The 288,358-nt window shown below is 50.1% G+C and overlaps 1 protein-coding gene across 1 annotated transcript; it reads right to left on the reverse strand.

The window, feature by feature from the left end:
* Positions 1-36,760: 36,760 nt before the first annotated feature.
* LOC139227050 (ras-like protein family member 10B) lies at positions 36,761-233,569 on the reverse strand. Its single transcript, XM_070858131.1, has 3 exons — positions 233,354-233,569; positions 134,350-134,474; positions 36,761-37,031 (listed from the first exon to the last, which is right to left on the reverse strand). Exons 1-3 carry the CDS (start codon positions 233,567-233,569, stop codon positions 36,761-36,763), a joined length of 612 nt encoding a protein of 203 aa, XP_070714232.1.
* Between the last annotated feature and the right edge of the window lie 54,789 nt (positions 233,570-288,358).

A 288,358-nucleotide genomic window follows, 5' to 3' on the forward strand; every position in this document is an offset into this window, starting at 1 on the left:
GTGGGGGAGTCAGTGTGTGGGGTGGAGTCATTGCAGGGGGGAGTCAGTGTGTGGGGGAGTCAGTGTGGGGGGGAGTCAGTGTGTGGGGGGAGTCAGTGGGGGAGGGGGTCAGTGTGTGGGGAGTCTGTGTGGGGGAGTCAGTGTGCAGGGAGTCAGTGTGGGACGAGTCAGTGTGGGGGTAGTCAGTGTGGGGGAGTCAGTGTGTGGGGAGTCAGTGTGGGGGGAGTCAGTGTGGGGGGAGTCAGTGTGGGGTAGTCAGTGTGGGGTTGTCAGTGTGGGGGGAGTCAGTGTGGGGGAGTCAGTGTGGGGGGAGTCAGTGTGGGGGGAGTCAGTGTTGGGGGGTCAGTGTGTGGGCAGTCAGTGTGGGGGGGGTCAGTGTGTGGGGAGTCAGTGTGGGGGATTCAGTGTGTGGGGCGTCAGTGTGGGGGAGTCAGTATGGGGGAGTCAGTGTGGGGGGAGTCAGTGTGGGGGGGCTCAGTGTGGGGGAGTCAGTGTGTGGGGAGTCAGTGTGGGGGGAGTCAGTGTGGGGGGAGTCAGTGTGGGGTAGTCAGTGTGGGGTTGTCAGTGTGGGGGGAGTCAGTGTGGGGGAGTCAGTGTGGGGGGAGTCAGTGTGGGGGGAGTCAGTGTTGGGGGGTCAGTGTGTGGGCAGTCAGTGTGGGGGGGGTCAGTGTGTGGGGAGTCAGTGTGGGGGATTCAGTGTGTGGGGCGTCAGTGTGGGGGAGTCAGTATGGGGGAGTCAGTGTGGGGGAGTCAGTGTGTGGGGTGGAGTCATTGTAGGGGGGAGTCAGTGTGTGGGGGAGTCAGTGTGGGGGGGGAGTCAGTGTGTGGGGGAGTCAGTGTTGGGGGCGAGTCAGTGTGTGGAGGAGTCAGTGTGCAGGGAGTCAGTGTGGGACGAGTCAGTGTGGGGGTAGTCAGTGTGGGGGAGTCAGTGTTTGGGGAGTCAGTGTGGGGGGAGTCAGTGTGGGGGGAGTCAGTGTGGGGTAGTCAGTGTGGGGTTGTCAGTGTGGGGGGAGTCAGTGTGGGGGAGTCAGTGTGGGGGGAGTCAGTGTGGGGGGAGTCAGTGTTGGGGGGTCAGTGTGTGGGCAGTCAGTGTGGGGGGGTCAGTGTGTGGGGAGTCAGTGTGGGGGATTCAGTGTGTGGGGCGTCAGTGTGGGGGAGTCAGTATGGGGGAGTCAGTGTGGGGGAGTCAGTGTGTGGGGTGGAGTCATTGTAGGGGGGAGTCAGTGTGTGGGGGAGTCAGTGTGGGGGGGGAGTCAGTGTGTGGGGGAGTCAGTGTTGGGGGCGAGTCAGTGTGTGGAGGAGTCAGTGTGGGGGAGTTAGTGTGTGGGGGAGTCAGTGTGGGGGAGTCAGTGTGGGGGGAGTCAGTGTGGGGGGGTCAGTGTGGGCGAGACAGTGTGGGTGAGGGGAGTCAGTGTGAGGGGGTCAGTGTGGGGTAAGTCAGTGTGGGGGAGTCAGTGTGGGGGAGTCAGTGTGAGGGGGGGAGTCAGTGTAGGGGAGAGTCAGTGTGTGGGGGAGTCAGTGGGGGGGGGAAGTCAGTGTGGGGAAGACAGTGTGGGGGAGGGGAGTCAGTGTGAGGGGGTCAGAGTGGGGAAAGTCAGTGTGGGGGAATCAGTGTGGGGGAGTCAGTGTGTGGGGTGGAGTCATTGTAGGGGGGAGTCAGTGTGTGGGGGAGTCAGTGTGGGGGGGAGTCAGTGTGTGGGGGGATTCAGTGAGCGGGGGGTCAGTGTGTGGGGAGTCTGTGTGGGGGAGTCAGTGTGCAGGGAGTCAGTGTGTGGGGAGTCAGTGTGGGGGGAGTCAGTGTGGGGGGAGTCAGTGTGGGGTAGTCAGTGTGGGGTAGTCAGTGTGGGAGGAGTCAGTGTGGGGGAGTCAGTGTGGGGGAGTCAGTGTGGGGGCAGTCAGTGTGGGGGGAGTCAGTGTGGGGGGTCAGTGTGTGGGGAGTCAGTGTGGGGGATTCAGTGTGTGGGGCATCAGTGTGGGGGAGTCAGTATGGGGGGGTCAGTGTGTGGGGAGTCATTGTGGGGGAGTCAATGTGGGGGAGTCAGTGTGGGGGAGTCAGTGTGGGGGGAGTCAGTGTGGGGGTAGCCAGTGTGGGGGAGTCAGTGTGTGGGGAGTCAGTGTGGGGGTAGTCAGTGTGGGGGAGTCAGTGTGGGGGGAGTCAGTGTGTGGGGAGTCAGTGTGGGGGGGAGGGAGACAGTGTGGGGGGAGTCAGTGTGTGGGGAGTCAGTGTGGGGGGGGAGTCAGTGTGGGGGGAGTCAGTGTGTGGGGAGTCAGTGTGGGGTGGAGTCAGTGTGGGGGGAGGCAGTGTGGGGGGGAAGTCAGTGTGTCGGGGAGTCAGTGTGGGGGCGGGGGAGTCATTGTGGGGGGAGTCAGTGTGGGGCGGGGAGTCAGTGTGTGGGGGAGTCAGTGTGGGGGGAGGGGAGAGTCAGTGTGGGGGGAGTCATTGTGTGGGGTAGTTAGTGTGGGGCGGGAGTCAGAGTGGGGCGGGAATCAGTGTGTGGGGTAGTCAGTGTGGGGGGGGAGTCAGTGTGTGGGGGAGTCAGTCTGGGGGTATTCAGTGTGGGGGAGTCAGTGTGGGGGGGAGTCAGTGTTGGGGGCGAGTCAGTGTGTGGAGGAGTCAGTGTGGGGGAGTTAGTGTGTGGGGGAGTCAGTGTGGGGGGGTCAGTGTGGGGGGAGTCAGTGTGGGGGGGGTCAGTGTGGGCGAGACAGTGTGGGTGAGGGGAGTCAGTGTGAGGGGGTCAGTGTGGGGTAAGTCAGTGTGGGGGAGTCAGTGTGGGGGGAGTCAGTGTGGGGGCAGTCAGTGTGGGGTAGTCAGTGTGGGGTAGTCAGTGTGGGGGGAGTCAGTGTGGGGGAGTCAGTGTGGGGGCAGTCAGTGTGGGGGAGTCAGTGTGGGGGGGTCAGTGTGTGGGGAGTCAGTGTGGGGGATTCAGTGTGTGGGGCGTCAGTGTGGGGGAGTCAGTATGGGGGGGTCAGTGTGTGGGGAATCATTGTGGGGGAGTCAATGTGGGGGGGTCAGTGTGGGGGAGTCAGTGTGGGGGAGTCAGTGTGTGGGGAGTCAGTGTGGGGGAGTCAGTGTGGGGGGGTCAGTGTGTGGGGAGTCAGTGTGGGGGAGTCAGTGTGGGGGGGTCAGTGTGTGGGGAGTCAGTGTGGGGGAGTCAGTGCGTGGGGAGTCAGTGTGCGGTAGTCAGTGTGGGGGGAGTCAGTGTGGGGGAGTCAGTGTGGGGGGGGTAAGTGTGTGGGGAGTCAGTGTGGGGGAATCAGTGTGGGGGGGTCAGTGTGGGGGAGTCAGTGTGGGGGAGTCAGTGTGTGGGGAGTCGGTGAGGGGGGAATTCAGTGTGGGGGGGTCAGTGTGGGGGAGTCACTGTGGGGGAGTCAGAGTAGGGGGGGGTGAGTCAGTGTGTGGGGGAGTCAGTGTGGGGGAGTCAGTGTGTTGGGTAAGTCAGTGTGGGGGGGTCAGTGTGGGGGAAGTCAGTGTGTGGGGGAGTCAGTGTGGGGGGAGTCAGTGTGGGGGGGAGTCAGTGTGTGGGGGAGTCAGTGTGAGGGAGAGTCTGTTGGGGGGAGTCAGTGTGTCGGGGGGAGTCAGTGTGGGGGGTAGTCAGTGTGTGGTGGGGAGTCAGTGTGTGGGGAAGTCAGTGTGGGGGAGTCAGTGTGGGGGAGTCAGTGTGTTGGGGGGAGTCAGTGTGTGGGGGAGTCAATGTGGGGGGTGGAGTCAGTGTGGGGTAGAGTCAGTGTGGGGGAGACAGTGTGGGGGAAGGGGGTCAGTGTGGGGGAAGTCAGTGTGTGGGGGAGTCAGTGTGGGGGGAGTCTGTTGGGGGGAGTCAGTGTGTCGGGGGGAGTCAGTGTTGGGGGGAGTCAATGTGTGGGGGGGAGTCAGTGTGGGGGGGAGTCAGTGTGTGGGGGAGTCAGTGTGGGGGGGAGTCAGTGTGTGGGGGAGTCAGTGTGGGGGGAGGAGTCAGTGTGGGGGGCAGTCTGTGTGGGGGAGTCAGTGTGGGAGAGTCAGTGTGCGGGGGGGGGAAGTCAGTGTGTGGGGGAGTCAGTGTGGGGGGAGTCGGTGAGGGGGGAATTCAGTGTAGGGGGGTCAGTGTGGGGGAGTCACTGTGGGGGAGTCAGAGTAGGGGGGTGAGTCAGTGTGGAGGGGAGTCAGTGTTGGGGGCGAGTCAGTTTGTGGAGGAGTCAGTGTGGGGGAGTTAGTGTGTGGGGAAGTCAGTGTGGGGGGATCAGTGTGGGGGGAGTCAGTGTGGGGGGGCTCAGTGTAGGGGAGACAGTGTGGGGGAGTGGAGTCAGTGTGAGGGGGTCAGAGTGGGGGAAGTCAGTGTGGGGGAATCAGTGTGGGGGAGTCAGTGTGTGGGGTGGAGTCATTGTAGGGGGGAGTCAGTGTGTGGGGGAGTCAGTGTGGGGGGGAGTCAGTGTGTGGGGGGAGTCAGTGGGGGAGGGGGTCAGTGTGTGGGGAGTCTGTGTGGGGGAGTCAGTGTGCAGGGAGTCAGTGTGGGACGAGTCAGTGTGGGGGTAGTCAGTGTGGGGGAGTCAGTGTGTGGGGAGTCAGTGTGGGGGGAGTCAGTGTGGGGGGAGTCAGTGTGGGGTAGTCAGTGTGGGGTTGTCAGTGTGGGGGGAGTCAGTGTGGGGGAGTCAGTGTGGGGGGAGTCAGTGTGGGGGGAGTCAGTGTTGGGGGGTCAGTGTGTGGGGAGTCAGTGTGGGGGGGGTCAGTGTGTGGGGAGTCAGTGTGGGGGATTCAGTGTGTGGGGCGTCAGTGTGGGGGAGTCAGTATGGGGGGAGTCAGTGTGGGGGGAGTCAGTGTGGGGGGGCTCAGTGTGGGGGAGACAGTGTGGGGGAGGGGAGTCAGTGTGAGGGGGTCAGAGTGGGGAAAGTCAGTGTGGGGGAGTCAGTGTGGGGGAGTCAGTGTGTGGGGTGGAGTCATTGTAGGGGGGAGTCAGTGTGTGGGGGAGTCAGTGTGGGGGGGAGTCAGTGTGTGGGGGGATTCAGTGAGGGGGGGGTCAGTGTGTGGGGAGTCTGTGTGGGGGAGTCAGTGTGCAGGGAGTCAGTGTGTGGGGAGTCAGTGTGGGGGGAGTCAGTGTGGGGGGAGTCAGTGTGGGGTAGTCAGTGTGGGGTAGTCAGTGTGGGGGGAGTCAGTGTGGGGGAGTCAGTGTGGGGTAGTCAGTGTGGGGGCAGTCAGTGTGGGGGGAGTCAGTGTGGGGGGGTCAGTGTGTGGGGAGTCAGTGTGGGGGATTCAGTGTGTGGGGCGTCAGTGTGGGGGAGTCAGTATGGGGGGATCAGTGTGTGGGGAATCATTGTGGGGGAGTCAATGTGGGGGGGTCAGTGTGGGGGAGTCAGTGTGGGGGAGTCAGTGTGTGGGGAGTCAGTGTGGGGGAGTCAGTGTGGGGGGGTCAGTGTGTGGGGAGTCAGTGTGGGGGAGTCAGTGTGGGGGGGTCAGTGTGTGGGGAGTCAGTGTGGGGGAGTCAGTGCGTGGGGAGTCAGTGTGCGGTAGTCAGTGTGGCAGAATCAGTGTGGGGGGGTCAGTGTGGGGGAGTCAGTGTGGGGGAGTCAGTGTGTGGGGAGTCGGTGAGGGGGGAATTCAGTGTGGGGGGGTCAGTGTGGGGGAGTCACTGTGGGGGAGTCAGAGTAGGGGGGGGTGAGTCAGTGTGTGGGGGAGTCAGTGTGGGGGAGTCAGTGTGTTGGGGGGAGTCAGTGTGGGGGGGTCAGTGTGGGGGAAGTCAGTGTGTGGGGGAGTCAGTGTGTGGGGAGTCAGTGTGGGGGGGAGTCAGTGTGTGGGGGAGTCAGTGTGAGGGAGAGTCTGTTGGGGGGAGTCAGTGTGTCGGGGGGAGTCAGTGTGTCGGGGGGAGTCAGTGTGGGGGGTAGTCTGTGTGTGGTGGGGAGTCAGTGTGTGGGGAAGTCAGTGTGGGGGAGTCAGTGTGGGGGAGTCAGTGTGTTGGGGGGAGTCAGTGTGGGGGGGTCAGTGTGGGGGAAGTCAGTGTGTGGGGGAGTCAATGTGGGGGGTGGAGTCAGTGTGGGGTAGAGTCAGTGTGGGGGAGACAGTGTGGGGGAAGGGGGTCAGTGTGGGGGAAGTCAGTGTGTGGGGGAGTCAGTGTGGGGGGAGTCTGTTGGGGGGAGTCAGTGTGTCGGGGGGAGTCAGTGTTAGGGGGAGTCAATGTGTGGGGGGGAGTCAGTGTGGGGGGGAGTCAGTGTGTGGGGGAGTCAGTGTGGGGGGGAGTCAGTGTGTGGGGGAGTCAGTGTGGGGGGAGGAGTCAGTGTGGGGGGCAGTCTGTGTGGGGGAGTCAGTGTGGGAGAGTCAGTGTGCGGGGGGGGGGAAGTCAGTGTGTGGGGGAGTCAGTGTGGGGGGGGGAGAGTAAGTGTGGGGGGAATCATTGTGGGGGAGTCAGTGTGGAGGGGAGTCAGTGTTGGGGGCGAGTCAGTGTGTGGAGGAGTCAGTGTGGGGGAGTTAGTGTGTGGGGAAGTCAGTGTGGGGGGATCAGTGTGGGGGGAGTCAGTGTGGGGGGGCTCAGTGTAGGGGAGACAGTGTGGGGGAGTGGAGTCAGTGTGAGGGGGTCAGAGTGGGGGAAGTCAGTTTGGGGGAATCAGTTTGGGGGATTCAGTGTGTGGGGTGGAGTCATTGTAGGGGGGAGTCAGTGTGTGGGGGAGTCAGTGTGGGGGGGAGTCAGTGTGTGGGGGGAGTCAGTGGGGGAGGGGGTCAGTGTGTGGGGAGTCTGTGTGGGGGAGTCAGTGTGCAGGGAGTCAGTGTGGGACGAGTCAGTGTGGGAGTAGTCAGTGTGGGGGAGTCAGTGTGTGGGGAGTCAGTGTGGGGGGAGTCAGTGTGGGTGGAGTCAGTGTGGGGGAGTCAGTGTGGGGGGAGTCAGTGTGGGGGGAGTCAGTGTGTGGGGAGTCAGTGTGGGGGGGTCAGTGTGTGGGGAGTCAGTGTGGGGTAGTCAGTGTGGGGTAGTCAGTGTGGCGGGGGTCAGTGTGGGCGAGACAGTGTGGGGGAGGGGAGTCAGTGTGAGGGGGTCAGTGTGGGGGAAGTCAGTGTGGGGGAGTCAGTGTGTGGGGGGGAGTCAGTGTAGGGGGGAGTCAGAGTGGGGGAAGTCAGTGTGGGTGAATCAGTGTGGGGGAGTCAATGTGTGGGGTGGAGTCATTGTAGGGGAGAGTCAGTTTGTGGGGGAGTCAGTGTGCAGGGAGTCAGTGTGGGGGGGGTCAGTGTTGGGGAGTCACTGTCGGGGAGTCAGAGTGGGGGGGGTGAGTCAGTGTATGGGGGAATCAGTGTGGGGGAGTCAGTGTGTTGGGGGGAGTCAGTGTGGGGGGGTCAGTGTGGGGGAAGTCAGTGTGTGGGGGAGTCAGTGTGAGGTGGAGTCTGTTGGGGGGAGTCAGTGTGTCGGGGGGAGTCAGTGTAGGGGGGAGTCAGTGTGTGGGGGGGAGTCAGTGTGTGGGGGAGTCACTGTGGGGGGCAGTCAGTGTGGGGGAGTCAGTGTGGGGGAGTCAGTGTGGGGGAGTCAGTGTGTTGAGGGGAGTCAGTGTGGGGGGGTCAGTGTGGGGGAAGTCAGTGTGTGGGGGAGTCAATGTGGGGGGTGGAGTCAGTGTGGGGGGGAGTCAGTGTGGGGGAGACAGTGTGGGGGAGGGGGGTCAGTGCGGGAGAAGTCAGTGTGTGGGGGAGTCAGTGTGGGGGGAGTCAGTGTGGGGGGGAGTCTGTTGGGGGGAGTTAGTGTGTCGGGGTGAGTCAGTGTTGGGGGAGTCAGTATGTGGGGGGGAGTCAGTGTGTGGGGGAGTCAGTGTGGGGGGGAGTCAGTGTGGGGGGGAGTCAGTGTGTGGGGGGAGTCAGTGTGGGGGGGAGTCATTGTGTGGGGGTCTCAGTGTGGGGGGGAGTCATTGTGTGGGGGAGTCAGTGTGAGGAGAGGATTCAGTGTGGGGGGCAGTCAGTTTGGGGGAGTAAGTGTGGGGGGGCCAGTGTTGGGGAGTCTGTGTGGGGGAGTCAGTGTGGGAGAGTCAGTGTGCGGGGGGCGGGGGGAAGTCAGTGTGTGGGGAGTCAGTGTGGGGGGAGTCAGTGTGGGGGGGAAGTCAGTGTGTGGGGGAGTCAGTGTGGGGGCGGGGGAGTCATTGTGGGGGGAGTCAGTGTGGGGCGGGGAGTCAGTGTGTGGGGGAGTCAGTGTGGGGGGTAGTCAGTGTGGGGGGGAGTCAGTGTGGGGGGGGAGTCAGTGTGTGGAGGAGTCAGTGTGGGGGAGTCAGTGTGTGGGGGAGTCAGTGTGGGGGGATTCAGTGTGGGGGAGTCAGTGTGGAGGGGAGTCAGTGTTGGGGGCGAGTCAGTGTGTGGAGGAGTCAGTGTGGGGGAGTTAGTGTGTGGGGGAGTCAGTGTGGGGGGGTCAGTGTGGGGGGAGTCAGTGTGGGGGAGAGGAGTCAGTGTGAGGGGGTCAGAGTGGGGGAAGTCAGTGTGGGGGAATCAGTGTGGGGGAGTCAGTGTGTGGGGTGGAGTCATTGTAGGGGGGAATCAGTGTGTGGGGGAGTCAGTGTGGGGGGGAGTCAGTGTGTGGGGGGAGTCAGTATGGGGGGGTCAGTGTGTGGGGAGTCATTGTGTGGGGGTCTCAGTGTGGGGGGGAGTCATTGTGTGGGGGGAGTCAGTGTGGGGCGGGGAGTCAGTGTGTGGGGGAGTCAGTGTGGGGGGTAGTCAGTGTGGGGGGGAGTCAGTGTGTGGAGGAGTCAGTGTGGGGGAGTTAGTGTGTGGGGGAGTCAGTGTAGGGGGGGTCAGTGTGGGGGGAGTCAGTGTGGGGGAGGGGAGTCAGTGTGAGGGGGTCAGAGTGGGGGAAGTCAGTGTGGGGGAATCAGTGTGGGGGAGTCAGTGTGTGGGGTGGAGTCATTGTAGGGGGGAATCAGTGTGTGGGGGAGTCAGTGTGGGGGGGAGTCAGTGTGTGGGGGGAGTCAGTGAAGGGGGGAGTCAGTGTGTGGGGGAGTCAGTGTGGGGGGATTCAGTGTGGGGGAGTCAGTGTGGAGGGGAGTCAGTGTTGGGGGCGAGTCAGTTTGTGGAGGAGTCAGTGTGGGGGAGTTAGTGTGTGGGAGGGTCAGTGTGGGGGGGTCAGTGTGGGGGGAGTCAGTGTGGGGGGGCTCAGTGTGGGGGAGACAGTGTGGGGGAGGGGAGTCAGTGTGAGGGGGTCAGAGTGGGGGAAGTCAGTGTGGGGGAATCAGTGTGGGGGAGTCAGTGTGTGGGGTGGAGTCATTGTAGGGGGGAGTCAGTGTGTGGGGGAGTCAGTGTGGGGGGGAGTCAGTGTGTGGGGGGAGTCAATGAAGGGGGGGGTCAGTGTGTGGGGAGTCTGTGTGGGGGCGTCAGTGTGCGGGGAGTCAGTGTGGGGGGAGTCAGTGTGGGGTAGTCAGTGTGGGGGAGTCAGTGTGTGGGGAGTCAGTGTGGGGGGAGTCAGTGTGGGGGGAGTCAGTGTGGGGTAGTCAGTGTGGCGTAGTCAGTGTGGGGGGAGTCAGTGTGGGGGAGTCAGTGTGGGGAGTCAGTGTGGGGGTGTCAGTGTGGGGGGGGTCAGTGTGTGGGGAGTCAGTGTGGGGGAGTCAGTGTGGGGGAGTCAGTATGGGGGGGTCACTGTGTGGGGAGTCATTGTGGGGGAGTCAGTGTGGGGGGGTCAGTGTGGGGGAGTCAGTGCGGGGGAGTCAGTGTGTGGCGAGTCAGTGTCGGGGGGTCAGTGTGTGGGGAGTCAGTGTGCGGTAGTCAGTGTGGGGGAGTCAGTGTGGGGGAATCAGTGTGGGTGAGTCAGTGTGGGGGAGTCAGTGTGTGGGGAGTCAGTGAGGGGGGGATTCAGTGTGGGGGGGTCAGTGTGGGGGAGTCATGTGGGGGAGTCAGAGTGGGGGAGGGGTGAGTCAGTGTGTGGGGGAGTCAGTGTGGGGGAGTCAGTGTGGGGGGGGAGTCAGTGTGGGGGGGGGTGTCAGTGTGTGGGGAGTCAGTGTGGGGCGGAGTCAGGGTGGTGGAGTCAGTGTGGGGGAGTCAGTGTGTGGGGAGTCAGTGTGGGGGAGTCAGTGTGGGGGAGTCAGTGTTCGGGTAGCCAGTGTGGGGGGGGGAGTCAGTGTGGGGGGGGGAGTCAGTGTGGGCGGGGGGAGTCAGTGTTAGGAGAGTCAGTGTGTGGGGAGTAAGTGTGGGGGCGGAGTCAGTGTGGGGGGAGTCAGATGGGGAGAGTCAGTGTGTGGGGGAGTCAGTGTGGGGGCAGTCAGTATGGGGGGGAGTCAGTTTGGGGGGTCAGTGTGGGGGAGCCAGTGTGGGGGAGTCAATGTGGGGGGTGGAGTCAGTGTGGGGGGGGAGTCAGAGTGGGGGGAAGTCAGTGTGGGTGGGGGAGTCAGTGTGTGGGGAGTCAGTGTGGGGCGGAGTCAGTGAGGGGGAGTCAATGTGGGGGAGTCAGTGTGGGGGGGGGGCGGGAGTCAATGTGTGGGGAGTCAGTGTGGGGTGGAGTCAGTTTGGGGTGTCAGTGTGGGGGGGTCAGTGTTGTGGAGTCAGTGTGGGGGGGGAGTCAGTGTGGGGGGGGAGTCAATGTGTTGGGAGTCAGTGTGAGGGGCAGTCAGTGTGGGGGAGTCAGTGTGTGGTGGGGAGTCAGTGTGTGGGGGAGAGTCAGTGTGTGGGGGTGAGTCAGTGTGGGGGGGGGAGTAAGTGTGTGGGGGAGTCAGTGTGGGGGGGAGTCAGTGTGTGGGGGGAGTCAGTGTGGGGGGAGTCAGTGTGGGGGAGTCACTGAGGGGGTGGTCAGTGTGTGGGGGAGTCAGTGTGTGGGGAGTCAGTGTGGGGGGAGTCAGTGTGGCGGGGGGGGAGAGTCAGTGTGGGGGAGTCAGTGTGGGAAGAGTCAGTGTGTGGGGAGTCAGTGTGGGGGGGGGGAGTCAGTGTGGGGGTGGGGAGTCAGTGTGGGCGGGGGGAGTCAGTGTTGGGAGAGTCAGTGTGTGGGGACTAAGTGTGGGGGGGGAGTCAGTGTGGGGGGGGAGTCAGTGTGGGGGGAAGTCAGTGTGTGGGGAGTCAGTGTGGGGTGGAGTCAGTGTGGGGGGGTCAGTGTGGGGGAGTCAGTGTGGGGGAGTCAGTGTGGGGGGGTGCGGGAGTCAGTGTGTGGGGGAGTCAGTGTGGGGGGGGGAGTCAGTGTGGGTGGGGGAGTCAGTGTGTGGGGAGTCAGTGTGGGGCAGAGTCAGTGAGGGGGAGTCAATGTGGGGGAGTCAGTGTGGGGGGGGGGCGGGAGTCAGTGTGGGCGGAGTCAGTGTGGGGGGAGTCAGTGTCGGGGGGGGAGTCAGTGTGGGGGAGTCAGTGTGGGGGGAGTCAGTGTGGGGAGTCAGTGTGGGGGGAGTCAGTGTGGGGAGTCAGTGTGGGGGTGTCAGTGTGGGGAGAGTCAGTGTGGGGAGAGTCAGTGTGGGGGAGTCAGTGTGGGGGGGTCAGTGTGTGGGGAGTCAGTGTGGGGAGTCAGTGTGGGGGGGGTCAGTGTGTGGGGAGTCAGTGTGGGGGAGTCAGTGCGGGGTGGTCAGTGCGGGGGAGTCAGTGCGGGGGAGTCAGTGTGTGGGGAGTCAGTGTGGGGGAGTCAGTGTGGGGGGGTCAGTGTGTGGGGTGTCAGTGTGGGGGTCAGTTGGGGGGGTCAGTGCGTGCGGAGTCAGTGTGGGGGAGTCAGTGTGGGGGAGTCAGTTGTGGGGTGTCAGTGTGTGGGGAGTCAGTGTGGGGGAGTCAGTGTGGGGGGAGTCAGTGTGTGGGGAGTCAGTGTGGGGGGGGAGTCAGTGTGGGGGGGAAGGAGTCACTGTGGGGGGGGGTCAGTGTGGGAGGTCAGTGTGGGGGAGCCAGTGTGGGGGAGTCAATGTGGGGGGGGAGTCAGTGTGGCGGGAAGTCAGTGTGTGGGGAGTCAGTGTGGGGGGGTCAGTGTGGGGGGGTCAGTGTGGGGGAGTCAGTGTGGGGGGGGGAGTCAGTATGGGGGGGGAGTCAATGTGTCGGGAGTCAGTGTGGGGGGCAGTCAGTGTGGGGGAGTCAGTGTGGGGGAGTCAGTGTGGGGGAGTCAGTGTGTGGTGGGGAGTCAGTGTGTGGGGGAGTCAGTGTGGGGGGTAGTTAGTGTGTGGGGGGAGTTAGTGTGGGGGGGAGTCAGTGTGTGGGGGAGTCAGTGTGTGGGGGGGAGTCAGTGTGGGGGAGTCAGTGTGAGGGGGAGTCTGTGGGGGGGAGTCAGTGTGTGGGGGGGAGTCAGTGTGGGGGAGAGTCAGTGTGTGTGGGGGAGTCAGTGTGGGGGGGGAGTAAGTGTGTGGGGGAGTCAGTGTGGGGGGGAGTCAGTGTGTGGGGGGAGTCAGTGTGGGGGGAGTCAGTGTGGGGGAGTCAGTGAGGGGGGGGTCAGTGTGTGGGGAGTCAGTGTGTGGGGGAGTCAGTGTGGGGGAGTCAGTGTGTGGGGGAGTCAGTGTGGGGGAGTCAGTGTGGGGGGAGTCAGTGTGTGGGGGGAGTCAGTGTGGGGGGAGTCAGTGTGGGGGAGTCAGTGAGGGGGGGGTCAGTGTGTGGGGATTCAGTGTGGGGGGAGTCAGTGTGGGGGGGAGTCAGTGTGGGGGAGTCAGTGTGGGGGGGAGTCAGTGTGGAGGGGGAGTCAGTTTGGGGGAGTCAGTGTGTGGGGGAGTCAGTGTGGGGGAGTCAGTGTGGGGGGGAGTCAGTGTGTGGGGGTAGTCAGTGTGGGGGGGTCAGTGTGTGGGGAGTCAGTGTGGGGGAGTCAGTGTGGGGGGGTCAGTGTGTGGGGAGTCAGTGTGGGGGATTCAGTTTGTGGGGCGTCAGTGTGGGGGAGTCAGTATGGGAGGGTCAGTGTGTGGGGAGTCATTGTGGGGGAGTCAGTGTGGGGGGGTCAGTGTGGGGGAGTCAGTGTGGGGGAGTCAGTGTGTGGTGAGTCAGTGTGGGGGGGTCAGTGTGTGGGGAGTCAGTGTGGGGGAGTCAGTGTGGGGGGGTTAGTGTGTGGGGAGTCAGTGTGGGGGAGTCAGTGCGTGGGGACTCAGTGTGCGGTCGTCAGTGTGGGGGGAGTCAGTGTGGGGGAGTCAGTGTGGGGGGGGTAAGTGTGTGGGGAGTCAGTGTGGGGGAATCAGTGTGGGGGGGTCAGTGTGGGGGAGTCAGTGTGGGGGAGTCAGTGTGTGGGGAGTCAGTGAGGGGGAATTCAGTGTGGGGGAATTCAGTGTGGGGGGGGTCAGTGTTGGGGAGTCACTGTCGGGGAGTCAGAGTGGGGGGTGGTGAGTCAGTGTGTGGGGGAGTCAGTGTGGGGGAGTCAGTGTGTTGGGGGGCGTCAGTGTGGAGGGGTCAGTGTGGGGGAAGTCAGTGTGTGGGGGAGTCAGTGTGAGGGGGAGTCTGTTGGGGGGAGTCAGTGTGTCGGGGGGAGTCAGTGTGGGGGGGAGTCAGTGTGTGGGGGGAGTCAGTGTGTGGGGGAGTCACTGTGGGGGGCAGTCAGTGTGGGGGAGTCAGCGTGGGGGAGTCAGTGTGGGGGAGTCAGTGTGTTGAGGGGAGTCAGTGTGGGGGGGTCAGTGTGGGGGAAGTCAGTGTGTGGGGGAGTCAATGTGGGGGGTGGAGTCAGTGTGGGGGGGAGTCAGTGTGGGGGAGACAGTGTGGGGGAGGCGGGTCAGTGTGGGAGAAGTCAGTGTGTAAGGGAGTCAGTGTGGGGGGAGTCAGTGTGGAGGGGAGTCAGTGTGTGGGGGAGTCAGTGTGAGGTGGAGTCTGTTGGGGGGAGTTAGTGTGTCGGGGTGAGTCAGTGTTGGGGGGAGTCAGTGTGTGGGGGGGAGTCAGTGTGGGGGGGAGTCAGTGTGGGGGGCAGTCAGTGTGGGGGAGTAAGTGTGGGGGGGCCAGTGTGGGGGAGTCTGTGTGGGGGAGTCAGTGTGGGAGAGTCAGTGTGCGGGGGGCGGGGGGAAGTCAGTGTGTGGGGAGTCAGTGTGGGGGGAGTCAGTGTGGGGGGGAAGTCAGTGTGTGGGGGAGTCAGTGTGGGGGCGGGGGAGTCATTGTTGGGGGAGTCAGCATGGGGCGGGGAGTCAGTGTGTGGGGGAGCCAGTGTGGGGGGTAGTCAGTGTGGGGGGGAGTCAGTGTGGGGGGGGAGTCAGTGTGTGGAGGAGTCAGTGTGGGGGAGTCAGTGTGTGGGGGAGTCAGTGTGGGGGGATTCAGTGTGGGGGAGTCAGTGTGGAGGGGAGTCAGTGTTGGGGCGAGTCAGTGTGTGGAGGAGTCAGTGTGGGGGAGTTAGTGTGTGGGGGAGTCAGTGTGGGGGGGTCAGTGTGGGGGGAGTCAGTGTGTGGGGGAGTCAGTGTGGGGGAGTCAGTGTGGGGGGGAGTCAGTGTGTGGGGGGAGTCAGTGTGGGGGGGTCAGTGTGTGGGGAGTCAGTGTGGGGGAGTCAGTGTGGGGGGGTCAGTGTGTGGGGAGTCAGTGTGGGGGATTCAGTTTGTGGGGCGTCAGTGTGGGGGAGTCAGTATGGGAGGGTCAGTGTGTGGGGAGTCATTGTGGGGGAGTCAGTGTGGGGGGGTCAGTGTGGGGGAGTCAGTGTGGGGGAGTCAGTGTGTGGGGAGTCAGTGTGGGGGGGGTCAGTGTGTGTGGAGTCAGTGTGGGGGAGTCAGTGTGGGGGGGTTAGTGTGTGGGGAGTCAGTGTGGGGGAGTCAGTGCGTGGGGACTCAGTGTGCGGTCGTCAGTGTGGGGGGAGTCAGTGTGGGGGAGTCAGTGTGGGGGGGGTAAGTGTGTGGGGAGTCAGTGTGGGGGAATCAGTGTGGGGGGGTCAGTGTGGGGGAGTCAGTGTGGGGGAGTCAGTGTGTGGGGAGTCAGTGAGGGGGAATTCAGTGTGGGGGAATTCAGTGTGGGGGGGGTCAGTGTTGGGGAGTCACTGTCGGGGAGTCAGAGTGGGGGGTGGTGAGTCAGTGTGTGGGGGAGTCAGTGTGGGGGAGTCAGTGTGTTGGGGGGAGTCAGTGTGGGGGGGTCAGTGTGGGGGAAGTCAGTGTGTGGGGGAGTCAGTGTGAGGGGGAGTCTGTTGGGGGGAGTCAGTGTGTCGGGGGGAGTCAGTGTGGGGGGGAGTCAGTGTGTGGGGGGGAGTCAGTGTGTGGGGGAGTCACTGTGGGGGGCAGTCAGTGTGGGGGAGTCAGTGTGGGGGAGTCAGTGTGGGGGAGTCAGTGTGTTGAGGGGAGTCAGTGTGGGGGGGTCAGTGTGGGGGAAGTCAGTGTGTGGGGGAGTCAATGTGGGGGGTGGAGTCAGTGTGGGGGGTAGTCAGTGTGGGGGAGACAGTGTGGGGGAGGCGGGTCAGTGTGGGAGAAGTCAGTGTGTAAGGGAGTCAGTGTGGGGGGAGTCAGTGTGGAGGGGAGTCAGTGTGTGGGGGAGTCAGTGTGAGGTGGAGTCTGTTGGGGGGAGTTAGTGTGTCGGGGTGAGTCAGTGTTGGGGGGAGTCAGTGTGTGGGGGGGAGTCAGTGTGGGGGGGAGTCAGTGTGTGGGGGAGTCAGTGTGGGGGGGAGTCAGTGTGGGGGGGAGTCAGTGTGTGGGGGGAGTCAGTGTGGGGGGGAGTCAGTGTGTGGGGGTCTCAGTGTGGGGGGGAGTCATTGTGTGGGGGAGTCAGTGTGAGGGGAGGAGTCAGTGTGGGGGGCAGTCAGTGTGGGGGAGTAAGTGTGGGGGGGCCAGTGTGGGGGAGTCTGTGTGGGGGAGTCAGTGTGGGAGAGTCAGTGTGCGGGGGGCGGGGGGAAGTCAGTGTGTGGGGAGTCAGTGTGGGGGGAGTCAGTGTGGGGGGGAAGTCAGTGTGTGGGGGAGTCAGTGTGGGGGCGGGGGAGTCATTGTTGGGGGAGTCAGCATGGGGCGGGGAGTCAGTGTGTGGGGGAGCCAGTGTGGGGGGTAGTCAGTGTGGGGGGGAGTCAGTGTGGGGGGGGAGTCAGTGTGTGGAGGAGTCAGTGTGGGGGAGTCAGTGTGTGGGGGAGTCAGTGTGGGGGGGTCAGTGTGGGGGGAGTCAGTGTGGGGGGGCTCAGTGTGGGGGAGACAGTGTGGGGGAGGGGAGTCAGTGTGAGGGGGTCAGAGTGGGGGAAGTCAGTGTGGGGGAATCAGTGTGGGGGAGTCAGTGTGTGGGGTGGAGTCATTGTAGGGGGGAGTCAGTGTGTGGGGGAGTCAGTGTGGGGGGGAGTCAGTGTGTGGGGGGAGTCAGTGAAGGGGGGAGTCAGTGTGTGGGGGAGTCAGTGTGGGGGGATTCAGTGTGGGGGAGTCAGTGTGGAGGGGAGTCAGTGTTGGGGGCGAGTCAGTGTGTGGAGGAGTCAGTGTGGGGGAGTTAGTGTGTGGGGGAGTCAGTGTGGGGGGGTCAGTGTGGGGGGAGTCAGTGTGGGGGGGCTCAGTGTGGGGGAGACAGTGTGGGGGAGGGGCGTCAGTGTGAGGGGGTCAGAGTGGGGGAAGTCAGTGTGGGGGAATCAGTGTGGGGGAGTCAGTGTGTGGGGTGGAGTCATTGTAGGGGGGAGTCAGTGTGTGGGGGAGTCAGTGTGGGGTGGAGTCAGTGTGTGGGGGGAGTCAGTGAAGGGGGGGGGTCAGTGTGTGGGGAGTCTGTGTGGGGGAGTCAGTGTGCGGGGAGTCAGTGTGGGGGGAGTCAGTGTGGGGTAATCAGTGTGGGGGAGTCAGTGTGTGGGGAGTCAGTGTGGGGGGAGTCAGTGTGGGGTAGTCAGTGTGGGGTAGTCAGTGTGGGGGGAGTCAGTGTGGGGGAGTCAGTGTGGGGTAGTCAGTGTGGGGGGAGTCAGTGTGGGGGGAGTCAGTGTGGGGGGGGTCAGTCTGTGGGGAGTCAGTGTGGGGGAGTCAGTGTGGGGGGGGTCAGTGTGTGGGGAGTCAGTGTGGGGGAGTCAGTGTGGGGGAGTCAGTATGGGGGGTTCAGTGTGTGGGGAGTCATTGTGGGGGAGTCAGTGTGGGGGGGTCAATGTGGGGGAGTCAGTGCGGGGGAGTCAGTGTGTGGCGAGTCAGTGTGGGGGGGTCAGTGTGTGGGGAGTCAGTGTGCGGTAGTCAGTGTGGGGGGAGTCAGTGTAGGGGAGTCAGTGTGGGGGAATCAGGGTGGGTGAGTCAGTGTGGGGGAGTCAGTGTGTGGGGAGTCAGTGAGGGGGGGATTCAGTGTGGGGGGGTCAGTGTGGGGGAGTCACTGTGGGGGAGTCAGAGTGGGGGAGGGGTGAGTCAGTGTGTGGGGGAGTCAGTGTGGGGGAGTTAGTGTGGGGGGGGAGTCAGTGTGGGGCGGAGTCAGTGTGGTGGAGTCAGTGTGGGGGAGTCAGTGTGTGGGGAGTCAGTGTGGGGGAGTCAGTGTGGGGGAGTCAGTGTGGGGGTAGCCAGTGTGGGGGAGTCAGTCTGTGGGGAGTCAGTGTGGGGGGAGTCAGTGTGTGGGGAGTCAGTGTGGGGGGGGAGTCAGTGTGGGGGGGGTAGTCAGTGTGGGCGGGGGGAGTCAGTGTTAGGAGAGTCAGTGTGTGGGGAGTAAGTGTGGGGGCGGAGTCAGTGTGGGGGGAGTCAGATGGGGAGAGTCAGTGTGTGGGGGAGTCAGTGTGGGGGCAGTCAGTATGGGGGGGGAGTCAGTTTGTGGGGTCAGTGTGGGGGGGCCAGTGTGGGGGAGTCAATGTGGGGGGTGGAGTCAGTGTGGGGGGGGAGTCAGAGTGGGGGGAAGTCAGTGTGTGGGGAGTCAGTGTGGGGGGGGAGTCAGTGTGGGGGGGGGAGTCAGTGTGGGCGGGGGGAGTCAGTGTTAGGAGAGTCAGTGTGTGGGGAGTAAGTGTGGGGGCGGAGTCAGTGTGGGGGGAGTCAGATGGGGAGAGTCAGTGTGTGGGGGAGTCAGTGTGGGGGCAGTCAGTATGGGGGGGGAGTCAGTTTGTGGGGTCAGTGTGGGGGGGCCAGTGTGGGGGAGTCAATGTGGGGGGTGGAGTCAGTGTGGGGGGGGAGTCAGAGTGGGGGGAAGTCAGTGTGTGGGGAGTCAGTGTGGGGTGGAGTCAGTGTGGGGGGGTCAGTGTGGGGGAGTCAGTGTGGGGGAGTCAGTGTGGGGGGGGGCGGGAGTCATTGTTGGGGGAGTCAGCATGGGGCGGGGAGTCAGTGTGTGGGGGAGCCAGTGTGGGGGGTAGTCAGTGTGGGGGGGAGTCAGTGTGGGGGGGGAGTCAGTGTGTGGAGGAGTCAGTGTGGGGGAGTCAGTGTGTGGGGGAGTCAGTGTGGGGGGATTCAGTGTGGGGGAGTCAGTGTGGAGGGGAGTCAGTGTTGGGGGCGAGTCAGTGTGTGGAGGAGTCAGTGTGGGGGAGTTAGTGTGTGGGGGAGTCAGTGTGGGGGGGTCAGTGTGGGGGGAGTCAGTGTGGGGGGGCTCAGTGTGGGGGAGACAGTGTGGGGGAGGGGAGTCAGTGTGAGGGGGTCAGAGTGGGGGAAGTCAGTGTGGGGGAATCAGTGTGGGGGAGTCAGTATGTGGGGTGGAGTCATTGTAGGGGGGAGTCAGTGTGTGGGGGAGTCAGTGTGGGGGGGAGTCAGTGTGTGGGGGGAGTCAGTGAAGGGGGGAGTCAGTGTGTGGGGGAGTCAGTGTGGGGGGATTCAGTGTGGGGGAGTCGGTGTGGAGGGGAGTCAGTGTTGGGGGCGAGTCAGTGTGTGGAGGAGTCAGTGTGGGGGAGTTAGTGTGTGGGGGAGTCAGTGTGGGGGGGTCAGTGTGGGGGGAGTCAGTGTGGGGGGGCTCAGTGTGGGGGAGACAGTGTGGGGGAGGGGCGTCAGTGTGAGGGGGTCAGAGTGGGGGAAGTCAGTGTGGGGGAATCAGTGTGGGGGAGTCAGTGTGTGGGGTGGAGTCATTGTAGGGGGGAGTCAGTGTGTGGGGGAGTCAGTGTGGGGGGGAGTCAGTGTGTGGGGGGAGTCAGTGAAGGGGGGGGGTCAGTGTGTGGGGAGTCTGTGTGGGGGAGTCAGTGTGCGGTAAGTCAGTGTGGGGGGAGTCAGTGTGGGGTAGTCAGTGTGGGGGAGTCAGTGTGTGGGGAGTCAGTGTGGGGGGAGTCAGTGTGGGGGGAGTCAGTGTGGGGTAGTCAGTGTGGGGTAGTCAGTGTGGGGGGAGTCAGTGTGGGGGAGTCAGTGTGGGGTAGTCAGTGTGGGGGGAGTCAGTGTGGGGGGAGTCAGTGTGGGGGGGGTCAGTCTGTGGGGAGTCAGTGTGGGGGAGTCAGTGTGGGGGGGGTCAGTGTGTGGGGAGTCAGTGTGGGGGAGTCAGTGTGGGGGAGTCAGTATGGGGGGGTCAGTGTGTGGGGAGTCATTGTGGGGGAGTCAGTGTGGGGGGGTCAATGTGGGGGAGTCAGTGCGGGGGAGTCAGTGTGTGGCGAGTCAGTGTGGGGGGGTCAGTGTGTGGGGAGTCAGTGTGCGGTAGTCAGTGTGGGGGGAGTCAGTGTAGGGGAGTCAGTGTGGGGGAATCAGGGTGGGTGAGTCAGTGTGGGGGAGTCAGTGTGTGGGGAGTCAGTGAGGGGGGGATTCAGTGTGGGGGGGTCAGTGTGGGGGAGTCACTGTGGGGGAGTCAGAGTGGGGGAGGGGTGAGTCAGTGTGTGGGGGAGTCAGTGTGGGGGAGTTAGTGTGGGGGGGGAGTCAGTGTGGGGCGGAGTCAGTGTGGTGGAGTCAGTGTGGGGGAGTCAGTGTGTGGGGAGTCAGTGTGGGGGAGTCAGTGTGGGGGAGTCAGTGTGGGGGTAGCCAGTGTGGGGGAGTCAGTCTGTGGGGAGTCAGTGTGGGGGGAGTCAGTGTGTGGGGAGTCAGTGTGGGGGGGGAGTCAGTGTGGGGGGGGGGAGTCAGTGTGGGCGGGGGGAGTCAGTGTTAGGAGAGTCAGTGTGTGGGGAGTAAGTGTGGGGGCGGAGTCAGTGTGGGGGGAGTCAGATGGGGAGAGTCAGTGTGTGGGGGAGTCAGTGTGGGGGCAGTCAGTATGGGGGGGGAGTCAGTTTGTGGGGTCAGTGTGGGGGGGCCAGTGTGGGGGAGTCAATGTGGGGGGTGGAGTCAGTGTGGGGGGGGAGTCAGAGTGGGGGGAAGTCAGTGTGTGGGGAGTCAGTGTGGGGGGGGAGTCAGTGTGGGGGGGGGAGTCAGTGTGGGCGGGGGGAGTCAGTGTTAGGAGAGTCAGTGTGTGGGGAGTAAGTGTGGGGGCGGAGTCAGTGTGGGGGGAGTCAGATGGGGAGAGTCAGTGTGTGGGGGAGTCAGTGTGGGGGCAGTCAGTATGGGGGGGGAGTCAGTTTGTGGGGTCAGTGTGGGGGGGCCAGTGTGGGGGAGTCAATGTGGGGGGTGGAGTCAGTGTGGGGGGGGAGTCAGAGTGGGGGGAAGTCAGTGTGTGGGGAGTCAGTGTGGGGTGGAGTCAGTGTGGGGGGGTCAGTGTGGGGGAGTCAGTGTGGGGGAGTCAGTGTGGGGGGGGGCGGGAGTCATTGTTGGGGGAGTCAGCATGGGGCGGGGAGTCAGTGTGTGGGGGAGCCAGTGTGGGGGGTAGTCAGTGTGGGGGGGAGTCAGTGTGGGGGGGGAGTCAGTGTGTGGAGGAGTCAGTGTGGGGGAGTCAGTGTGTGGGGGAGTCAGTGTGGGGGGATTCAGTGTGGGGGAGTCAGTGTGGAGGGGAGTCAGTGTTGGGGGCGAGTCAGTGTGTGGAGGAGTCAGTGTGGGGGAGTTAGTGTGTGGGGGAGTCAGTGTGGGGGGGTCAGTGTGGGGGGAGTCAGTGTGGGGGGGCTCAGTGTGGGGGAGACAGTGTGGGGGAGGGGAGTCAGTGTGAGGGGGTCAGAGTGGGGGAAGTCAGTGTGGGGGAATCAGTGTGGGGGAGTCAGTATGTGGGGTGGAGTCATTGTAGGGGGGAGTCAGTGTGTGGGGGAGTCAGTGTGGGGGGGAGTCAGTGTGTGGGGGGAGTCAGTGAAGGGGGGAGTCAGTGTGTGGGGGAGTCAGTGTGGGGGGATTCAGTGTGGGGGAGTCGGTGTGGAGGGGAGTCAGTGTTGGGGGCGAGTCAGTGTGTGGAGGAGTCAGTGTGGGGGAGTTAGTGTGTGGGGGAGTCAGTGTGGGGGGGTCAGTGTGGGGGGAGTCAGTGTGGGGGGGCTCAGTGTGGGGGAGACAGTGTGGGGGAGGGGCGTCAGTGTGAGGGGGTCAGAGTGGGGGAAGTCAGTGTGGGGGAATCAGTGTGGGGGAGTCAGTGTGTGGGGTTCATTGTAGGGGGGAGTCAGTGTGTGGGGGAGTCAGTGTGGGGGGGAGTCAGTGTGTGGGGGGAGTCAGTGAAGGGGGGGGGTCAGTGTGTGGGGAGTCTGTGTGGGGGAGTCAGTGTGCGGTAAGTCAGTGTGGGGGGAGTCAGTGTGGGGTAGTCAGTGTGGGGGAGTCAGTGTGTGGGGAGTCAGTGTGGGGGGAGTCAGTGTGGGGGGAGTCAGTGTGGGGTAGTCAGTGTGGGGTAGTCAGTGTGGGGGGAGTCAGTGTGGGGGAGTCAGTGTGGGGTAGTCAGTGTGGGGGGAGTCAGTGTGGGGGGAGTCAGTGTGGGGGGGGTCAGTCTGTGGGGAGTCAGTGTGGGGGAGTCAGTGTGGGGGGGGTCAGTGTGTGGGGAGTCAGTGTGGGGGAGTCAGTGTGGGGGAGTCAGTATGGGGGGGTCAGTGTGTGGGGAGTCATTGTGGGGGAGTCAGTGTGGGGGGGTCAATGTGGGGGAGTCAGTGCGGGGGAGTCAGTGTGTGGCGAGTCAGTGTGGGGGGGTCAGTGTGTGGGGAGTCAGTGTGCGGTAGTCAGTGTGGGGGGAGTCAGTGTAGGGGAGTCAGTGTGGGGGAATCAGGGTGGGTGAGTCAGTGTGGGGGAGTCAGTGTGTGGGGAGTCAGTGAGGGGGGGATTCAGTGTGGGGGGGTCAGTGTGGGGGAGTCACTGTGGGGGAGTCAGAGTGGGGGAGGGGGGAGTCAGTGTGGGGGAGTTAGTGTGGGGGGGGAGTCAGTGTGGGGCGGAGTCAGTGTGGTGGAGTCAGTGTGGGGGAGTCAGTGTGTGGGGAGTCAGTGTGGGGGAGTCAGTGTGGGGGAGTCAGTGTGGGGGTAGCCAGTGTGGGGGAGTCAGTCTGTGGGGAGTCAGTGTGGGGGGAGTCAGTGTGTGGGGAGTCAGTGTGGCGGGGGGGGGAGAGTCAGTGTGGGGGAGTCAGTGTGTGGGGAGTCAGTGTGGGGGGGGGAGTCAGTGTGGGGGGGGGAGTCAGTGTGGGCGGGGGGAGTCAGTGTTAGGAGAGTCAGTGTGTGGGGAGTAAGTGTGGGGGCGGAGTCAGTGTAGGGGGAGTCAGATGGGGAGAGTCAGTGTGTGGGGAAGTCAGTGTGGGGGCAGTCAGTATGGGGGGGGAGTCAGTTTGTGGGGTCAGTGTGGGGGGGCCAGTGTGGGGGAGTCAATGTGGGGGGTGGAGTCAGTGTGGGGGGGGAGTCAGAGTGGGGGGAAGTCAGTGTGTGGGGAGTCAGTGTGGGGTGGAGTCAGTGTGGGGGGGTCAGTGTGGGGGAGTCAGTGTGGGGGAGTCAGTGTGGGGGGGGGGCGAGAGTCAGTGTGTGGGGGAGTCACTGTGGGGGGCAGTCAGTGTGGGGGAGTCAGTGTGGGGGAGTCAGTGTGGGGGAGTCAGTGTGTTGAGGGGAGTCAGTGTGGGGGGGTCAGTGTGGGGGAAGTCAGTGTGTGGGGGGAGTCAATGTGGGGGGTGGAGTCAGTGTGGGGGGGAGTCAGTGTGGGGGAGACAGTGTGGGGGAGGCGGGTCAGTGTGGGAGAAGTCAGTGTGTAAGGGAGTCAGTGTGGGGGGAGTCAGTGTGGAGGGGAGTCAGTGTGTGGGGGAGTCAGTGTGAGGTGGAGTCTGTTGGGGGGAGTTAGTGTGTCGGGGTGAGTCAGTGTTGGGGGGAGTCAGTGTGTGGGGGGGAGTCAGTGTGGGGGGGAGTCAGTGTGTGGGAGAGTCAGTGTGGGGGGGAGTCAGTGTGGGGGGGAGTCAGTGTGTGGGGGGAGTCAGTGTGGGGGGGAGTCAGTGTGTGGGGGTCTCAGTGTGGGGGGGAGTCATTGTGTGGGGGAGTCAGTGTGAGGGGAGGAGTCAGTGTGGGGGGCAGTCAGTGTGGGGGAGTAAGTGTGGGGGGGCCAGTGTGGGGGAGTCTGTGTGGGGGAGTCAGTGTGGGAGAGTCAGTGTGGAGGGGAGTCAGTGTGTGGGGGAGTCAGTGTGAGGTGGAGTCTGTTGGGGGGAGTTAGTGTGTCGGGGTGAGTCAGTGTTGGGGGGAGTCAGTGTGTGGGGGGGAGTCAGTGTGGGGGGGAGTCAGTGTGTGGGAGAGTCAGTGTGGGGGGGAGTCAGTGTGGGGGGGAGTCAGTGTGTGGGGGGAGTCAGTGTGGGGGGGAGTCAGTGTGTGGGGGTCTCAGTGTGGGGGGGAGTCATTGTGTGGGGGAGTCAGTGTGAGGGGAGGAGACAGTGTGGGGGGCAGTCAGTGTGGGGGAGTAAGTGTGGGGGGGCCAGTGTGGGGGAGTCTGTGTGGGGGAGTCAGTGTGGGAGAGTCAGTGTGCGGGGGGCGGGGGGAAGTCTGTGTGTGGGGAGTCAGTGTGGGGGGAGTCAGTGTGGGGGGGGGAGTCAGTATGGGGGGGGAGTCAATGTGTTGGGAGTCAGTGTGGGGGGCAGTCAGTGTGGGGGAGTCAGTGTGGGGGAGTCAGTGTGGGGGAGTCAGTGTGTGGTGGGGAGTCAGTGTGTGGGGGAGTCAGTGTGGGGGGTAGTCAGTGTGTGGGGGGAGTCAGTGTGGGGGGGAGTCAGTGTGTGGGGGAGTCAGTGTGTGGGGGGGAGTCAGTGTGGGGGAGTCGGTGTGAGGGGGAGTCTGTGGGGGGGAGTCAGTGTGTGGGGGGGAGTCAGTGTGGGGGAGAGTCAGTGTGTGGGGGGGAGTCAGTGTCGGGGGGGGAGTAAGTGTGTGGGGGAGTCAGTGTGGGGGGGAGTCAGTGTGTGGGGGGAGTCAGTGTGGGGGGAGTCAGTGTGGGGGAGTCAGTGAGGGGGGGGGTCAGTGTGTGGGGAGTCAGTGTGTGGGGGAGTCAGTGTGGGGGAGTCAGTGTGTGGGGGAGTCAGTGTGGGGGAGTCAGTGTGGGGGGGAGTCAGTGTGTGGGGGGAGTCAGTGTGGGGGGGGTCAGTGTGTGGGGAGTCAGTGTGGTGGGAGTCAGTGTGGGGGGGAGTCAGTGTGGGGGAGTCAGTGTGGGGGGGAGTCAGTGTGGAGGGGGAGTCAGTTTGCGGGAGTCAGTGTGTGGGGGAGTCAGTGTGGGGGAGTCAGTGTGGGGGGGAGTCAGTGTGTGGGGGGAGTCAGTGTGGGGGGAGTCAGTGTGGGAGAGTCAGTGTGGGGGGGAGTCAGTGTGGGCTGGGGGGAGTCAGTGTCGGGGGAGTCAGTGTCGGGGGAGTCAGTGTGGGGCCTGCATAAATTTGGGAGCTGGTCCTCCTTTTTGTTCAGTTGGCGAGCTGCCAGAGTGAGAAGGACTTCCAATGGGAAAGTCGCCAATTTCGAGAGTTTAATTGGGCAGTGCGACCACATCCCAAGGTGATTCACAGGAGTGTTAGCAAACAGAATTTGACTCCGAGCCACATAAGGTAAGCAGAGATTAATACAGGTGACCAAAAGCTTGGTTAAAGAGGTATTAAAGAGGGTCTTGAAGGAAGAGAGGTAGAGAGGCAGAGTGCTTTAGGGAGGGAATTCCAGAGTTTACGGCCGAGGCAGCAGAAGGCACGGCCACCAACAACGGAGCGATGAAAATCGGAGATGCGCAAGCGGCCGGAATTGGAGGAGCGCAAAGATCTTGGAGGGTTGTTGGGCTGAAGGAGGTTACAGAGATAGGGATGGATGAGGCCATACAGGGATTTGAAAACAAGGATGAAAATGTTAAAATTGAGGCGTTGCCAGACCGGGAAGATGGGGGTGATGGGTGAACAGGACTTGTTGCAAGTTAGGAAACGGGCAGAAGAATGTTGAAGGATCTCAAGATAGACAGAGTGAAAGATGGAGGCCAGCCAGGAGAGCATTGGAATAGTTAAGTCTAGAGGTATGGGTGAGCGTTCAGCAGCAGGTAGGCTGAGATGGTCGATGTTACGGAGGTAGATGTAAGCAGTTTGGTGATGGAGAGGATATGAGGTCGGAAGCTCAGCTCAGGGTCGAATAGGACGCCAAAGTTGCGATCCGTCTGGTTCAGTCTCAGACAGTGGCTAGGGAGAGCAATGAAATCAGTAGCTAGGGAACGGGGTTTATAATGAGGACCGAAGACAATGACTTCGGTGTTCCCAATATTTAATTTGAGGAAATTTGACAAGGTGGAAAACCCACAAGAGACTGACAGAGAAATGTCTCCAAAAGCTCCATCCCGCTTTACCTGACAGGAGCTGAGGATCCCTTTAAATATCACTGGGATTAGCCGCATATTTAACCTTGAGTTGTTCTCACATTGAACAACTTTTCCTTTAACTCCACTCACTTCCTCCAAATTAAAGGTGTTGCTATGGGAACTCACATGGGTCCTAGCTATGCCTGCCTTTTCGTGGGATATGTGGAACATTCTTTGTTCCAGTCCTACTCGGGTCCCCTCCCGCACCTCTTTTTCCGGTACATTGATGACTGTATCGGTGCCGTTTCCTGCTCGCGCCCTGAACTTGAACATTTTAATTCACTTTGCATCCAATTTCCACCCTTCCCTATCTTCACATGGTCCATCTCCGACTCTTCCCTTCCCTTCCTCGACTTCTCTGTCTATTTCTGGGGATAGACTATTGACAAACATTCACTATAAGCCCACTGACTCCCACAGCTACCTGGACTACACTTCCTCCCAGCCCGCATCCTGTCAGGATTCCATTCCATTCTCCCATTTTCTCCATCTCCGTCGCATCTGCTCTGACAACGCCACCTTCCACACTAGTGCCTCTGACATGACTTCCCTTTTCCTCAACCGAGGATTCCCCTCCGCTGTGGTTAACATGGCCCTCGATCGTGTCTGTCATGTATGTAACCACAATGTAACACCACTATATTACTGTATACACTCAACCTAGATGCACACCTTGACCACAAGGGGTGAACTTGTGGGAGACATCCTTGCCTGATCACACAGGTATAAAAAGGGAGGTCCCACGCAGGGTCATCGTCTTTGGAGTGAATGAATAAAGAGTTAAGGTCACAGAGTGACCTTGTCCCCAGAATGTGCCTCGTGTGGTTTCATACGGTGGAGTAAGGACTTTACATTGGCGACGAGAAACGGGAATTCACGACCCACGAGAATGGCCACCGGTAGCAAAGAGGAACGGTACTGTGTTGGGGAAGACTGGGACGATTTTGTAGAGAGGCTTCAGCAAAGCTTCGTTACGAAAGAATGGCTGGGGGATGCAGCGGCCAACAAGCAAAGGGCTCATCTTTTGACCAGCTGCGGACCAAAGACTTACGCGCTCATGAAGGACTTCCTAACACCCGTCCTAAAAGCGAATGGCTCTGTCATGATCTGTGGCGACTACAAGGCCACCATCAATTGGGTGTCCCTACAAAATCAATACCCGTTCCCGAGAGCGGAGGACCTCTTCGCCACCCTGGCAGGTGGCAAGCTGTTCACCAAGTTGGACCTCACTTCAGCCTATATAACCCAGAAACTGGCTGACGAATCCAAACTACTGACCACCATCACCACGCACAAGGGACTGTTCGTTTATAACAGGTGCCCGTTTGGCATTCGATCAGCGGCTGTGATTTTTTAATGAAACATGGAAAGCCTGCTTAAATCCATTCCTGGAATGATCGTATTCCAGGACGACATCCTCATCACGGGTCAAGACACCGAAGAACACCTCCACAACCTGGAGGAGGTGCTACGCTAACTGGATCGGGTAGGCCTGCGATTCAAGAAGTCTAAATGTGTGTTCTTAGCTCCTGAGGTTGAGTTTCTGGGCAGGAGGGTTGCTGCAGATGGGATTCGGCCCACCGAATTCCAAAACAGAGGCGATTCGATGGACACCCAGACCCAGCAACACATCGGAGTTGCGTTCATTCCTGGGACTGTTGAACTATTTCGGGAACTTTCTGCCGAACTTGAGCATGTTGTTGGAGCTGCTACACATGCTCCTGCATAAGGGTTGCAATTGGTTTTGGGGGGATTGTCAGGAACGGGCTTTTGATTGGGCGCGAAATCTACTTTGTTCAAACAAGTTGTTGACCCTGTACGACCCCTGTAAAAAATTGATTCTGACATGTGATGCATCGTCCTATGGGGTCGAGTGCGTGTTGCAGCAGGGCAATGCTGAGGGTCAACCACAACCTGTGGCTTATGCCTCTAGGTCGCTCTCTCAAGCAGAATGGGGATATGGGATGGTCGAGAAGGAAGCGCTTGCATGTGTCTATGGTGTAAAAAAAATGCATCAGTACCTGTTTGGCAGGAAGTTTGAATTAGAGGCGGAACACAAGCCATTAACATCCCTGTTGTCAGACAGCAAGGCTATCAATGCCAACACATGAGCTCGCATACAGCGATGGGCTCTCACGCTGGCTGCTTATGACTACTCCATCCGGCACCGGCCCAGCACTGAAAATTGCGCTGATGCGCTCAACAGGCTTCCACTGGCCACCACTGAGGGGGCAGCGGAGCAAAGCGCTGAGATGGTCATGGCTGTCAATGCCTTTGACAGCGCAGGCTCCCCATCACAGCCCGCCAGATTAAAATCTGGACAAAGATCCCCTCCTATCCCTGATAAGAAATGCGTCCTGACTGGGGATTGGGCGCCCGCACACGGAGCATGCCCTGAGGAGGTCAGACTGCTCCACAGATGGATGGATGAGCTCTCCATCCAAGCCGACTGCCTACTATGGGGCAGCCGGGTAGTTATGCTCCAGAAGGGCAGGGAGGCATTCATCAGGGAACTCCACAGCGAGCACCCAGGCATTGTGCTGATGAAGGCCATTGCCCGGTCACACGTTTGGTGGTCTGGAATTGATTCAGACCTGGAACACTGTGTTCACAGGTGCACGACGTGTGCCCAGCTGGGTAATGTCCCCAGGGAGGCCCCGCTCAGCCCGTGGCCCTGGCCCACCAGGCCATGGTCAAGCATTCACGTTGACTACGTGGGCCCGTTCATGGGAAAGATGTTCCTTATTGTGGTAGATGCGTACTCGAAATGGATCGAGTGCATCATTCTGAATTCATGCACGTCATCCACCACCGTGCAAAGCCTATGTGCGATCTTTGCAATCCATGGCTTGCCGGACATCCTGGTTAGTGATAATGGCCCATGTTTCACAAGCTACGAATTCCAAGAGTTCATGTCGGGCAATGGAATCAACCACGTCAGGACTGCGCCATTCAAGCCGGCCTCCAATGGCTAGGCGGAACGTGCGGTCCAAACATTAAGCAAGATATGCTCAGGATTCAAGGACCCTCCCTACAATGCTGCCTATCGTGTCTCCTGCTGGCCTATAGATCCCGACCGCATTTGCTCACGGGGGTCCCGCCCACAGAGCTACTAATGAAATGGACACTCAAAACTCGGTTGTCCCTCATTCACCCAGTCCTGATCTACATAGTTGAGGGCAAGTGCAAGTCACAAAACGAGTACCATGACCGTAATTCGAGGGGGAGATGTATAGAAATAAATGATCCTGTATTCGTCCTCAATCACGCCATGGGGCCCAAATGGCTTGAGGGCACTGTAATTGACAAAGAGGGGACAAACACCTGCCCTTTTACCTCCTCCCTTCCCACTATCCACTGCCCCAAATACTCCTTCCAGGTGAAACAGCGATTTACTTGTCCTTCTCTCAATTTAGTATACTGTATTCACTGCTCACGATGTGGTCTCCTCTACAGTGGGGAGACCAAGCGTAGATTGGGTGACTGCTTTGCGGAACACCTCCATTCAGTCCGTAAGTGTGACCCTGAGCTTCCGGTCGTCTGTCACTTTAATTCTCCACTCCACTCCCACTCTGATATTTCCGTCCTCCTACACTATTCCCAACAAAGCTCAACGCAAGCTCGAGGCACATCTTTCGTTAGGCACTTTATAGCCTTCTGAACTCAACATCGAGTTCAATAATTTCAGAATGTAACCGCTGGCCATCTTTGTCCCCCCCCTCCCCCCTCAGAGTCTGTTTCTTTCTTCCTTTTTTTCTCCTTGTCTCTAATGGCAGCTGGTCATTATCCCACCATTCACACCCTATCTTGACTAATGTTTCTCTAACTCCTGGCATTACCATTTGATTTTAGGCCATCATCCCTTTTAACTCTCTAATCTCTCCTGTCTTCCACCTATCACAGACCTTCCCTTTTGTTCTTTCTCCCCCTCCCCCTTTCAGTGCTTGTTAAGAATCTGTTCTTTCCGAACACACTCCAGTTCTGACGAAGGGTCACGACCCGAAAAGTTAACTCTGCTTCCTCTGCTGCCTGACCTGCTGAGATTTTCAGCATTTTCTGTTTTTATTCCAGATTACAGCATCTGCAGTATTTTGTTTTTGTCCCAAAGTGCTTCACAGCCACACTGTGTGTGATGTATGCCCCTGTGAGAAGACTCACAGGTTTGGAGAGCTGTTGAGTTGGGAGTGGCTTAGCCAGTCACGTGATGTTTACAAGACTCAATAAAACCCCAGCTAGTTGGGTTTAGGGGATCCACGATGAGGCAGGTGGATGAACTGGTAAGGTGTAGTGTGATTGTTAAACCTTTGCTAATAAACCAACAATTCTTATTAGCAATGTGTTGTTATGAATTCTTAAGCAAAGAACCCATGAAGCAAATACATTACATTGTGGTAATTTAGGAAACACAGCAGTCATGGAGGCCCCAGAAGTGGAAGGAACACAAGGGCAGCACGGAGGTCAATCAGAAGATGTGGAGCAGTACCAACTGGATGTAGCTGTGGAGGAAAACCCATTCTGGTTACACCTATTCTACTATCACTGAGCAGGCCCTCTCTTGACATCTGAGGACATTCCTGCCATGCTACTAATAACAAGCATTGGTTTGGCCTATCTATCAATCGCAAGAATCAGATCTTATGCTTCCAGTTGGATCAGCAGGTCAGAGGCTGGGTAGTCTGTGGCAAATGTCTCACCTCCTGACTCCCCAAAGCCTTTCCATCATCTACAAGGCACAAGTCAGGAGTGTGATGGAATACTCTCCACTTGCCTGGATGAGTGCAGCTCCAACAACACTCAAGAAGCTCGACATCATCCAGGACAAAGCAGCCCGCTTGATTGGCACCCCATCCATCACCTTAAACATTCACTCCCTCCACCACCGGCACACCGTGGCTGCAGTGTGTACCATCTACAAGATTCACTGCAGCAACTCACCAAGGCTTCTTTGGCAGCACCTCCCAAACCCGTCACCTCTACCACCTAGAAGGACAAGGGCAGCAGGCGCTTGGGAACACCATCACCTACAAGTTCCCGTCCAAGTTACACACCAACCTGAGTTGGAAATATATCGCCGTTCCTTCATCATCGCTGGGTCAAAATCCTAGAACTCTCTCCCTAACAGCACTGTGGGAGTACCTTCACCACACGGACTGCAGCGGTTCAAGCAGGCGACTCACCACCACCTTCTCGAGGGCAATTAGGGACGGCCAATAAATGCTGGCCTTGTCAACGACACCCACGTCGCAGGAACAAATTTTAAAAAAAGAAAGCAAATCCTGTGAAATACTTGTCAATTAGTTGGAGGCCAGAGCAACGGCCCTCTCCAATCTGTCAGCCCATATTTTTATGTTTTCCTTTCCCTCAATACTTACGCGGTTATCTACAGATCCTTTTCTGTATTCCTCAACTCACACAACTCCAATTCAGAACAGCTGACAAAAGCCTTTTCCAAATCTTGTCATGTAAATGGGTTGCCCTGTAGTTACTCTAAACCCTAATTTACTGCTAGGTGCTCCCTGACTGGCAGAAGCTTGGCAAGCCGCTCGGAACTGAGGTGGTCTTCATCTCATGGCATACAAGTCCTGCCACAGACAGCTCCACTGCATAGGCAACCTGGCGAATGAACGGCCTCTCTCTCTCGCTGTCGAGCCTCTCTCTCGGTGTCGAGTGGCCCCCCTCTCTCGGTGTTGAGTGGCCCCCCTCTCTCCCGCTGTCGAACCTCTCTCTCGGTGTCGAGTGGCCCCCCCCCTCTCTCACTGTCGAACCTCTCTCTCGGTGTTGAGTGGCCCCCTCTCTCTCTCGCTGTCGAACCTCTCTCTCGCTGTCGAACCTCTCTCTCGGTGTCGAGTGGCCCCCCCCTCTCTCCCGCTGTCAAACCTCTCTCTCGGTGTTGAGTGGCCCCCCCTCTCTCTCGCTGTCGAACCTCTCTCTCGCTGTCGAACCTCTCTCTCGGTGTCGAGTGGCCCCCCCCTCTCTCACTGTCGAACCTCTCTCTCGGTGTCGAGTGGCCCCCCCCTCTCTCCCGCTGTCGAACCTCTCTCTCGGTGTCGAGTGGCCCCCCCCTCTCCCGCTGTCGAACCTCTCTCTCGGTGTCGAGTGGCCCCCCCCTCTCCCGCTGTCGAACCTCTCTCTCGGTGTCGAGTGGCCCCCCCCTCTCCCGCTGTCGAACCTCTCTCTCGGTGACGAGTGGCCCCCCCCTCTCCCGCTGTCGAACCTCTCTCTCGGTGTCGAGTGGCCCCCCCCTCTCCCGCTGTCGAACCTCTCTCTCGGTGTCGAGTGGCCCCCCTCTCTCCCGCTGTCGAGCCTCTCTCTCGGTGTTGAGTGGCCCCCCCCTCTCCCGCTGTCGAACCTCTCTCTCGGTGTCGAGTGGCCCCCCTCTCTCCCGCTGTCGAACCTCTCTCTCGGTGTCGAGTGGCCCCCCCCTCTCTCACTGTCGAACCTCTCTCTCGGTGTCGAGTGGCCCCCCTCTCTCGGTGTCGAGTGGCCCCCCTCTCTCCCGCTGTCGAACCTCTCTCTCGGTGTCGAGTGGCCCCCCCCCCTCTCCCGCTGTCGAGCCTCTCTCTCGGTGTCGAGTGGCCCCCCCCCCTTCTCCCGCTGTCGAACCTCTCTCTCGGTGTCGAGTGGCCCCCCCCTCTCTCACTGTCGAACCTCTCTCTCGGTGTCGAGTGGCCCCCCCCTCTCTCACTGTCGAACCTCTCTCTCGGTGTCGAGTGGCCCCCCTCTCTCCCGCTGTCGAACCTCTCTCTCGGTGTCGAGTGGCCCCCCCTCTCTCACTGTCGAACCTCTCTCTCGGTGTCGAGTGGCCCCCCTCTCTCCCGCTGTCGAACCTCTCTCTCGGTGTCGAGTGGCCCCCCTCTCTCGCTGTCGAACCTCTCTCTCGGTGTCGAGTGGCCCCCCCCTCTCTCACTGTCGAACCTCTCTCTCGGTGTCGAGTGGCCCCCCTCTCTCGCTGTCAAACCTCTCTCTCGGTGTCGAGTGGCCCCTCTCTCTCTCTCGCTGTCGAACCTCTCTCTCGGTGTCGAGTAGCCCCACTCTCCTTTCCCGTTTCCCTGTTAAATGTATCAAATCTTGTGCATGTGTTTCTTCTAAAGTATGTTTGAAGAAATACTCAGAATTGCACGTGGATTTATTATAAATAAAATTTATTTTGCTCGACTATAATATTTTCTGGGTGAAGGTATTCATTGAGTGGTAGGTTCTTTAACTGGCGAATCAGGAGATTGCCTTACACCTTATTAGTTAATAATTGCACAAATCCTCCAATAATCATTAATAATCAGAATGAACACAGTTTAAACAAAGGATCAGTCGCTGTTTAAAAACCTGCAGTTTACTAAGTCAATCAGGCCACCACTACAATGTTGCTTAGACACTATTGATTGGCAACAGGCTCGACCAGCTGCACTTCTGACCGTGGCAAGATGGACTTTGTTATCCATAATCCTAGCAACAGAGTAGGGTAGGGGTGTGGAGGAGGGAGGCAGGCAAGAACAAGGTATCTAGTGCACAACATTTATGTATCTGGCTACTCACCAACTGTTTGCCGGCAGTTATGCTTTGGTTTATCCCGAAACAGTCACCAGTGACCAACAACCTGGGACAAAGTCCATGTCTCATTGTTCATTATCATTTGAGTAAGAACACCCCGCCCACTCTTCACTCACTTTTAGTTGTGATGGGAAATTCTACTCATTCAGTAAGACTCGCTTACTTTTTGGTATCTTAAGCAATGCAGTGCATGCTGGTTACAGGCCGAATTAATTTCCACCAAGCCCTCTGCTCGAGAGGACTAGCTGATAGATATGTTATCGTACAAAATGGACTGCTCTAAAAAACACCGGACAGTGTTGGGGGTGGGGAAATGGCTCCTAGTATGACATTCACTCAGACTGGAGTTCAGGTGATTAAAAAAGTGCCAAGAAAGAACTTGCATTTATATAACGCCTTTCATAACATCAGGATGTCTCAGAGTACTTTACAGCCAATGAAGTACTTTTGAAGAATAGTCATTGTTGTAATATGGGAGACGCAGCAGCCAATTTGCACACAGCAAGGTCCTACAAACAGCAATGTGATAATGACCAGAAAATCAGTAATAGAAGTTCATTACAGTTCAGGATTCACCCAGCTGATTCTAAGCGATGCTGGTTTTAATAGAGCTCCTCCTAGTGGACTACTGATGCAATGCAACTGTTACTGTAAATAATAAAGAATCATGTGGCAAAGTCACATGATATCAGTTTTGTGTTAAGAGCCATTTTGTGTGTAGTGTGCTCTTTGGTGATGTCGTAAGGATATATCACAGATGGTGACAAGGATAGGATTTCTGGATTTCTTAGCTGAAATTTTTGTTGGTGGATGATCCTGCCAACCAAGAGAGAGATTTTAAGAGGTTATTTGTTTTGCAGGACAGCTCAAAATCCAAGGTAAATTGATAAATCACACTGGTCAAGTGAGTAACCACACCGTTGACATTTGGGAACAGACAGTTTTAGGATCCAGTTAGTAGGCCAACGGTGAGATTAACCCTTGATCAGTAACAGGCAGAAGTACTCAAATGTCATGAAGAAAACATTTTATTTATTTCTTTATGAAGGTTTGGTGCTGAAGTGGTTGTAAGTGCAACTGACTTCACTGCAGCCAGCAACCATGATTTAAAGCATAAAGTAGGTGGGCCCTGAATTTCCTCTGTGGTTGCTATAGGTAACTGGGAGGGGGGGGAGGGGGTGTGAAGGGGTGAACATTTAAATGACCATTTTGCTTAGTGTAATCGATCACAGAGTGAAATTTGAACTTAAAAGAAATGTTTTTAAATCTTGGTGTGGCAGTGCTGATCAACCAATATCAAGCCAAGGGTCTGCGGCGATTCCCCTCCACATCGCGGCAGAACAGGGTGCTCCAGCCACAATAGAAACGGCCTGAGCCCCTGTCTCCAATATGTAAATGATCCTGACCCCAGCCATGGGCTGTCAATCGGTGGGGGGAAGTCCTGTCCCACCAACCAGTGTGGGTAAGAAGGAGATTTGAAGCCCTTATCCTGTCATCAGAGAATTTACGTATTTATAGGGGTCACTTTGGTCACTGGTGACGTCCTGTAGCTGATAATCAGAATAGAGGGCCCTGAGTGTATTTATCAGGACTTATTTAAAGATTTTCTGGCACAGATTGCTCTCCTCTGTAGATCTAGATCAATTCTAAAATTACAACAGTGACTACACTTCAAAAGTTCTTCATTGGCTGTAAAAGGTTCTGGGACATCCTGAGGTCTTGAAAGACGCGATAGAAATGTGAGCCTTTCTTTCAATATGGATTTTGAATAATGACTAGACTGTCTGTACAATTATACCCCAATCTGACACATATACTTTCGCATGTGCATTTCACAGATGTTTAAGTTTATCACTAGTACAACTTGTATTGAAACCCTCTCTTGTCTTGGTCTGCTCATTGTCCAGTGCATTAGATCAACCATGATCTTATTAAATGGCGGAGCAGGCTCGAGGGGCCAAATGGCCTACTCCTGCTCTTATTTCTTATGTTCTTATGTTGTTATGCATTGTGTAGACATTGTGCAGTCCTCAGGTTGATTGGTTCAAAGGGATTTCAGCTTTGTCGGACTAGTTTAGGTAACTACCTTCATTAAAAAAAACACTCCGATAGACTATTGACCAATAAGCCCCCACCTCAATTGGGAGTTCTCCAATACTATTTTGAGCTAGAGTACATTTGAGCTAGAGTATAGCTCAGTTGGTAGCACTCTTACCTCTGAGTTCGAAGGTCATGGGGTTCAAACTAACTAAAGACATCAGCACATAATCAGACACATCAGTGCAGTACTGAGGAAGATCTGGATTTTTGGTGCTGCCATTCTTGGGCAGGAATTCGTCATGGCTGGGGAGCGGGGAAAGGCATCAGGGTTCCTGCTCTTGATTACTATCCATTGGGCTATGCTGGGAAGTGCATGAGTATGTGGGTTTTTGACGAGGACAGACTGAATTTGGCCGCAAAGCTCCCCATACTCAAACAGCCGACTGACACTCGTTGGCTGAGCTCAAGCAAGAAGAATGGTCACTTGGGTGAGGTGCCGTGGAACTGTTCAACAGCAAGAATCAATGCCAGAGAGCCGAAAGTCAAAACAAACATACATTCTTTGAGAAACCAATCATGCCAGTGCATTGAAAACACCACACAAGTAGCGCACTCCCCACCGGACAGATCTCATCCTCAGTTCCCATCTCCCAGCCCAGTAACAGTTCACGAATGGGGCAACTGTGCTGTGCAGAGGTGGAGAAGTAGAGTCTCTCAAACACATGCTACACCATTCTTTCTAACTGCTCGAAAGCATTTCATTTACAGCCCTACAGATGAAAAAATAAAGGGGCGATTGTTGGAAATCTGCCATATTCTGGCAATGAACAGCATGGCAACCAGTGTCGGAATAAGAAAGAGGCCAAGAGTCCAGCCCAGAGTTCCGGTGAAGGATTCAACAAGTCGTCCTCGTTCAGATGCTGACTCACCTGCTGTGCATTTCCAGTGTTTTCTGCTTTTATTCCACTCACAGACAGCGAGAGAGAGACAATGAGAGAAGGCTTTCACCCCGTCAGTCTGGGTTCAGCCTAATCGCTTGCTGCATTCAGTCCTCTCAGTTCCAGCTGCTGGGACAACCAAGGAAAATGTCGACGGGCAGTCAGATGTGTGCATACATTAGAATTATTTTTGACAGGCTGGTTCCGAAAGCCCTAATTAGAAGCTGGAAATACATCGTTCGCAACCTCAGGATGTCCCAAAGAGCTATAGTCCCATTGAAGTACATTGTTGTAATGTAGGAATCGTGGAAACCAATTTGCACATAGCAAGGTCCCACAAACTGCAATGACCAGATAGTCTGCTTTTAGTGATGTTGGTTGAGGGATAAATATTGGCCAGGACACCGGGGAAAACATTTTGAAATAGTGTGATCTTTCACATCCACCAAGAGGGCAGATGGGGCCTCGGTTTAATATCTCATTTGCAAGACAGTACCTCTGAGAGTGCAGCATCTCCTCAGCACTGCACTGGAGTGTCAGCCTAGATTTTGTGCTCAGGTCATTGGAGTGGGATTTGAACCCGCGACCTTCTGAATCTGAGGCGAGTGTGGAACCATTAGTTGGCACTCGGTTTAACACAACTCAGCCGATTGGGTAGTGCTTCAGGACACCGCACAAGGTGATACCTTGACAGCCTTTTCATTAGTTATTGCTTAAGTAACTCATAGGAAACTAGTACAAACAAATGAAAGATGATCCTACAAGGGAGATAAGGTTACGACTCAGCACAAATGGTGCAGAGCTTTGCACGGCTGAAGCACATATCGGGCGTGACTAGACGAACATGATGTAGGTCGCCAAACAAGCGCCCTGACCGCCAGGCCCAAATTCCAGGTGTAGTTGCACCCAACATTCAGCTCTGCGCCACACACGGTAAAAAAAATCCTCCCTATATATATTCAAACATGTCGAGGCCCTTCGTGAAGACACCAAAATGCCCCCCACCCCTCCCCCCAACGTGAAGTCCCGACAGGAGAGTTGGTTCACATCACGCTGCACCGGTTTCGCCGTAGGGCTCCCTGAAAACGTATGGCGGCGTGCACGTGCCGACAGCGCGCACAACCAATGGTCTTTAGAAGTTCATTGAACAGCAGGAGGATGTGCCAGTTGTACTTGGCCGAGCACTCGATGTAGCCGCACTTCCAGGTCTTCTTCACCAGGTTGGAAACATTGCGTCTGGGGATGACTCGGCCCCTCTGCAAGTCACGTTTGTTGCCGACGATGATGATAGGGATCTCGCTGGTTCCCATCATCCTGGGCGGAGAGAGCAAAGAGCAAAGGTTAAAGAAATAGGCGGCGAGAAAATAACACACAGAATTTACAGCACAGAAACAGACCATTCGGCCCAACTGGTTTATGCTCCACTCCAGCCTCCTCCCACCCTATCATCACCATCCTCTATTCCTTTCTCCCTCGTCCACCTATCCAGCTTCCCCTTAAATGCATCTGTGCTATTTGCCTCAACTACTCCTTGTTGTAGCGAGTTCTATATTCTCACTGGTAAAGATATTTTTCCTGCATTCCTTATTGGATTCATTAGTGACTATCTTATATTTATGGCCCCTAATTTTGTATTCGCACACAGGTGGAAACGTCCTCTCTATCCTTTCATAATTATAAAGACCTCTATCAGATCACCTCTCAGTTCAGTCTGTTCCGTCTTTCCTGACAGTTATAACCGCTCAGTCTGGTAGTATCCTTGTAAATCGTTTTCACACAATCTCCAGCGCTTCTATATACTTTTTTGTAAAAGGTGACCAGAACTGTGCACAGTACTCCAAGTGTGGTCTAACCAAGGTTCGATAAAAGTTTAACATAACTTCTGTGCTTTTGAATTCTATTCATCTAGAAATGAACCTCAATGCTTTGTTTTCATTTATAATGGCGTTGTCAACCTGTGTTGCTACTTTTAACGATTTGAGAATGTCTACCTCTAGATCACTTTGCCCCTCAACCCCTCCATATAACTAGGGAGCTCCGCAATGGCAGTTGGCAAATGTGATGCCTCGGGCAGAACTTATCCATCTATGGATTAAATTTAATGCAGGGAATTGTGAAGGGGTACAATTTGGGAGGAAGAATGAGGAAAGGCAATGTAAACCACATGGTACAATTTTAAAGGGGTGCAGGAATAGAGATCTGGGAGTGTACGTACACAAAATGTTGAAGCTGGCCGAACAACTTGATGAGGACGGTGAGAAGCATAAGGGATCCAAATAGAGGCAGAGAGTACAAACGCAAGGAGGTTATGCTGAACCTTTATAAAAATGCTGGTTAGCACACAATTCTGGGCTCGACACTTTAGAAAGGATGGCTAGGTCTTGGAGTGGGTAGTTTACCAGAGTGGTACCAGGGATGAGGGACTTCAGTTGAGAGACTACAGAAGCTGAGATTGTTTTCCTTGGAGCAGAGAAGGTTAAGGGGAGATTGAACAGAGGTGTTCAAAAATATGAAGGGTTTTGATGGAGTAAATAAGGAGAACCTGATGTTACTGGCAAGAGGGTCGGTAACCAGAGGACACAGATTTAAGCTGATTAGCAAAAACGCCAGGAGGGAGATGAGAAGAAATGCTTTACGCAGCGATTTGTAATCTTGAACGCATGGCCTGAAAGGGCGGTGGAAGCAAATTCAGTAATAACTTTCAAAAGGGAATTGGATAAATACTTGAAAAGGAAAGCTTTGCAGGGCTATGGCGAAAGAGCAGGGGAGTGGCCCTAATTGAATAGTTCTTCCAAACAGCCGGAACAGGCATGATGGGCCGAATGGTTCCTTCTATGCTGTAAGATTAAATATAGACCAAAAGGTCTCTGTTGATTTCAGTCAGTGCAGCAGAAGGGGTAATACAATTTGCTTCAGTGTTTTGGGGCTTTAGGGACGTGGAGGAGGGGGTGGGGGGGTGGTGGAGAGGAGGAGTGATATTAGACAGGGTTCCTGCTCCTGGTTTCCTGCTGGAAAGCCCCCATGTTTGGGCATGGTGCGAGGAAAGGACTAAGCCGGTCACTGATTCCCCCCATGGTCGCACAGCCTCACAGCATTCACTAGCCACTCAGCACCCATGGAACAATATTCAATCTCCAGCCAGCACTTTAACGAGAGAAAAATTGCAGCATTAGAAAGAATGAATACGAGAGCATTACCACAAGTTGCAGGGACCAAAAGGCAGCACTAAATGCTTATTTAAAAATAGAAATTTTAATATTAGAAATTTGAATATCCTAAGTATGTTATAACTCAATTAGTTTTATTCTAAATAATTTTCCTGGCACTGCAATGTTAGTTCATTCATTTCAGAATCACTAGTAAAATATTCAATCTACATAAAATTAAGCCTTTGAAGTCATAATGTCATCATCTTCATTGTAGCTAAAAACAAAGCAGCAGCTTAATGGAAGGGTTCATTAGAACATAGGAACAGGCGGAGGCCATTCAGCCTCGAGTCACCTTTGCAATTCAACTAGATCGGGTCTAATCTGTACCTCAACATCATTTACCCGCATTAACTCCATATCCCTGGCACCCTTACATAAGTATCTATTCATCACAGTCTTGAAAGCTCCAATTGTCTCAGCATCCACAGCTTTATGGTATTTGTAGGAAAAACTGCTTCCTGATTTCCTCCTGAATGGTCTAGCTTTAATTTTAAGATGACACCCTCTAGTTCTTGATTCCCCATCAACAACAGCAACAACAACAACAACTTGTATTTATACAGCGCCTTTAATATAATAAAACGTCCCAAGGCGCTTCACAGCAGTGTTACAAGTTCCAAAAAAATTTTGACAACGAGCCAGATAAGAAGAAATTATGGCAGGTGACCAAAAGCTTGGTCAAAGAGGTAGGTTTTAAGGAGCATCTTGAAGGAGGAAAGAGAGGTAGAGAGGCGGAGAGGTTTAGGGAGGGAGTTCCAGAGCTTGGGATCGAAGCAACAGAAGGCACGGCCACCGATGGTTGAGTGATTATAATCAGGGATGCTCAAGAGGGCAGAATTTGTGGAGCGCAGGCATCTCGGGAGGTTGTGGGGCTGGAGGAGATTACAGAGATAGGGAGGGGCAAGGCCATAGAGGGATTTGTAAACAAGGATGAGAATTTTGAAATCGAGGTGTTGCTTACCCCGGGAGCCAATGTAGGCCAGCGAGCACAGGGGTGATGGGTGAACGGGACTTGGTGCAAGTTAGGACACGGGCTGCCGAGTTTTGGATGACTTCAAGTGCAAATAGTTTTTCTGCATCTACTCTATCAAATCCATTTAACATTTTAAACAACTCTATCAGATCGCCCCTCAATCATCAATACTCGAGCCTCCTTTATGCAACCAGTCCTCATAATTTAACCCTTTTAGCCCCGGTATAATTCTGGTGAATCTGCAAGGTCAATATTTCCTTCCGGAGGTGCAGTGCCCAGAACTGAACACAGTGCTCCAGGGTCTGAGCAAGGCTCTGTACAACTGAAGCATAACATCCCTTTATAATCCAGCTCCCTGGAGATAACGGCCAGAATTTCATTCGCCTTTTTGCTAGCTTTTTATATCTGTATACTAGTTTTAAAGGTTCAGGTGGCTTTTTTTTAATATCTAGGAGTGAGTTCTATGCTGGAATTTCATTAAAGAATTCAGATGGGTTTATCTATATTAAATTCAGTACATGCAATGTGTGTTCCATTGAAAACTCCTGTGTCAACTTGCTCTTATGGGAAATCCTGTTATAAAAGTGGCCACATTTTCCTGCAGTTGCCCTGTTACACCTGTAGATGGTGCTGTGATAGGACTGATATGGTTTGTGCCATCACACCTGCTCTTTTTTTTGGTCAAAGAAATATCTTTAATAGTAATATCTTTAACCAATGTTTTTCACAGGTTTACCAGAGAGAGATAAGCACCATGTCGCAACCTAAAGTCATAGAAAAACTTTCCACGAAGGAGAAGGGCGATGCCCCTAGTGCTGCCGGTGTCTATACAGATACACTTGGGATCATTGCTATGGGCAGCAATGTCCCAGGACTCTCCAAGGTTATCCTGCAGAAGTTAAATATGAAAAACTACGATGATTACAGGTAAACAGCCCTTTCTTTAACTTCACATGTAACTTAAAATAAAAGGTGATTTTCTTTTTGTCATTTTTTTTTTCTCATCCCGATGAACCTTCCCTTAGCCTTTTCTGCATTGGTTGTGCTTCTTCTCACAGTGGATTTTTTCAATTATGTTTTAAATGTTCTCTGTATAATTCCGATTCCTATCCTTAACGGTGGTCCCTCCCTGTGGAGCTTCAGCCATAACAAGCCTCGCATCTGCTCTTATCACCCTGTCCCCAGCACCACCTGTTTCAGTGATGTACTACACAGTCCAATTCCCTGAACATTGCTCAAATTGCTTTCTGCCATGATCTTCCTCAGTAACCGAATGTCTAAAATAACGGTAAAGAAAATGTTTTTTTTTACATATTTCACAATAACCTGATTAAATTTATCCATTCAATTGTCTTGTGCGCACACAAATTGCAAAGTCCCATGGTCCATCAGTGTAAATCCATTGGAAACGGTAGCATAGTGGTTAATTTACTGGACTAGTCATCCCGACGTCTGGACTAATGATCCAGAGACAGAAGTTCAAATCCCACCACAGCAGCTGGGGAATTTAAATTCTGTTAAATAAATCTGGAATAGAAAGCTAGCATCAGTAATGATGATTATGTAACTACTGGATCGTTGTAAAAATGCATCTGGTTCACTGACGTCCTTTAGGGAAGGAAATCTGCTGTCCTTACCCAGTCTGGCCTATATGTGACGCCACACCCACCACACCAATGTGGTTGACTCTTAACTGCCCTCTGAAATTGCCCAGCAAGCCAATCAGCTGTCAAGAAGGCAGCTCATCACCACCTTTTCAAGGGCAATTCGGGACGATTGCCAATCGATACTGACCCCGACAGAAATCTTGGGGTCACTAATAGCTGTCAAATGAACCAATGGATGAAAGTAACAAGCATTCAGTTCACACAAAGGAAGAAATTGCACATCATTTATGGGAAGCTATGTAGGAGGAGGAATAGTTGATTTTCATCCATTAACCCAGCGAACGGGGAGATACCTGGATCCCATATAGCTGAGGGAAGGAGATGGGAGAGGGCCTGTACCTACAATCGGTTTGTGCAGAACAAATGCTAATGACCAAAGGTTAAAAAAAAAATTGGTTCCCTGACATTCAGAGGTGGATTTTTGGGTCCTCTGCGCTCCGTTTTTCACCCTGGAGCGGTGGCAGTGGCAGCGGTGAGGTGTTCTGGCCGGGCGGTCAGCCTCCAGCGCCCGGCGGCAATCCTCAGGTCCAGTTTTGCGGCAGCGAGGAGCAGCACCGCCCGGAAGAGCTGCAATGCCCCTGGTTGCGACACTGGCGCGAGTTTTGATTTTTGTCCGGCCCGTACCCCTACCACCCCAAAAACATCAAAGCCGAAATTCCAGCCCTCAGACACCGAGGAAACTCTTACCCCAGCAGAACAGGAAGTGAAGAGTGAGTGGCAGGGAACTCGGTCCATTACTGTCAGTAACTCTCCACAAAAGATGGAAGCAAGAAAGAGGAAGTGGAGAAGGAAAACACAGCAATTTGAAGGAACAGGGACAGGCGACAGAGAGGTGCTATTCTCTGACTCACTGGGTGCAATGCCATTGGAGATTAACTAATTGAGAAACAGTTAGCTGAGAGTGAATATAGACTGCAATCCAATCAAAAGATTTAGACTGTTTAAAGAGAGAATGATGGATACCCTAACATGGATAAAAGCTGCAATCTAATTGAATTGCTCAGATTATCTCCTTATGCATATAATTAAAAACCTCACTGTATGTGCCACACTTCAAGGCTTCACATGTCAGTAGGGTTACAAATCATTACTGGCTCAAATAGTCACTCAGTGGTTACATTTTTAATCAAATACCCAATTAACTAAATGAGAATGATGCCATAATTAGCAAAAAAGGAACAAAAAAGCTCCAACGAGGAACGTGCCAACAACAGAGAAGTGAGAAATATATCCTTCAAATTATTCAAAGCACCCATTCACTAACAATCAAATACTGCAAAACTGGCTAATCAATCATTTATCCGCACTGTTTTCACCCACCATTTGCCTCTGGTGATTATATACAGATGGAAATAACATTTATAATAAACCAAATCTATTGAAAATAAAGTCCTGAATAAAACATTAAACTTAACCAAAAAATTGGTTTATTACATTTTGGAAATTCCCACAAGATGTTGCCTCTACTGAACCTGCCCTTCAGTCTGAAGCCTTACGATTGACATGGGGCATCCATTTGGGCCTGGGAGCTGCAGAGTTCCAGGTCCTGGAGAACTTCTGTCTGCGTCTGAGAGATGCATCGTGGAAGTTGTCATTTTTACCCTGTGAGTTGTGTATGTATATACCTTGTACACTCAATTTACAGTTACATAAGACCAATGAATGTATCGTTACACTGTATACAATATGCCTGTACCACCAGAGGGTGCAACAGGTAAAGACCTAGAGGTCACCTGTACATTGCAGGTAACCAAGTCTAAAAAGGAGCTCACCTTACTGCACCCTCATTCAGGATCTGTAATAAATGGACTAAGGTCACAACAAGTGCAATATCTTACCTCGTGGAGTCATTACTAAAGTGCCTGCAAACACCACAATTGGCGACGAGAATACGAATTCCATGCGAAAAATGGCTAACCTCAGCAACTTTCAACAATTCGCTGATGGAGAAGATTGGGATGCCTTTGTGGAAAGGCTAGAACACTACTTCATTGCAAACGACCTGGCTGGAAACACACCAACATCGCTGGCTGATAAGCAGCGAGCCATCCTACTCAGCAGTTGTGGGCCCACCATTCATGGCCTGGTCAGGGACTTGTTAGTCCTGGAGAAGACGACAACAAAAACGTTTGCGGAGCTCGTAACCCTGATACAGGAACAGAAAAGGGAGCATCCTAACAGCCAGACACCGGTTCTACACACAGCGGTGGCCCGAAGGCCAAGAAATCGCAAAATACGCTGCAGACCTGAGGCGATTGGTTGCACCGTGTGATTTTGGCGACCACCTTACCGACGCACTGAGGGACATCTTTGTTATCGGAATCAGCCACGAAGGCCTCCTGCACAGGCTGCTCTCTGCGGACACCACCGTCACCCTGCAGAAAGCAATTAGTGTGAGCCAAGCGTTCATGGACTCGGCCTGCGATTCCAGGAGAATAACTCAACCCCAGGACTCCAACACGGCAAGTACAGTGAACCGAATGGCGCCTTTCAGAGGGAAGACTGTGACCCCGAGCCCCGCAAGCCTGAGTACGCCACAGGGGGCCAACCGGCCAGCCCCATGCTGGCGCTGTGATGGAAATTACAGAGCCCAGTGCAGATACAGAGACTATACTTGCAGGGGCTGCAACAATAAAGGCCACCGACAGCGAATGTGTAAAAAAAACTTTACTCACCGAGTCCCTGAAGAGTTGGCCGATCACCCGGGCTCCAATGCTGATGAAGATGAAGAGAGAGTCCAGGAGGCAGCTCAGCCCCAGGAAGAGGTATACGGAGTGTTTACCTGCTCCACCGAAAGTTCCCCGTTGAAGATAGAAGTTGAAATCAATGGTGTTCCAGTCTCGATGGACGTCGACACGGGCAAGCCAATCGCTGATAAACCAGGCAGCCTTCGAGAAACTCTGGGACAACCCTATCGAACAACCTAAAATGTTCCCGATCCAGGCGAAGCTGCTCACTTACACAAACGACCTCATCCCAGTTGTTGGTAACGTGGATGTCCAGGTGTCCTATGGCGGCGCGATGCACAAGTTACCTTTGTGGATCGTTACTGGTGATGGTCCAATGCTGCTAGGAAGAAGTTGGATGAAGCAAATCCAAATCTGTTGGAACTGGGAAAGCTTCCAGGCCCCGGTGAGCGACGTCCTAGGCGGCCCCAAATTTGATCCAGCGCAGCACCTGAAGATCCTACCGTCCAGCTCGACTGCGCGGCGACAACACAAACTGCACTAACCAACGGTGAGGCGATCCAATCCGAACGGACAGTGCACACCTTCCGGGCCGTGGCAGGACTCAGAAGGGAGAAGATCGACGCAGAAGTATTGCCCCAGCTTCAGTGGCAGACCCTGGGGAGAGAAGGATCACAGCAGCCTACCTCGAGGAGAAGGAAAAGATGGCGCCAGCAGCACGAAGCGAAGTGTCTGAAATCAAGATGGCCGCGACCAGACCATGAGGGGCAGCATTGAGGGAGCAACACATGATGCCGAGCAGCGAACCAGATTGGGGTAAAGACTGCAAGACCCTCTTAAAAGAGACCGGCCACCCAGAACAATTAAAGGGACAGTTCCACTTTTTGTTCAGAGATGCTGGTAATACCAATGTGAGACATGTAATTAACAAATGCAAGTATTTAACTGTACCGTTAAACAGCGATGCTGGTAGGATACGCGGAAAAGGTGTAATTGATGAACACAAGTATCTAAATGTAACATTGTACAGTGATGCTGGTAATATACAGGGAAAATGTGTAATTGAGCGTAAAGATGTAATTGACAAATGTGAACTCGTACCTGAGAGCGATCAGAGGCAACGTATCATGAATGTAAAAGATGGAATAATGAGTGATGCGGGGTTCAAGATGCTCGCCAACAAAACCAAGAGCAGTCTCCCGTTTGAAGTACCTAGGTGCAGTGGACTACCCAATCATGTAGCCTCCGGGACCAAGGTGATGCCCCTGGGAGTGTGGCCACACACAGTGGGAGCTTACCCACTGCAGGGCCAGCGATCAGCAGATGGCACAGGCACCACTACTGGCACCTTGTCCCAGATCGGCCCTACCCCTCTGGCCATCAGGGCCAGCACCGGGAGCAAGAGGCCAGCAACCTCCAGCCCGCCCGAGGGGACCTGGGATGACCAGGCTCCCACTAGCGCTGAAGGGCAGCAGGGAGATCCTGCAGCCCTCAAAGGAGGACAGGGGGCTCAGCGCCACCATCAGACAATCTGGACACAGTCCAGTGACTCTGGAACTAACGACCTCACCCACCTGCACCGACACCCCAGGGGCAAGACTGTAATACCATGTATGACCTTACCTGCAACATGTACTTGTTCCACCACTGCTAAACCCAAACAATCATGTAACCAATTTTTTTTGTACATGTATGTAAATGCAACGGTCAAGCCACATACATAGTCTATGTATGGGGGAGGGAAATGGCGGTATGACACATGGATCACACCCAGAACCCACACAAATCCCCATTTCAATCTCCAACCATCCACTGCTGACCATTTCCCAATGTTGTGGCAATAGGACTTGGGGGTCCACAGTGAGAGAGCCATCCCCAAGCACAGACGAAGTGCAAAGGGGGTTTTGGGCACTCAAGTCGAGGGACAGAGCACCCAGTGCAAAGGCTTAGGAGGGAGTGAAGTTGTGTATGTATATACCCTGTACACTCAATTTACAGTTACATAAGACTAATGAATGTATCGTTACACTGTATACAATATGCCTGTACCACCAGAGGGTGCAACTGGTGGAGACGTAGAGGTCACCTGTACACTGCAGGTGACCAGGTATAAAAGGGAGCCCACCTTACTGTAACCTCATTCAGGAGCTGCAATAAATGGACTAAGGTCACAACAGTTCAAGTGCAATACCTTACCTCATGGAATCATTTCTAAAGTGCCTGCAAACACCACACTCTGGAATTACAATTTCTCGAGTGGACTATGATAATCATAGAATCATAGAATGGTTACAGCACGGAAGAAGGCCGGTTCTCTGCAAGAGCACCTCAGCTAGTCCCACTCCCCCGCCCTTTCCCTGTAGACCTGCAATTTTCTTTCTTTCAGTGACTTATCCAATTCCCCTTTGAAAGCCACGCTTGAGACTGCCTCCACCACAGGCAGTGCATTCCTGATCCTACCCACTCCCTGTGTAAAAAAGTTTTATCTTATGTCGCCTTTGGCTCTTTTGCCAATCACCTTAAATCTGTGTCTGCTGGTTCGTGACCCTTCTGCCAATGGGAACAGTTTCTCTCTATCTACTCTGTCCAGACCCCTCATGATTTTGAACACCTCGATCAAATCTCCTCTCAATCTTCTCTGCTCCCAGGAGAACAACCCCAGCTTCTCCAGTCTATCCACGTAGCTGAAGTCCCTCATCCCTGGAATCATTCTCGTAAATCTTTTCTGCACCCTCTCTAAGGCCTTCACATCCTTCCTAAAATGCGGTGCCCAGAATTGGACACAGTACTCCAGTTGAGGCCAAACCAGTGTTTTATACAGGTTCATCATGATTTCCATGCTATTCTACTCTATGCCTCTATTCATGAAGCCCAGGAGCCCGTAAGCTTTTTTAACTGCTTTCTCAACCTATCCTGCCACCTTCAACGATTTGTGCACATATACTCCAGGTCTCTCTGTTCATGCACCTCCTTTAGGATTGTCCCCTTTAGTTTATGTTTCCTCTCCTCATTCTTTCTACCAAAATCTATCACTTTCATCTGCCACGTGTCCGCCCATTTCACCAGCCTGTCACTGTCCTCTTGAAGTCTATCACTATCCTCCTCACTGTTCACTACATTTCCAAGTTTTGTGTCATCTGCAAATTTTGAAATTGTATCCTGTACACCCACATCCAAGTCATTAATATATATCAAGAAAAGCAGTGGTCCTAGTACTGACATCTGGGGAACATCACTGTGTACCTTCCTCCATGCCAAAAAACAACCGTTCACCACTACTCTCTGTTTCCTGTCACTTAGCCAATTTTGTACCCATGCTGCCACTGTCCCTTTAATTTCATGGGTTTCAACTTTGCTGGCAAGCCTACTATGTGCCACTTTGTCGAACGCCTTTTGGAAATCCATGTACACCACGTCAACCTCATTGCCCTCATCGACCCTCTCTGTTACCTCATCAAAAAACTCGATTAGTTGATAAAATACAACTTGCCTTTAACAAATCCGTGCTGGCTTTCCTTAATTAATCCACACTTGTCCAAGTGACTGTTAATTTTGTCGCGGATTATCATTTCTAAAAGCTTCCCCATTACCGAGGTTAAATTGGCTGGCCTGTAGTTGCTGGGTTTATCTTTACACCTTTTTTGAACAATGGTGTAACATTTGCAGTTCTCCAGTCCTCTGCCACCATCCCCGTTTCTAAGGAGGATTGGAAGATTATAGCCTGTACCTCCGCAATTTCTTCCTTCACTTCCCTCAGCATCCTAGGATGCATCCCATCTGGTGCTGGTGACTTATCTACATTAAGTACAGACAGCCTTTCTAGTACCTCCTCCTTATCAATTTTTATCCTATCCAGTGTCTCCTCTTCCTCCTCCTTCACTATGTCTATGGCAGCATCCTCTTCCTTGGTGAAGACAGATGCAAAGTACTCATTTAGTACAATCATCATTATAGGCAGTCCCTCGAACGAGGATGACCTGCTTCCACATGAATTCACAGATGTTTCAATGAAGGACCCGATATTCCAGTCCTGAACTCCAGTTGAAGGGGTGGAAGATGCTTGTGCGTGGATTTTTTTAACGTGTGGTGACTGTTGCACATAAGCCACCACACGGGCTTGACAGAGCTCGGCCTTTATCGAGTGGCAAGGGTTAACCAGGACGACTGGAGACCAGTTCTGCTGCACGGATCTAGTGCACACTCTTATCGCAGTGTGGGCTGGCCCGTGCTGCCCCTGGGCCCTCGCCTCTTTTAGGCCCCGCACCCTCATTTGCCACACCGCCACCACGATTTCTCGCCACAAACATTCGCCGCACCTCCGCCATACCCTCGGCCTCCATGTGTAGCTCTCCTTTTTGGTCCCTAATCGGCCCCATGCCCCCTCTTACTATTTATATGCCCATGGCCCCCTAACCATAGCTTTACTACTTCCTCACACTACTGTGCAACCATATGCCAGCTTCCAGTCCCTAGTATATCTCTCCAATGACCCATGTCCCCAGGACCACCCCAAAATACCCGGAATAAAGCGAGTCTGCACACTAACCTGGGAAGTGGAAAGTTGTTTTTAAAATGTTTACAGCATTATACAAAGTGAATGTCTTGTGAGTGCTTTAAAAAATAATTTGTCCATTCCCAGCGCATACCTGATTTTATGCTGATTGCCCCATTCCTGTACCGATGGACTTGCCTGTTGCCTAGGGCAATGCTACTCTACGGACGGTGGCTGGGGGAGAGCAGGCTGTCCCTCAGATTCTCTTACTATTTAGCCAGTGCCTCATCTCTATACAACATTGCCAAAACTTGCCATGCCACAACACCAATCATTTAATTGACGTTTCAATGGAATCATTAAATTATTTTTTTAAACTTCAATGGAATTTTTTTTAAATTTTTATAAGTAGGGACAAATCATACAAACAACAATTCTGAGCCAACAATGTCGTTTGGAATGAAGAATTCAGTGTCGTTGCGAGAGCTTGACATTTGCTGACAGGATTGGAGGGAAATGTGTGAGGCCTTTGGAGCTGGATTGGACACTGCAGGCAGAGCCAGCCAAGCAGGCCTGGACTGTGTTGGATTGGACACTGCAAGCAGAGCCAGCCAAGCAGGCCTGGACTGTGATGGATTGGACACTGCAAGCAGAGCCAGCCAAACAGGCCTGGACTGTGATGAACACCAAGTGTCATTGGGAATTGAACAATGGAAAAAGTCTCCCTTGAACTCGCTAAAGAAGGTAAAACTATCTTTGATCATCATGGACATAACTGAGAAAAGAAGGAAGTATGTCCTGGTGAAAGAGGGGAGAATAAACAAATAAATAAAAGGATTTGCATCTTATGCAAATATACCATGGTAAGTAGAGCAGAAAAATATTTTATAATATAAAAGACAGAGTTATAATAATAACAACTTGTATTTATATAGCTTCTTTAACACAGTAAAACATCCCAAGGTGCTTCACAGCGGCGTTACAAGACAAAACAAATAAATTTGACACCAAGCCGCATAAGTAGAAATTAGCGCAGATGACCAAAAGCTTGTTGAAAGAGGTAGGTTTTAAGGAGCATCTTAAAGGAGGAAAGAGAGGTAGAGAGGTTTAGGGAAGGAGTTCCAGAGCTTAGGACCCAAACAGCTGAAGGCACGGCCATTGATGGCTGAGCACTTATAATGAGGGATACTCAAGAGGGCAGAATTTGAGGAGCGCAGACATGGGGGGGCAAGAACAAAGTTACTTCGATCTTAATGAAGCTTTGTAAAGTATAGTTTATTATTACATCTGTGAGGCTTGAATCTTTCAGTATCAGTAACACCTGTAATACTTTTACATCAAGTCAATCATGTGATAAAGTACTTCAGAGAACTTGTTGTCTCATAGCAACAGGTGAACTGCCATCACATTTAGGTGCAGGATTGTGGTAAACATCAGAAACAAGACTGCAATACCATGGGAAATATATACACAATATCACCAACAACCTGCTCACCGATGCTCAGTTTGGGTTCTGCCAAGACCACTCAGCTCTAGACCTCATTACAGTCTTGATCCAAATGTAGACAAAAAAGTTGAATTCCAGAGGTGAGGTGAGAGTGACTGCCCTTGACATCAACGCAGCATTTGACCGAGTGTGGCATCAAGGAGCCCCAGTAAAACTGAAGTCAATGAGGATCAAGGGGAGAGCTCTTCGGTGGTTGGAGTCATACCTCGCACAAAGTAAGATGGTGGTGGTTATTGGAGGCCAAACATCACAGGGCCAGGTCATCGCTGCAGGAGTTCCTCACGGCAACATTCTAGGTTGAAATATTTTCAGCTGCTTCATCAATGACCTCTCCCCCATCATAAGGTCAGAAGAGGGGATGTTTGTGATGATTGCACAGTGTTCAGTGCCATTCACAATTCTAGGTTGAGTCTGGAGATGAGAGAGTTGACTTATGAAGATAGGTTGAGCAGGTTGGGCCTCTACTCATTGGAGTTCAGAAGAATGAGAGGTGATCTTATCAAAACATATAGGATAATGAGGGGGCTCGACAAGGTGGATGCAGAGAGGATATTTCCACTCATAGGGGAAACTAAAACTAGGGGACATAGTCTCAGAATAAGGGGCCACCCATTTAAAACTGAGATGAGAAGGAATTTTATCTCTCAGAGGGTTGTAAATCTGTGGAATTCTCTGCCCCAGAGAGCTGGGTCATTGAATATATTTAAGGCGGAGATAGACAGATTTTTGAGCGATAAGCGAATAAGGGAATAAAGTGGGCAGGGAAGTGGAGCTGTGTCCATGATCAAATCAGCCATGATCTTATTGAATGGCAGAGCAGGCTCGAGGGGCCAGGTGGACTACTCCTGCTCCTATTTCTTATGTTCTTATGTTCAGATAATGAAGCAGTCCATGAACACATGCAGCAAGACCTGGACAACATCCAGGCTTGGGCTACTCAGTGGAAAGTAATATTTATGCCACACAAGTGCCAGGCAATGATTATCTCCAACAGGAGAGCATCTAGCCACCTCCCATCAACATCCTGGGGGCTGCCATTGACCAGAAGCTCAATTGGACCAACTACATAAATGCCGTGGGTCCTAGAGCAGGTCACAGGCTGTGTATTCTATGGTGAATGGCCCACCTCCCAACTCCCCAAAGCCTCTCCACCACCTACAAAGCATGTGAGAGAGACAGAGAGACAGAGATAGCGAGAGAGAGAAAGAGAAAGGAAAAGGAGATAGAATGAGAGGGAAAGGAGAGAGAAAGACCGAGCGAGAAAGTAAAAAGAGAAAGAAGAAAAAAAGATGCTGATAGGGTTAGATGAAGAGGGGTGGGAGGAGGCTCATGTGGATCATAAACATACATGGACCAGTTTGGCTGAATGGCCTGTTTCTGAGCTGTAATTTAATTCTATGTATATAGTATAGTGATGAAGTGTACATCCACTACCGAAGATATAGGGCACTAGGACCATGGGCTCCATTATAAGAGGTCACTGGTGTCCCTGATTAACCAGTATATAAAGCAAAGGTTTTAGATCGGAGCAGACTGATAGGGTGGAAAGACATAGCTCTGTGACAAGTTTGAAGTAAGTGTATTTTATTTGATGAATATAACAATAAAAATGTGCAGAAGCGCTGCACTCTCTTCAGCTGACTGAATTGAATCAGTATCGAGAACTAATGGGTAAAACAAGTGCTGGCTATCCTGAGACAAGAGGCACTCGATCACAATATATACACAGACACACATAGATACACTTATCCCTCAACATGCCTTGCTACTTACACTTCCTGTCATGTGACCAGCACACCTCCAGCATCACACTTTGTTTTGTCTCACAGTAAACCATCAGCCAGGCTCATCATCATCATCATAGGCAGTCCCTCGGAATCAAGGAAGACTTGCTTCCACTCTTAAAATGACTCCTTAGTGTTATGTCTTTAGATGCTCTGATAATGACTCCACGAGGCAATGTATTGCATTTGAACTGTAGTGATCTTAGTCCATTTAATATAACTCCAGAGGATCACGCATGGTGGCCTGCCTTTTATGCTGGGCCTGGCACACCTGTACAGGTTACCTACAAGTCTCCCACTGCAGTGCCCTCTGGTGGCACACCTTAGTGACCACACAGCTGGTGTACAGGTTTCCCACAGTAGTGCCCTCTGGTGACACATCATGTTTCATAGTACAAGCAGTAAACATGTCTGGATACATGACATCACTCTCCCGAAGTCCTTAGTGCAAATCGCCTTCATACATTGACTGTGCTCTGGGCTTAGCTCTATCTGGTTGACCCTTGGAGGGTCGTTTCCATCTTGGGTGAGTAGGTGGTGTTTCGTTGGTAGTAGAGGTGCTGGTGGTTTCTGTTTGTGAGTCCATGACCACTCCATTCTCTCCCCCCCACAAATAGATTATGCCGGTGGCTCATTACATTCATATACATTCAAGTCCAGAAAAAAAAAATTGCATTTACATCATTACATTTGTGGTACAGTTGTCAGGCAAGTACATTTGACTGGCAAGATACATTCTTGATACATTCTTGGAATCAGTACTGGTATCAGCACCGGTGTGTGAGGACAAACTAGTGCCAGGACTGCTGGACGGTGTCAGGTAGTCTGGTGACGGCGCGGTGCCCAGTGCTGGCAGTGGGAACCCGGTTGGCTCAAGTTGCCTGCTCTCGGGGCTTTTGCCATTGCTCCTAGCGTCGAGCAGGTTCACAGATGCCTGTGACCTCCCTGTCCTTTCCTTGCGCTCCGGGTTGCTGCTGCTCCCTGAGGGGCAGTTGTCTAGCAGTGTGCAGAGAACTGCTGACTCGCTTGCCTGGGCCTTATTTGGTTTGGGATCCTCTGGTCCCGGTTCCATTTGGGAGAACCGTTGCGGGTGACCCTTCATTACTGGGTGTAGCCTTGGTGGCGATAGGGTTTGGGGGCTGCGCCTTAGCGCAGTTTTCTCCTTCAGGCTCGTGGCGGTTGGTGCCATCGGATGCCTGAGAGGTGGAGCCAATCAGGGGCAGGGTATCAATACTGGTGCCATTGCCCTCCTGAGATCGCTTGCTCTACAGCTTGTCTATATTAGCTGCTTGTGGCCACACTCCGTTGTGCATCACTCTGGTCCCAGGGACGCAGGCTACTACATTGGGTAGCCTGCTGGACCTGTGTGCTCCCGATGGGTGTTTGCCCGCTACATTATCTGAATACAATTGAAATCCTACATCGCACAACGCTTCATTACTCATTGTAGATAAACTGTAGCTCCATTCACAATCGCATGACTTTTCTTTTCTTATTACATGTATAAAACTCTGATCATCAATTACAAGCTTTATATTTAATTTACGGTTGCTATTACATTGATTGAGAATGTGGAACTGTCCCTTTAAGTGTGGTGGGTTGCTGGCCTCCTTTAAGAAGGCCTTGCTATCTTTACCCCAACCATTTTCTTCGCTTGGTACCACGTGTTGCTCCATCAGCGCTGTACCTCGTGGTCTGGCCACCGCCATCATTTTCTTCAGTGCTTCACCTCGGGGTTTGGGCGCCATCTTTCTTCCATCCACGATGTCGACTGCTGTGATCCTCTTCTCCCCAGGTTCTGCCACCAAAGCTGGTAAGTCGCCTTTGGATCCGATTTTCTTTCTCCGGAGTCCTGCCACTGCAGCCTGGAAGGTGTATTCGGGTCGTCTCAGCTGGGTCATCTCCACGCAGTCGTACTGAGCAGTCTGTGCCTCGGGTGCTGTGCTGGTCTGCTCTCTGGTGCCAGATCCAACCTCAGGTGAGGGCTTGCTTTGCCTCTGAGCGCGGAGGACGTCGATCATGGAGGGCTGAAATCTTCCCAACTCCAATGGATCTTCTCCATCCACGTTCTTCTGAGCATTGGTCCATCACCTGCAACAATCCACAGTGGTGACTTGTGCACCGCGCCATCATGGAGTACCTTTACCTCCGCACTACCAACAACTGGGATAAGTTCATTGGTGTAGCTGCGTAGCTTTGCCTGAACCGGGACCAACTTGGGTCGTTCAGCTTGATTGTCCCATAGCCTCTCAAAGGCTTCTTGATTCATTATTGACTGGCTCGCCCCGTGTCCACTTCCATGAAGACTGGAGCGCCGTTTATCTCGACTTCCATCCTCAACGGGGAACATTCTATGGTGCAGGTAAACATACCATACACCTTATCCTGACTATCTCTTCATAATCCGTGCTGGATTCATGGCCATCTGCAGACTCTTCATCAACACAGTGAGTCATATTTCTTTTACACATTCGCTGGAGGTGGCCCTTTGTGCTGCAGCCTTTACACACATTGTCCTTAAAACGGCACTGGTGGGCCTTGTGATTCCCTCTGCAATGCCAGCATGGTGTTACTCGATTAGCTCCCCTCGGCGGACTCTGAGTTAAAGGATTCAGGGGCTTGTTCCTCTCTCCCCTGAGGAGATTCACGTTCTACAGTCCAGCCTCTAAAAGGCGCCATTCTGTGTACCGTACTTGCCAGGTTTGAGTCCTGAGGATGGGTCATCCGCCTAGAGCCGCAGGTCGAGATCATGAATGCCTGGCTCATGGTGAGGGCCTTCTGCAGTGTGACTGTGGTATCCGCAGATAGTAGTCTGTGAAGAAGACCCTTGTGGCTGATTCTGATGACAAAGATATCCCACAGCGCTTCGGTGAGGTGTTCGCCGAAATCACACGGTGCCAGCCTCCTGAGGTCTGCAGCATATTTCACGATTTTATGGCATTCAGGCCGTCAGTGTGTATAAAACCGGTGTCTGGCTGTGAGGATGCTCTCTTTGGGCTTGAGTTGTTCTTAGATCAGCGTTACAAACTCCTTGTACATCTTGGTCGTTGTTTTCGCTGGTGCCAGCAAGTCCCTGACGAGGCCATAGACAGTGGACCCACGACTGGTTAGCAGGATAGCTCTGCGCTTATCAGCCAATGTGGCCGGGTTGTCGCCTGCCAGGTCATTTGCTGTGAAGAAATGGTCGAGCCTCTCCACAAAGGCATCCCAATCATCAACATCGGCGAACTGCTGCAATATACCAAGGTTAGCCATTTTCGCGTGAAAGTCCATAATCTCGTCGCCAATTGTTATGTCTTTAGATGCTCTGATAATGACTCCACGAGGCAATGTATTGCACTTGAACTGTAGTAACCTTAGTCCATTTAATATAACTCCAGGGTGATCATCACACATGGTGGCCTGCCTTTTATACCAGGCCTGGCACACCTGTACAGGTAACCTACAAGTCTCCCACTGCAGTGCCCTCTGGTGGCACACCTTAGTGACCATACAGCTGGTGTACAAGTTTCGCACAGTAGTGCCCTCTGGTGGCACATCATGTATAATAGTACAAGCAGTAAACATGTCTGGATACATGACACTTAGGTGTCTGAACAGTCCAGTACGAGAACCACAGTCCATGTCACAGGTGGGATAGATAGTCATTGAGGGAAGGGGTGGGTGGGATTGGTTTGCCGCACTGCGCTTGATTTCTGCACGCTCTCGGCGTTGAGACTCGAGGTGCTCAGCGCCCTCCCGGATGCACTTCCTCCACTTAGGGCGGTTTTGGCCAGGGACTCCCAGGTGTCAGTGGGGATGTTGCACTTTATCAGGGAGGCTTTGACGGTGTCCTTGTAACGTTTCCTCTGCCCACCTTTGGCTCATTTGCCGTGAAGGAGTTCCGAGTAGAGCGCTAGGAACATATACATCAAAAGTGAGCAAGTGCCTCCAATACTACCACTGAGGTAAGAAAAAAGACGCATTCATCCCTTACAGGATGTCCCAAAGTACTTCACAACCAATGGATTATCTTTGAAGTGTGTGTCACTGTAACTCTGCAGGCAGAAACAAAGGACTTTAGGAAACAAGACGACTGAAAATACCATTCCAGAGAACGTAGTGATAGAAGGAATGGAAAGGTAAGCTGATCAAATCACTCGAAACACTGGTTGAAAGTTTCTCATTGACATTTCCCCCTCAGCCAACCAATTACAGGATAAAAATAGTTTCCAAAAAACATTTTAAATTACATATTTCAGAATAACATGAATCTAATCGAGGGGTTCAGATGGTTTATATACAGAATAGTGGATACCTGGGACTGAGTTACAGGCTGCAATTTAATGAAGGTCTCTGGTGACTTATATAGTATAATAGATTTCTAGGAGTGAGTTACAAACTGGAAGCTAACCAAAGGGTTGAGGTGGTTTATTTATAGAATTACGGATAACCAGGAGCGAGCTACAGGTTGCAATCTAATCGAGGAGTTCCGATGGGTAATAGATAGAATAGCAGATAACTGGGACTGAGTTATAAGCTACAATCTAATCGAGGGGTTCCGATGGTTTATATGGAATAACAGATACTCTGGAGTGAGTTACAAACTGGGATCTAATTAAGGAGTTCAGATGGTTTATATAAAGGATTGACACTGCGACCCAGAACTCCCCAAAGCACATCTTCGAAAATCGCAGGTCTGTGGTTTTCCATCTGTTTATTTTAACCCTTTAGAGTGATTACAAGCCGGCAATGAGAAGTTTCATTCCGTTTTGTGAAGCCTTTTTGCTGTTAACATTAGCTGTCGCTGGGCTTTACATGTGATTACATTCAAACTGAAAGATTGTGAAGTAATTGAAGTTTATTGAGAAATGAATCAAAGTTGTTTCCGGTGAAATTCTGTGAGCAGGCCACATCATAAATCAAAAAGATAAGCACACCGAGGATAACCAGCATGCCTCTTGGTAACAGTACGAAGGTGCGCATCGCCCTCATAAGTTGGCATGCAGTGTAGGAGCCTGTTTGGAATGATGGGTGCATATCTCTTTCATTGCACAGGCACAATGGGCAGAATGGCCTCCTTCTGTGCTGTATGAGTTCACGTGGTAAGTGCAGCATGTTTGGGGGGGAACAGGTGACTATGGACCTGTGGTTCTCAAAGCTCTTCACCACCGGGGGTTTCCCTCGCCTTGTGTCTGGGTCTGTTGTAGACTCATTGATAGAGATTGGTCGCTGGGATTGGTCAACAACTCCAGTATCATTGTGTCATGTGACTACCAGGATGGTAAAAGGTGAATTAGATGGACCGTGGTCTTTCTTCATCTAGCTATTCCTATGTTCTTGTAACTTCATCATCATAGGCAGACTCTCGGAATCGAGGAAGACTTGCTTCCACTCTAAAAATGAGTCCTTAGGTGGCTGTAGAGTCCAATACGGGAACCACAGCCCCAGTCACAGGTGGGACAGATAGTCGTTGAGGGAAGGGGTGGGTGGGACAGGTTTGCCGCACACTCTTTCCACTGCCTGCGCTTGATTTCTGCATGCTCTCGGCGATGAGACTCGAGGTGCTCAGCGCCCTCCCGGATGCACTTCCTCCTGTAACTTACCAGCCACCTGACCCTCCTCGCATAAATCAAACTGTCTCCCTGCTGTCACAGGAAGACATCCACTATGGATCTAGAGACAGAAATGGCCAAAGAATCATGGGGCTACTGTCCTCGTATACTGCAATCCCTTTAGGCCCACAACTCCCCCCACCGCTCCCCGAGATGTCTGCGCTCTTCTAATTCTGCCCTCCTGAGCACCCCTGATTATAATCGCTCACCATCGGTGGCCGTACCTTCTGTTGCCTAGGCCCCAAGCTCTGGAACTCTCTCCTTAAACCTCTCCACCCCTCTACCTCTCTTTCCTCCTTCAAGACGCCCCTTAAAACCTACCTCTTTGACCAAGCTTTTGGTCACCTGCGCTAATTTCTACTTATGAGGCTCAGTGTCAAATGTTTATCGCATAATACTCCTGTGATGTGCCCTGGGACGTTTCACTATGTTAAAGGCGCTATATAAATACAAGTTGTTGTTGTTATAGGTACTCCCATCATGTGCAGCCTGCTCTAATTTGTAAAATCTACCTCTGTACAGGAACGACCCTAAACCGTGCACTAGTGACCCTGCGAGCGTTAGTTTTTTTAACATGGATGTTAAAATTACTGAGGTTTTTTTACATATAACATTTGAATATTAAAATATTTTTCTGTATGTTTTTAAACATTCCCTATTGAAGTCACCCACTCTTGATGTAAGATAAAGAACAAAATCTTGCATTTATATAGCATCCTTCACAACCTCACGACGTCCCAAAGCGCTTTACAGCCAATTAAGTATTTTTGAAGTAGAGTCACTGTTGTAAAGTGGGAAACGCGGCAGCCAATATATGCACAGCAAGCTCCCACAAACAGCAATGAGCTAAATGACCAGATATTGGTTGAGGTATTTGGTTGTTTTAGTAATGTGTGAGGTCACGGGTACTTCACAAGTGGCTACTCCTCATGTGTAAACCTGGGCCTGAGCATCAGTCTGCTATTTGTCCACTGGGAGCAGCATACAAATGCAGCAATTGAGAAATGTTGAATTGGTAAAATATTTTTTAAATTCAGACAGATCTCATGTTGTTGTCTTTGGTTTCAAATCCTTTCTTTCTCTCTTTTCATTTCCATCGTTTTCTCATTCTTTTTTTCTATTGCATCTTACTGCAGTCCCTTCCTCATTAAGATGGAGAACAACATTTTCTGGATTGAACGAGCAGTTCCTGACATACTAGCGCTGATTTTTTGAGCACGAAAAATCTCGGCTGACACTCCAGTGCGATGCTGAGGGAGTGCTGCACTGTCGGAGGTGCCGTCTTTCGGCTGAGACGTTAAACCGAGGCCCCGTCGGCTCTCTCAAGTGGACGTAAAAGATCCCATGGCACTATTTCGAAGGAGAGCAGGGAGGTTACCTCCGGTGTCCTGGAGCCAATATTTGTCCCTCAATTAATATAACAAAAAAAAGATTATCTGGTCATTTTCACATTGCTAACTGTGGGAGCTTGCTATGCACAAATTAGCTGCCGCATTTCCCACATTACAACAGTGACTGCACTCCAAAAGTACTTCATTGGCTGTAAAGCGCTTTGAGACGTCCGGCGGTCATGAAAGACGCTGTATAAATCCAAGTCTTTCTTTCTTACTACCATCTTCATGCACGGGAGCCAGTGGGAGGCAGATGCAGTGAGATTAGCAGCCTCTCGATTGGATGAGTCCTGACCTGACCAGGACCAGCGAGGCCCCCACCCCCCCCTAATTTGAATGACGATCATTCCCAGTGCATGTGTAGGCTGTTACTGGGAATCAGCAGTGGCAGGCAGGGAGGGGGATGGAAGAAATCCGAATCAGCAGCCGTTAAACAGCTACTGGGGAGGACCAATGTTTGGGAGCAAGTCATCCTCGTTCGAGGGATCGCCTATGATGGTGATGACTGGGGAGGAATGAAGGAAAACCATAAATGGGTGCAGCTATTTCAAGTTAAGTGGTTGCACACGGGAGCAGAAAGTGATTAGTTGTAATGTACATTTCAGCCTTTCCACATGTCATTTGGGACAAAAACAGTGCATATATTTAAAGTGGAGACAGGTTTTTGAACGATAAAGGTCTCAAGGGTTATGGGAAGCGGGCAGGGAAGTGAAACTGAGTCCATGATCAGATCAGCCATGACCTTATTGAATGGTGGAGCAAGATCGAGGGGCCGAATGGCCTACTCTTGCTCCTATTTCTTATGTTTATGTAAAAACCACCTGGCAATATCCAGTGACTGCGGAGGCAGAAACCAAAATCTGTGGGTTATTGATGGAACAAAGTAGCACTTGAACCCCTGTTTGACAGTTGGTAAAGTGGAGTTACAGTGTGAGGTGGCGTGAGGAGGTTTGCCCTGTTTGCCCAGAGAATAGCCGGGCAACTGCTTCACCACACGGTCTGCAGCGCATCAAGAAGATGGCCTACCATCGTCTTATTAGGGCAACCAGAGATGGCCAATAAATTCCCACCTTGCTAGTGACTTCGCCATCCTAAGAAAGAAAGACTTACATTTATATAGCGTCTTTCATGACCACAGGACATCTCAAAGCACTTTACAGCCAATGAAGTACTTTTGAACAGTTGTCATTGTTGCAATGTGAGAAACACGGCAGCCAATTTGCGCACAGCAAGCTTCCACAAACAGCAATGTGAAAATGACCAGATAATCTGTTTTTTGTTATGTTAATCGAGGGCTAAACATTGGCCAGGACATCAGGGATGACTCCCCTGCTCTTCTTCAAAATAGTGCCATGGGATCTTTTCCATCCACTTGGTTTAACATCTCATCCGAAAGACGGCACCTCCGACAGAGCAGCACTTCCTCTGCACTGCACTGGAGTGTCAGCCTAGATTTATGTGCTCAAGTCCCTGAAGTGGGACTTGAACCCAATTAAAATATACCAAGCTGCTTGCTTAGCTTGTCTCGTACAGTGAGCTGGGCAGGTTTGCGACCAAAAAGGGAAGTCACTTTGGCGATCTTTTTTCCAGAAAGCCATGCAAGCGCAACCTCGCGTGTGTGCAATCTTGCATGTGCGTAGACGTCGTAATGTTTCAGCCTTTGCTCTGTAATACCCTACAGTGTAACTGGCTTTCAGTTTCACAACACTATGAGCCCCAGTTGGAGAATGGTCTCGAGTGGCCAAAACACCGAGGGACTGCAGCTGAGCTTGACTGGAGTTCAATTGAATTTTCCGTCAATTGTCGTCACAGCTGCTCCCCAGTACTGTTGGTGGTGAAAGGCACAATAGAGTAAATGTTTCAAACAGAGGGAGCTTTGTGACAAGGAATGACATTATCCAACAAAGTTGAGATTTAAGAGCTAATTTTCTGATGGCCCACGGCTGGTTAGGAGCAATATCCACTGGTCCCACATATTGAAGGGGGATAGGCCTTTAGTACCAACAACAGTGACTATACTTCAAAGCCACTTCATTGATTGTAAATCGCTTTGAGACATCTTGAGCTCATGAAAGGCGCTATAGAAATGCAAGTTCTTTCTTTTTGTGGCTTTTTGATATCGCACCCTGCTGACAGTAACCCGAAATGGGGATGCCTTGTCTGCCAACCAAGCTGAATGATGGGTTCATCGATTTCCATCTAGTCTTAAAGACAGTCTGACACTGGTGTTGTTACATTAGTTACAGGTGGAGGGTGGGGGACACGGAAAACAGATAACGGGGCATGGGATAGAAATTAAACTCACTGGGTAACAGTACCAGTAGGTGACCATCACTTCTAGCCTGTAGCAACAAGCACCCTACCTCTAACAATTTAATAGCGATAAGATCCAGATTTATCCTGGGATATAAAGCCGTATAAAAGCCTTTCTTGTACCAGAATGTCCAATTAGTTCAAAGTTGCGAATTTATAACTGTCCGCGACACAATTACACAGCCATTGCACAATTATAAATTTGCAACTTTGAACTAATTGGACATATCGTTGCCACTACAGCTACGCAGAACACAGTGGTGTCTTCTTTAATGGGGAAAGTTATGAAAGAGTATGGGGTGGAAATTAGGTGGTCTCGTGCCTCAGTTGGTGGCGTTAAAGCGTGCGTAACTGCTTAGTGACCGGGTGCACAGCTTTTAGCGCCGCGCTGGAAAATTCATGTGGACGCGAAACGCTTGCGCCTGGCTGCTGACTATCAGTCCGATCATGACGCCAGTCGGGGGCAATGACCACGCTTGCACCCGCTCGCTAAATTAGTTGCGGCCGCCTCATTTAGTGACTGCCACTAATCACGCCTGAAAAAACAGTGGGTCCAGGCTTGCAGAGTCGTTAACTGGCGGCTACTTAAAGGGATGAGGAAGCGCTTCCCTTGGAGGTCACAGTCAGTGCAGCGTTTGCACGGAGCACGGTAATGAGACTCCGAGTTTTCAACGGCGGACAGACAGAACATTACAGCTTGAAAACAAGTGGATTTGAAAACTTTAATGGGTGCACTACTGTTCCACACATTTAAGACTCGGCTTTTCTCGGGATTTCAAATCGGACTTCGGAGCATGCGCAATGGATTCCAGAATTGAATGCGAGGATTTTGGTTAGCGCATCCCCACAGGTCAGGTATGTAACGGCTGATTTGTCACCCCTGTCAGCTCTTGGCCCGATTCCAACAAATTTCTCGGTGGGAGGGGCTAACGTTTTTAAGGCGCTAACGTTTTTAAGGCGCTAAAATTACTGCTCCGCCTGGATTAACACCTCAAAATGGACCTTAACGAATATCCACCCTTTAATCTTGGCAAACAAGACATCCGTCACGCAAACACAAAAGCAAAATACTGTGGATAAAATAAAAACAGAAAATGCTGGAAATGCTCAGCAGCCCAGGCAGCATTTGTGGAACGAGAAACAGGGTTCGCGTTTCAGGTCGATGATCCATCGTCAGAACTGGGCTTCCGTCACCCGCTTTGTGTATGGGCTTCTTGTGAAACTTGGAATATATTCCCTGCTGTTGCTTGGAAGGACTCAGTAGGTGTAGAGGTTCAAGACAGTGAGTACCTCAATAGCTACTGACAGAGTCCTTCCTGCCCTGGAACCTGCCTGACAGTCTGACTTGAGGTGACGGGATATTGCCAGTGAAGGCAGATCTTGACATGTCCAAGTGAGTCAGCCTTGATTTGTGGACTAAAGGTGGCCTGAGGTGGAAACTCATCTCCCTCTTTCTCTGAACCTCCTCCAAAACATAAAAACGTAAGAAATAGGAGCAAGAGTAGGTCATTTGGCCCCTCAAGCCTGCTCCGTCATTCAGTGAGATCATGGCTGATCTTCTATGCCAACTCCACTTGCCTGCACTGTCCCCATGTCCCTTAATATCCAAGATTCTATCAATAAAACAAGTAAGAAGAAAGATAGGCCTCCTGGGATTCCCAGCATGAGAATTATGGCTATGGCAACTTAAATTGCCGCTGCAAAATCTGCTCACTGCCCTCCCTCCCTCCCCTCCGCCCTCACACACACACACACACCGATTATGTATTTGGCTCTGTTACCAAAATCTTAGTTCACAACTTATTAATGCTTTAATTTCATTAAAAGTTTATCATTCATAGTCAATTTTTCCACAAATACTTAGTAGATTTAGCAATAACCTTAGTTTAATTATTGAATTCTAAGTCATGATGGGAGAGTATAAGGCTATTCATACACAAGCTACGAATTGACAACCAGATTGAAAATGAGCTGCTGCTTCTTTCCAAGGGGATAACGGAGCGAACCTTTCCCTACTCTACATTGCCACAACTCCTATCAAAGTAGCTCCTTCCCTTTTGCTCACTAGTAGCTCTTCTGCCACGGCAACCAAGAAACACCAACTGACATTGTCTAAAGTGTCAGCAGTTGTCGCCAACTCTTACATCAGGACACCCATGGACCAGATGGTGTCGAAAGGAAGGAGAGAACTGTTTTGGTTTGTTATTTTTGTAGTATTTTTAATATTGCAACGATTTCCAGCTGGGCTTCTGTGATTTGGCAAGCTGCCAGTGCGATATCTCTTCAAAAGTCAAATCGATTCCATCGAAAGGAACCAGGTTCTAAATGTGATGTATGTGGGTTTGATTTTTCATTCGGGATCAGAGAGCATCAGAGAGTGCCTCGACCTTAGCAACACTGCCACTGTCAAAACAAACATTCACATTAATTATGAACGTTACTCTTCAGCTGAGAGAAATGGTGGCTGGCTGTATGATACTTGCTGACCTTAACCTGTTGACTTGTCACTTGCCAAGAAGATTATAATGCTCATCGTTTCAGTGTGAATTGGGATCGAAAGTTAAAAACTAGTAGAATATATCTGGAGTGTGAGTTAAGGCTGTGGAGGCCAAGTCACTGAATGTATTTAAGAGGGAGATATATAGGTTTCTAGAAACAAAAGACATCAAGGGGTATGGGGAAAAAGCGGGAATATGGTGTTGAGATAGAGGATCAGCCATGATCATATTGAATGGCGGTGCAGACTCGAAGGGCCGAATGGCCTACTGCTGGTCCTATTTTCTATGTTTCTGTGGGCTAGAACCTCCACTTTTTTTGCCTGCTTTACGCCCACTTAACGCCCATTTTACCACTGAAATGATGTATAACGTCCATCGCCATTTTGGCACAAAATGGAAACTGACAGGCATTTTTCGGAAACTTATTGCCGAGCGTTACTTTCCCCGTGTGCTTAACGCTGAGAAAAAAAATTATCGCCCGCCCACTTTTTTGGGGTGCATCAGCAGAATGGGCGAATTCAACGCCCATAATATCGGCCAGCATTACTTTCCGCACAGAATTAATGCCGAGATTCAATATTAATGCCCACCCACTGTTTTTTGTCGTAAAGAGCATATTTACCTAAACTAGCAGCCATGGAGATCGCCCATCGTCAATATCACTACCTCACACACATATCGCCCAAATATCGCTTGCCCAAAAAAAACACCCACAGAAAGTGAAACTAAACGGAATGAATCACAGCATTATGGACACCATGTTCTGGATTACATGACGCATCCTTTAAAAGGCTGCTGTGCTTCAACCTCGGTGGAGTTCGGATGTACTCTGCAGGGTCGTTGGAGTTGATGTGAACATCTGTAAAAACATCTTGACCGTACTGTGACCGATTGGAATTGAAGAGGTGTGTTCGTCGGGACATTCCTTGTTTGTGACAATCGGTGGAAAACAGAGAGCTACTGCAATGGGGCCTGTCCTTTCTCACCCTCTCTTGGTGACCAAATACATGCAGCAGACTCGACATCGCCAAAGGAACGCTCCACTGCATTATGTGCCCAATGTAAGTAGTGACAGACTGATGAGGAGGACCAGACGTTATGCCCCCCGCAAGTACAAGAAGAAGCATTCTTACCTCAACTTGCCCGACACCACCTGCCTTCGGAGACTGCGCTTCCACAAAGAGGTTATCACTGAGGCATGCCAGCTGATAAGGGGAGATCTGCAGCCTGCAAGCACCATCAGAACTGCACTGTTCGTCGAGGTCAAAGTCACCGCGGCACAGTCGTTCTACGCCTCGGGTACTTTTGAGGCCACAGCTGGCGACATTTGCGGACTTTCTCAGCATGCCACACATTGCTGCTTTAGACAGGTCACTGAAGCACTGTATGCACGCAGGAGGGACTTGATCAGCTTCCCTATGGCCAGGGAGGCACAGAGTGAGAGGGCTCTAGGATTCTCCAGAATTGCAAACTTTCCCAAGGTGCAGGGAGCAATAGACTGTACGCACATCATGATGCGGGCACCTTTTCAGGATGCTGAGGTTTTCAGCAACCGCAAGGGATTCCACTCCCTGAATGTCCAAGTGGTTATCAACCACCAACAAATTATACTAGCAGTGAATGCTCATTTCCGGGCAGCATCCATGATGCTCACATCCTGCGTGAGAGCACTGTATCTGACTTGTTTAACAATAAGCCACAAAGTCAATGCTGGATGCTTGGTGACAAAGGATATGGCCTCGCCACCTGGCTGATGAACCGCTGCCTCCTCGTCCTCCTCTTCCTCTCTCTGGTGAGGTGTGTAAGGAGGTGGTCTTTATGAGGGGGTCAGGTTCCCTTCTGACCAACTTGAGTGGTTCAAATCACTCCCACTCCCTTGGGTTCTAGACTCTGGATTTATTTGGGGGGGTGTGACAAAAGTGCAAAGGACACTGGTTTGATACAAAAGAACTTTGGTTTTATTACAGTCAAGGTAATGCAAGCTTATTACTCTAGTGAGAGAATACAAGGCCAAACTTACAATCACTCTAATAAAGGACAATACAAGGAAAGGTACAAGGTCAAACTTATAATCACTCTAATAAAGAACCATACACTACATATTCAAAGGGGGTTACAGTAAAATTATACCTCCCACCTCCCAATACCTAATTCTAGCTAGGTTTGTCTCCAAGGCAGGCAGGGACTATGCTTACCAATTCTTTTGACAGTTAATGGTAGATCGCGGTTTCGGGGTTCGCTGGATGTGGTAGGGTCTGCTTGCCGTACCCCAAACGTCGGAGAAGACTTCTTGCTGCGCAATCTTCAGTTGGGTTGAGTCCGCTGATGCGGTAAGGTGCGTCTCGGATCTATGGGGTAAGTACATGATTTTCTTCATTAGAAATAGGTCTTTTAGGTAATGTTTTACCCGTTGGTAGGTCAGGATTAGATTGTAGAGTGGAAACTTTTTGATTCTTTGGTTTTTCCCCCTTGGAGTTTTGTTCGAGTTTGGTCGATCGCAGTGGGTTTTCCGTTGATACCACGTTGCTGCTGCGATGGTGATGTTCTTCCTTCCTTCAGGACTTCAGGATTTCGAGGCTGGAGAAGTTAGTTTACAACTGTCGCGTTGGTTTCTCTCCTTGTCTTGATGAGGTAGTAGCAACCTTGTAGCTACTTAGCAACCCGGTATAGGGTGGCACTAGTCTGTTGGTCAAAGTGTCATACCCTCTGTTGAAACCAGGGGCCAGTTATACAATTTCAGTGTTTCTAATCTTGCCGCCAATTCTGTTCAAAATCCTTTGTATAATTTTGGCGGGCTTGGTTCTTCTTCATAATATTTTGGCAGGCTCGTTAAAAGTTGATATGTTTTGGGTGAGTTGATGTTCGAAAACTGTTTCCTGATGGAAGTATTAGTTTGGTAATTGCAATGTCCTTTTGTGCTTAGTCTTACGCATACAGGCTGGATTGGGCCTCTTTGTGATGTATATGCTGAAATGGTTGTCCAGACCCATGTTGATGGGTAGCTACTTCTGGGTGATTTTGTGATGTAAATGTTTCTTGTGGGGGAAGCATTTTCGAATACTCATTCTTCCATACAGGTTAACTTAGTCCTCATACCCAGGTAGCTTCAATTAATTAGACTGTCTCCTGCTAATGCTTTAGGCCCGCCCACAGCCTTGAGTTTGTCTTTTAAAATCCAAAATTCTATTAAAGTTCGTATTTTCGTTCCTAAGCACTTTAGAGTTCCAAACTTTTCGGTAGATAGTCCCAAATTAAATTTCCTTTCGAATGAGCCCAAACACAGGGGAGGGTTTCTTGTGAATTTTGCACCTGCTTCAGGTGAACTGTCAGACTCATCAGGCAATTCTTGTCCCCTCCTGATAGCCAAGTTGTGTAGCATGGAGCACACCACGACGAATTGAGCTACCTGCTCAGGGTGGTATTGGAGCTCGCCTCCTGAGTGGTTCAGGCATCTAAAGCGCTGACATCGACACCGTGGCCGAGAAGCGATACAACGAGAACCACAGAGCAACTCGCAATATCGTGGAAAAAACCATTGGAGTGCTGAAGCAGCGCTTTAGATGCCTGGACCACTCAGGAGGTGAGCTCCTATACCACCCTGAGCAGGTAGCTCAATTCATGGTGGTGTGCTCCATGCTACACAACTTGGCTATCAGGAGGAGTCAAGAATCGCCTGATGAGTCTGACAGTCCACCTCATCAGAGAGAGGAAGAGGAGGACAAGGAGGCGGTCACAGACATCGGCCCAGACAATCAGGCTGACACTGAAGCCATGCCCCCGCCCCCCTGTAGATCGCATGAAAGGGCCCATGGTGGCATGATAGCTGCAAGAGCCTTACGTAAGGAGCTCATCAATGATCGCTTTGCCTGAAAGAACGTTGGTGTTATTTACAAGGCGGACACACTGCTGGGTGTGCAGGTCATACATCAATGGTGGGCATCACCTTGGTGACAGTTAAAGTTTAAGTTGATTGAAGTTAAATGTGATTATACTCTTTGATGTTAAGGAATCACCAGTGTGTAATGGAGCAGCCAACTGAGCCTATGTGCTACAAGGTGTTGTTAAATAAAAAACATTTAAACCGAACATTAGTCTGAAATCATCAGTATTTCTGTACAATCCAACCTCCCCCCCCACCCACCGCCCCACCACACCCGCTTCACCTCCCCACCTCTGCTCCTTACCCTCCTGACTCCAAGCACCTGGCCGAAGAGCTCCTCAGGCGATGCTTCATTTTTGGGGGGGGAGGGGGTGGTGACAGCCGAAGCACTGATTGGATGGATACGGGAGAGAATGGTCCCGAGGTGGGAGCGTGCTCCGAGCCAGAAGCAAGATGTTGCTGCTGGCTCTCGTGTGGTTGGCAATGGGGGTGCGGCACCTTGGGGTGCAGTGCGGCGCTCCGGGACCACTGGGTGCCCTCTGCCACTAGTGTTCCTGGCTACCAGCTCCAGGGCCTCCTCCATCCCTTCCATGTTATATCTTATTTGTTGGACAAAAACTCGGTGACAACTATGTTCTTGGTGCTTAGTAGGCTTTTTGCTGCTGGTGAATTTTCGTCGTTCCTCCCACAACAGCCAAACAAGCACACACCACACCCACACACGCTTTCAGTGCCTCTGAGCTCCCTCTCTCTCTCTGTCTCCTCTTCTGCGCATGTCATGATGACCCTTGACCTCCTGAATCACAGGATTCGAGCGTTGCCATGCCGTTGCTAAGGACGGCCACACTTTGCGGCAGAAGGTCAGAAAAATTTAAGCCCATTTGATATCACTCGCGGTAACGCCCATTTTCAAAAATGAAAACTAGGTGTTTTGAGAATGGGCGAGAAACCGGCAATCTGAAAACCGTTTTTTGCCGGCACGCCGGAAATAACGCCCATTTTCGGGTGATAAGCACAAAAGTGGAGGTTCTAGCACAATGTTTCTAGGCTAATGAATATGACTTGAAATTGTATTTTCAAACCTTTAATCCTGGCAATGAGAGACGTAGTAACTTTTTGCAATAATTGTCTTCTAAGCTTTCCTGGCTGGTAGGTCATCGGCCAAAAGAACGATGACTAATCCCACGCCAATAAAGGAAATGAAAGAACGGTTGGCAATTGTGATGTTAACATCAAGTAATGTATAGATTGGGAACATCGCCACTTCTAAACGTTCTTTCTCTCTTTTCATTTCCATCGTTCTCTCATTCTTCTTTCTATTGCATCTTACTGCAGTTCTTCCTCATTAAGATGAAGGACAGCATTTTCTGGACTGAAAGAGCAGTTCCTGACGTACTAGTGCTGATTTTTTTGAGCACAAATAATCTAGGCTGACACTCCAGTGTGGTGCTGAGGGAGGTGCCGTCTTTCGGATGAGATGTTAAACCGAGGCCCCGTCTACTCTCTCAAATGGACGTAAAAGATCCCATGGCAATCTTTGAAAAAGAGCAGGGGAGTTATCCCCGGTGTCTGGGCCAATATTTATCCCTCAATCAACATAACAAAAAACAGATTATCTGGTCATTATTACATTGATATTTGTGGGAGCTTGCAGTGCACAAATTGGCTGCCGCGTTTCCCACATTACAACAGTGACTACACTCAAAGTACTTCATTGGTTGTAAAGCGCTTTGTGATGTCCGGTGGTCGTGAAAGGCGCTCTATAAATGCATGTCTTGCTTTTTCTTCCTATAATGTCTAATGATAAGAACTGAAACATCTCTATAAATTAAACATTCAACTCTTATTTTCCGTTATAACTTTCAAACTTGCAGTGAGTATGCACTACTTTTTCACCTCGACATACACCAAATCAGATCATAGATACATTGTACCATCATGCATCAACTATGTGGAACTTCTTACACTTGTGGCTGGCAAAATAAGTAGGAATTAAGCAGAGAATAAAGATGGCCTCACCAATTCTTGTAAAAAGGTAACAGATACATTGGCCGTGATCTCACCAACCATGGTGAGACCGAGACGGTCGGGGTATGTTGCGGGGAGCGAATCCGCTCCTGGCTTCAGCCCGCACTATGTGAATAATCTTCCGTTGATGGGGCTTGTTAAGCCCACCCTGCGAGGTTCCTGGCCAATTGAAGAAAGCAGGCCTGATGATGTCATTTGATGACACGTCATCAGCCGGTTTCCTTAAAGGGACCATGAGCACATTGATTTTGACAGTTGTTCTGTCAGCGTTTTACAGCATTGAGGTGCTGCAAACACTGACAAGCACTGCACAGAGGCGCACGGCTGCACCTCTCCAGATGCTTATGGAGGGAGTCACAGCGCGCAGGGAGGTTCTCTTCCCTTCCAATGGATAGAAGAGACCTCCCCAGGGGACCAACGCAGCCTGGGTGCACATTGCACAGGAGGGCACAAGTAAGGTTGCGTCAGGAGGAGCTGGCTGTAGTGGCGCAAACCTTTCAATGATCTCAGTAGACCAGGAAACATTACTGCAAAGCCACACTCAACCTCATCCTGCTGTGCCTCTCATCACATTCTCATCACATTGTCTTCCCTACCCTACTCCTGCATGTCCTTACTCACATCAACTTACCTTGCACCTCCATCCATCTCATTCTCTCTCTCTCTATCTACATTATCATTTCCCAATCTCACTAGCCACCCCTCACACTTACCCTCATTCTTCTCCAATCATACCAACTAACGACACAAAAGTGTAGGCACTTGGATCTTTTAGCCAATGTTCATGTAAAGTGTTGTCAAACATTGAAATCTTTATTTTAAACGCCTTGCATTCTTGGACAGATCTGTGTGAACCTTTGGAAGTGGCTTAGTGAGTTGTAGTGAATGGTGAGACATAGAAACATAGAAAATAGGTGCAGGAGTAGGCCATTCGGCCCTTCGAACCTGCACCACCATTCAATATGATCATAGCTGATCATGCAACTTCAGTACCCCATTCCTGCTTTCTCTCCAAACCCCTTTAGCAATAAGGGCCACATCTAACTCCCTCTTGAATATATCTAACGAACCAGCCTCAACAACTTTCTGTGGCAGGAAATTCCACAGGTTCACAATTCTCTGAGTGAAGAAGTTTCTCCTCATCTCAGTCCTAAATGGCTTACCCCCTTATCCTTAGACTGTGACCCCTGGTTCTGGACTTCCCCAACATCGGGAACATTCATCCTGCACTTAACCTGTCCAATCCCGTCAGAATTTTATGTTTCTATGAGGTCCCCTCTCATTCTTCCGAACTCCAGTGAATACAATCCCAGTTGATCCAGTCTTTCTTGATAGGTCAGTCCCGCCATCCCGGGAATCAGTCTGGTGAACCTTCGCTGCACTCCCTCAATAGCAAGAATGTCCTTCCTCAAGTTAGGAGACCAAAACTGTACACAATACTCCAGGTGGGGCCTCACCAAGACCCTGTACAACTGTAGCAACACCTCCCTGCCCCTGTACTCAAATCCCCTCGCTATGAAGGCCAACATGCCATTTGCTTTCTTAACCGCCTGCTGTACCCTCATGCCAACCTTCAATGACTGATGTACCATGACACCCAGGTCTCGTTGCACCTCCCCTTTTCCTAATCTGTCACCATTCAGATAATAGTCTGTCTCTCTGTTTTTACCACCAAAGTGGATAACCTCACATTTATCCACATTATACTTCATCTGCCATGCATTTGCCCACTCACCTAACCTATCCAAGTCGCTCTGCAGCCTCATAGCATCCTCCTCGCAGCTCACACTGCCACCCAACTTAGTGTCATCCGCAAATTTGGAGATACTACATTTAATCCCCTCGTCTAAATCATTAATGTACAGTGTAAACAGCTGGGGCCCCAGCACAGAACCTTGTGGTACCCCGCTAGTCACTGCCTGCCATTCTGAAAAGTACCCATTTACTCCTACTCTTTGCTTCCTATCTGACAACCAGTTCTCAATCCACGTCAGCACACTACCCCCAATCCCATGTGCTTTAACTTTGCACATTAATCTCTTGTGTGGGACCTTGTCGAAAGCCTTCTGAAAGTCCAAATATACCACATCAACTGGTTCTCCCTTGTCCACTCTACTGGAAACATCCTCAAAAAATTCCAGAAGATTTGTCAAGCATGATTTCCCTTTCACAAATCCATGCTGACTTGGACCTATCATGTCACCTCTTTCCAAATGCGCTGCTATGACATCCTTAATAATTGATTCCATCATTTTACCCACTACTGAGGTCAGGCTGACCGGTCTATAATTCCCTGTTTTCTCTCTCCCTCCTTTTTTAAAAAGTGGGTTACATTGGCTACCCTCCACTCCATAGGAACTGATCCAGAGTCAATGGAATGTTGGAAAATGACTGTCAATGCATCCGCTATTTCCAAGGCCACCTCCTTAAGTACTCTGGGATGCAGTCCATCAGGCCCTGGGGATTTATCGGCCTTCAATCCCATCAATTTCCCCAACACAATTTCCCGACTAATAAGGATTTCCCTCAGTTCCTCCTCCTTACTAGACCTTCTGACCCCTTTTATATCCGGAAGGTTGTTCGTGTCCTCCTTCGTGAATACCGAACCAAAGTACTTTTTCAATTGGTCTGCCATTTCTTTGTTCCCCGTTATGACTTCCCCTGATTCTGACTGCAGGGGACCTACGTTTGTCTTTACTAACCTTTTTCTCTTTACATATCTATAGAAACTTTTGCAATCCGTATTAATGTTCCCTGCAAGCTTCTTCTCCTACTCCATTTTCCCTGCCCTAATCAAACCCTTTGTCCTCCTCTGCTGAGTTCTAAATTTCTCCCAGTCCCCGGGTTCGCTGCTATTTCTGGCCAATTTGTATGCCACTTCCTTGGCTTTAATACTATCCCTGATTTCCCTTGATAGCCACGGTTGAGCCACCTTCCCTTTTTTATTTTTACGCCAGACAGGAATGTACAATTGTTGTAGTTCATCCATGTGGTCTCTAAATATCTGCCATTGCCCATCCACAGTCAAACACCTTAAGTATCATTCGGCAATCTATCCTAGCCAATTCACGCCTCATTCCTTCAAAGTTACCCTTCTTTAAGTTCTGGACCATGGTCTCTGAATTAACTGTTTCATTCTCCATCCTAATGCAGAATTCCACCATATTATGGTCACTCTTCCCCAAGGGGCCTCACACAACGAAATTGCTAATTAATCCTCTCTCATTACACAACACCCAGTCTAAGATGGCCTCCCCCCTAGTTGGTTCCTCGACATATTGGTCTAGAAAACCATCCCTTATGCACTCCAGGAAATCCTCCTCCACCATATTGCTTCCAGTTTGGTTAGCCCAATCTATGTGCATATTAAAGTCACCCATTATAACTGCTGCACCTTTATTGCATGCACCCCTAATTTCCTGTTTGATGCCCTCCCCAACATCACTACTACTGTTTGGAGGTCTGTACACAACTCCCACTAACATTTTTTGCCCTTTGGTGTTCTGCAGCTCTACCCATATAGATTCCACATCATCCAAGCTAATGTCCTTCCTAACTATTGCATTAATCTCCTCTTTAACCAGCAATGCTACCCCACCTCCTTTTCCTTTTATTCTATCCTTCCTGAATGTTGAATACCCCTGGATGTTGAGTTCCCAGCCCTGATCATCCTGGAGCCACGTCTCTGTAATCCCAATCACATCATATTTGTTAACATCTATTTGCACAGTTAATTCATCCACCTTATTACGGATACTCCTTGCATTAAGACACAAAGCCTTCAGGCTTGTTTTTTTAAACACCCTTTGTCCTTTTAGAATTTTGCTGTACAGTGGCCCTTTTTGTTCTTTGCCTTGTGTTTCTCTGCCCTCCACTTTTCCTCATCTTCTTTCTGTCTTTTGTTTTTGTCTCCTTTTTGTTTCCCTCTGTCTCCCTGCATTGGTTCCCATTCCCCTGCCATATTAGTTTAACTCCTCCCCAACAGCACTAGCAAACACTCCCCCGAGGACATTGGTTCCGGTCCTGCCCAGGTGCAGACCGTCCGGTTTGTACTGGTCCCACCTCCCCCATATTGTAAATAGCTGGGATCCCAGCACTGAACCCTGCGGCACCCCACTAGTCACTGCCTGCCATTCTGAAAAGGACCCGTTTATTCCCACTCTTTGCTTCCTGTCTGAAAACCAGTTCTCTATCCACGTCAATACATTACCCCCAATACCATGTACCTTAATTTTGCACATTAATCTCTTGTGTGGGACCTTGTCAAAAGCCTTTTGAAAGTCCAAATACACCACATCCACTGGTTCTCCTTCATCCTCTCTACTAGTTACATCCTCAAAAAACTCTAGAAGATTTGTCAAGCATGATTTCTCTTTCATAAATCCATGCTGACTTGGACCGATCCTGTCACTGCTTTCCAAATGCGCTGCTATTACATCTTTAATAATTGATTCCAGTATTTTCCCCACCACCGATGTCAGGTTAACCAGTCTATAATTCCCTGTTTTCTCTCTCCCTCCTTTTTTAAAAAGTGGGGTTACATTAGCTACCCTCCAATCCATAGGAACTGAACCAGAGACCATGGAATGTTGGAAAATGACCACCAATGCATCTTCTATTTCTAGGGCCACTTCCTTAAGTACTCTGGGATGCAGACTATCAGGCCCTGGGGATTTATCGGCCTTCAGTCCCTTCAATTTCCTTAACACCATTTCCTGACTAATAAGGATTTCCCTCAGTTCCCCCTTCTCGCTAGACCCTTGGTCCCCTAGTATTTTCGGGAGGTTATTCATGTCTTCCTTAGTGAAGACAGAACCAAAGTATTTGTTCAATTGCTCTGCCATTTCCTTGTTCCCCATTATGAATTCCCCTGATTCTGACTGCAAGGGACCTACATTAGTCTTCACTAATCTTTTTCTCTTCATATATCTGTAGAAGCTTTTGCAGTCAGTCTGTAAGACACAAGGATACCCCCCTGCAATGGTGATGAGTGTGAAAGGAATGGGTTAGACATTGTAGGGATGCTTTATGGACCTGTTGTAGGGTAGTGCCAACCTGGCGCATCATGGGTGTACAGTGTCAAGTGAAGTAAATCTGGCCATGGTGAGGCCATCCCTGGTGTCCCGGGCAACAATGTGGTCGCGTGCTAATACCCGGTGTCCTGTGCAGCATCAGGTGATTGCAGAAAAGGTTGGTGTTGTTGTTGGTGCTGTTGGTGTGCCTGTTGATGCTGGTGTTGGGGCTGATCATGGTGGGATTCTGAGGACCAAGGTGAATTCCACAGAGAATTTCCAGAAATGCACTGATGCTGCTGGAATAGATGTCGGATGAGGTTGAGATGACAGAAGCGATCTGTCAATGGTGAGAGAGGTTGCTCCAAGGAGGTAACAGTGGATAGAGAGTTCACTGCAGAAACCTTCAAACTGCGTACAGCTCAGAAGTGTCTTCCAAATCCTGAAGGCTTCAGCTGCTGAGATTGGAAAGTGAACAGCTGTGAAGTGGTAGGTTTTATAAACTTCTGCAGCTGTCAATTAGTCAAAGCAAAGGAGAGTCATTGAGAACCCGACACACTTACCTGACGTGAAGCCCGAGCGACAGGAAGCTGCTGAAAAATTGGCAAAATGATAAGTACCTGGTAAAATTCTATTTAAATACCTCTAAACTACCTCTTAATGATGTTAATTGGCTGGCACAGCGCTTGGTGTCGGGTCTGTGAACCGCAATCTGACCCGGAACTTTGTAAACTGACACGGGGGTGGGTTCAGAGCGGGATCCTGCCCCGCTGTCAATCACGGCCATTTTGACAGCGGGCCCGCCTCCAAACCCGCACTCGCAGGGCTGGGAAGATTCTGGCCACTGAGTGATTTCAAGGCAGACATTTACTTCAAGGATTTAACTGGCTTTTATAAACCTGCTAACGTTCTACTCCTGCAGCTTATTACATTATTTCAACTCTTCAGTGAGATTATTTTCTTGCAATTTATCCCCGGGTAGCTATTATACTTAATCTATGCAAAATATTTAATAGATCTCATTATTCAACTATTGGCAGGAAGCAGGTAGTGGAAATCGAGAACTCTCTCCCCACAAAGCCGCTGAGGCTAGGTCAATTGAAAATGTACAAACTAAGATTGATAGATTTTGTTAGGCAAGGGTATTAAGGATTACAGAACCAAGGAGTTAAGATACAGATCAGCCGTGATCTAATTGAACGGCAGAACAGGCTCATAATGCTGAATGGCCTATTCCTGTTCCTATCTTGCTCGAAGTGCAGATAACATTTTTAAACAGAGCGGTGACCAGAACTTGCATGGAATCTGATAGTCAGTTCAAGGTTTGTTTAGCATCCAGTGCATCTACTGAGTAGGAGCCTATTCAAAACTGAGCGTTGCAGATGGCAGCTGGGGATTTCCTCGGGCCTGGTCCCGCTTAGCCGATTTTGTGCCACGCCTCTGCCCAAGTCACTGTGTCGGAGTGCTACGTGCTCTGAATAAATTCCCAGACAATATGTGTAGGATGTAAGTTTACAAATTAAAAATCCTTGTGATGGAAGTTAAGGTAATGCTCTTCAATTGGATAATTTAAGAAAAGGAGTAGTGAATTGTGGAGCTTGTTTTTTTACAGAGGCCACAGACCATCCAAAACCTGTCTCATTTCCTCACTGACGATGTCGGAACAGGAGTAGGCCATTCAGACTCTCCAGCCTGCTACACAATTTAATTAGATCATGGCTGATCTGTACCTCAAAGTATTACAAAGTATTGCAACATATTTACAACACAGAAACAGGCCATTCGGTCCAACAGGTCCACACAGGCATCCTCCCGCCCTACTTCACCTAACCCCATCAACATATCCTTCTATCCCCTTCTCCTTCATGAATGTATCCAGCTTCCCCTTGAATGCATCGATGCTAGTCGTCTAAACAACTGCCTGTGGTAGTGAGTTCCACATTCTAACCACAATCTGAGTAAAGAAGTTTCTCCTGAATTCCCTACTGGATTTAGTGACTATCTTGTATTGATGGCTCCGAGTTCTGGTTTCGCTCGCAAGTGGAAACAGCTTCTCTGCATCTACCCGATCAAAACCTTTCATAATTTTAAAACCTCTATTTGGTCACTCCTCAGCCTTCCCTTTTCTAGAGAAAAAAGACATTTTCTGATAGACATAGCCTCTCAGTTCTGGTATCATCATTGTCAATCTTTTTTGTACCCTTTCCAGTGCCTCTATATCCTTTTTATATTATGGCGACCAGAACTGTGCGCAGTGGTCCTAACCAAGGTTCCATATTGGATTAGCATAACTTCTGTAGTTTTTAATTCTATCCTTCTAGAAATAAACTCTAGTGCTTGGTTTGCTTTTGTTATGGTCTTGCTAACCCACATCGCTACTTTTAATGATTTGTGTATTTGTACTCCCAGATTCCTTTGCTGCTCTGCCCCATTTTGATTTTGATTTTCCAAGTAATATATGACTTCCTTATTTTTCTTACCCAAATGTAATGCCTCACATTTATCTGCGTTGAAATTCATTTGCCGATTATATGCCCATTCTTCATGTTTATTAATGTCTTTGTGTTTTTTGATTCCAATCTACCCTATTGAAACCTTTGTCATCTTAAACATCTCGATTAGATCATTCCTTAATCTTCTATAATGAAGGGAATACAAGCCTAGACTATGCAACCTGTCCTCATTATTTAACCCTCTAAGCAAAGGCATGATTCTAGTAAATCTGCATTGCACCCACTCCAATATATCCTTCCTGAGCTGCAGAGCCCAGAACTGCACACAGTACTCCAGATATGGTTTGACCAAGTCTCTATACAACTGAAGCATAACCTCCTCCTATTTGTAATGTATGCTCACAGGTTTGTAGAGCTCTTGAGTTGGGAGTGGCTTAGCCAGTCACATGATGTTCACAAGGCTCAATAAAACCCCAGCCAGTTGGGTTCGGGGAATCCACGATGAGGCAGGTGATTGTGAGCCTGGTGGATGAACTGGTAATGTGCAGTGTGATCATTAAACCTTTTGCTAATAAACCAACTAGTTCTTAATAGCAATGTGGTGCTATGAATTCTTAAGCAAAGAACCCATGAAGCAAATGCATTACACTCATGGTAATCCAGTTTGGGTTCCGCCAGGACCACTCGGCTCCAGATCTCATTACAGCCTTGGTCCAAACATGGACAAAAGAGCTGAATGCCAGTGGTGAGTGACAGTGAGTGCCCTTGACATCAAGGCAGCATTTGACCGAGTGTGGCATCAAGGAGCCTTAGTAAAACTGAAGTCAATGGGAATCAGGGGGAAAACTCTACTCTGGCTGGAGTCATACCTCGCACAAAGGAAGATGGTTGTATTTGTTGGAGGCCATTTATCTCAGCCCCAGGACATCGCTGCAGGAGTTCCTCAGAGCAGTGTCCTAGGCCCAATCAACTTGCTGCTTCATCAATCACCTTCCCTCCATCATGGGAATGTTCACTGATGACTGCACAGTGTTCAGTTCCATTCGCAACTCCTCAGTTAATGGAACAGTCCATGCCCGCATGCAGCAAGACCTGGCCAACATTCAGGCTTAAGTGGCAAGTAACATTTGCGCCACACAAGTGCCAGGCAATGACTATCTCCAACAAGCAAGAGTCTAACCACCGCCCCTTATCATTCGACAGCATTATCATCGTCAAATCATAAACCATCAACTCCCTGAGGGTCACCATTGACCAGAAACTTAACTGGACCAGCCACATAAATACTGTGGCTACAAGAGCAGGTCAGAGGCTGGGTATTCTGTGGTGAGTGTCTCACCTTCTGACTTCCCAAAGCCTTTCCACCATCTACAAGGCACAAGTCAGGAGTGTGATGGAATACTCTTCACTTGCCTGGATGAGTGCAGCTCCAACAACACTAAAGAATCTTGACACCATCCAGGACAAAGCAGCCCACTTGATTGGCTCCCCATCCATCACCTTCAACATTCACTCCCTCCACCACTGGCGTACCGTGGCTGCAGTGTGAATCGCCTACAAGATGCACTGCAGCAACTAGCCGAGGCTTCTTCGACAGCACTTCCCAAACCCTGACTTCTACCACCTAGAGGACAAGGGCAGCAGGCGCATGGGAACAGCATCACCTCCAAGTTCTCCTCAAAGTCACACACCATGCTGACTTGGAAATATCATCGCCGTTTTGTCATCGTCACTGGGTCAAAATCCTGGAACTCCCTCCCTAACTGCACTGTGGGAGCATCTTCACCACACGGACTGCAGCGGTTCAAGAAAGCGGCTCACCACCACCTTCTCAAGGGCAATAGGGATGGGCAATAAATGCCCACATTCCAGGAAGGAATAAAAAAAAAGAAAGCTTAGTTGCCTCATAGTTCTGCTAACCTCAAAATCGTCCTCTTAATCTCACCGTGAGTCAGCCAGATGACACTCACTTTCTTGGTTCGTACATGAATAGTAATAAGGCTGAGTTAATATTGTCACCACCCAAGGAACTGTAACCTAGTACAAGACAGTAGGAGCGATTTGCCACTGATACTTTAGGTGATAAAGAGCCTCCGAGATGGCCAGGATGGAGTATTAAGCTGAAATGCCGGTTTAGCTAACGTTCAGCGCAGGACACCATCTTGGTAAAGTAGTTGAAGCCAGCGATAGGATAGGCCACCCGGAGGATCGTCAAGCAGCTGACTACCACTTAAATTGCCTGCCAGCGCTCATTAGCAAGGCTGTACAGCATTTTGGTGGCCAGCGCTTGACCTAACACCCTCTCCTAACAGCGACCAGCCGATTGGGAGTAAACACAGCGTTGCTGAGGATTTTGAGCGCTACTTAGAGGCATATCACCACTTGCTGCTGGAGATTTGAAGAGGACTTTTGAAACACATCGAGACACTTTCTGGGACACTCTATCAACATTTATTCTGAAATTCTCTGTGGAATTCACCGAATAAGAGTAAGTGCTGGACAGCTTATAGGAGTCACCAGGAGAAAGGGAGTGATTGGTCAAGGGCACTTTGCTCGGGGTCCCTGTTGATCTGCAGCAGGAATGGGAGGAGGACATGAGGCCATGCAGAGCAGCACCAGCTGCTGCAGGAGAGAGGGACAGAGAGCGAAATGGGCTTCTTCCCCCCCTGCGGGTACAGGACCTCCCTTCTCCTCTGGACCTCCTCCACCAGGACCTCCAGTGCCGCATCCGAGAACCTGTGCGCCCTCTCCCTTGGTCTCTGAGCCATCCTGCACCCTCTCCACCTCCAGTGAAAGTGGGTGTGTGGGGCCCACATATACTGTTCCACGGAAATTGCGTCTCATCAGCGCTTGCGTGCTAAACGTGCAGGTGTCTGTTTATCACCTTCAGGCACACTTAACTTATGATAGTCAGCAATTATCTGTGCCAAAATTCAACCAAAATGCTGTGCTAAAATCAGACTTTCAAATAGGCCTGTCTTATTAGCACAGCATCCATTTAGCGCCTGTTTTCACCCTTTCAACAAAATAACCCCCACGGCCTTCAGGAAAGGAGTACAAGAAGCAATTAAAAATTGCGAGAAAATATAAATTCAAATAATATATGAGTGATGAGACAACGTTACCCTGCTCGGCTAATACTACAGTTACCGCCTGCATAATTTCAACTCCACTTAAATGGCTCGTTACTATTCAAGATTACTCATATCCAGATGTTACTTTCTCATTCCCAGTGCAACAATCTGCTTCCCACAGCCAATCCCTCAGGCCCCATGGACCAAAATATAACTTTATTCACAAAGGGACAATGGGCCACAGAGTGGACAATGAACCACTGGCCCATGAGGTACATACTAGAAATAGTACAAGGTACCAGCGTACACTCCCGATCTCTGTCTGGTGGGAGATATACTGACAAACTACAAGACCGACAGCTACATATCAAGTTTCGAAGGAAGCAAGGCTAACAGAACCAAGATTAAAAATAGCAGATTTGGCTAGATTGCAATACTTCTCTTACCAGTGTAAATAAGGATGAAGAAACGTTAGCAGCTCTCTTTAATAAGTGTCAACTTTGGCCACTTGGTGCTTGAAGAAAAGATTTTATATGAGAAATATATCCCTTGGAGCCTGCACTTATACAGCAGTACTTTGAGAAGGGAGTTGAAGAACAAAAGGCACTCAACCAGTTTTCAAGCCTCCCTTCCGTTTTCATAGAATCATAGAAAAATTACGACACAGAAGGAGGCCATTCAGTCCATCGTGTCCGTGCCGGTCGAAAAAGAACGACCCAGCCAAATCCTAACTTCCAGCACTAGGTCATAGCCCTGTAGGTTATGGCTCTTTAAGCCAACATCGAAGCACTGACCACGCTTGATTAGCTCCGTTGGGTGGGCCGCATGCCCGACACGAGACTCCCAAAGCAAGCACTCTACTCGGAACTCCTCCACGGCAAACGAGCTAAAGGTGGGCAGAGGGAATGCTTCAAGGCCACCCTCAAAGCCTCCTTGATAAAGTGCAAAATCCCCACCGACTCCTGAGAATCCCTGGTCCACAACCACCCAGAGTGGAGGAAGAGCATCCGGGAGGGTGCTGAGCACCTCGAGTCTCATCGCCAAAAACAAGCAGAAACCAAGCGTAAACAGCGGAAGGAGCGTGTGTCAACCCAGACTCCCCACCCACCCGTTCCTTCAACCACTGTCTGCCCCACCTGTGACAGAGACTGTAGGTCCCGCATTGGACTCTTTGGTCACCTGAGAACTCACTTTTAGAGTGGAAGCAAGTCATCCTCGACTCCGAGGGACTGCCTATGATGATGATAATGATGGCTCTTTAAGTGCATATCTAAGTACTTTTTAAATGTGATGAGAGTTTCTGCCTCTACCACCTTTCAGGCAGTGAGTTCTAGACCCCAACCACCCTCTGGGTAAAGAAATGTTTCCTCATCTCCGCTCTAATCCTCCTACCAACCACTCTAAATCTGTGCTCCCTGGTTATTGACTCCTCTGCTGAGGTAAATGGGTCCTTCCTATCCATTCTATATTAAATCTCCCCTTTTAAATGTCATACCAGCATATAAGGAAGATAAAAAGATAACATCAAAATTGCCAATCAAAATAGATTAAGGGGTTATGGGGAGCGGGCAGGGAAGTGGAGCTGAGTCCATGATCGGATCAGCCATGATCGTGTTAAATGGCGGAGCAAGCTCAAGGAGCCGTATGGCCTACTCCTGCTCCTATTTCTTATGTTCTTATGTTCTTATTTCAAAAGGCACCAGGGCAGCCTCTCAGAATTTGACACAGCAGCCCATAACCAAAGTAAAACTATAACAAGCTTACCCACAGGGTGGGACAAATGTGAAGGCAGGTGACAACCTGCTATTCAATATTACGTCTATCACCTGCATGGACCTGGTGACTAGCGGGAAATTGGCACTGCACTTTTATTCCAAAGAGAGAAGTAAATGACAGTGTGAATTATACCGTCTGGATCGAGCATTAATGCAAAGCCAAGTTTCAAATATCAATTTTAATAATAAAAAGTCAGGACTTCTGTCCCGAGCATAAAAGCAATCTAAATAACCTTCTGACCTCTTCCAGGTTTATTTTTCTGCAGATAAAACGAGGGGCCCAAAATTGATGCATTCATAACCCACTGCAGCCCACCGCCACCCACTCCCTGCCCACTGCCACCCACTCCCCGCCCACAGCCTCCCACTCCCGCCCACTCCCCGCCCACTCCCCGCCCACTGCCGCCCAGTCCTCGCCCACTTCCCGCCCACTCCCCGCCCACTGCCGCCCACACCCCGCCCACTGCAGCCCACCGCCGCCCACTCCCCGCCCACTGCCGCCCACTCCCCGCCCACTCCCCGCCCACACCCCGCCCACTGCCGCCCACTGCCGCCCACTCCCCGCCCACTGCCCGCCCACTCCCCGCCCACTGCCGCCCACTCCCCGCCCACTCCCCGCCCACTCCCCGTCCACACCCCGCCCACACCCCGCCCACTGCCGCCCACTGCCGCCCACTCCCCGCCCACTGCCGCCCACTCCCCGCCCACTCCCCGCCCACACCCCGCCCACTGCTGCCCACACCCCGCCCACTGCAGCCCACCGCCGCCCATTCCCCGCCCACTGCCGCCCACTGCCGCCCACACCCCGCCCACTGCCGCCCACTCCCGCCCACTCCCGCCCACTGCCGCCCACTCCCCGCCCACTCCCCGCCCACTGCCGCCCACTCCCCGCCCACTGCCGCCCACTCCCCGCCCACTGCCGCCCACTGCCCGCCCACTCCCCGCCCACTGCCGCCCACTGCCCGCCCACTGCCGCCCACTGCCGCCTACTCCCCGCCCACTGCCGCCCACTGCCCGCCCACTCCCCGCCCACTGCCGCCCACTCCCCGCCCACTGCCGCCTACTCCCCGCCCACTGCCGCCCACTGCCCGCCCACTCCCCGCCCACTGCCGCCCACTCCCCGCCCACTGCCCGCCCACTCCCCGCCCACTGCCGCCCACTCCCCGCCCACTCCCCGCCCACACCCCGCCCACTGCTGCCCACACCCCTCCCACTGCTGCCCACTCCCCGCCCACTGCTGCCCACTCCCCGCCCACAGCTGCCCACTCCCCGCCCACTCCCCGCCCACTGCCGCCCACACCCCGCCCACTGCCGCCCACTCCCCGCCCACTGCCGCCCACTGCCGCCCACTCCCCGCCCACTGCCGCCCACTGCCGCCCACACCCCGCCCACTGCTGCCCACTGCCGCCCACTGCCGCCCACACCCCGCCCACTGCCCGCCCACTCCCCACCCACTGCCGCCCACTGACGCCCACTGCCCGCCCACTCCCCGCCCACTGCCACCCACTCCCCGCCCACTCCCCGCCCACTGCCGCCCACACCCCGCCCACTGCCGCCCACTGCCGCCCACTCCCCGCCCACCGCCGCCCACTGCCCGTCCACTGCCGCCGACACCCCGCCCACTGCCGCCCACTCCCCGCCCACTCCCCGCCACTCCCCGCCCACTCCCCGCCCACTGCCGCCCACTCCCCGCCCACTGCCGCCCACTCCCCGTCCACTGCCGCCCACTCCCCGCCCACTGCCGCCCACTGCCGCCCACTGCCCGCCCACTCCCCGCCACTCCCCGCCCACTGCCACCCACTCCCCGCCCACAGCCGCCCACTGCTGCCCACTCCCGTATACTCCCTGCCCACTGCTGCCCATTCCCTGCCCACTGCCGCCCGCTGCCGCCCACTCCCTGCCACTGCCGCCCACTCCCTGCCCGCTGCCATCCACTGCCACCCACTTCCTGCCCACTGCCGCTCACTGCCACCGACTGCCGCCCACTGCCACTCATTGCCACCCGCTGCCACCAACATTCCTCCTCGGGTTCCGCCCAGTGCCAGTTTCGAGGTGGTCTGGAGCAGGTGGGAAGGGAGAGCCGCCGGGAACCGCCCATTGATGTCAGTGGACGGCCAAGTGGCTTAAGTGGATTTCCGCCCGCTCGAGATGCCAGATTGGTGCAGGAGGGAGTCAGCGGGAGTCGGTGCCAGAATGGAGGTGTACTGCTGCGAGGAGGCTGACCTGTCCCCGACGGCGAGTATGAAGAGCTGAAAAAAAAGGTGAGTAAACATTTTTAAATGTTTTTCTTTACAGGGACTTACCTAGGGGTCCCCTGAAGGTGTTCCAAAGGTTTTTTTTTAATGCTTTTTCTTTGCAGGTCTTCGACCCTCCGTGGACCCGACTCCATCCTCGGCGGCACTTGGGCGGCAAGCACCTCTGCCGCCGAGAATGAGAACTCCCGCCGCACAGATTGGCAGCCTAAGTCCCTCATTTGTTGCCCGCCACCCTTTGAGGACCTTTTTGATGAAAACCCCGCCCAAAGTACAGTCAGGTACCTCGGTGGCCATTGGCGGTCCTTTGGGTGGCACTTGGGCGGGCGGGGGCCTTCATCAAATTCGGGCCCTAAACCTTTGATTTATAGGAACATAGGAACAGGAGAAGGCCAATTAGCCCCTCGAGCCTGTTCCGCCTTCCGGTGAGATCATGGCTGATCTATGACTTATCTTATATCCCTGCCTTTGGCCCATATCCCTTAATACCTCTGGTTAACAAAAATCTATCAATCTCAGATTTAAACTTAACAACTGATCTCACATCAATTGTTGTTTGCGGAAGAGAGTTCCAAACTTCTACCACCCTTTGTGTGTAGAAGTGTTTTCTAATTTCACTCCTCAAAGGTCTGGCTCTAATGTTTAGACTGTGCTCCCTAGTCCTAGAATCCCCAACCAGCGGGAATAGTTTCTCGCAATCTACCCTATCTGTTTCACTTAATGGGGGGAAATTGCGGTCGAAGGCTTCCTGCGGACGAACGCCACCGACTCGAAAAAAATTTACGAAAATACCTGGTGGTCCCGGAGGAAGGTAGGATTCCGGTCGGAGGCCTTCATTCGCTGTGCAGCGTACGGGAACATCTTCCAGATACGTAAACATACCCTGGAATCACATGGGCCTGGACCACCAATCACTATGCAGTATCCTCATTGATAATAATGGGAACTCTGTTTGTACGTGCTCCCATTATAGCGTCCGAAATCCAGAGTTCCGAAATTCAGAATGTTCCGGAGTCTGGACACCAGGTCAATCCGTGGCGGGGTTGTCCGGAATCCAGACATTTTTTTGGACATTTTTTAAACCGAATTAACCGCTTAAATAGAATTAAAAAATAAAAACTTTTACTTACCTTTTTTGCAGGTCTTCGATGCAGGTTTTTCCTGGCCACCAACCCATGACCCCTAACCCGCAGCCGACGCTGCCGAATCCGGAACTATTGACCCCCCCACGCCCCAGACTCCGCCACCCGACGGACCCCACACTCCTTCCCTCGTCCCCCCCCCCACTCCTTCTCTCATTCCCCCCCCCATTCCTTCCCTTGTTTCCCCCCACTCCTTCCCTTGTTTCCCCCCACTCCTTCCCTCGTTCCTCCCCACTCCTTCCCTCGTTCCCCCCCCCACTCCTTCCCTCGTACCTCCCCCGTCTCCTTCCCTCGTCTCCCCCCACTCCTTCCCTCGTACCTCCCTCGGCTCCTTCCCTCGTCTCCCCCACTCCTTCCCTCGAAACCCCCCCCCCCACTCCTTCCCTCGTTCCCCCCACTCCTTCCCTCATCCCCCCCCCTTACCTCGCCCCCCACCCCCACCCCACCCCCTTATCTCAGCCCGGGCATTTCCGGTTTCGGGACGTCGGAAAGACGTTCCAAAATCCGGAAATACCTAAAATCTGGAACGGCTTCGGTCCTGAGGTTTCCGGATTTCGGACGGTCCACCTGTACTATGAGAATACCCCCTAAAACAAGAAACACAATACAATAAATCAAAACAACACCTCACATATTTAAAATCAATTGAAATTGAATGTAATTAAATGTCTTAGATAAAAAAATTATTTTTGGAATTTTTAGTAAATGTGATTTAATAGGGTTAAAAAATAAACTTACCTTAATGGACAGGATTTTTAATATAAAAATGAGTGATTTCATTTAATTTTTCTATGTTTAAAATATCTTACACTGGTAAAAGTAGGCTAGGTGCCTGCTTTTATCAGGCGTAAGAGTTTGAACGACATTCGTTGGGCAAGAGTTGGGCACATAGCCTGATCGGAGACGGGTTGGGTGGGCAATTTGAAAAAAGTTGGAGCGGATCAGGAACCCGCCGTCACCCCTCCCCCAGGCGCCTTTCCCTCGGGAGTGTTTGCTGGAGCAGCAGTGACCTGAACGACAGAGGTGGGCGACCTAATTCAAATCACTGTCGCCTTGTTGTCAGACACGTAAGCACCTTTTCCCCTACATTTCAAATTTCCCTACATGGCCACGGATTCACGCAGCTCAGGAACCACATCTGTCAGCCTGAGGCGGGAGTGGAGTGGCCATTGCTCCAGCTGATTACATGACAGCTTCAAGTGTACTATAAAAGCTCCCACCTCACTTTCCTCAGGCAGAAGCAGTTGCTGACTACATTGCCAGCACAGATTTAACTTTCTGCAAGCTGCGAATTTTTCCAGCAATGTCTCCATCCAGTGTCATCTCATTAGAAGAACCTCTCTCACCATTGACAGATCGCTTCTGTCAACTCTACTTGACCTGCCATCTATTCCATCAGCATGGGTGCTGTTTATACTGTCTCACCTTGGTCCTCAGAATCAGGCCACGATGAGCCCTAACACCAACAGCATCATGCACACCAGCAGCACCAACAACAACACCAACCTTCTCTGCAACCACCTGATGCTGTACAGGACAGAGGGCATAAGCACCCCAGAACATTGCTACCAGGATGTCCAGATTTACATAAATTTATGCTGTGCACCCATATGGATGCCACATTCTGTGCCAGGTTGGCACCACCCCAAAGAAACACCATAAAGGATCCCTACAATAACCAAGCCATTCCTTTCATATTGACCACCATTGCTGGAGGTTCCGTTATGTCTCACCATTCACTGCATCTCACTAAACCACTTCCAAAGGTGCACAAATGAGTCCATGAGTCCAAAAGTGTTGAAAAGTAAAGATTTTAATGGTTGACAATATATTAATGGATTCTTGCCATTAACATTGACTAAAACACCCAAGTGGCTATCCTTGTGAAACTACTTGTGTGTCTTCTTTCTCTTCCGTGTACATCTACGAGGTGCTACCCCTGTGGCTTCAGCAGAGGTAGAGGCAGCCTGTTCACCTCCCTCCTGCGACTGTTTAGACACTTGTGGTGGACGCCCTCTGGGTTTTGGAGCCTCTCATGGTTTCGCCAAAGTTTGCTCCTCCTGTGACTGTGCAGGGGCGGACTCAGTCATCGCGATCTGAGGAGGCATCTGGGGCTCTGACTGAGGGGGAGGCAACGGGGGAGAAGTGTAAGCACATTGAGAGGAGGCCCCCACTTCCCTCTCCCCTCTCACTGTCATCCCTCTCATGTGTCACTCGCACTTCCTGCTAACAAGGAGCTGGAGAGCACTTTGCTGCACATCAGTGGGGCCATAAGGACCCATGTATACACTGACATCTATCTTATACAGGAGGTTTATGAGCTTCTGCCATCTATTCTCCACAGAGAGCATGTGCTCCTGTGAGTGGCACCTTAGTTGCTCTAAGCAGGTGGCCATCCTTTCCATGGAAGAGCGTACAGTCACCATCACCTGCGACACGGTGGTGCTCATGTTGGAGATGGACTCCTCCATTCTACAAACATTTGCAGACATCGCACTCACAAAACCTGTCGGAGCCTCCTACAGATCTTCCTGCGCCTCCAAGATCGCCCTCTTTCTGGATGGCCGCGAGGCTCAGCGTCTGCATGCAGCTGAGCAGAGCTGGGAGTGTCCTGCACCCTCCAGCAAGGAGAAACATAGAAAAATAGAGAAACATAGAAACATAGAAAATAGGTGCAGGAGTAGGCCATTCGGCCCTTTGAGCCTGCACCGCCATTCAATGAGTTCATGGCTGAACATGCAACTTCAGTACCCCATTCCTGTTTTCTCGCCATACCCCTTGATCCCCCAAGTAGTAAGGACTACATCTAACTCCTTTTTCAACATATTTAGTGAATTCGCCTCAACAATTAAACAATTCTACAGGTTCACCACTCTCTGGGTGAAGAAGTTTCTCCTCAACTCGGTCCTAAATGGCTTACCCCTTATCCTTAGACTGTGACCCCTGGTTCTGGACTTCCCCAACATTGGGAACATTCTTCCTGCATCTAACCTGTCTAAACCCATCAGAATTTTAAATGTTTCTATGAGATTCCCTCTCATTCTTCTGAACTCCAGTGAATACAAGTCCAGTTGATCCAATCTTTCTTGATATGTCAGTCCCGCCATCCCGGGAATCAGTCTGGTGAACCTTCGCTGCACTCCCTCAATAGCAAGAATGTCCTTCCTCAAGTTAGGAGACCAAAACTGTGCACAATACTCCAGGTGTGGCCTCACCAAGGCCCTGTACGACTGTAGTAACACCTCCTTGCCCCTGTACTCAAAACCCCTCGCTATGAAGGCCAACATGCCATTTGCTTTCTTAACCGCCTTCTGTATACCTGCATGCCAACCTTCAATGACTGATGTACCATGACACCCAGGTCTCATTGCACCTCCCCTTTTCCTAATCTGTCACCATTCAGATAATAGTCTGTCTCTCTGTTTTTACCACCAAAGTGGATAACCTCACATTTATCCACATTATACTTCATCTGCCATGCATTTGCCCACTCACCTAACCTATCCAAGTCACTCTGCAGCCTCATAGCATCCTCCTCGCAGCTCACACTGCCACCCAACTTAATGTCATCCGCAAATTTGGAGATACTACATTTAATTCCCTCATCTAAATCATTAATGAACAATGTAAACAGCTGGGGCTCCAGCACAGAACCTTGTGGTACCCCACTAGTCACTGGCTGCCATTCTGAAAAGTACCCATTTACTCCTACTCTTTGCTTCCTGTCTGACAACCAGTTCTCAATCCTCGTCAGCACACTACCCCCAATCCCATGTGCTTTAACTTTGCACATTAATCTCTTGTGTGGGACCTTGTCGAAAGCTTTCTGAAAGTCCAAATACACCACATCAACTGGTTCTCCCTTGTCCACTCTACTGGAAACATCCTCAAAAAATTCCAGTAGATTTGTCAAGCATGATTTCCCTTTCACAAATCCATGCTGACTTGGACCTATCATGTCACCTCTTTCCAAATGCGCTGCTATGACATCCTTAATAATTGATTCTATCATTTTACCCACTACCAATGTCAAGCTGACCGGTCTATAATTCCCTGTTTTCTCTCTCCCTCCTTTTTTAAAAAGTGGGGTTACATTGGCTACCCTCCACTCCATAGGAACTGATCCAGAATCTATGGAATGTTGGAAAATGACTGTCAATGCATCCGCTATTTCCAAGGCCACCTCCTTAAGTACTCTGGGATGCAGTCCATCAGGCCCTGGGGATTTATCGGTCTTCAATCCCATCAATTTCGCCAACACAATTTCTCGACTAATAAGGATTTCCCTCAGTTCCTCCTTCTTACTGGACCCTCTGACCCCTTTTATATCCGGAAGGTTGTTTGTGTCCTCCTTTGTGAATACCGAACCAAAGTACTTTTTCAATTGGTCTGCCATTTCTTTGTTCCCCATTATGACTTCCCCTGATTCTGAGTGCAAAGGACCTACGTTTGTCTTTACTAACCTTTTTCTCTTTACATATCTATAGAAACTTTTGCAGTCTTCTTAATGTTCTCTGCAAGCTTCCTCTCATACTCTATTTTCCCTGCCCTAATCAAACCCTTTGTCCTCCTCTGCTGAGTTCTAAATTTCTCCCAGTCCCCGGGTTCACTGCTATTTCTGGCCAATTTGTATGCCACTTCCTTGGCTTTAATACTATCCCTGATTTCCCTTGATAGCCACTGTTGAGCCACCTTCCGTTTTTTATTTTTACGCCAGACAGGGATGTACAATTCTTGTAGTTCATCCATGCGGTCTCTAAATGTCTGCCATTGCCCATCCACTGTCAACCCCTTAAGTATCATTCACCAATCTATCCTAGCCAATTCACGCCTCATACCTTCAAAGTTACCTTTCTTTAAGTTCTGGACCATGGTCTCTGAATTAACTGTTTCATTCTCCATCCTAATGTAGAATTCCACCATATTATGGTCACTCTTTCCCAAGGGGCCTCGCACAACGAGATTGCTAATTAATCCTCTCTCATTGCACAACACCCAGTCTAAGATGGGCTCTCCGCTAGTTGGTTCCTCGACATATTGGTCTCGAAAACCATCCCTTATGCACTCCAGGAAATCTTCCTCCACCGTATTGCTTCCAGTTTGGTTAGCCCAATCTATGTGCATATTAAAGTCACCCATGATAACTGCTGCACCTTTATTGCATGCACCACTAATTTCCTGTTTGATGCCCTCCCCAACATCACTACTACTGTTTAGAGGTCTGTACACAACTACCACTAATGCTTTTAGTGGGAGTTGTGTACAGAGTCTCCACTGCTGTCCCTGTATCCACCATCTGCACTTGCTCACTTGTGACTTGTGACTGATCCGATGACAACACTACTCTACCTACACCCTAAGCTCTGAAAATCACTTCCTAAACTGCGCCGCCTCTCTCTCCTCCTTTAAGACGCTCCTTAAAACCTATCTCTTTGACCGATCACTTTGCTAATCAAGTAAAACAGCAGCAAGTCAGAACTGAACAACGGGAATATGCAAATCAAAAGAGACAAAGGTGGCTGGAAAGATACCAGTGAGAAATTACTAATCCCCAAAGCAGTGGCAAAAGTTCCAGAATGCCATGTAATGAAAAGTAGAATTCAACGTATTCCCTCACTGCGAATCGGTGACCCTGCGAAGTGTGTGTTGTATGGGACAACAACCCTATTATAACATACAATATCCTCCGATTCGCCATGAGGAAATCTGCTAGTCTATATATAAGAACATAAGAAATAGGAACAGGAGTAGGCCATATGGGCCCTCGAGCCTGCTCTGCCATTTAATATGACCATGACTGATCTGATCATGGACTCAGGTCCACTTCCCCGCCCGCTCCCCATAACCCCTTATCCCCTTATCAGTTAAGAAAGTCTTTTTCTGTCTTAAATTTATTCAATGTCCCAGCTTCCACAGCTCTCTGAGGCAGCAAATTCCACAGATTTACAACCCTCTGAGAGAAGAAATTTCTCCTCACCTCAGTTTTAAATGGGCGGCTCCTTATTCTATAAAAGTCCTGTGCCTAGTGTGTGCTTGCACAAATCGTGTACTTTTCCGTGCATGTGCAAATTGACATTTTTTTAAAATCCTGAGATTTAGGCGCTCCATTGTGAGATCACGACTGAAGCTTTATTTCATTCCGAAACCGCGTCTCTCGCAATGGATGCACGAGAGTTGGTAATACTGTGGTGTAGACTGCACCCACTTGACACTGCACGGTACAATTTAGTGGGAATAATGCCCCAAAATACATTTTCTATCAAAAAATTGACTTTGCTTTGAATATTAGTAGAGTAAAAATGTAACCACACTGGATAATTTCACCTCTGCTATTTAAAAATAAATAAACAGTTAGATTTTTCCCTATCTTTTCCAGCTCTCAGATTTCAATGTTACCGTTAGATCACTGAGTTAGTAAGTAAATCCCCCTTTATAAAAAAAAACAACTTTCACAACCACCGGACATCCAAAGTACTTTACAGCCAATGAAGTGCTTTTGAAGTGTAGTCACTGTTGCAATGTGGGAAATGCGGCAGCCAATTTGCGCACAGCAAGCTCCCACAAACAGCAACCAGATAATGACCAGATAATCTGTTTACAAGTGATGTTGGTTGAGGGATAAATATTGGCTAGGACACCAGGTAGAACTCCACTGCTCTTCAACAAATTTACAATATATTAGGGCAGACGGGACCTCGGTTAACGTCTCATCCAAATGATGGTAGCTCCAACTGTGCAGCGCTCCCTCAGTACTGCACTGGAGCGTCAGCCTGGATTATGTGATCAAGTCCCTGGGGTGGGACTTGAACTCACGACTCTCTGACTCAGAGTGACGCAGCTGACACATTGGCCGGAATTTTTATTTGGAGGCAGGTAGGCATGGTTGTGGGGGGGGTGGGGTTACTGGAAAACAGTTGGGAAACCCGGGAGAACGGGCTTCCCTCAGGCCCTGCTAAATTTTCCGGCAGGGCCTGCTTAGTATTTTGATTCTCTGTTTCCCGCCCGCAGCCAGCCAGATGGAGAGGCAGATAGGCCTGTGGCACCTGGCCGCAGAGAGGAGGGAGGGAGCGGGTTGTGGTGGAGGTTCAGATGACCAGGGAATGTCGGCGAGGTCGGGGCTGGATCGTTGGAGGGGGGTTCGGGGGCTGGATAGTAGGAGGGGGTTCGAGGGCTTGATCATTGGAGGGGGGGTCAGGGGCTGGATTGTTGGTGGGGTAATTGGGGGCTGGAGATTGGATCGGAAGTCGGGGGCGGGTGGTTGGAAGGCCAGAGATCGGAAGCCCCGTGGGGTGTCGGGTGGGGGTCCAATCGTGCGGGTTGGCGAGGCAGGGATACTGAAGCCAGCAGTTAAGTGGAAAGCCCCTTACCTCCTGGATCCAGCACTCCTCGCCTCCCTTCAGCTGCCGGGTTTCCCGAGGACTGGATCCTCATTATAACATTAAAAGTACCAACCCGCTTCCTGGGACAAGTTAGCTGCCTGCTCCCCCCGCCCAACCTGCCTCCGTTAACACCGGAAGTGGGCAGGTTGGAGGCGAGTTGGAGGTCGGGATTCAGTTTTTTTAACTCTTTAACCTCCCACCCAACCCAAACCCATCTGTTTTGGGGGGTTAAAATGCCTCCTATTACATTACATATCTGTATTTAAAGGGACCTCAGGCAAGGTGATCCCAGTCTAGCCACTACCTGGAACTCGGCTGCAGTAATGTTATCCCAGGGCTCAAATACAGCGTATGCCTCGTACATTATTGATTGAACAAAGTCAAGTCCACACCAGAATACGGGCGGAATTATTTTTTAAAAGTCAGTTTGTTCTGCGCTGCTTTGGCCCTGAGAAATGCCATTCTCTATCAGTTCAACTGGTCTCAGCCATCTGGATCGCTAGCTAGTGTAATGTATGCCCCTGTGAGTTTGTAGAGCTGGTGAATTGTGAGTGGCTTAGCTAGTCATGTGATGTTCACAAGACTCAATAAAACCCCAGCCAGTTGGGTTCAGGTGATCCACCATGAGGTTTGCAGTTGCGAGCCTAGTGGATGAACTGGTAATGTGTAGTGTGATTGTTAAACCTTTGTTAATAAACCAACTAGTTCTTAATAAGAACATAAGAACATAAGAAATAGGAGCAGAAGTCGGCCATTTGGCCCCTCGAGCCTGCTCCGCCATTTTATAAGATCATGGCTGATCTGATCATGGATTCAGTTCCACTTCCCTGCCTGCTCCCCATAACCCTTTACTCCATTATCGCTCAAAGATCTGTGTAGCTCCACCTTAAATATATTCAATGACCCAGCCTCCACAGCTCTCTGGGGCAGAGAATTCCACAGATTTACAACCCTCTGAGAAAAGAAATTTCTCCTCGTCTCAGTTTTAAATGGGCGGCCCATTATTCTAAGACTATGCCCCCTAGTTTTAGTTCCCCTATGAGTGGAAATATCCTCTTTGCATCCACCTTGTCGAGCCACCTCATTATCTTATAAGTTTCAATAAGATCACCTCTCATTCTTCTGAACTCCAATGAGTATAGGCCCAACCTGCTCAACCGATCCTCATAAATCAACCCCCTCATCTCCGGAATCAACCTAGTGAACCTTGTCTGAACAGCCTCCAATGCAAGTATATCCTTCCTTAAATACGGTGACCAAAACTGTACGCAGTACTCCAGGTGTGGCCTCACCAATACCCTGTACAGTTGTAGCAGGACTTCTCTGCTTTTATACTCTATCCCCCTTGCAATAAAGGCCAACATTCCATTTGCCTTCCTGATTACTTGGTGCACCTGCATACTACCTTTTTGTGTTTCATGCACAAGGATCCCCAGGTCCCTCTGTACTGCAGCACTTTGCAATTTTTCTCTATTTAAAAAATTATGTGCTTTTCTATTATTTCTGCCAAAGTGGATAACCTCACATTTTCCCACATTATACTCCATCTCCCAAATTTTTGCCCACTCACTTAGCCTGTCTATATCCCTTTGCAGATTTTTTGTGTCCTCCTCACAATTTGCTTTCCCACCCATCTTTGTATCATCAGCAAACTTGGCTACATTACACTCGGTCCCTTCATCCAAATCATTAATATAGATTGTAAATAGTTGAGGCCCCAGCACCGATCCCTGCGGCACCCCACTAGTCACTGTTTGCCAACCAGAAAATGACCCCTTTATCCCAACTCTCTGTTTTCTGTTAGTTAACCAATCCTCTATCCATGCTAATATATTACCTACCCCCAAACCAGTGAGCTTTTATCTTGTGCAGTAAACTTTTATGCGGCATCTTATCAAATGCCTTCTGGAAATCCAAATACACCACATCCACTGGTTCCCCCATATCCACCCTGCCCGTTACATCCTCAGAGAACTCCAGCAAATTTGTCAAACATGATTTCCCTTTCATAAAACCATGCTGACCCTGCTTGTTTGAATCATACTTTTAAAAATGGCCCGCTACTGCTTCTTTAATAATGGACTCCAGCATTTTCCCAACAGATGTTAGGCTAACTGGTCTACAGTTAGCATTGTGTTGCTATGAATGCTTAAGCAAAGAACCCATGAAGCAAAGACATTACAGCTGGTGCTAAGGCATTGATGTGTTTCAAGTAAATTAACCAGGAAGCAAGCTGATGCTGCAGACATGAATGATAACAGGCAGGGGACATACGCAGACACATCGTCCAGGCCAGTCTATTCAAGCCAGGAGATCTGACGGGACAGGTCTTCATGGAGCACTCTGTGGACTCCTGCAAAATGGAATATCTCCTCCCAGGAAGCAGATGTTCTTTCGGATGAGATGCTAAAACGAGGCCCCGTCTGCCCTCTCGGGTGGATGTAAAAGATCCCATGGCACTATTTCAATGAAGAGCAGGGGAGTTATCCACGGTGTCCTGGCCAATGTTTATCCCACAACTAACATCACTAAAGCAGATTATCTGGTCATTATTCCTTTGATGTTTGTGGGAACTTGCTGTGTGTAAATTGGATGCTGCATTACCTACATTACAACAGTGACTACACTTCAAAAGTACTTCATTGGCTGTAAAGCGTTTTGAGACGTCCTGGGATCATTAAAGGCGCTATATAAATGCTAAACGCAAGTCTTTTATAATTCCCAAGATTTCCAAGAAATATGTATAGACCACATAAAAGAAAGAAAAATGTTACATCCAAAAGACAGCACCTCCAACAGTATAATGTTTCCTCAGCACTGCACTGGAACATCAGCCTAGATTTACATGCTCAAATCTCTGGAGTGGGACTTGAACCTACAACCTTCTGACTCAGAGGCACGTGGCTGACACTGACATACTTATGTCACTTCCGCCACGATCTCTCGCCGCTCCTCCGCCACAAACACTCACCGCACCTCCACCACGATCTACCGCTACACCTCCGCACCAAACATTTGCCAAACCTCCATTACGATCACCCACCAAATCTCAGCCATGATCCCTCATCACTCCTCCGCCCCGATCACTCGTAAATGAGGGTACGGGGCCCAGAAGAGCTGAGGGCCCAGGGGCAGCACGGGCCAGCCCACACTGCGATATGTGTGCGCGCTGGGTCTGTGCAGCAGAGCTGGTCTCCAGTCGTCCTGGTTAACTCTTGCCACTGGATAAAGGCCTAGCTCTGTCAAGCCCATGCGGTGGTTGGTGTACAACGGTCACCACACGTTAAAAAAAATCCACGCACAGGCATCTTCGACCCCCTCAACTGGTGTTCAGGACTGGAATATCGGGTGCTCATTGAAACATCTGTGAACTCTTGTGGAAACAAGTCATCCTCATTCAAGGGACCGCCTATGAGTGAATGAACTTATGTCAGAAGTTATTGTGCACCAATCGAGTGAAATCGAACTGCAAGCTGGAGATTTAAGGGTCACAAATGGAGAGAGCTCAGGGAGCTTGCTTGGCTCCCAGAGGGAAGTGCATTCAACACTGATCTTCTCCCCATGTGACTGATAGATGCAAAGGACATGGGGAGAGAGCGCTACTCATTCCTGACACATCTGGAAGTACACGTCGGCCACGACAGGTGCTGCACGATTTCATCTCTGAGGGTCTATCCTTTGTGCTAACAGCCCTGGGGAGAAACAAGGTCCTGTAATGAAAGCACTTTAGGAAGACAGCAACCCTGCACAATTTACTATTAAGGATTCAAGTAAATAAAGAATTATTTTTTGCCACAAGAGAATACGTTTAGCAGCTGACAGACTAGCCGTATTCCAAGATATGCCTGTGTCAGATTCAGTGCTGTGATATTGTGATTTTGATAGATATGTTTTACCAAGTACTGTATTTTGTATTGTCAGTTAGTAACAGCCTCGCCTTCGAGTCTGAAGGTTGTGGGTTCAAGTCCCACTCCAGGAAATTGAGCACATAAAAATCCATGCTGACACTCCAGTGCAGTGCTGAGGGAGTGCTGCACTGTCAGAGATGCCGTCTTTTGGATCAGACGTTAAACTGAGGCCCCATCTGCCCTCTCAGGTTGATCCCATGGCACTATTTCAAAGAAGATCTGGTCATTGCTGTTTGTGGGAGCTTGCTGTGAGCAAATTGGTTGCCGCATTTCTTACATTACTTCAAAAGTACTTCATTGGCTGTAAAGCACTTTGGGTCTCCTGAGGTAGTGAAAGGCGCTATAGAAATGCAGGTCTTTGTTTTTTGCAGTGTGCTTGAGTTGCAGAATCACTGACTCTCTCCTGTCTTTGTTATGATTATATAACCCTCCCTGCTTTGTTCATTATATTTGATGTCTATCGCCTGACTGACAGCCAGGGCAGCTGACCACATCGCTGCTCTCGAGCTGGCCACTAGGGGGTGCCAGCAAGCAGGCTGAGGCAACTTTCCCTCCAACCTCCTCACCTCCTCATAGAAAAAATAGGTGCAGGAGTAGGCCATTCGGCCCTTCGAGCCTGCACCACCATTCAATGAGTTCATGGCTGAACATGCAACTTCAGTACCCCATTCCTGCTTTCTCACCATACCCCTTGATCCCCCTAGTAGTAAGGACTACATCTAACTCCTTTTTGAATATATTTAGTGAATTGGCCTCAACAATTTTCATTCTCCCTATAAGGAAACACCTTGCTTCTGGTTTGAGCCTCTTCCCCAATAACATGGCTGCATTGAAAATAAAATGCTTTTGCAAATGAGGTTCTTTGCAGCTAACGCACTGATAGATCAACAGGGAGTAATCTGCATAATCTGTAGCGATGAAAGAACTGTTTTATTTTTGGAAAAGGCATTTGTGTACAAGCTCCTTTGGCTTCGAGCCTATCAAATTGGGTCTCCAGCTGGTACTGACCCTTTAATTTCTGTTCATTCGGAGCTCTTTGGCATCCAGAAGCAGGAAGGGCTAGACTTTGCTCAGATGAGTGGCATCTCACAGGAGACAGACCCAGATATGTCATCTAACTGGGACAAACACTGGCTCTCCACCAGATCGCTCAGAGACTGACAAAACCTGATGTCTCCTCATAGGGAACATTTTTTAAAAGCATTCTTTCATTGCATGATGATGCTTTCCCAATGAACGACAATCTCCCTCAAGGAATCAGCACTGTCCACAGCAGCTTACCCACAACTCACAATGAAACAATAACAACTGGCTGTACAAATGCCCCAAGACGCTCCACAGGAGCGTCATCACACACAATTTGACATCGAGCCACAATACAAGATATTAGGACAGGTGGCCTAAAGCTTGGTCAAGGAGCGTCTTAAAGGAGGAGGGGAGGTAGAGTGCCAGACTTTACAATCTTCTAACTGAAATGGAAGATCCTCCACAATGTGAAATGTTTTATATACTCCTTACTACTCGGAGCTCCTTCAAGGCAAACGAGCCAAAGGTGGGCAGCGGAAACGTTACAAGGATACCCTCAAAGCCTCCCTGATAAAGTGCGACATCCCCACTGACACCTGGGAGTCCCTGGCTAAAGACCGCCCTAAGTGGAGGAAGTGCATCCGGGAGGGCGCTGAGCACCTCGAGTCTTGTCGCCGAAAACATACAGAAATCAAGCGCAGGCAGCGGAAAGAGCGTGCGGCAAACCAGTCCCACCCATCCTTTCCCTCAACAACTATCTGTCCCACCTGTGTCAGAGTCTGTGGTTCTCGTATTGGACTGTTCAGCCACCTAAGGACTCACTTCAGCAGTGGAAGCAAGTCTTCCTTGATTCCGAGGGACTGCCTATGATGATGATGACTTTTTATATTCCACAAGAGTCTGCCAAAGAATGCTCGCTGACCTACATTGGCTTCCGGTTAAGCAAAGCCTCGATTTCAAAATTCTCATCCTTGTTTTCAGATCCCTCCATGGCCCTTGCCCCTCCCTATCTCTGTAATCTCCTCCAGCCCCACAACTCCCCCGAGATGTCTGCGCTCCCCTAATTCTGCCCCCCCCCAAGCATCCCTGATTATAATCGCTCAACCATTGGTGGCCGTGCCATCTGTCTTGCACCCACAACTATTAGTTACATGGGTGACTCAGAATTAGACAAATGTCTGCATTCTGAGAGCCTGCTGTACAACGTTGATTGATTGTAGCATTCAGAAAGGTACTGGTTAATTACGGAATGAATATAAAGGGTATGGGGAGAAATGGGACTGTGGAAAAAACAGAGGGGCCTAAGTTCAGCGCAGGGAAGTGGGGCTGAATTTCTGCGTTTTAACTATTACTCTCGGAGCCAGCAAAGATGTTTCTGCAGTGACATCCTTCCGGTCACTGGCCTTGGCCTCTTCCTGGAACTCCTCTACTATTTACATCTATTTAGATGTAGAGCAGGCAGCAGACACCAAGGGGTAATTTTAAACTAATCCGCCCATTGGGAAACTAGCGGGTTTGGGTGGTGTAATGTATTTGCTTCATGGGTTCTTTGCTTAATAATTCATAGCAACACATTGCTATTAAGAACTAGTTGGTTTATTAGCAAAAGGTTTAACAATCACACTACACATTGCCAGTTCATCCATCAGGCTCACAACCACCTGCCTCATCATGGATCCCCCAAATTCAACTGGCTGGGGTTTTATTGAGTCTTGTGAACATCACGTGACTGGCTAAGACGCTCACAACTCAACAGCTCTACAACTATTTTAAGTGGAACTTTAAAATCAAATGCCCCCCTTTGGCAAAGGCACTGGAACCCACAAATTTCCAAATAAAACCTTAACGAAAACTAAGATCAAATTAAAATTTGGTTGCCAGGGGTGATGATACACTCCAGTCCCTCCGGCGCCCACCTCTCGCGGAAGGCCGCGAGCGTACCGGTGGATACTGCCTGCTCCATCTCCAGGGACACCCTGGCTCGGATGTAACCACGGAAAAAAGGCAGGCAGGCGGGCCCCCTCGACCGCCCACTGCCTGGACCGGCTGATGGCCCCCTTGGCCATGCCCAGGAGCAGTCCTCAAGGAGGCCCTCCGACCTGCCCATTCCTCTCTGCATCGACAACAGCTCTACAAACCTGTGAGCATTCTCGCAGGTGCATACATTACAGCAGGAACGGCGGTTTTACACCCCGCCCAATAGTACTCTCAATTGACTTCAATGCAGAATAAAATCCGGCGGGGTTTAAAACCAGTGTTGCACCCGATCCCATTAGTCTCCCAACAGGCGGGTTAGGTTAAAATTGCCTCCCAATAATCTCGGAGACTTTAGCAGGACTGTGTTGCAATGCCACTATCCCCCCTGATCGGTCCAGATCTGGACATGACGTGTTGCTCAAAGATGTTTTTTTATAATCGCCCCTCACTGACCGCAATGGCTATTCCATTACGTGGAAGATGATTGCATGCAGTGAGTGATAAACCCGGTTAAAGTATGTAATTCAGGCATATGCCCTCACTTACAAGGAGTTAACAGCTAAGATAATTGAGCTGTCAGGAGGAACTATGTGTGGAAAGCAAATGGCCTCCGACTTTCATTTTCAGGTTACCTCGGAAAGAGATATTAATTCATCTTCTATTACCCACTTCGGAGTCACAGAGGATCGGGTCAGAAAAATCCTGACAAGACTTTTAATTCAAAACATGGAGAAATGTTACGAGGATTATTTCCTGAGTCGGTGGGAGGGTTTGACAGAGCAGATTCTGATGGGTTGTAGATCACATGTCCAGCAGAACAGTAAAATAAAACTCAAATGGTGTAATGTGTGCACCGGTGAGAATGCTCACAGGCTGGTAGAGCTGTTGAGTTGGGAGTGGCTTAGCCCGTCACGTGATGTTTACAAGACTCAATAAAACGCCAGCCAGTTGGGTTCTGGGAATCCACGAAAAGGCAGGTGGTTGTGAGCCTGGTGGATGAACTGGTAATGTGTCGTGTAATTGTTAAACCTTTGCTAATAAACCAACTAGTTCTTAATAGCAATGTGTTGCTATGAATTCTTAATCAAATACATTACAATTGGAACATGAGAAGGTCATTCAGCCCCTCGAACCTGTTCCAGTGACCCGCCTTTGATCCATATCCCTTGATACCCTTACCATACAAAAGTCTGCCCATCTCAGTCTTGAAAGCTCCAATTGTCCCAACATCCACAGGGAGAGAGTTCCAGATTTCCATTACCCTTTGTGTGAAAAAGTGCTTCCTGACTAGTTTCCTAAATGGCCGAGCTCTGATTTTAAGATTCTGTCCCCTCGTTCTTGAATCTCCCACCAGAGGACATAGCTTCTCCGTATCTACCATATCAAGTGCTTTTAACATTTTAAACACCTTGATCAGATCACCCCTCAATCTTCTAAACTCAAGGGGAAACAAGGCAGGTTTATGCAACCTGTCCTCATAATTTAATACTCCAAGTTGATAGCGATGTTGCCAATGAGTCAGAAGTGTAATCGAGCTCCCCCTAGTGAACTACCGTGGTAATGCAACTACTGATGTAAAGACAATAAAAGGGTCGTGTGACAAACAGTTTCCGTGTTGGAGCCATCATGTAGAGTGTGTTTGTTAGTGATGTCATAGGGATATATCACAACGAGGTCAGGAGTTCAAGGACCAGTGCAAATCTGAACACACCATCTAGGCAATACCAAGACAGTGCCGTCTCTTTTGGATGGTGTGTTGAACTGAGGCCCTGTCTGTCCACTCAAGTGGATGTGAAAGATCCCATGGCACTAATTCCAGGCAAAGCGGGGCGTTCCCCCAGTGTCCTAGCTGATATTCCTTTCTACCTCCAATGAGAGTGAGGCCTTGTTAAGCGCTTTCAGGGTGGCCTGAGAAAGTGCTAATGCATCAAGTAAATTAAAGTTCTCTTAGTGAGGAAGCTGGTAAAAGGCTTGACCAATTTGGACTGCATAAGAGTCGACAAAGCGCACATCGAGAGGATAGGTTTTTGCTGATTCGCAGTATACTAGTGTCTGCGAGAGGCATGGAAAGGTTCTGAGGAGCAGTGTATTTACAGCTTGTACTGCCTCGGGCAATGACTGCTGTTCCAGCTCTAAGGAAAGCCTGCTGCTATCATCTCAAGTGAATGCTCTGTGAACTGCAATGAAGTAAAGATGTAAAAACTTTGCCCAGGGCAAGAGTCAAACTCTTACTCCTAGAGGATCTGTCAACTCTCAGCATGAAAGAAATGTCTTTCCTGTGTCAGCCATGGCTTGAGTGGGTAGCACTCCAGGGACTAGAGCACATAATCCAGGCTGACACTCCAGTGCAGTGCTGAGGGAGTGCTGCACTGTCGGAGGTGACTTCTTTCGGATGAGACGTTAAATCAAGGCTCCATCTTCCACCTCAGGTGGACATAAAAGATCGCACGGCACTTTTCGAAGAAGAGCAGGGGAGTTCTCACCTGTGTCTTAGACAATATTTATCCCTCAACCAACATCACTAAAACAGATTATCTGGACAATATCTCAATGCTGTTTTTGGGAGCTCGCTGTGACCACATTGGTTGCCGCATTTCTGACATTACAACAGCGACTGCACTTCAACAAGTACATTGGCTATAAAATGAGGTTGTGAAAGGCGCTATATAAATGCAAGTCTTTCTTTTTCAGCTAAAAATAGACTTCTCCATGGAGAACGAGGGGGTAGGTGGGGCGGAAGACCTGCAATCACATGGGGCGCGATGAGCTGCTTTCACACCCCTGGTCTCCAGTGCCACTAATTTGTATGAGTTTCCTTTGATAACAGCTTAGCTTGAAGAGGGGTCAGTAGCCAATCCTTTCTGGGCTGGAGCAAGTATGCATCAAGGGAAAAGAAATGAAATGGGGAGGAATAATCGGTGAGATGAAATGTAACAGTTTTTGGCTTTTGTAATTTCCTTCAGCTGAGCACATGGAGACCAGTCACAAACTCCGTACCATCATCACCGACTCCATCCCCCTCCCCGCTGTAATATAGAGCTCCCCTTAGTGGACTACTGCTCCACCTAGTGGACTACATAAGAACATAAGAAATAGAAGCATGAGTCGGCCACCTGGCCCCTCGTGCCTGCTCCGCCATTCAATAAGATCATGGCTGATCAAATCATGGACTCGGCTCCACTTCCCTGCCCGCTCCCCATAACCTTTTATTCCCTTATCGCTCAAAAATCTGTCTACTGCCTTAAATTTATTCAATGACCCAGCCTCCATTGCTCTCTGGGGCAGAGAATTCCACAGATTTACAACCCTCTGAGAGAAAAAATTCCTCTTCATCTCAGTTTTAAATAGGCGGCCCCTTATTCTGAGACTATGTCCCCTAGTTTTAGCTTCCCCTATGAGTGGAAATATCCTCTCTGCATCCACCTTGTCGAGCTCTCTCATTATCTTATATGTTTCAATAAGATCACCCCTCATTCTTCTGAACTCCAATGACTATAGTCCCAACCTACTCAACCTATCTTCATAAGTCAAACCCCTCATCTCCAGAATCAACCTAGTGAACCTTCTCTGAACAGCCTCCAATGCAAGTATATCCTTCCTTAAATACGGAGACCAAAACTGTACCCAGTACTCCAGGTGTGGTCTCACCAATACTCTGTACAGATGTAGCAGGACTTCTCTGCTTTTATACTCCATCCCCTTTGCAATAAAAGCCAACATTACATTTGCCTTCCTGATTACATGCTGTACCTGCATGCTAACTTTTACTGTTTCATGCACAAGGACACCCAGGTCCCTCTGTACTGCCGCACTTTGCAATTTTTCTCCATTTAAATTATAATTTGCTTTTCTATTTTTTCTGCCAAAGTGGATAACTTCACATTTTTTCACATTATACTCCATCTGCCAAATGTTTGCCCACTCACTTAGCCTGTCTATATCCCTTTGCAGACTTATTGTGTCCTCCTCACAATTTGCTCTCCCATCCATCTTTGTATCATCAGCAAACTTGGCTACATTACACTCGGTCCCTTCATCCAAGTCATTAATATAGATTGTAAATAGATGTGGTACGCAACTACTGATGTATAATAATAAAAGGGTCATGTTACCAAGGTCACAAGATAGTTTTCTGTGACGCCACCTTGTGTATGTGTGTGTTTGTGATGTCGTAAAGAATATATCATACAGGCCACCATCTCAGACTGAACCAATCTGTTCACAATTCAGCACCTTATTTGATGCTCTCAGCTTCCGACCCCATATTCTCTCTATCACAAGGACGGCCCAATTCCACTTGCATAACATCGCCTGTCTCCGTCTCTACCTCAGCTCACCTGCAGCTCAAACTCGCACACTTGCATTATTCCCCTCCAGACTTGACTATTCCAATGCTCTCCTGGCCAGCCTCCCATCTACTACCCTGCATAAATTTCAAACTGACTAAAATTCTGCTGCCCAAATCATATCTCACATAAAGTCCCACTCACTCATCGACCCTGTGCTCGCTAACCTATATTGGCTCCCAGTCCCTCAACATCTCAAATTTAAAATTCTCAACCGTGTGGTTAAATTCCTCCATTATCCCTCTCTATCTCTGTCACCTCCTCCACCCCTACAACATCCCCAGCTCTGTTTCTCTGTTCTGGCCTCATGGGCATTTTCCCTCCCCTCCGCCCTACCACTAGAGCCTGTGCATAGGCCCCACGCCCTGGAGTTCCTGGGGGGGGGGGAGAAATTCAACACACAGCCGCCAATTTTGCATCTAAGAAACAGATGGGTAGAAGTTGAAAATCGGGTTGGGGAGCAGAGGAGGAGGTTAGGCCCCTCAGCTGCTCCTTTGATGCCCAGGGCCTGCCTAATGCGATGGAAGAGCTCCTCCCAAGTTGTAGCAGGTGTTGAACAGCATAAACAGTTGTGTCATTGGAGGCTTTCGCCTGCAGCGTCTCCCCTCCCCCTCCCCCAGCCCCTCAGACCCGACCTGTCAGCCAGCATAGTGGGCGAGCGGGCAACTTTCTACCCTCCCTAGCTGGCAAGGTGCCTGTTTGATATCCGCAGCTTACCAGTGCCATTTAAATGAGGCCCAAAGCAGAAATTGACTCTTGGAGCAATCTCTTTGCCAACTCTGCCCTCGTTTTGGGTATAAGTCGAGATTCCCGGCCTCCATGTCCAAACCCCGATTGCCTCGCCACCTCCCTCTCCTCCTTTAAGGCTACCCTTGAACCACATCTGTTTGACCAAGCTTTTGGTCACCCCATCTAAGCTCTTTCTTTGACTTGATGCCAATCTTCACTTTCGCCGCTGTATTTTTCTATACAGGTTGAGCATCCAAAATCCGGAGTTCCGGAATCCGCAATGTTCTGGAATCTGGACTCCAGACCAATTGATGGCAGGGTCGTCCAGAATCCGTAAAACGTTCCGGAATCCGGACCCACCGACTCTGCCTACCGAGGTCCCACCACTGCCCGACCTCAGGCCTCGCCTTACCGTCCCTCGCCTCACTGCTGCCAGACCTCGGGCCTCGCCTCACCATCCCTCGCCTCACCGTCCCTCACCTCACCGTCCCTCGCCTCATCGCTGCCAGACCTCAGGCCTCGCCTCACCGTCCCTCGCCTCACCGTCCCTCGCCTCACCGTCCCTCGCCTCACCGCTGCCCGACCTCAGGCCTCGCCTTACTGTCCCTCGCCTCACTGCTGCCAGACCTCGGGCCTCGCCTCACCATCCCTCGCCTCACCGTCCCTCACCTCACCGTCCCTCGCCTCATCGCTGCCAGACCTCAGGCCTCGCCTCACCGTCCCTCGCCTCACCGTCCCTCGCCTCACCGTCCCTCGCCTCACAGCTGCCAGACCTCGGGCCTCGCCTCACCATCCCTCGCCTCACCGTCCCTCACCTCACCGTCCCTCGCCTCACCACTGCCAGACCTCAGGCCTCGCCTCACCGTCCCTCGCCTCACCGTCCCTCGCCTCACCATTGCCCGACCTCGGGCCTCGCCTCACCGCCACAGCCCTTACCTCGAGGCCTGCTCGCTGGCCCGCTCGAACACCTCCTCCGTGATGAGGCCGCCCAACCAGCTCTTCGGCGGGCCCCACCCGACCACCTTGTCGGCGGCGGGGCACCGCCCGAACTCTTGCCCGGCAGCGGACCCCGCCCGAACACCTCCTTGCCAGCGGGCCCCGCGCGAACTCTTCCCCGGTGGCAGGGCCCCGGACGACGACCTCATCGCCCGCCGAAAATCACCCCGATGACCTCATCGCCCCGCGAACATCACCTCCGACAACCTCATCGCCCGCTGTACACCCCACTGATGACGTTCCCAAATCCGGCAAAACGCAAAATCCGGAACGGCCTTGGTCCTGAGGGTTCCAGATTCAGGGCGCTGCACCTGTATTGGCGTCGCGATATAAATGCACGTTCGTGCTGTTGTTGTGAAAGAGGATTGTAGTAAAGGCGTGAAACTCTAGTGGCCAGTTTCACACAATTCACACACTGTCACGCAATTCACACTTCCCAAACCCGTCAACTCTAGAACAGCACCCCGCCTAGAACAGGGGTGGGCAATTATTTGGGCCGCCCACCAATGTTCCCCCAAAGGCACGTGGCCACACAGTCGCCGCAGTCCGTTCCCCAGCTCCGAATGCTGGAAGAGACACTGTGCATGCGCGGCTACATCGTGGCCACAAAGCAAATTTAAAGGGTCCATGCGCTAAAAATAATGAGAGGGAACATTTCATAAACATTAACAGTGTATAAACATAAATTCCGATAGTAGTCAGATGCGATCTTATATACACAACATGAATTCAATACTGCTTAGAAATGAATCAAAGATAAAAGTTGAAAATATTGTGGTATCTTGAGGTCTCTGTAACTCAGTGCTGTGAAATAGATCTCTACCCTCTTTAGAACCTATGTTAGCATCAATTCCCCACCTCAGTCATCCTTATGTCCCTCAGCAAAAGTTACTAATGCCGTCCCAATTGGTGCCAGATAACTGCTGGGCACCAGAAGAGGAAAGACACAGCGCTGGGCATTTTCCCCGATAAAAGAGTTGTGGAGATGAGCAGCCATGACCCCACTCTCAGCTGGATAGGGCATAGTCCACAATGCAGTGCATTCTGGGTATGGACATCCACCATTGGGGCCCAGAATTACGGAACGATCTTTAAGATCTGGCTGGGAGAATCGCTTTTGCGAATTATTAATTTGAATGAAGGATGACTATTTTTTTTCCTTGGCTGCAGTTCGGGTCTGTCTCTGACTCATGAGAAGTGGAAGTGGATAGACAAATGTACAGCTCGAGCTCCAGCTCGCGGTCTATTTCTGTCTCATCCAGCGGGCTGGATAGAATGATCCTGGTAGACCCGATATGGCCCGCGGGCCGTATTTTGCCCACCACTGGCCTAGAAGGACAAGGGCAGCAGGCGCACAGGAACAACATGACCTCCAAGTTCCCATCATACACCATCCTGTCTTCGACATATATCCAGTCCCTTCATGGTCTCTGGCTCAGAATCCTGGAATTCCCTCCCTAACAGCACTCTGGGAGCACCTTCACCACATAGACTGCAGCAGTTCAAGAAGGCAGCTCACCACCACCATCTCAAGGGCAATTAGAGACAGGCAATAAATGCTGGCCTTGCAACGGACGCCCAAACCCCGAGAATTAATATTGAAAAAACTTTACAATGTCAGCGACTAGGTATAATGACCTTGGTTCAAGGTAAAATGCACCTTCACTGCAGCACTATCCGCCAGCTATAATACAGTCATTCGCTGACACAGGGCTGTGGCTTAGAGCACAAATTAAATCACATAAAGTTTGGCTTTGTGCTTGTTGATCTATTCCCAAGTCCCGAGATGCACATTGCAGTAAAGCATGTGCTTAGCGAGCAGTTGATTTATAAGCCTGCAATACTCTGTTGATCAAACAGAGTGCAAGGACTGACTCTGCACACAGGGCTAATTTACTGAGCCTGCTGTACATTCCCTTGAATTTCATTAGTTCTAATTGAACAGTAGCACAGTAATTTTGCATCGTATCCAATATAAGGAAAAGGAGCAATAAAATGAGGCAAGGTCAGCAGTATCGGTACAGATTCAATCTGCCGCCAATGAGTCTGTCCACTGGGCTCAGTTACCTCGGAGGGGGAAATCTGCGGGCTCAAGCGGGAATGATAGCACAGTGGTTATGTTACTGGACTAGTAATCCAGAGGCCTGGACTAATGAGCTATGTGTTCAAATCCCACAATAGCAGCCGGGGAATTTAATTTCAGTTAAGTAAATAAATCTGGAATTAAAAAGCTAGCATCAGTAATGGCAACCATGACCAGAAGGTATTCGATAAGGTGCCACATAAAAGGTTATTGCACAAGATAAAAGTTCACGGGGTTGGGTGTAATATATTCGCATGGATAGAGGATTGGCTAACTAACAGAAAACAGAGAGTTAGGATAAATGGGTAATTTTCCAGTTGGCAAACAATGATGAGTGGGGTGCCTCAGGGATCGGTGCTGGGTCCTCAACTATTTACAATCTATATTAATCACTTGGATGAAGGGACCGAGTGTAATGTAGCCAAGTTTGCTGATGAGTGGGAAAGCAAATTGTGAAGAGGATGCAAAAAATCTGCAAAGGGATATAGACAGGCTAAGTGAGTGGGCAAACATTTGGCAGATGGAGTATAATGTGGGGAAAATGTGAGGTTATCCACTTTGGCAGAAAAAATAGAAAAGCAAATTATAATTTAAATGGAGAAAAATTGCAAAGTGCTTCAGTGCAGAGGGACCTGGGGTCCTTGTGCATGAAACACTAAAAGTTAGTATGCAGGTACAGCAAGTGATTAGAAAGGCAAATGGAATGTTGGCCTTTATTGCAAGGGGGATAAAGTATAAAAGCAGAGAAGTCCTGCTACAACTGTATAGGGTATTGGTGAGGCCACACCTGGAGTACTGAGTGCAGTTTTGGTCTCCATATTTAAGGAAGGATATACTTGCATTGGAGGCTGTTCAGAGAAGGTTCACTAGGTTGATTCCAGAGATGAGGGGGTTGATTTATGAAGATAGGTTGAGTAGGTTGGGACTATACTCATTGGAGTTCAGAAGAATGAGGGGTGATCTTATCGAAACATATAAGATAATGAGAGGGCTCGACAAGTTGGATGCAGAGAGGATATTTCCACTCTTAAGGGAAACTAAAACTAGGGGACATAGTCTCAGAATAAGGAGCCTCCCATTTAAAACTGAGATGAGGAAAAATTTCTTCTTTCAGAGGGTTGTAAATCTATGGAATTCTCTGCCCCAGAGAGCTGTGGAGGCTGGGCCATTGAATATATTTAAGGCGGTAGACAGATTTTTGAGCGTTAAGGAAATAAAGGGTTATGAGGAGCGGGCAGGGAAGTGGAGCGAGTCCATGATCAGATCAGCCATGATCGTATTAAATGGCGGAGCAGGCTCGAGGGGTAAAATAGCCAACTCCTGCTCCTATTTCTTGTGTTCTTGTGAAACTACCAGACTCTGGTAAAAACCCAACTGGTTCACTAACGTCCTTTAATGAAGGTAATATGTGACTCCAGACTCACAGCAATGTAATTGACTCTTAGTTGTAGCAAAACACTACGAAAAACAATAATAAGAATAAAACCGGACTGATCACCAGGCATCGGCCATCAGACATGGCAACGGCATACCCAGCCCAGTGACCCAGCCCAGTGACCCAGCCCAGTGACCCAGCCCAGTGCCCAGTGACCCAGCCCAGTGACCCAGCCCAGTGCCCAGTGACCCAGCCTAGTGACCCGGCCCAATCGACCCAGCCCAGTGACCCGGCCCAATCGATCTAGCCCAGTGACCCGGCCCAGTGACCCGACTAATTGACCCGGACCAGTGACCCGGCCCAATCGACCCAGCCTAGTGACCCGGCTAATTGACCCGGACCAGTGACCCGGCCCAATCGATCTGGCCCAGTGACCCGGCCTAGTAACCCGGCCCAATCAACCCAGCCTAGTGACCCAACCCAATCGACCCAGCCCAGTGACCCAGCCCAATCGACCCAGCCCAGTGACCCAGCCCAATCGACCCAGCCTAGTGACTCAGCCCAGTAACCCGGCCCAATCAACCCGGCCCAGTGGCCCAGCCCAATCGACCCAGCAAAGTCCTCCCCACTAACATCTGGAGACTTGTGCCGAAATTGGGAGAGCTGTCCCACAGATTAGTTTGCAACAATTTGACATAGTCATACTCACAGAATCATACCTTTCAGCCAATGTCCCAGATTCATCCCGTTATCAGGACAGATCCACCAGAGGTGGCAGCACAGTGGTATACAGTTGGGAAGGAGTGGCCCTGGGAGTCTTCAATATTGACTCTGGATCCCATGAAGATTCATGGCATCAGATAAAACATGGGTAATGAAACCTCCTGCTGATTACGCCCCACCGCCCTCCCATTACAACAGTGACCACACTCCAAAAGTACTTCATTGGCTGTAAAGTGCTTTGAGACGTCTGGTGGTCATCCGTCCTCTATCATCGAATTACAGTACGCAGATGACGCTTGTGTCAGCCACACTCGGAGGCCGAACTCCAAGCCATCATCAACACCTTCACTGAGGCATATGAGTGCATGGGCCTTACACTAAACATCTGTAAGACAAAGGTCCTCTACCAACCTGCCCCGCCACACAACACATATCCCCAGTTATCAAAATCCAAAACGAGGCCTTAGACAACGTGAACCATTTTCCATACCTTGGGAGCCTACTGTCAACAAGGGCAAACATCGACGATGAGGTCCAACACCGCCTTCAGTGTGCCAGTGCAGCCTTCTGTCGCCTGAAGAAGAGAGTGTTTGAAGACCACAACCTCAAACCCAGCACCAAGCTCATGGTCTACAGAGCAGTGGTGATACCCGCCCTCCTACATGGCTCAGAGACATGGACTATGTACAGCAGGCACCTGAAAACACTGAAGTAGTACCACCAATGATGCCTCCTTAAGATCTGCAAATTCACTGGCAGGATATGTGCACCAACATCAGTGTTCTCGCTCAGGCCAACATCCCCAACATCGAAGCACTGACCAGGCTCAACCAGCTCCGCTGGACGGGCCACATCGTCCGCATGCCTAAAGCAAGACTCCCAAAACAAGTGCTCTACTCGGAGCTCCGACATGCAAGCGAGCTCCAGGTGGGCAGAGGAAACACCCTCAAGGCCTCCTTGAAAAAATGAAACATCCCCACCGACACCTGGGAATCCCTGACCCAAGACCACCCTAAAAGGAGGAAAAGTGGAGGGTGCTGAGCATCTCGAGTCTCTCGCCGAGAGCAAACTGAAGCCAAGCGTCGACAGCAGAAGGAGCGCAAGGCAACTGAGGCACCCCACCTGGCCGTTCCTTCAACTACCGTCTGCCCCACCTGTGACACAGACTGTAGGTCCTACATCGGACTCTTCAGTCACCTGAGAACTCATTTTTAGTGTGGAAGCAAGTCATCCTTGACTCCGAGAGACTGACTATGATGAGATGATGATGGTCATGAAAGGCGCTATATAAATGCAAGTCTTTATTTTTATTTTCATAGGTGATGAATAAGTACTCCTCTTTGTTGAATACTATTTGGAAGAAGCACTGAGGGTAGCAAGGGCACAGAATGTACTCTGGGTGGGGGACTTCAATGTCCATCACCAAGAGTGGCTCGATAGCACCACTATTGATCAAGCTGGCCGAGCCCTGAAGGACACAGCTGCCGGACTGGGCCTGCGGCAGGTGGTGAGAGAACCAACACGAGGGAAAAACCTACTTGACCTCGTCCTCACTAATCTATCTGTCACAGATGCATCTGTCCATGACGGTAGGAGTGACCACAGTCCTTCTGGAGATGAAGTCGCACCTTTACACTGGGGACACTGTCCATCATGTTGTTGGCATTACCACCATGCTAAATGGGATAGATTCAGAACAGATCTAGCAGCTGAAAACTGGGCATTCATGAGGCACTGTAGGCCATCAGCAGCAGAATTGTACTGTACCACAATCTGTAACCTCAGGACCCAGCATATCCCTCACTCTACCATTATCATCAAGCCAGGGGACCAACCCTGGCTCAATGAGGAGTTACATAGAAACATAGAAACATAGAAAATAGATGCAGGAGTAGGCCATTCGGCCCTTCGAGCCTGCACCACCATTCAATATGATCATGGCTAATCATGCAACTTCAGTACCCCATTCCTGCTTTCTCTCTATACCCCTTGATCCCTTTAGCCATAAGGACCACATCTCACTCCCTTTTATCTAACGAACTGGCCTCAACAACTTTCTGTGGTAGAGAATTCCACAGGTTCACAGCCTTGGTCCAAACATGGACAAAAGAGCTGAATTCCAGAGCTGAGGTAAGAGTCACTGCCCTTGATATCAAGGCAGCATTTGACTGAGTGCATCAAGGAGCCCCAGTACAATTAAAGTGTATTGGAATCAGGGGGGAAATTCTCCACAGGCTGGAGTCATACCTAGCACAAAGGAAGATGGTTGTGGTTGTTGGAAGTCAATCACCTCAGCCACAGGACATCGCTGCAGGAGTTCCTCAAGGCAGTGTCCTAGGTCCAACTATCTTCAACTGCTTCATCCCTCCATCATAAGGTCAGAAGTGGGGATGTATGCTGATGAATGCAATGTTCAGTTCCATTCGCAGTTCCTCAGATAATGAAGCAGCCCATGCCCGCATGCAGCAAGACCTGGACAACATTCAGGCTTGGGTTGACAAGTGCCAGGCGATGACTATCTCCAACAACAGAGTCTAACCACCTCTCCTTGATATTCAATGGGATTACTATCGCTAACTCCCCTACCATCAACATCCTGGGGGTCAGCATTGACCAGAAACCTAACTGGACCAGCCACATTAATACTGTGGCAACAAGAGCAGGGCAGAGGCTGGGTATTCTGCGGCGAGTGTCTCACCTCCTGACGCCCCAAAGCCTTTCCACCATCTACAAGGCACAAGTCAAGAGTGCCTGGATGAGTGCAGCTCCAACAACACTCAAGAAGCTTGACACCATCCAGGACAAAGCAGCCCGCTTGATTGGTACCCCATCCATCACCTTCAACATTCACTCCCTCCACCATCAGTGCATCGTGGCTGCAGTGTGTACCATCCACAACTCGCCAAGGCTTCTTTGGCAGCACCTCCCAAACCCACAACCTCTACCACCTGGAAGCACAAGGGCAGCAGTGATATGGGAACACCACCACCTCCAAGTTCCCCTCCAAGTTCCGGTCACACACCATCCTGACTTGGAAATATATTGCCGTTCCTTCATTGTTGCTGGATCAAAATCCCTCTGTAACAGCACTGTGGGAGTACCTTCACCACACAGATTGCAGCGGTTCCAGAAAGCGGCTCACCACCACCTTCTCAAGGGTAGTTAGGGATGGGCAATAAATGCTGGCCAGCGACGCCCACATCCCAAAATGAATAAAAATAAATCTAGACTGACAGCATTCAAATATGGATGAATCGAAGCCTTGGTAATGAAGAACTGTTAAAGCCCAAGGTCAGAGCAGGGTCGGGACCTGAACATTAAAATACAGAGTCGGGGCCTGGAGATTAAAATACAGAGTTGGGGCCTGGAGAATAAAATACACAGTCGGGGCCTGGAGATTAAAATACAGAGTCGGGGCCAAGAGATTAAAATGCACAGTTGGGGCCTGGACATTAAAATACAGAGTCGGGGCCTGGAGATTAAAATACACAGTCGGGGCCTGGAGATTAAAATACAGAGTCGGGGCCTGGAGATTAAAATACAGAGTCGGGGCCTGGAGATTAAAATACAGAGTCGGGGCCTGGAGATTAAAATACAGAGTCGGGGCCTGGAGAATACAATACAGAGTCGGGGCCTGGAGAATAAAATACACAGTCGGGGCCTGGAGATTAAAATACAGAGTCGGGGCCAAGAGATTAAAATGCACAGTCGAGGCCTGGACATTAAAATACAGAGTCAGGGCCTGGAGATTAAAATACACAGTCGGGCCTGGAGATTAAAATAGAGAGTCAGGGCCTGGAGATTAAAATACAGAGTCGGGGCCTGGAGGTTAAAATACAGAGTCGGGGCCTGGAGGTTAAAATACACAGTCGGGGCCTGGAGATTAAAATACAGAGTCGGGGCCTGGACATTAAAATACACATTCGGGGCCTGGAGATTAAAATACACATTCGGGGCCTGGAGATTAAAATACAGAGTCGGGGCCTGGAGATTAAAATACAGAGTCGGGACCTGGACATTAAAATACAGAGTCGGGGCCTGGAGATTAAAATACAGAGTCGGGGCCTGGAGATTAAAATACAGAGTCGGGGCCTGGACATTAAAATACACATTCGGGGCCTGGAGATTAAAATACACATTCGGGGCCTGGAGATTAAAATACAGAGTCGGAGCCTGAAGAGGGGACACTGGATGGAAATTGGGTTCGCCCCACAAGTGACTAACACAGGAGCCTTGTAATTGAGAACAAGGGTTGTCTTTAATTAAACGTGCCAACCAGACAGGTGCTGGGCCACATGGACCAGCTAGATCCCAGTTTCTATCCCCACAATGTGATGAATCAGCTCATCTCAGCCATGACAGTGGATGTTGGTTTCAGTGCCTCTGAACCAAAGCACAAGAAAAATCGGCTGAGGTTCGAATTGCTATCCAGTGATCCTCACTGTGTGCATACGTGCATGTGAGTGAGCGTGTATACATGCGGCAAGAGTGTGTGTATGCGCATGGGTATGCGTATGTGCATGCAAGTGTATGTATGTGTGGTCGTACGTGCATACGCAGACATTGGGTGCGTTTGTCTGTTACTTCTCTCATGGTCAAAGAGTCACACATGGAAGACTGGTCATTTGGGCGAGATACTGGAATTGTACCCCAGCAGGGCTCTTTAAGAAAGAAGAGAAAGATATGGGGAGCGGGAAAGAGAGAGAAAAGAGGTATTTGCATTGCTCAGCAGGGAAGTGTTGGTGATGGGAGTGTTAAATTGTTGACGATGATTCGCTGAAATATTTTTACTGAAGTCTAGATTTCCAAATTGATGTTACTTTAACGGTAACTGATGGCATTAGAATAAATCCAATCAGAACATCACGGCTGAACATCTATTACAAAATTACACAAGGCCGAGAATGCAGGTCGCCTTGACAACGTCACCATTTTATACCTGTTACCTCTGACCCACTGCTAGAACCAGATCTGAAGGAACTTTATTGGTTAACTTTACAAAAAGATTTCAGGTAATCAGCCAGCAATAATGAAGACAGAGTGGGCAGTAATCTGATTAAAACACAAGTCCATTTGTCTCATCCTTCAATCAACCCAGCTGCCCTCTCCTGCACACCCATTTTTTAATGTTAACATAGGCAATGAAATTAACACAATGATTCAAGCTTCAATAAAAATTGTCTAATCTGAGTGTCAGTCTCTCCCACCTATTGCCATCCATACAAATTAGAGCTCGATTTTTATATAATTATGCATGTTCAAGGTCGAATTTTATCCAATGCCTTTTCTCGATGGGATTGATACAGTAGGTAGGACTTGGTTTAAACGTTTTCTCATGCACGAGGTAATGAGCTAAAGGAACGTACAGTCCCCACCACTTAACACATCTACCTTTAGATCGGGTAGTTACTTGCATCGGGCACAAAGGGCGAAGCATTATCTGATTGCATTAACGTCAATTTGAAAGTTGCCGCTTAAAGCATCTGAGGTGCTCCGTTTATTTTGGGCAGAGCAGTTATGCTTACTCACTAGTTCACACCTCATTAAGATGCACTGACTCCAAGAACAAACATCAGTAAGTAGATCAATGATGAAGGGTCATCGACCTGAAACGTTAACTCTGTTTCTCTCTCCACAGATACAGCCTGACCTGCTGGGTATTTCCAGCATTTTCTGATTTTATTTCAGATTCCAACATCTGCAGTATTTTGCTTTTGCATCAGTAAGAATATAAGAATTAGGAGCAGGAGTAGGCCATTCGGCCCCTCGAGCCTGCTCCGCCATTCAATAAGATCATGGCTGATCTTCTACCTCAACTCCACTTTCCTGCACTATCCCCATATCCCTCGATTCCCTTAATATCCAAAAATCTATCAATCTCGTTCTTGAATATACTCAAAGACTGTGCCTTCACAGCCCTCTGGAGTAGGGAATTCCAAAGATTCACCACCCTCTGAGTGAAGACGTTTCTTCTCATCTCAGTCATAAATGGCCGACCCCTTATTCTGAGACTGTGACCCCTGGTTCTAGACTCACCAGGCAGAGGAAACATCCTCCCTACATCTACCCTGACAAGCCCTGTAAGAATTTTGTATGTTTCAATGAGATAGTACCTCATTAAGGTCTAATTCCCCATTGTGTAATTAAACCCTTTTAATCCTTTCCAGGCAGTGTGGGGTTACAGCCTGCACTGAGCACTCATTCACCACAGCAGCAAACATTACCGGAAAGAGGAAGGCCACGATTCTCACCATCAAAATCGACCTCCTGAACAAAATCAATGAGCTGCCCCGAGGTAGGCCAGTGCAACCTGGCACAGCCCCTCGGCCCACCACCATCTGCCGGGCCCGACTGGCCGGCACAGCCCCTCGGCCCTCCACCATCTGCCGGGCCCGACTGGCCGGCACAGCCCCTCGGCCCTCCACCATCTGCCGGGCCCGACTGGCAGATGCCAGCAGTATTCTAATCCGGACAGAGAACAGAACCGCAAGGGTAAGGGCGGGGAAGTCAAACAGACATTTCTCCGCTGCTTTCCAAATGCGCAGAAGGGCGTTGGAGAGATCACTGATCAGCCGTCCCCTTCTCGCCCAAAGGTCCAAGCAGTTGGCTGACACACTTGAAAAGCCTGATTTCAATCCCTCAGAGCTCTGGCTTACATCAGATATATGGCACAGAAACAGGCCATTCGGCCCAACCAGTCCATTCCGGCATTTATGCTCCATGTGAGCCTCTGCCCGTCTTTCCTCATCTAACTCGATCAGCATAACCCCTGTAATGTATGCACCTGTGAGTATGCTCACTGTTGAGTGGGAATGGCTTAGCCAGTCACGTGATGTTCACAAGACTCAATGAAACCCCAGCCAGTTGGGTTCGGGGGATCCACAATGAGGCAGGTGGTTGTGAACCTGGTGGATGAACTTGTAATATGTGGTGTGATTGTTAAACCTTTGATAATAAATCAACTAGTTCTTAATAGCAATGTGTTGCTCTGAATTCTTAAGCCAAGAACCCATGATGCAAATACATTATAACCCTCTATTCCCTACTCCCTCATACGCTTGTCTAGGCTCCCCTGAAATGCATCTATACTATTCGCCTCAACCACACCCTATGGTAGCGAGTTCCACATTCTCACCACTCTTTGTGTAAAGAAGTTTCTTCTGAATTCCCTATTTGATTTCTTGGTCACTATCTTATATAGTTTTGCTCTTCCCCACAAGTGGAAACACTCTCTCTGTATCTACTCTATAAAAACCTTTCATCATTTTAAAGACCTCTATCAGATCACCCCTCCGCCTTCTTTTTTCAAGAGAAAAGAGACCCAGCCTGTTCATCCTTTCCTGATAGGTATACCCTCGTATTTCTGGCATTATTCTTGTAAATCTTTTTTGCACCCTCTCCGGTGCCTCAATATCTTTTTTTATAATATGGCAACCAGAACTGTACACATTACTCTAAGTATAGTCTAACTAAGTTCGATACAGGTTTAGTAAAACTTCTCTACTTTTCAATTCTATCCCTCTACAGATAACCCCTGGTGCTTGGTTTGCTTTTTTATGGCCTTATTTACATCCATCACAACTTTAGTGATTTGTGTATTTGTACTCCGAGATCCCTTTGCTCATCTACCCCGTAGATTCTTATTTTCCAAGTAATGTGCGATGGAAGTCTCGCTGCAATGCAATGTTCTGCCATGCACTCGGGGAAAAGCTTAACTGCGATATTACAGGTACAGAGCTGTAGAGGGAAAACCTGTTTCCTGGGCTCCTCAAAGGTTACGAACCCTGCGACATCTTTAGTGGTGATGAGACTTGTGTTTTCTATGGGTCTGTTGGATACGGCACAGTCCCCTTTCAAAAGGTGGTGCTCCACTGGGCCCAATAAATGCTAATGAAAGAACGTCCGCTGTGGTTTGCTGCAATATGTACGGCATACACCATCTGCTAGTGATTGTAAAGTCGCAGAACCCTCGCTGTTTTAATGGAGTTCACCACCTGTCTGTGGTTTACCGTGCAATTAAATCTGCCTGGATGACTTCAGGTATTGTTTCTGAATGGTTGCACATATGGGAGCGTAAGAACATAACATAAGAACATAAGAAATTGGAGCAGGGGTTGGCCATTCGGCCCCTCGAGCCTGCTCCGCCATTCAATGGGATCATGGCTGATCTACCTCAACTCCACTTTCCTGCACTGTTCCCGTATCCCTCGATTCCCTTAATATCCAAAAGTCTATCGATCTCTGTCTTGAATATACTCAAAGACTGAGCCTCAGATCAATGGGTCGCCTGATTCTAGACAACCTCATGTCCCTGGGCTGAGGAACTCCGGACTTATATTCTCCCCTGACAGCATCACCTGTCTGATCCAGCCCTTGGCCCAGGGCATCATCTACTGTATGAAGCAACATTATGCTCAGGGAGTGAGAGAGAAGATCCTCGAAGAGATGGACAGTAATGCTGAACTCACTGTAACCCAGTGTGTGGAGAGAATCTCTCTCCTGGATGCAGTTGGAACGAAAGAAAGACTTGCATTTATATAGCGCCTTTCATGACAACTGGACGTCTCAAAGTGCTTTACAGCCAATGAAGTACTTTTGGAATGTAGTCACTGTTGTAATGTAGGAAACGCGGCAGCCAATTTGCGCACAAGCAAGCTCCCACAAACAGCAATGTGAAAACGACCAGGTAATCTGTTTTGTTATGTTGATTGAGGGATAAATATTGGCCAGGATACCGGGGTTAACTTCCCTGCTCTTCTTCGAAATAGAGCCATGGGATCTTTTACATCCACCTGAGAGAGCAGACGGTTTTATGTCTCAAATAAAGCAATGTAACTGAGTACTGTAGACGTGAGTAAATGTGATCTTAGTCTCTTTATTCTAACTCCAGAGTGCTGGTACAGCATGGGAGGCCTGCTTATATACAGTGCTCCCAAGGGATGCTGGGATCCCTTGGGACTCCAACAGATATGCCCTCTGGTGGCGGTAGGATGCTGGTTACATAGTGTTGCATTCATAACAGACAGAGTCTCAGTTTAACATCTCATCCGAAAACAGCAGCTTCGACAGTGCAGCGCTCCCTCAGCCCTGCACTGAAGCATGAGCCTAGATTTTTTGTGCTCAAGTACCTGGAGGGGGACTTGAACCCACAACCTTCTAATGCAGGGGCGAGAGTGCTACCCACCGAGCCGCAGCTGACACTGTGGGTCTGCTGAAAGAGGTCAGGGATTCGATTAGCAAACAATCCAGCAACCGATGGTGGGACAAACGCTGGTTGGCTGAAATGGAGCATGTGACAGCACCCGATAGGATGTCAAAGGTCACCGTTGGCGACCGCTGCAATCTGTCTGAAACTGACAGGGGTGACATTGGCGAGGTGGTGGGTGCAAAGCCATCCCAAAACAAAGGGAAGGGAAACCAGGAACGGGAATGGGATCAGGACAACAAACAGATGATGTTAACTCCAGGTGCTGTTCATGCTGCGGATTTCACATAGTGGTGTGCTGTGGAGCAGTGCCTGAGAAACAGAGTTTCAACTTGGACTCCAGTTCTTTGGTCGAAACATGTACACCTGCTGCACAATGTTTATCAATTTTAATACAGGTAATTTTTAAAATAATTTTTAAAGCTGTTTTTGCATTTAAAGTTTTTTTACATATTTATTTGTGGTTTAAATGAAGCTAGTTGCATTGCTAGCGGTCTTGCTTAATTTATTCAGTTGTGATCTACGGCAGTGCTGTTATATAGTGGAGTACTGTAATACAGGTGCAGCATCCAAAATCCAGAGTTCCAAAATTCAAATGTTCCGGAATCCGGACACTGGGCCGATCCGTGGCGGGGTTGTCCGGAAACCGGAAAATGTTCCGAAATCCGGACTCCCCCTGGCCCTCGGCGACCCGACTTCACCCCGAACTCGCCCCTTTACCTCGGCTGCCTGACCCCATCTACCTCCGCCCAGGCAAAGACGTTCCAAAATCCAGAAATACCCTGAATCCGGAACAGTCTCGGTCCTGAGGTTTCCGGATTTCGGACGCTCAACCTGCAGCACTACTCTGTGAATTGAGCAAATCACTCCCCTCACGTTGAAATCCTTTCTAAATTGGGACTTGGCGGTGTAATGTATTTGCTTCACGGGTTCTTTGCTTAAGAATTCATAGCAACACATTGCTATTAAGAACTAGTTTGTTAACAAAGGTTTAACAATTACACTACACATTACCAGTTCATCCACCAGGCTCACAACCACCTGCCTCATCGTGGATCCCCCGAACCCAACTGGCTGGGGTTTTATTGAGTCTTGTGAACATCACGTAACTGGCTAAGCTAATCACAACTCAACAGCCTACTCACAGGTGCATACATTACAGGCGGCTTCACCCCCCACTTCCCCCACTCTCTTCCAGATCAGGCAAACTCCACTTCACCTTCCGACCTAGTAGGGAGTCTTTCCCTGACCCCGGAAAGTCAGCAGCGGACATGGACCTACACTGTGATACACCCCACAGCTGACCTCTGAAACCCATGTTGTTCTCTCAGACAAGTATCCAGCTCGATCCTGTTGAGTGGCGTAGTGTTGAACACTTTTCTTAGAGCTGCTGATAGGGGTCACAGGCCTCCATTTGTCACAATTAGCTCTGTGTCCTTCCCCACTTGCAGCAGGTCTCCATTCACTGGGCGATTCCTCAGAGTCCAATGCTCTCGGACATTATCTTGTGCATCCATCTGATTGTTGTTTCCTCTCCTGCTGTCTTATCATCATCAATCGTTTCTCTTTCCTCAGTTGTTGTATGACTTTACAACCTCCCTCATGTTTAGTATGTAACTCTGGTCTTCTAAACTAGGATATTAAGGTTTTGCTTCCTTCAGCCTGTCATAGAACTGTTCTTGGCCTTATTTCTTCCTCTAACCAAAGTGCAATCTTCATCCTGCAGAATCACTGAGCATTTAGAAGAAAGACTTGTACTTGAAATGTAGTGTCTTTCACGATCCTAAAGTGCTTCACAGCTGATAAAGTACTTTTGGAGTGTAGCCACTGTTGCAATGTAGGCAACACGGCATCCAATGTCTGCACAGCAAGCTCCCACAAACAGCAAAGAGATAAATAACCAGATGATCGGTTTCTGGTGTTGCTTTCCAGGACACTGGGGTGAACTCCCCTGTTCCCCTTCGAAATAGTGCCCTTTTATGCCCACCTGAGAGGGCAGACGGGGCCTCGGTTTAATGACTCATTCAAAAGACAGCACCTCCCACATTGCAACACTTCTTCAGTATTGAAGTGTCAGTCTAGATCTGTGCTCAAGTGTCTGGAGCGGGGCTTGAACCCACAACCTTCTGACCCAGAAGTGAGAGTGTGACCCACTGAGCCACGGCTAACTGCAGACAATTCAGGAGGGCCAGTCAATAAGCTGGGCAACAGGCCTGTGCCGACGGCTACTCCCGACTGCCCCCGCTGCTAATCTTTCCTTACCAATGCTCAGTGAATCGCCCTGCGGTTGCTGCTGCAGCTCACGAGCGACCTCTCCCACAGTGTTATGTCTCTGTGTGAGCGCCTGTGTCAAACAGGGATGGAGATGTTTGCGGCTCTGGTGGGTGCTGTTTGCTGCGGGATGGCTGGGTTTTTGTTAACGTGTATAAATAAGAGTAAAAGGAAGCACACGGAGTGATTGGGAAATGGAATCATCGTTACGGGCATTATTTCACGCTTGTGCACAATCACTGTGCACACATTGAAGTAATATATTGTACAAATTATTGAATATCTAAATCAAATGATGCATATTGCGGGGTAGTAATTCGTCTAGGACAGCAGAGTTAAGCAGACGGTCTTGAATCAGCCGTCTATTATACACCTCATGTTAGCTGTGAGTCAGAAGGTTGTGGATCTAGGCTGACACTCCAGTGCAGTGCTGAGGGAGTGTTGGAAATGCTGTCTTTTGGATGAGAGGTTAAACCGAGGCTTCGTCTGCTCTCTCAGGTGGACATCAAAGATCCTATGGCACTATTTCAAAGAAGAGCAGGGGAGTTATCCCCGGTGTCCTGGCCAATATTTATCCCTCAATCAACGTGAGAACTTGCTGTGCGCAAATTGGCTGCCGCATTTCCCACATTACAACACTGACTACACTTCAGTGTGAGGTCATGCACTTTGACAGAAAAAAATTTAAGAGCAGGTTATTATTTAAATGGAGATAGATTGCAAAGTGCTGCAGTACAGCGGGACCTGGGGGTACTTGTGCATGAAACACAAAAGGATCATATGCAGGTGCAGCAAGGCCACTGGTATCTTGGCCTTTATTGCAAAGGGGATGGAGTATAAAAGCAGGGAAGTCTTGCTACAGTTATACAGGGTATTGGTGAGGCCATACCTGGAATACTGCGTGCAGTTTTGGTTTCCATATTTACGAAAAGATATACTTGCTTTGGAGGCAGTTCAGAGAAGGTTCACTAGGTTGATTCCGGAGATGAGGGGGTTGACTTATGAGGAAAGGTTGAGTAGGTTGGGCCTCTACTCATTGGAATTCAGAAGAATGAAAGGTGATCTTATGGAAACGTATAAGATTATGAGGGGGCTTGACAAAGTGGATGCAGAGAGGATATTTCCACGGATGGAGGAGAAGGAGCCGCCCATTTAAAACTGTGATGAGGAGAAATTTCTTCTCTCAGAGGGTTGTAAATCTGTGGAATTCGCTACCTCAGAGAGCTGTGGAAGTTGGGACATTGAATAAATTTAAGACCGAAATAGACAGTTTCTTAAATGATAAGGGGATAAGGGGTTATGGGGAGCGGGCAGGGAAGTGGAGCTGAGTCCATGATCAGATCAGCCATGATCTTATTGAATGGCGGAGCAGTCTCGAGGGGTTGTATGCCCTACTCCTGTTCTTATTTCTTATGTTCTTATGTTCTTATGTACTTCATTGGCTGTAAAGCGCTTTGAGACATCCGGTGGTCGTGAAATGCGCTGTATAAATCCAAGTCTTTCTGTCTTTTCTTTTCATTCGATATTCACTGCCATTGCAGTACGCGGACCTGCTCAATAGGCGGGACCCTAACAGGCGGCCAATTCGATAGCGCTCAATTTGCGATACCACCCGAGATGAATTTCTATCCCCTGTGGGTTCTGCGCTTCTCGCACAGTCTGCACAGACCCAATTCCTCTCAAGTTCTCTGTCCCTGCGATATCGCACTTGTACACCATTATATGACTCTAATTTAAGCTCTAACTTCCAATTACCTGGACCATTAGCCTTTAAACATAGGATCTGTGACATGTTAACGCAGCTAGAGAAATTCATTCATGTAGCACCTTCGCGGTCTCATCATAGTGTGAACCCCCGTGTAATTTGTGACACCCAGTTATCTCCTCTTCTACGATCTTACCTGCTGCATTATGTCTGCCTGCCAATAATTGTCTTGTCCATCTATCTGTAACAGCTATGGCGCCGAAAGTTCGCAGGCTGTGATCCCGGCCGGCAACCTCCAGGACTGACCCCACCGGAGTTTGGAAGGTCAGCGGGTTGGTGCCTGGTTTGCAGGGAGCTAATAGCCGCCCATCATCATCATAGGCAGTCCCTCGAGATTGAGGAAGACTTGCTTCCACTCTAAAAGTGAGTTCTTAGGTGACTGAACATCCCAATACAGGAATTACAGTCTCTGTCACAGGTGGGACAGACAGTGGTTGAAGGAAAGGGTGGGTGGGGAGTCTGGTTTGCTGCACGCTCCTTCCGCTGCCTGCGCTTGGTTTCTGCATGCTCTCAGCGACGAGACTCAAGGTGCTCTTCCTCCACATAGGGCGGTCTTGGGCCAGGGACTCCCAGGTGTCGGTGGGGAAGTTGCATTTTATCAAGGAGGCTTTGAGGGTGTCCTTGAAACATTTCCTCTGCCCACCTGGGGCTCGCTTGCCGTGTAGGAGTTCCGAGTATTGCTGCCCACACCGCTACAGGTGGACCTGGGGCACGTGGCTGGAAAGTCCTTCACCTGTCCATCAACCTGGGGCGGGGAATTGCTGAAACCCGTACCCCCCCACCTCCCTGAGACCCCTGCCTGGGGAAAGGAGCCACTCGAGAGATTTGAGTTTTTATTTTAAATTGAAGGTTTGTTCCCATGTGGAAGCTGGAGCATCACATCTCATCTGGTGTCCAATAACACACCAGTTCCCAACTGAACTGGGGGAGAGCAGGAAACTGCCAGCATTTGGAATCCCAACACCCTTGGCTCCAACCCTCGGGCTACCTTGATGTTATTTTGCCGGAGTCAGTGGGATGCTGGCACAATTGGCTCTCTTCCATTTTCTGGTAGGTTCCACCCGACTCCCAGTGGAGTTATTTTTTTAGAAAAAGGGAAGGAACTTGCATTTATATAGTGCCTTTCATCACCTCAGAATGTCCTAAAGCGCTTTACCGCCAATGAAGTCTTTTTTAGTGTAGTTACTGAAGGCAACAAGGCAGCCAATTTGTGCACAACGAGGTCCCACAAACAGCAATGAAGTAGTGACTGGATAATCTGTTTGATAATGAAGTTGTCTGTGGTAGAATTATTAGCCAGGACTCACGGAGAACTCCCCTGCTCGTCTTCAAATGGCAGGAACCTGTCTGAGGCCCCAAAGAAAATTACTCACGAATATCGTGTGCTACTACTTTACAGGAATATTCATGATTTACTCGCGTCAGTTTGGCTCTGTTGGTAACATTCTGGTTTTCATAGAAATCATAGGTGTTTACAGCACGGAAGGAGGCCATTTCAGCCCATTGTGTCCATGCCGGCCAACTAGAGGCTATCCAGCCTAATCCCACTTTCCAACTCTTGGTCCGTAGCCCTGCAGGTTATGGCACTTCAAGTGCATATCCAAGTACTTTTTAAATGTGGTGAGGGTTTCTACCCCTACCACCCTTTCAGGCAGTGAGTTCCTGACCCTCATCATCCTCTGGGTGAAGAAATTACCCCTCATATCACCTCTAAACCTCCTACCAATTACTTTAAATCTATGCCCCCTGTTTGTTGACCCCTCTGCTAAGGGAAACAAGTCCTTCCTATCCACTCTATCCAGGCCCCTCATAATTTTATACACCTCAATCAGGTTTCCCCTCAGCCTCCTCTGTTCCAAAGAAAACAAACCCAGCCGATCCAATCTTGCCTCGTAGCTAAAATTCTCCAGTCTAGGCAACATCCTCGTAAAGCTCCTCTGTACCCTCTCTCGTGCAATCAGATCTTCCCAGTAATGCGGTGACCAGAACTGCACGCAGTACTCCAGCTGTGGCCTAACTAGCATTTTATACAGTTAAAGCATAACCTCCCTGCTCTTATATTCTATGCCTCGGCTAATAAAAGAAAGTATCCCGTATGTCTTCTTAATCACCTTATCTACCTGGCCTGCTACCTTCAGGGATCTGTGGTCCTGCACTCCAAGGTCCCTTTTTTTCTCTACATTTCTCAGTGCCTACCATTTAATGTGTTGTCATGCCTTGTTAGCCCTCCCCAAATGCACTACCTCACACATCTCTGGATTAAATTCCATTTGCCACTGTTCTGTCCACCTGACCAGATCATTGGTATCTTCCTGCAGTCTATAGCTTTCTTCTTCATTATCAACCACATAGCCGATTTTAGTATCATCTGCAAACTTCTTAATCATACCCTCTACATTGAAGTCTAAATCATTGCTATATACCACAAAAAGCAAGGGACCTACTACTGAGCTCTGCGGAACCCCACTGGAAACAGCCTTCCAGTCACAAAACCACCTATAAACCATTACCCTTTGCTTCCTGCCTCTGAGCCAATTTTGGATCCAACTTGCCACTTTGCCCTGGATCCCATGGTCTTCTACTTTCATGACCAGTCTGCCATGTGGGACCTTATCAAAAGCCTTGCAAAAATCCATATACATTACATCAAACGCACTACCCTCATCAACCCTCCCTGTTACCTCCTCAAATAATTCAATTAAGTTCGTCAGACATGACCTTCCCTTAACAAATCCATGCTAACTATCTTTGATTAATCCTTGTCTTTTTAAATGAAGATTTATCCCATCCCTCAGAATTGTTTCCAATAATTTTCCCACCACTGAGGTGAGGCTGACTGCCCTGTAATTACTTGGTCTATCCCTTTCTCCATTTTTAAACAAAGGTACAACATTATCAGTTCTCCAGTCCTCTGGCACCACACCTGTAGCCAGAGAGGATTGGAAAATGATGGTCAGAGCCTCTGTTATTTCCTCTTTTGCTTCTCAACAGCCTGGGATACATTTCATCCTGGCCTGGGGATTTATTCACTTTCAAAGCTGTTAAGCCCCTTAATACCTCCTCTCGCGCTATGTTAATCATGTCTAATATTTCACACTCCTCCTCCATGATTGCAACGTCTGCATCGCCCCTCTCTTTTGTGAGAACAGATGCAAAGTATTCATTAAGAACCATACCCACGTCTTCCGCCTCCACACACAGATTACCTTTTTGGTCTCGAATAGGCCCCACTCTTTCTCTAGTTATCCTCTTGCTCTTAATGTATTTATAAAACATCTTTGGGTTTTCCTTAATTTTACTTGCCAACATTTTTTCATGCTCTCTCTTTGCTTGCCAAATATCCTTTTTAATTGCACCCCTGCACTTTCTAGACTTTCTGCAGTATTGAGCCCTCGGTATCTGTCACAAGCCTTGCTTTTTTTTCTTTATCCTACCCTGTATGTCCCTTGACATCCACAGGGCTCTAGATTTGTTATTCCCACCTTTTTATCTTTAAGGGGAGATACTTGCTCTGAACCCTCAGGATCTCCTCAGGTTTTATTTCAGGTTTCTTTTTATATCAATCCCCTCCATCACTTGGACTCGTTTCACCTCATGTCCTTGACGGACTGAGAACACACTGTACATTCTGTGACCCAGGGACTGATGGAAAGAGTCAGGAAGGCCATTTCTCAGCAAGCCAATCTGAAGAGAGGACTACTGATGCACCAGCCTGTGGCTCTGCTTACAAATGGTACTAACAATGACCAATGAAGGTTACCGGTGGTGTCTTGTCCGGATCTACAGTTCCTACCTCGGAACTTCCAAGTTCTTCCCTAGATATAATCCTGAGTCATCCTTCAGGTGACCATCAGAAACTGCGGTTGAATGCGGCTTGGTTGAATCTTCGATGAGACTGTCAGAAAGGCTCTGGATGGGACCAGCACCTTCTACCTTCCCTGTGCCATCTCCGAAAAGCCAAGTACTGCACTGAGTGAAGTCCCATTACTGCACCATCTGAATAGACAGCAACAACAGCCCCTTGCAGACAAACAGAAAATTAATCTTGGAACAAGCACTCTCAGACCAGGATGAGGACGGCTCTCTCAATGTCAGTCAAGGTCACCATTGCGCTCAATTTCTACATCAGTGGATCTTTCCAGTGTGCAATAGGAGACATCTACAACATCTCCCAGTTTGCCATCCATTGCTCCATCCATGAGGTCATAGATGCTCTGTACAGAAGGAGGAGGGACTACATCTCCTTCCCCATCACCAGAGAGAAGCAGCACGAGCGTGCATGTGGCTTCAGCAGGATAGCGGACATCCCCATGGTGCAGGGCACCACTGACTGCACCCACATCACTTTGCGGCACAGCTTAACAATCCTGAGGTATTCTGTAACCACAAAGGCTACCACTCACTGAACGTGTAGTTGGTGTGCAACCACACATGCAGAATCCTCACCGTCAATGCCTGCTATCCTGGCAGCAGCCATGATGCCTTCATCCTGCGCCAGACCGGTGTACCAGCTCTCTTCCAGCCACCACATCAAGCTCGCAGCTGACTGCTCAGGGACAAGGGCTATCCACTCTCCAACTCATGACTCCCCTCCACAACCCCAACACTCCTACCCAGCACTTTTATAATGAGAGCCATGCTGCCACCAGGAACATCATTGAGCAGACCACCGGAGTGCTCAAGTAATAGTTCTGCTGCCTTGACCACTCGGGAGGAGCCCTCCAGTACTCAGCTGAGCAGGTGCCCCTTTTCATCGTCATCTGCTACATGCTGCACAACCTGGCCATCATGAGGGCGCAGGCATTGCCACCAGGCATAGCTCCCCCACCTCAGGAGGAGGAGGAGGAGCAGGAGGACAAGGACCCCACTGGGGTCATTGGCATTTGAGTTAACGTCCCACTTCCTTCCTGGAGCGCTAAAGCCCAATTTAGTCGACGTTCAGAATCATTAGCACCCAGCGCTAAATTTCCAAAATTTTCTTGAACTAACACCCCAAACAGGGCGCTATTGAATTTCTCCCCCCAGCTCTTTCACTGACCTAGTCTACATTTCAGTTGTTTATTTTTATTCGTTCATAGGATATGAATGTCGCTGACAAGGCCAGTATTTATTGCCCATCCCTTATGGGTAATGCTAGTATTTGAATGAGACCTGTGCCTGTTAATTCTCCTTACATTCATATTTACATCAGTTGGTTTATATTTACCAAATGATGCAAGGTTATAAAATGTTATTCGAAGTGCTGGGAATGATGTCCCAATGGGTTAGACACTAGTCTTTGAGCTCTGGGACTCTGGGACCTGGGTTCAAAACCAACTGATGTTTGTAGTCTGCTGGCTGTGAGGATTCTATATGAAATGGGTTTGGGTAGGCCCAATCCAGCTCCGAGTGGGCACCAGCACGGAGCTCCACCAATTCACACTCGGGGAGAGTATAGGATGGTTGGTGTGGGATATGGACACAATGTCACTCAGGTACAGGAGGAGGTGCTCTTCTGAGAGTGGAACTGAGGCATATTGTTGGGGTGGAGTAAGGGTAATGTATTAAATGTAATATACTTGGATTTTCAAAAGGCCTTCAATAAGCTACCATATAGTCGATGCAGGACTAAGGTCGGAGTCAGGGGGCAAGTACGAGGACGGAGAGCAAGCTGGCTACAAAGCAGATAATCGAGAGTAGAGACTAAAGGTATTACTCAGACTGGCGGGAGGTGGGAAGTGGTGTTCTGCAGAGGCCGGTGCTGGAACCACTGTTGTTCATCGTTTACACAAACAATTTGGAGCAGGGAATCAGAAGTACAATTTCAAAATATGTGGATGACACATTGTGGGGTGAAGTTACTACTGAGGAAACAACAACAAAATAGAGTAAGATATTAATAAACATAAGAACATAAGAAACAGGAGCAGGAGTAAGCCATTTGGCCCCTCGAGCCTGCTCCGCCATTGTAATAAGATCATGGACTCAGGTCCACTTCCCTGCCCACTCCCCATAACCCCTTATTAGCTTATCTGTTAAGAAACTGTCTATCTCTGTCTTAAATTTATTCAATGTCCCAGTTTCCACAGCTCTCTGAGGCAGCAAGTTCCACAGATTTACAACCCTCTGAGAGAAGAAATTTCTCCTCATCTCAGTTTTAAATGGGCGGCCCCTTATTCTAAGATTATGCCATCTAGTTCTAGTCTCCCCCATCAGTGGAAATAAACTTGCAGAACGGGCATGTAATTAGCAAATGAACATCAATATAGATAAGTGTGAGGTCGCGCATTTTGGTGAGAGGAATAATAATGGACTGAAATTGCATAGCGCCCGTTTTGGGGGCAGTACCAGCTGCGAGGCGGGGGTTCCTGTGCCCGGCGCAGATTTCCTGCCCCGTGACCTATATTCGGCTTACCGCCCCCGAGAGTAAGTGGAGCACAAAATATGCCACTATGTGGTGAGACACGCAGTGCTGCCCTGTAGACAGAGCGCTCCCCTTCATTAAAGGGGAAGGCCAAGCGTCTGACTCTTCGGGTGGGAAACGGAGGCCCTCCCTGGAGCACCGGGGAGTGGCCTGCCGGTGTGAAACCGGATTGCTGCACTGGTTGGAGTGGGGTGCTACCAGTTACCGTCGCTGCTAAACTCCCACGGAATTTCGCGGGAGTCGGTAGCGGTGCCATGCCCAGGCGAAACGTCGTTAGCCAACACCCCAAATTTCGCCACCTAAAGTCTAAATGGGGTGCAGGTACAACGAGATCTAGGGGTACAGATTCACAAATCATTAAAAGTAGCCACGCAGGCTAATAAGGCCATAAAACATAAACCGAGAACTGGGGTTCATTTTTAGAGGAATGGAACTGAAAAGCAGACAAGTTATGTTAAAATTATATCGAACCTTGGTTAGACCACATACTGTGCACAGTTCTGGTCACCATATTATAGAAAGGACATAGAGGTACTGAAGAAAGTGCTAAAAAGGCTGAAAATGATGATGCCAGAACTGAAGAATTGTACCCATCAGGGAACAATGAACAAGCTGGAGTCGTTTTTCTAGAAAATGAAAAAGCTGAGAGGTGACAGAATAGAGGTCTTTCCTCATTACTGAACACAGTAGATGTGAATGATATCCAACATCTCCATTTTCTGCTCCCTCCGAAACAGTGCAATCTGATATTGTGCCATGCACTTCTCCTTCCCTCCATTCCCTATTCCCTGCAAGGTCACACACTCTAAAGGTTCTCATGTGTTTGATGCCAAATAGGGAAATCAATCAGTATTGACTGTTCCTCTTACTGAATCTAGTTCTAGTACTTTTACTGACAGTATATTGCCCATGTAGGAGCACTGCAACACGTACTTCACCAAGATTAACCCAATCATCTGATAATGGTATCCTTGTTGTCTGTATCTCCAAGGAACACTGCTTGTCTGATGGATGCACTGCTTCTCTCTGTATGTATAGCAGTTGGCTGCAGTGAAATGGAATCGGTTCATCAGATTAATGGCGGCTGGGCTGACCAGTACATCATCTTTCCCCATTGACCTCAACAATCAACCAATGAGAGCTCGAGGATTTGTAGCAGTGACTGGCTTTGTCTGTGTACAAGGCATCATTGCCTGGGCACATGTTGCCATCAGAGCAGCCTAACACCAGCCAGCAACATCTGGAGTGGGCACCTAGAGAATTGGATAAATCATGGGTGAATTGCCAATAAATCAGAGTTAGAAGGTTGAGGCTTCGAGTCCCACTTCAGAGGCTTGAGCCCAAAATCTAGGCTGACGCTCCTAGTGCAGTGCCGTCTTTCAGATAAAATATTAAACCGAGGCCCCGCCTGCTCTCTTAGGTGGATATAAACCATCCCACGGCAATATTCGAAGAAGAGCAGGCGAATTCTCCCAATGCCCTGGTCAACATTTATACCTCAACCAACAACTAAAACAGATGATCTCATTTATTTCATTGTTGTTTGTGGGACCTTGCTGTGCGCATATTGGCTGCTGTGTTTCCTACATCACAACAAGTGACTACACTCCAATAGTACTGTTTATAAAGAGCTTTGGGATGTCCTGACGTTGTGAAAGATGCCATAAAAATGCAAGTCTCTCTTTTCTTTTAATTGCTCGTAAAACCAAGTTATTTAACATCTCTACTAAAGGTAGAATCGTATCAAATGATTCCTAAAAAAGATACCACAGCACCGTAACTTCAAAAACTGAGATAATTTCCCAGCCTGCATCCCTGTGATCGGCAGATTTCAGATTGTCCCTGCTCTCACTGACTGGTACCGGCACTGGTGCATCACCTGACCAATGGGTGTACAGTTTGGTGCTGGGATAAGCTGGAGAGAAGTACAAGTGTAGCTGTAGTGAAAGCCCGCTTGAACTTAAATCACAATAATCAGGGGCTGCAGGCCATCGCTTCCTCTTTACCATTACCTGCTTACCAGCTCCTCTCATCCCACTGTAAGAAGTGACTCCTTCGAACGACAAGGTCGACTATTGCCCCTCAAACCTGCTGTTGAAGGGCATGATGGTCTTGACTACAATCGGACTTTCCCACTGCCTGCCAAAGTGCCATCGCAATTTAGAGCTGAGTGTTGACAATAGTGGAGGTACTGAAATGAAAGCGAGTGAGTCTCACTCCAAATGAGGCAGAGCTGACTCGCCTGGTGGGAGCAGATTGATGCTGGCAGAGGCTTGGAAGCAAGCTGTGTTTGTCTCTCAGCTTGGCCACCACTCATGTGATGGGAAAGGTATGAAGGAAAGGGCAGGGTTGAGCAATTGTTTGACATGTGTATCCTGCTGTGGTCATTTTCACTAGGATCTGTACAGAGATGTACATGATATCTGTACATGATAGAGGAAAGGAAAGAGAAAGACTTAGAATCACAGAACAGCTCAGAAGGAAGCCATTCGGCCCATCGAGTCTGCACCGGCTCCTTCGAAAAGCAACTCAGTTAGTCCCACTCCCCCACTCTTGCCCCATATCCCTGCATTTTTTTTCTCCTTCAAATTTTCATCCAATTCCCTTTTGAAGGCTACTATTGAATCTTTATCCAGCTCCTTAAGTCAAGGGAGTCAAGGGTTATGGGGAGCAGGCAGGGAAGTGGAGTTGAGGCCAAGATCAGATCAGCCATGATCTTATTGAATGGCAGAGCAGGCTCAAGGGGCCAAATAGCCGACTCCTGCTCCTATTTTTTATGTTCTTAAAGCCTACCTCTTTGATCAACCCTTTGGTCATGTGCCCTAATTTCTCCTTGTGTGGCCCCGTGTAACATTTTTGTCTTATAACACTTCTGTGACGTGCCTTTGGACGTTTTACTATGTTAAAGGTGCTATATAAATACAAGTTGTTGTTGTTATTTTATTAACATATTTAAAATGCCTATCCGCCTCCTGGGAGCGGGTTCTCTGCCTTCCCCTGTCCCGCCTCCGTTAAAGCCGGAAGTCCGTGGGTTGGAGCCGGCTTCCTGATACGCTTCGATTTCTTTTGCCCATTTAACCCCTCACCCGCACCCACTGCCACCCACTCACACATGTTAAAATTCCTCCCAGACCTCTACTTATACAGCCCAGAATCCCAAATGCTTTATTAATTGCTTTGTTAACCTGCCCTGCCTCCTTCAAAGATATGTGCACAAACACCCCCAAGTCGCTCTCTTCTTGCAACCCCCTTTAAAATTGCAGCATTTAGCATGGATTGCCTCTCCTCATTCTTCGTACCAAAATGTATCACCTCACACTTTTCTGGGTTAGATTTCATGAGCCACATGTCCGCTCATTCCACCAGCCTGTCTGTCTTCTTAAGGTCTATTTCTATCTTCCTCAGTGTTTACTACACTTCCAAGTTTCGTGTCATCTGCAAATTGCAAAATTGTGCCCCGTAACCCCAATTCCAACTCATTAATGTGTACCAAAAGCAGCAGTGGTCCTGATACTGAACCCAGAGGAACACCTCTGTATACCACCCTCCAGTTCACCGCAACTCTCTGTTTCAATCCCTTAGCCAATTGTGGCTGCTACTGTCGGTTTCATCCTTCAATTTTGCTAACAGGCCTAATATGTGGTACTTTGTCAAACGCCTTTTGAAAGTTCACTTACACAACACCAACTGTCCGCTTTAGCCCTCCCACTTTTGAACAAGAATGTAACATTTGCAATCCTCCAGTCCGTTGGCACTATCCCCGTATCGAAGGAGGATTTTGAGATTGTGGCCAGCACCTCCACAATTTCTACGCTTACTTCCCCCAATAACCTCACGCCTTTCATGACCTCAGGATGTCCCAAAGCACTTTGCAACCAACTAAGTGCTTTTCAAGAATAGTCACTGTTGTAATGCAGGAAACGTGGTTGCCAATCAGCGCACAGAAAAGTCCCAGCCATGTGGTTGATCAGATAATCCGTATTAGTGATGTTTATTGAGGGATAAATATTGACCAGGACACCTGGGATATCTCACTTGCTCTTCTTCAAAACAGTGCCAAGTGGTGTTTTACGTCCATCTGAGCGGGCAGACGAGGCCTCGGTTTAACTTCTCATCTGAAAGACGGCACCTCCGACAGTGCAGCGCTCCCTCAGCACTGCACTGGAGTGTCAGCCTGAATTTTGTGTTCTAGTCTCTGTAGTGGAAACTGAACCCACAACCCTCTGGCTCAGAGGTCAGAGTGTGCTACCAACTGGGCCATGGTGGTCAGAGATCGACACACAAATGTTCTAGGAAGAACATAAGAAATAAGAGCAGGAGTAGGCCATTCGAGCCTGCTCCGCCATTCAATAAGATCATGGCCTCAACTCCACTTCACTGCCCTTTCCCCATATCCCTTTATTCCCTTATCATTCAAAAATCTGTCTATCTCCACCTTAAATATATTCAGTGACCCAGCCTCCATAGCTCTCTGGGGTAGAGAATTCCAAAGATTCACGACCCTCTGAGAGAAGAAATTCCTCCTCATTTCCATCTTAAATGGGCGACCCCTTATTTTGAAACTATGCCCCCTAGTTCTAGATCCCCCCACGAGGGAAACATCCTCTCTGCATCTACCCTGTCAAGCCCCCTCAGAATCTTATACATTTCAATAAGAAGAAGTACAGTGGGTTAGAGTTCCAATTAAGATTTCATTCACGTCAAGCTCCTCTTACCTTGTGTCTAATATTTGTTGCCGAATTGTTTTGATGTATTCAAAGCTGTCAAAGCAGCAGATGTCATACACCAGTACGTAGGCATGAGCACTCCTCAGTCCTCGACAGCATGTGTCCGCCCATTCCTGGAATTGACATGCAAACCAGGATTAATCCATCAGCTCCTCAATTATTGGTTTAGAATAAACAGTCTTAAAAATTAAAACAAACACTTCCTGATGTTAGTGCCCAATAGAATGATTAGCATTACAGGCCAAATAAAGAGGGAATGTCCCATAAAACATGCTTAAAGGGATGTGCCACATCTGATTCCTCCTCCCGTCACTTGCTGTAATTATGGAATGTAGAGGAGATGTCTGACTGATCAAATATTTCAGAAAGGTCTCACTACGCCCCCTACAGAATCCAGCACTGCGGTTCAGTTGGTGTCACACACGACACAATTAGGAACCCTAACTCAGGAAAACCCCCACACACAGTGTCGCAAAAGATGAAGGGCCTGAAATTGTCGTCTGTCCCAATCGGGGCGGATAATTCGAATAAAGCGAATATTCTCCGCCCGAATCCACGGGGTGGAGAATAGAGGGAAATTGCCCTCTATTGCTTCTCTATTTCATAGCGGCGGTGTTTGGGGACGGAAGTGCTTTTGGAGCGGAGGCCGAAGGTGGGCGGTGTCATGGGCACCGTGCTGAGCATGTTAGCGCGGCACTTATGACGTCAGCACGACACTTATGGTGACACGGACGTGCCACGTTGTGCTGATGCGTCACAATGTCCTTCACCTTCACTTAAAGGGGAGAGCCGCTGCGAGCTCTGCAGCCACTTTAGTGGCGCCCACTGGACCATCAGGGAGGGTTTCGGCTGGGTCAGCAGTGCGGTACCCAAGAGGAGGTGCTGGGCTGCCTGTTGGTGGCCTGGCCGAACCCGTGGCCGCCATTGTTGGATCGACTTCAGAGTCGGCCAACAATTAAAATAAAATGGCAGTCGCAGCAGTGCGCTCTCCCCTTTAAGAGCGGACGTACCACCCAGTCACTGCCAGCTTCCTGCCTGGAACATCTGTCGGGGACACCGAGCGGCTCCACTCCCATGGGGCAATTTCCCTTATGAGGCAGAAAGGGATTGGCACTGGGTGGCTGCCCCCGCCCCAAAGGAAGTTTCTGAGGAGTTGGCTCATCTGCTTGCCCCCGGTCAGAAAGGCCTTACCACCCCATTACCGCCTCTTAAAGAGGGTGGCAATTTCGGCCCCAAAACTTACCTGTATGCAAAGTGTGCATTTTCCACAACTGTTGTTTAGTAAGTATTTATACAGACAATGTGACAGCGCTGTAGAGTATACTTTATAAATACAATGTGACAGTGGTTTACAGTATACATTATATACACAATACAATGGTAGTGTACATGTGTATCCACGGTGCTAAATTCACCCTGTTTATACTGCAGGTTAGATGCAGAGAGCAGCAACGTCAGAAAATGGAGCATGCACAAAATATGCGAGTGTGCACCCAGTACAGATCACTGATTCTAGCCACTGTCCTCTCCCTATATTGGAGGAAGAGACTTATAATGTTGCCAAAAAGAGCAGTAAGCCTGAGGATTGGGAGGATTATAAAATTCAGCAAAGGAGGAACAAGAAATTGATAAAGAAAGGGAAAACAGAATGAGAGTAAACTAATGAGAGACATAAAAACAGACTGTAATAACTTCTATAGATATGTAAAAAGAAAAAGATTATCAAAAGTAAATATGGGTCCCTTACAGGCTGAGACAGGAGGAATTATAATGGGGAATAAAGAAATGGCAGGGAAATTAAACAAATATTTTGTGTCTGTCTTCACAGAAGAAGATACAAAAAACTTCCCAGAAATAGCGTCGAACCAATGGTCCAGCGAGAATAAGGAATAAAATAAATTATTAGTAAAAAAAAATAGTGCTAGAGCAATTAATGGGACTGAAAGCCGATAAATCCCCTGGACCGGATGGCCTCCATCCTAGGGTTGTGAAAGAGATGGTTATAGAGATAGCGGATGCATTGGTTGTCATCTTCCAAAATTCCATAGATTCTAGAATTGTTCCCAGATTGGAAGGTAGCTAATGTAACCCCGCTATTTAAGAAAGGAGGGAGAGAGAAAACGGGGATCTGCAGACCAGTTAGTCTGACATCAGTAGTTGGGAAAATGCTAGAATCTATTATTAAGAACGTGGTGACAAGGCACTTAGAAAATAATACTAGGATTGGGCAGAGTCAACACAGATTTATGAAAGGGAAATCCTGTTTGACAAATCTGTTAGAGTTTTTTTAAGTTGTAACCAGCAGAATAGATAAGGGGGAACCAGTGGATGTGGTGTATTTGGATTTTCAGAAGACATTCGATAAGTTGCCACACAAGAGATTATTAAACAAAATTAGGGTTCAAGGGATTGGGGATAATATACTAGCGTAGATTGAGGATTGGTTAATGGACAGAAAACAGAGAGTAGGAATAAACAGGCCATTTTTGGGGTTGGCAGGCTGTAACTAGTGGGGTGCTGCAAGGATCGGTGCTTGGGCCCCAGCTATTCACAATCTATATCAATGATTTGGATGAGGGGACCAAATGTAATAGATCCAAGTTCGCTGATGGTACAAAGCTGGGTGGGAATGTAAGTTGTGAGGAGGATGCAAAGAGGCTTCAAGGGAATATAGGCAGGTTAAGTGAGTGGGCAAGAACATGGCAATGGACTACAATGTGGAGAAATGTGAAGTTATCCACTTTAGTAGAAAAAACAGAAAAGCAGAGTATTTTTAAATGGTGAAAGATTGGGAAATGTTGGTGTTCAGAGGGACCTCGTTGTCCTTGTACACAAATCACTGAAAGTTAACATGCAGTTACAGCAAGCAATTAAGAAAGCAAATGGTATGCTGGCCTTTATTACAAGAGGATTTGAGTATAAGAGTAAAGGGGGCCAAAATTCAGCCTCCCGACAAGGCCTATTATCACCGGAAAGCGGTGGCCACATGGCAGAGTCGAATGGCCGTCACTCGCGAAATTCTTCGAGATGCTTTTTCTGGCAGTCCCCACTCCCGCCCTACTGCTACCGGCCACTCCTAAGTGCGTCGCCGATCTTCTGCACCTCAAGCTAAATTCACGGGAAGAAATCTTCGGCCCATCATGCGGTGCCCCCGACAGTGTTTTCAGGCGGTGCACTGTGTTTGCTCTGTGTGCGACATGGCTGTGCGTCGGCCATTCAAGGGGAGGGCACACTGCCGCGGCTGCCATTTTATTTTTGTCGGCCGACTGCCAGGTCAGCCTGACAATTATGCCCTCGGGTTCGGCCGGGCCGCCCACAGGCAGCCTGGCACCCCCTCTTGGGTGCCAGGACGCTGGCCCGGCCGAAACCCTCCCTGGTGGCCCAGTGGACCTAACTAAAATAATCACAGAGTTTGCAGTGGCCCTCCCCTTTAAGTGAAGGGGCGAGATGTTGGTGACGCACAAGCTATGCTGATGACTGACAGTGGCGGAGTCTCCGTCCCGCCTCCACTTCCGTCCCTCCTGTGATCGATCTTCCGCTCTCCGCCCCACTTCCGCCCCCATTATGACCGACTTCCGGTTCGCTCGGGAAAAAATGAAAAAGAGCAGAATTTCGCGCAAGAGGCCACCTCGTCCACTGTGCCGGTGAAAACACGGGGAAAACGATAGGTGCGACCCATTTCAGGCGGTGGCAGATTTCAGCCCCAAGATGTCTTACTGCAATTATATAGGGCCCTGGTGAGATCGCACCTGGAGTATTGTGTACAGTTTTGGTCTCCTTACCTAAGGAAGGATATACTTGCCATAGAGGGAGCACAACGAAGGTTCACCAGACTGATTCCTGGGTTGGGGGGATTGTCCTATGAGGAGAGATTGAGTAGACTTGGCCTCAATTCTCTAGCGTTTAGAAGAATGAGAGGTGGTTTCATTAAAACATAAAATTCTTACAGGGCTTGATACGGTAGATGCAGGGAGGATGTTTCCCCTGGCTGGGGAGTCTAGAACCAGGGAACAAGATCTCAGAATATGGGGTCGGCCATTTAGGACTGAGATGAGAAGAAATTTCTTCACTCAGAGGGTGGTGAATCTTTGGAATTCTCTACCCCAGAGAGCTGTGGAGGCTCAGTTGTTGAGTATATTAAAGTCAGAGATCAATAGATTTTTGGATATTATGGGAATCAAGGGATATGGGGATAGTGCAGGAAAATGGAGTTGGGTAGAAGATCAGCCATGATCTTATTGAATGGCAGAGCAGGTTCGAGGGGCCAAATGGTAGGCAAAAGCTCACATCTCTTTCCCTTTCTTTCCTAATTACATAAAATAAAGCACAGGACATACAGCCCAACTAGTCCATGCCAACATTATTCTCCACACCAGCCTCCTTACACCTCTCTTCGTCCAACCCTATCAACATAACCTTCTATTCCTTTCTCCCTCATATGCTTATCCAGCATCCCCTTAAATGCATCTGTTATTCACATCATTTGATAGCAAGTTCCATATTCTTACCACTCTCTGGGTAAAGAAGTTGCTCCTAAATTCCCTATTGGTTTTATTGGTGACTATCTTATATTTATGGCCCCTAGTTTGTTTGCCCTGACGAGTGGGAATATCTTCTCTACGTCTACCTTATCAATATAACACAATTATGTTTGGGAGAAAGACTTATGAACAACTAGTAGCCCCTGTTTTGTTGCAGGATTGAAGATTGATGAGCTTTGCAATGAAACCAGCATTGCAGACATGAAATCCCCTCCAAGCCACACACCTTCAAGACTTGGAAATATATCGCTGTTCCTTTATCGCCGCTGGATCAAAATCCTGGAACTCCCCACCTAACAGCACTGTGGGAGCACCTTCACCACACGGACTGCAGCGGTTCAAGAAGAAGCCCCACCACCACCTTCTCAAGGGCAATTAGGGATGGGCAATAAATGGCGGCCTTGCCAGCGACACCCACATCCCAAGAATGAATTTATAAAATGATGATTCATACAAAAAACTTTGCAACCATTTACAGTTAGCTTGATGTGTGTGGTGTGTGGTACAGTACTGTGTGTAGTGTAGTACATCAGTAGCATGCAGTATTTAAGCAGTGTATTGGAACTCAGTGCTATAATCAAATGAATTAACAGGTCTTTTACAAAGTTCTTCTTAAATTCTGAAAGCTTGGGGAATGGCCAAGTGTTACAGTGTAGTACACCAACAAGAGTAAGAAGGCTAGGAACTATGATATAGTCGTGGTTAACAGGCAGAAAACTTGGGCTTTGAAAGCGCCTGCATTGTAGGATGAATGAAAGGCCGATGGTGGTGAGGCTTGAGATCCTGAGAAAGAATGGGTTAATGTTGGAAATGTTACAATGAGTCTTGAATTCAACACATTGAGGATATAGGATGGAGGGAGGGTGTGTTGGGTGGTGGAACTAAAACTGAGAAGGAATTAAACAGGACAGTTTCATAAGATCATAGAATCATAGAAAAATTACGACACAGAAGGAGGTCATTTGGCCCATCATGTCCGAGCCGGTTGAAAAAGAGCTACCCAGCCTAATCCCACCTTTCAGTCCGCAGCCCTGTAGATTATGTTTAGAGGACCACTGTCCATAGAATTATTGGTAAAATAAGTAAACAACAAATTACAGATGAGGGAGGCTGGTCAGCCCATGTAACCCATCCTTCCATGGAAACACAGCCTCCTACCACAGCATTTAACTGCCTCTTGAATGACTCTTGTTTTTGCCTCCAGTAACCTACCCAAAAGGCCATTCGAAGTATTAATTACTGTGAGTTAATGTGGAGAAGTATTTCCTGACATCAGAACTTGCCTTTTACCTGTCTGTACCTACTGCATCCCCTTGTCTTGCAGTTGTGGTTTAACTTGGAATTAACTTTACTACATATTTATACATAATAATGTCCCCTCATCCACTTCCTTTCAAGGCTGACAAGTCTAAATCTTCCTGTCCTTTCCTTACCTACCTCTGGGCTGCTTCCAGCACTTGAAAGTCTTCCTTGTACCTTTAATGACCAGAATCGAATGGAGTATTCAAGGCACAGCCTGACTAGAGCACGAAACAGCTTCAGAATGATAGATTTAGACTAAAACCCTACTGATTTGGCAATATAACTCAGCATTACCTTTCCTTAATTGCTGTTCTACAATGATGGAACATGGTTAGTGCAACGTCTACAATCATTCCCAGATCCCATTTAGCCTTTCCCCTAGCTAGTTCAATGCCATTCATTAAATGCTTTCCTCATTTTCCCTTCAAATGTGCAAAACCATATACTTATCTACGTCGAATATCAATTGGCATAGTTCTGCTCAGTTGTGCATTTAATCGCGGTCCTTCTCTAATTCCTACTCTACTGCAGCCCTCCCGATTTAGGACCATCTGTGAATCTGACCAACTTACATCAGAATCCAATCATTTTTGTAGATCAGAAACAGTAGGGCCGTGTCACCTACCTCTGGAACTTTCCACTTAGTACATCTCCCAAGCCTGGCCTAACTTCCCCAATTACTTATTGCTGCTACTTCGCTTTCAGCCAATTCTTTATCGAGCTCCAAGTTTTACCTAGGATAGTCACTGCCTTAAACTTGCGTAGCAGTCTTTCCTATGGAACTTTATCGAATGCTTTCTGGAAGTCTTGGTACACTATGTCACATGGCTTTGAGCAGCCAAAGTATTTATCCAATTCCTTTATGAAAGTTACTATTGAATCTGCTTCCAGTACCCTTTCAGGCAGCGCGTTCCAGATCACAACTCGCTGTGTAACAAAAAATGTTTCCTCATGTCGCCTCTAGTTCTTTTGTCAGTCACTTTAAATCTGTGTCCTCTGGTTACTGACCCGACTGCCACTGTCCCACCGCATCAAAGCCAGTCACGATTTTGAACAGTTCCATGAAATCTCCTCTTATACTTCTTTGTTCAAAGGAGAACAACCCAGCTTCTCCAGTCTCTCCACGTAACTGAATTCCCACATCCCTGGAACCATTCTAGTAAATCTCTGTTCATCCTCTGCAGCCTTGACATCCTTCCTAATGTGTGATGCCCAGAATTGAACACAATATTCTAGCTCAGGCCAAACCAGTGTTTGATAAAGGTTTAGCATAACTTCCTTGCTTTTGTATTCTATTCCTCTACTAATAAAGCCCAGGATCCCATGTGCTTTGTTACCAGACTTCTCAACTTATCCTGTCACCTTCAAAGATTTGGGTACATAAACCCCCAGGTCTCTCTGTTCCTGCACCCCCTTTAAAATTGTACCAGTTAGTTCATATTGCCTCTCCTCATTGTTCCTACTGAAATGCATCACTTCACACTTCTTTGCGTTAAATTTCATCTGCCATGTGTCTGCCCATTTTACTGCTCTGTCTATGCCCCCCTGAAGTCTGACCATCCTCCGCACTGTTTACTACGGGCTGGATTGTACCAACCTCAGCGGGGCCAGGGTGGGCAATGTCGGTGGCGGGTCCCGGCCAATCTGCCAGCTCCAGCCCGCTTTCCAAAATGATTTTCGCCTGATGGGGCCTGTTAAGCCCGCCTGACGAGGTTCCCGGCCAATTGAAGGAAGCGGGTCTGATGGCGTCATTTGATGATGCGTAATCAGCCGGTTTCCTTAAAGGGACCATGCGCAAATTTATTTTGAGATTTGTGCTGTTAGTGTGCTACAGCATTGAGCTGCTGCAAACACTGACAAGCACTGCACAGAGATGCACGGCTGCACCCAGGCTCTCCAATAGCTCCCTCTCTATGCTTATGGAGGGAGTCACAGCACACAGGGAGGCTCTCTTCCCTTCCAGTGGGCGGAAGAGACCTCCCCAGGAGATCTACACAGCCTGGGTGCACATTGCCCAGGAGGCACAAGCAGGGATGTGGCCAGAAGGACCTGGCTGCAGTGGTGCAAACCTTTCAATGATCTCAGTGGATCACGAAACGTTACTGCAAAGCCACACTCCACCTCACACTGCTGTGCATCTCATTACATCCCCATCACTCTACCTTCCCTATCCTACTCCTGCACATCTATATTCACATTATCCCTCTCTATCACATCTCCATCTCACTAGCCACCCCTCACATTCACCCTCATCCTAGTAAAATCATATCAACTAGCAATCCACAAGGGTAAGCACTTGGATGTTTTAGACAAGGTTCATATAAAGTTTCTGTTAATAAGAACATAAGAACATAAGAAATAGGAGCAGGAGTAGGCTATACGGCCCCTCGAGCCTGCTCCACCATTTAAAACGATCATGGCTGATCCGATCATGGACTCGGGTCCACTTCCCTGCCCGCTCTCCATAACCCTTTATTCCCTTATCGTTTAAGAAACTGTCTATTTCTGTCTTAAATTTATTCAATGTCCCAGCTTCCACAGTTCTCTGAGGCAGCGAATTCCACAGATTTACAATCCTCAGAGAGAAGAAATCTCTCCTCATCTCAGTTTTAACTGGGCGGCTCCTTATTCCAAGATCATGCCCTCTAGTTCTAGTCTCCTCTATTAGTGGAAACATCCTCTCTGCATCCACCTTGTCAAGCCCCCTCATAAAGATCACCTCGCATTCTTCTGAATTCCAATGAGTAAAGGCCCAACCTACTCAACCTTTCCTCATAAGTCAACCTCCTCATCTCCGGAATCAACCTTGTGAACCTTCTCTGAACTGCCTCCAAAGCAAGAATATCCTTTCGTAAATATGGAAACCAAAACTGCATGCAATATTCCAGGTGTGGCCTCACCAATACCCTGTACAACTGTAGCAAGACTTCCTCTTTGCAATAAAGGCCAAGATACCATTGGCCTTCCTGATCACTTGCTGCACCTGCATACTAACCTTCTGTGTTTCATGCACAAGTACCCCCAGGTCCCGCTGTACTGCAGCACTTTGCAATCTTTCTCCATTTAATAATAACTTGCTCTCTGATTTTTTTCTGCCAAAGTGCATGGCCTCACACTTTCCAACATTATACTCCGTCTGTCAAATTTTTGCCCACTTACTTAGCCTGTCTATGTCCTTTTGCAGATTTTTTGTGTCCTCCTCACACATTGCTTTTCCTCCCATCTTTGTATCGTCAGCAAACTTGGCTACGTTACACTCAGTCCCTTCTTCCAAGTCGTTAATATAGATTGTAAATAGTTGGGGTCCCAGCACTGATCCCTGCGGCATCCCACTGGTTACTGATTGCCAACCCGAGAATGAACTATTTATCTCGACTCTCTGTTTTCTGTTCGTTAGCCAATCTGCTATCCATGCTAATATATTACCCCCAACCCCGTGAACTTTTATCTTGTGCAGTAACCTTTTATGTGGCGCCTTGTCAAATGCTTTCTGGAAGATCAAATACACCACATCCACTGGTTCCCTTTTATCCACCCTGTTCATTACATCCTCAAAGAATTCTAGCAGATTTGTCAAACATGGCTTCCCCTTCATAAATCCCTGCTGACTCTGCCTGACCGAATTTTGCTTTTCCAAATGTGGTGTCAAACATTGAAACCTTTATTTTGAACACTTTGCGTTCTTGGACAGATTTGTGTGTGCCTTTGGAAGTGGCTTAGTGAGTTGCAGCGAATGGTGACACATAATGGTTCCCCCAATAATGGTGATGATTGTGAAATGAATGGCTTGGGCACGGTAGGGATACTTTATGGTGTTGGTGTGGGGCGGTGCCAACCTAGCGCATCATGTGGCAGTCAGGGGGTGTACAGTGTCAAGTGAAGTAAATGTGGCCATGTTGAGGTCATCCCTGGCGTCCCGGGCAGCAATGTGCTCGGATGCTGATGCCCTGTGTCCTGTGCAGCATCAGTTGATTGCAGAGAAGTTTGGTGTTGTTGTTGGTGCTGCTGGTGTGCCTGGTGATGCTGGTGTTGGGGCTGATTCGTGGTGAGATTCTGAGTACCAAGCTGAAATCGTTTCAATTACCCAATGCTGATGGAATAGATGGCAGGTGAATTAGAGATGACCGATGCGATCTGTTAATGTTGGGAGAGGTAATAAGGTCAGATTGAATGGAGTCTTGTGCGAAGAACTGCAGCGTTCTGAATCTGTAGTTGAAATGCAGTTTAGAGAAGCTAGTGGCCAAGCGAAGATATCTGATTCAGCTGGGAGCTTTGATATGACATTTGAAGCTGTCAACTCATCAGCTGAAACTAAGGCCATTGATCTCCCATCTCAGCTTCACTGACGAGGTCTAGGCCCAGCGGGAAACCGAGGGCAACCTGTCAAAATTGAAAATCTGGGAAAAAATAAATTAAGAAGCGGCTGTAAACAAGCCACTAATGATTTCAATTGCCCGTCGGGTCTGCTCAGCGCTGGCAGACTCGTCGTTTGGGAAAGGCGCGTGGCGGTGGGTTGACAGCGCCAATTAGAAAGCAAAAAGACTCTTCATTACCCGATTGGATGATTGTTGACTGTCTGTCAAACAGCCTTTTTTTCCCAACTCCAATATTTTTATAATTAATAAAGAGAAGCAATGTTCCGGTTAAACTGCACAGTCGCACAGCGGTCTGGAGGCCCCGTACAGGATGGTCCCCAGTTTTTGGAATAAAAAAAAACGTCCAGACGTAGAAATGTGAATGGGCCGAGCATCCTGCTAAAGGGGCTGTACACCGGGAAAAAAAAAGAGGGAACATTGAACAGAAGTGTTCAAAGAAAATTAAAAACGCATACAATTATTTTTTAATGCACTTACGATTTTTCTCTTGGGTTTCTTGCAGCAGTTTCCTTGAGATTGGTCCTCAATTCCTGGAGACTCCAGGCCGATCCTGGAGTGTTGGTGGCTCTACTCGCTAACCGAGAGCCTGAGAGGCTAGGCGATGCACCGCCACTTAGCCTTGCTAACTCAGTATAAACTGGAGTGTAATCTGCAATCTCCATGGACTTCTCGTGCAAATAAGCTGAGCCATCGGGGAGTCCCTTGTATCACATGTTGACAACTAGAGGGGAAGAGATTCCCACAGAAACTTTACAAGGATGGAAACGTCACCATAGGCCTTGCTGACAGTTTATGCCCAAGTCTCCAGGGAGGAGATGTGCAGGTGGGAGATGTGAAGGATAAAGCCAAACTAGTAACTCACAGTGCAGCCACTAAACATGAATTCTGAGCTGTAAATTACCTGTATTACCATTGGAGGCAGTGGCAGAACCAGGGGGAGGGTTTTTGTAATATGTGCATGGTGGGTATGCTCACAGGCTGGTAGAGCTGTTGAGTTGGGAGTGGCTTAGCCAGTCACATGATGTTCACAAGACTCAATAAAACCCCATCCAGTTTGGGGGATCCACGATGAGGCAGGTGGTTGTCAGCCTGGTGGATGAACTGGTAATGTATAGTGTGATCGTTAAACCGTTTGCTAATAAACCAACTAGTTCTGAATAGCAATGTGTTGCTATGAATTCTTAAGCAAAGAACCCATGAAGCAAATACATTACAGGGTGGTTGTTGAACACGAGGTTTGGCCGAGGTTTGGCCAGGAAGCGGGTGGGGCTGGGAACTGGGGAATGGTGACTTATCCAATCCAAAGGCCATGCTGGGAACTGTACAGACTCTCAGACCCAATCAGGAGGTCAGAGACAGGTGACCGAGGTTCCTGGGAACAAGACGGAGGTGGGTCCTTCATAGCTGAGTTGGGCAACTGCAAAATAAATGAGGGAGGGCGGGGAGGGGGAGATCATGACCACTAATTATAGGGGTATAAATCCATCAATATAAACCTTTTCATCGCTGAAATGTGACTTGAAGTAAGTAGAAGAAAATAAGTAGCAGGCAGGCAGGGCGGGGCAAAGGGATTTATACGCATATATTATATTTCCAAGCTTGAATCACTTTAATCTTTTGTGAACATTTTAACTGCAGGCCTTAATCTGAATGATCACAATTACAAGACTAATTATTCTGCCTCCAGGAAAGCCTCCTGGTATATAAAATTGAAATATTACTGCTTATCTGTAATGCCTAATTACCTTTCAGATGAGACCTTAAACTGCCTGTTCAGGTGGATGAAAATGATCTCCTGGTACTTTTTGAAGACCATCAAAACGAGACTCAATGACCATTCATCCCATTTGCTCTTTGTGGGACCTTGCTGTGCGCAAATTGGCAGCTGTGTTTTCCTACATTGCAACAGTGACTTTCAAAGGTTACTCACATGATGTAAATACACTTTGGGACATCCTAAAGATATGATTAAATGCAAGTTATTTCTTTTCCTATTGGATGGGTACTGTCATTTCCTATTTTGGACACTGTAATGTATTTGTTTCATGGGTTCTTTGCTTAAGAATTCATAGCAACACATTGCTATTAAGAACTAGTTTGTTAGCAAAGGTTTAACGATTACACTACGCATTACCAGTTCATCCACCAGGCTCACAACCACCTGCCTCATTGTGGATCCCCCGAACCCAACTGGCTGGGGTTTTATTGCGTCTTGTGAACATCACGTGACTGGCTAAGCCACTCCCAACTCAACAGCTCTACAAACCTGTGAGCATACTCACGGGGGCATGCATTACAGACACCATGAGGTGGTGGTCATCATGGGAATAGGGAGGCAACTTATCAAGTAAAGTCAGGAACTGGTAACACCTGATAAAGGAATATGGTCAGCTATAACGGCTGCAGTACCAGGGATCAAATGTGTCCATCTATCTGCAGAATAGCATTGCCTACACTGATGGACATATTCCTGGCAGTTACATCACATGACTGCCTATCTCCGACTGCCTCGCCCCCACAGTCCTGCCATTGGTTGGCCAACATGTCCATCCTCAAGGTGCATCACCTTCCCAGGCCAATCGGAAATCAATAGACTCTTCATTACGCAATTGGATGGTTCTTCACCATCAGTCAATAGACATTTCCCCACATTCCACATTTTTATAACGAATAAACAAAATGTTCAAAAAAAATAATTAAAGTAATTTTTTTTTAATGCCCCTATGATTTTTGTCCAGAGTGGCTCTCAGCAGTGACCTGAGGATTTGTTGTTCATTCCTGGAGACTCCAGAACAATCCTGGAGGGTTGGCAACATTACTGTCGCATGCAAAGAAGCCCAAAGCATGGCCTAAACACTCAGAGGTCGAAACTGCCCTGATTTGTGACGCACATTAGCGCCTCCAGGGGGTGGTGGGGTGGGGTTAATGGGATGCGAAACAGTTTTTGTCCGGGGGGGGGGGCACTGCCGGCTCCTGTGAAATTGCACGGGAGTTAGCGGAGTCACTGCCACGGTAGCGCCACGCCCCGCCAGTAGCGTCCCAAGCCGCCATGTAGCCACCGATTATGGCATCGCCATGCGCAGTGACCTCTTAGCGCCGTGCGCCGACCCCTTTCCGTCCCACGGCAGATATTGCCCTGCACCTCACGAGCGGTGTCAGTGCCGGCCTCGCGGGGCACATACCGGGCCAACCTCCGCTCGCAGGGCAGAAGTTAAAGGGGAGGTCGGGAGCGCCCCGTACCACCACCTTACCCGCTTGGCCGACTGCTGCCTCCCTTGCCTGGTTCGGGCCGTCATCGTGCAGCCCGGCGCTCCGTTTCAGGTGGTGGGCTGCGGCCCCAGTACTATGCTCCCCTGGTGGCCCAGTGGAGGCCGTCAGAGGCCCTGCAAAGTGCGCAGTGACCCTCCCCTTTAACCAAAGGAAGGGGCATTGAGCTGCGTCAGTGCTACGCGGAGCACTGACCAATGCACCCCAGTTCCGCCCTGGAACCCGCCCCAAGAGGAAGTGGAGTGCGCGAGATTGTGCTCCACCTGCTCTGAGGGGCGGTAACTTCAATTTCGCGGCTAGGGCGGGACTTCCGTGCCAGATACAAGAAGTCCCGCCCTGAGTTGGTTACCGTCCCCAATCAGGCTGCTGGGTAATTTCGCCACCATTATAAGTGTTATGTATTTAACCCCTTGTAACCTGCATCACACCTGTCCAGCAGCGGGCCTACCTGTTGGAGTCTTCCAGGACAACATATTGGTTACAGGTCGGGACACCATGGAGCACTTGAAGCACCTGGAGGAGGTTCTTAGTCGGTTGGATCGTGTGGGGCTCAGGTTGAAACACTCAGTGCGTGTTTTCCTGGCACAGGATGTCGAATTCTTAGGAAGGAGAATTGCAGCAGACGGCATCAGACCCACTGACACCAAGACGGAGGCCATCAAAAACGCGCCGCGACCATGGAACGTGACGGAGCTGCGGTCGTTTCCAGGACTACTTCGGTAATTTCCTACCTGGGTTAAGCAGCCTGCTAGAATCCCTGCATGCGCTACTGCGCAAGTGAGATGACTGGGTATGGGGGAATTCACAAGAGGCTGCCTTTAAGAAAGCCAGAAATTTACTGTGTTCTAACAAACTGCTTAGAAACATAGAGACATAGAAACATAGAAAATAGGTGCAGGAATAGGCTATTTGGCCCTTCGAGCCTGCACCACCATTCAATAAGATCATTCCCTCAGTACCCCTTTCCTGCTTTCTCTCCATGCCCCTTAATCCCTTTAGCCGTAAGGGCCATATCTAACTCCCTCTTGAATATATCCAATGAACTGGCATCAACAACTCTCTGCGGTAGAGAATTCCACAGGGTAACAACTCTGAGTGAAGAAGTTTCTCCTTATCTCAGTCCTAAATGGCCTACCCCTTATCCTAAGACTGTGTCCCCTGGTTCTGAACTTCCCCATCATCGGAAACATTCTTCCCGCATCTAACCTGTTCAGTCCCGTCAGAATCTTATAAGTTTCTATGAGATTCCCTCTCATCCTTCTAAACTCCAGTGTATAAAGGCCCAGTTGATCCAGTCGCTCCTCATATGTCAGTCCCGCCATCCCGGGAATCAGTCTGGTGAACCTTCGCTGCACTCCCTCAATAGCAAGAATGTCCTTCCTCAGATTAGGAGACCAAAGCTGAACACAATATTCCAGGTGAGGCCTCACCAAGGCCCTGTACAATTGCAGTAACATCTCCCTGCTCCTATACTCAAATCCCCTAGCTATGAAGGCCAACATACCATTTGCCTTCTTCACCGCCTGCTGTACCTGCATGCCAACTTTCAATGACTGATGAACCATGACACCCAGGTCTTGTTTTACCTCCCCCTTTCCTAATCTGCCACCATTTAGATAATATTCTGCCTTTGTATTTTTGCTCCAAAATGGATAACCTCACATTTATCCACATTATACTGCATCTGCCATGCATTTGCCCACTCATCTAACCTGTTCAAATCACCCTGCAGCCTTTTAGTGCCCTCTTCACAGCTCACACCACCACCCAGCTTTGTGTCATCTGCAAACTTGGAGATATTACACTCAATTCCTTCATCTAAATCATTAATGTATATTGTAAAGAGCTGGGGTCCCAGCACTGAACCCAGCACTGATTCCACTAGTCGCTGCCTGCCATTCTGAAAAGGACCCGTTAATTCCGACTCTCTGCTTCCTGTCTGCCAATCAGTTCTCTATCCACGTCAGTACATTACCCCCAATACCATGTGCTTTGATTTTGCACACCAATCTCTTGTGTGGGACCTTGTCAAAAGCCTTTTGAAAGTCCAAATATACCACATCCACTGGTTCTCCCTTGTCCACTCTACTAGTTATTCTGTATAATCCATGTAAACGATTAGTGTTAGCTTGCGATGCATCGTCATACAGGGTCGGGTGTGTGTTACAACAGGCTAATGAATCGGGAATTTTGCAACCAGTTGCGTATGCATCCAGGAGTTTGTCCAAGGCCGAAAGGGCCTACAGCATGGTTGAAAAAGAGGCTCTGGCGTGCGCTTACGGGGTAAAAAAAATGCACCACTACTTGTTTGGCCTCAAGTTCGAGCTTGAAACAGACCACAAGCCACTCATATCGCTATTCTCGGAGAGCAAAGGGATCAATACCAATGCCTCTGCCCGCGTCCAAAGATGGGCGCTCACGCTGTCGGCATACAACTATGTAATTCACCACAGATCGGGCACAGAGAACTGCGCAGTTGCTCTCAGTCGGCTACCGTTGCCCACTACTGGATTGGAAATGGCACAGCCAGTGGACTTGCTCGTGGTCATGGAGGCATTTGAGAATGAGAAATCCCCCGTTACAGCCCGCCAAATCAGGACCTGGACCAGCCAGGATCCTTTATTGTCCCTGATAAAAAAACTGTGTATTCCTCCATAGGAGCTGGTCGAGTGTCCCAGTGGAGATGCAAGAGGCGATTAAGCCATTCCACAAATGCAAAGATGAGCTGTCCCTGCAGGGGACTGTCCCTTGTGGGGCAATCATGAGGTTTTGCTAAAGAAAGACAGAGACACATTTATTGAGGAACTACACAGCACCCACCCAGGCAACGTGATGATGAAAGCCATAGCCAGATCCCACATGTGGTGGCCAGGCATCGGCTCAGATTTAGAGTCATGTGTACGGCAATGCAACTCTTGCTCTCAGTTGAGCAATGCACCTAGAGAGGCACCGCTAGGTTTATGGTCCTGGCCATCCAAACCTTGGTCGAGGATCCATGTAGACTATGCAGGCCCATTCCGAGGCAAAATGTTTTTGGTTGTTGCGGATGCTTACTCAAAGTGGATTGAATTTGCAATAATGTCTGGAAGCATGTCCACGGACTCTGTTGAAAGTCTAAGAGCTATGTTTGCCACGCACGGCCTGCCCGATGTCCTAATCAGCGACAATGGACCGTGCTTCACAAGTGCCGAATTCAAAGAGTTCATGACCCGCAACAGGATCAAACATGTCACATCTGCACCGTTCAAGCCCGTATCCAATGGCCAGGCAGAACGGGCAGTCCAGACCACCAAGCAAAGCTTGAAACGCTTGTCGGAAGGCTCCCTGCAGACCCCGTTGTCCTGAGTACTGCTCAGCTACCACATCAGACCCCACTCACAGGGATGCCCCCAGCCCGAGCTGCTCATGAAAAGGGCGCATAAAACAAGGCTCTCTCTGGTCCACCCTGATCTACATGATCACGTGGAGGACAAGCGGCATCAACAGAGTGTGTACCATGACCACTCAAACTTGTCACGCGATATTGAGATCAATGATCCTGTGTTCGTGCTCAATTATGGACATGGTCCCAAATGGCTCGCTGGCACGGTCACAGCCAAAGAGGGGAGTAGGGTGTTTCAGGTCAAATTGACCAATGGACAAATGCACAGAAAACACTTGGACCAAATTAAACTGCGGTTCACCAACAGCTACGTACAACCTGAAGAGGACACCCCAACTTTGACCTTCCAACACACACACACACACACACACACACGTGGAAACAGAACTCATCATCCCCAGCAGCCCGGCAAGGCTGGTTGCCCAACAGCCCAATGAAGAACTGACCAACCCACCACACCAGCATTTGTACCGAGACGATCGACAAGGGAGCGTAAAGCCCCAGATCGTCTCCCTTGTAAATAAGTGTAGTGTTGACTTCATGGGGGAATGATGTTATGTATTTAACCCCTTGTAACCTGCATCATATCTGTCCACCAGAGGGCCTACCTGTTGGAGTCCCAAGGGATCCCAGCATCCCTTGGGAGTACAGTATATAAGCAGGCCACCCACGAGATAGCTGCACTCTGGAACTACAATAAAGGAGCAAAGGTCACACTTGCTCATTACACACAGTACTTGGTCTGACCATTTATTACGAGTATAACAAGAAGCTGTTCAGCTGCTTGCGTTTTTACAACAAGAACAACACATGAGTTGTATTTGGTTGGAAGCTTCTTCAAAGTTGCAGCTACAACTGATCAGCTTCAAAATCTGAATTACTCTTAGAATTCAACTTCAAAATAAACGGCTCTGTGCCTGATTTTTGTCCCCAAACCACAACGCTATTATTTTAAATGAATGACAGGCTTGACCGAGATTAAAGCAAATATTTGGTTTAGGGCAGCTCTGCAAATTGTCTCAACATGCTGGGATTCTTGGGCCTCCCTTATGCGATACTACGTGTGGTGCTTATACTTTTTGCAAATAAAAGCTACATGGTCCTCCGGGGTTACAGTCTTCAACTGAGAAATCAGTTTGGATTTGCAGCTATTTGCAGAATCAAACCGTTTGAAGCTGTATGCCTTCTATTTCTCACTGAGCCCTCTGACATGTTCACATCAACATCTGTAGTATTCTTCTCCAAGGAAGTGTTTAGATCACACTTGTCCATCTCTTGTTTTTAGCGGTGGGGGGGGGGCGGTTTGTCCTGATCTAGATGAGCACTGCGAATTGCTACACTTTTCCTACGAAAATATGAAAGATGACGGACAGGAAGAGACCTACTGGTCCACCCAGCCAGTTGTGGAGGGAAGGGGTGGGTGGGACTTGTTTGCCGCACTCTCTTTCCGCTGTCTGCGCTTGATTTCTGCATGCTCTCGGCGATGAGACTCGAGGCGCTCAGCGCCCTCCCGGATGCACTTCCTCCACTTAGGGCGGTCTTTGGCCAGGGACTCCCAGGTGTCGGTGGGGATGTTGCACTTTATCAGGGAGGCTTTGAGGGTGTCCTTGAAACGTTTCCTCTGCCCACCTTTGGCTCGTTTGCGGTGAAGGAGTTCCGAGTAGAGCGCTTGCTTTGGGAGTCTCGTGTCAGGCATGCAGACAATGTGGCCTGCCCAGCGGAGCTGGTCGAGTGTAGTCTGGTCGACCACCCTACCCATGTAATCGCCTGGGAGATTGCCTTCAGCCGTCTGGGCCCCAAGCTCTGAAATTCTCTCCCTAAATCTCTCCACCTCGCCATCTCTCTCGCCTCTTTTAAGTCACTCCTTAATATCCACCTCTTTGACAAGGCCTTTGGTCATCTGCCCAAATATCTGCTTCCTTGGCTCAGTGTCAGATTTTGGCTGATAATGCTTCTGTGATGAGGCTTGGGGCGTTTTACTCTGTTTGGGAGGATTGTCGTCTCTATGTGTAACATCACAAGGGCAATCAAAGACGTTACACAACCACAATTCTTCTCCTTAAACGTTTCCTTGATAATGTTCTATTAGTTATTAGTATCAGCTGTGGCTCAGTGGGGATCACTCTCGCCTCTGAGTCAGAACGTTGTGGATTCAAGTCCCGCTCCAGGCACTTGAGCACATAAGTCTAGGCTGACACTCCAGTGCAGTACTGAAGGAGTGCTGCACTGTCGGAGGTGCCGTCTTTCGGATGAGACATTAAACCGAGGCCCAGTCTGCTCTCTCAAGTGGATGTAAAATATCCCATGGCACTCTTTTGAAGAAGAGCAGGGGAGTTATCCCCGGTGTCCTGGCCAATATTTATCCTTCAATCAACATAACAAAAAAAAGATTACCTGGTCATTATCATATTGCTGTTTGTGGGAGCTTGCTGTGCACAAATTGGCTGCCGCATTTCCTACATTACAACAGTGACTACGCTCTAAAAGTACTTCATTGGCTGTAAAGCATTTTGAGATGTTCGGTGGTCATGAAAGGCGCTATATAAATGCAAGTCTTTCTTTCTTTTAGTTCCACATTAAATATACCTAGAAAAACACTGACAATTATCAGCTTACTACAAACCCACAGAAGTTCTCCACATTAGATGTCACTGCATTAAAAAAAGGCAGTGATAACTTTCAGCACAGTGCTGGCTGGTGACGCTGTTGGAGAAGGATCCTACTAACTAACACAATGAATACACCTCGCTCCTTTCAGAAGAGGCTGATCCCGAAGTGACGTTCACTGGGACTAGAATACAGACTTGCTGTGTTGCTGGGAGGATTCATTCAGAAGCAATCCGCGATTCTGTATCTGCATTTGGTTTGATTGGTTGTCACTGGCTGCTGTCGGTGTTTATGGTAATCTGTAATGTGTCTATCATTGAGTTGATTTTTGGGCTTATTTTCTTTTTGGTGATTGGATAGAAATCTCCAGTTGGGTTTTTTGGTGTTTAATGCAAATGAGATGTTTTTAACTCGGCACGGGCACGATGGACCGAATGGTTTCCTTCCATGCTGTAACCATTCTATGATGATACCTGTAGCCGGAATTGAATAATAGCCTGATAAGGGAGGAAGGTTTTCGATGTGTTTTTGTTTCAACATTCAGTGGCAACTGGGACACAACTGCTGCTTAAATGATAAGGTACAGAAAGTTGGCTGGCCTGTGTTTATCATGAGCTTTCAAATCACCTCACTATGTCAACTACCTTTGTTGCCTTAGGATAAAGTAACTCATTTTATATTACCTTCTATCAACAGCCAGTCCTCTGTTATCAGAACAGTTGCATTTTCCTCACTGCCCCCAAAAGGGCGTTTTGAGGCTACTTTTCCATACACTTTACATTAAACCTACGGTAAACGCAAGATAAAGAAAGACTGGAATTTCTCTGGCACCTTTCATGACCTCAGGACAGCCTCAAGCTCTTTACAGCCAATGAAGTACTTTTGGAATGTAGTCACTGTTGTAATGCAGGAAACACAGCAGCCAATTTGTACACAGCAAGCTCCCACAAACAGCAATGTGATAATGACCAGATAATCTGTTTTTGTGATGTTAGTTGACCAGGACATGGCATCGAGAGAACTCCCCAGCCCTTCTTCAAAATAGTGCCCTGGGATCTTTTATGCCCACCTGAGAAGGCAGACGGGGCCTCGGTTTAACGTCTCATCCAAAAGACGGCACTTCCAACAGTGCAGCACTCACTCAGCCCTGCACTGGGAGTGTCAGCCTAGATTTTGTGGTCAAGTCTCTGGAGTGAGATTTGAAACCACAGCCTTCTGACCCCTGGGCGAGAGTGCTATCCACTGAGCCACAGCTGACAGCTGTATATACATAGATGGACAGAGATCATGTAAGTACGTGCGAAATTGATAGATATTTCTATAAAATCTACTGGCACACTCATATTGTAAACCCCAATCCAGTAACTGAAGGAGTGGGTTGACGTTTGAATATATAACACTGCTCTCAGCCCAACATTACAGCAGTGACTACACTCCAAAAGTACTTAATAGCTGTAAAGCGCTATGAGAGGTCCGGTGGTCATGAAAGGCGCTATATAAATGCAAGTCTCTCTTTTTTCTTTAACATATCCGGGTGCAGAGATATCCGAAATAGTAAATTAGTTTTTCTCTCTATGCCGATAGGCCTAATGTGTATTGTCAGCGGTTTCTGGTTAAAAATCCAGAGGCGAGCTTCACGGAGTGGTGGAACAGCCTTCCATTGGAGCCTGTTATGCCAGAGAGCTGAGTCGCGTGCGAGGCGGGGGCTGAATACTTCAAATCAGCTCCAGGCTCCCTACTTCACAACACACATTTACACCGCTCAGTTCAAAGTTGCTTCATTTGAAATATATGCTAATTCAATTTTTCAATTTTTCCATTCCCCCCACCCCCCCCACTCCCCCAGCAAAAACACCATTTTATTTCAATGATTGAATTTAAAATACTGGAAGATCCGAATTTCTTTGAGCACAAACAACATTGAAGTAACAAGAGCAGTCTGTACCTTGGCGCTGACTGCAGGGTAGAAATCTTCGCATAGCACTGCTTTCACAGTCAGACACTGAGCTGAATACAATAGTTGTAAGATGCAAGAACCTCATGGGAAATAGTCTGGCTGAGGGCACTGATTAGAATCCAGAAAATACATATTATAAAAACCTAATACAAAATTAGAATTGCTTTAATTCCACAGAGGAGCCTGAAACTACCCCTGAACTCTCTTTGATATAATAGTAGAGATGAACCATTATTCCTATTGAATAATAACTTTTAAACTAATCTACATGCACAGAAACATTTGCACAATTACACTGCCTTACAAGTAGGTCAAATATTTTATAACCAGCCCCTCCTTAAGCACTTTGTAATTGCATCTGCAAGTATGATTGTAATGATGCTGCGCCGTCAAAGAAGGCTCTCAGAGGCATTCCCGAATGTTCCGTGCTGTGAGTTTCAAAGCTCCTTCACAGTGGGGTGCATGTTCACAGCGTGAGCGGCAGCCATGGGCAGCGTGGCAGCCCCGACCTGCGAGAGACCATCAGTGGCAGGTCGGGGCCATGAAAGGAGCGGTGAGTGGCGGTCACGGGCAGCGTGGTGGCGTGCCACTGCAAGGTACAACGCGAGCTGGTGCACAAGGGCGACAGCAGTGAAAAGGGACGTCATCAAGGTCCAGGTCGGTGATTGGAGAGTGGGCAGGTACAGCAGGAGCAGCAAGGTCGGGGCAAAGGAACGGGGAGAGATTGTAGAGGTACATGATTGGAGCCCAGGAGGGGCGTGAGTTCGGGACAAGAAGAGGCGTGGGCCCAGGGGCAGCATGGGCCAGACCACACTGCGATATGTGTGCGCACGAGGCCTGTGCAGCAGAGCTGGTCTCCGGTCGTCTTGGTTAATCCTTGCCACTGGACCAACACCTAGCTCTGTCAAGCCCGTGTGGTGGCTGGTATGCAACGGCCACCCCACGTTAAAAAAATCCACGTACAGGCATCTTCCACCCTCCAAGATGTAATTCGGGACCTGGAATATTAGGTCCTTCATTGAAACACCTGAGAACTCATCCTTTTTTGGCGTGGAAGCAAGTCATCCTCGCTTCAAGGGACCGCCTATGACGATGATGTCCCTCCAGGAGCTTACAGTGGGATTTGTTTGCAATTGAATCAGCAATATCTGTATTTCTGCTCCTCAGCCTTTGCCCAAATAAATTGGTGGTGTTTGCTCTAGCACGAATGTGCAACTGAAAGGAATGCAAGAATGCAGGGTCAATTCCTCCCCCACCCTTGCTCTAGTTTCCATCTCAGCAACATTACTAAGAGGAAGGCCCTGTCCGGAGAACAGACACCTCCTAGAAAGCAGAATGCGGAGGGTTTTAAAAAAATATTTATTCATTCACGCTGATGTGGGCGTCGTTGGCAAGGCCGGCATTTATTGTCCAATCCCAAATTGCCCTCGAGAAGGTGCTGGTGAGCCACCTTCTTGAACCGTTGCAGTCCGTGTGGTGAATATTGTGTATGTATAAAATAAGTATATACCCTGTACACTCAATGTACAGTTACATAAGACTACTAGATGTATCTTCACACTGTATACACTATGCCTGTACCACCAGAGGGTGCAACTGGTGGAGACCTAGGGGTCACCTGTACACTGCAGGTAACCAAGTATAAAAGGGAGCTCACCATACTGTACCCACACTCAGGAGCAGCAATAAATGGACGAAGGTCACAACAGTTTAAGTACAATACCTTACCACGTGGAGTCATTACTAGAGTGCTTACAGACACAATAGTGAAGGTACTCCCACAGTGCTGACTTTGCTGTAGCAGCTTGGTACAACTGAGTTGCTCGCTGGACCATTTCAGAGGGCAGTTAAGAGTCAACCATATTGCTGTGGGTCTGGAGTCACATGTAGGCCAGAACGGGTAAGAACGGCAGATGTCCTTCCCTGAAGGACATTAGTTAACCAGTTGAGTTTTTCTGACAACCCAGTAGTCTCACCGTCACCATTACTGATACGAGCTTTTTAATTCCAGATTTATTTAATTGACTGAATTTAAATTCCTCAGCAGCCGTGGTGGGATTTAAGCTCATGTCTCCGGATTATTAGTCCAGGCCTCTGGATTACTAGTCAAATAACTTAACCACTATGTTACCGTACCCCTTGGCTCAATGTGAAATGGCTCATAGCAGCTTTTATCGATACAAATACTAACTTGCCTAATGGTCCATTGGTCTCTGACTGTGTACTCAACTGAGATCAGAGATTGAACCATAGACCTCCAGGACTGTATAGTTCATTCTTGTATTAGGCTGCCTAATACAAGAATGAACTATACAGTCCTGGAGGTCTATGGTTCAATCTCTGATCTCAGTTGAGTACACAGTCGGAGAGCGATAATCGGCCTCATCGCCCCTGAGCTAGGGAGGGGAAAGTGTGAGTGCATGAATGGGACTCGACTCCATGCTTGAATTACCCGGCTGGAGTGTGTCCGAATGGGCCTGTGTCCAACCATGAGCCTTCAAGACAGGAGTGGAGGAAAACGATAAGACTGTTAACAAATCTAACAAGAAAGACTTGTATTTCTGTAGCACCTTTCACAACCTCAGGATATCTCAAAGTGCTTTACAACCAAGGAAATATTTTTGAAGTGTAGTCACTTTTGTAATGTAAGAAACGCGGTTGCCAATTAGGGGTACAGTAGTGTTGTGTATGCAATAACTGTAAGAATGAGTACTGTTTAACTCCAAGAGGTACGACCTTGGCTCTGCTTTATTAAGACCCAAAGTGACTAATATACAAAATGGCTGGCTTTTATACTTGGGCTGCATCCACGCCTCCAACAGCGACGCCATCTAGTGGCTAGTGATCCCAAAAGTACATACATGACAAGTAGTATAATGGTTATGTACTGGACTAGTAATCCAGAGGCCTCGACTAATGACCCAGAGACGCGAGTTCAAATCCCACCACAGCAGCTGGGGAATTTAAAGTCAGTTAATTAAATAAATCTGGAATAAAAAGCTAGTATTGGTAATGGTGACCGAGAAATGACCGGATTGTCATAAAAAACCCATCTGGTTCACTAACGTCCTTCAGGGAAAGAAATCTGCCATCCTTACCTGGTCTGGCCTTTGGTGGTAAAAACAGAGAGACAGACTATTATCTGAATGGTGACAGATCAGGAAAAGGGGAGGTGCAACGAGACCTGGGTGTCATGGTACATCAGTCATTGAAGGTTGGCATGCAGGTACAGCAGGCGGTTAAGAAAGCAAGTGGTATGTTGGCCTTCATAGCGAGGGGATTTGAGTACAGGGGCAGGGAGGTGTTGCTACAGTTGTACAGGGTCTTAGTGAGGCCACACCTGGAGTATTGTGTACAGTTTTGGTCTCCTAACCTGAGGAAGGACATTCTTGCTATCGAGGGAGTGCAGCGAAGGTTCACTAGACTGATTCCCGGGATGGCGGGACTGACCTATCAAGAAAGACTGGATCAACTGGGCTTGTATTCACTGGATTTCAGAAGAATGAGAGGGGACCTCATAGAAACGTTTAAAATTCTGATGGGGTTAGACAGGTTAGATGCAGGAAGAATGTTCCCAATTTTGGGGAAGTCCAGAACCAGGGGACACAGTCTAAGGATAAGGGGTGAGCCATTTAGGACCGAGATGAGGAGAAACTTCTTCACCCAGAGAGTGGTGAACCTGTGGAATTCTCTACCACAGAAAGTTGTTGAGGCCAATTCACTAAATATATTCAAAAAGGAGTTAGATGAAGTCCTTACTACTAGGGGGATCAAGGGGTATGGCGAGAAAGCAGTAATGGGGTACTGAAGTTGCATGTTCAGCCATGAACTCATTGAATGGCGGTGCAGGCTAGAAGGGCCGAATGACCTACTTCTGCACCTATTTTCTATGTTTCTATGTTTCTATAATGTGACAGCAATGTGGTTGACTCCTAACTGAGCTCTGAAATGGCTTAGCAAGCCACTCAGTTGTACCAAACCGCAACATAGAAGTGTCGGGACTGCAGTGGCTCAAGGCAGCTGCTCACCACCACCTTCTCAAGGGCAATTAATGATGGGCAATAAATATTGGCCTTGCCAGCAACACCCACATCCCGTGAATGGAAAAAAAATTGCGCACAGCAAGGTCCCACAAACAGCAATGTCATAATGAGAAGATAATCTGCTTTAGTGATGTTGGTTGAGGGATGAGTTCTTAGGTGACTGTACAGTCCATTAAGAGAACCCTGTCACAGGTGGGACAGATAGTTGTTGAGGGAAGGGATGGGTGGGACTGGTTTGCTGCACGCTCTTTCCGCTGCCTGCGCTTGATTTCTGCATGCTCTCGGTGACAAGACTCGAGGTGCTCAGCGCCCTCCCGGTTGCGCTTCCTCCACTTAGGGCGGTCTTTGGCCAGGGTCCCCCAGGTGTCAGTGAGGATGTTGCACTTTATCAGGGAGGTTTTGAGGGTGACCTTGTAACGTTTCCGCTGCCCACTTTTGGCTTGTTTGCCATGAAGGAGTTCCGAATAGAGCGCTTGCTTTGGGAGTCTTGCGTCTGGCATGCGAACTATGTGGCCTGCCCAATGGAGCTGATCAAGTGTGGTCAGTGCTTCAATGCTGGGGATGTTGGCCTGGTCGAGAACACTAATGTTGGTGCGTCTGTCCTCCCAGGGGATTTGTAAGATCTTGCGGAGGCATCGTTGGTGGTATTTCTCCAGCGACTTGAGATGTCTACTGTACATAATCTGCAACTAACCCAAGGATGGTTACTGATCCCTTTAAATATCACTGCTGGGGGGGGTCCTTGCTGTCGCTGAACAGATGCTCATCTGTGCAAGGTTAACACAGGGCGTTAGCTCCAACATTGAGGACGAAAATAGCAGCGGTGGCATCAAATCAGCATTGCATATTGATTAACATCACGATCTGCCGACTCTACATACTTCTTCCACACACTCCCAGCGCCGACGTAATGCCGAAAAACAGCATACGAGAAATAGGAGTCGTTTGTGCCTCCCGTTACGGGGACCCATATGGGGATTTTGAGGGGGATATAGGGATTGTGAAGGTTGTGAATCTTTGGAATTCTCTACCCAAAAAGGGCTGTGGATACTGAATCGTTGAATATATTCAAAGTTGATATAGATAGATTTTTCGACTCTAGGTGAACCAAGGGATATGGGTTTGGGCGGGAGAGTGGCGTTGATACGAAGATAAGCCATGATCTTATTGAGGCTCAAAGGGCCATATGGTCTACTTCTGCTCCTAATTCTTATGTTCTTATGTCCTTACGATTCAGTACACAGTGCTTTTTATGAATTTCCTGTTACAGTGTAGAAGGAACTGCTTATCAATGCCCTTTCTGTTCCATTCTCACATTGCTACTTGACTTCTGAAGTGGGGCAACATGTTGTTAAAAGTTTATTCTTGGGATGTAGGCATCATTGCCAAAGCCACATTTATTGCCCATCCCTAGTTGCCCTGGAGACGGCGATGGCATGTCTTCTTCTTGAACTGCTGCAGCCCGTGTGGTGAAGGAACTCCCACAGTGACGTGAGTTCCATGATTTTGACACAGGAACACCGACATATGTCCGAGTCAGGATGCTGTGTGACATGCAGGTGATGGTGTTCCCAAGCACCTGCTGCCCTTGTCCTTCTCAGTGGTGGAGGTCACGGATTTGGGCCGTCCTGTCAAAGGAACTGCGTCCTGTGGATAGTACAAACTGCAGCACCGTGCACCCTGTGTGTTGTAATGCATGCTGGTGTAGGATGGTTGACCTCAGCTTTCTGGACTGCTCTCCTTCACAACAACCTGTTGTCCCAGTTACAGTATTTCATCTTTGCTACAATGTCCGTTTCTTGAAGATCGTGGTTATAATAAAAAAGGAAGTCTTTTTTTTATATCCATATATCACTCCATGACCTGTGCAGCCCAGCTCCACTGAAAAAAACAACTGTTTGCATTGGTAGCGTTCCTCGAATGTAGGGAACCATCCTGGGGTGCTCCACGGAGACGCGAGGAGATCAGACACCAGGCACAGGAAGGGACACTACGCGGAACAACCAAAAGTTTGGTCAAAGAATGGAGTTTTATGGAGGTAGAGAGGTGGAGAGGGGTTGGAGTGTAGGGAGGGGATTCCATGGCATTGAGCCTAGGTGGCTGAAGGCACTGCCACCAATGGTTGGAAAAGTAGGGAGGTTTACATCAGAGGAAGAGAGGAAGAGAGTGTTTGGGGAGGAGGGCTGTAGCACTGGAAGAAGGTATAGATTAATGAGAGGCAAGGCCATGCTGTAACTTAGAGAAATTTTACATTTCAGGAGTTGGAGGACCGAGAGCCAATGTTGGTCAGAGGAGGGAGGGGGATAGGCAAGTTGGACTTGGTGGCGGGATAAGATAACAACAGCAGAGAATTGGCTGAGCTGATTTTTATGGAGGGTGGAGAATGGGAGAGGGGCTATGAGTGCCTTGGAATAATCAAATCTGGAGATAACATAGCCAACTATGGGGATTTCAGCAGTAGATGGGCTGGGGTGGGCGATGACACAGAAGTGCAAGTTGGGGCCTTCGAGACTACCGCGGTTAACTAATCATCTCATAGGATAACTAATCATCTCACAGGAGAACTAATCATATCACCGCATTAACTAATCATCTCACAGCATTAACTAATCATTTCACTGCATAACTAATCATCTCACTACATAACTAATCATCTCACAGGACAACTAATCATCTCACAGCATAACTAATTGGTTTGTGGTATAACTAAACTGTTTGCGCTATAAATATTCTGTCTCACGCTATAGGTTCACTCTGAAGTGCACGCTGGAAACATTAACCTCACTTTGTCTTTCAGACACCAATCGAGCAGCTGTGCGATTCTAGCAACTTCTGCTCTGATTTACGATTTGCTGCAATCACAGTTTATGTCTTTATCTCCACTACACCAAGTCCCCACAGAATAAAGCCATTATGCTGCAGCAATCTAAAGACAAGATTCAAGACGTGACTTGAAAGATTGTGATAAGTAAACAGCTCAAGGAGTTGGCCCATCATAATCCACTTGTCCTTTAAGTTGGGAGATTTGAGTCAGACCCAGTGAATGCTTTACCTTACAATTTATCACTTTATCCTCCAAGCGCTGAGTTGCTGGGTCTGTGGGGACAGGAAGGAAGACACAAATGACCTTCCGGATGTACGAGGGGACCGAGGGTCTAGTGAGAAGGAGGAACTGAAGGATATCCTTATTAGGCGGGAAATTGTGTTGGGGAAATTTATGGGATTGAAGGCTGACAAATCCCCAAGGCCTGATTGTCTGCATCCTAGAGTATTAAGGAGGTGGCCCTAAAAATAGTGGATGCATTGGTGATCATTTTCCAACAGTCTATCGACTCTGGATCAGTTCCTATGGACTGGAGGGTAGCTAATGTAACACCACTTTTTAAAAAAGGAGAGAGAGAAAACGGGAAATTATAGACCGGTTAGCCTGACATCAGTAGTGGGGAAAATGTTGGAATCAATTATTAAGGATGAAATAGCAGCGCATTTGGAAAGCAGTGACAGGATCGGTCCAAGTCAGCATGGATTTGTGAAAGGGAAATCATGCTTGATAAATCTTCTGGAATTTTTTGAGGATGTAACTAGTAGAGTGGACAAGGGAGAACCAGTGGATTTGGTGTATTTGGACTTTCAAAAGGCCCTTGACAAGGTCCCACACAAGAGATTGGTGTGCAAAATTAAAGCACATGGTATTGGGGGTAATGTACTGGCGTGGATAGAGAATTGTTTGGCAGACAGGAAGCAGAGAGTCGGGATAAACGGGTCCTTTTCGGAATGGGAGGCAGTGACTAGTGGAGTGCCGCAGGGCTCAATGCTGGGACCCCAGCTCTTTACAATATACATTAATGATTTGGATGCAGGAATTGAGTGTAATATCTCCAAGTTTGCAGATGACACTAAACTGGATGGCGGTGTGAGCTATGAGGAGAATGTTAAGAGGCTGCAGGGTGATTTGGACAGGTTAGGTGAGTGGCCAAATGCTTGGCAGATGCAGTATAATGTGGATAAATGTGAGGTGATCCACTTTGGTGGCAAAAACACGAAGGCTGAATATTATCAGATTAGGAAAGGGGGAGGTGTAACGAGACCTGGGTGTCATGGTTCATCAGTCATTGAAAGTTGGCATGCAGGTACAGCAGGCGGTGAAGAAGGCAAATGGCATGTTGGCCTTCATAGCTAGGGGATTTGAGTATAGGAGCAGGGAGGTCTTACTGCAGTTGTACAGGGCCTTGGTGAGGCCTCACCTGGAATATTGTGTTCAGTTTTGGTCTCCTAATCTGAGGAAGGACGTTCTTGCTATTGAGGGAGTGCAGCAAAGGTTCACCAGACTGATTCCAGGGATGACTGGACTGACATATTAGGAGAGATTGGATCAACTGGGCCTTTATACACTGGAGTTTAGAAGGATGAGAGGGGATCGCATAGAAACGTATAAGATTCTGACCACACGGGACAGGTTAGATGCGGGAAGAATGTTCTCGATGTTGGGGAAGTCCAGAACCTGGGGACACAGTCTTAGGATAAGGGGTAGGCCATTTAGGACTGAGATGAGGAGAAACCTCTTCACTCAGAGAGTTGTTAACCTGTGGAATTCCCTGCCGCAGAGAGTCGTTGATGTCAGTTCATTGTATATATTCATGAGGGAGTTCGATATGGCCCTTACGGCTAAAGGGATCAAGGGGTATGGAGAGTAAGCGGGAAAGGGGTACTGAGGTGAATGATCAGCCATGATCATATTGAATGGTGGTGCAGGTTCGAAGGGCCGAATGGCCTACTCCTGCACCTATTTTCTATGTTTCTATGAAGCACTTGGTTATCTCAGCCCAAGAAGTCAGGTGAGCTCTTCATCTATGGAGGGCAGTGCAGCCTTATAGTGTGTGAGAGGCTCGGCGTGTGAGAGGCTCAGTGTGTGAGCTTGGTGTGTGAGCTCGGGGTGTGTGAGCTCGATGTGTGAGGGGCTCAGTGTGTGAGGTGCTCAGTGTGAGGTTCTCTCAGACGGGGCACGGGAGATCATTATTAATCTTAACTCTATTTTCAACTTGTGTTGGTAATTTTAGTGGTTTAAGCATCTGAATTTCCAGATCCCTTTGTTCCTTTTGATAATTTAGTTTCTCACTGGTCGGACTGGAGTAAAATTTGAGTGCCGGGCGGCCCCGACCTCAGTAAGTCCGAGAGGCCAGAGAGTTCGGTGAGTTCGGGAGGCCAGGAGTCCGAGGAGCAGGAGGACCGGAGGTAGGCAAGTGATGACGCATCACCCATTAAATGCAATCTCTGTGGTCAAGGACGAAACTTGGTTATGCATACAAAGAGATTGATACTATCTATCAGAAGAGCCCCGGAGTTGATTGGCCACAGGGGGTAAAACAGTTCACTCCAGAGACTACAAGTCTGCAAGAAATCAGGACTACAAAGGCCCCTACGAAATGCAAATTTTTGGATAACAGGACATTCAGGATAAGGAGTTATCTTTTGCACTGTCGACTCCACATGAAAATCAGTAGCCACTCAAACTCATCACCACAGCCAGTTAGACAAATCACCGCATCAATCCAGACACATTCATCGGACCCCGGTCCAGCGGGAAACTTATTCATACTATGGATATAAATATACGAACACAGAAACACAAGAGCAGGAAAGAACAGAAGGAGGAAGAACCACAAAGAAGGACAAACAGAGAGACAGAAAGACACAAAAGGAACAGCACTGCAGAGAACGGCCAGAAGAAGAACCAACCGGTCACGGAACCAATGACCACGAACCTACAATAGCTACAGCCAGGGCTGATGATTGTATATTTTCAGTCAATTTCTCTCAGAAGTCTAGTCCTGTAATTTTAGTCATTTTTTGTTGTGTAATAAAACTGACACTGGGTTGAGCCTAAATTTTGTGCCACGTGTTGTCCTTTCCCACTATAAGATCCGAGGTCTGAGAATCAGAGTAGAGGGAAAAACAAACACCCTACCATAAGTATCCCTCTTTTTCTTTTTTTTTTAATTAGATTTTAATTAGCTAAGTCTAATTAGAGAGATGGCAGGGCAGCTCAGTCCTGTGGAGTGCACATCCTACGGCATGTGGGAAGTCCTGGATGCTTCGCGCGGCCTAGACAACCATGTGTGCAGGAGGTGTCTCCAGCATCAGCTACTCAAGCTCCGCGTTTCGGAGCTTAAGCGGCGGCTGGAGTCACTATGGTGCATCCTCGAGGCTGAGAGCTACGTGGATAGCACGTTTCAGGAGGTGGGCACCCGGCAGCTTAAAAGCATGCAGGTAGAGGGGAAGTGGGTGACCACCAGACGAAGTAAGGACACTAGGCAGGTAGTGCAGGTGTCCCCCGTGAGTCCATCTTGTTTTCCAACCGATATTCTCTTCTGAGCACCGGTGAGGGCAATGGTGCCTCTGGGGAGTGCAGCCAGAGCCAAGTCCAAGGCACCACGGGTGGCTCAGCTGCACAGGGGGAAGGGACGAAGACTAAGAGAGCTGTAGTGGTCAGGGATGCTATAGTTAGGGGAACAGAGAGGTGTTTCTGCGGCCGTAGACGTGACTCCAGGATGGTATGGTACCAGGGTCAAGGATGTCGCAGATCGGACGCAGGGTATTCTGGGGGAGAGGGTAAACAGCTAGAGGTCATAATCTATATCGGAACCAACAACAGGTAGAAAGAGGGATGAGGTCCTTCAGGCAGAATTTAGGGAGCTAGGAGAAAAAGTAAAGGGTAGGATCTCAAAGGTAGTAATCTCCGGGTTACTACCGGTGCCACATGCTAATGAGTATAAGAATAGGATAGAGAGGATGAATGCATGGCTGGAGAGTTGGTGTAGGAGGGAGGGCTTTAAATTGCTGAGGCAGTGGGACTGCTTCTGAGGGAGATGGGACCTGTACAAACTGAACGGGTTGCACCTCAACAGTGCCGAGATCAATATCCTCGCAGGGAGTTTTGCTAGTGCTGTTGGGGAGGGTTTAAACTAGCTTGACAGGGGGATGGGAACCGGAGAACAAATTCAGTAGGGAAGGGAGTAAAGCTGAAATTGGATAGCAAGAATTTAGAAAGTGAATCTGTAAGACAGAGAGGGAGGTAAAAAGGGGGGGGGGGACGCGGTATTGATTAAAGAAACTATTACAGCGGTGAGGAGGGATGATATGTTTGAGGGATCATCAAATGAGGCCATATGGGTTGAATTGAAAAATAAAAAAGGGGCGATCACATTGCTGGGCGTGTATTATGGACTCCCAAACAGTGGGAGGGAGATAGAGGAGCCGATATGTAGGCAAATTGCTGTGAAGTCCAAAACCATAGGGGAGTAATAGTAGGGGATTTTAATTATCCAAATATTGATTGGGACAAATATAGTGTGAAGGGTATAGAGGGTGCGGAATTCTTAAAATGCATTCAAGAGAATTTTTTTAGTCAGTATGTAACAAGTCCAACATGAGAGGGGGCGGTCTTGGATTTAGTTTTGGGGAATGAAGCTGGGCAGGTTGAAGGGGTATTATGGGAGAGCACTTGGGTGCCAGTGACCATAATTCAGTCAGATTCAAGTTGGTTATGGATATGGACAAGGATAGACCAGGAATAAAAGTCCCAAATTGGGAGAAAGCTAACTTTGCTAAGTTGAGGAGTGATTTGGCCATAGTGGACTGGAAACAGCTACTTGTGGGTAAATCAGTGTCGGAACAGTGGGAGGCATTCAAGGAGGAGATCCGGAAGGCTCAGGCCAAACATGTGCCCTTAAAGAAAAAGGGTGGGAATAATAATTCTAGAGCCCCCTGGATGTCTAGGGACTTACAGGGGAGAATAAAGAAAAAGGGAAAGCTTATGTCATATACCGACTGCTAAATACTGTAGAATCTTTGCAGAAATATAGAAAGTGCAGAGGTAAAATTAAAAAGGATATCAGGAATGCTAAGAGAGAGCATGAAAAATTCTTGGCAAGTAAAATTAAGGAAAACCCAAAGATGTTCTATAAATATATTAAGAGCAAGAGGATCACTTAAAAAAGGGTAGGGCCTATTGGAGACCATGAGGATAATCTTTGTGTGGAGGCGGAAGATGTTGGTATGGTTCTTAATAAATCTGTTTTCAAAAGGAAAGGGGCAATGCAGATACTGTTATCAAGGAGGAGTGTGAAATTCTGGATGCAATAAACAGTGAGAGAGGAAGTATTCAGGTGTTTAGCAGCTTTGAAAGTAGGTAAGTCCCCAGGCCCGGATGCAATGCATCCCAGGCTGTTGAGCGAAGTAGAAGAGGAAATAGCAGAGGCCTTGACCATCATTTTCCAGTCCTCTTTTGATTTGGGCATGGTGCTGGAGAACTGCTAATGTTGTTTCTCCTTGTTTAAGAAGGGAGAAAGGGATAGGTTAAGTAATTATAGGCCTGTCAGCCTAATCTCAGTGGTGGGAAAATTATTGGAAAAAATCCTGAAAGACAGGATAAATCTACATTTAGAAAGGCAAGGATTAATTAGGGACAGTCAGCATGGATTTGTTAAGGGAAGATCGTGTTTGACTAACCTGATTGAATTTTTTGAGGAGGTAACCAGGAGGGTCGGCGAGGGTAATGCATACGATGTAATGTATATGGACTTTGGCAAAGCTTTTGATAAGGTCCCACATGGTAGACTGGTCACAAAGGTTGAAGCCCATGGAATCCAGGGCAAAATGGCAAGTTGGATCCAAAACTGGCTTAGAGCAAAGGGTAATGGTTGATGGATGTTTTTGTGACTGGATGGATGTTTCCAGTGGGGTTCCGCAGGGCTCAGTACTGGGTCCCTTGCTTTTTGTGGTATACATCAATGATCTGGATTTGAATATAGGGGGCATGATTAAGAAGTTTGCAGATGACACTAAAATTGGCTGTGTGGTTGATAATGAAGAGGAAAGTCATGGACTGCAGGAGAATATCAATCTACTGGTCAGGTGGGCAGAGCAGTGGCAAATGGAATTTACTGCGGAGAAGTGTGAGGTAATGCACTTGGGGAGGGCTAATAAGGAAAGAGTATACACATTAAACGGTAAGCCACTTAGAGTGTTGATGAACAAAGGAACCTTGGAGTGCTTGTCCACAGATCCCTGAAAGTAGCAGGCTAGGTGGATAAGGTCGTTAAGAAGGCATACGGAATGCTTGCCTTTATTGGCCGAGGCATAGAATACAAGAGCAGGGAGGTTATGCTTAAATTGTATAATATTCTGGTTAGGCCACAGCTGGAGTACTGCGTGCAGTTCTGGTCGCCGTGTTACTGGAAGGACATGGTTACACTAGAGAGGTGCAGAGGAGATTTATTAAGATGCTGCCTGGAATGGAGAATCTTAGCTATGAGAACAGATTGGATAGGCTGGGTTTGTTCTCATTGGAACAGAGGAGGCTGAGAGGAGACCTCATTAAGGTGTATAAGATTTTATGGGCCTGAATATAGTGGATAGCAAGGGTCTATTTTCCTTGGTGGAGGGGTCAATTACAAGGGGCATAGTTTTAAAGTGGTTGGTGGAAGGTTTAGAGGGGATTTGAGGGGAGGCTCTTCACGCAGAGGGTTCTGGGGTCTGGAACTCACTGCCTGGAAAGGTGGGGGATGCAGGAACCCTCACCACATTTAAAAGATGCTTGGATGGGCACTTGAAGTGCCTAGAGCTGGTAAATGGGATTAGACTGGATAACCTCTTGTTGGCTGGCGCAGATACGATGGTAAGTATCTGCAGGGAATGAAATATGGCCAGGGTGATCTCCTGGACTAGTTTCGATTGCCTGGATGGGTTGGAGAGGAATTTTCCCAGATTTGTTTCCCCAATTGGCCTGGGTTTTTTATCTGTTTTTTTGCCTCTCTCCATGGCTCTGGGTGGGGTGGAGTGTAGAATGTTGTGGTGCAGGGGTGTCGCAGTTGTGTGGGGCGGACTGGTTGGGCCGGGTGATCTTTACCCTCCCACCAAAATAGCAGCAGCAACCTAAAAATATGCCCCAGACAACACCTGCGGCCATGCACCTCACTTTCCTTCCCCCCACCCCCCCAACTACGCTTCTCCTCCCCATCTCTACCCCTCCCCTCCTTCCCCTCCTCCTGACTCCAAGTCGCCTGGCCGAGGAGCTCCTCAGGCGATGCTTCATTGGGGGAGATGACGGCAGAACCGCTGCTTGGATGTATATGGGAGAGGACGGTCCCGAGGTGGGAACGTGCTCCTGGCTCTCATGTGTCGTTGGCAATGGGGGTGCGGCACCTTGGGATGCAGTGCTGCGCTCCAGGACCACTGGGAGCCCTCTGCCACCAGTGCTCCTGGCTACCAGCTCCAGGGCCTCCTCCATCCCTTTCATGTTATATATTATTTGTTGGGCAAACACTTGGCGCCAACTACTGTCTTGGTGCTTAGTAGGCTTTTTGCTGCCAGTGAATCTTCCTGCTGCCTCCCACAACAGCCAAACAAGCACACACCACACCCACACACGCTTCAGTCCCTCTCTGCTCCCTCTCTCTTTGTCTCCTCTTCTGCGAATGTAATGATGACCACTGACCTCCTGAAACGTGGGAAACGAGTGTTGCCATGCCGTTGCTATGGTCAACAACACTTTACGGCAGATCAAAAAATTTTAACGCTAACGCCCATTTCAGATCACTCGCGGTAACGTCCATTTTAAAAAGTGGAAAGTAAGTGTTTTGGAAATGGCCGATAATCCGGCGCTCTCAAAACCCGTATTTACCGGCCACGCTGGAAATAAAGCCCATTTTTGGCCGATTTGAACAAAAGTGGAAAGTCTAGCCCTATGTTTCTTTGAGTGAACCTGAACCATCAGTGTTGGCAGGTTAATATTGGAGGTCTTCTCACAAAGAGTCCTGAGTTAGTACTCAGGGTGTAGGAACCCTGACGGATTTTTCCAATCTACCTAGCTTGGTGTACTAAGGCCAATTATAGCACTCTAACTATGTCCCCATTTATATCCGCACAAACCAGAGATTTAACATGGGAGCTTCCTAATCTATGCATTTTGCTAATACTTTGGCTGGTGCATTGTCCCCTTTGAGCCATCAGACGAGTTCTTGGAGTGAGCGCATTTCTATCTAACCCCATTGCATGTAAAAGAAAGAAAGACTTGTGTTTATATAACGCCTTTCACAACCTCAGAACGTTTCAAAGCATCTAACAGCCAATGGAGTGCTTTTGAAGTGTAGTCACTGTTGTAATGGGCTTGGAAATCTATGCAGGGAGACAGATAGAAGTAAAATGGGGGCAGAAGAAAAAGGTAGAAAGGAGATAAGGAAAGGTGGAGAGCAGAGAAATCAAAGGCAAAAATCAAAAAGGGCCACATTACAACATAATTCTAAAAGGACAAAGAGTGTTAAAAAAAACAAGCCTGCAGGCTCTGTGTCTCAATGCGAGGAGCATTCGTAATAAGGTGGATGAATTAACTGCGCAGATAGCTGTTAATGGCTATGATGTAATTGGGATTACGGAGGCATGGCTCCAGGGTGGCCAAGGCTGGAAACGCAACATCCAGAGGTTTTCAATATTCAGGAAGGATAGAGAGAAAGGAAAAGGAGGCAGGGTGGCGTTGCTGATTAAAGAGGAGATTAACGCAATAGTAAGGAATGACATTAGCTTGGATGATGTGGAATCTGTAAGGGTAGAGCTACGGAACACCAAAGGGCAGAAAACGCTAGTGGGTGTTGTGTACAGACCACCAAACAGTGGTAGTGAGGTTGGGGATGGCATCAAACAAGAAATTAGGAATGCAGCAGTTATCATCGGTGACTTTAATCTACATATAGATTGGGCTAACCAAACTGGTAGCAATACGGTGGAGAAGGATTTCCTGGAGTGTATAAGGGATGGTTTTCTCGACCAATATGTCGAGGAACCAACTAGAGAACAGTCCATCCTAGACTGGGTCTTGGGTAATGAGAGAGGATTAATTGGCAATTTTGTTGTGCGAGGCCCCTTGGGGAAGAGTGACCATAATATGGTAGAATTCTTCATTAAGATGGAGAGTGACACAGTTAATTCAGAGACGAGGGTCCTGAACTTAAGGAAAGGTAACTTCGATGGTATAAGACGTGAATTGGCAAGGATAGACTGGCAAATGATACTAAAAGGGTTGACGGTGGATAGGCAATGGCAAACATTTAAAGATCACATGGTTGAACTTCAACAATTGTACATCCCTGTCTGGCGTAAAAATAAAATGGAAAAGGTGGCTCAACTGTGGCTAACAAGGGAAATTAGGGATAGTGTTAAATCCAAGGAAGAGGCGTATAAATTGGCCAGAAAAAGCAACAAACCTGAGGCCTGGGAGAAATTTAGAATTCAGCAGAGGAGGACAAAGGGTTTAATTAGGAGGGGGAACATAGAGTATAAGAGTAAGCTTGCAGGAAAACTGACTGCAAAAGCTTCTATACGTATGTGAAGAGAAAACGATTCGTGAAGACAACAAATGTAGTCAAAATCAGGTGAATTTATAATGGGGAACAAAGAAATGGCAGACCAATTGAACAAATACTTTGGTTCTGTCTTCACTAAGGAAGACACAAATAACCTTCTGGAAATACGAGGGGACCGAGGGTCTAGCAAGAAGGAGGAACTGAAGGAAATCCTTATTAGTCAGGAAATTGATGGGATTGAAGGCCGATAAATCCCCACGGCCTGATAGTCTGCATTCCAGAGTACTTAAGAAAGTGGCCTTAGAAATAGTGGATGCATTGGTGGTCATTTTCCAACATTCTATAGATTCTGGATCAGTTCCTATGGATTGGAGGGTAGCTAATATAACCCCACTTTTTTAAAAAGGAGGGAGAGAGAAAACAGGGAATTATAGACCGGTCAGCCTGACATCGGGAGTGGGGAAAATGTTGGAATCAATTATTAAAGATGTAATAGCAACGCATTTGGAAAGCAGTGACAGGATCGGTCCAAGTCAGCATGGATTTATGAAAGGGAAATCATGCTTGACAAATCTTCTAGAATTTTGCGAGGGTGTAACTAGTAGAGTGGACAAGGGAGAACCAGTGGATGTGGTGTATTTTGACTGTCAAAAGGCTTTTGACAAGGTCCCACACAAGAGATTCGTGTGCAAAATTAAAGCACATGGTATTGGGGGTAATGCATTCACGTGGATAGAGAACTGGATGGCAGACAGGAAGCAAAGAGTAGGAATAAACGGGTCTTTTTCAGAATGGCTGGCAGTGACTAGTGGGGTACCGCAAGGTTCAGTGCTGGGACCCCAGCTATTTACAATATACATTAATGAGTTGGACAAAGGAACTGAATGTAATATCTCCAAGTTTGCAGAAAACAATAAGCTGGTTGGCAGTGTGAGCTGTGAGGAGGATGCTAAGAGGCTGCAGAGTGACTTAGACAGGTTAGGTAAGTGGGCAAATGCAGTATAATATAGATAAATGTGAGGTTATCCACTTTGGTGGCAAAAACAGGGAGGCAGAATATTATCTGAATGGTGACAGATTAGGAAAAGGGGAGTTGCAACGAGACCTGGTGTCATGGTACATCAATCATTGAAAGTTGACATGTAGGTACAGCAGGCGGTGAAAAAGGCAAATGGCATGTTGGCCTTCATAGCGAGATAATTTGAGTATAGGAGCAGGGAGTTCTTACTGCAGTTGTACAGGGCCATGGTGAGGCCACACCTTGAATATTATGTACAGTTTTGGTCTCCTAATCTGAGGAAGGACATTCTTGCTATTGAGCGAGTGCAGCGAAGGTTCACCAGACTGATTCCTGGGATGATAGGACTGACATATGAAGAAAGACTGGATCGACTCGGCTTATATTCACTGGAATTTAGAAAAATGAGAGGGGATCTCATAGAAACGTTTAAAATTCTGACGGGTTTAGAACGGTTATATGCAGGAAGAATGTTCCCAATGTTGGAGAAGTCCAGAACCAGGGGTCACAGTCTTAGGATAAGGGGTATCCATTTAGGACCGAGATGAGGAGAAAACTCTTCACTCAGAAAATTGTTAACCTGTGAAATTCTCTAGCACAGAAAGTTGTTGAGGCCAGTTCGTTAGATATATTCAAAAGGGAGTTAGATGTGGCCCTTACGGCTAAAGGGATCAAAGGATATGGAGAGAAAGCAGGAATGGGGTACTGAAGTTGCATGATCAGCCATGATCATATTGAATGGTGGTGCAAGCTCGAAGGGCTGAATGGCCTACTCCTGCACCTATTTTCTATGTTTTCTATGTTTCTATGAAACGTGGTAGCCAATTTGCTCACAGCAACTCCCACAAACAGCAATGTGATCATTTGTTTTAGTGATGTTGGTTGAGGGATAGATATTGGCCAGCACACCAAGGAGAACTCCCTTGCTCTTCTTCGAAATAGTCCCACGGGATCCTGAGAGAGCAGACATCCATTGGTTTAACATCCTATCTGATAAACGGTACCTCTGACAGTGAAGCACTCCCTCAGTAATGCACTGGAGTGTACATAAGAACATAAGAACATAAGAATTAGGAACAGGAGTAGGCCATCTAGCCCCTCGAGCCTGCTCCGCCATTCAACAAGATCATGGCTGATCTGGCCGTGGACTCAGCTCCACTTACCCGCCCGCTCCCCATAACCCTTAATTCCCTTATTGCTTAAAAATCTATCTATCTGTGATTTGAATACATTCAATGAGCTAGCCTCAACTGCTTCCTTGGGCAGAGAATTCCACAGATTCACAACCCTCTAGGAAAAGAAATTCCTTCTCAACTCGGTTTTAAATTGGCTCCCTCGTATTTTGAGGCTGTGCCCCCTAGTTCTAGTCTCCTCTACCAGTGGAAACAACCTCTCTGTCTCTATCTTGTCTATCCCTTTCATTATTTTAAATGTTTCTATAAGATCACCCCTCATCCTTCTGAACTCCAACGAGTAAAGACCCAGTCTACTCAATCTATCATCATAAGGTAACCCCCTCATCTCCGGAAGCCTAGTGAATCGTCTCTGTACCCTCTCCAAAGCTAGTATATCCTTCCTTAAGAAAGGTGACCAAAACTGCACGCAGTACTCCAGGTGCGGCCTCACCAATACCCTATACAGATGCAGCAGGACCTCACTGCTTTTTACTCCATTCCTCTCGCAATGAAGGCCAACATTCCATTCGCCTTCTTGATTACCTGTTGCACCTGCAAACTATCCTTCTGTGATTCATGCACAAGGAGCCGGCGCCTCACAACTTGAGCCGCCTCGGGGAAATCCCCTCCGTGCCTTTCAGTTCCGCGCGGAGGGGTTTCCTGTACGGGCTGCTCCTGCACACTCTCAACTTTGCCATCCTCGCCGGCCGTCCGGACACGCCATGGCGTACCATCTTGCCGTCCGGAGGAGGCGGGGGTCCCCGATGGAGGGCACTCTACGCAGGGGTCCTCCCACTATTCATCGGGGACTTGGCCTGGAGGGTGGTGCACGGAGCAGTGCCGTGCAACAAATTTTTAAGCCGGTTCACGGACTCCCAGGCCGCCTGCAATTTCTGCGGTCTGGAAGAGTCCGTGTTCCATGTTTTTATGGAATGCACAAGGTTGCAGACCCTGTTTTATTATTTGAAGGGGCTGCTCCTGAAATTCTGGCTGCACTTCAGTCCCACTCTCCTGATCTTTGGGCACCCTGTGCGGAGGGGAGCGGGTAGGTCCGAAGGCCTCCTCGTAGGACTGCTCCTGGGCACGGCCAAGGGTGCCATCAGCCGGTCCAGGCAGCGGGCGGTCGAGGGGGTCGTTCAACCTGACTGCCTGCCTCTCTTCCGCTCTTACAAAGAGTTGGAGAGAGGGGGAAAGACCAAAACAACATCCAGTGTGGAAGGAGGGAGACTCTACATCTTCTGCAGGTGGGTGTGGGTGCATTTCCCAAAAAGACTTTGTTATATCGGTGGGGGGAGGAAAGAAGACCACTGAGGGCCGGAACATCTCGGGGGGTGTGTGTGTGGGGAAGTGTGTGTGGGGGCCTTGCTTACAACTAGGCCCCACACACAATTGAACCCCCCCCCGCCAATTGCCTAGCCTGGGATAGCTGGAGCTACCAGGCTGAAGATCTTATTTACTACTTATTCAACATCATTAGGAGTGTGTGCCTGGTGGCTCTAGCTGCCCCAGGTGAAGACATCTTCTCCCCTCACCCGAAGACCATCCCAAAGACTATTTTGTGTTTTACCATCTGGGGATTGCACCCACCCACAGCTGCGAGGGGAGACCTGCCCTCGCAGTTCCCCCCCGCCATTCCCAGCCCCCTCTCTCTTTCTCTGTTTCTCCCCTCTCTCTCTGAGACCCCTTCCTCCTAATTTAGAAAAAAAAAAGATAAAACAATTAAGACAACTGAGCAGAGGGAGCAAGGCCCCTCCCCAATTGCCAACTAGGGGAGAGGTGTGCCTCGTTAAGAGCTCCTCTGCTCAGTCTTTTAGATAAGAGGCCTAATTAAGACCATTAAGCCCTGTGACTTTGGGGTGGGTGTAGCCCTTAAAGGGACCCCGTGATGGCGACCCCATCCACGCTGGTGGCAGGGCCAGCGAAGACATATGCGCAGGTGGCAACCGCTTCCACGGCACCTCCTGCGCCACCCGCTGCCCTGCCACCATTCAGACTTATTACAAAGAAACACGGGGTCAAGAGCTACACTCACCCCACAATGAGCATCGAGGAGTGCGTGCGGGCAATGGCTGGGGTAGTCGGCCCCTCGGCCATTGTCGCAGCCTCCAAGATGTCTGGGAAGGCCGTGTTCTTCCTGGGGTCGGAGCGGGCGGTGTCCCTGGCCCTTGAAAAGGGGCTCACGGTGGGCGGGACGTTCCTGCCGGTGGACCCTCTCGAGGCCACCGCGCAGAGGGTCATCGTGTCAAACGTCCCGCCCTTTGTTCCCGCTGAGCTCCTCCTCCCTCACCTACACCAACTGGGGGAGGTAAGGTCGGGGATCAACCCCATACCGCTCGGCCTCAGGGAGAACAGCCTGCGCCACGTGTTCTCCTTCCGCCGCCAGCTCTTTGTCCGGCTGGCGCGGGAGGACACGACGGAGGGATCTTTTAATGTGGTGCACGAGGAACTGCCTACCGCGTCTTCTGGACGTCGGACGGCGTGCGGTGCCATGCCTGTAGGGAGGTGGGGCATGTTCGTAAGAACTGCCCCGCCTCCAAGGCCGCCAAACCACCGAAGGCGGCCAAGGCTGGCGCCGCCGCCACCCCTCCCCCTAGTTGCGTCCGCGTGCCGGGAGCCGTAGGTGCGCGGGCATCGTCGGGGGCCTTTGTTTTCGCGGCCTCCGGCGGGGGGGAGGGAGAGCGTCCGATCGTAAAGAAGGCGCGGAAGAAGACGAGACATCTAGAGGCGGGTCCCCTCAGTGCGCCGGAAAGTTTGACCACCGCGCTCAGCCCAACCCAGAGGGGCTCGGGCGAGGGCAAGATAAGGAAAAGCGGGGGGCGGAGCGGGAGGCCTCGGCAGACATGGAGGTCTCCCTGCCTCAGCGCACCTCCAGCAACAAAAGGAGGCGCCGCTCCGTTGAGGCGGAGGGGGAACAACATCCCTCCGCGGAGGAGGCGGTGCCCGCCGCGTGTCCCGCGTCCCCCACCAGCGCCCCCAAGCAGCGCCGTAGGCGGGAGGAGTCTGTCCCCGGGGAGGGTGAGACAGTCGAGGCTGCCCAGCCTCTGCCTCCCAGGGAGGGCGTGGAGGATCTGCCTGTCGTGGGGGGCGTGGGGATCGCGGAGGAAAGCATTGCCGCCGGGCCGGGCGTCCCGGGGACTGAGGCGGGCGGGGCCGAAAAGGCCGAACCTGAGCCCGCCCAGCCAATATCCAACTTCCCCCGGGGTTTGCTCGACCCGGCAGAAACACAAATGAACAAATTTAATGAAACTGTACATGCTGGGCCAGCGGGTGGCAGCGGGGAGGGGGAGGAACACCCACCCTCGCCCCTTACTTTGGAGCTGGAGCACTTGGGGAGCCTGGGGATTTCCTATGGCCGGGTCTCTCCTTGTTCCCCGGTTCCTGGGGTGGAGGGGGAACCCCTTCCGCTGTCATTTCCCGACACAGCACCATTTTTAAAAGAGCCCAGTGGGGACTCCTCTGCCGACGATCCTGGGGGTGGGATCGGGGCAGTGCCAGGGCCGGTTGGAGCGGCCGGTTCATTTGCCGTACCTTGTGCGGTCGATGGGCCGGCTGCTGGCGGCCACCTCCCGGAGGAGGACGGGGACTCGGTGGGGGACGCGGGAGAAAATCTAGAGACCACCGCCAGCGAGGCGGTGGATCTGCTCGCGGCCGCCGCCGATACCATCCTCATTCCTGCAAAGGAACTCCGGGACTTTTTGGCCCAGAGCCGGGGTCGCTACAACCAAGCCCGACTGGCCCTGGAAAAATGGTCCGAGCCAGAGCTGATCAAGGGGTCCGTCCGCGCCGCCGCTAAAACCTTGGCCGCGGGCGGGCCCTTGACAAAGGCGCAACACCTTGAGCTGCGCGAGCTCGAGGGACTCCTCGCTGGGCTGCGGAGGGAGTGGAGTTCAACAAAAGACTCCGCTCCCTCCCTCACAATAGGTTAAGGTAGAGGTTGTACTATGCTTTTGCCATGAAGATAACCATAGCCAGCCTCAACATCAACGGCGGCAGAGGGGCACGCCGTAGATTTGACAATTTTTCGCTCCTGCGGGAGGGGATATATGCGGTGTGCTTCCTGCAAGAAACCCACACCGTTCCGGGAGACGAAGCCACGTGGCTCCTGGAATGGCAAGGAGAGGTCCGCATGAGCCACCTCACCGCCATTTCTAGTGGGGTGGCCATCTTGCTGGGCCCACATTTTCAGCCGGAGATCTTTGGGGTCGAGGAGCCCATGCCAGGCCGCTTGCTGCACGTAACGGTTCGCCTGGGGGACGTGCCGCTCCATCTCGTGAACGTGTACGCCCCTCAGCCCGGCCTGCAGCAAACGCGCTTCTTTGAAGAGGTGTCCGCTCTGCTTGGCTCCGTCGACGTCGGCGATTGCATTGTCCTCGGGGGGGATTTTAACTGCACCCTCGAGGCGAGGGACCGCTCCGGTGCCCCGCAGTGCATGACGGCGATGGAGAAGTTGAGGGACCTGGTCGGGTCCTTCGACTTGGTGGACGTCTGGCGAAATCTCCACCCCGACTCCAGCGCCTTTACTTGGGTGAGGCCTGGAGTAGGATGGTCTAGAGTCGACCGCCTTTACGTGTCTCGGGCGTACGTTTCCTGTGTCCCGGCGGCCTCCATGCGGCCGGTGCCGTGTTCGGACCACCACCTGGTGTGGGCGGAGCTCGCTTCGCTCCGCGCGAGGACGGGGTCCGCGTACTGGCACTTTAACAACCGGCTGCTGGAGGACGTGCGGTTCCAGGATTCGTTCTGTCGATTCTGGTCCGACTGGAGAAGGAAGCAGGGGGGCTTCCCCTCCTTGAGGCTATGGTGGGACGTGGGCAAGGCTCACGTCCGCGTCTTCTGTCAAGAGTACGCGAGGGGGTCGACCAAGAGGCGGGCGTCCAGAGTCGGGCGCCTAGAAAAAGAGGTGCTCGACCTGGAAGCCCGTCTCGGTCAAGTCGTCCAGGACCCGGCCCTGCGGACGGTGTACGAAGCGAAGAAAGCCGCGCTGAAGGACCTGCAGCTCGTCGGGTCCCGAGGCGCGTTCGTGAGGTCGCGGATCCGGTTCCTGCGGGATCTGGACCGCGGCTCCCCCTTCTTCTACTCGCTGGAAAAAAAGCAGAGTGTCCGTAAGCAGCTCTTGACGCTGCTGGCCGACGACGGCTCTCTCGTCTCGGATCCGGAGGGCGTCAACAACAGGGCCCGTGAATATTACGGGGCTCTGTTCTCTCCGGATCCGTCCAGCGAGGAAGCGCGTAGAGTTTTGTGGGAGGAACTGCCGAAGGTCAGCCCGGAGGGCGCCGAAAATCTGGCGGAGCTGACCAGTGCGCTCGACCGGCTCTCGAGGGGAAAATCCCCGGGGCTGGACGGGCTGACCGTGGAGTTCCACAGGGCGTTCTGGGACGTCCTGGGGAGCGACTACGCGCGGGTCCTGGGGGAAAGTCTGGCGACCGGGGAGATGCCCCTCTCTTGGCGCAGGGCAGTCATCGTCCTGCTGCCTAAGAAGGGCGATCTCCGCCTCCTTAAGAACTGGCGCCCGGTCTCCCTCCTCAGCACGGACTACAAAATCTTCGCCAGGGCGATGTCTGCTCGCCTTGGTGCCGTGCTGGACCACATGATCCACCCCGACCAGTCATACACGGTCCCGGGCCGGACAATCCACGATAACATCCATCTGGTCCGGGACCTCATCCATTGTTCCCAGGAGGCTGGTCTGTCGGTCGCCTTCCTATCCCTCGACCAAGAGAAGGCGTTCGACAGGGTGGATCACGACTATCTGCTCGGAACTCTGCGCGCTTTCGGGTTCGGGACGCATTTCGTCGCCCGGATCCGACTTTTGTACGCCGCCGCGGAGTGTCTGATTAAGGTTAACGGGTCCTTGACGGCGCCCCTTCGCTTTAGGAGAGGGGTGCGCCAGGGATGCCCCATGTCCGGCCAGTTATACGCCGTTTGCGTGGAGCCTTTCCTGCGCCTCTTGCGGACGAGGTTGACGGGACTGGCTCTGCAAGGGCCGGGCGTGGAGGTCGTCCTCTCGGCTTACGCCGATGACGTGCTCCTCGCGGTAGAGGATCCCGCTGACCTGCGGAGGATGCGTGAGTGCCAGGAGATTTACTCGGCCGCGTCCTCCGCCAGGATCAACTGGGAGAAATGTTCCGGACTCCTGGTGGGTCAGTGGCGGGTGGACTCCCTGCCGGAGGAGCTCAGGCCTTTTGCCTGGAGCACGACCCATCTCCTCTATCTGGGAGTCTACCTTAGCCCCGACGAGGGAGCCTGGCCGGCGAACTGGCAGGAGCTGGAGGCCAAGGTCGCCGCTCGCCTAGGGCGCTGGACAGGACTGCTCCGAGTGCTGTCCTACAGGGGTCGAGCGCTAGTCATAAACCAGCTGGTGGCCGCAATGCTGTGGTACCGGCTGGTCACTTTGACCCCTCCCCCTGCGTTTGTCGCCAAGATACAGAAGAAGCTGGTGGACTTCTTCTGGAACAACAGAAAGCACTGGGTCTCTGCCGCGGTCTTGAGTCTCCCGCTTGAGGAGGGCGGTCAGTCGTTGGTGTGCGTCAGCGCCCAGCTCGCGACTTTCCGTCTTCAGACCCTGCAGAGATACCTTTACGTCGAGCCCCCTCCTAGGTGGTGCGCTCTGGCGAGGTATTTCTTCCGCCAGCAGCTCGACCTCAATTATGACACGCAGCTCCTGTTTGTGAACTTGGGGGGTGCCAGGACCGCCCTCCGGGAGCTGCCTGTCTTTTACAGGGAACTCATCAGGGTCTGGAACAAAGTCTCCACCAAGCGCAGCTCTCCGCCGGCTGGAGTGGCGGCCGTCCTGCAGGAACCGCTGCTCGGGAATCCGTACCTCCACGGCCGAGGCTTTATGTGGCGGTCGGAAGAGAGGGCTGTGGCTGGTGAGGTGACCAGGGTCAGGGACCTGCTCGATGGCGGAGGAGCGGGCTGGATGGCGCCAGACACGCTGGCGCGGCGCCTAAATTCTGCCAACGTCCGCCACGCGGCCGATGCCATCGAGTCGCTAAAAACAGCTCTGGGCCCTGACTCCGTTAGGTGCATCGAGGAGGCTCAAGCACGTGGGGAGATCCCGTCCGAACTGACCCCCGTCCGGACGGAATTCCTCATCGGCGCCAAACCCCGGAACCTCCCTCGGGGGCCGGCGCCTCACAACTTGAGCCGCATCGGGGAAATCCCCTCCGTGCCTTTCAGTTCCGCGCGGAGGGGTTTCCTGTACGGGCTGCTCCTGCACACCCTCAACTTTGCCATCCTCGCCGGCCGTCCGGACACGCCATGGCGTACCATCTTGCCGTCCGGAGGAGGCGGGGGTCCCCGATGGAGGGCACTCTACGCAGGGGTCCTCCCACTATTCATCGGGGACTTGGCCTGGAGGGTGGTGCACGGAGCAGTGCCGTGCAACAAATTTTTAAGCCGGTTCACGGACTCCCAGGCCGCCTGCAACTTCTGCGGTCTGGAGGAGTCCGTGTTCCATGTTTTTATTGAATGCACGAGGTTGCAGCCCCTGTTCCACTATTTGAAGGGGCTGCTCCTGAAATTCTGGCTGCACTTCAGTCCCACTCTCCTGATCTTTGGGCACCCTGTGCGGAGGGGAGCGGGTAGGTCCGAAGGCCTCCTCGTAGGACTGCTCCTGGGCACGGCCAAGGGTGCCATCAGCCGGTCCAGGCAGCGGGCGGTCGAGGGGGTCGTTCAACCTGACTGCCTGCCTCTCTTCCGCTCTTACATCCGGTCCAGGGTGTCCTTGGAGATGGAGCACGCGGTGTCCACCGGTACGCTCGCGGCCTTCCGCGAGAGGTGGGCACCGGAGGGACTGGAGTGCATCATCACGCCCGGCAACCAAATTTTAATTTGATTTTACGTTTTAAAGTTAATTTGTTTTAATTGCCGGTGCTTTTAGTGTCCCCTTCCCTTTTATAGGGGGCACTGGGGAAAAATTGTGATTTTAGTGCCCAAAAAAAAAACCAAAAAAAGAAAAACACAAAAAAAAAAAGGGGGGAAAAAAAGGGCCTTGTAAATGTCTGGAGTGTCACCCAGGTTGGGTGGCACTCTCTAATGTTTTATGTTTTCGCAGGTAAACTCAAAAGAGTTTCATGCACAAGGAGCCGGCGCCTCACAACTTGAGCCGCCTCGGGGAAATCCCCTCCGTGCCTTTCAGTTCCGCGCGGAGGGGTTTCCTGTACGGGCTGCTCCTGCACACTCTCAACTTTGCCATCCTCGCCGGCCGTCCGGACACGCCATGGCGTACCATCTTGCCGTCCGGAGGAGGCGGGGGTCCCCGATGGAGGGCACTCTACGCAGGGGTCCTCCCACTATTCATCGGGGACTTGGCCTGGAGGGTGGTGCACGGAGCAGTGCCGTGCAACAAATTTTTAAGCCGGTTCACGGACTCCCAGGCCGCCTGCAATTTCTGCGGTCTGGAAGAGTCCGTGTTCCATGTTTTTATGGAATGCACAAGGTTGCAGACCCTGTTTTATTATTTGAAGGGGCTGCTCCTGAAATTCTGGCTGCACTTCAGTCCCACTCTCCTGATCTTTGGGCACCCTGTGCGGAGGGGAGCGGGTAGGTCCGAAGGCCTCCTCGTAGGACTGCTCCTGGGCACGGCCAAGGGTGCCATCAGCCGGTCCAGGCAGCGGGCGGTCGAGGGGGTCGTTCAACCTGACTGCCTGCCTCTCTTTCGCTCTTACAAAGAGTTGGAGAGAGGGGGAAAGACCAAAACAACATCCAGTGTGGAAGGAGGGAGACTCTACATCTTCTGCAGGTGGGTGTGGGTGCATTTCCCAAAAAGACTTTGTTATATCGGTGGGGGGAGGAAAGAAGACCACTGAGGACCGGAACATCTCGGGGGGTGTGTGTGTGTGGAAGTGTGTGTGGGGGCCTTGCTTACAACTAGGCCCCACACACAATTGAACCCCCCCCCGCCAATTGCCTAGCCTGGGATAGCTGGAGCTACCAGGCTGAAGATCTTATTTACTACTTATTCAACATCATTAGGAGTGTGTGCCTGGTGGCTCTAGCTGCCCCAGGTGAAGACATCTTCTCCCCTCACCCGAAGACCATCCCAAAGACTATTTTGTGTTTTACCATCTGGGGATTGCACCCACCCACAGCTGCGAGGGGAGACCTGCCCTCGCAGTTCCCCCCCGCCATTCCCAGCCCCCTCTCTCTTTCTCTGTTTCTCCCCTCTCTCTCTGAGACCCCTTCCTCCTAATTTAGAAAAAAAAAAGATAAAACAATTAAGACAACTGAGCAGAGGGAGCAAGGCCCCTCCCCAATTGCCAACTAGGGGAGAGGTGTGCCTCGTTAAGAGCTCCTCTGCTCAGTCTTTTAGATAAGAGGCCTAATTAAGACCATTAAGCCCTGTGACTTTGGGGTGGGTGTAGCCCTTAAAGGGACCCCGTGATGGCGACCCCATCCACGCTGGTGGCAGGGCCAGCGAAGACATATGCGCAGGTGGCAACCGCTTCCACGGCACCTCCTGCGCCACCCGCTGCCCTGCCACCATTCAGACTTATTACAAAGAAACACGGGGTCAAGAGCTACACTCACCCCACAATGAGCATCGAGGAGTGCGTGCGGGCAATGGCTGGGGTAGTCGGCCCCTCGGCCATTGTCGCAGCCTCCAAGATGTCTGGGAAGGCCGTGTTCTTCCTGGGGTCGGAGCGGGCGGTGTCCCTGGCCCTTGAAAAGGGGCTCACGGTGGGCGGGACGTTCCTGCCGGTGGACCCTCTCGAGGCCACCGCGCAGAGGGTCATCGTGTCAAACGTCCCGCCCTTTGTTCCCGCTGAGCTCCTCCTCCCTCACCTACACCAACTGGGGGAGGTAAGGTCGGGGATCAACCCCATACCGCTCGGCCTCAGGGAGAACAGCCTGCGCCACGTGTTCTCCTTCCGCCGCCAGCTCTTTGTCCGGCTGGCGCGGGAGGACACGACGGAGGGATCTTTTAATGTGGTGCACGAGGAACTGCCTACCGCGTCTTCTGGACGTCGGACGGCGTGCGGTGCCATGCCTGTAGGGAGGTGGGGCATGTTCGTAAGAACTGCCCCGCCTCCAAGGCCGCCAAACCACCGAAGGCGGCCAAGGCTGGCGCCGCCGCCACCCCTCCCCCTAGTTGCGTCCGCGTGCCGGGAGCCGTAGGTGCGCGGGCATCGTCGGGGGCCTTTGTTTTCGCGGCCTCCGGCGGGGGGGAGGGAGAGCGTCCGATCGTAAAGAAGGCGCGGAAGAAGACGAGACATCTAGAGGCGGGTCCCCTCAGTGCGCCGGAAAGTTTGACCACCGCGCTCAGCCCAACCCAGAGGGGCTCGGGCGAGGGCAAGATAAGGAAAAGCGGGGGGCGGAGCGGGAGGCCTCGGCAGACATGGAGGTCTCCCTGCCTCAGCGCACCTCCAGCAACAAAAGGAGGCGCCGCTCCGTTGAGGCGGAGGGGGAACAACATCCCTCCGCGGAGGAGGCGGTGCCCGCCGCGTGTCCCGCGTCCCCCACCAGCGCCCCCAAGCAGCGCCGTAGGCGGGAGGAGTCTGTCCCCGGGGAGGGTGAGACAGTCGAGGCTGCCCAGCCTCTGCCTCCCAGGGAGGGCGTGGAGGATCTGCCTGTCGTGGGGGGCGTGGGGATCGCGGAGGAAAGCATTGCCGCCGGGCCGGGCGTCCCGGGGACTGAGGCGGGCGGGGCCGAAAAGGCCGAACCTGAGCCCGCCCAGCCAATATCCAACTTCCCCCGGGGTTTGCTCGACCCGGCAGAAACACAAATGAACAAATTTAATGAAACTGTACATGCTGGGCCAGCGGGTGGCAGCGGGGAGGGGGAGGAACACCCACCCTCGCCCCTTACTTTGGAGCTGGAGCACTTGGGGAGCCTGGGGATTTCCTATGGCCGGGTCTCTCCTTGTTCCCCGGTTCCTGGGGTGGAGGGGGAACCCCTTCCGCTGTCATTTCCCGACACAGCACCATTTTTAAAAGAGCCCAGTGGGGACTCCTCTGCCGACGATCCTGGGGGTGGGATCGGGGCAGTGCCAGGGCCGGTTGGAGCGGCCGGTTCATTTGCCGTACCTTGTGCGGTCGATGGGCCGGCTGCTGGCGGCCACCTCCCGGAGGAGGACGGGGACTCGGTGGGGGACGCGGGAGAAAATCTAGAGACCACCGCCAGCGAGGCGGTGGATCTGCTCGCGGCCGCCGCCGATACCATCCTCATTCCTACAAAGGAACTCCGGGACTTTTTGGCCCAGAGCCGGGGTCGCTACAACCAAGCCCGACTGGCCCTGGAAAAATGGTCCGAGCCAGAGCTGATCAAGGGGTCCGTCCGCGCCGCCGCTAAAACCTTGGCCGCGGGCGGGCCCTTGACAAAGGCGCAACACCTTGAGCTGCGCGAGCTCGAGGGACTCCTCGCTGGGCTGCGGAGGGAGTGGAGTTCAACAAAAGACTCCGCTCCCTCCCTCACAATAGGTTAAGGTAGAGGTTGTACTATGCTTTTGCCATGAAGATAACCATAGCCAGCCTCAACATCAACGGCGGCAGAGGGGCACGCCGTAGATTTGACAATTTTTCGCTCCTGCGGGAGGGGATATATGCGGTGTGCTTCCTGCAAGAAACCCACACCGTTCCGGGAGACGAAGCCACGTGGCTCCTGGAATGGCAAGGAGAGGTCCGCATGAGCCACCTCACCGCCATTTCTAGTGGGGTGGCCATCTTGCTGGGCCCACATTTTCAGCCGGAGATCTTTGGGGTCGAGGAGCCCATGCCAGGCCGCTTGCTGCACGTAACGGTTCGCCTGGGGGACGTGCCGCTCCATCTCGTGAACGTGTACGCCCCTCAGCCCGGCCTGCAGCAAACGCGCTTCTTTGAAGAGGTGTCCGCTCTGCTTGGCTCCGTCGACGTCGGCGATTGCATTGTCCTCGGGGGGGATTTTAACTGCACCCTCGAGGCGAGGGACCGCTCCGGTGCCCCGCAGTGCATGACGGCGATGGAGAAGTTGAGGGACCTGGTCGGGTCCTTCGACTTGGTGGACGTCTGGCGAAATCTCCACCCCGACTCCAGCGCCTTTACTTGGGTGAGGCCTGGAGTAGGATAGTCTAGAGTCGACCGCCTTTACGTGTCTCGGGCGTACGTTTCCTGTGTCCCGGCGGCCTCCATGCGGCCGGTGCCGTGTTCGGACCACCACCTGGTGTGGGCGGAGCTCGCTTCGCTCCGCGCGAGGACGGGGTCCGCGTACTGGCACTTTAACAACCGGCTGCTGGAGGACGTGCGGTTCCAGGATTCGTTCTGTCGATTCTGGTCCGACTGGAGAAGGAAGCAGGGGGGCTTCCCCTCCTTGAGGCTATGGTGGGACGTGGGCAAGGCTCACGTCCGCGTCTTCTGTCAAGAGTACGCGAGGGGGTCGACCAAGAGGCGGGCGTCCAGAGTCGGGCGCCTAGAAAAAGAGGTGCTCGACCTGGAATCCCGTCTCGGTCAAGTCGTCCAGGACCCGGCCCTGCGGACGGTGTACGAAGCGAAGAAAGCCGCGCTGAAGGACCTGCAGCTCGTCGGGTCCCGAGGCGCGTTCGTGAGGTCGCGGATCCGGTTCCTGCGGGATCTGGACCGCGGCTCCCCCTTCTTCTACTCGCTGGAAAAAAAGCAGAGTGTCCGTAAGCAGCTCTTGACGCTGCTGGCCGACGACGGCTCTCTCGTCTCGGATCCGGAGGGCGTCAACAACAGGGCCCGTGAATATTACGGGGCTCTGTTCTCTCCGGATCCGTCCAGCGAGGAAGCGCGTAGAGTTTTGTGGGAGGAACTGCCGAAGGTCAGCCCGGAGGGCGCCGAAAATCTGGCGGAGCTGACCAGTGCGCTCGACCGGCTCTCGAGGGGAAAATCCCCGGGGCTGGACGGGCTGACCGTGGAGTTCCACAGGGCGTTCTGGGACGTCCTGGGGAGCGACTACGCGCGGGTCCTGGGGGAAAGTCTGGCGACCGGGGAGATGCCCCTCTCTTGGCGCAGGGCAGTCATCGTCCTGCTGCCTAAGAAGGGCGATCTCCGCCTCCTTAAGAACTGGCGCCCGGTCTCCCTCCTCAGCACGGACTACAAAATCTTCGCCAGGGCGATGTCTGCTCGCCTTGGTGCCGTGCTGGACCACATGATCCACCCCGACCAGTCATACACGGTCCCGGGCCGGACAATCCACGATAACATCCATCTGGTCCGGGACCTCATCCATTGTTCCCAGGAGGCTGGTCTGTCGGTCGCCTTCCTATCCCTCGACCAAGAGAAGGCGTTCGACAGGGTGGATCACGACTATCTGCTCGGAACTCTGCGCGCTTTCGGGTTCGGGACGCATTTCGTCGCCCGGATCCGACTTTTGTACGCCGCCGCGGAGTGTCTGATTAAGGTTAACGGGTCCTTGACGGCGCCCCTTCGCTTTAGGAGAGGGGTGCGCCAGGGATGCCCCATGTCCGGCCAGTTATACGCCGTTTGCGTGGAGCCTTTCCTGCGCCTCTTGCGGACGAGGTTGACGGGACTGGCTCTGCAAGGGCCGGGCGTGGAGGTCGTCCTCTCGGCTTACGCCGATGACGTGCTCCTCGCGGTAGAGGATCCCGCTGACCTGCGGAGGATGCGTGAGTGCCAGGAGATTTACTCGGCCGCGTCCTCCGCCAGGATCAACTGGGAGAAATGTTCCGGACTCCTGGTGGGTCAGTGGCGGTTGGACTCCCTGCCGGAGGAGCTCAGGCCTTTTGCCTGGAGCACGACCCATCTCCTCTATCTGGGAGTCTACCTTAGCCCCGACGAGGGAGCCTGGCCGGCGAACTGGCAGGAGCTGGAGGCCAAGGTCGCCGCTCGCCTAGGGCGCTGGACAGGACTGCTCCGAGTGCTGTCCTACAGGGGTCGAGCGCTAGTCATAAACCAGCTGGTGGCCGCAATGCTGTGGTACCGGCTGGTCACTTTGACCCCTCCCCCTGCGTTTGTCGCCAAGATACAGAAGAAGCTGGTGGACTTCTTCTGGAACAACAGGAAGCACTGGGACTCTGCCGCGGTCTTGAGTCTCCCGCTTGAGGAGGGCGGTCAGTCGTTGGTGTGCGTCAGCGCCCAGCTCGCGACTTTCCGTCTTCAGACCCTGCAGAGATACCTTTACGTCGAGCCCCCTCCTAGGTGGTGCGCTCTGGCGAGGTATTTCTTCCGCCAGCAGCTCGACCTCAATTATGACACGCAGCTCCTGTTTGTGAACTTGGGGGGTGCCAGGACCGCCCTCCGGGAGCTGCCTGTCTTTTACAGGGAACTCATCAGGGTCTGGAACAAAGTCTCCACCAAGCGCAGCTCTCCGCCGGCTGGAGTGGCGGCCGTCCTGCAGGAACCGCTGCTCGGGAATCCGTACCTCCACGGCCGAGGCTTTATGTGGCGGTCGGAAGAGAGGGCTGTGGCTGGTGAGGTGACCAGGGTCAGGGACCTGCTCGATGGCGGAGGAGCGGGCTGGATGGCGCCAGACACGCTGGCGCGGCGCCTAAATTCTGCCAACGTCCGCCACGCGGCCGATGCCATCGAGTCGCTAAAAACAGCTCTGGGCCCTGACTCCGTTAGGTGCATCGAGGAGGCTCAAGCACGTGGGGAGATCCCGTCCGAACTGACCCCCGTCCGGACGGAATTCCTCATCGGCGCCAAACCCCGGAACCTCCCTCGGGGGCCGGCGCCTCACAACTTGAGCCGCATCGGGGAAATCCCCTCCGTGCCTTTCAGTTCCGCGCGGAGGGGTTTCCTGTACGGGCTGCTCCTGCACACCCTCAACTTTGCCATCCTCGCCGGCCGTCCGGACACGCCATGGCGTACCATCTTGCCGTCCGGAGGAGGCGGGGGTCCCCGATGGAGGGCACTCTACGCAGGGGTCCTCCCACTATTCATCGGGGACTTGGCCTGGAGGGTGGTGCACGGAGCAGTGCCGTGCAACAAATTTTTAAGCCGGTTCACGGACTCCCAGGCCGCCTGCAACTTCTGCGGTCTGGAGGAGTCCGTGTTCCATGTTTTTATTGAATGCACGAGGTTGCAGCCCCTGTTCCACTATTTGAAGGGGCTGCTCCTGAAATTCTGGCTGCACTTCAGTCCCACTCTCCTGATCTTTGGGCACCCTGTGCGGAGGGGAGCGGGTAGGTCCGAAGGCCTCCTCGTAGGACTGCTCCTGGGCACGGCCAAGGGTGCCATCAGCCGGTCCAGGCAGCGGGCGGTCGAGGGGGTCGTTCAACCTGACTGCCTGCCTCTCTTCCGCTCTTACATCCGGTCCAGGGTGTCCTTGGAGATGGAGCACGCGGTGTCCACCGGTACGCTCGCGGCCTTCCGCGAGAGGTGGGCACCGGAGGGACTGGAGTGCATCATCACGCCCGGCAACCAAATTTTAATTTGATTTTACGTTTTAAAGTTAATTTGTTTTAATTGCCGGTGCTTTTAGTGTCCCCTTCCCTTTTATAGGGGGCACTGGGGAAAAATTGTGATTTTAGTGCCCAAAAAAAAAACCAAAAAAAGAAAAACACAAAAAAAAAAAAAAAGGGGGGAAAAAAAGGGCCTTGTAAATGTCTGGAGTGTCACCCAGGTCGGGTGGCACTCTCTAATGTTTTATGTTTTCGCAGGTAAACTCAAAAGAGTTTCATGCACAAGGAGCCGGCGCCTCACAACTTGAGCCGCCTCGGGGAAATCCCCTCCGTGCCTTTCAGTTCCGCGCGGAGGGGTTTCCTGTACGGGCTGCTCCTGCACACTCTCAACTTTGCCATCCTCGCCGGCCGTCCGGACACGCCATGGCGTACCATCTTGCCGTCCGGAGGAGGCGGGGGTCCCCGATGGAGGGCACTCTACGCAGGGGTCCTCCCACTATTCATCGGGGACTTGGCCTGGAGGGTGGTGCACGGAGCAGTGCCGTGCAACAAATTTTTAAGCCGGTTCACGGACTCCCAGGCCGCCTGCAATTTCTGCGGTCTGGAAGAGTCCGTGTTCCATGTTTTTATGGAATGCACAAGGTTGCAGACCCTGTTTTATTATTTGAAGGGGCTGCTCCTGAAATTCTGGCTGCACTTCAGTCCCACTCTCCTGATCTTTGGGCACCCTGTGCGGAGGGGAGCGGGTAGGTCCGAAGGCCTCCTCGTAGGACTGCTCCTGGGCACGGCCAAGGGTGCCATCAGCCGGTCCAGGCAGCGGGCGGTCGAGGGGGTCGTTCAACCTGACTGCCTGCCTCTCTTCCGCTCTTACAAAGAGTTGGAGAGAGGGGGAAAGACCAAAACAACATCCAGTGTGGAAGGAGGGAGACTCTACATCTTCTGCAGGTGGGTGTGGGTGCATTTCCCAAAAAGACTTTGTTATATCGGTGGGGGGAGGAAAGAAGACCACTGAGGGCCGGAACATCTCGGGGGGTGTGTGTGTGTGGAAGTGTGTGTGGGGGCCTTGCTTACAACTAGGCCCCACACACAATTGAACCCCCCCCCGCCAATTGCCTAGCCTGGGATAGCTGGAGCTACCAGGCTGAAGATCTTATTTACTACTTATTCAACATCATTAGGAGTGTGTGCCTGGTGGCTCTAGCTGCCCCAGGTGAAGACATCTTCTCCCCTCACCCGAAGACCATCCCAAAGACTATTTTGTGTTTTACCATCTGGGGATTGCACCCACCCACAGCTGCGAGGGGAGACCTGCCCTCGCAGTTCCCCCCCGCCATTCCCACCCCCCTCTCTCTTTCTCTGTTTCTCCCCTCTCTCACTGAGACCCCTTCCTCCTAATTTAGAAAAAAAAAAGATAAAACAATTAAGACAACTGAGCAGAGGGAGCAAGGCCCCTCCCCAATTGCCAACTAGGGGAGAGGTGTGCCTCGTTAAGAGCTCCTCTGCTCAGTCTTTTAGATAAGAGGCCTAATTAAGACCATTAAGCCCTGTGACTTTGGGGTGGGTGTAGCCCTTAAAGGGACCCCGTGATGGCGACCCCATCCACGCTGGTGGCAGGGCCAGCGAAGACATATGCGCAGGTGGCAACCGCTTCCACGGCACCTCCTGCGCCACCCGCTGCCCTGCCACCATTCAGACTTATTACAAAGAAACACGGGGTCAAGAGCTACACTCACCCCACAATGAGCATCGAGGAGTGCGTGCGGGCAATGGCTGGGGTAGTCGGCCCCTCGGCCATTGTCGCAGCCTCCAAGATGTCTGGGAAGGCCGTGTTCTTCCTGGGGTCGGAGCGGGCGGTGTCCCTGGCCCTTGAAAAGGGGCTCACGGTGGGCGGGACGTTCCTGCCGGTGGACCCTCTCGAGGCCACCGCGCAGAGGGTCATCGTGTCAAACGTCCCGCCCTTTGTTCCCGCTGAGCTCCTCCTCCCTCACCTACACCAACTGGGGGAGGTAAGGTCGGGGATCAACCCCATACCGCTCGGCCTCAGGGAGAACAGCCTGCGCCACGTGTTCTCCTTCCGCCGCCAGCTCTTTGTCCGGCTGGCGCGGGAGGACACGACGGAGGGATCTTTTAATGTGGTGCACGAGGAACTGCCTACCGCGTCTTCTGGACGTCGGACGGCGTGCGGTGCCATGCCTGTAGGGAGGTGGGGCATGTTCGTAAGAACTGCCCCGCCTCCAAGGCCGCCAAACCACCGAAGGCGGCCAAGGCTGGCGCCGCCGCCACCCCTCCCCCTAGTTGCGTCCGCGTGCCGGGAGCCGTAGGTGCGCGGGCATCGTCGGGGGCCTTTGTTTTCGCGGCCTCCGGCGGGGGGGAGGGAGAGCGTCCGATCGTAAAGAAGGCGCGGAAGAAGACGAGACATCTAGAGGCGGGTCCCCTCAGTGCGCCGGAAAGTTTGACCACCGCGCTCAGCCCAACCCAGAGGGGCTCGGGCGAGGGCAAGATAAGGAAAAGCGGGGGGCGGAGCGGGAGGCCTCGGCAGACATGGAGGTCTCCCTGCCTCAGCGCACCTCCAGCAACAAAAGGAGGCGCCGCTCCGTTGAGGCGGAGGGGGAACAACATCCCTCCGCGGAGGAGGCGGTGCCCGCCGCGTGTCCCGCGTCCCCCACCAGCGCCCCCAAGCAGCGCCGTAGGCGGGAGGAGTCTGTCCCCGGGGAGGGTGAGACAGTCGAGGCTGCCCAGCCTCTGCCTCCCAGGGAGGGCGTGGAGGATCTGCCTGTCGTGGGGGGCGTGGGGATCGCGGAGGAAAGCATTGCCGCCGGGCCGGGCGTCCCGGGGACTGAGGCGGGCGGGGCCGAAAAGGCCGAACCTGAGCCCGCCCAGCCAATATCCAACTTCCCCCGGGGTTTGCTCGACCCGGCAGAAACACAAATGAACAAATTTAATGAAACTGTACATGCTGGGCCAGCGGGTGGCAGCGGGGAGGGGGAGGAACACCCACCCTCGCCCCTTACTTTGGAGCTGGAGCACTTGGGGAGCCTGGGGATTTCCTATGGCCGGGTCTCTCCTTGTTCTCCGGTTCCTGGGGCGGAGGGGGAACCCCTTCCGCTGTCATTTCCCGACACAGCACCATTTTTAAAAGAGCCCAGTGGGGACTCCTCTGCCGACGATCCTGGGGGTGGGATCGGGGCAGTGCCAGGGCCGGTTGGAGCGGCCGGTTCATTTGCCGTACCTTGTGCGGTCGATGGGCCGGCTGCTGGCGGCCACCTCCCGGAGGAGGACGGGGACTCGGTGGGGGACGCGGGAGAAAATCTAGAGACCACCGCCAGCGAGGCGGTGGATCTGCTCGCGGCCGCCGCCGATACCATCCTCATTCCTGCAAAGGAACTCCGGGACTTTTTGGCCCAGAGCCGGGGTCGCTACAACCAAGCCCGACTGGCCCTGGAAAAATGGTCCGAGCCAGAGCTGATCAAGGGGTCCGTCCGCGCCGCCGCTAAAACCTTGGCCGCGGGCGGGCCCTTGACAAAGGCGCAACACCTTGAGCTGCGCGAGCTCGAGGGACTCCTCGCTGGGCTGCGGAGGGAGTGGAGTTCAACAAAAGACTCCGCTCCCTCCCTCACAATAGGTTAAGGTAGAGGTTGTACTATGCTTTTGCCATGAAGATAACCATAGCCAGCCTCAACATCAACGGCGGCAGAGGGGCACGCCGTAGATTTGACAATTTTTCGCTCCTGCGGGAGGGGATATATGCGGTGTGCTTCCTGCAAGAAACCCACACCGTTCCGGGAGACGAAGCCACGTGGCTCCTGGAATGGCAAGGAGAGGTCCGCATGAGCCACCTCACCGCCATTTCTAGTGGGGTGGCCATCTTGCTGGGCCCACATTTTCAGCCGGAGATCTTTGGGGTCGAGGAGCCCATGCCAGGCCGCTTGCTGCACGTAACGGTTCGCCTGGGGGACGTGCCGCTCCATCTCGTGAACGTGTACGCCCCTCAGCCCGGCCTGCAGCAAACGCGCTTCTTTGAAGAGGTGTCCGCTCTGCTTGGCTCCGTCGACGTCGGCGATTGCATTGTCCTCGGGGGGGATTTTAACTGCACCCTCGAGGCGAGGGACCGCTCCGGTGCCCCGCAGTGCATGACGGCGATGGAGAAGTTGAGGGACCTGGTCGGGTCCTTCGACTTGGTGGACGTCTGGCGAAATCTCCACCCCGACTCCAGCGCCTTTACTTGGGTGAGGCCTGGAGTAGGATGGTCTAGAGTCGACCGCCTTTACGTGTCTCGGGCGTACGTTTCCTGTGTCCCGGCGGCCTCCATGCGGCCGGTGCCGTGTTCGGACCACCACCTGGTGTGGGCGGAGCTCGCTTCGCTCCGCGCGAGGACGGGGTCCGCGTACTGGCACTTTAACAACCGGCTGCTGGAGGACGTGCGGTTCCAGGATTCGTTCTGTCGATTCTGGTCCGACTGGAGAAGGAAGCAGGGGGGCTTCCCCTCCTTGAGGCTATGGTGGGACGTGGGCAAGGCTCACGTCCGCGTCTTCTGTCAAGAGTACGCGAGGGGGTCGACCAAGAGGCGGGCGTCCAGAGTCGGGCGCCTAGAAAAAGAGGTGCTCGACCTGGAATCCCGTCTCGGTCAAGTCGTCCAGGACCCGGCCCTGCGGACGGTGTACGAAGCGAAGAAAGCCGCGCTGAAGGACCTGCAGCTCGTCGGGTCCCGAGGCGCGTTCGTGAGGTCGCGGATCCGGTTCCTGCGGGATCTGGACCGCGGCTCCCCCTTCTTCTACTCGCTGGAAAAAAGGCAGAGTGTCCGTAAGCAGCTCTTGACGCTGCTGGCCGACGACGGCTCTCTCGTCTCGGATCCGGAGGGCGTCAACAACAGGGCCCGTGAATATTACGGGGCTCTGTTCTCTCCGGATCCGTCCAGCGAGGAAGCGCGTAGAGTTTTGTGGGAGGAACTGCCGAAGGTCAGCCCGGAGGGCGCCGAAAATCTGGCGGAGCTGACCAGTGCGCTCGACCAGCTCTCGAGGGGAAAATCCCCGGGGCTGGACGGGCTGACCGTGGAGTTCCACAGGGCATTCTGGGACGTCCTGGGGGGCGACTACGCGCGGGTCCTGGGGGAAAGTCTGGCGACCGGGGAGATGCCCCTCTCTTGGCGCAGGGCAGTCATCGTCCTGCTGCCTAAGAAGGGCGATCTCCGCCTCCTTAAGAACTGGCGCCCGGTCTCCCTCCTCAGCACGGACTACAAAATCTTCGCCAGGGCGATGTCTGCTCGCCTTGGTGCCGTGCTGGACCACATGATCCACCCCGACCAGTCCTACACGGTCCCGGGCCGGACAATCCACGATAACATCCATCTGGTCCGGGACCTCATCCATTGTTCCCAGGAGGCTGGTCTGTCAGTCGCCTTCCTATCCCTCGACCAAGAGAAGGCGTTCGACAGGGTGGATCACGACTATCTGCTCGGAACTCTGCGCGCTTTCGGGTTCGGGACGCATTTCGTCGCCCGGATCCGACTTTTGTACGCCGCCGCGGAGTGTCTGATTAAGGTTAACGGGTCCTTGACGGCGCCCCTTCGCTTTAGGAGAGGGGTGCGCCAGGGATGCCCCATGTCCGGCCAGTTATACGCCGTTTGCGTGGAGCCTTTCCTGCGCCTCTTGCGGACGAGGTTGACGGGACTGGCTCTGCAAGGGCCGGGCGTGGAGGTCGTCCTCTCGGCTTACGCCGATGACGTGCTCCTCGCGGTAGAGGATCCCGCTGACCTGCGGAGGATGCGTGAGTGCCAGGAGATTTACTCGGCCGCGTCCTCCGCCAGGATCAACTGGGAGAAATGTTCCGGACTCCTGGTGGGTCAGTGGCGGGTGGACTCCCTGCCGGAGGAGCTCAGGCCTTTTGCCTGGAGCACGACCCATCTCCTCTATCTGGGAGTCTACCTTAGCCCCGACGAGGGAGCCTGGCCGGCGAACTGGCAGGAGCTGGAGGCCAAGGTCGCCGCTCGCCTAGGGCGCTGGACAGGACTGCTCCGAGTGCTGTCCTACAGGGGTCGAGCGCTAGTCATAAACCAGCTAGTGGCCGCAATGTTGTGGTACCGGCTGGTCACTTTGACCCCTCCCCCTGCGTTTGTCGCCAAGATACAGAAGAAGCTGGTGGACTTCTTCTGGAACAACAGGAAGCACTGGGTCTCTGCTGCGGTCTTGAGTCTCCCGCTTGAGGAGGGCGGTCAGTCGTTGGTGTGCGTCAGCGCCCAGCTCGCGACTTTCCGTCTTCAGACCCTGCAGAGATACCTTTACGTTGAGTCCCCTCCTAGGTGGTGTGCTCTGGCGACGTACTTCTTCCGCCAGCAGCGCGACCTCAATTATGACACGCAGCTCCTGTTTGTGAACTTGGGGGGTGTCAGGACCGCCCTCCGGGAGCTGCCTGTCTTTTACAAGGAACTCATCAGGGTCTGGAACAAAGTCTCCACCAAGCGCAGCTCTCCGCCGGCTGGAGTGGCGGCCGTCCTGCAGGAGCCGCTGCTCGGGAATCCGTACCTCCACGACCGAGGTTTTATAGAAACATAGAAACATAGAAAATAGGTGCAGGAGTAGGCCATTCGGCCCTTCTAGCCTGCACCGTCATTCAATGAGTTCATGGCTGAACATGCAACTTCAGTACCCCATTCCTGCTTTCTCACCATACCCCTTAATCCCCTAGTAGTAAGGACTTCATCTAACTCCTTTTTGAATATATTTAGTGAATTGGCCTCAACAACTTTCTGTGGTAGAGAATTCCACAGGTTCACCACTCTCTGGGTGAAGAAATTCCTCCTCATCTCAGTCCTAAATGGCTTCCCCCTTATCCTTAGACTGTGTCCCCTGGTTCTGGACTTCCCCAACATTGGGAACATTCTTCCTGCATCTAACCTGTCTAACCCCGTCAGAATTTTAAACGTTTCTATGAGGTCCCCTCTCATTCTTCTGTGGCGGTCGGAAGAGAGGGCTGTGGCTGGTGAGGTGACCAGGGTCAGGGACCTGCTCGATGGCGGAGGAGCGGGCTGGATGGCGCCAGACACGCTGGCGCGGCGCCTAAATTCTGCCAACGTCCGCCACATGGCCGATGCCATCGAGTCGCTAAAAACACCTCTGGGCCCTGACTCCGTTAGGTGCATCGAGGAGGCTCAAGCATGTGGGGAGATCCCGTCCGAACTGACCCCCATCCGGACGGAATTCCTCATCGGCGCCAAACCCCGGAACCTCCCTCGGGGGCCGGCGCCTCACAACTTGAGCCGCCTCGGGGAAATCCCCTCTGTGCCTTTCAGTTCCGCGCGGAGGGGTTTCCTGTACGGGCTGCTCCTGCACACTCTCAACTTTGCCATCCTCGCCGGCCGTCCGGACACGCCATGGCGTACCATCTTGCCGTCCGGAGGAGGCGGGGGTCCCCGATGGAGGGCACTCTACGCAGGGGTCCTCCCACTATTCATCGGGGACTTGGCCTGGAGGGTGGTGCACGGAGCAGTGCCGTGCAACAAATTTTTAAGCCGGTTCACGGACTCCCAGGCCGCCTGCAATTTCTGCGGTCTGGAAGAGTCCGTGTTCCATGTTTTTATGGAATGCACAAGGTTGCAGCCCCTGTTTTATTATTTGAAGGGGCTGCTCCTGAAATTCTGGCTGCACTTCAGTCCCACTCTCCTGATCTTTGGGCACCCTGTGCGGAGGGGAGCGGGTAGGTCCGAAGGCCTCCTCGTAGGACTGCTCCTGGGCACGGCCAAGGGTGCCATCAGCCGGTCCAGGCAGCGGGCGGTCGAGGGGGTCGTTCAACCTGACTGCCTGCCTCTCTTCCGCTCTTACATCCGGTCCAGGGTGTTCCTGGAGATGGAGCACGCGGTGTCCACCGGTACGCTCGCGGCCTTCCGCGAGAGGTGGGCACCGGAGGGACTGGAGTGCATCATCACGCCCGGCAACCAAATTTTAATTTGATTTTACGTTTTAAAGTTTAATTTGTTTTAATTGCCGGTGCTTTTAGTGTCCCCCTTCCCTTTTATAGGGGGCACTGGGGAAAAATTGTGATTTTAGTGCCCAAAAAAAAAAACAAAAAAAAAGAAAAACACAAAAAAAAAAGGAAAAAAAGGGCCTTGTAAATGTCTGGTGTGTCACCCAGGTCAGGTGGCACGGTTTAATGTCTTATGTTTTATAGGTAGACTCTAAAAGAGTTTCATGCACAAGGACCAATTGTGGAGCAGTGGAGGCGTGTCCTGCACAGTAGGAGCTGAGCTGCAGAGAGGAGAGGAGCTATCAACTTTTGCTCCTGCCTGGAGAGCCCTGAGAACAGCCCAGGAAGAGAAGGAAGGAAGGGGCTTCACCACCAACTTTCACCCAGAGGGAGAGGAGGAAAAAGCAGAAAACTTTTACTCACTTTACCATTTCTACAAAGAGTTGGAGAGAGGGGGAAAGACCAAAACAACATCCAGTGTGGAAGGAGGGAGACTCTACCGTTCTACAGGTGGGTGTGGGTGCATTTCCCAAAAAGACTTTGTTATATCGGTGGGGGGAGGAAAGAAGACCACTGAGGGCCGGAACATCGCGGGGGGTGTGTGTGTGTGGAGGTGTGTGTGGGGGCCTTGCTTACAACTAGGCCCCACACACAATTGAAGCCCCCCGCCAATTGCCTAGCCTGGGATAGCTGGAGCTACCAGGCTGAAGTTTTTTATTCACCATCTATTTAATATCGTAAGGAGTGTGTGCCTGGTGGCTCTAGCTGCCCCAGGTGAAGACATCTTCTCCCCTCACCCGAAGACCACCCCAAAGACTATTTGTGTTCTGCCATCTGGGGATTGCACCCACCCACAGCTGCGAGGGGAGACCTGCCCTCGCAGTTCCCCCCCCCTCGCAGTTACCCCCCCTTCCCACCCCCATCTCTATCTCTCTCTCTCTGTCTCTCCCCTCTCTCTCTGAGACCCCTTCCTCCTAATTTAAAAAAAAACAGAACAATTGAGACAACTGAGCAGAGGGAGCAAGGCCCCTCCCCAATTGCCAACTAGGGGAGAGGTGTGCCTCGTTAAGAGCTCCTCTGCTCAGTCAATATACGAGGCCAATAAAGACCATTAAGGCCTGTGACTTTGGGGTGGGTGTAGCCCTTAAAGGGACCCCGTGATGGCGACCCCATCCACGCCGGTGGCAGGGCCAGCAAGGAAATATGCGCAGGTGGCAACCGCTTCCACGGCACCTCCTGCGCCACCCGCTGCCCTGCCACCATTCAGACTTATAACCAGGAAACACGGGGTCAAGAGCTACACTCACCCCACAATGAGCATCGAGGAGTGCGTGCGGGCGATGGCTGGGGTAGTCGGCCCCTCGGCCATTGTCGCAGCCTCCAAGATGTCTGGGAAGGCTGTGTTCTTCCTGGGGTCGGAGCGAGCGGTGTCCCTGGCCCTCGAAAAGGGGCTCACGGTGGGCGGGACGTTCCTGCCGGTGGATCCTCTCGAGGCCACCGCGCAGAGGGTCATCGTGTCGAACGTCCCGCCCTTTGTTCCCGCTGAGCTCCTCCTCCCTCACCTACAACAACTGGGGGAGGTAAGGTCAGGGATCAACCCCATACCGCTCGGCCTCAGGGAGAACAGCCTGCGCCACGTGTTCTCCTTCCGCCGCCAGCTCTTTGTCCGGCTGGCGCGGGAGGACACGACGGAGAGTAGTTTTAATGTGGTGCACGAGGGGACTGCCTACCGCGTCTTCTGGACGTCGGACAGCGTGCGGTGCCATGCCTGTAGGGAGGTGGGGCATGTTCGTAAGAACTGCCCCGCCTCCAAGGCCGCCAAACCACCGAAGGCGGCCAAGGCTGGCGCCGCCGCCACCCCTCCCCCAGTTGCGTCCGCGTGCCAGGAGCCGTAGGTGCGCGGGCATCGTCGGAGGCCTTTGTTTTCAGGGCTTCCGGCGGGGGGGAGGGAGAGCGTCCGACCGGAAAGAAGGCGCGGAACAAGGAGAAACATCTAGAGGCGGGTCCCCTCAGTGCGCCAGAAAGATTGACCACCGCGCTCGGCCCAACCCAGCCACCGGCGAGCGCGGGGTGCCCTGAGCCCATGTCCGAGCCCTTGAACAACACCGCAGAGGGGCCCGGGCGCGGGCAAGAAAAGGAAAAGGGGGGGGCGGAGCGGGAGGCCTCTGCAGACATGGAGGTCTCCCTGCCTTCGCGCACCCCCAGGAACAAAAAGAGGCACCACCCCAATGAGGCGGAGGGGGAACAACATCCCACCGCGGAGGAGGCGGTGCTCGCCGCGTGTCCCGCGGTCCCCAACCAGCGCCCCCAAATTGCGCTGCAGGCGCGAGGAGTCTGTCCCCGGGGAGGGTGAGGCAGTCGAGGCTGCCCAGCCGCTGCCTCCTGGGGATGGCATGGAAGATCTGCCTGTCGTGGGGGGCGTGGGGCCAGCGGAAGAATGCGTAGCCGCCGGGTCGAGCGTCCCGGGGACTGAGGCGGGCGGGGCCGAAAAGGCCGAACCTGAGCCCGCCCAGCCAATACCCAACTTCCCCCGGGATTTGCTCGACTCGGCAGAAACTGAAAATATGAATAATTTTAATGAATCCATACACGCTGGGCTGGGGGGTGGCGGCAGGGAGGGAGAAGAACAACAACCCTCGCCCCCTACTGTGGAGCTGGGGGAATTGGAGGACCTGGAACATTACTTTGACCAGGTCTCTCCCTGTTCCCCGGTTCCTGGGGCAGAGGGGGAACCCCTTCCGCTGTCGCTTCCCGACCCAGCACCAATTTTAAAAGAGCCCAGTGGGGACTCCTCTGCCGACGATCCTGGGGGTGGGATCGGGGCAGAGCCAGGGCCGGATGGAGCGGCCGGGCCGTTTGCCGTACCTCGTGCGGTCGACGGGTCGGCTGCTAGCGGCGACCTCACGGAGGGGGACGGGGACTCGGTGGAGGACGCGGGTGAAGATCTCGAGTCCATCGCCAGTGAGGCGGTGGATCTGCTCGCGGCCGCCACTGAGACCCTCCTCATTCCCGTAGAGGAACTCCGGGACTTTTTGGTCCAGTGCCGGGGTCGCCGCGACCAAGCCCGTCTGGCCCTGGAAAGATGGTCCGAGCAGGGGCTGCTCGTCGCGTCCGTCCGCGCCCGCCGCTAAAACCATGGCCGCGGGCGGGCCCTTATCAAAGGCTCAGGGCCTTGAGCTGCGCCGGCTCAAAAAGTTCCTCGCTGGGCTGCTGAAGGAGTGGAGGTCAACAAACGACTCCACTCCTCCCCCACAATAAGTTAGGTAGAGGTTGCACTATGCTCTAGTCATGAAGATAACCATAGCCAGCCTCAACATCAACGGCAGCAGAGAGGCACGCCGTAGATTTAACAATTTTTCGCTCCTGCGGGAGGGGAAATATGCGGTGTGCTTCCTGCAAGAAACCCACACCGTTCCGGGAGACGAAGCCACGTGGCTCCTGGAATGGCAAGGAGAGGTCCGCATGAGCCACCTCACCGCCACTTCTAGTGGGGTGGCCATCTTGCTGGGCCCGCATTTTCAGCCGGAGATCTTGGGGGTCGAGGAGCCCGTGCCAGGCCGCTTGCTGCACGTAACGGTTCGCCTGGGGGACGTGCCGCTCCATCTCGTGAACGTGTACGCCCCTCAGCCCGGCCCGCAGCAGACGCGCTTCTTTGAAGAGGTGTCCGCTCTTCTTGGCTCCGTCGACGTCGGCGACTGCTTTGTCCTCGGGGGGGATTTTAACTGCACCCTCGAGGCGAGGGACCGCTCCGGTGCCCCGCAGTGCATGACGGCGATGGAGAAGTTGAGGGACCTGGTCGGGTCCTTCGACTTGGTGGACGTCTGGCGAAATCTCCACCCCGACTCCAGCGCCTTTACTTGGGTGAGGCCTGGAGTAGGATGGTCTAGAGTCGACCGCCTTTACGTGTCTCGGGCGTACGTTTCCTGCGTCCCGGCGGCCTCCATGCGGCCGGTGCCGTGTTCGGACCACCACCTGGTGTGGGCGGAGCTCGCTTCGCTCCGCGCGGGGACGGGGTCCGCGTACTGGCACTTTAACAACCGGCTGCTGGAGGACGTGCGGTTCCAGGACTCGTTCCGTCGATTCTGGTCCGACTGGAGAAGGAAGCAGGGGGGCTTCCCCTCCTTGAGGCTATGGTGGGACGTGGGCAAGGCTCACGTCCGCGTCTTCTGTCAAGAGTACGCGAGGGGGTCGAACAAGAGGCGGGCGGCCAGGGTCGGGCGCCTAGAAAAAGAGGTGCTCGACCTGGAATCCCGTCTCGGTCAAGTCGTCCAGGACCCGGCCCTGCGGACGGTGTACGAAGCGAAGAAGGCCGCGCTGAAGAACCTGCAGCTCGTCGGGTCCCGAGGCGCGTTCGTGAGGTCGCGGATCCGGTTCCTGCGGGATCTGGACCGCGGCTCCCCCTTCTTCTACTCGCTGGAAAAAAGGCAGAGTGTCCGTAAGCAGCTCTTGACGCTGCTGGCCGACGACGGCTCTCTCGTCTCGGATCCGGAGGGCGTCAACAACGGGGCCCGTGAATATTACGGGGCTCTGTTCTCTCCGGATCCGTCCAGCGAGGAAGCGCGTAGAGTTTTGTGGGAGGCCCTGACGAAGGTCAGCCCGGAGGGCGCCGAAAATCTGGAAGCTCCGCTAAGCCTGGCGGAGCTGACCGGTGCCCTCGACCGGCTCTCGAGGGGAAAATCCCCGGGGCTGGACGGGCTGACCGTGGAGTTCCATAGGGCGTTCTGGAGACGTCCTGGGGGGCGACTACGCGCGGGTCCTGGGGGAAAGTCTGGCGACCGGGGAGATGCCCCTCTCTTGGCGCAGGGCAGTCATCGTCCTGCTGCCTAAGAAGGGCGATCTCCGCCTCCTTAAGAACTGGCGCCCGGTCTCCCTCCTCAGCACGGACTACAAAGTCTTCGCCAGGGCGATGTCTGCTCACCTTGGTGCCGTGCTGGACCACATGATCCACCCCGACCAGTCCTACACGGTCCCGGGCCGGACAATCCACGATAACATCCATCTGGTCCGGGACCTCATCCATTGTTCCCAGGAGGCTGGTCTGTCGGTCGCCTTCCTATCCCTCGACCAAGAGAAGGCGTTCGACAGGGTGGATCACGACTATCTGCTCGGAACTCTGCGCGCTTTCGGGTTCGGGACGCATTTCGTCGCCCGGATCCGACTTTTGTACGCCGCCGCGGAGTGTCTGATTAAGGTTAACGGGTCCTTGATGGCGCCCCTTCGCTTTAGGAGAGGGGTGCGCCAGGGATGCCCCATGTCCGGCCAGTTATACGCCGTTTGCGTGGAGTCTTTCCTGCGCCTCTTGCGGACGAGGTTGACGGGACTGGCTCTGCAAGGGCCGGGCGTGGAGGTCGTCCTTTCGGCTTACGCCGATGACGTGCTCCTCGCGGTAGAGGATCCCGCTGACCTGCGGAGGATGCGTGAGTGCCAGGAGATTTACTCGGCCGCGTCCTCCGCCAGGATCAACTGGGAGAAATGTTCCGGACTCCTGGTGGGTCAGTGGCGGGTGGACTCCCTGCCGGAGGAGCTCAGGCCTTTTGCCTGGAGCACGACCCATCTCCTCTATCTGGGAGTCTACCTTAGCCCCGACGAGGGAGCCTGGCCGGCGAACTGGCAGGAGCTGGAGGCCAAGGTCGCCGCTCGCCTAGGGCGCTGGACAGGACTGCTCCGAGTGCTGTCCTACAGGGGTCGAGCGCTAGTCATAAACCAGCTGGTGGCCGCAATGCTGTGGTACCGGCTGGTCACTTTGACCCCTCCCCCTGCGTTTGTCGCCAAGATACAGAAGAAGCTGGTGGACTTCTTCTGGAACAACAGGAAGCACTAGGTCTCTGCTACGGTCTTGAGTCTCCCGCTTGAGGAGGGCGGTCAGTCGTTGGTGTGCGTCAGCGCCCAGCTCGCGACTTTCCGTCTTCAGACCCTGCAGAGATACTTTTACGTCGAGCCCCCTCCTAGGTGGTGCGCTCTGGCGAGGTATTTCTTCCGCCAGCAGCGCGACCTCAATTATGACACGCAGCTCCTGTTTGTGAACTTGGGGGGTGCCAGGACCGCCCTCCGGGAGCTGCCTGTCTTTTACAGGGAACTCATCAGGGTCTGGAACAAAGTCTCCACCAAGCGCAGCTCTCCGCCGGCTGGAGTAGCGGCCGTCCTGCAGGAACCGCTGCTCGGGAATCCGTACCTCCACGGCCGAGGTTTTATGTGGCGGTCGGAAGAGAGGGCTGTGGCTGGTGAGGTGACCAGGGTCAGGGACCTGCTCGATGGCGGAGGAGCGGGCTGGATGGCGCCAGACACGCTGGCGCGGCGCCTAAATTCTGCCAACGTCCGCCACGCGGCCGATGCCATCGAGTCGCTAAAAACAGCTCTGGGCCCTGACTCCGTTAGGTGCATCGAGGAGGCTCAAGCACGTGGGGAGATCCCGTCCGAACTGACCCCCGTCCGGACGGAATTCCTCATCGGCGCCAAAACCCGGAACCTCCCTCGGGGGCCGGCGCCTCACAACTTGAGCCGCATCGGGGAAATCCCCTCCGTGCCTTTCAGTTCCGCGCGGAGGGGTTTCCTGTACGGGCTGCTCCTGCACACTCTCAACTTTGCCATCCTCGCCGGCCGTCCGGACACGCCATGGCGTACCATCTTGCCGTCCGGAGGAGGTGGGGGTCCCCGATGGAGGGCACTCTACGCAGGGGTCCTCCCACTATTCATCGGGGACTTGGCCTGGAGGGTGGTGCACGGAGCAGTGCCGTGCAACAAATTTTTAAGCCGGTTCACGGACTCCCAGGCCGCCTGCAATTTCTGCGGTCTGGAAGAGTCCGTGTTCCATGTTTTTATGGAATGCACAAGGTTGCAGCCCCTGTTTTATTATTTGAAGGGGCTGCTCCTGAAATTCTGGCTGCACTTCAGTCCCACTCTCCTGATCTTTGGGCACCCTGTGCGGAGGGGAGCGGGTAGGTCCGAAGGCCTCCTCGTAGGACTGCTCCTGGGCACGGCCAAGGGTGCCATCAGCCGGTCCAGGCAGCGGGCGGTCGAGGGGGTCGTTCAACCTGACTGCCTGCCTCTCTTCCGCTCTTACATCCGGTCCAGGGTGTCCTTGGAGATGGAGCACGCGGTGTCCACCGGTACGTTCGCGGCCTTCCGCGAGAGGTGGGCACCGGAGGGACTGGAGTGCATCATCACGCCCGGCAACCAAATTTTAATTTGATTTTACGTTTTAAAGTTTAATTTGTTTTAATTGCCGGTGCTTTTAGTGTCCCCCTTCCCTTTTATAGGGGGCACTGGGGAAAAATTGTGATTTTAGTGCCCAAAAAAAAAACACAAAAAAAAACAACAAAAAAAAGGAAAAAAAGGGCCTTGTAAATGTCTGGTGTGTCACCCAGGTCGGGTGGCACGGTTTAATGTCTTATGTTTTATAGGTAGACTCTAAAAGAGTTTCATGCACAAGGACCAATTGTGGAGCAGTGGAGGCGTGTCCTGCACAGTTGGAGCTGAGCTGCAGAGAGGAGAGGAGCTATCAACTTTTGCTCCTGCCTGGAAAGCCCTGACAACAGCTCAGGAAGAGAAGGAAGGAAGGGGCTTCACCACCAACTTTCACCCAGAGGGAGAGGAGGAAAAAGCAGAAAACTTTCAACAACTTTTATCATTTCTGCAAAGAGTTGGAGAGAGGGGGAAAGACCAAAACAACATCCAGTGTGGAAGGAGGGAGACTCTACATCTTCTGCAGGTGGGTGTGGGTGCATTTCCCAAAAAGACTTTGTTATATCGGTGGGGGGAGGAAAGAAGACCACTGAGGGCCGGAACATCGCGGGGGGTGTGTGTGTGTGGAAGTGTGTGTGGGGGCCTTGCTTACAACTAGGCCCCACACACAATTGAACCCCCCCCCCCCCCCCGCCAATTGCCTAGCCTGGGATAGCTGGAGCTACCAGGCTGAAGTTTTTTATTCACCACCTATTTAACATCGTAAGGAGTGTGTGCCTGGTGGCTCTAGCTGCCCCAGGTGAAGACATCTTCTCCCCTCACCCGAAGACCACCCCAAAGACTATTTGTGTTTTGCCATCTGGGGATTGCACCCACCCACAGCTGCGAGGGGAGACCTGCCCTCGCAGTTCCCCCCCCCTCGCAGTTACCCCCCCTTCCCACCCTCATCTCTATCTCTCTCTCTCTGTCTCTCCCCTCTCTCTCTGAGACCCCTTCCTCCTAATTTAAAAAAAAACAGAACAATTGAGACAACTGAGCAGAGGGAGCAAGGCCCCTCCCCAATTGCCAACTAGGGGAGAGGTGTGCCTCGTTAAGAGCTCCTTTGCTCAGTCAATATACGAGGCCAATAAAGACCATTAAGGCCTGTGACTTTGGGGTGGGTGTAGCCCTTAAAGGGACCCCGTGATGGCGACCCCATCCACGCCGGTGGCAGGGCCAGCAAGGAAATATGCGCAGGTGGCAACTGCTTCCACGGCACCTCCTGCGCCACCCGCTGCCCTGCCACCATTCAGACTTATAACCAGGAAACACGGGGTCAAGAGCTACACTCACCCCACAATGAGCATTGAGGAGTGCGTGCGGGCGATGGCTGGGGTAGTCGGCCCCTCGGCCATTGTCGCAGCCTCCAAGATGTCTGGGAAGGCTGTGTTCTTCCTGGGGTCGGAGCGAGCGGTGTCCCTGGCCCTCGAAAAGGGGCTCACGGTGGGCGGGACGTTCCTGCCGGTGGATCCTCTCGAGGCCACCGCGCAGAGGGTCATCGTGTCGAACGTCCCGCCCTTTGTTCCCGCTGAGCTCCTCCTCCCTCACCTACAACAACTGGGGGAGGTAAGGTCAGGGATCAACCCCATACCGCTCGGCCTCAGGGAGAACAGCCTGCGCCACGTGTTCTCCTTCCGCCGCCAGCTCTTTGTCCGGCTGGCGCGGGAGGACACGACGGAGGGTAGTTTTAATGTGGTGCACGAGCGGACTTCCTACCGCGTCTTCTGGACGTCGGACGGCGTGCGGTGCCATGCCTGTAGGGAGGTGGGGCATGTTCGTAAGAACTGCCCCGCCTCCAAGGCCGCCAAACCACCGAAGGCTCCTTCCGCGAGAGGTGGGCACCGGAGGGACTGGAGTGCATCATCACGCCCGACATCATCACGCCCGGCAACCAAATTTTAACTTGATTTTACGTTTTAAAGTTTAATTTGTTTTAATTGCCGGTGCTTTTAGTGTCCCCATTCCCTTTTATAGGGGGCACTGGGAAAATTGTGATTTTAGTGCCCAAAAAAAACAAAATGAAAAACACAAAAAAAAACAAAAAAAGGAGAGAAAAAAAAGGGCCTTGTAAATGTCTGGTGTGTCACCCAGGTAGGGTGGCACGGTTTAATGTCTTATGTTTTATAGGTAGACTCTAAAAGAGTTTCATGCACAAGGACCAATTGTGGAGCAGTGGAGGCGTGTCCTGCACAGTTGGAGCTGAGCTGCTGAGAGAGGAGGAGCTACCAACTTTTGCTCCTGCCTGGAGAGCCCTGAGAACAGCCCAGGAAGAGAAGGAAGGAAGGGGCTTCACCACCAACTTTCACCCAGAGGGAGAGGAGGAAAAAGCAGAAAACTTTGTACAATTCTACCATTTCTACAAAGAGTTGGAGAGAGGGGGAAAGACCGAAACAACATCCAGTGTGGAAGGAGGGTGACTCTACATCTTCTACAGGTGGGTGTGGGTGCATTTCCCAAAAAGACTTTGTTATATCGGTGGGGGGAGGAAAGAAGACCACTGAGGGCCGGAACATCGCGGGGGGGTGTGTGTGTGTGGAAGTGTGTGTGGGGGCCTTGCTTACAACTAGGCCCCCCCCACAATTGAACCCGCCCCCAATTGCCTAGCCTGGGATAGCTGGAGCTACCAGGCTGAAGATTTTTATTTACCACTTATTTAACATCATTAGTAGTGTGTGCCTGGTGGCTCTAGCTGCCCCAGGTGAAGACATCTTCTCCCCTCACCCGAAGACCATCCCAAAGACTATTTTGTGTTTTACCATCTGGGGATTGCACCCACCCACAGCTGCGAGGGGAGACCTGCCCTCGCAGTTCCCCCCCCTTCCCACCCCCCTCTCTCTTTCTCTGTTACTCTGTTTCTCCCCTCTCTCTCTGAGACCCCTTCCTCCCAAATTAATTTGTAAAAAATATAAAACAATTGAGACAACTGAGCAGAGGGAGCAAGGCCCCTCCCCAATTGCCAACTAGGGGAGAGGTGTGCCTCGTTAAGAGCTCCTCTGCTCAGTCTAATCAAACGAGTCCTAATTAAGACCATTAAGGCCTGTGACTTTGGGGTGGGTGTAGCCCTTAAAGGGACCCCGTGATGGCGACCCCATCCACGCCGATGGCAGGGCCAGCGAAGACATATGCGCAGGTGGCAACCGCTTCCACGGCACCTCCTGCGCCACCCGCTGCCCTGCCACCATTCAGACTTATAACAAAGAAACACGGGGTCAAGAGCTACACTCACCCCACAATGAGCATCGAGGAGTGCGTGCGGGCGATGGCTGGGGTAGTCGGCCCCTCGGCCATTGTCATAGCCTCCAAGATGTCTGGGAAGGCCGTGTTCTTCCTGGGGTCGGAGCGGGCGGTGTCCCTGGCCATCGAAAAGGGGCTCACGGTGGGCGGGACGTTCCTGCCGGTGGACCCTCTCGAGGCCACCGCGCAGAGGGTCATCGTGTCAAACGTCCCGCCCTTTGTTCCCGCTGAGCTCCTCCTCCCTCACCTACACCAACTGGGGGAGGTAAGGTCGGGGATCAACCCCATACCGCTCGGCCTCAGGGAGAACAGCCTGCGCCACGTGTTCTCCTTCCGCCGCCAGCTCTTTGTCCGGCTGGCGCGGGAGGACACGACGGAGGGATCATTTAATGTGGTGCACGAGGGGACTGCCTACCGCGTCTTCTGGACGTCGGACGGCGTGCGGTGCCATGCCTGTAGGGAGGTGGGGCATGTTCGTAAGAACTGCCCCGCCTCCAAGGCCGCCAAACCACCGAGGGCGGCCAAGGCTGGCGCCGCCGCCACCCCTCCCCCTAGTTGCGTCCGCGTGCCGGGAGCCGTAGGTGCGCGGGCATCGTCGGGGGCCTTTGTTTTCACGGCCTCCGGCGGGGGGGAGGGAGAGCGTCCGACCGGAAAGAAGGCGCGGAACAAGGTGAAACATCTAGAGGCGGGTCCCCTCAGTGCGCCGGAAAGATTGACCACCGCGCTCAGCCCAACCCAGTCACCGGCGAGCGCGGGGTGCCCTGAGCCCGTGCCCGAGCCCTTGACCAATACCGCAGAGGGGCTCGGGCGAGGGCAAGAAAAGGAAAAGGGGGGGGCGGAGCGGGAGGCCTCGGCAGACATGGAGGTCTCCCTGCCTCAGCGCACCCCCAGCAACAAAAGGAGGCGCCGCTCCGTTGAGGCGGAGGGGGAACAACATCCCTCCGGGGAGGAGGCGGTGCCCGCCGCGTGACCCGCGTCCCCCACCAGCGCCCCCAAGCTGCGCCGTAGGCGGGAGGAGTCTGTCCCCGGGGAGGGTGAGACAGTCGAGGCTGCCCAGCCTCTGCCTCCCGGGGATGGCGTGGAGGATCTGCCTATCGTGGGGGGCGTGGGGATCGCGGAGGAATGCATTGCCGCCGGGCCGGGCGTCCCGGGGACTGAGGCGGGCGGGGCCGAAAAGGCCGAACCTGAGCCCGCCCAGCTATTATCCAACTTCCCCCGGGATTTACTCGACCCGGCAGAAAACGAAATTAATGATTTTAATGAAACTGTACATGCTGGGCCGGCGGGTGGCAGCGGGGAGGGGGAGGAACACCCACCCTCGCCCCTTACTTTGGAGCTGGAGCACTTGGGGAGCCTGGGGATTTCCTATGGCCGGGTCTCTCCTTGTTCCCCGGTTCCTGGGGCGGAGGGGGAACCCCTTCCGCTGTCATTTCCCGACCCAGCACCATTTTTAAAAGAGCCCAGTGGGGACTCCTCTGCCGACGATCCTGGGGGTGGGATCGGGGCAGAGCCAGGGCCGGTTGGAGCGGCCCGTTCATTTGCCGTACCTTGTGCGGTCGATGGGCCGGCTGCTGGCGGCCACCTCCCGGAGGAGGACGGGGACTCGGTGGGGGACGCGGGAGAAAATCTAGAGACCGCCGCCAGCGAGGCGGTGGATCTGCTCGCGGCCGCCGCCGAGACCATCCTCATTCCTGCAAAGGAACTCCGGGACTTTTTGGCCCAGAGCCGGGGTCGCTGCAACCAAGCCCGACTGGCCCTGGAAAAATGGTCCGAGCCGGAGCTGATCAAGGGGTCCGTCCGCGCCGCCGCTAAAACCTTGGCCGCGGGCGGGCCCTTGACAAAGGCGCAACACCTTGAGCTGCGCGAGCTCGAGGGACTCCTCGCTGGGCTGCGGAGGGAGCGGAGTTCAACAAAAGACTCCGTTCCCTCCCCCACAATAGGTTAAGGTAGAGGTTGCACTATGCTTTTGCCATGAGTCTCCCGCTTGAGATTTCTCCCCATTCAAATAATATTCCCTTTTACTGTTTTTTTTTCCAAGGTGGATGACCTCACATTTTCCGACATTGTATTCCATCTGCCTAACTTTAGCCCATTCGCTTAACCTATCTAAATCTCTTTCTGCGGTCTGGAGGAGTCCGTGTTCCATGTTTTTATTGAGTGCACAAGGTTGCAGCCCCTGTTCCATTATTTGAAGGGGCTGCTCCTGAAATTCTGGCTGCACTTCAGTCCCACTCTCCTGATCTTTGGGCACCCTGTGCGGAGGGGAGCGGGTAGGTCCGAAGGCCTCCTCGTAGGACTGCTCCTGGGCACGGCCAAGGGTGCCATCAGCCGGTCCAGGCAGCGGGCGGTCGAGGGGGTCGTTCAACCTGACTGCCTGCCTCTCTTCCGCTCTTACATCCGGTCCAGGGTGTCCTTGGAGATGGAGCACACGGTGTCCACCGGTACGCTCGCGGCCTTCCGCGAGAGGTGGGCACCGGAGGGACTGGAGTGCATCATCACGCCCGGCAACCAAATTTTAATTTGATTTCACGTTTTAAAGTTTAATTTGTTTTAATTGCCGGTGCTTTTAGTGTCCCCTTCCCTTTTATAGGGGGCACTGGAAAATTGTGATTTTAGTGCCCAAAAAAAAAGAAAAACACAAAAAAAAAAGGAAAAAAAGGGCCTTGTAAATGTCTGGTGTGTCACCCAAGTCGGGTGGCACGGTTTAATGTCTTATGTTTTGTAGGTAGACTCAAAGAGTTTCATGCACAAAGACCCCCAGGTCCCTCTGCACCGCAGCATGTTGTAATTTCTCCCCATTCAAATAATATTCCCTTTTACTGTTTTTTTTTCCAAGGTGGATGACCTCACATTTTCCGACATTGTATTCCATCTGCCTAACTTTAGCCCATTCGCTTAACCTATCTAAATCTCTTTGCAGTCTCTCTGTGTCCTCTACACAACCCGCTTTCCCACTAATCTTTGTGTCATCTGCAAATTTTGTTGCACTACATGCTGTCCCCTCTTCCAGATCATCTATGTATATTGTAACAGTTGTGGTCCCAGCACCGATCCCTGTGGCACACCACTAACCACCGATTTCCAACCCGAAAAGGACCCATTTATCCCGACTCTCTGCTTTCTGTTAGCTAGCCAATTCTCTATCCATGCTAATACATTTCCTCTGACTCCGCGTACCTTTATCTTCTGCAGTAACCTTTTGTGTGGCACCTTATCGAATGCCTTTTGGAAATCTAAATACACCACATCCATCGGTACACCTCTATCCACCATGCTCGTTATATCCTCAAAGAATTGCAGTAAATTAGTTCAACATGATTTCCCCTTCATGAATCCATGTTGCGTCTGCTTGATTGCACTATTCCTATCTAGATGTCCCGCTATTTCTTCCTTAATGATAGTTTCAAGCATTTTCCCCACTATAGATGTTAAACTAACCGGCCTAAACCTGGACTTTGTGCTCGAGGCTCTGGAGAGTGACTTGAATCCACAAGCTTCCGACCCAGAGAAGAGAGTGCTACCCACTGAGCCACGGCTGACAATGATTTATTTTATGACAGGCTTTTAGTGATGTTAAGACTGCACACGTCACAAAATTTACCGTCATGATATACATGACATATGCGTGAATGACTACAATGCTTGATGATAAAGGTAATACGTTATACCCCAGCACTATCATCCTTCACACAGACAGGAGCTTTAGTTACTTCCTAATTTGAAAACATATCTGAAACAAGACGTTTTCACACACACTGTAAGAGAGGTTTTATTTGTACTATACACGTTTGGTTGCCTTTTTTGCTTTTGAGGGCATTTCAATAGCAACAGCATAAATTTCTGTATGGCTTGATATGAGCTGACAGCTCAGAGTGCTGTACGTGGTAATAATTGTGTCACCGCACCAGAAACTAATGAGCGTCAGTGTGAGTAATGTGTTTAGATTAGATAACAGAAGTATAAAACTCAGGCAGATCATCCTTATAAATAAATCAGCACAGATTAATAACCTTGAAGTGCACTGCAGTTCTTTCGTACAATGCAGACATCCCAGTCTCTCAGTCGCACTGCTTCCCCACAAGTGTGCGAGGCAAATGTCCTCTCTCGTTTCCACAAGGTGAAATAAGCTATGACAACAGGAATTCGAGCTCTCCGGCAATGTTTAAGGGAAGGGAAGGGAGTGAGTCATCCTCGGCCACTCTCTCAGGGGGGCCTGCTGGCCATGGCACCATCAGACGTATTATTGGAGGGCTGGGAGAGGTCATGCCCCCTGCGAATGACAAATGGAGGCACGGCAAGTATATCAAGAAAGAAGAGAGTCACAGAAAATTACAGCACAGAAGGAGGCCGTTCGGCTCAGCATGAGCCATCCAATTAATCCCACTCCCCTGCTCTTACCCCACAGCAATGCAAATGTTTCTCTTTCAAGCATATATCCAATTCCCCTTTGAAAGTTATTACTGAACTTGCTTCCACCATCCTTTACACAGAATTGCATAGAATATACAGCACAGAAACAGCCCATTCGGCCCACAGTACATGCTGCCGTTTATGCTCCACTCGAGCCTCCACCCATCCTTCCTCATCTAACTCGATCAGCATAACCCTCTAGTCCCTTCTCCCTCATATGCTTATCTAGCCTCCCCTTAAACGCTTCTATACTATTCGCCTCAACTACTCTCTCTGGTAGCGAGTTCCACATTTTCACCACTGTCTGGTTAAAGAGGTTTCTTCTGAATTCCCTTTTTGATTTCTTGGTGGCTATCTTATATTGATGGCCTCTAGTTTTGCTCTTCCCCAAAAGTGGAAACATTCTCTCTGTATCCACTCCATCAAAACCTTTCATAATTTTAAAGACTTCTATTAGGTCAGCCCTCAGCCTTCTTTTTTCAAGAGAAAAGAGACCCAGCCTGTTCATCCTTTCCCGATAGGTATAATATCGCATTTCTGGCATCTTCCTTGTAAATCTTTTTTTCATTCTCTCCAGCGCCTCTATATCCTTTTTATATAGGATGCACGAAGTGCGCACGCACCCATAGGGGCCGCGCATGTTCCAGGTTTAGGAATGCGCTGTACATGCGCTAAAACCCAGAACTTGCGATCTGTCAAGATCCTCCACATCCCCGGGAAAAGGGCACTCACTGGCACAGAGTATTTGGGGTTGGGAGGATTTTAGAATTCAGCAAAGGAGGACCAAGAAATTGATCAAGAAAGGGAAAACAGAATATGAGAGTAAACTAGCGAGAGACATAAATACACAGACTATAAAAGCTTCTATAGGTATGTAAAAAGGAAAAGATTAGCCAAAGTAAATGTGGGCCCCTACAAGCTGAGACAGGAGCAATTATAATGGGGAATAAGGAAATGGCAGAGAAATGAAACAAATACCTGTGTCTGTCTTCACGGAAGACGACACAAAAAAAACTCCCAGAAATAGTGGAGTATCAGGGAGTCTAGCGAGAATGAGGAACTAAAAGAAATTAGTATTAGTAAAAAAATTGTACTGGAGAAGTTAATGGGGCTGAAAGCCAATAAATCCCCTGGACCTGATGGCCTCCATCCTAGGGTCTTGAAAGAGGTGGTTATAGAGATAGTGGATGCATTGGTTGTCATCTTCCAAAATTCCATTGATTCGAAAACAGTTCCCTCAGATTGGAAGGTAGCTAATGTAACCCCGCTATTTAAGAATGGAGGGAGAGAGAAAACGGGGAACTACAGACCAGTCTGACATCAGTAGTAGGGAAAATGCGAGAATTTATTATTAAGGACGTGGTAACAGGGAACTTAGAAAAGAATAATAGGATTGGGCAGAGGCAACATGGATTTATGAAAGGGAAATCATGTTTGACAAAAGTTTTTTGAGGTTGTAACTAACAGAATAATAAGGGGACCTGTGGATGTGGTGTCCTTAGATTTTCAGAAGGCATTCGATAAGTTGCCACACAAGAGGTTATTGAACAATATCAGGGCTCATGGGATTGAGGGTAATATACTAGCATGGATTAAGGATTGGTTAATGGACAGAAAACAGAGAGTAGGAATAAACAGGTCATTTTCAGGTTGGCAGACAGTAACTAGTGGGGTGCTAAAAGGATCGGTGCTTGGGCCTCAGCTATTCATAATATATATCAATGATTTGGGTGAAGAGATCAAATGTAATATATCCAAGGTTGCTGATGATACAAGCTATGTAAGTTGTGAAGAGGATGCAAAGAGACTTCAAGGGGATATAGACAGGCTAAGTGAGTGGGCAAGAACCTGAAAAATGGAATATGTGTAGAAATGTGAAGTTATCCACTTTAGTAGGAAAAGTAGAAAAGCAGAATATTTTTTAAATGGTGAGAGATTGGGAAATGTTGGTGTTCAGAGGGACCTGGGTTTCCTTGTACACGAATCACTGAAAGTTAACATGTAGGTATAGCAAGCAATTAAGAAAGCAAATGGTATGTTAACCTTTATTGCAAGAGGATTTGAGTATGAGTAAAGATGTCTTACTACAATTATATTAGACCACACCTGGAGTATTGGGTACAGTTTTGGACTCCATACCTAAGGAAGGATATACTGGTCATTGAGGGAGTGCAACGAAGGTTGACCAGACTGATTCCTGGGATGGGAGGATTGCCCTACGAGGAGAGATGGAGTAGACTAGGCCTATATTCTCTAGAGTTTAGAAGAATGAGAGTTGATTTCATTGAAACATACAACATTCTTACAGGGCTTGACAGGGTAGATGCAGGGAGGATATTTCCTCTGGCTGAGGAGTCTAGAACCAGGGGTCACAGTCTCAGAATAAGGGGTCGGCCATTTAGGACTGAGATGAGGAGAAACTTCTTCACTCAGAGGGTGGTGAATCTTCACTCAGAGGTTGGAATTCTCTACCCCGGAGGGCTGTGGAGGCTCAGTCCTTGAGTATATTTCAGTCAGATATCGCTAGATTTTTGGATATTAAGGAAATCAAGGGATCCGGGGATAGTGCAGGAAAGTGGCGTTGAGGTATAAGATCAGCCATGATCATCATCATCATCATGATCTTATTGAATGGCGGAGCAGGCTCGAGGGGCCAAAAGGCCTACTCCTGCTACAAATTCTTATGCTCTTATGTTCTTAATTCCCCAACTTCTGCTCAGCGAATGCCCATGAAATGCTTACGTCTGGTAAAAGCAGGTGTAAGGCTTGCTTTTACCGGCATAAGAATTTTTAAAAAACCGAAATCAATTATTTATACATTTAAAAACCTGTGCCCCTTTAAAACACGTAAAACAAAAATTTTAGTTACATTTTTGTTTTAAGTATTTAATTAAATACCATATTAATTAGTTTAAAATATGGGATAGATTTTTTTTTAATCTATTTGAATTGTGGATATATTTTTGGGGAGTATTCCCATTCATGCTTATGAGGTTTCCATACATACGGAATTCCCATAAGCATGAATGGAGATTCCCTTCTGTGATTCGTTGGGCCGGCCCACGTGATCCCAGGGGCGCTTGTGAACCTCCTGCACCCCTGAGTCACGTGGCTCTACCCGCCCATTCCCGAAGAGGCCCAGGACCACGGGCCTCCAAACCTCCCGGACCACCTGGTATTTTATTTGCAGATCGGAGGCATTTCCCCGTGGGAAGCCTCCGACCGCAAATTCAGGGCCAACATGGTGACCAGAATTACACACAGTACTCTAAGTGTTGTCCAAGCAAGGTTCGGTACAAATTTAGCAAAACATCTCTACTTTTCAATCTATCCCGCTAGAAATAAACCCTTGTGACTGGTTTACTTTGTTTCATGGTCTTACTAAACACATCATTACATTTAGTGATTTGTACTCCGAAATCCATTTGCTCCACTACCTCATTTGCATTCTTATTTTCAAAGTAAAAGTGATGGACAATGATATCACGCGGCACTTACTCACCAATAACCTATTCACCGATGCTCAGTTTGGGTTAGGGTCCACCTAACCCAAACTGAGGTTCCGCCAGGTCCACTCGGTTCCAGATGCGCTTATATAATTTCTAATCTCATCTTCCAATGTCATGTCCAACTGATATGTCTCAGTGGTAAATATTGAAGCAAAGTAATTATTTAATAGTTCTGCCATTTCGCTATCACCGCCTGTGGTACTATCCTGTCCGTCCCTTCGTGGGCCTATTCCCATCCCAACTTTCCTTTTTTTATTGCTGTGCCTGTAAAATACTTTACTATTTTGTTTTATGTTCCTTGATAATCTCACAGTTCCTCTTTACTATCCTATATTTATTTTTACCACTCTCTATAGGGCCCAAACTTGGTCAAAGCTCAGGCCCGCCCAAGTGCCGTCCAAAGGACTGCCGAGAGAATTGGCGGTACTTTGGGCGGGAGATTCCTCAAAAAGATCTGCAAAGACCACATGGTGGCGAAAAATCGATTACACCCTGAATGTGGGCGGCAGCGGGCGGGAGCTCCCATTCTCAGCGGCAAATGCAATCCTCGGCACAGTACCGCTGAGGATTGAGTCGGGCCCAGGGAGGAGGAAAACATAGAAAAATAAACATTTACATAAAAGAAAACACTGGAAAACCTTCAGAGGACCCCATCCACCTGAATCGCTGTGTAAAAAAAAATAAAAGTTTACTAATAATCTTTTTGCAGGTCTTCGTACTTACTGCCTCCACGCAGCGACCCGTCCCCCTGCTGCTGCCGACTCCTGCCCGGAGGAATCTGGTAGCTCGATGGGCGGGAAGACACTTATGCACCTTGCGCGCTAGCGAACATCAGTGGGCGGTTCCCAGCGATCCTCCCCTTCTGCCGCCGGGATGCCTAGAGGAAACTGGCACCAAGTGGAGACTGCCCAAAAAACTCAACGGCAGCGGGCGGAGAGTGCACCAAGTTCGGGGCCTTAATCTCTTTGTAATCTCCCTTGTAATGCTCTCCCTTGCTGTCCATGTACTTAATGTATGCTTCTTTTTGTACCTTCAATATTTCCCTTGTGTTTTTATTCATGCATGGTGTCTCATTACTGTTTAGTTTAGCGGAATATATTTTTCCTGGAATCTGTTGAACACCATTTTAAATGTTTCCCATTGCTGTTCTTCATCATTGTTTGCTAATATTTTCCATTTTATTTTTCAAAGTTCGATTCTCAGCCCCGCAAAATCAGCTTTTCTCCGATCTATTACCCTGACCGTTGTCATTCTCAATTATCAGCTTAAAGCATATTATATTATGGTCACTATTGCCTAGATGTTCCCCTACTTTAATTTCTCTTCTCTGCTCTTTTCATTTCCCTTTACTACATCCAGTAACGAATCCTTCCTTGCTGGGCTTCTTACATACTGGATTAGAAAGAAGTCCTGTTCACATTGTAGGAACTCTATTGCTTATGCCCTTTACCTGCCTCTTCTGGCTAATTCATTTTGGGTTAGTTAAAATCCCCTATTTTTATTATGCTATGTTTTTCATCATTTCCCTAATTTTTTTTGTATATTTCTTCTTCCACCTCCCTTCCACTATTCGGTGGTCTGTAGACTATCCCTATTAGTGTGATTTATCCTTTATTATCTTTTATCTATATCCGCATGGATTCTATTTCTGACTTACTGATGGCTTTGTCACTTTTTTCGACTGCCATTATGTCATCTCTAATAACTACGGCTACTCCATCTCCCCTTTTCCCCTCTCTATCTTTTCTAAATATGTTAAACCCTGCAATGTTTAATTCCCAGTCCTGATTTTTCTGCAGCCATATCTCAGTAATCCCGACTATATCTGGTTCCTCGCAATGTATTATTGTCTCCAGTTCCCCTGTTTTATTATGAAGACTGTATGCAGTGCTGTACAGACAGTTTAACTCATTTTAAAAGCAGTGTCTCCTACTTTATTTTAACCATCTTTTTATACTCCTTATTCCCTGTTCATTCCCTTAGTTTGGTCTGTTGTATGCTGTCCTTTGCTGTTACAATTATATTTAGGTTTGTTTCATTTCTAGTAGATCCCTCCCCCTGTCTTACTAGTTTAAAGCCTTTGCCACCTGCCTATTTACCCTTTCCACTAGGACAGTGGTCCCATTCTGGTTCAGGTGGAGTCAGTCCCATCATAGAATCATAGAAATTTACAGCACTGAAGGAGGCCAGTTTGGCCCATCGTGTCCGCGCCGGCCGACCAAGCACTATCCAGCCCAATCCCACTTTCCAGCTCTTGGTCCGTAGCCCTGTAGGTTACGGCACTTTAAGTGCACATCCAAGTACCTTTTAAATGTGGTGAGGGTTGCTGCCTCTACCACCCTTTCTGGGTGAAGACATTTCCCCTCATATCTCCCCTAAACCACCCCCCCCCCAAATACTATAAATCTATGTTCCCTGGTTGTTGACCCCTCTGCTAAGGGAAACAGGTCCTTCCTATCCACTCTATCCAGGCCCCTCATAATTTTACACACCTCAATAAGGTCTCCCCTCAGCCTCCTCTGTTCCAAAGAAAACAGATCCAATCTTTCCTCGTAGCCAAAATTTTCCAGTCCAGGCAACATTTTTGTAAATCTCCTCTGCACCCTTTGCAGTAAAATCACATCTTTCCTGTAATGTGGTGACCAGAACTGCACACAGTACTCCAGCTGCGGCCTAACCAGTGTTTTATGCAGTTCAAGCATAACATCTTTGTTCTTGTATTCCATGTCTCAACTAATAAAGGCAAGTATTCCATATGCATTCTTAACCACCTTATCTACCTGGCCTGCTACCTTCAGGGATCGGTAGACCTGCACTCCAAGATCCCTTTGTTCCTCTACACGTTTCAGTGTCGTACCATTTAATGTGTATTCCCTTGCCTTGTTAGATCTCCCAAAACGTATTACCTCACACATATCTGAATTGAATTCCACTTGCCACTGTTCTGCCCACCTGACCAGTACATCTTTATCTTCCTGCAGTCTATAGCTTTCTTCATTATTAACCACACAGCCGATTTTAGTATCATCTGCAAACTTCTTAATCATACCCCCAACATTCAAGTCCAAATCATTGATACATACCACACAAAAACAAGGGACCCAGTACTGAGCCCTATGGGATCCCACTGGATACAGCCTTCCAATCACAAAACACCCATCAACCTTTGCTTCCTGCCTCTGACCCAATTTTGAATCCAACTTGCCATTTTGCCCTGGATCCCATTGGCTTTTACTTTATGACCAGTCTGCCATGTGAGACCTTATCAAAAGCTTTGCTAAAATCCATATACACTACATCAAACACACTACCCTCATCGACCCTCCTGGTTACCTCCTCGAAAAATTCAATCAAGTTAGTCAGACACGACCTTCCCTTAACAAATCCGTGCTGACTGTCCTTGATTAATCCATGTCTTTAGAAATGAAGATTTATCCTGTTCCTCAGAATTTTTTCCAATAATTTTCCCACCACTGAGGTAAGGCTGACTGGCCTGTAATTACTCGGTCTATTCCTTTCTCCCTTTTTAAACAAAGGTACAACATTAGCAGTCCTCCAATCCTCTGGCACCACACCTGTAGCCAGAGAGGATGTTCACAAGACTCAATAAGACCAGTCAGTTGAGTCTAGGTCATCCACGATGAGGTATGCAGTTGTGAGCCTCATGGATGAACTGGTAATGTGTAGTGTGATTGTTAAACCTTTGCTAATAAACCAACTAGTTCTTAATAGCAATGTGTTGCTATGAATTCTTAAGCAAAGAACTCAAGAAGCAGATATATTACACCACGTGTCACAAAGATGTTCTTCCTCAATGTAGTCCCATGGGTGATGGTGAGTTCAGTGAGGTGGTTCGAGACTGCTGTTGTAGACTTGCCTTGTGGATCACTCCCTTACTGGAATATTGGGGTTTGAACTGACAATTCCTGTGGTGATAAGTCCTTGTTGTATATGTAGGCCTAGAAATTTGGGTGCTGCATGGCAGAATTTCTCAGCCGTAGTATTTTCTCCCAATACTATTTCCAGAGCACAAGAACATTTATCCACAGGGCTTCCACAGGTTCCAATTAAAGTCGTTGTATATTGTTCTTCAGCGAGTCTGAGCTGCAAGTCAAACTGTCAAATTGCAAAGCTCCTCGCATAATTTTCAAGGCTGACCTCTGAATATAGGCCCTAGACATCTTGTGCTATTGAAATAGGAAAAAAGCTACAAAGTCTGATGGAACGTATGACTGTTTTAATGGATTGTACCAAGGATGGTAGAATGAATGCATTTAAAACAGAGCCGAGGAGAAATTTCTTCTCAGAGGGTTGTAAATCTGTGGAATTCGCTGCCTCAGAGAGCTTTGGAAGCTGGGACATTAAATAAATTTAAGACAGAAATAGACCGTTTCTTAAACGATAAGGGGCTAAGGGGTTATGGGGAGCGGGCAGGGAAGTGGAGCTGAGTCCATGATCAGATCAGCCATGATCTTATTGAATGGCGGAGCAGGCCCGAGGGGCCGTGTGGCCTACTCCTGTTCCTATTTCTTATGTTCTTATGTTCTTATGAGAGCTCACACTTACAATCGCTGATGCAGTAAGGTTCTGATTGCAGCCAGCAGGAGGTGTCAACTGAAGGTGGTTCTTCCATTAGTAGAATGGCAAATCGGAGGGTGAATCAACGAAAGTATCGTTGAAGGAAGGCATTGGCAAAGATTAGCATTGGCCTGGCACTGGTCTAGTGCTGACACTGGTAGAAGGTTGGCAGAGGGCTGGCATTGTCAGAATGTTGGCATTGGTAGAAGGTTGGCAGAGGGCTGGCATTGGCCTGGCATTGGTAGAATGCTGGCATTGTCAGAGTGCTGGCATTGGCAGAAGGTTGGCAGCAGACTGCTTGCCTCCTATGGCCATAATGTAGGGAGTGAAGTGATAAAGATGCCAGCTAGTATTAAAAATATCTTAGCCATGCCTTCTTGAAGTATATGAAGTACCCTAGTACGGAAGTGTAAGAGAGTTCCCCCTAGTGGACTACTGCTCCGTCTAGTGGACTACTGTGGCAATGCAGCTAATGCTGTAAATAATAAAAGGATCATGTGACAAGTGACAAGTTCCTGTGGAGCCATCTTGTACGCATTTTGGTGATGTCGTAAAGAATATATTACAGGAAGTATACAATGTTATGTAGGAGTTTGACTAAATTTAGCAGAGATGGTTGCCCAGATCCAGTTGCTTTTGGTTTATTTTATACTTGTTGAGCTTTCTGCTCTTTTCAAGATGCCTTTATCCAGTTTTGGAAGTCTGAGTATATAATCGTAGCGTGATCACATACAGAATAATACAATGTGCCTTGAACCTACTTCTGAAATGTGTCCCTTACTGTGACGAGCACTATTTTCATCTTGCATACTCATTTTACATCGGGCCAATAGAGGGAATGCACTTTCATCCCTTCAGTCTGAGCTGGATGCAAACTCTGAGGTGAAAAAGCAGTTTGCTCAGCCACTGCACCATCTAGTCCTGTTTACGGTTTGAGAAGTCTAGGCAAAATGTATTTTGTGCAATTTTTCTGTTTCAATTTTTTTTGATCAATTTATGTGGGGTGTCTAGAGAAGCTGGGATTGTTCTCGCTAGAGCAGGGAAGGTTAAGGGGTGATTTGATAGAGGTGTTCAAAATTATAAGGGGTTTGATAGGCTAGATCGGGAGAAACTGTTTCCACTGGCAAGAGGGTCGGTAACCAGGGATCACAGATTTACGATCATTGGCTGAATGCTAGGGGAAAATGAGAATGAGAACTTGTTTTATACAGCGAATGCACTGCCTGAATGGCAGAGTGTAACCACAGATCACAACATTCACTGAAAGGATCGTGAACAGAAAGACTTGGATTTATATAGCGCCTTTCACGACCACCAGACGCCTCAAAGCGTTTTACAGCCAATGAAGTATTTTTGGAGTGTAGTCACTGTTGTAATGTGGGAAACACAGCAGCCAATTTGTGCACAGCAAGCTCCCACAAACAGCAATGTGATAATGACCAGATAATCTGGTTTAGTGATGTTGGTTGAGGGATAATTATTGGCCCCAGGACACCGGGGATAACTCCCCACTCTTCTTCGAAATAGTGCCATGGGATCTTTTACATCCACCTGAGAGGGCAGACGGGGCCTCGGTTTAATGTCTCATCTGAAAGACGGCACCTCCGACAGAGTGGGAAGTTTAGAATTTGGCAAGAGTAGGAATTCGGTGCAGACGCGGAAGGGGGTGGTTCATTTTGCCTTTAATACATGTAGTGGTTTGTGTAAGCTTGAAGCAATAAGTGTTTAACATTTTGTTCCATGTTTTAGTGCTTAGTGCAAGTTAGTGTGCAAAAAAAACAAACAACTAACAACCTTAAAATAGACTAAACGGTAAATACCTCTGAACAAATATAGACTAAGATAAGGTAAGGAATAAAGATAAAGAACTAAGATACCTAAACCAAGTTTCAGAAAGTGAGAGATTTTCCAGTAGTTTCCATTTGGCTGCGGTAAATAACTCGCGGACTCGGTGATGTCACAGGACAGCAGGTTGGTGATTGGTTGGTGAGTAATACAGTAGCAATTTTAATGAAAGCTGTCTACCTAATCTTAATTTAGGCTACCAATAAACAAATAAATAAAAAAGACTAGAGATGGCAGGGCAGACTGTGTGTCAGAACTGTAGTATGTGAGAGTTCGTGGACAGTGAGACTGACCCAGATTCCCACATCTGCAGGAAATGTCTCCGCCTTCAGTCACTCCGGCTCCGAGTCATTGAGCTGAAATGCGAGTGACAGACACTCCAAAACATAAGGGAGGGGGAGGAATTTCTGGATAAATTTATCCGGAACAGTCACACCCCAGAGAAAAACACCGGTTCAGGAAGGGGAGGGCGTGACTGGCAGGGAGCCGGGTAGCAAGGACTGAGGAGAGGTTGAGAAGCAGGTCCTGCAGATACTGGTCCTGTCCAACAGGTGTGATGTGCTCACTATCTGTGAGGACAAGGAGGAAGACTGTGGGGAGGACAGCCACAATGCAGACTAAGGTGGCATGGCTCAGAATGTTGTCCAAGGGGGAGCGGAGGTGGCGGGGGGCGGTGAAGACCAGAATAGAAATGTGATAGTGATAGGGAATTCTATAATTAGAGGGATAGATAGCATCCTCTGTATCCACGAATGAGAGTCCCGAAGGGTGTGTTGCCTGCATGGTGCCAGGGTAAGGGCAGCTGGAGAGGAATTTAGAAAGAGAAGGAAAATCCTGTTGTCATGGTCCAGGTCGGAACAAACGACATAGGTAAGAACGGGGAGGATTCCTGCTGAGGGAGTGTCAGGGATTAGGAGTTAATTAAAAATCAGGATCTCAAGGGTAATAATTTGGATTATTGCCACAGCCATGTGCACATTGGTATAGAGACAAACAGATCAGGAGAAGACAGAAGTAATTAATATATGGTTAAAGGTCTGGAGTGGGAGACTGGCACCAGTACTGGGACAAGAAGGAGCTGTACTGATGGACAGTAATAATAATAATTAATAATAAATAATAACTTTTATTTATATAGCGCCTTTAACAGAGTAAAATGTCCTAAGGTGCTTCACAACAGTGTTACAGACAAACAGATAAATTTGACACCGAGTATATATATATATACACACGATGAATACTTTGCATCTGTTTTCACAAAAGAGATGGGCGATGCAGACTTTGAAATGAGGGAGGAGGAGTGTGAAATATTAGACGAGATAAACACAGTGAATAAGGGGTTTAGCAGTTTTGAAAGTGGATAAATCCCCAGGCCCGGATAAAATTTATCCCAGGTTGTTAAGAGAAGCGAATGAGGAAATAGCAAAGGCTCTGACCATCATTTTCCAGTCCTCGCTGGCTCATCATCATCATTATAGGTAGTCCCTCAGAATCGAGGAAGACTTGCTTCCACTCTAAAAGTGAGTTCTCAGGCGACTGTACAGTCCAATACGGGAATTACAGTCTCTGTCACAGGTGGGACAGACAGTGGTTGAAGGAAAGGGTGGGTGGGGAGTCTGGTTTGCCGCACGCTCCTTCCACTGCCTGCACTTGATTTCTGCATGCTCTCGGCGATGAGACTCGAGGTGCTCAGCGCTCTCCCGGATGCTCTTCCTCCACTTAGGGCGATCTTGGGCCAGGGATTCACAGGTGCCAGTAGTGATGTTGCACTTTATCAAGGAGGCTTTGAGGGTGTCCTTGTAATGTTTCCTCTGCCCACCTGGGACTCGCTTGCAAAAGCTCTACAACTATTTTAAAATAAACAGATAAAGCCGCCCCTTATTAAATGGGGACTAAAACCCACATATTATCAAATAAATCTTTAAAGGGAATTTAAAAGATCAAATTAAAATTTGGTTGTCGGGGGTGATGATGCACTCCAGTCCCTCTGGTGCCCACCTCTCGCGGAAGGCCGCAAGCGTACCGGTGAACACCGCGTGCTCCATCTCCAGGGATACCCTAGTTCGGATGTAACCACGGAAGAGAGGCAGTCAGTCGGGCTGAACGACCCCCTCAACTGCCCGTTGCCTGGACCGGCTGATGGCCCCCTTGGCCATGCCCAGAAGCAGTCCTACGAGGAGGCCTTCCGACCTGCCCGCTCTCCTCCGTACCGGGTGCCCAAAGATCAGGAGCGTGGGACTGAAGTGCAACCAGAATTTGAGGAGCAGCCCCTTCAAATATTGGAAGAGGGGCTGCAACCTCGCACATTCAATAAAAACATGGAACATGAACTCCCCTAGACCGTAGAAATTATAGGCGGCCTGGGAGTCCGTGAACCGACTTAAAAACTTATTGCATGGGACTGTTCCATGCACCACCCTCCAGACCAAGTCCCCAATAAATAAAGGGAGGACTCCCTATTGTATCTGCAAGCACTCTAGTAATGACTCCACGAGGTAAGATATTGCACTTGAACTGTTGTGACCTTAGTCCATTTATTGCAGCTCCTGAGTGAGGGTACAGTAAGGTGAGCTCCCTTTTATACCTGGTTACCTGCAGTGTACAGGTGACCCCTAGATCTCCACCAGTTGCACCCTCTGGTGGTACAGGCGTAGTGTATACAGTGTGAAGGTACATCCAGTGGTCTTATGTAACTGTACATTGAATGTACAGGATATATACTTATGTTATACATACACAACACTCCCGTGTAGAGAGCACGCCATTGGGGATCCCCGCCTCCTCCGGACGGCAAGATGGTGCACCATGATGTGACAACAGCTCTACAAACCTATGAGCATGCTCACAGGTGCATATATTTCACGTGGCAAGTCATTTTATTGCCCCAATCTTTGGACAATCAGTCCATTTGCCGTGCAAACAAGATGTATAGTTGGAAAATAGACCGGGGCCTGAGTAACTAGCTCATCATCCTGGTTATGGATCATTCATTTCCTGTATGTTAATGAAGGTGACAACTATCCAATGCGGTGAGTTTATTTTTCAGTAATTTGCTGCTGACAGGTGGTTTAGTAAAACAAGTGACTAGCCCCAGCAGTGCCTCATGGGAAAAAGGCATCAATCCTGTGACAGAATGATCCCACTGTCTACCAGCATTACTGTTGAGTATACAGCTTTATTACCCACTTAAAAATAATCACTTTTTTTAAATGTCTCTACTCTTGTGAGCAAAAGGATAATTAAAACCCGACTGCTTTATGAAACGCAGCAGAATTGCCAGATCGAGTTGCTAACTCAGCAGGGCGCTCCGAGACTCCAGCTGAGAGACGAGTCACGCTTCTAGCAACCATCGACGGGCAGCATGGGGGTGACTTTTCCCCGCTCATGTTCTCACTCCCACCGAGCGGGGAAATATCCAGTCCACAATGGCACCACTGAAAGGTGGCCCAGCTCCCTTTGGTTCCCAACATTGGTGTTCAAGGACAGTTTATTTTTCTTTCAAATATGTGTTTGGTACACACCGCACCACACACCCACACACACAGCACAGAGGAAGCATAATACTACTGAAAGGGAAACTAATGCAATGGTTATTGAGAGCTGAAATTGTGTCGCATGATGCATATTATCAGCTCTCTGTAACACTATAATATTTCATATGCTATTGAACATCATCAACAACAACTTGTATTTATATAGCGCCTTTAATGTAGTGAAACTTCCCAAGGCACTTCACAGGAATATAAAGCGCTAAAAATTTGACACTGAGCCGCATGAGTAGAAATTAGGGCAGGTGCTTGGTCAAAGAGGTAGGTTTTAAGGAGCGTCTTGAAGGAGGAAAGAGAGGTAGAGAGGCGGAGAGGTTTAGGCAGGGAGTTCCAGACCTTGGGGACCAGGCAACAGACGGCACGGCCACCAATGGTTGAGCGATTATAATCAGGGATGCTCAGGAGGGCAGAATTAGAGGAGCGCAGACATCTCGGTGGGGGGGGGGTTGTGGGGCTGGAGGAGATTACAGAGATAGGGAGGGGCAAGGCCATGGAGGGATTTGAAAATAAGGATGAGAATTTTGAAACACAATCCAATAGCTAGTAAATATAAGAGAATAGGCTCAGTGAGTAGCAGTCCCACCTCTGAGGCAGAAGGTTGTGGGTTCGGGTCCCACAACAGGGACTTGAGCACATAATCTAGACAGACACTCCAGTGCCGTGCTGAGGGAGTGCTGCGTTGTCGGAGGTACCGTCTTTTGGATGAGACGTTAAACCGAGGCCCCGTCTGCCCCCTCACATGGGTATAAAAAATCCTATGGCACTATTTCGAACAGCAGCAGGGGAGTTCTCACCGATGTCCGGGCCAATATTTATCCCTCAACCAATATCATAAAAAACAGATAATTATCACATTGCTGTTTGTGGGAGCTTGCTGTGTGCAAATTGGCTGCCGTCTCTCCTACATGACAACAATAACTACGCTTCAAAAAGTGCTTCATTGGCTGTTAAGTGCTTTGGGACATCCTGAGGTTGTAGAAGGCGCTACAGAAATTCAAGTTCTTTGTTTCTTTTAGATATTACAGAAAGTAAAATCTTTATAAAGTCCTGGATCTATGGACAGTGTCCAGTCCAGGTTAGATTTATGTAATGTATTTGCTTCATGGGTTCTTTGCTTAAGAATTCATAGCAACACATTGCTATTAAGAACTAGTTGGTTTATTAGCAAAAGGTTTAACAATCGCACTACACATTACCAGTTCATCCACCAGGCTCACAACCACCTGCCTCATCATGGATCCCCCGAACCCAACTGGCTGGGGTTTTATTGAGTCTTGTGAGCATCACGCGATTGGCTAAGGCACTCACAACTCAACAGCTCTACAAACCTGTGAGGGCATATGTTACAATTTACATCATTAGAGAAGACATCTATCAGCATGTTCAGAGGCAGAAGGATCATTGTCAATATCCACAAGGGCAAAAAAAGAGCAGAAATACTTCATGATAGATTTAAGCGTTCATGGTCGCCTCACTGTCAACACCGAGAGTCTCTGACAGTTCATTACCTCGCGCTAACATCACACATTGCTGCCAGTGCACACTGTTTAGGATAGACATTATTCTTTGTGCCCGGTTGCAATGTAACACTGTCGCAATGTGACTCTCTGATCAGCAGCAATGACGGGACTTTGCACCACTGATCAGAAAGGCTCAGATTCATACAGCGACAACTCCTTTGTCACGAGGCAGAGAAATGGATTAAAAAAAAAATACTGCTTTAAATTGGTTCTTTCTAACTGTAGGTGAACCAAGCATTAAAAACACCAACCATTCACCAAACAACATGGATGTTGGGATCCTGTTACAGGAACAGGAGAAAGGGGAGATTGAGTTGTCACTGGTGATTTGATCATGCCCCACTTTCTGAAAGTTACTCTCTGACTATACCCAGTATTGCCACCTTCTGAGTTACTCTGAGTCGCATCCTTGTTTTCAAATCCCTCCATGGCCTCGCCCCTCCCTATCTCTGTAATCTCCTCCAGCCCCACAACCCCCCCCGAGATGTCTGCGCTCCTCTAATTCTGCCCTCTTGAGCATTCCTGATTATAATCGCTCAGCTATTGGCGGCTGTGCCTTCTGCTGCCTAGGCCCCAAGCTCTGGAACTCCCTGCCTAAACCTCTCCGCCTCTCTTTCCTCCTTCAAGATGTTCCGTAAAACCTACCTCTTTGACCGATCTTTTGGTCGCCTGCACTAATTTCTACTTATGCGGCTCAGTGTCAAATTTCTTATCGTGTAATACTCCTGTGAAGTGCTTTGGAACGTTTCACTATGTTAAAGGCGCTATATAAATACAAGTTGTTGTAGTTGTTGTCTATCCCCAATATCCCACTTTCCGATGGTGAATGGTGACACAGTGCTTCACACTCCTCAGGGCATCTACTGTGAGTTGGGAAACAAACAACCTTAGTCACCATCTGCTGCTGATTTTCCAATCTGCTGGAGTGGCGATATTCATGGTGACTCCAAGCTCTCCTAAACACCCTTCATGAGATTTCATTCATAGAAACATAGAAACATAGAAACATAGAAACATAGAAACATAGAAAATAGGTGCAGGAGTAGGCCATTCGGCCCTTCGAGCCTGCACCACCATTCAATATGATCATGGCTGATCATGCAACTTTAGTACCCCATTCCTGCTTTCTCTCCGTACCCCTTGATCCCTTTAGCCATCAGGGCCACATCTAACTCCCTTTTGAATATATCTAACGAACTGGCCGCCATTCAATAAGATCATGGCTGATCTGATCATAGAATCAGCTCCACTTCCCTGCCCGTTCCCCATAACCCTTTATTCCCCGAGCACCTCGAGTCTCAACGCCGAGAGCGTGCAGAAATCAAGCGCAGGCAGCGGAAAGAGCGTGCGGCAAACCTGTCCCACCCACCCCTTCCCTCAACAACTATCTGTCCCACCTGTGATAGAGTCTGTGGCTCTCGTAGTGGACTGTTCAGCCACCAACGAACTCACTTCAGGAGTGGAAGCAAGTCTTCCTCGATTCCGAGGGACTGCCTATGATGATGATGACTCCCTTATCACTCAAAAAGCATTCTATCTCGACCTTAAATATATTCAATGATCCAGCTTCCACACCTCTCTGGGGCAGAGAATTTCATAGATTTATAACTCTCAGAGAAGAAATTTCTCCTCATCTCAGTTTTAAATGAGCGGCCCCTTATTCTAAGACTATGCCCCCTAGTTTTAGTTTCCCCTATGAATGGAAATATCCTCTCTGCATCCACCCTGTCGGGCCTCCTCATCATCTTATAAGTTTCAATAAGATCACCTCTCATTCTTCTGAACTCCAATGTGTATAGGCCCAACCTACGCAACCTATCCTCATAAGTTAACCCTTTACAGCACTCCGAATAGCAATGCCCCCCAGCCCCTTAATCAGCTGGTATGTTATCCTCAGTGAAACACAAAGTAAAATGAACTCACCTCTTGATCATAAACTGGTCGACCGTGTATCTGAGCAAGGTTAAATCTCTGCAATTAGTGCAATATTTCAGTTGCTGATAGTTACCATAGTTACAGGTGTAGAAGGGATTCACATTGCACTGGTAATGTAAATAATGTTTTGATGCTTGTACAATAAAGAGTTGAATGTTCCACAGTAACCTCCATAATAGGGGATGGTAACATAGTGACTATGTTACTGGACTAGTAATCCAGAGGTCTGGGCTAATGATCTGGAGCCATGAGTCAAATCCCACCACACCAAGTGGGGAATTTAAATTTGGTTAATTAATAATGGTGACCATGAAACTATCTGATTGTTAAGAACCCATCTGGTTCATTAATGTCCTCTCGGGAAAGAAATTTGCCGTCCTTACCTGGTCTGGACTATATGTGACTCCAGACCCACAACGTGGTTAACTCTTAACTGCCCTCTGAAATGGTGGCTCAGCACCATCTTCTATAAGGCAATTAGGGATGGGTAGTAAATGCTGGCCTTGCCAGTGATGCCCACATCCCAGGAACAAAACAAATTAAAATAAACATTATTACCAACTATAACAGGCCAGAACATTTGCTCCTAACTGCAGTTAAAAACTACAAGTACCCTCCTTTCTCACATTACAACAGTGACTACAATCCAAAAGTACTTCATTGTAAGCGCTGTAAAGTGTTTCGAAACATCCGGTGGTCATGAAAGGCACTATATAAATCCAAGTCTTTCTTTCTTTTTCAAAAATCAAGGGTAGTTCTGACTTTGTGTAAAACAGGTAGTAAATCGGCAACCCGCTTTACATCCGTCCCCGTTCTCATTTCTATTGACGTCAATCAGGAAAGATGTACAACTGGCGGCTGATCCGGCATCAACCCTTTTACACTCACGCCCAGAGTCAAAATGGCCCCCAATGCCTTGCTCACCAACCTGTCCAGCACACACCCTTAAAGCTGCAGCTCGAAGTAACAAAGCAATCCTTCCACAGATCAGTGCGGCAAACTGATGTCAGTTTAATGGTTTCCTACACCCTCAAAGCCTCCCTGATAAAGTGCAACATCCCCATCGACACCTGGGAGACCCTGGCCAAAGACCGCCCTAAGTGGAGGAAGTGCATTGGGGAGGGTGCTGAGCACCTCGAGTCTCATCGTTGAGAGCATGCAGAAAACAAATGCAGGCAGCGGAAAGAACGTGCGGCAAACCTGTCCCACCCACCCCCTTCCCTCAACGACTATCTGTCCCACCTGTGAATAAATATATTTAAAAAGGAGTTAGATGTAGTCCTTACTACTAGGGGAATCAAGGGGTATGGCGAGAAAGCAGGAATGGGGTACTGAAGTTGCATGTTAAGCCTTTAACTCATTGAATGGTGGTGCAGGCTCGAAGGGCCGAATGGCCTACTCCTGCACCTATTTTCAATGATTCTATGTTTCTATGTGACAGAGACTGTGGTTCTCGTATTGGACTGTTCAGCCACCTAAGGACACATTAAGAGTGGAAGCAAGTCTTCCTCAATTCAGAGGGACTGCCTATGAGGATGATTCCTATTGGTGGAATTCTGCACATATTTCCCTCTCTCCCACTGGGCGTGTAAGGACAATGTCTTTGTTCTACAAGGCCCATCACCATTTTCTGTAAAGCTCCTATCGCCCCTCCCGACATCTGGTATTGTCGTCAAACTTCCCTGTTTTCCCCACGCAACACGCTGTGGCCGACGTACCCACTATGTCAATGTATTCCCCTGTCATACCATGTACGGTCACTTCATAAACGTACTTTAAGAAAAACTAATTAGAAAAGAAAAGATATTGTTGTGTAGTGGAGGAGGTAGTCAGTCCAAGGCAGCAATTGTCAGGATCTGCTCCTGGGTCGTGGGAGACAGAACGTGGACTAGCACGATGCAGTCCCGTCGCCCATCCGTCACCACGGGTAATGAGGGTCCTCACCCGCAGCAAGACCCTGGTCATTTCTGCCGTTCAGCATGGTGACGAAACGCGAAGCTGAGGGTTCTGCTGGATGCTAGAAGTTAGATCTCTGCATATGTTGGAGGGTTTCTGGAGCTCACTTTATGTCAGAACGATCAGGTTAACGGGGCTGTAATTCCGCTGTTCTGCGCCCGCATTAGCCCCTCCGAGGGGCGCGACGGTATATTCGCCCAGGTTGTTGGCGGGGGGGGAGGGGGGTGCTACCGGTTCCCACGAAATTGCGCGGGGGTTAGCAGAGGCGCGGACGTGGTAGCGCCGCGCCCCCGCCAATAGCGTCCCAGGCCGCTGTGCCTTCGACAATGACATCATCGCAATGCGCAGCTGCCCCTTTCCGCTCCACGGCAGATGTTGGCCAGTGCCCCGTGAGGCCACTGCGGGCGATGCCGTGTGCCAGCCTCGCGAGATCACAAACCGAGCCAGTGACGCATCGCAGGGCGAACCATAAAGGGGAGGTGCGCTGCGCCGCATGCCGCCATCTTGTTTTTTTTTTCCAGACTCACCGGTCCGGGTGATCGCCACTCCTTTCTCAGGGTCCGGGCCACGGTCGTGCACCCCGGCACTCTGTCTCGGTGCCGGGCTGCGGCCACGTAACCGCTCAGCCCTGGCGGCCCGGCGGAGGCCTTCAAAGGTCCCGCAGAGTACGCAGCGTCCCTCCCCTTTAACAGAAGGGGAGGGGCGCTGAAACGCATCAGCGCTGACGCGGAGAAGCCACGTAACGCTGCCGAACCTGCCCCAACAGGAAGTGGAACACGGGACATTGTGCTCCACTTCCTGTGAGGGGCGGTAACCGCAATTTCGCGGCCGGGGCAGGACCTCCACGCTGGGCATAGGAAGTCCTGCCCCCTCTTGGTTACTGTCCCCAAATGGGGCGGAACTGAATTTCTGCCCCTAAGCCTCAGGAAGCGAGATATTCTTTGAATAAATTAAGTTTGTAGAGGATAATGGGACGTAGGCACATTTTGCGACGGAACACTGTGGACTGAGTGGGAGAAAATAGCTGTAATTTGCATTTCTGCTAAAATAAGCCTAGAATATTACTTCAAAGTACATCAGCCCAGCAAAGCATGAGGAAACTAAGTTAAATTGCTGAAAAGTCAATTTAAAACAGAAATCAGGATTTGAATGCACATTCCCTGAATTGTTAGTACAACTCGTGTACTAGCACAGTAGGTTATGTTGCTGGGTGAGTAATGCAGAGGCCTAACAATACAAGTTCAAATCCCACCCTAGCACCAATGTGAATTTGGTTTGTTAAAAAATTGAACTATAAAGCTAATGAAAATGGCCATCAAACTCTTGTAAAAACCTAGCTGTTATATCACTTAAGTGCTGTAATAGGACTCCAGTCTCAAACTGCACTCTGACAAGCCTCTCAGTCATAACACCATCTTCACCACCCACCTCGGGATGGGCAATAAATGCACCTTGCCCATGGTGCCCACACCCCGAGAGTGAAGTAAGCAGAAGATGTTCACGACTCTATGGTTTGGAATAATCTACCAGGACATTCAATATGTAGCCGATGGCCAGGCTGGGAGAGTGACGTACAGGCTCTGGTGGGTCGAGTGGCCTTTAATAAAAAGAATGTAGATCTGGGTGACCAGACAGAGAGGAATGAGTTAAAATGGGTGACTCAGATAGCGGGGGTTGGGGAAAGCAGAACTGGAGAAAGCAATGAAAGATAAAGTAAATTACTGAAAAACAAAGAGGAAAGTAATGAAGAGAGAGAACAAAGGTATGAAAAACTCACTAGCGAGCTGAGCTGTTCCTGGTTATCAGTCGGGCTATTGATATTACCAGTCGTCGGCAAAATTGGCCACTAATTGAAACTGAATATCTGCTACAGGCTTTACAGAAGAAGTCTCTCACTCACCAAAGAGAGAATTATATCAGCCCTTGTGACCTGTGAGAGTCGTCGAGATCAGAACAATTACCTGCAGAGTGTTGACCGGGAAGGATGGAATGGGCGGAAAGTCCATTATCTGTAGGTCGTGTACATGCTCATTCATGACCACAGCAGGCAGGTAAACATGGCGAGCTTTTGTGGGCAGGTAGCAGTCACTGTAATCGTTGTAGAGGAACTGGTGCACAATCGCCGATTTGCCAACCCCTTGTGCTCCAAGGATTGCTATTTTGAAAGTTGTCACCATGCCGTTGCAGGACACTGGGTGTAGACGGGCCGAGGACATGCATATTCCAGGGGCTGCCGGTCAGATAATCTCAAGAACCATGGTCACATAGTTCCAGTCAGCCTGCTCCTAAATAACAGAAAGAGAAAGAGAGACCATTAGGACCCATCATGCAACAGACACACACAACACACAGACAGGCACAGACACACACACAGGCACACACACACAGGCACAGAGATGCACATGCACACACACACAGACACAGACACACAGACACAGACACGCACAAGTGATAACTGTGTTCTTACAGTTGCTCTTCAATTGAAAGTTATTTAGAAAAATACTTGTGCTGGTTGTGACTAAGCGATGGGATGTGGGTCGTGGTTGGATTGTGGTTGTCAATGAGAAGGGATACTGATGGTCAATGAGTAAAGATGTTCATTAACAGTGAGTTGTGGACTCATACTGACTCATGGCTGGTTATGGGGCAACACTGGCTGCTCAGCGGGGATGAGGCAAGGTTACAGCAAGAGAAGAAACTGAAATACCTCACACAAAAAATCTATCGCCAGCTCATCCTTCACACTGTGCAACCTTAACGAACAGGCCCATAGCATGAAGCAGTCACTATTTAGGCCAAGTCCCCTCCAATTGTCTCCCCTCTCTGCCCAAGCTTCCCTGATATTTGCTGGGTACAGATCCGCAAGCACCCGTCCAGATCAGGGATCAGCCCAACCTTTTGGCCACGAAACACAGATGGCCACCCACCCCCACACTGGAATCGGAAGGTCCCACAGTCACAAATGAAACAACATTGCTTAGACAGAGGAAAGCAAACAGCCAGAGCCCCCAAACCCACACAAAACATTAAAGCCCTACCCCTCTTCCCACGATCCTCACCCCCATCCTTTCCCTCCTTGAAACTTCAGCCTCAACTCCTCAACTTTCCCTGGCTGCAGATGATGCAAAAATAGCTGTTCCCTGATTAGCCTAAATCCACCAATCAAGGGATGGGCTTTTGCAACCTGCTAACCCAGCGGATTTCAAGGGCTGCAGCTGAGCCACTGCTCTGACCCACATCTCTTATTGAGCACGCAAAGCCGATTGCAACCACGGACTGCTGCAGCTCCCAGTGCAGCAAACAGCAGTTGATACATTGGGCCCAAGTTTCCACAGGATAAAAAACGGGCGCCCCTCCGAGCTGGGCGCCCGTTTTTCGCGCCTAAAACGGCGCCAGAAAAGAAACGCGCTATTCTCGAGTGCTTTGCAGCTCCTTGTCTGTTTGGCGCAGCGCCCGGGGGGGGCGGAGCCTACACTCGCGCCGATTTTGTAAGTGGGAGGGGGCGAGTACTATTTAAATTAGTTTTTTTCCTGCCGGCAACGCTGCGCGTGCGCGTTGAAGCGTTCGCGCATGCTCAGTGTGAAAAAAAACATTGGCACTCGGCCATTTTTGTAGTTCTTTGTAGCTGTTTAATTTTTGAACATTTTTTAATAAAATCACATTGCCATCAGCACATCAGCACTGAGGCTTCCCTTCTCACTGTCTCCTTCCCCTCCCTCCCCTCTGCGGCAACAAGCCGCTGTCTCCTTCCCCTCCCTCCCCTCCGCGGCAACAAGCCGCTGTCTCCCTCCCCTCTCTCCATGGCAACAAGCCGCTGTCTCCTTCCCCTCCCTCCCCTGCGCGGCAACAAGCCGCTGTCTCCCTCCCCTCTCTCCATGGCAACAAGCCGCTGTCTCCTTCCCCTCCCTCCACGGCAACAAGCCGCTGTCTCCTTCCCCTCCCTCCCCTGCGCGGCAACAAGCCCCTGTCTCCTTCCCCTCCCTCCCCTGCGCGGCAACAAACGGCGGTTTCCTTCGAACGATGGCCGAAGCACTTTAACACAGGTAGGAAGATGGTTTATTTAATCTTTTCTTTGCTTATAAATGTTTATTCAGGTTGGATTTATTTGTATAATATTTGTAGAAGTATAAATAAGGCTTTATTGTCGAATTTAATGAGTTCCCTTCCCCCCCCACCTCGTTCTGGACGCCTAATTTGTAACCTGCGCCTGATTTTTTAATGTGTAGAACAGGTTTTTTCAGTTCTACAAAAATCTTCACTTGCTCCATTCTACTTTAGTTTGGAGTACGTTTTCACTGTGGAAACTTTCAAATCAGGCGTCAGTGGCCGGACACGCCCCCTTTTGAAGAAAAAATTCTGTTCCAAAGTAGAACTGTTCTACCTGACTAGAACTGCAGAAAAAAAAATGTGGAGAATTGCGATTTCTAAGATAGTCCGTTCTCCACCAGTTGCTCCTAAAAATCAGGCGCAAATCATGTGGAAACTTGGGCCCTTTGTGCTTAAAATAAAGGCTGGATTTTCCCGGGGGCCATGTTTTTAGATACTGCCAGCCTTAATAGTGAGTGGTGGTGGCAAGCTGTTTGGCTATGTAGGAAATCATAGCCACACACAAGCCCTACATTTACAGATACGCTGGGGGCGATGGAGAGGGGCCCTGGGTGATTGGAGAGGGGCCCTGGGTGATTGGAGAGGGGCCCTGGGTGATTGGAGAGGGGCCCTGGGTGATCGGAGAGGAGCTCTGGGTGAGAGGGATTTTTTTCTTCTCCCTAGCCCAGTGGTGCAGGGGTTAATTCTACCAATCCAACTGCGGAGCTAGTAGACATCAGCTAATCCAGCTCAGGCCACGAATCAAACCAAAGGTGTCAGCTGCAGTACTCTGAGTCAGAAGGTGGTGTGTTCAAGTCCCACTCCAGGGGCTTGAGCTCATAATCCGGACTGACATCTCAGTACACCACTGAGGGAGTCCTGCACTGTCAGAGGTGACGTCTTTTGGCTGAGGGATTAAACCGAGGCCTCGTCTGCCCTCTCGTGGATGTTAAAGATCCCATCTCACTATTTCAAAGAAGAGCAGGGGAGTTGTCTCTGGTGTCCCGGCCAATATTTATCCCTCAACAATATGTAAAAAGATTATCTGGTCATTAAAACCCTGCTTTGTGTGGACCTTGCTGCGTTAAGCAAAGTGATGGCTGCATTTCCTACATTACAACAGTTAGTACACTTATTGGCTGTAAAGTGCTTTGGACTTAAGATCATAAGAAATAGGAGCAGGAGTAGGCCATTCGGCCCCTCAAGCCTGCTCTGCCATTCAATAAGATCATGGCTGAACTTCTACAGCAACTCCACCTTCCCACCCGATAACTGTATCCCTTGATTTTCTTATCCATAAGGGTCCTGACATTGCAGGTCCCGAACTTCATATTAAAGTGTGGAAGATGCCTGTGCGTGAATTCTTTTAACATGTGGTAGCCGTTGCACAATAGCTACCACACGCGCATACTCCTACTGTCCTCCTTCCTCATTCCCGCAGGGCCTCTATCCCTGGGTTTCATAGGACGCAATAGCGGTCTCACGAACTCGCTGTTTGCCCGTGTTGTGCTGCTCCTGGACCACGACCCCGCTGTTGGTCTATGCTGCGCCGCTCCTGGGCCACAACCCTGCCGCTGTCCTCTGACCTCCGATCCTCCATTGTCCTCCAACCTCCCGCTGTCCCCCGATCTCCGGGCTCTTGCTGTCCTCTGACCTCCCGCTTTCCCCCGATCTCCCCCTGTCCTCCAACCTCCCCCTGTCCTCCGACCGAGGCGTACGAGAGCATGGGCCTTACATTAAACATCCGTAAGACAAAGGTTCTCTACCAACCTTCCCCCGCCACACAGCACGACCCCCGGGTTATCAAAATCCACAACGAGGCCTTGGACAACGTGGACCATTTTCCATACCTCGGGAGCCTACTGTCAACAAAGGCAGACATCGGCGATGAGGTCCAACACCGCCTTCAGTGCGCCAGTACAGCCTTCGGTCGCCTGAGGAAGAGAGTGTTTGAAGACCAGGACCTCAAATCCGGCACCAAGCTCATGGTCTACAGAGCAGTGGTGATACCCGCCCTCCTACATAGCTCAGAGACATGGACTATGTACAGCAGGCACCTAAAAACACTGAAGAAGTACCACCAACGTTGCCTCTGCAAGATCCTGCAAATCCATTGGCAGGATAGGCGCACCAATGTCAGTGTCCTCGCTCAGACCAATATCCCCAGCATTGAAGCACTGACCAGGCTCAATCAGCACCGCTGGGCGGGACACAACACCCACATGCCTGACACAAGACTCCCAAAACAAGCGCTCTACTCGAAGCTCCGACACGGTAAGCGAGCCCCAGGTGGGCAGAGAAAACGTTTCAAGGACACCCTCAAAGCCTCTTTGCAAAAATGTAACATCCCCACCGACACCTGGGAATCCCTAGCCCAAGACCGCCCAAAGTGGACGAAAAGCATCTGGGAGGACGCTGAGCACCTCGAGCCTCTTCGCCGAGAGCAAGCTGAAGCCAAGCATCGACAGCAGAAGGAGCATGGCAACCCAGGACCCCCCACACACCCGTTCCTTCAACCACCATTTGCCCCACCTGTGACAGAGACTGTAGGTCCCATATTGGACTCTTCAGTCACCTGAGAACTCATTTCTAGTGCAGAAGCAAATCATCCTCGACTCTGAGGGACTGCCTATGATGATGATGATTATCTTAATAGCCAAAAATCTATGGATCTCTGTCTTGAATATACTCAAAGACTGAGCATCCACAGCTCTCTGGGGTAGAGAATTCCAAAGATTCACAACCCTCTGAATGAAGAAATTTCTCCTTGGCTCAGTCCTAAATGGCCGACCCCTTATTTAGCTATGCCCCTAATTCTAGACTCCCCAGCCAGGGGAAACAGCCTCTCAGCATCTACCTTGTCAAGCACTCTAAAAATGTTATATGTTTCAATAATATCATCTCTCTGAAGTCCAGAGAATATAGTCTACTCAATTGCTTCTCACACAACAGCCCTCTCATCCTAGGAATTAATCTGGTGAACCTTCGTTGCTCCCCTGCTACAGCAAGTATATCCGTACTCAGGTAAGGAGACCGAAACTGTGCTCAATACTCCAGGTGTGGTCTCAACAAAGCCCTACATAATTGCAGCAGGACTTCCTTACGCTGACACTGCAATAAAGACTAACACACCATTTGCCTTCCTAATTGCTTGCTGTACCTGCATATTAACCTTCTGTTATTGCTGTACAAGGATCTCCAAATCTCTCTGAATCCCAACATTTATTAGTCTCTCACCTATTTAAAAAAATTCTGTTTTTCCATTCTCCCTACCAAATGCATAATTTCACACATCCCCATATTATAATCCATTTGCCACATTCTGGCTCAACCGGTCTGTATCTCTTTGCAGCCTCATTGCTAAAACTTTTTTGTCTCTCTGTCCCACAGTGTTACCCAGAGCAAGCTTGAGGTAGGATGAGAAACATCATTTGTTAAAATCAAATTTAGTATCCTCTAAATTATGGCAAATATCACTGGATGGCCGCCAGTGAGTTTTAAGCCAGCAATCTAGTCAAGGAGATAATTTGTTGAACATTAACCACTTGTGGCTTATGATGTCATTGGAATTCCTTGATGGTATTACTTTAACAGCTACTGCCTGCCTACACACAGATGTCACTTTCTGTGTACTTCCGAAGCTCTGTCTGTTAAAGCAGAACTTAACTTTTGAACATCACAGGGTGTGTACTGTGCATTCCACTGAGGTAACCTGTTAACCTACAAATGTGTCGAAAGGGTGGCGGTTGGGGCAACATTTGGAACATGCCTTTCTGTGAGGCACCTGAGTTTTGTTGGTAAATGTCAGGATATCCTGATTAGAACAGGACAGCTAAGAGTTATCGTAGCCCCCACTGCACTGCTTCCATTCTTAATAGTTATAGGAAACAAAGGCCTTTGTTCACCACTGATCTGTGACAGCTGAGAAGTTAAACTTGAAGCTTGTTTTTGGTTGTCATTTATCAACTTCTTGCTGAGCTGCACCTGTATCGCAGTCATTTTGGATTAGTTTGGTCTTATTCATGAGCCCTGTCACCCTGACTGTGTCTCCCATTGGAGGAGTGAGGGGAAATGGGTGGACCAATCCTGTTGTACAGAATTACACCCCTTCACCCCTTGCAATCTCCTAACTGAAGGGCCATGGAGGCCTCGAGAGGAACAGCTTGAATGAACGCAAATCCAAACTTAGCCTCTTTCTTTACCACCAAGGAGGGAAGGAGACATCAAAGCTGAGCCTCATCAGTGTTAATCTGGTGCAGGGATCATTAGAAACAGCTCAGAAGCAGGAACTCCTTCTTTGCCCAGCAATAATGAGATCAATTGGAACATCCCTGCCAATATCTAAACTGAGGCCATCCAACTCAACATGGACCAGTTATTAAACCGGAGATCTCCCTGGTCTTTTGTGCTCAGATCCACACCTCAACACTGTGGCTGCGAGGAGATCAGAGGCTGGGTATTCTGCGACGAGTGACTCACCTCCTGACTCCCCAAAGCCTTTCCACCATCTACAAGGCACAAGTCAGGAGTGTGGTGGAATATGCTCCACTTGCCTGGATGAGTACAGCTCCAACAAGACTCAAGAAGCTTGACACCATCCAGGACAAAGCTGCCTGCTTGACTGGCATTTGTGACAATATGGCATTTACCAACTGTGCTGGACAGGGATTTCATCCTGTCCAAGTTTAGCCTCCTCCCCAACTCAGGCTCTGCGCCTCTTTAATTGACTGTTAATGGGCACTTTATGGATCAGCTGGAATCTCACCCTAATCGGGAATGCCCTGGAGCGACCTCTAGTCCTAGCTCTGTCAAGCCCATGTGGTTGCTGGTGTGCAGCAACAACCCCATGTTCAAAAACTCACGCACAGGCATCTTCCACTTCATTAACATGAAATTCGGGACTTGGAACGTCAGGACCCTGATGGACAACTCCAACAGTGATAGGCCGGAACGCCGCACCGCCATAGTCGCCCGGGAACTTAGACGCTTTGACATAGACATCGCTGCCCTAAGCAAGACTCGGCGGGCAGGGGAAGGCCAGCTCAAGGAACAAGGTGGAGGTTACACTTTTTTCTGGAAAGGAAAACCAGAGGAAGAACGCCACCTTCACGAAGTCAGCTTTGCCATCAAAAATGAGCTGGTCGACTTTCTCAAAGTCTCTCCCTGCGGGGTTAACGATAGCCTCTGACTCACCCTATCCCGGAATCAATGCGCCACAGTCATCAGTGCATATGCCCCAACACTCGATGCAACGGATGAGACCAAAGAGGATTTTTATTCCAACCTTGAAACATCCCTGTCCCGCATCCCCGCGGGCAACAAATTGATCCTCCTAGGTGACTTCAACGCCAGAGTCGGCAAAGACAAAGCCCTCTGGGGAGGCGTGATTGGCAGAGAGGGGGTAGGGAAAGTCAACTCCTGCAGTACCCTATTCCTGACAAAATGTCTAGATCATGAACTCCTCATCACCAACACCTTGTTCCGCCAGAGGGACAAATAAGAAGCATCATGGCAACACCCTCGCTCCAAACACTGGCACCTGCTCGACTATTTCATCATCCGAGCCAGGGATCGCAAGGATGTGCGCAACACCCGCGCCATGACAAAAGCTGATGACTGCTGGACGGATCACCGCCTAATCCAATCCATCATCAACATTAACATAGCCCCAAAGCAGAGGGGACAGCAGAAGCAGTGCCGCAAAAAAGTCAATGCCAGGACACTTAAAGACCCAGCCAAGAGAACCCTATACAGCCAGTGCCTCACAGCTAACCTGGCGTGCCTTGATGACTTTAAGATGCTGAATGCCCACAGCGCTTGGTCTGCCCTCCAGACCTCCATAACCAATGCCTGTGAAGAGACATTTTGTTACTCAACCAGAAAACACCAGGACTGGAAAATGATCAGGAGATCGTATTGGACTGTTCAGCCACCAAAGAACTCACTTCAGGAGTGGAAGCAAGTCTTACTAGATTCCGAGGGACTGCCTATGATGATGGTGAATTGGCCGGATTGGATTTGTCCTGCTTTTTATGGACACGATATACCTAAGCAATTTTCCACTTTGTTGGGTAGATGCCAGTAGCTGTACTGGAACAGTTTGGCTAGAGGCACAACTAATTCTGGGACACAAGTCTTCAGCATTACAGCCGGGATGTTTTCGGATCCCTTACACTTTGCTGTATCCAGTGCATTTCTTGGTATCACGCGGAGTGATACGAGTTGGCTGAAGACTGGCTTCTATGATGGTGGGGATCTCAGGAGGAGGCAGAGGGGGATCATCCACTCAGCACGTCTGGCTTGTCTTTTGCACTCGCGTGCTGGGCTCCACCATCGTTGAGGATGGGTTGTCCATGGAGTCTCCTCCTCCCAATCGTTCTTTAATAGTCCACCACCATTCACAACTGGATGTGGCAGGACTGCAGAGCTTTGATCTGATCCGTTGATTGTGGGATCACTTAGCTCGGTTTATGACCTGCTGATTAGCATGCATGTTGTCCTGTGATGTAGCTTCCCCAGGATGGCACCTCATTTTCAGGTATGCCTGGTGCTACTCCTGGCATGCTCTTGTACACTCCTTATTGAACCAGGATTGCTGTTAATGGTAAAGTGAGGGAAATGCCGGGCCATGAGGTTACAGATTGTGATGGAATACAATTCTGCTGCTGCTGATAGCTCACAGCACCTCACAGAGCATGGTCTGTTATTAATCTATCTCATTTAGCACGGTGATAGTGCCACACAACACGGATGTCCTCAGTGTGAAGATGGGACTTTGTCTCCACAAGGACTGTCCGGTGGTCACTCCTTCCAATACTGTCATGGACAGATGCAACTCCGACATGTAGATTGGTGACGATAAGATCAAATTAGTTGGTTCTCTCACCCCCTGCTGCAGGCTAACTCAGCCAGCTTGGTCAGTAGTGGTGCTACCGAGCCACTCTTGGACATTGAAGTTACCCAACCCAGAGTACATTCTGTGCCCTTGCTACTCTCAGTGCTTCTTCCAAGTGATAATCAACATGGAGAAGTATTGATTCATCAGCTGAAGAAGAGCGGTAGGTGGTAATCAGCAGGAGATTTCTTTGCCCATATTTGACCTGAAGCCATGAGACTTCATGGGGTCTGGAGTCAATGTTGAGGACACCCAGGGCCACTCCCTCGCGATTGTATACCACTGTGCTGCCACCTCTTGTGGGTCTGTCCTGCCGGTGGGACAGGAAATACAGGGATGGTGATGGAGGAGTCTGGGACGTTGGTTGAAAGGTTTGATTCTGTGAGTATGACTATGTCAGGCTGTTGCTTCACTCAATTCGAATTCCCATCCAGCAGGAGTTGCTGAGTTCTTCGCTGAGGATGGGGATGCTGGGCAAAGGAGAACTCAGTGTGGGACAGAATGTGGATAGCAGAGTTTTCGTGAAGTGAAGGATGGGTGTCTGACAAGGAAGGGAGTGAAGAAATCAGGCCTTGATGTGACTAAAGTATTTGGGAGTGAAGTAGAGCAGAGACTGGTGATGCAGCAAGAAGGCAGTAAGTGGTTTTGATGATGGATAATAAATGATTTAACACGCAGCTCTGGGTTGAACAGAATGCAGAAGTTCTGCACAGCCCAGTTTGGACTTGTGCTATCCCTATGCTTGTGTTAATCATTCACTTTCCCTTTCATTATTGTCGCACCATGTGCTGTCAGTTTAAGAATGTTTTGCACCAGAACCCCTAAATTCCTCTCCTGTGTGATTTCCTGTAATCTCTCACCATTTATTGTGTACTCCCTCCCCCACCATCATGATTGCAATGCTCTATATTAAACAGCTGCTCTCCCTTTCTGGCCCACTCTCCCAACCTGTCCAAATTCTTAATGGGTCATCTTGTTCCACATTATGTATGACTTTCCAATATCAACCGAAATCTTGGAATGCTTTGTCACCATTCCATCTTCAAAATAATTATTACACTTAAAATAGTGTCCCAGAGACAAACCCGGAGGTACTCTACTAGTCACCTCTGTTCCCTTAAAAAATACAAGTTGCAACCTCAAACCAGTTACCCACCAACTTCTACCCACCAACTTCAAAAGCTTATTCCATACCTTTCAACTAATTTTAATTTTTGTGGTATTATATCAAAGACTTTGCTAAAGTCCAGATACATTAAATCTACTGAATCCACCCTTATTAACGAATTCAGTTATATCCAAGAATTCTGGTAGGATTTGTCAAGCAAAATCTACCAGCTGTAACTCCATGGCAATTATTTGTTATCTTTCACTGTCATCATAGGCAGTCCCTCGGAATTGAGGAAGACTTGCTTCCACTCTAAAAATGGGTCCTTAGGTGGCTGAATAGTCCAATACGAGAGCCACAGTCGCTGTCACAGGTGGGACAGATAGTCGTTGAGGGAAAGGGTGGGTGGGATAGGTTTACCTCAAGCTCTTTCCGCTGCCTGCGCTTGATTTCTGCATGCTCTCGACGATGAGACTCGAGGTGCTCAGCGCCCTCCCGGATGCACTTCCTCCACTTAGGGCAGTCTTTAGCCAAGGACTCCCAGGTGTCAGTGGGGATGTTTCACTTTATCAGGGAGGCTTTGAGGGTGTCCTTGTAACGTTTCCTCTGCCCACCTTTGGCTCGTTTTCCATGAAGGAGTTCTGAGTTGAGCACTTGCTTTGGGAGTCTCATGTTTGGCATGTAAACAATATGACCTGCCCAGCGGAGCTGATCGAGTGTGGTCAGTGCTTCAATGCTGGGGATGTTAGCCTGGACGAGGATGCTAATGTTGGTGTGTCTGTCCTCCCAGGGGATTTGTAGGATCTTGCAGAGACATCATTGGTGTTATTTCTCCAGCGACTTGAGGTGTCTACTGTACATGATCCATGGCTCTGAGCCAGACAGGAGGGCAGGTATTACTACAGCCTTATAGACCATGAGCTTGGTGGCAGATTTGAGGGCCTAGTCTTTGAACACTCTTTTCCTCAATCTTTCACTGTACCACCTTTCTCGTAGGATACTTTCTATTCATTTTCTGTGTAACCACCAGACCGAGTAAAAACATTCACGTCAAACCTCTAACGCTTTGATTATTGGGACAATAACATCTCAAGAAGCACTTGGGGTGGATGCTGTTGCATCAGGGTTGATCGTGGCTAGAGACCGAGCTCTCTCTACATCCCTCGATATAAAACATCAGCAGGCACTAAGGGACATAGCTATTAGAGGTAGGTTAGGACACACAGATTTGGGGAGGAGCATTAGGACCACAGCTCTTGAAGTTGTACACACAGACACAGTAGACACCTGTTAGAAGCCATTTCTATTAACTTGGACAAAACATTTTGCCCTAAATGTTTCCACTTGTGGGCAGTCCAAATCTAGGAGCCATAAATATAAAATGTGGAACCGCGTGGAACTCGTTACGACAGGGAGTGTTGAAGGCGAATAGCGTAGATGTATTTAAGGGAAAGCTAGACAAATACATGAGGGAGAAAGAATTAGAAGGATATTTGATAGGATGAGATGAAATAGAGTGGGAGGAGGCTGGAGTGCAGCATAAACACCAACATAGTCCTGCTGGGCTGAAAGGCCTGTTTCTGTGCTGTAAAATTCTATGTAGCAAAATATAGCTTTTAATATCAACACAGGTCTACACATACTTTTTGTAGTCTGTAGGTATAGAACATCAGGATTCTACACAGCCAGAGACATAATAATGCATTATAAATGTCACCACTAAATGTTATCCTGTCTAGACTTGTCCTATAAGACCATGCTCATTAGTAACCACGTTTTGATGATTTAGAGCACCAATAATCACAACAGTCCAATCTTATCACCAACACCTTTAATACTGATATTAAACATAACTCCCGCTCAGCCAAGGAGCACGGGCTACCATTGAAGAATTCATCTCACCCAGCACAATTACCATTAACAGCCCTGAATAAGCCCTTAATTGGCATTTATTAACAGTGGGCGATTAACTAACAGTGCTAATTGTTAGTGCTAATAAGGTCAATGTTTACAGGGCAGAAAACGCTTTACAAACCTCTTACTGCTATTTTCTGTTCTGTCCAATTTAACCCTCACCTGTACCAGTGGGAAACGCACCCACAGAGCAGAAGCAGCACAATTTAATGCAATTTACCTCTCAGCACTGCTTTCCAATATATATCTACGGTCTACGGTCTAAACAACAAATTATTTTCATTCAGAATGTTGTAAACTGGAATCACCAAAAGCTAATAGATTCCGAGAATGTGCCTGTGTCACTCTCCGAAACGATCCCTGATATCCTGTTCAATTATTATTCATGTGTTACTATTGCTCCCAAAAGGTTAAACAATTAGTCTGTTATTGGAACAAGCCTAAAAATAGCCATGTGACAGATGCAATCGGGCAAACATATTGATTCAGTCTCAGATATGAACCCTCGTCTCTTTGTTCGTACTCGCCCTGTCCAGTTGTCAGTTACCTATGGGATCACATGAGTTTTACTGACATGCAACACTTGAAATGCACAACAGGCTTCGTACAGGGGCACACAATATACAAATGTGTATACACACACACACACACACACAAAGATTCACAGACACACACACACTCTCACACTCAAATATAGATACACACTCACTCACACATAGACACACTCACACACACCTCACTCACACTCACACACACACACCCCTAATAAACCTGAATCTATATTAACAACGAATGCACCAAGACAAATCTAGCCACGGGAACTATAAATAGGCGGGACAGCATGAGAACATTCGAAGTGCTGAATTGTGTAGTGGCTGCTGCTTGCAACTGAAGGCAATGGGTGTATTTTTATATCACCCGTGTGCTAATTATAACAACGAGTAAAATTATGCGGAACACAACCATGCTATATGGAGAACAGGAAAACCCAATCCCATCACCAGAGACAATGTTCCGGGAAATATGATCGCAAACTGCTCCAATAAATACTCGGTATTGTGCGGTGCATTCTCTCGGTTCCCAGCATAAAATGACCTGCAATTGCATCCGTGTTCGACCCCAGCAGGATTCTGGTCAATTTGAATAAAATCACCTGTGATGTTTAACTTTATAGATTCGAGTCTTCTACTCTCTTCTAAATCGATATGAATAATGAACAGATCATTTAATAAAATAGAGAACTGTTAATAATAATGTGTTTATCTGTCTATTTCTGTCTGACTGTAACGGCAAGAGGAGCAGTTCTGGGCTTTTCCAGCGGAGAGGTTGTGAATTCAGCACCTCGGACAACAGCACAGGCAACAGCATAGTTAGAAGCTGGGTAGTGGCTGGTTAGCCAATTGGTTAGCCCCATGGTTAGTGGCTGGTTAGTGGTGGGTCAGCCCCATTGTCAGCACCCTGATTAGTGGCTGCTAAGTGGCTGGTTAGTGGCGGATCAGCCCCATGGTTAGTGGCTGGTTAGCCCCATGGTCAGCACCCTGGTTAGTGGCTGGTTAATGGTTAGTTAGCCCCATGGTTAGTGTCTGGTTAGCCGCATGGTCAGCCCCATGGTTAGTGGCTGGTTAATGGTTGGTTAGCCCCATGGTTAGCCCCGTGGTCATCACCCTGGTTAGTGGCTGGTTAGCTGCATAGTCAGCCCCATGGTCAGCACCCTGGTTAATGGCTGGTTAGTCCCATGGTCAGCCCCATGGTTAGTGGCTGTTTAATGGCTGATTAACCCCATGGTCAGCCCCATGGTTAGTGGCTGGTTAGCCCCATGGTCAGCCCCGTGGTTAGTGGCTGGTCAGCCCCAAGGTTAATGGCTGGTGAGTGGCTGGTTAGCTCCATGGTCAGCCCCATGGTTAGTGGCTGGCTAATGGTTGGTTAGCCCCATGGTTAGCCCCATGGTCAGCACCCTGGTTAGTGGCTGGTTAGCTGCATAGTCAGCCCCATGGTCAGCACCCTGGTTAATGGCTGGTTAGCCCCATGGTCAGCCCCATGGTTAGTGGCTGGTGAGTGGCTGGTTAGCTCCATGGTCAGCCCCATGGTTAGTGGCTGGTTAGCCCCAGAGTCAGCCCTATTTCCCAGTCAGTCCATTCTAAAGCTATATAGGAAAACACCCATTCACAGACATACTCGGAAGCACAGACAGACAAACATGCCCAACTATACATAGACATAAACATACAAACACACTGACAAACACAGACATACAATCATAAACACAGAACAGTCACAGACAAGGACATATATACCGACAGAAACCCACACACGCAGACATACATTGACCCAGCCACACATAGTAAACATTGATACACACATATATACACCAGAGTGCACAGACACAGATGACCTCCTCACAGATAGATAGCGCACATACACAAACATGAACACACACACACACACTCAGTTACACGCCGTATGATACTGTCATTCCACTTCAGTCAGTCGGGTGATTTGATGATTCTCTGCAGTCGATAGAAAGGATTTTTTTCCCATGTTAAGATTACCCACAATGTTAACAGAAACTTTCTGTTGCCTGACAGTATTCTGGGCTGGGTGCCTGTAAACGGTTCGATATGGAGACGAGCCCATTTAACAAAAATGCTCTAAAGCTCCATCCAGCTCTCTAATCGCCAGCCTCGCAAACCTCCCCACGGGTCAGAGTCCTCTGGAATCTGCAAGTTCTTACCTTCTGGTACTCAGTTACCGCTGGAGTTTGAGATTAGGAGGCGAGAGGAGCTTGCTGGATAAAGCCAATTCTCCCAGAATTAGGATCCTTTCCATGAGAAGATAAATCCCAGACCTTTGAAAAACAGAAAATTAAGTGGGATAAACCCCGGTGAGCGCTGTGCCTGAACCCTTCACTGTTTGAGTGGAGCAAGAGTGTAATTTTCCCTTTGCAGTTCTGCCTTGAGTGAGAATGGCGCTCTAACGTGTTATTGGTGCTCTCCCAGACTCCTGTTCAGCAGCGCACGCCGCTTCAATCGGGGACTAAAGCATCTCCATGGTCCTAAAGCCCATCAACTAACTCCTTCCAACCAAGTCTTGATCCACACACAGTCGCTAGTTTGCTCAGAAATAGCAAATGGCCAGATGACCTGTTTTTGGTGGTGGTGGTTGAGGGAGGAATATTGGCCAGGAGACGGGAGAACCCCCTACTCTCCTTTCAAATAGGCCACGGGGCCTTAACCACTGCCTGACGCAGAAAGACAAGGCCCCAGTGGAATATCACATCCAAAAGACGGGCATCTCCACAGTGCAGCACTCCCTTAGTAGTGCACTGGATTATGTGCTCAAGTCCCTGGAGTGGGACTTGAACCCACAACCTTCTAGTTCAGAGGCAAAAGTGCTACCCAATGTGCCAAGCTTTGGAATGCACTGTGAGACAGGGCGGTGGAAGCAGATTCAACAGTAACTTTCAAAAGAGAATTGGATAAACACTTGAATGGGAAAACTTTGCAAGGCTATGGGAAAAGAGCGGGGGAGTGGAATTCACTGGGTAGCTCTTTCAAAGAAAAAGAAAGAAAGACTTGCATTTATATAGCGCCGTTCACAACCACCAGACGTCTCAAAACACTTTAAAGCCAATGAAGTACTTTTGGAATGTAGTCACTGTTGTAATGTGGGAAACGCGGCAGCCAATTTGCGCACAGCAAGCTCCCACAGACAGCAATGTGATAATGACCGGATAAACTGTTTTTTTTGTTATGTTGATTGAGGGTTAAATATTGGCCAGGACACCAGGGATAACTCCCCTGCTCGTCTTCGAAATTTTGCCATGGGATCTTTTACATCCACCTGAAAGAGCAGACGGGGCCTCGGTTTAACGTCTCATCTGAACGATGGCACCTCTGACAGTGCAGCACTCCCTCAGTACTGCACTGGGAGTGTCAGCCTTGATTCATGTGCTCAAGTCCCTGCAGCAGACTTGAACCCACAACCTTCTGACTCCAAGGCGAGTGTGCTATCCACTGAGCCGCAGCTGACAAAGAGCCGGTATTGACACGATGGGTTGAAAGGCCTCTTTCAGTGCTGTATGATTCGATTTGATTCTAAGATGACAGTTAATCCTAAATGTTACCCGTTTGCTCAGACTGCTGACTATTTTCCGATAGTGCGGTCCCCAGACTGTACTCGAGAATTTGCTCTCTCGGAGTTCTGCAGTGGGTCAGTGGACAAATGTGCCATTGTGTGGGATCCTGAGCCATATAGTCTGATTCAATCCCCAATCTATACTAAAGGAAGTGATCACATGGCTGGCAGTAATAGCTCAACAATTGGCCTCATTGCGACTGGCCTGGGGTTGCCATCCTGCCAGGATTGCCCTGGATTCTCCAGGAATTAAAGATTAACCTCCTGCACACTGCTGCGTGCAGCCCAGGAAAAAAAATCATAGCAGCATTCAAAAACAATTTGTGCGTATTTTTCATTTTCTTTTAAGTAATTTAATTTATTAGTTATTTAAATATTGCAAAAATACTGCTTGACTGGGTTGGAAACAGGAGGTCATGTGATGAAACCTCCAGGAATATATCCAACCAGAGTTGTCAACCCTTAAACCTAACCTAGGAAGAGAAAAACGAGTCAGGACTGCTGCTCCTAATCACCGTCCACCACTGCCGCAACCTCCATCTGTGGGCATCGGCTGTGGGCAGCCTCAGGCTCAGCTGGGTTATCCTTCTGCTCAAACAACCTGCCTACACTGGGCCATCTGCAGGTGGAGCTGGAGAATGACCACTGTTTGTGGCATCACATCCAAACCTGAGTCAGAAGGGTCAGGGTTCAAATCCCCCTCCAGACTGTCGAGTGGAGGCCAGGGCCTGACTTCTGGGTTGACATTGAGCAGGATACTCATGTCCATGGGTACTCATGTCCCCTGCCCAACCCCCTTCATCATATTGGGAAATGTTGGTGTTCAGAGGGACCTGGGTGTCCTTGTACACGATTCACTGAAAGTTAACATGCAGGTACTGCAAGTAATTAAGAAAGCAAATGGTATGTTGGCCTTTATGACAAGAGGATTTGAGCATAAGAGTAAAGGCATCTTATGCAATTATATAGGGCCCTGATGAGACCGTACTTGGAGTATTGTGTACAATTTTTGGTCTCCTTACCTAAGGAAGGATATACTTGCTATAGAGGGAGTGCAACGAAGGTTCACCAGACTGATTCCTGGGATGGGGGGGTTTGTCCTATGAGGAGAAATTGAGTAGACTAGGCCTATATTCTCTAGAGTTTAGAAGAATGAGAGGTTGAAACATACAAAATTCCTACAGGGCTTGACAGGGTAGACGCAGGGAGGATGATTCCCCTGGCTGGGGAGTCTAGAACCAGGGGTCACAGTCTCAAAATAAGGGGTTGGCCATTTAGGACCGAGATGAAGAGAAATTTCTTCACTTAGAGGGTGGTGAATCTTTGGAATTCTCTACACCAGAGGGCTGTGGGGTATATTCAAGACAGAGATCGATAGATTTTTGAATGTTAAGGGAATCAAGGGATATGGGGACAGTGCAGGAAAGTGGAGTTGAGGTAGCAGATCAGCCATGATCTTATTGAATAGTGGAGCAGGCTCGCAGGGCCGAATGGCCAACTCCTGCTCCTAATTCTTATGTTCTTATGTTCATATATGGGTTGTGGGAGCCTTTAAAGCCCCACCTCCATATGGGACTAACAACAATAAAATGTCCCAAGTTGCTTCACAGAATTGTTATAAAAGTTTTTTTGGCTACGAGTCATATAAGGAGCTGTTAAAACAGATGACCAAAGGCTTGGTCAAAGAGATAGGTTTTGAGGAGTGTCTTAAAGGAGGAAATAGAAGCAGAGAGATTTAGGGAAGGAATTCCAGAGCTTAGGATGTAGGCAGCTAAAGGCATGGCCACCAACGGTGGAGCATTTAACATCAGGGATGTTCAATATGCCAGAATAGATGCAGAGGTCATGAGGGACTATAGGGCTGGAGGAGATTACAGAGATAAGAAGAGGCGAGACCATAGAGGGATTTGAAAACAAGGATGACAATTTACTACAACCGCTCTATAGCCGATACAGTTACGGCCATGGAAGGAGCGTTCATGTCACGGCCTGTTGCACTGTTAATCAGCCTGTGAATCCCTCCACTACATTCAAACTGTTCTCCAACGGAGGAGTGTGAAGATATGAAAATCACTCACAATGAGGAGTAGATGCGCTGGGCTCCACTCTAATGCTGAGCGTACTACAGGTGTACTGTATTTGTTTCATGTTCGTTGCTTAAGAATTCACAGCAACACATTGCTATTAAGAACTAGTTGGTTTATTAGCAAAGGTTTAACAATCATACCGCACATTACTAGTTCATCCACCAGGTTCACAAACACCTGCCTCATCGTGGATGACCTTGACCCACTTGACTGGGGTTTTATTGAGTCTTGTGAACATCATGTGACTGGCTAAGCCACTCACAAGGCAACAGCTCTACAAACCTGTGAGCACACTGCCAGGGGCATACATTACAACAGGAACCAACACCATTTACATTATTGAATTTGGTTTCCTCTCCCAACAACAGGATTATAAACTTACTTTTGCAGAATACCCAGAGTACTGCACAGTATTGGCGTCTTACATTCTATAACTGAATCAGAGTTAATGTAGATTGGTAATCTGCAGCCCTTTAATTAGCCACTGATGGCTGTTTACAGGTGTCTGATTTGTTCTTTATCAGCTCTCAACAGATTCTACAGCATTTGTCATAGCCTCCGGTCACCCCAAAGTGCTTCACAGACAACACCATACCTTTGAATTGTAGTTACTGTTGTAACATGAGAAAGTACTACTGTCTGAACGGAAAATGCTGGAAATACTCAGCAGGTCAGGGAGCAACTGTGGCGAGAGAAACAGAGTTATCGTTTCCAGTTGGTGACCTTTCATCAGAATGCCCTGACGAAAGTTCACCCACCAGAACCATTAACGGTCCCGATAGTGACTGGGGTGGGTTCCATGAGCAGGGCAGAGAGGTTTTGTTGGAAGTCCGGGTTTCCTGCATGTTGTGGAGTTTTAACCAGGCTGATTGACAGGCTTACCTCCCTGCCGGGTGGGAAAGACTCTGGGGAAGGCCGCAGCATGGGAGCAGGTAGGGAGCTTGCAGCTATGTTAGTGGGAGCGTGGGTGGGGTGAGGGGTCCAAATCTTGAGGTGGTCCCTGATTCCTGGTGGGTGGGTCATATCCTCGATCCTGGCGGGGGATGGGTGGTTGTGCGATTGTGGGGGGTTCTTTGGATGATAGCCTGGGGTCCGATGTCGGGCAGGCAGGTAGGTAAGCTTGGTGGGCTGGGAGGAAGAAATCCTGCTCCTTTTCGCCCACAAGCAGTGCTCGAAAGGCACTTATCTCTTCCATGAAACAGTCCTAGTCTCACTTCAGCTGCTGGATTTCTCGAGGCCCAGGAAATCCAGGCGGGCCGTGGTTAAACCTGGAGACAGTTTACCGATGAGGCACACATCCTTATTACAATATATAAATGGCCCACCAGCCTCCTGGGAGCCGGTTGATTGCTTGCCCGCCATTCCACCTTCGTTAAACCGGAGGCGGACAGGTTGGGGTCAGGTATGAGATTTTTAAAATTGTAACTTCCCATTCGTCTGCAACCCACCCGTCTTTTGTGGGTAAAATTACCCCAGTTAACTGTTTCTCTCTCCACAGACACTGCCTGACCTGCTGAGTATTTCCGGCATTTTGTGTTTTTATTTCAGATATCCAACCCCGCAGTGTCTCGCCTTTGCACCACTGTATGAGTACCATTCTTGTTAGCGTTGTTAATCCTCCCGACTCGTCCTGGAGTCTCCGGGTATTTAAGATTAATTTCCTGTACTCTGTTGTGAGCAAATCCAGGAGAACAATCGCAGGGGCATTAATGCATTCTCTTTAAACATGTTTGCGTAATTATTTATACAACACTGGCAATGTTTGACTGGGTGAGTAGTGGGAGGCGGCAGGATATTGTAAAAAAACCTCCAGGTCTCTAACTGACCAGATTTGGTGACTCTAATTCTTCTTCGTGTTCCAAATGGAAGCTCTGATTTCAGCCACATTTTAGTCACGTGTATAGTTGGGTTTCTGGGAGACCACCTTCATCAATTCCAGTACCTTTGGGCTCAATTTTCCCCAATGCCGTTTTTTGGCATATTGCAAGAGTTATGCCAGTTTTTTTGGGGACCGACTACTCCAGAAAAATAACTAGCAAGTTTCCCCGTTCTATTTTATCAATTTGGCACCGCACAGCCTGTCCTTTAGCTTCAGGGGGGTGGAGTCTATAAAGTCTGCGCTGAAAAAATGATGCCCCCACTTCTGCGCATGCACGGGAAAAAAAAGGACATTTTTGACAAGACTGCTATGGGCGCGCATGCCCAGTACAGTTCCCGGTCTGCATTCGGCCATTTTTTAAGAGCCAGTTGTGTTTGAGAACTTTAATTCTCCTTTGGAAAAATCGGAGATGCAATACAGTATGCAATGCGGCTCAAGGACCAAGAATTTCTCACAGGATGAAGTGGAGGAACTGGTTACTGTAATTGAGGCCAGATGGCATGAGCTGGACACCAGCAGAGGTCACATAAAAGTTTCACCAAAAGAAATGAAGAAACGCTGGAACCAACATGCAGAATATTACTGTGCAATGGTGACCACCCCGAGGTCTGGAGGCCAGTGCAAAAAGAAGTGGCAGGACCTTGGTCAAGTAGTTAGCGTAAATAATATTTTCATTTATTCAATGGAATTGCAATTGTAAATGTGACCATCTGTTTATGTCTCACCCAGCAGAAAGACACCCTCGCTAAAAAGTTATATTTTCATCTTTGCAGAGGAAGGTGACACACAACAAAAGGGAAAGAACTCGAACAAAAGGAGGTCCGGCAAACCTGCAGCCCCTTGGAAGAGAGGGTCGCTGCTTTGATGGGTCCTGCCTGGAGAATAGCAACCACCACTACACAAGCTGGGCTCACACTCGAGGGAGAGGATAAGTCCTGCAAATTCCACAGCCTGCTGGCCATCTCCCTGGTCCTCCTCATTCTTGGGCTCTTGTGGGAGCTCTTGCTGGAAAGGCTCCTCTCCCAGTATTTGGAAGGAGGGGCAGCATCCCTCACCCTCCTCCTGATGCTATCTCCCTCCTGACCACTCTCTCTAGCTGCAGGTCTGCGCACATCTGCATGCCCTTTTCTCTGTTGTACAGCCTTGCCCGCTGCCTCACTTGCCCACTGCCTCTCTGCACAGTGCTGATGGTGACACCTTCTCCTGCCCAGACCCCGCACTCATTGACTGAATCAACTGCCACTACCACTCCAATCCCCAGACCAGCTTCTGAAGAGGGACAAGCCGGGCCCTCCACATTACCGCCGACCCCCCACCCCTCCCCTTCCAGGGAGTGCACATTACCTGAGATGTTCGAAAGAATAAGCTTGGTACCAACCTGAGAAACACTGCGCCACCACCTGCGGCCAGGGGTGGAGTCACCAAATCCAAGCGCAGTGGGCGGTCTTAGAATAAGGTGGAGGAGAGATGGGTGCAGCCTTTCTTTGCTGCTATTGTTGTTGTTATTATTATTGTTACTGTTGTAACTGTTCTCAAATTAAATGTTTTTTGGGAGTTATGTAAGTTTACAGTTTTTTAAAGTTTGTAAGTGTTCTTAAAGTTTTAAAGTTTGTAAATGATCTTAACTGAAAACTTTAAAGTTTGATACAAGAATATTTTTTATTTAAGTTAAGTACAAACAAATGTTTGTTAAACTTTTGAATAAAATTTATTTTAAATTATAACTGAATCATTTACATTATTTGTTCGATTATTAACACAACTTTTTGAAGTAAAGAAGAATTACTTTCATTATTTCTTCCATTAACACAACATATTACGGAACAGGTCCAAACAGTAAACATGATCCATGTGGAATAGTTGCCGCTGAGCCTTCAGGCAGCAAAGCGTTCACGGATGAGCTGCTGGCGCAAAGATCAAGCAATTGTTAAAGGGGCACGATGGCCCGCCCTCCTCCGCTGTGCTCCGGGTTCAGGTAGTTGCATGGCTTCCTCCTCCTCCTTATCATCTACATCTTCCTCCTCATCATCAGCCACTATCACCTCAGGTGGGTCTTCTATTACCAGCTGCTGCTGCCTCATGATGGCTAAGTTATGCAGCATGCAGCACACAACATTGAACTGACCGACAATCTCAGAAGAGTATAGCAAGTGGCCTCCAGAATGGTCCAGGCATCAGAAACGCTGCTTCAAGATGCCAATGGTCCTCTCTATTATGTTGCACGTCGCAATGTGTGACATGTTGTATTCCCGGTCAGCTTCCGTCCGGGTTACTCATAGAGGCCTCATGAGTCAGGTGACGAGGCCGTACTCTTTTGTCTCCCAGTAGTCAGCTCTGCCCTTCTGGCTGCTGCTGAAACATGGCTGATATAACACTCTCGCGTAGGATGAATTCATCATGGGTTCTCCCAGGGTATCTCGCATCAACTGACATGATGCAATGCATGTCATCACAGACGAGCTGCACATTAATGGAGTGGAAGCCTTTTCTGTTTCTGTACATCTCGGACTCCTCCAAAGGTACTCGCAAGGCGATGTGGGTATAATCAATGCAGCCCTGTACCTTTGGGAAGCCAGCAATCCTGGAGAAGCCCACAGCCCTGTCACACATTGCCTGGGCGGTCATGGGGAACTTTATGTAGTCATTCCTCCGGTCATGTAGTACAGCAGTCACCTGCCGAATACAGATATGTGTTGCATGTTGAGAAATGGTGCACACATCCCCAGTTGTAGCTTGGAAGGATCCAGATGCATAGAATGAAAGTGCAGCTTTACCTTCACTTCAACTGACAAAGCAGGCCTACTGACGCTTCTAAGTTGCAGGTCTGCTTTTAGTAACTCACAGAACTCGGTTACAACTTATTTGCGGAAATGCAGCCTTCTCACAGCTTCTGCATCAATCAGGTGCAAACAAACGATATACCCGACGTGGGTAAGGCCTCCTGCCCATCATCCTATGTGCTCTGAGGTTCCTCATGCGATGACGTCGAATCAATCGTCTCCCCCACAGCACCATCATGCAGAAGGCTTGCACGAGGTATGGCATTGTCAGTATTGTCTCCATAATTAAATTGTACCTTTGTAAGAAGCTCAAAACAGCAGGACAAGCTTCTTTGTTGTCTCTCCCCCCAAGGTCGACCCCCTAGTATGGACCACACCCAGGTCTGGGCATGCACAATCGGCTTGCTTAGAACAGGGAACACCCATCCCCAGCCCCCCTGGGCTTCATTTGATGCTGCTGCTGCATAGTGTAAGGGTTCTCATCTCTTCAGTTCAACTTCCACCCCACCCCCCCTTCCCCTCCCCCCACCCGGGCTTCTTTTGAACCCGAGCCCCTGTGTCCGTGCGAGGGACCAATTCTGCCGGCCGACACTCCGACCCTCGAGCCCAGTTCGGAAACATTCGGTGGTAGCGTGGCACTTTGAAAAAAATCGAAAAGTAAAGAATTGCATTCGACTTCCATTTTCAGCATTTTAAGTTTGAGAAATTAAGCTTCATGATGCATAATTAATGTCTTCTTGATTCCCTCCAAAATTTCGCCTAAAAGCAATGGTGTCTTTCTGCGCCAATTTTTTAATGTACGCTGTTTTTTCTCAAGTGCGCAAAAGGTTTTTTGGGAGTGGTCACATACGCCATCCTAGGAAAAATGTAAGTTAGCCAAATGTGAAAAACTGGCGCAGACATCAGGTTACGCCCCCTGTGACGCAAAAAACAACTAACCTAAAAAAAATCCTAACTAACTGAGTTACGCTGGCGCACAATCTTTGGGGAAACTTGGGTATTTTAATTTAGGTCGAAAAAAGGAGCTCGGGCCAAAAAAACGGTGCAAATTACTGGGGAAAATTTATCCTGGTTGTAGAATCATAGGGCCTCATTGCCTACCAGCCTCAGTGAATACCAGCAAAGTTATTTGAAGGGTTGCTTGCGGCTGGGCAAACCTTACACTTGCGGGCTCCCTATGGGGCTGAAATTGGAACTGGGAGGGGAAGCGATATCTCATTGGTCGCCCATTATCCTCCCCGCCTCAAATTCAATTCCAGTGTATTCCAATTACAATTCAATAGTACTGAATATCCAACTTGTATTTATATAGCGCCTTTAACATCGTGAAATGTCCCAAGGCGCTTCACAGGAGTATTATGAGACAAAATATTTGACACCGAGCCACATAAGGAGAAATTAGTGCAGGTGACCAAAAGCTTGATCAAAGAGGTAGGTTTTAAGGAGCGTGTTGAAGGAGGAAAGAGAGGTAGAGAGGCGGAAAGGTTTAGGCAGGGAGCTCCAGAGCTTGGGGTCTAGGAAGCCGAAGGCAATTGCACCTGTTTTGCGACCCCGTTCAAGTCCAATTTCACTCCCAATGGGTCCCAGCAACCCCTCAAAACCAAATATAAAAGCAGCGATTCCCTGGGGATTAGTTCTGATTGAGAGGAAAGAGTTGTTTTATAAACTGGAGAACTGGAGACTGCAGTTCGTGTCTCATCAGCTGCAATCTTTTGTGTAAACCAACTCCCGCACTGTAAACTGATAATATCGTAGAGCCAGGGAAGTGCAGGCCCATGAATGCTCCATTGAGTTAAGGCTGCTGGTTCAATGAAAGCAAATACAAGCAGTTAATTCATCGGTCTAAACTCTGAAGTCTGCATATTAACAGTGGAGTACTGCAGTGTTACAGGGACACGAGACTCCCAAAGCAAGCGCTCTACTCGGAACTCCTACACGGCAATGAGCCCCAGGTGGGCAGAGGAAACATTTCAAGGACACCCTCAAAGCCTCCTTGATAAAGTGCAACATCTCCATTGACACCTGGAAATCCCTGGCCCGAGACCGCCCTAAATAGAGGAAGAACATCCGGGAGGGCGCTGAGCACCTCGAGTCTCGTCGCCGAGAGCATGCAGAAAACAAGCGCAGGCAGCGGAAGGAGCGTGCGGCAAACCAGGCTCCCCACCCACCCTTTCCTTCAATGACTGTCTGTCCCACCTGGGACAGAGATTGTAATTCCCATATTGGACTGTACAGCCACCTGAGAACTCACTTTTAGAGTGGAAGCAAGTCTTCCTCGATTTTGAGGGACTGCCTATGATGATGATGATGATGGCATCAGTGTTACAGGGAGCAGCTTTGAATATAGTGTCAAAATGGGACAGTGACTCGCAGAAACAGGATCAAATATCTAGCAAAGATATAAAAGCAATGTTGGTACAAATACTGCCCACTGAAGCTCATCAACCCAAAGTCCCGATAAGTCAACTTTTTTTTGCGCCCCCTGAATGTTTTGGTTAATCCCACTCAAGCCAAATGACCAAAACGCGCTGTGTGGGCGTAGATGAAGAATGCCTCCTTGGGTGACATAGCCTGACCAATATGCAGTCACTGACCTGTACCCAGCATGAGTCAGTACCCGTCGGAAAGGGCTGGAGAAAGAAAATCGAAACAGCCCCGTCAGTTCTCCTGCCAAACCTCTACATTACAACAGTGACTACACGTCAAAAAGTACTTCATTGGCTGTAAAGCGTTTTGGGTCATCTGGTGGTCATATAAATGCAAGTCTTTCTTCTTAATGTTCCGAGGTAACATTTTATTGGGGTCACGGCGCTTAGGAGAACAACGCTAACAATCTCATCCCGGAAATGTTCTGGAAGCTACAGCAGAACTCATAGGGCCAGACTTTCCATAAAGGCCCTCAACGCTCGATTGCCCGCTGAGAAGGATCGCTAACGCTCGGCGAAAAAAGCGGGCGAGAATTTCCATTTTGAGGGGGGAAAACGTAAAGAAAAAATTATTCAAAAATACACATACGAAGCATTCCCAAGACAGTTTGAACCCTAATCGCTGTGGTAAAATTAAAAAAAAATAATTGGAGAACCTTTAACTTACCTTTCTTACTTACCCCCTTACCGCCCTGTTGAAGCAGCTTTTACAGGGCAGGACTCTCGGCGATCTGGACGTCGGTGGTTGAGGCCAAATTTATGCCCGAGCGGTTGTTCTCGGCGTTACACATGGGCGGTTTGGTCCCGGCGGGCGACTTCAGATGTGAGCGATAACGTTCAAAAACTTACCTGGAAACTCTCGTGGATGAAAAACCAGCCGTAACGCTGAGAAAATCACCAACAATGAAGCCGAAATTCTGACCCATAGACCCCAAAATTCAAGACCTGGTGAGGGGTTTGCTGGCACACTGACTTGGGAGGGGGGGGGTGGTGGTTACGAGGTCAGGATTTGGTTCAAAGCCCAGGACCACCAGGGCTCCTCCCCTTTTCAGCCCAGTCAGAAACTCAGGCACTTTTGGCGACATGTCCGTAATATAGCCAACCACAATGAGGTGTGTGTTATAATAAAGAAAGAAAAACCTATTCATTTATATAGCACCTTTCACGGCCTCAGTTTTACCAAGGCAAGTCAGAGCCAATGAAGTACTTTTGAAGTGTAGTCACTGTTGTACCGTAGGGAAAAGCAGCAGCCAATTTGTGTACAGCAAGCTCCCACAAACAGCAGCAAAAAATGAACAGATAAACTATTTTCATACTGACACTCCAGTGCAGTACTTCGGGAATGATCCATTGATAGAGGTACCATCCTTCAGGTGTATAGTTAAACTCAGGTAAGTGCTAAAGATCCCACAACACTATTGATAAAAGAGCAGGCAGCTCTCCTGACTATCAATCTGCCTTCAACCAACTTCCCCCCAACGAAACAGAATAACTTAATCAAAATATTGCTTGAGATTATGGCCTTTGACTAAAAGTTAGAGAGTGACATTAATCTCTGCTCGTTCAGCCCAGTTCTGCTTGGTTGCGGGCAAAAATACAATTCAGTACCAATGTTGTCTTATTTTCAAAATATATTAACATAAACTGAAAACAATTTTGGAAATTGTACACACACACAGCTGTCTTACACTCTTATCAGTTCACTTCCTGCACGAGCTCCCATCTCGAAAGCTATTACCCTCACATAGTTGAGAGATAAATATTTGCCAGAACATTGGGGCGAATTCGCCCTGCACATCTTCGAAATAGTGCCGTAGGATCTTTTACATCCACCTGCGAGAGCAGACGGGGTCTCATTTAACATCTCAGCTGAAGGACGGCACCTCCGACAGTGCAGCGCTCCCTCAGCACTGCACTGGAATGTCAGGCTAGATTTTGTGCTCAAATCTCTGGAGCGGGACTTGAATCCACAAACTTCTGAGTCCGAGGCGAGAGTGCTAACACTGGTGTAGAGAATTAGACCCCAAATCACGAGGTATCAAAAAAGAGTAACAGTTAAACGTGTGTCCGCGATTTCACCAACGGAGGCAAATTGGGTGGGGACGGCATTGGTGGTGGGTGGGGAACACGCTCCCAGCTCCAGCCCGCCCTCTCACAGCAATCGTTCGATGATGAGGCTTGTTAAGCCCGCCCTGCCGGGTTACCGGCCAATTAACAGGAAGACAGTCTGATGACATCATCTGATGACGCGACATCAGCCGGTTTCCTTAAAGGGACCGTGCCCACATTGATTTTGACAGTTGTGCTGTCAATGTTCTGCAGCATTGAGCTGCTCCAATCACTGACAAACTCGGCACAAAGATGCACGGCCGCACCCAGGCTCTCCCATCACTCCCTGCATAAGCTTCTGGAGGGAGCCACAGCACGCAGGGAGGTTCTCTTCCCTTCCAGTGGGTGGAAGAAACCTCCCCAGGAGACCAACACAGCCTGGGTGTACATTGCACAGGAGGGCACAAGCAGGGATGTCATCAGGAGGACCAGGCTGCAATGGTGCAAACCTTTCAATGATCTCAGTAGATCATGAAACGTTACTGCAAAGCCACACTCAACCTCATCCTACTGTGCCTCTCATCACATCCCAATCACTCTGTCCTCCCTACCCTACACCTGCACATCCTTACTCACACCAACTTACCTTGCACCTCCACCCATCCCTCTCTCTCTCTTTCTATCTACATTATTCCTTCCCCATCTCACTAGCCACCCCTCACACTCGCCCTCATCCATGTCCAATCATCCCAACTAACAACACACAAAGGTAGGCACATTTAAATCTTTATTTTGAACACTTTGTGTTCTTGAACAAATTTGTGTGCACCTTTGGAAGTGGCTTAGTGAGTTGTAGTGAATGAACATAAGAACATAAGAAATAGGAGCAGGAGTAGGCCACCTGGCCCCTCGAGCTTGCTCTGTCATTCAATAAGATCATGGTTGATCTGATCTTGGCCTCAACTCCACTTCCCTGCCCGCTCCCCATAACCCTTCAATCCCTTATCGTTCAAAAATCTGTCTATCTCCGCCTTAAATATATTCAATGACCCAACCTCTACAGCTCTCTGGGGCAGAGAATTCCACAGATTTACAACCCTCTGAGAGAAGAAATTCCTCCTCATCTCAGTTTTAAATGGGAGGCCCCTTAATCTGAGACTATGGGCTCAATTTTCTGCAGTGATTTGCGCCATTTTTTTGGCCTAAATTTAAAAATCCATGTTTCCCCAATCTTTGTGAGCCAGCGTAACTCGGTTAGTTATGATTTTTAAGGTTAATTTTTTTTTGCGTCAAAGGGGGCATAACCTGATATCTGTGCCAGATTTTCACAATTATGGAAGTTTGGCCAATTTAAATTTCTCTTAGGACAGCGTATGTGACCACTCCCGAAATACCTTCTGGGCACATAGGAAAAATCAGCGCACATTTAAAAATCGGCGCAGAAAGATGGCATTGTTTTTATGCAAAGTTTTGGAGGGAGACAAGAACACATAAATATCCATAATCAAGGTTAAGGGCCCAAAATTCACCATCCCCGAAGGGACGGCTACCACGGGGTTTGGGCGGTCCATAGAAAAAAATCGATTGGCCGCCGCAGTCGAGGACATTTCCCTCCCTGAGCCATATTCAGCTCGGGATGGGGGGGGGGGGGGGGGTGGTTTCAGCGGTGTGCACTTCCGCCGGAAGCGACAGGGTGAAGCCAGGGTAAAGGAGAATTGTTGTGCGATGAGGGAAGCAGCGGGCGGGCCACTGGAGAACGGACACCACCTGGATTTTCGGCTATAAAAAGGTAGGAGTTCTTCAGGCAGGGCCCCCGCCAGGTATTCGAGTCAGTGCTCGAACGCAACACAGCTGGAGTGTTGCTGGGATCGGGGCCTTTTGGCAGGAAATTAGTTTAATTAAGTTTTGAGTTGAATTTAAAGTGTAATACGTTGTAGTGATTGTTTTTGCTTCATTAAACGTGCTGACTGTTTAGTGGAGGCCTGTAGGACTCATTGTAGGCAGCAGAGACCTGCTTGGCAGGGTTCACCGAGGATGGGATCAGTGTTGGGAGGGCGACACCTCGTACACCTGGTCAGAGGCAGGAGAAGGCCTCGCTGCCAGCACCATGCAGAGAGGCAGCGGGTAAGGGTGGCAGCAGCCATGGCTGCACAACCGAGAGAAGGGCGTGCAGATGTGCGCAGACCTGCAGCTAGAGAGGGTGGCCAGGAGGGAGATGGCATCAGGAGGAGGGTGAGGGATGCTGCCCCTCTCTCCAAATACTGGGAGAGGAGCCTTTCCAGCAAGAGCCTCCACAGGAGCCCGAGAATGAGGAGGAACAGGGAGATGGCCAGCAAGCTGTGGAATTTGCAGGACTTACCCTCTCCCTCGAGTGTGGGCCCAGCTTGTGCAGTGGTGGTTGCTTTTCTCCAGACAGGACCCATCAAAGCAGCGACCCTCTCTTCCAAGGGTGTCAGTGGGTGCAGATTTGCCGGGCCCATTCCTGTTCAAGTTCTTTCTCATTTGTTCTGTGCCACTTTCCTCTGCAAAAATGCAAATATAACTTTTTAGAGAGGGTGCCTTTCTGCAAGGTGGGACATATACAGATGGTCACATTTACAATTGCAATTCCATTAAGTAAATGAAAATATTACTTACACTAACTGCTTGACCAAGGTCCTGCCACTTCCTTTTGCACTGGCCTCCGGACCTCAGGGTGGTCACCATTGCAGCGTAATCTTCTGCAAGTTGGTTCCAGCGGTTCTTCATTTCTTTTGGTGGAACTTTTATGTGACCTCTGCTGGTGTCCTGCTCATGCCATCTGGCCTCAATTACAGTAACCAGTGCCTCCACTTCATCCTGTAAGACATTCTTGGTCCTTGAGCTGCGTTGCATCTTGTATTGCAGCTCCGATTTTTCCAATGAGAATTAAAGTTCTCACATACAACTGGCTCTTTAAAAATGGCCGAATGCAGACCGGGAGCTGTACTGGGCATTTGCGCCCATAGGAATCACGTCAAAAATGACCTTTTTTTTCTCGCGCATGCGCAGAAGGTGCGGCATCATTTTGTTGGCGCAGACATTAGGCTCCACCCCCGCGGCTACAGGACAGGCTGTACTCCCACATCAGGTAGCATGTCCAGATGCTGAGTAGGTCCACCTGAACTCTGCACTAACAATGTGTGCTAACCCTCTACTGCATCAGTTTCCCATATCAGCCCTCGTTGTGACCTCTGAGTGAGATTGACAATTTGTGCTGAAGCATGGCCACTTTAATAGACCACACCCAGGAGAAACTGGCTTTAAATTGCACAAGGTCCCCGTAAGATAAGGGGCAGAGAAGAGAATAGAAAACGATGACCCTATCAGTCAGAGTTAGATGAAAGCCTGGGACTAAGATACGAGAAGGGAGTCTTCTGATTTGTTACAGCCCCTTAATACTGGTTGATGTGCATAAACATCCCACCTAACAACCAAACATCTCCCCCTTAACTAGAATCGCAAACAGATGGAAATACTTGAACTTGAGCCAAAATAATTCAGATTCGGGTTGTGCAATATTCAGTTCAGGGAAATAAGGAGAATTAATGTTTCTGTCTGTTACATAATTAGTCTCAGTGTCTGGCTAAGAGTTGAGCCAATTACCTCCCAGCTGCTAATTACACATCTTTCGCTCCCTGCTTTAGTTTCTATTGGATAACACAGTAATTGGATTCAATGAAACATCTTTTTTACTGTAGTTGTTCCTCCCACTCCTTAGGTGATTCTGACCAGACCAGGAGTGGCATTACCGAGGTCATTTCTGGACCTGTGCAATGATACAACTGTTCTAGTCAGTAGGAGGCCCATCAGACAGGCTTGTATCTCTCGGGATATCATCTGTTCTCCTACTCAGCATGCTTGAGAATTCAGGAATGAAATCATTCAGTTTTTTACCCCAATTTTATCCCTCATTTTCTTAAAGTACAGACTGATGCAGTACAGAGGGATGGATCTTTAGGTGCTGGATGCTCTCCAGTCACTTGCCAAATAGGCCACTCTTCACACGGGAGCCTGGACGGGCTACTTCCTCACAGGATATATCACAGCTGAGTCCCTTCCTGACCTCACTTGACAGCCTCCTTATTTAAGGAGGGATATACCTGCATTGGAGGCAGTTTAGAGAAGGTTCACTCGGTTGATTCCTGAGATGAAGGGGTTGACTTATGAAGAAAGGTTGAGCAGGTTGGGACTATACTCATTGGAGTTTAGAAGAATGAGAGGGGATCTTATTGAAACATATAAGATTCTGAGGGGGCTGGACAGGGTCGATGCAGAGAGGATGTTTCCCCTCTTGGGAAAATCTTGAACTAGGGGGTTGCCCATTTAGAACTGAGATGAGGAGGAATTTCTTCTCAGAGGGTCATGGATCTTTGGAATTCTCTACCTCAGAGAGCTGTGGAGGCTGGGTCATTGAATATATTTAAGGTGGAGATAGGCAGATTTTTGAATGATAAGGGAGTCAGGGGTTATGGACCAGGGAATTGGAGTTGAGGCCAAGATCAGATCACCCATGATCTTATTGAATGGCGGAGCAGGCTCGAGGGGCCAAATGGCCTATTCCTGCTCCTATTTCTTATGTTCTTATGTTCTTATGACAACCTCACGTATACCACTTGGCAGCAGGGGTCGTGCTGTGGGAGTCTGGTTGAATTTCCTCCCTCAATCCAGCCCAGCGATGCCATGTCCACCTGTAGCATCCACACACTATACCCTGCCCCAAGTCAGTCAACAGCACAGATTTGAATCTTGGGGTGTCATGCTTTTAGGTTAAGAAATGCTAAATAAGAAAGAGATAACTTATTTAACACTTCATCACCCCTCAGGGTGTCACAATGGCTTCATATTGAATATATCCATATTCTTGAACATCCCTTATTATAACTGCTCAACCATTGGTGGCTGTGGTTTCAGCTGTCTGGGCCCTAAGCTCTGGAATTCCCTCCCTAAACCTCTCCGCCTCTCTACCTCTCTTTCCTCCCTAAAGTCGTTCCTTATAACCTACCGCTTTGACCAATTTTTGGTCATCTGCCATAATTTCTTCTTATGTGGCTCGCTGTCAAATGTATCTGATTTGTCTTATAACACTGCTGTGAATCACCTTGGCATGTTTTACTACATTAAAGATGCTTTATAAATAAAAGTTGTTGTTGTTGTATTATCTTTGCCATGCAGTCACCAATTTGCAAACAGCAAGATCCCATCATCATCATCATAGGCATTCCCTTAGAATCGAGGAAGACTTGCTTCCACTCCTGAAGTGAGTTCTTTGGTGGCTGAACAGTCCAATACGAGAGCCAAAGACTCTGTCACAGGTGGGACAGATAGTTGTTGAGGGAAGGGGAAGGTGGGACTGGTTTGCCGCACGCTCTTTCCGCTGCCTGCACTTGACTTCTGCACGCTCTCTGCATTGAGACTCGAGGTGCTCAGCGTCCTCTCGGATGCACTTCCTCCACTTAGGGCGGTCTTGGGCCAGGGACTCCCAGGTGTCAATGGGGATGTTGCACTTTATCAAGGAGGCTTTGAGGGTGTCCTTGTAGCGTTTCCGCTGCCCACCTTTGGCTCGTTTGCCGTGAAGGAGCTCCGAGTAGAACACTTGCTTTGGGAGTCTTGTGTCTGGCATGCGAACTATGTGGCCTGCCCAATGGAGCTGATCGAGTGTGGTCGGTGCTGCAATGCTGGGGATGTTAGCCTGGTTGAGAACGCTGAGGTTGGTGTGTCTGTCCTCCCAGGGGATTTGTAGGATCTTGCGGAGACATCGTTGGTGATATTTCTCCAGCAACTTGAGATGTCTGCTGTACATGGTCCATGTCTCTGAGCCATACAGGAGGGCAGGTATTACTACAGCCCTGTAGACCATGAGCTTGGTGGCAGTTTTGAGGGCCTGGTCTTCAAACACTTTTTTCCTCAGGCGGCCGAAGGCTGCACTGGCGCACTGGAGGTGGTGTTGGATCTTGTCGTCGATGCCTGCTCTTGTTGATAGGAGGCTCCCGAGATATGGGAAGTGGTCCACGGTGTCCAGGGCCGTGCCGTGGATCTTGATGACTGGGGGGACAGTGCTGTGGCCTTTGTCTTATGGATGTTTAGCATCTCAGTAAAAACGTCGACTATGTCCTGGAGTTTAGCCTCTGTATGTGTGCAAACGTAGGCGTCGACCGCGTACTGTAGCTCGCGACAGAGGTTGGGGTGGTCTTGGATCTGGCCTGGAGACGGCGAAGATTGAACAGTTTCCCACTGGTTCTGTAGTTTAATTCCACTCCAGTGGGGAGCTTGTTGACTATGAGGTGGAGCATGGTGGCAAGAAAGATTGAGAAGAGGGTTGGGGCGATGACCCCGATCCTGACATGAATTGGTTCTGTGATGGATCCGTTGGTAAGGATCACGGCCTGCATGTCGTCGTGGAGCAGGCAGACGATGGTGCCGAACTTTTTGGGGCATCCGAAATGGAAGAGGACGCTCCATAGACCCTCGCGGTTGACAGTTCAAAGGCCTTTGTAAGGTCGAAGAAGACCATGTATAAGGGCTAGCGCTGTTCCCTGCATTTTCCTGTAGCTGTCGCACTGCAAAAATCATGTCTGTTGTGCCCAGTAGGCGACGCAATCCACACTGTGACTCCGGAAGGAGTTCCTCGGCCATGGGAAGAAGATGGTCGAAGAGGACTCTGGCGACGACTTTCCCAGTGGCTGATAGCAGGGAGATTCCTCTGTAGTCTCCGCAGTCGGATTTGTCCCCTTTTTTAAAGATGGTCACGATTACTGCATCGCTGCTCCAAACAACTCCCACCAGCTCTCGGCAACTTTCCAACCCCAACCTCCCCCCATCCCGTTGTCTAAACCTCCCCTAACCAAATAGACCCTAATAGAGGGTCTAAGCACGTAAACCCAAACCCTTATCCCTTACCCTAGTCCTAACCCTGCGAGTCCCACGAGTTCGGGCCATTCGGGCCTACCTCAGGCGTCCCATCACATCACCCATCAGCAAGATCCCACAAACAAGATGAATGAGCAGTTAATCTGTTTTTGGTGGTGTTGGTTGAGAAATGAAAATAGGCTAGGGTAACAGATCATTCCCGAATCTGCGTCAAGTAACTTTTATGAACAGGTCTGTTTAATATCTCATTGAAGCAGGACAGCTCCACCACTGCAACAATTCTTCAGTGCTGCACTGAAGAGGCAGCAGAGCTTATGCGCTCAAATCCTGTACTGGGGTCTGACTCAAGCTCACGATTGGCATGCCACTGTTTGAGTTATGTTTAGACGATATTGTTACACTTACTGTCAGAAGTCACCAATCAGATTTTGTTCCTCACAAGTTGCTTAGCATCAGAACTGAAGTATTTGCCTTTATGTGTATAAGCATCTGTTTAGTTTGGAACTATATTTAAATTAATTTCCTGGTCCATTCTGGCATTCTTTATACTTCTAATGATTTATACTTCTTTATACTTGTCATTCATTCATAGGCGATCCCTCGAACGAGGATGACTTGTTTCCACAAGAGTTCATAGATGTTTCAATGAAGGACCCGATGTTCCAGTCCTGAACAATTGAAGGGGTGGAAGATGCCTATGCATTGGATTTTTTTAACGTGTGGTGACCGTTGCACATCAGCCACCACACGATTGTTCAATCTGTGCAACCTTGAAAGATCGAAAAAGACAGTCGGAACCTTACAACACACGAGGAAGAGTAAAACGGAAAGAACGGGTCCCGAAACATTGAAACTACTGGAAGATGGCCCCTTATGTTGTCTGTGGTTTCTTGCGCATGATGTTGCTGGATTTACATTTAATTTGAGTCCAAACAATTAGGCGGCGAAGGGATTTGACGACTTTGGTTTGACGGTGCAATATTACACCAGCAAAAAAAATAGAAATATACCAACAAAATCAGGAAATGTGTTTAAGGGAATGTGTGGGCCATTTTTTTAATGTAAAAATATTCAGATCTGCCAACCATCGAATCCTGGAGTGCTGTTGAAGAGATGGCTGATAGTGCTCGTAAACTGGCCATACACTCTCGTCATTCCCTGTCTGATTGTTCAATCTGTGCAACCTTGAAACATCGAAAAAGACAGTCGGAACTTTACAACACATGAGGAAGAGTAAAACGGAAAGAACGGGTCCCAAAACATTGAAACTACTGGAAGATGGCCCCTTGTGTTAAAACGGACATCCCTTGGTCAGCATTCATCATAGGTGGTCCCTCGAACAAGGATGTCTTGCTTCTCAAGAGTTCACAGATCTTACAAGGAAGGACCCGATATTCCAATCTTGAACAATTGAGGGGAAGATGCCTATGCATTGGATTTTTTTAACGTGTGGTGATCGTTGCACACCAGCCACCACACGGGCTTGAACAGAGCTCGGTCTTTATCCAGTGGCAAAGGTTGAACCAGGATGACTGGAGACCTGCTCTGCTGCACGGACCTAGTGCGCACACATTGCAATGTGGGCTGGTCAGTGCTGGCCCTGGGCCCTCGGCTCTTCTGGGCCCCGTACCCTCATTCACCACACCTCCACCACGGTGTTCCAGAGCCCAGCACTCCAGCTCTATTTATAGTGGTGTTCTCACACAGGTCGGGGCGGCCCACTTGTAATTTATACGTATTGATTTACTCAAACACCCAAAGATTGAGATTTTCGAATTCACACAATGGAGAATGAACTATGCAGCTGAGCAGCACATTGGGGCTTCCCAATAATTATCTGGTCATCTATTCAAAACGGCCATCAACCCAACGCTGACCAGCTGATAGAGCAGCATCGAACGCAAATCAGTTGAATGTTTAAAAGCTCCCGTGGTAATTGGTGGAGGTGAGTGCTTATTATTTGCTGGAGCCTGCCACTCTGATTATTTGACAGTTAATTAGTATTATAGAGTTAATTGTCACAATTGCAGCAAAATCCATGCTAAAGAGTTTAGCTGCGCCATCATTGAATTACCTCCAGCCAAGTGGATGAGCTGATTCCTACCTGCAGCTTTCTCTGAAATTTCACTAACAAGGGCTGAACAAGCAGCAGCGCTTTTTCAACAAAACATCGTCCTCACAAATGTTACTGCTTTTCTTATAGGTGTAGGTGGGAATAGCTTCCAGCATGTCTGATGGAAAAGGTCTGGTTTTCCATCAGTTGTGATGTCAGTCCATGCTGCTGCCACTAGACAGAGGAAACAATCCCCTTATACACGGCACAGGGAGCCATTGGGGAAACACATGAAAGGCACTTCAAAGAGATTATCCCACCCTTCGGCAAATTATGAATTAAATCAGTTATAACTACAGCTCTGATTTTATAGTTACAATCCAATCAGAACTTTAGGTTTGGAATTGTGCAACCAGTCAGGAACGAGGAAATATCTCCTGAATGAAACCCTCTACAATCACAGCACAAAACTAGTCACTGCCACTGCACTGAAGAATGCTTCATTCATGAGGATGTTACCTCCGACTGGGGAGTCTAGAACCAGGGGTCACAGACTCAGAGTAAGGGGTCGGCCATTTAGGACTGAGATGAGGAGAAACTTCTTCACTCAGAGGGTAGTGAATCTTTGGAATTCTCTGCCTCAGAGGGCTGTGGAGGCTCAGTCTTTGAGTATATTCATGACAGAGATCAATAGATTTTTGGATATTAAGGGAATCAAGGGATATGGGGATAGTGCAGGAAAGTGGAGTTGAGGTAGAAGATCAGCCATGATCTCATTGAATGGCAGAGCAGGCTCGAGAGGCCGAATGGCCTACTCCTGCTCCTATTTCTTATATTCTTATGTAAAACAGAGGAAGACTGTGCCATTCATCTGAGTATTTTTCTTTGGCAATTAAAGACTAATTGTTAAAGGTATGTTTATGCTGAATCTTATAGTCCTCAGTTTATTGAACAGATTGCAGATCAACGACTTGAATAATGACTGCATTCAAAAGGGAATTGGGTCAATTCCTGATCCATAAGGAAGTAGCAAGATGGGAGTTTTAGGACAGGAAGAAAATGAACAATTGAGTCACAAGACCCAGGTAATAGAGTGAGGGGGGGCTTTACTGCCCCTGCTACTGTGTTGTGAACAGGAACATAACATAGGAAATAGGAACAGGGGTAGGTAATTTGGCCCCTCAAGCCTGCTCCGCCATTCAATAAAATCATGGCTGATCTGATCTTGGCTTCAACTCCACTTCCCTACCCGCTCCCCATAACCCTTGACTCCCTTATCGTTCAAAAATCTGTCTATCTCTACCTTAAATATATTCAATGACCCAGCCTCCACAGCTCTCTGGGTTAGAGAATTCCAAATATTCACGACCCTCTGAGAGAAGAAATTTCTCCTCATGTCAGTTCTAAATGGGCGACCCCTTATTCTGAAACTATGCCCCCTAGTTCTAGATTCCCCCACGAGGGGAAACATCCTCTCTGCATCTACCCTGTCAAGTCCCCTATTATATGTTTCAATAACATCACCTCTCATTCTTCTAAACTCCAATGAGTATAGACCCAACCTGCTCAACATTTCTTCATAAGTCAACCCCTTCATCTCAGGAAGCAAGTATTTAGGTCCAAACTAACAGCAAGAGTTTGTAAAAACATTTAAAATCAGAGCATAACATTTATAGTCAATCAAGAACTGATGTGGTATCATCAGAAATATAATTGCACCAACCTGAGAGAAGGTCAGCCACTGTGGAGAACTGACAGCCTGGGCAGGACCGGACCTCTGGGCGAGATGAAGCCATTTCTCTCCAATTTATAGTCTACCTTTATTCCAACGTTGTGCTCCCTGTGGGGAGCCTCGCCCATCAAGGGCACATACCAGAAATTTGGGGATGTACGACCCCCTGTTTTCTGACCAAATGGTGCTAAATTGTGGGTAATGCGTGTCTGAATTTCCAATAGACTCCCTGCCAGGAGGGTGTTAGGTTTCCTCGACCGTGACACACAGGTCAATGCTCAGACCCAAACCATCCCAGCACCTGTCACCTGACACTTGCATCAAAACTAAATGTCAGAGCTGAGCAAAGTCCAAAAGGATATTTTGGTCCCATTGATTCATCAATACAATGTGCTGGAAAGTCTCCAGCTCCACGGATTATTGTAGGAGACTCTTGAATTTGCAAATTGTGTCATGGCACCTGAGCTGATAAGGAAGCTGCCACAATGCCCCCAGCTCCTGAATATTTTATATCAGGAATTAATTATATTTAGCAAAGATAAACTAAAACCTTATTAATATTGAATTCAATTATACTAAAATACAAGAGTTGACAGAAAAGACAGATAGTACACATTAATAATATTAATAATAGCAATTTATTGAACTGATGTCAAGATTTTTTACTTGAGAAACCTAAGTGAAAAACCCAGAGTGCAGAATACCACCAAGGATGGAAGAAAAGTGAACTTAAAGACAGAAAAAGTCAAGAGCTAGGAGTTGTGTGATGCCAAGTCTCGGTTTTAAAAGTCTGCAGATTATAGGGCAGGGGAGACGGAGGAGGATCAGCAGTGTTCAGGTGCTGAAAGAGATTGAGTTGGTGTAGGAGGTTTGATTTCAACACAGGAGAAAGGGAAGAGGAAGAGTTTGGGTGATCACAAGCTGAGGAAGGCCATTCAGCCCATCTTAGTTCACCCAGACAGCTTCGCTCAGCTTCGCTGGGCAGGCCACATAGTTCGCATGCCAGATACGAGACTCCCGAAGCAAATGCTTTATGCGGAGCTCCTTCGTAGTAAACGAGCCGAAGGAGGGCAGCGGAAACGTTATAAGGACACCCTCAAAGCCTCCCTGGTAAAGTGTGACATCACCACTGGGACCTGGGAGACCCTGGCCGAAGACCGCCCGAGGTGGAGAAAGTGCATCCGGGAGGGCGTTGAGCTCTTCGAATCTCAATGCAAAGAGCGTGAAGGGGCCAAGCGCAGGCAGCGGAAGGAGCGCGCAGCAAACCAGTCCCACCGACTCCTTCCCCCGACAAATGTCTGTCCCACCTGTAACAGGGTCTGTGGCTCTCGTATCGGACTGTTCAGCCATCAAAGAATTCACTTAGGGAGTGGAAGCAAGTCTTCCTCGATTCTGAGGGACCGCCTGTGACTGACTGAAAGTTCCCCTCTTTCGCAGATTCCACTCGTGTCTGAAACGATTCCTGGGATTTCACCTCCACTTCCATACCCATTTCATATATTGACTTTAGACAATGGTGTAAAACGTGCACTATCGGCTCAACCACCTGTTAGATACCTCTCCAGATAGAAACAAATATTAGAAGAGGTGTTCCTCGAGGGCCAAGCCGATACCGTGCAAATTGTAATGTCCTTACTCTACAGCATGAAACCACACGAGGCACATTCTGGCGACAAGGTCACTCTGTGACCTTAACTCTTTATTCACTGGACTCCAAAGATGATGACCCTGTGTGAGACTTCCCTTTTTATACCTGTGTGATCAGGTAAGGAGTGTCTCTCACAAGTTCACCCCTTGTGGTCAAGGTGTACATCTAGGTTGTGTGTATACAGTAATACAGTGGTGTTACATTGTGGTTACATACATGACATCACCTTCCCCCCCCCCCCCCCCAAAGTCTTGTTCGGATCATAGGTTTAGTCTTTCAGGTGGTCTACGCTCCCTCGTGGAGCGCCGCAGTTGGGGCTCTGGTTGTTGGGCACTGACGTGAGTGTCTGTCACCTGTGGTGATTCCGGCCTGTCCGGGCTGATCGCAGGCGACTGTGCATTCTTCTGATTGCTCTTGTTGCTCGTTTACTGGCAGTGGTGTGAGCTCTCTCTCATGGTCTTCTTCAGATTCCTCCGTGTCGATGCTGAACCTTTTTTTACTTGGTCCATATCTGACCATTGTTGAGTTTTACCACGAGGACCCTATTCCCCTCTTTGTCAACTACCGTACCCTCAAGCCATTTGAGCCCCATGGCGTGATTGAGGACGAATACAGGATAATTTATTTCTATACATCTCCCTCTCGAATTGCTGTCATGGTACTCGATTTGTGACTTGCGCTTGCCCTCAACTATGTCGGTTAGGACTGGGTGAATGAGGGACAACCAGATTTTGAGTGTCCGTTTTATAAGTAGCTCTGCGGGCAGGACTCCCGTGAATGAGTGCGGTCGGGATCTATAGGCCAGCAGGAGGCGCAATAGGCTGCATTGTAGGGAGGGTCCTTGAATCCTGAGCATACCTTGCTTAATGATTTGGACCGCACGTTCCGCCTGGCCATTGGAGGCCAGCTTGAACAGCGCAGTCCTGACGTGGTTGATGCCCGACATAAACTCCCGGAATTCGTAGCTTGTGAAGCATGGGCCATTATCACTAACCAGGACGTCCGGCAAGCCATGGGTTGCAAAGATCACACGTAGGCTTTCCACGGTTGTGGATGACGTGCATGAATTCAGAATGATACACTTGATCCATTTCGAGTACTCATCTACCACAACAAGGAACATCTTTCCCATGAATGGGCCCGTGTAGTCAAAGTGAATGCGTGACCATGGCCTGGTGGGCCAGGGCCATGGGCTGAGCGGGGCCTCCCTGGGGGCATTACCCAGCTAGGCACATGTCGTGCACCTGCGAATACAGTGTTCCAGGTCTGAATCGATTCCAGGCCACCAAATGTGTGACCGGGCAATGGCCTTCATCAGCATAATGCCTGGGTGCTCGCTGTGGAGTTCCCTGATGTATGCCTCCCTGTCCTTCTGGGGCATAACTACCCAGCTGACCCATAGTAGGCAGTCGGCTTGGATGGAGAGCTCATCCATCTGTCTGTGGAACGGTCTGACCTCCTCAGGGCATGCTCCTTGAGCGGGCGCCCAATCCCCAGTCAGGACACATTTCTTAATCAGGGATAGGAGGGGATCTCTGTTTGTCCAGATTTTGATCTGGCGGGCTGTGATGGGGGGGCCTGCGCTGTCAAAGGCATCGACAACCATGACCATCTCAGCGCTTTGCTCCGCTGCCCCCTCAGTGGTGGCCAGTGGAAGCCTGCTGAGCGCGTCTGCACAATTTTCAGTGCCGGGCCGGTGCCGGATGGAGTAGTCATAAGCAGCCAGCGTGAGAGCCCATCGCTGTATGCAGGCTGATGCGTTGGCATTGACAGCCTTTCTGTCTGAAAACAGGGATGGATGTTAATGGCTTGTGGTCCGTCTCTAATTCAAACTTCCTACCAAAGAGGTACTGCTGCATTTTTTTTACACCATAGACACATTCTTTCTCGACCATCCCATATCCCCGTTCTGCTTGAGAAAGCGACCTGGAGGCATAAGCCACAGGTTATAGTTGCCTCTCAGCATTGCCTTGCTGCAACACGCACCCAACCCCATAGGACGATGCATCACATGTCAGAACCAATTTTCTACAGGGGTCATACAGAGTCAACAACTTGTTTGAACAAAGTAGGTTTCGCGCCCGATCAAAAGCCCGTTCCTGACGGTCCCCCCAAAACCAATCGCAACCCTTTCGCAGGAGCGCGTGCAGCAGCTCAAGTTCGGCAGAAAGTTCCCGAAATAGTTCAACAGTCCCAGAAATGAACACAACTCCGATGTGTTGCAGGGCCTGGGTGCCCGTCGAATCGCCTCTGTTTTGGATTCGGTGGGCCAAATCCTATCTGCAGCAACCCTCCTGCCCAGAAACTCAACCTCAGGAGCTAAAAACATACATTTAGACTTCTTGAGTCACAGGCCTACCCGGTCCAGTTGGCGTAGCACCTCCTCCAGGTTGTGGAGGTGTTCCTTGGTGTCTCGACCCGTGATGAGGATGTCGTCCTGGAATACGATCATTCCAGGAATGGATTTAAGCAGGCTTTCCATGTTTCGTTGAAAAATCGCGCCCGCTGATCGAATGCCAAACGGGCACCTGTTATAAACGAACAGTCCCTTGTGCGTGGTGATGGTGGTCAGTAGTTTAGATTCATCGGCCAGTTCCTGATCATACAGGTCCAACTTGGTGAACAGCTTGCCATCTGCCAGCGTGGCGAAAAGGTCCTCCGCTCTCGGGAACGGGTATTGATTTTGTAGGGACACCCGATTGATGGTGGCCTTGTAGTCGCCACAGATCCTGACAAAGCCATCCGCTGAATTCAACAGGCGAGATGATGCCCTCTCTCTACAGCTGGTCAATTCGCTCTCGATCTTTTCCCGCATCACATATGGCACCGCTCTGGCTTTGTGGTGCATTGGCCTGGCATCCGGGGTGATGTGTATTACTACTTTGGTGCCTTTGAAAGTCCCGACACCAGGTTGGAATAGTGAATCGAATTGTTGTAGGACTTGTGAGCACGAACTTCGCTCGACAGATGACATTGCGTGAACATCCCCCCATTTCCAGTTCATCTCGGTTAACCAGCTCCTCCCCAACAATGCGGGACCATTACCTGGGACAATCCAGAGCGGCAGCCAATTCACTAAACCACAGCCAATATTGCACTGCCGAGCACCGGAATGATTTCTTTAGTGTAAGTCCGTAATTGTGTCTCAATACATGCTAATTTGGGTCTACTGGCTTTAAGTGACCATAACTTCTCAAATTGCTGAATGCCATGAGTGACTGGCTGGCCCCAGTGTCCAGCTCCATGTGTACTGGGATGCCGTTTAATAAAACCCTCATCGTCATTGGTGGCGTTTTGGTGTATGAACTGTTTGCCGCATGGACCCGCTGAACCTCGGCGTCCATCGATTTGCAGCAAAAGTCACCCTGCCTCAAAGAACCCTCTTCTGGTCCCTCCACCTCATATATTAGTCTGGTTGCAGGCTTCCTGCACATTCGAGCTAAATGACCACTGAGGTTGCAGACAAACTGTTGAAATCTGCAAGATCTGGCTGAGTGTTTTCCCCCACACCTCCAGCATGAGTTAAAGTTTCCATTGTTTGGGGACAAAGGGACTATAGCCAGGCATTCTTTGCTGACTGTCCCTCTGACTGCTCTTAAGTACCCTCTTAGTGGGTGGCAATGGCCCCATCCTGGGCCGTATTGTCCGCTGTGATGGTGTGAATGTCCGTTCAGCCTGCCATTGTCTCTGTTGGAGTCCTACTCTGGGGTCTATTGCTGGGGAATGTCGGACTGCCCCTGCCAGTCTGCAGGGCTCTGAGTCACATTGATGTCGTTGACTCCCTGACCCATCGCCGCGTTAGAGGCAGAATTGCGCGCATATATTATTTTCGTCTCTTCCTCCCCCGCCATGAAAGTTTGAGCTAATAACGCCGCCGCTGGTCTCAATTAATTTGTGTAAAATTCCCGCATGACCGATGCCCTCGATAAAGAAGTCCCTTAGCATCTCCCCCCTGCAGGCATCTGTGAACTTACAGAGGCTGGCCAAACGCCGGAGGTCCGCTACGAAATCCGGTATGCTCTGTCCTTCACGACGTCGGTGGGTGTAAAATCTGTGTCGGGCCATATGTATGCTACTCGTCAGTTTGAGGTGCTCCCCTATCAGTTTGCTAAGTTCTTCAAAGGTTTTTTCCGACGGCTTTTCGGGTGCTAGTAAGTCCTTCATGAGCGCATAAGTCTTTGATCCGCAGCTGGTCAAAAAATGAGCCCTTCGCTTGTCGGCCACTGCATCCCCCAGCCATTCTTTCATAACGAAGCTTTGCTGAAGCCTCTCAACAAAATCGTCCCAGTCTTCCCCAACACAGTACCGTTCCTCTGTGCTACTGGTAGCAATTCTCGTGGGTCGTGAGTTCCCGTTTCTCGTCGCCAATGTAAAGTCCTTACTCTACAGCATGAAACCACACGAGGCACATTCTGGGGACTCTGTGACCTCAACTCTTTATTCACAGCACACCGCAAGTGATGACCCTGCGTGGGACCTCCCTTTATATACCTGGGAGATCAGGTAAGGAGTGTCTCCCACAAGTTCACCCCTTGTGGTCAAGGTGTGCATCTAAATTGTTTGTATACAGTAATACAGTGGTGTTACATTGTGGTTACATACATGACACAAATTACACTACACTAAAGTCAAAATGTGAAGAAATTCCTATCAGTCCTAAATTTGCCCATTACTACTCTTGTCATAACTCTCAGGATAGAGTTTGAAGCAATTTTCCACATATACCTTTTCTAACTGTTCTAACCTTAGATGCCCTTATCATAATAACAGCTTGCCTTTATATAACACCTTTAATGTAGAAAGTCTTTTGTCATATCTCAGATTTCTAACACAAATGGATCAGCCTCAGGGTTCCTTAGCACTGCTTCCAACGCTTGAAGTCTTGGATACGGTATTCAGGGTGTGAATTGAGCAGAGAACTCTACCGTTTGATCATAACTTTCACTCCATCATTTTGGCTATGTCGTTCAACATTCCATTTACTTCATTGATTTGTTGAACATGTTGAGCATTGACTCTACTGAAGCCCTTTGGTCTCTTTCAGTGTCACTCGTAGCTATTTCAACAACATGGTTACATAAGTCACCCACTTTTTCTTCCAATGGGCTGTACTTCACACACTTTCCCATATGAACTTTTATCTGGTACTGTTCCGCCCGCTAATATACTATGTCCAGATCATTTTGTATTTTTCAAGCAGCCTCCTCAGAATTAACTCTCCTTCCTAGTTTGGTATCACCTGCAAATTTGATCAATTTGCATTGAGTTTTTGGATCTAAGTCGCCACTCCTTATCCTCCAGCCCTACAACCTGCGTTCCCCCAATTCTGGCCTCTTGTGCATCCTTAATTTCCTTCACCCCACCATTGGTGGCTGTGACTTCAGCTTTGTCTAGGCTCTAAGCTCTGCAATTCCCTTTGTAAACCTCTCCGCCTCTCTACCTCGCTTAAGGTGCTCCTTAAAACCTACCTTTTTGACTGAGCTTTTGGTCACCTGTCCTAATACCTGCTTATGTGGCTCGTTGTCAAATTTGTCAGAAGACACTCCTGTGAAGCGCCTTGGGATGTTTTTATATGTTAGAGGCGTCATATAAATGCAAATTGTTGTTGTAAGTCAATACAAATTGAAACGGTAGCAATTACAAAACTGATCTGTTGGGCAGTCCACGCAGGACTCCCCCGCTCCCCCGCTCCCCCCCTCCCCCCCTCCACCACTCCCCTCCCCCACACTGATGTAAATTCACCAACAAAAATCCGCCTTGTTCTACCCTGCAGCGAGTTGTTTATCGATTGTCACGGTTTGCCCTGAATCACTATGAGCTTAGTTAGTAGACTTTTGTGTGGCACTTTGTCCAAGGCTTTTTGAAATCTAATCTAACCTGTTTCCAGTCTACTCATGTCTCCTCAGTGCCCAATGATTGTCAATGCCTCACAGATTTTCTACCTTTAGTATCTTTTAGTGCTCTGGAATAAATACCCAGAGATTTATTTGTTTTGAGCCCTTTAAAGATTTCTATCTCATTTATACTGAAGGCATTATTTGTACTTAAGTTATTACTTCTTAGCTTGTAGGATGGTTTGAATGGTGAGCAGTTTAAACTTGCCCGTTGATTAATTCAGTTTTGAAGATGCAACTTGAGAAACATTTCACGGACAGACTGCTGCAGTTGTGAGGAGTGAGTTCCATATTGTAATAAATGCCTTCTGTCGATGATGGGTGATAAATGCATCTTGCATTAATAAAAAGATACATTTTACATGAATGAATAGAAAGCACAATCTCTGCCATATATTAAGATGAATTGGCCCGGATTTTGCGTGGAGAACAATGGTGAGGCTATCAGCATTCATCATTATTATGGAGGAAATCGGACAGCAGTCTCCTGCGTTTGCACACACGCATTTAAACACTGAAATTCGGAAGTTGCTGTCAGGGCTACCCCACTCCTGCACAGGGGTACTGTAAGTGTCCTCGCTGATAGATGCAGCATTGAAAGACATGAGGTTGGGGTACTTGCCCACTGGTTCCCCACTAAAAATGCCATAAAAAGTTAGGGCTGGCCCATTCAGGAGTAAGTGAATTCTTAATGGCATTATACTTGATAATTACTGCCAAACAACCTCTCTGGCCCTGAAAATTTAATTTTACAAGTATGGAGTCTCATTCTTTAAGAAGCTAATTAGTGTTGGAGATTTTTAAAAATTACAATATTTTTTGTTTTACTTTTTCTGTCTGACTTTTTTACCTCTCTTAATGCAATCTGTCTTTCCCAATCATGATTTCATTTTCTCTACATGATTTATATCTAATTTATAATTCCTGCTTTATACTTCCTGGTTTGGACTCTGCGTGGCTCAGTGAGGATTCTTTAATCTAATTGGTTGAAGAGCCTCACTGTTCCTTGTCTCATTCACAGGCGCCACAGATGCCCTGTGGAGAGATGCCAGATTTGAGCAAGTCGGCGCTCAAAAGCTCATGAAAACTTTGTGGGTAGCTGTCAGCGAGGTTAACGGCAAGCGCCTTTCCTTCGCCGCTGACCGCAAAATCCATGTCAATATTTGTCAATGATTTTAAAGGTATCAATGTTCTTGAGGTCTGCAGAACTCAGGTTCAGTCTGTGCTGAGACAGTTGGGGTCAGTTGGGCCATTGATAGGGGTGCTAAAATTGGCCCCATTACCCCGAGGCTGGCCAAATTGACCAATTTCCCACTCGTGATCACTATTCACTGGTTCCTGCAGGGTGCAGAAATGATTTTGGTTGTGATCCCTTTCCCAACTTCCCATCCTCAACTGTCTAGGGCTCTCACCTGGGTACTGGAGGGTTGCAGGCTTCTATAGAACTATAGCCATAGAAGACCTTCCAGTAGAGGGGTAGAGAAAAAAAGTTTTCACTCCTCAGAGTTCACACGTGCCTTTAAATAGGAAGCTTCCAACTTCTTCAAGTGTCATCATCATCATCATCATAGGCAGTCCCTCGGAATCGAGGAAGACTTGCTTCCAGTCTTAAAATGAGTCCTGAGGTGGCTGACTGTCCAATATGAGAGCCACAGTCCCTGTCACAGGTGGGACAGATAGTTGTTGAGTGTAAGGGAGGGTAGGACAGATTTGCCGCCGTTCTGTTCGCTGCCTGCACTTGATTTCTGCATGCTCTCGGCGATGAGACTCGAGGTGCTCAGCGCCCTCCCAGATGCACTTCCTCCACTTAGGGCAGTCTTTGGCTAGAGACTCCCAGGTGTCAGTGGGGATGTTGCACTTTATCAGGGAGGCTTTGAGGGTGTCCTTGTAACATTTCCTCTGCCCACCTTTGGCTCGTTTGCCATGAAGGAGGTCCGAGTAGAGCGCTTGCTTTGGGAGTCTTGTGTCTGACATGCGGATAATGTGGCCTGCCCCGCAGAGCTGATCAAGTGAGGTCAGTGCTTTAATGCTGGGGATGTTGGCCTGGTCGAGGATGCTAACATTGGTGCATCTGTTCTCCCAGGGGATTTGTAGGATCTTGCATCCATTTGTTGAGTGCTGTTTCAGGCTCCTAACATGCTGCCTACTGGATTGTATACACCTGTGAGTATGCTCACAGGTTTGGAGAGCTGTTGCATTGTGAGTGGCTTAGCCAGTCACGTGATGTTCACAAGACTCAATAAAACCCCAATCATTTGGGTCGTAGTCATCCACGATGAGGCAGGCGGTTGTGAGCCTGGTGGATCAACTGGTAATGTGTAGTGTGATTGTCAAACCTTTGTTAATAAACCAACTAGCTCTTAATAGCAATGTGTTGCTATGAATTCTTAAGCAAAAAACCCATGAAGCAAATACATTACACGCATGATTACTAAGTAATCCTACCTTTAATAAAGTCACTTTTCCCAATGTGTTTAGGGTACTTCCAAGAGGTACCAGCAATGCTCAATCAAGTCCTGGACAAGAGACAGAATTTAATTTCCTCACAGATTACCTATCATAGAAACATAGAAACATAGAAAATAGGTGCAGGAGTAGGCCATTCGACCCTTCTAGCCTGCACCGCCATTCAATGAGTTCATGGCTGAACATGCACTTCAGTACCCCCTTCCTGCTTTCTCACCATACCCCTTGATCCCCCGAGTAGTAAGGACTTCATCTAACTCCCTTTTGAATATATTTAGTGAATTGGCCTCAACAACTTTCTGTGGTAGAGAATTCCACAGGTTCACCACTCTCTGGGTGAAGAAGTTTCTCCTCATCTCGGTCCTAAATGGCTTACCCCTTATCCTTAGACTGTGACCCCTGGATCTGGACTTCCCCAACATTGGGAACATTCTTCCTGCATCTAACCTGTCTAAACCCGTCAGAATTTTAAACGTTTCTATGAGGTCCCCTCTCATTCTTCTGAACTCCAGTGAATACAAGCCCAGTTGATCCAGTCTTTCTTGATAGGTCAGTCCCACCATCCCAGGAATCAGTCTGGTGAATCTTCGCTGCACTCCCTCAATAGCAAGAATGTCCTTCCTCAAGTTAGGAGACCAAAACTGTACACAATACTCCAGCTGTGGCCTCACCAAGGCCCTGTACAACTGTAGCAACACCTCCCTGCCCCTGTACTCAAATCCCCTCGCTATGAAGGCCAACATGCCATTTGCTTTCTTAACCTCCTGCTGTACCGGCATGCCAACCTTCAATGACTGATGTACCATGACACCCAGGTCTCGTTGCACCTCCCCTTTTCCTAATCTGTCACCATTCAGATAATAGTCTGTCTCTCTGTTTTTACCACCAAAGTGGATAACCTCACATTTATCCACATTATACTTCATCTGCCATGCATTTGCCCACTCACCTAACCTATCCAAGTCACTCTGCAGCCTCATAGCATCCTCCTCGCAACTCACACTGCCACCCAACTTAGTGTCATCCGCAAATTTGGAGATACTACATTTAATCCCCTCGTCTAAATCATTAATGTACAATGTAAACAGCTGGGGCCCCAGCACAGAACCTTGCGGTATCCCACTAGTCACTGCCTGCCATTCTGAAAAGTACCCATTTACTCCTACTCTTTGCTTCCTGTCTGACAACCAGTTCTCAATCCATGTCAGCACACTACCCCCAATCCCATGTGCTTTAACTTTGCACATTAATCTCTTGTGTGGGACCTTGTCGAAAGCCTTCTGAAAGTCCAAATATACCACATCAACTGGTTCTCCCTTGTCCACTTTACTGGAAACATCCTCAAAAAATTCCAGAAGGTTTGTCAAGCATGATTTCCCTTTCACAAATCCATGCTGACTTGGACCTATCATGTCACCATTTTCCAAATGCACTGCTATGACATCCTTAATAATTGATTCCATCATTTTAACCACTACTGAGGTCAGGCTGACCGGTCTATAATTCCCTGTTTTCTCTCTCCCTCCTTTTTTAAAAAGTGGGGTTACATTGGCTACCCTCCACTCGATAGGAACTGATCCAGAGTCAATGGAATGTTGGAAAATGACTGTCAATGCATCCACTATTTCCAAGGCCACCTCCTTAAGTACTCTGGGATGCAGTCCATCAGGCCCTGGGGATTCATCGGCTTTCAATCCCATCAATTTCCCCAACACAATTTCCCGACTAATAAAGATTTCCCTCAGTTCCTTCTCCTTACTAGACCCTCTGACCCCTTTTATATCCGGAAGGTTGTTGGTGTCCTCCTTAGTGAATACCGAACCAAAGTACTTGTTCAATTGGTCTGCCATTTCTTTGTTTCCAGTTATGACTTCCCCTGATTCTGACTGCAGGGGACCTACGTTTGTCTTTACTAACCTTTTTCTCTTTACATACCTATAGAAACCTTTGCAATCCGCCTTAATGTTCCCTGCAAGCTTCTTCTCGTACTCCATTTTCCCTGCCCTAATCAAACCCTTTGTCCTCCTCTGCTGAGTTCTAAATTTCTCCCAGTCCCCGGGTTCACTGCTATTTCTGGCCAATTTGTATGCCACTTCCTTGGCTTTAATACTATCCCTGATTTCTCTTGATAGCCACGGTTGAGCCACCTTCCCTTTTTTATTTTTACGCCAGACAGAAATGTACAATTGTTGTAGTTCATCCATGCGGTCTCTAAATGTCTGCCATTGCCCATCCACAGTCAACCGCTTAAGTATCATTCGCCAATCTATCCTAGCCAATTCACGCCTCATACCTTCAAAGTTACCCTTCTTTAAGTTCTGGACCATGGTCTCTGAATTAACTGTTTTATTCTCCATCCGAATGCAGAATTCCACCATATTATGGTCACTCTTCCCCAAGGGGCCTCGCACAATGAGATTTTAATTAATCCTCTCTCATTACACAACACCCAGTCTAAGATGGCCTCCCCCCTAGTTGGTTCCTCGACATATTGGTCTAGAAAACCATCCCTTATGCACTCCAGGAAATCCTCCTCCACCGTATTGCCCAATCTATGTGCATATTAAAGTCACCCATTATAACTGCTGCACCTTTATTGCATACACCCCTAATTTCCTGTTTGATACCCTCCCCAACATCACTACTACTGTTTGGAGGTCTGTACACAACTCCCACTAACGTTTTTTGCCCTTTGGTGTTCTGCAGCTCTATCCATATAGATTCCACATCATCCAAGCTAATGTCCTTCCTAACTATTGCATTAATCTCCTCTTTAACCAGCAATGCTACCCCACCTCCTTTTCCTTTTATTCTATCCTTCCTGAATGTTGAATACCCCTGGATGTTGAGTTCCCAGTCCTGATCATCCTGGAGCCACGTCTCCGTAATCCCAATCACATCATATTTGTTAACATCTATTTGCACAGTTAATTCATCCACCTTATTGCGGATACTCCTTGCATTAAGACACAAAGCCTTCAGGCTTGTTTTTTTAACATCCTTTGTCCTTTTAAAATTTTGCTGTACAGTGGCCCTTTTTGTTCTTTGCCTTGGGTTTCTCTGCCCTCCACTTTTCCTCATCTCCTTTCTGTCTTTTGCTTTTGCCTCCTTTTTGTCTCCCTCCGTCTCCCTGCATTGGTTCCCATCCCCCTGCCATATTAGTTTAACTCCTCCCCAACAGCACTAGCAAACACTCCCCCTAGGACATTGGTTCCGGTCCTGCCCAGGTGCAGACCGTCCGGTTTGTACTGGTCCCACCTCCCCCAGAACCGGTTCCAATGCCCCAGGAATTTGAATCCCTCCCTGCTGCACCACTGCTCAAGCCACGTATTCATCTGCGCTATCCTGCGATTCCTACTCTGACTAGCACGTGGCACTGGTAGCAATCCCGAGATTACTACTTTTGAGGTCCTACTTTTTAATTTAGCTCCTAGCTCCTTAAATTCGTTTCGCAGGACCTCATCCCTTTTTTTACCTATGTCATTGGTACCAATGTGCACCACGACAACTGGCTGTTCTCCCTCCCTTTTCAGAATGTCCTGCACCCGCTCCGAGACATCCTTGACCCTTGCACCAGGGAGGCAACATACCATCCTGGAGTCTCGGTTGCAGCCGCAGAAACGCCTATCTATTCCCCTCACCATTGAATCCCCTATCACTATCGCTCTCCCACTCTTTTTCCTGCCCTTCTGTGCAACAGAGCCAGCCACGGTGCCATGAACTTGGCTGCTGCTGCCCTCCCCTGATGAGTCATCCCCCCCCAACAGTACTCAAAGCGGTGTATCTGTTTTGCAGGGGGATGACCACAGGGGACCCCTGCACTACCTTCCTTGCACTACTCTTCCTGCTGGTCTTCAATTCCCTATCTAGCTGTGGACCCTTCTCCTGCGGTAAGACCAACTCGCTACACGTGCTACTCACGTCATTCTCAGCATCGTGGATGCTCCAGAGTGAATCCACCCTCAGCTCCAACTCCGCAACGCGGACCGTCAGGAGCTCGAGGCGGATACACTTCCCGCACACGTAGTCATCAGGGACACCGGAAGTGTCCCTGAGTTCCCACATGGTGCAGGAGGAGCATAACACCCGACCGAGCTCTCCTGCCATGACTTAACCCTTAGATACACTTAAATTGGCAACAACAATGTTAAAAGTTACTGACTAATATAAAAAGAAAAAGAAAAACTACTCACCAATCACCAGCCAATCACTTACCCCCTAGGCTGTGACGTCACCTTTCTGTTTCTTTCTACTTCTTTTTTGCCTTCTCCCTGTAGCTGCACAAGTACGCCTCACCAACGAACTCCCGACACCTCTCGCGGCCTTTTATAGGCCTCCGACCCCGGACTCACGCCTCACCAACGAACTCCCGACGCCTCTCGCGGCCTTTTATAGGCCTCCGACCCCGGACTCACGCCTCACCAACGAACTCCCGACGCCTCTCGCGGCCTTTTATAGGCCTCCGACCCCGGACTCACGCCTCACCAACGAACTCCCGACGCCTCTTGCGGCCTTTTATAGGCCTCCGACCCCGGACTCACGCCTCACCAATGAACTCCCGACGCCTCTCACGGCCTTTTATGGGCCTCCGACCCTGGACTCACGCCTCACCAACGAACTCCCGGCGCCTCTCGCGGCCTTTTATAGGCCTCCGACTCCGGACTCACGCCTCACCAACGAACTCCCGACGCCTCTCGCGGCCTTTTATAGGCCTCCGACCCCGGACTCACGCCTCACCAACGAACTCCCGACGCCTCTCGTGGCCTTTTATCGGCCTCCGACCCCGGACTCACGCCTCACCAACGAACTCCCGACGCCTCTCGCGGCCTTTTATAGGCCTCCGACCCCGGACTCACGCCTCACCAACGAACTCCCGACGCCTCTCGCGGCCTTTTATAGGCCTCCGACCCCGGACTCACACCTCACCAACCAGGATTGGGTCAGTGCTGGGTCCTTAACTATTTACAATCTATATCAATGACTTGGATGAAGGGACCGAGTGTAATGCAGCCAAGTTTACTATACAAAGATGGGTGGGAAAGCAATGTGTGAGGAGGACACAAAAAAATCTGCAAAGGGATATAGACAGACTAAGTGAGTGGGCAAACATTTGGCAGATGGAGTATAATGTGGGAAAATGTGAGGCTATTCACTTTGGCAGAAATAATAGAAAAGCAAATTATAATTTAAATGGAGAAAAATTGGCAAGTGCTTCAGTACCGAGGGACCTGGGGGTCCTTGTGCATGGAACACAAAAAGTTAGTATGCAGGTACAGCAAGTAAGCAGGAAGGCAAATGGAATGTTGGCCTTTGTTGCAAGGGGGATAGAGTATAAAAGCAAAGAAGTCCTGCTACAACTGTACAGGGTATTGGTGAGGCCACACCTACAGCATTGTGTACAATTATGGTCTCCGTGTTTAAGGAAGGATATACTTGCATTGGAGGCTGTTCAGAGAAGGTTCACTAGGTTTATTCTGGAGATGAGGGGGTTGACTTATGAGGATAGGTTGAGTAGGTTGGGCCTATATTCATTGGAGTTTAGAAGAATGAGAGGTGATCTTATTGAAACTTATAAGATAATGAGGGGGCTCGACAAGGTGGATGCAGAGAGGATATTTCCACTCATAGGGGAATCTAAAACGAGGGGACATAGTCTCAGAATAAGGGGCCACCCATTTAAAACTGAGATGAGGAGAAATTTCTTCTCTTAGAAGGTTGTAAATCTATGGAATTCTCTGCCCCAGAGAGCTGTGAAGGCTGGGTCATTGATTATATTTAAGGCGGAGATAGACAGATTTTTGAGCAATAAAGGAATCAAGGGTTATGGGGAGAAGGCAGGGAAGTGGAGCTGAGTCCATGATCAGATCAGCCAATATCTTATTGAATGGCGGAACAGGCTCAAGGGGCCAAATGGCCTACTCCTGCTCCTATTTCTTATGTTCTTATGTTCTTATTGAGAGACATTGCTTGCTTCCTTGATACCTTTAATAAAACGATTATAAGGAAATTAAAATAATTTCTTACATGACTGATTCAGCACTTTGGCTGGTGCATTTTGTAAATAATAACAGATATTGGCATGATCTCAAGACAATAATTTAATATTGCTAATTGAAACTGAAGCAGTTTATTTTGTTATCTCAAATCTTGAGTAAATTTCTGCCCTGTTTTTATCCCCGATATGAGGTAGTAATACATGACCTCTCACCTCCAAATGCCCCGCCCCTCACAGTGTCACTATTGGTCGCCCAACACGTCCATCCTCACGGTGCACCGCCTACCCACAGCCAATTGGAAAGCGAGGAGAATCTTCGTTATCTGATTGGATGGTTCTTAACTATGAGCCAAATAGCCTTTTTTCCCTTCTCCAAATATTTTTATAAGTAAGAAACAAACGTGTCCAAGGAAAATGGACAAAAAAAACCTATGTTTTCTTTAACGCCCTTATAATTTTACCCCTGAGTTACTCGCAGCAGGGGGATTAATGTTCCAATACTGGAGGGTCGGCTATCCTATACTCTCCGCATGTAATGTGTGCACCGGTGAGTATGCTCACAGGTTTGTAGAATTCTTGAGTTGTGAGTGGCTTAGCCAGTCACATGATGTTGACAAGACTCAATAAAACCCCAGCCAGTTGGGTTCAGGGGATCCACAATGAGGCAGGTGGTTGTGAGCCTGGTGGACTAACTGTTAATGTGTAATGTGTAGTGTGATTGTTAAACCTTTGCTAATAAACCAACTAGTTCTTGATAGCAATGTGTTGCTATGAATTCTTAAGCAAAGAACCCATGAAGCAAATACATTACAGTGCACATATTGCCAACTTGCAACTAAAGTTGGGCATTTAAAGTAAATGTGTTGTCGATCCTTGGCTCAGGTTACCACTGAGGCATTGCTCCGCGATTGATCATTCTGGAGCCGAGTGCT

The sequence above is a fragment of the Pristiophorus japonicus genome, chromosome 16 (genome assembly GCF_044704955.1).
Source record: "Pristiophorus japonicus isolate sPriJap1 chromosome 16, sPriJap1.hap1, whole genome shotgun sequence".
NCBI lineage: Eukaryota > Metazoa > Chordata > Chondrichthyes > Pristiophoridae > Pristiophorus > Pristiophorus japonicus.

Coding starts and splice junctions, on each gene's coding strand:
- LOC139227050 (XM_070858131.1), bottom strand. CDS start 233,569: ATGGTGACAACTTTCAAAATAGCAATCCTTGGAGCACAAGGGGTTGGC. Junction 134,475..233,353: donor TCCCGGTCAACACTCTGCAG/GTAATTGTTCTG, acceptor TGTCAATTCCAG/GAATGGGCGGACACATGCTG. Junction 37,032..134,349: donor CAACAAATATTAGACACAAG/GTAAGAGGAGCT, acceptor CTCTCCGCCCAG/GATGATGGGAACCAGCGAGA.